The sequence below is a fragment of the Rhyacophila brunnea genome, unplaced genomic scaffold (assembly GCF_057557595.1).
Source record: "Rhyacophila brunnea isolate RB1 unplaced genomic scaffold, BYU_Rbru_1.0 scaffold_7, whole genome shotgun sequence".
In the NCBI taxonomy this organism is placed as follows: domain Eukaryota; kingdom Metazoa; phylum Arthropoda; class Insecta; order Trichoptera; family Rhyacophilidae; genus Rhyacophila; species Rhyacophila brunnea.
The window spans coordinates 17,835,414-18,076,047 of record NW_028233339.1 but is presented as its reverse complement, the minus strand read 5'-3'; the positions used below and the strand labels follow the sequence as shown (position 1 = coordinate 18,076,047).

Here is a 240,634-nt window from a genome sequence, read left to right as displayed (position 1 = left end):
GATTAACACATTTCAAGATAATTCTAAAGATACTGGTTATAAGCTATGTCTTCGACCATTCAAATATGATAAAACATTCTACGAATAATGATTGTTTTATAATAATTATTGACCTAAGAATACGAATTACGATATAAGAATTGCAAATTTTATGAAGCTCATTAACATTGGTATAATCTTCATAATTATATGAACATTTGTTTTTACAAATCTCATCTTCAATTTTTTTTTAAAAAAACGAGTAAATTCCTTTTTTCGTAGTTTAAAGTGATAAATTCAGTTTGAAGGAATTGACTGGCGATGTCATATTGGTGATGGTTTTGGATATTATTATTTTTATCAGTGATTGTAAATTTAAATATGGAAATCATTCTTATTTTCAAAATTCACAATCGTAATTGGGATCGGCCAAATTTTACTTCGTGATCGACCGGTTGGGAGCCCTTGGTCTAACACATAGAAGCGTTTGCGTACCCCGGAATTCCACCCAAATTAATTCTGTAATCCCGGGGCTGGCAACACTAAAATCCACGGTTTATTTTACATTATTTTCTTTCTGCTTAACGGACAAATCTTCTAAACTTCAAATTTTCTGTTATGAAAAAAGAACCAACTGATAAGTATCTGTCATAGTCAGTATCAAAGTGTTAGAAGAGGCAAGAGGTTAAGGTTTCTTTGATGGTATGGAGTACTCTATCTTTACCTTAAGTTATTTTGCTGAGGTTATTAAAGATATTTTAAAATTTAATTGCAATTTGATACTTTATGATAAATAAGTAGTTTACGACTTTCCAAGTAATATGGAAAAATAAAAAAAAGAACCATCTGTTGGTTCCTTTATGTAAAATAGTTTCCAATGATTGTTTGTATGGTAAATGTCATAAAATGAAAAGTAACCAACTGTATTATTGATTAATATTCTAAGCTATATCACTGTATTTTATATTCTTTAACTGGTAATAGAGATATACCTATTAATAATATTCACAGTATTTAATAGTTTTCATGTTCACAACATTTACATAAAGACGTATATAAAAACATGTACAGACTTTGAAGCTCAATATCTCCATTTAGCATTTTTTCAGTTGGTTCCTTTATGTTTATCTCAATCTGATTAATATATCGATTATATCTATAATGGTACCTATCTAGTTAGGTATATAAACAAATATTAATATTATACGTTGCTTGATATGTTTTTGTTTCAGTTGGCCTTGTCTACATGTGGTTTTGCGTATTAAATCTAGTACAAATCATTAAAGAACTTTTGAAGGAAATAGAGATCACAGATATTACAAATTTTCCGCAACAGCCTATACCTCAATCGGATATTTTCACTGTCAGAAATAAATATCCTTACAATTATTAATAGCAAGTATGTACACAATGTGAACTTATTCATCACTTTTAATAAAATTGCACAATGACTTCAAATATGTTATATGATATTAATAATAAAACTCTTTAATGGACATGTAATATTGAATATAAAATAAATCCTAAAACTACAAATTAATATAATGATACTCATTATTATAAAATCTTTATCATCTCTGACACACAAATGTACAGTGGTGGTTTCAGATATGTAAAGACCCCCTTGGGAAAATCTTGCATATGTGATAAATCAGATAAATCGTATTAAATATACAGCAATGGTTAGCCGCCGGATTTTTTATATCTACATTGGTTTATTTGTGATAAATTATTTGTCAAAATTACCTTAATAATAGTGTACATCAGCGGAGGCTCCTCTAATACCATCCAAGTGCTACGCACTGCCTGCATTTTTGAAGACATCACTCAACTTTTCATTGTTATTCATATGTGTATCACTCTCTTCGCGAAGTAGAACATGTTGCAGTATTATGAACAATACTCCGTTCATGTGCGCAACGCGATTGCGATCCAAATGGATTTTCAGTTTGCACAGGATTACAATGAGGCCATTGTATACTTCTTAAACGGTAGTCCAATGTTCCTTGGTAGCGTTTTGTGTAGCATTTTTTACACACTTTATGATCGGCGCACGAAATTAGGACTCTAGAAACAAAAACGCCAGTTTCTGTTTTATAACAATGTTGGCGAGTTAATTTTTAACAATTTCACATTTAAGATTTAAAGAATCGCCAAACTTTTGCGGAAATACAAACTGCCGCATTTATTTTTAAACCACTCAAATACATTCAATATAATAAAAAAAAACACAGCAGCACTACATGAGTAGTAGGTCATAGCTAAATAATAAATAAGAACGATAATATAAGAGAAACATACTTTTAATGACATATAAATACATCAGAAATAAATCTGAGTTCGAAGGAACGCTGATTTACAATATAAATATTACCCACGCAATGTTAGTTTATTTTATAATTTCACTTAAATTAATAATAATGTGAAATTTAAAAAATAAACATACTGCTATTCACTAATTAACAAAGTGAACCAGCATATGTCATCCGTTTTTAGAACGGTTCATATTTGGCTGACGCATTCATTGTTCGGAGCGTAAAGCCATAAACCGTGACATTTATTTTTCTTTAATGATATTAAATCATTATGTTTAAAAACTTTTTTAAGATATAGAATAAATAAACAAAGACATATTTAAATTACCTTCTGAGAAGTTCGACGTTTCAGTCATTATACACTAAGATATTATCTTAGCTTATTGACACGGCAGCCTTCGGTGATTAAGGTAATCATGAAGAGACGCTTTACGACCTTTACGTGGCTAGGACAAGTGTTCCTGATGCCACCAAAGAGTGTGACACTTCGTACCCTTATGGCACAGCCTCAAGGGTTCCGTTGCCATGGCCGGCCCTCCCTCACCCTGCAGCGGTGCTATAAAAGCGACCTACGTGCTGCAGGTCTGACATGGCAGGAGGCGCAAGAGTTGGCGTTGGACCGAGGGAAGTGGCGCGAACTTGCTCCAATGCTGGGTATAGAAGGTAAACCATTGCGTAAACTACACGAACTACCAGAAAATGCTATTCTGAAGACCACCGGCCACCACTGGTGTACATATTATATATATATATATATATTGTGTAAATAAGATAATAATCTATATATAATAAAAAAAATGAAATTTACATACAAAAATAAACACATCACTTTATTTGTTAAAGATTACTTGTTATAAAATCTAAATATTGAGCAGAATCAGTGAAAATAACAAATTCATTTGGATCGCAACTATGTCTATCTTTTTGGCTGATACTTAATGATACTATGCCGCGTATGCTCCAGATGTCTTCTCCGTCAGCTCTCGTCTCCGAGAAAATCATTCCGCCACCACTGTCACCATTGCAAACACTCGAACCTAAATGAATAGATATATTGTTATTCATAATAAATAAAAATAATTAGAAAACCACCTCGTATAACATTATGTAGCCTTGAGTAAAAGATGATGGCCAAGAGACGGCTGGAAGAAACTTTTCATGGCTAAAGAATCATCAGGTAAGAAAATTACAAGGTAGTTTTAAATGAGATAAAATTCAGGGGAAATTAAATTAATGATTGTTGAACGCATTATCCTAAGACCTAAAGTTTAATCTATATAACTATAGTGAATTTTATTTTAAACAGTTCTAGTACAAAGCTAACCTGCCGTTGGTAATGTCAAGTTGGTAGGGCAATAACTATGTTCAATTAAATCGCTTCAGATATTGGTATATATTTTTTTCTAGATGCCTTTATGGATACCTTGCATTTACTATCGAGGTCGCAAACTACTCTACTTGATACTAGTCAAATGAAAATTGATTGCACTTGCGCGATGGTGAGTTTAGGACTTAGGTGGACGTTGTTTATATATATAGGATTTCTAGGAACTAACTCATTTATTTTCTTTGTTTTTATGTCATGGTCTAAAAGCCTTAAATTTGTAATTTGTCACGTTCACTACTTATATATAAAATAAATAAATTTTAATCTTCAAGCGCAGTTTGAACTGACTTTTATCAAACCGTGGAATTCGGATTTGTCATTTGGTATCATAATATATTGACCGCAAGAGAGGCGTTGATTTGCATAGTTACCTAAGCTTTTCAGTATGTCAAATAATGTTGCCCTTAATACTGTACTGATTCTTTATAATTCGTAAGTTTAAGATTGGTAATATTCATGGTAAAAATATAATATGCTTAAAATGTTGTCATACCATTTCTATTGCCCGCGCAATACGTTTGATCAGATATAAACTGGGCATAAAGCTTGGATTGGTTTTAATGCACTTCACGTCTCCAGAAACTGGCATCTCGGTCTTCATCAGTTGAGTGGATAGAGCATCATCTTCATTAAAGCCCCATCCAACTACCTATTAAAAAATGTAGAGCTGTATTATCATCAACGAAACATATCGATCACAAGTCACAACCCTATCCATGTATTATATTATAGTGTGGTGAATGATTTTTAATTACTATTAATTTATAGGGATTTATAAATGTATTAATTTAGGGTTTTCAATTATAATAGAAGCAGGTAAATGACGTATTTGTCCCGGAGGCTATATAACTTAATTCAAATAAATTGTACGTACACACAGGGGCGGCTCTACCTTACAGGTTTGTATGGACCATCCCCGCGTTTATATTATATCAAAAATCCACGTCTAATATTTAATATTATACCTACATACTTAATTGTATGCCTAAATTAAATACATAATTTATTTTATACATCTCAACTCGTCGCTACTTTATATATATATATTTTATATTATTATAAAATAAATACATTTTTGTAAATTATGTAATAATTATAATGTCGGAGTTCCGCGGCAATAGAATAGTTAGTACCTATGTATAAATTAAGAAAAGTATGGCGTCTATATCTCGCTGACCGGGATGATTGTATACCATCCCGTCTCCACCGTACATATCTCGTTCTACAAAGGATTCGAATGCATTAGCGTCAGTATGCGCCGACTGGGGATCAATTCGAATAACCCCAAAGTGAATAAAAAGAGGTTGCTAGGTGTTATTAAGTAGCGACTTAGATAATGATATTTAACATATAAAATTACCTTTAATAGAAATCATATTATTATATTAAATCGCTAGGTACTTATATAATGTATATTATGAGAAAGTAGGTAGGTATATTTAATAATTAAAGTCGTACTTATTTTTAATTTTAAAGTCGTACACCCGCCACTGCCTACACGTTCCTTAAAGTTGGTAGACTCAAATGGCCGGCCCAAGTTATCGAAAAAACAGTGACCAGCCGTCGAGGGGTAACCTGGATAGTAGACCAGTGTGTTGCAAGTCGAGTGACAGACCCAAGTATCTGTAGTTGAGGTCGTCAACAAAAATGCTAGAGCGGCCGGTGCAGAGACCAGGATGACATTGGCCCAGGATTGGAGGAAATGGATGAAATTCTATGTGGACTTTAAGATTCGCTCTGGGTTGTTACGCTACCAACGATGATGATGAGATGATGCGGATCTCAATCACCGTGCTACGGAAGCTTAGAGGTGGATGAAATAGTGTTTTCGTAACTCTTCACCAACACAAACATTGTGTAATCGAGCGTATCACGAGGTCCTGCGTTTGGTGTGAAACATCGGCAGTTGTTTTCACCTGGGAATGTCTCAGGAGCAGATACCCAAGACTGATGTCGCCACGCTCTCAAGGTCTCAAGTAAGCTTTGACTGGTTTTAATGAAAGGCGTAATTTAATCAAAAGTGCCATGGGAGAGAAAGGCACGGAGACTTAACAAAAACTCTTCACCAGCAGGGACGAAGACGGTCATACTTTGATTTTGAATATTAATTCGTCGCCTTGGTTGTGAATAGACCCATTCAATACAGGGCTGGCTTTACCATAGGGCTAAAGGAGCTATAGTTCAGAGCCGCCTAATTGGTGGGGCCGCAGAGTCTCGAGTCCTTCAGGCAGAAGAAGCAACCGCCTCTGAGCTAAGCCTAATAAACGTGGCTAGGTAGATTTATTAAAATATAATATTATTTAAATCAATTGCACCATAAAATACATCACCGGAAAAAATATATTTGCAATAAGAAGTTGTGATCGAGAATTCTCGTCTCGAGAAATTGTGAATATTTTGGATTCTCGAGAACACATTTTTATAAGGAAATTTTTGGATTCTCGTTTCTTGAGAAATCTTTAATAAAGACATGTTCATCACTTGTGTAAGTATATTTTTAGTTATGCTTAGCAGAAGCTTTGTCGTAAGGTGTTTAATAGTTTACAAAATATGTAAGGGATGGAAAAAAAATATAATACAAATTTGTCAGGACTGGACATAGACCAGGTGCCGAGACCTTTTCTGTATACATAATTTGAGAAAAACATTTTATTTTTTGATTCGTTGAGACGATATTTTATATGAAAAGTCATTATGCCAGGTCGGGAAGTGGTCGTGGCGCCCACTCCTCACCTCCGTAACTCGGCACTTAATGGGCACCGCGCGCACGTTTTGGATTCGTCTGCATAATATCGTCTCTGTTCTGGCAGAACACACTAACTGGAGAATACTAGTTTTGAGTAATTTGACTTTGAAGTTGTTAAAATGTTTGAAATGGTCTATCATGTGAGTTTATTAAGTAATCGTAAAAAGGATGACTTTAAAATAAAGACTGTTTATTTATTAAGAAGGTTTCCAGACGGTGAAGTTTGAAATAAGGAACATTTTGGTATAACTAACTCAATATGTAATTTTTTAGAATTAGTGTCTTCTGCCAGAACAGTGACGATATGATATACGCAGTTTGTGTTGTGATTCGTCTACATGAGACAATAGTATACACCAGTGTTTCCCAAAGTGTTGTACGCGTACCCCCTGGGGTACGGGAAGAGTTTGGTGGGGGGTACGCGCTGCACCGGGCTTTGGCAGCGCCTGGTACAACAAACATTAATACGTCATCAATACAACATCCATACTGGACGGTTTATTGCAGGCGGAAGAAGAGCAATTGTTGGAATTAGCTTCAGACGGATTCTTGAAATATAAATTTAAGGAGTGTACTTCATTCTGGTTGCAAATGCAACATAATATTGTGTATCCAGTTATAACATAGAAAGTCCTGAAACACATCTTGCCTTTTCCAACTTCATATCTATGTGAAGTTGTTTTTTCAGCATTTTTCAAAAGTTAAAAAAGGAACACACTTTTGCATATGGAACCGCATCTCAGATTAAAATTAACAACCACGGAACCAAATTATGATGATCTGACTCAACATAAACAATTTCATACTTCTCATAATGAATGTTATTTATAATATAAGTAACTTTTATTTATTTTATTTATATTTTATTATTAATGAATTTTATTTTTCGATTATTATTATTTTGTTTATGTACTACAAATGTGAAAAAATAAATATATTTTGATTGTTATTAAAGTATATGCAATAATAAACGAGGGGTAGGTACTCAGTTTTACGAAAATTATAGAAAGGGTACACAGATTCAAATTCACTATACAAATACAAGCGAAGCGATGAATTGTAATGCAATGGTAAAAAAAATATAAAATGCTATGTTTTTCAAATTCTACAAAAATAATGTATCGGTATTTTGATTGCCTTCAACCCTTGTATGATACATTAACACTCGGTACCTAACGAGAAATAATAATTTAAAAACATCATAGGTAAATGGATACTTACCGTACCACTTTTATTGATAATATTTTGTTTATTTGTATTGAATGTATTCCATATACAGATTGGTTGCACATAATCACTGTATGTGACTGATATGATGAAAGCTTCAGTATTGCAATGTCATTTGACATATTCTGCCTGGAGTATTCTGGATGGATCACTATCTGATACACCTAAATCAAATAACGTACTAATTGTATTCACGAATAAAATGTTATCCGAAACGGATGGAATTATTTGATTCACTAGTACAGTGGTTTCCAACCCTTTTTAATAATATTATTAATCCCCTTTTATATTCCACAACCATCAAAACCAAGCTTTTGCTACTGAATACTTAACTGACAAAACCCCCAGAACCCGTGAGCCTCCGCCTGGTAACAACCACTGTAATAGTAGATTAAAATAATACATAAAACGGTTACTACTTACCAAAAACAATTAATCTACATAACATACATAAATTTGAAAAACACTTCTGAGAAAATATATTGTAACCAATAGGAAAATCTTTTTGAAAAAAGTAAAACACCCGGCAGGATCGAACCTGCATCTCTTGGGTTTCACGCCCTGTTCATAGACCACTATGCTACGAGGTGACATACTAATTGCGACTAACTTTAACTATTGGCATTTAATAGTTTACTCATCAGCGCTCTTCCAAATTGAGCTACTAAGCCAATCGGCTTTTGTATTCTAAATCAAATAAAATATAAATCTTACTTTTTTCAAAAAGATTGTTTATAGTATATAATATATTTTCTCAGAAGTGATTTTCAAATTTATGTATGTTCAATAATTAGAATAGTACATTCTTAAATCTTGTGAATTATTCGTTGAATAAAAGTAATAGTTAATTAATCTACATCAGGAGTAGTCAACAGTTTTATACCTACCGCCCACTTTTGCATCTCTGTTAATAATACAATTTTCTAACCGCCCACTGGTTCCACAGTAATGGTGATTTAAAAAGTAGGGAAGTAAAAGTTTACTTTAAAAAAATTATAAAGCATAGTTACAGCTAGTTAAAGCATAAATAATAATAATTACTTACCAAATACTTTATGTAAGACTTTCGCTAAGTTTGGCAGAATAAATCTTTATAAAACTACTTAATGTAGTGAAATCTATCTTTTTAATTATACTTTGCATACATAGAAGCATGAAGTCTGATGAACTTACATTTAATTAATTAAATTGCAAATGTTTTGAAAAACCCTATCGCCCACCATGAAAGCTGGAACGCCCACTAGTGAGCGGTAGGGACCAGGTTGATTACCTCTGATCTACATAATATTGGAGAGGATTAGATGGGTAACATACTATTAAAGATACATACATAATCTATGAAAGTTGTAATAATTATTCAAATTAAATGGTACGTAACAAGAGACGCGGTCATTATAATATTATCTAACTAAGCAATATTACATATCGAAATGTTTTTTTTAATCTACTGTAACTGCCATAACGTCAAAAATATGTATATTTATATTGTTTTAAAAAGCAGACATACGCCAAGGCTCCTCCTCCTTGACTTTTGATTGCTTGAACAATACTGTCCTCGAAGATATTTTTGAAAACTCGAAATAAGAACAATGGCGCCTGGTCGAAACTATATACCTACCAGTGGCGAGAGGTGAAATTAGGCTGTTATGATTCGACATAAATAGTGCACACTAAACTTTGTCAGTCATACTCATGGCCCCCACAAGGGGGGGGGGGGGGGGAGCTGACATGGCTTTAACCTGGGGGCCCGGGCTCTGGAAGGGCCCGGCGTGGCGCGTTGACCAGATAAATGAGGTAAACACATATCACAAATTTGCTTTAATAGCGCTATAATACTTCATGACCATTAAAAATTTAAATTATATTATAATAATGCTATGTAGTTTTTAATTATTATGTGTTGATACTCGACACGTCCATAATAAATAGATTTATTAAAAATACAAAAATTTGCTAGTATTACATTGAATATGTACCTACCCTTAATTTGACCTAAAACACAATTTGAAAAACGCTAATTTAGTGCGTCACACTGCCTTTAACCTTAGCGATATGAAGGGGGCCCGCCAAAGATCCTAGCCTGAGGGACCGCTTCAGGATGTGGGGGCCATGATCATACTTATTTGTTTTCATTGAACTAAGAATACAATTTGCAAATGGTGCTGGTTAGTTTTTAAAATTCAATTAAGCCCTGTCTAAACCAAACCATAATAATTTAGGTATGCTATGGGCGATCTTACAAAAATAGTGCACACGTTTTCAGTCATACCTACATGTTTACAGTCATAACTCACATTTTGCGATTTTGTCCTTTTTGAGTTAAATATACCAAGTGATTCTAAATGCATTTATCTATAAAGAAAAATAGTTGGCTGTCAAAGGTCACTTTACGTTGACAAAGTTGACGTGTTATAAATCACATTTTAAATGAATAATGGCTTTATGCCATCAAGGCCATTCTAGCCAACCAGGGAGCTCTATTTATCATAGTGTGCTGTATGCCTGCAGCAGGCCTTAATATATATATACTAGCTGACCCAGCAAACGTTGTTCTGCCATATTATAAATTATTTCTAGTGAATATTTTGGTTGTTAAATAAAAAATAAAGAATGTATCGTAAGTGTGTAGGGATGGGATCTATGACAGAAAGAGGAATGGAGCGCTGTAGACGATGACCGCCGATAAAAACAAAAAAACACTAACCATTCATTTTCTCAATTCAAAATGAGTAATGATGTTCATAATGAATGAATTACCTGTGACAGGATCTCGTTGTTTAATGTTTATGCAATATTCATCTTGTCCCTACCAGAAAATTAGCGGATATTGGAGAGCGTCATATGAACGGTGTGTGTCAGCGATGAACTCCAGATTATTGTTTCTTCTTAGAATCACGAATTCTCGCGTCGATGTGCGGTCGCCAACCATGATTCCAGCAATGTCGTAAAAAACAGGTGCATTGAATCAACGCACGTGCTCTCCAGCTGATGTTTTATCAGGATTGATGACAATAGCGTGATTGTCACTTTGCAATTCGTGCATGTGTGCTTTGAAGAATTTCAATAATTCATTGTGCTCATTCAATAGGGCGTCCAGTTCGCCGACGATACGCCTGGCATTAGGCGAATTGAGGTTATTGTAGCCGCAACGTGCATCCACACGATTGATGTCCTCACCGCCCATAGATTTGTAAAAAAATATGTGGTTCGTTTGACATTGGCAGCAATGAGCCTACTTTGTGGTATACCTGGCCTTTGATTTTGAACGTAGAATGGAATTGTTGACCATTTGCCGGAGTATTATGAACTATTTCTGTTGCTCCGAACGAAGTCATTTGGAAACATGAATTGAATGTGCGAATGGACTTCAAGAACAGGTTTGAATCTGGAACCGTGCCGATTAGCAAACCGTTCAATGGTTCTGGTGGTATCTCAATTTCTGGTAGTTGCACTTTTCCTGATGTGCAACACATCCCGGCTGACTTATGTTTGAATTTGAGCGCATGACAATGGAGACATTCTTTGTCCATAGCACCAATCAGCACTTTCGGATGAGCGGAATATTCAATATCTGGCTCGTACTCGAATGCGAGACGAAGAAATGAAGCGGATGTAAATGCTCGATGTACTTGTTGGCGTTGTCAATCATTTGCTCTGCGTGTGTTGACTACGAACCGGCGCGCTTGGCTCCGTTCCAATTGTCGTTGTTGATTTCGTTCAGCTCGTGCCTCTTGTGATTGGGATGCACGCAATTGCAACATGCTCACACGCACGTTTTTGTTATCTTGTTGGATTTGTTCGTCTGTTCTTTCTGCTCTACTATTTTGCATGTTTGTGGCTTTATTCGTTCGACGGCCCAAATGGCCCCCTTGCGTCTTGCTGGAATTGTGCACTGTAATACACGCACACAAAAATAGATAAATTAAAATAAATCGTACAAAATTTTGCACGAACTGCGTTGTGATATGCCGAATGAAATGTCAAAATGACGCGACGCTTTTCTAGAATTCTTCTCGGACGTAGCGCCATCTGTCATTCAACAACATAAATAATTTCGTTCTGTTTGAAATACGAACGACGGTTAAATTTATTCATACAAAAATAATAAAATCGCAATTAAAAAAATGGGAGTGGGGGGGGTAGGAGGGTGAAAATTTGGGGTTATAGGTATTTTTTGATGCCAAATAATTAAAAAAATACAAAAAAAAAATGTCAAAAAAATAAAAGAAAAGTTTTTCTGGATAGGGATACCCTAATCACCTAGCGGTATAAAATATACTTGTTGACCTATTCTCATACCTAACAAATATACATACAAAAAATCATAAAAATCGGTCGAGCCATTTCGGAGGAGTGCGACCACAAACATCGTGACACGAGATTTTTATATATATCTCTATATATATAAAAATCTCGTGTCACGATGTTTGTGGTCGAACTCCTCCGAAACCGCTAGACCAATTTTTATGAATTTTTTTATGTATAATTGTTAGGTATGAGAATAGGTCAACAAGTATATTTCATACCGCTAGGTGATTCGGGTATCTCTATCCAGAAAAAAAATTCTTTAAAGCTCGACCGATTTTTATGATTTTTTTTATGTATATTTGTTAGGTATAAGAATAGGTCAACAAGTATATTTCATACCGCTAGGTGATTCGGGTATCTCTATCCAGAAAAAAATTTCTTTTATTTTTTTGACAATTTTTTTTTTGTATTTTTTTTATTTGGCATCAAAAAATACCTATAACCCAAAATTTTCACCCTCCTACTTCCACCCTCCCATTTTTTAATCGCGATTTTAGTATTTTTGTATGAACAAATGAACCGTCGTTCGTATTTCAAACAGAACGAAATTATTTATGTTGTTGAATTACAGATGGCGCTATGTCCGAGAAGAATTCACGAGAAGCGTCGCGTTATTTTGACATTTCATGTACAAAGCGTTTTCCTAAACATTTCACCAACGACACGATCACAAATGTCGACGGATATCCAATATATCGTCGAAGAAATACTGATAATGGCGGACAATCATTTACGCTAAATATCAACAACGCAGACATTGACATTGACAATCGTTGGGTGGTACCATATTCGCCTCTGCTGAGCAAAACATTCAATGCTCATATTAATGTTGAGTTCTGCAGTTCGGTGAAGAGCATCAAATACATTTGCAAGTATGTGAATAAAGGCAGCGATATGGCTGTATTTCAAATTCAAAATACCGATGTGAATGCTCCTCGATTGAATGACAACGACGAAATAATGCGCTACCAAATTGGCCGGTACATCAGCTCCAATGAAGCTGTCTGGCGTATCTTTGGTTTCCCAATTCATGAACGGGACCCAGCTGTTATACATTTAGCCGTCCATCTTGAAAACGGCCAGCGCGTATTTTTCACCAACGAGACAGCATTTGAGCGTGCCATAAATCCACCAAAAACTACTCACCGAATTTTTCGAATTGTGTAATCGTGCGGATACTTTCGGTGCCTTTGCACGAACATTACTCTATTCCGAAGTACCTCGCTATTTCACATGGAATCAAACAAAAAATGGATGCCCCGCAAGCAAGGCACACCAATTGTTGCGTGCCCCGGCTTATTCAAATCAAACACTTTGGGCCGAGTATATACAGTCAATCCAAGGCAGATTGAGTGTTTCTATCTGCGACTGTTGTTGGTTAATGTCACCGGCTCATTATCATTTCAAGATATACGCAAAGTGAATGGGCAACAGTATCCAACATATAAAGATGCATGCCTTGCACTCGGCTTGCTCGAAGACGACAATCACTGGGACGATATGCTTGCTGAAGCAGCATTGGGCTGTACAGCAACACAAATTCGTCTACTATTCGCTATAGTGTTGACTACATGTTTCCCGGGACGAGCAGACACGTTGTGGGATAAGCACAAAGATTCAATGACTGACGATATATTGCATCGAATTCGTACACGGTGCAACGATCTAACGATTCCATTCAGTGACGCTATGTACAATGAAGCATTGATTACTATCGAGGATCTTTGCGTTGTCATTGCCAATTTACCACTCAGTCATTTCGGTATGAGTTCGCCAAATCGAAGTACTTCTGATTTAATGGACACCGAAATGAATCGTGAACTGCAGTACGATACTGCAGAAATGGCAGCGATTGTTACTCGCAATGTCCCACTACTGACTCATGAACAAAAAATCATTTACGACCGCATTATGCTGGCAGTTTTGGCGGGACAAGGTGGATTCTTTTTTTTTGATGCACCAGGTGGAACTGGCAAAACATTTCTCATTTCGCTAATTCTCGCCAAAATACGATCAAATAATGGCATTGCATTGGCTGTTGCATCATCTGGCATTGCAGCAACTTTATTGGATGGAGGCAGAACAGCTCATTCAGCATTTAAGCTGACACTGAATATTCATAATAACCCAGACGCAATGTGCAACATAAAAAAACAATCGTCCATGGCCACAGTGATGAAACAATGTAAAATTATCATCTGGGATGAATGCACTATGGCACACAAACATTCTCTTGAGGCGTTGAACAGAACACTCAAAGATATAAGAAACAACGACAAACTATTCGGCGGCACTCTGTTACTCCTTTCAGGTGATTTCAGATAAACACTTCCCATCATTCCACGTTCAACGTACGCTGATGAGATCAACGCTTTGAAATCATCGCCACTGTGGCGTAATGTTGAAAAAGTCCAGCTAAAAATAAACATGCGCGTGCAAATGCTACAAGATTCATCTGCTGACACATTCTTGAACCAATTGTTAGATATCGGCGATGGAAAAGTTGCTGTCTATGAAAATACTGGATGCATAAAATTGCTCACTAATTTCTGCAGAATCGTTGATTCGCAAAATGCTCTCATTGACCGCATATTTCCCGATGTACGCACACAATACATAAATCATGCGTGGCTAGCAGAAAGACCTATGTTGGCAGCAAAAAATGTGGACGTTGACGATTTAAACTTCAAGATACAGCAGTCGTTGCCAGGCGATTTGGTATCATACAAATCGATCGATACAGTTTGCGATGTCAACGAAGCTGTAAATTATCCAACAGAGTTTTTGAACTCACTGGATTTACCAGGCATGTCAACACACCTTCTACGACTGAAAGTTGGATCTCCGGTTATTTTACTTCGGAATTTGAACCCACCACGGCTGTGCAATGGCACGCGATTGGTCATTAAAAAATTGATGAAAAACATTATCGAAGCCACCATTTTGAATAGCAAATTCCGAGCCGAAAATGTTTTGCTGCCACGAATTCCAATGATTCTTACAGACGTGCCAATTGAATTCAAACGCGTTCAATTTCCTATTAGATTGGCATTCACAATGACAATCAATAAGTCGCAAGGCCAAACGATGTCTGTTTGCAGCTTAGATCTGGGCACACCATGTTTTTCACACGGACAATTGTACGTGGCATGTTCTCGCGTGGGCAAACCATCGAGCTTATTCGTGTTGGCTAAAGACGGACTGATAAAAAATATTGTACACTCAATTGCTCTTCAAAATTAATATTGATTTTCTTTATTTCATTTTCCTACTTTAGGATAAAAAAATTATAATTTTTTTTTCACTTTACATTTAACTTTTAAGAGATCAAACAATGAATATGTTATCGGCGGTCATCGTCTACAGTGCTCCATTCCTCTTTCTGTCATAGATCTCATTCCAACACACTTACAATACATTCGTTATTTTTATTTAACAACCAAAATATTTACTAGAAATAATTTAGATGGCAGAACAACGTTTGCCAGGTCAGCTAGTAGAGATATATTTTTTAAATAACGTAAATCGACTCACTCACTTACTCATTAATATTCAATACTATTCTTCTAATTACAAAACAACAGTGCTCTGGTGGTTTTTTGCGATTATCTCAAAACTCGATTTTTGGAATATGTGAGCTATGGCTCCAGGCTACTCATTTGTTTTCGTTAAATTAATAATATATAGGTAAGTATTACAAATGGTGTTGGTCAGTTTTTTTTAATCCATTAAGCCCTGCCTTCTTCCACGGCGCTACATCCCGGGGTGGGATTTGGCCTCCTCCACAACCGCTCTCCACTCACTCCGGTCTCTCGCCACACTTCTCCAGTTACCAGATCTTCCTGTATGAAGACAGTCTACTTCTACGGCGTCAGCTCATCTCCTTCTTGGACGGCCTCTGGGTCTCTTCCGTTGGGGTAGCCACTTCGTCATGATCCTTGGCGCTCTAACTTCTGGCATTCTCTCCGCATGTCCCGCCCATCGTAGTCTTTGGGACTTACAGTATCTTATGATTGTTTGCTGTTCAATCAGTTCTTCCAACTCGTGGTTCATTTTTATTTTGTAGTTCCCATTTTCCAACGTGGGTCCAAAGATTTTTCGGAGAATTTTGCGCTCGAAGACAGCTAATTTGTTTTCCTCGTTTTGAGTTAAGCACCAAGTTTCACAGCCGTAAGTGACCACTGGCCTTATAATTGTTTTATATATTAAAAATTTACTTTTTCGGCCTAGAATTTTCGACCCCACCAGTCGCTTGCAGGCATGCCAACATTTATTCCAAAAGATAAGGCGGATTTTTATCTCCTCTACTGTCTTAATTTGGGTATTTAGGCTGGATCCGAGATACGTGAACTTGTCCACCCCTTCATATGCATGCTGTCCTATGTCTATATTCTGCAGCGGTACCTGATCGAGTGTGCTGACCATATACTTAGTTTTTGACTGGTTTATTTTCAGCCCAGGGTTTTCTGCTTTTATTTTCATAGTGCCACCATGGTCGATCATCCTCTGTTTGGATCTGCTTGTAATTACTATGTCGTCAGTATAAGCGCACATCTGCATTGTACTGTTATCTACCCATCCTCTTATGTTGGTTTCACGAACCATGGATTCCACCACAAGGTTAAATATAATAGTGAATAGCGCATCCCCTTGTCTCACACCTGATTCGATTTTGAAGCTTTCAGTTTGCTCATTTTGCACAGTGACAACTGCTTGAATATCCGTCAGTGTGGTCTTTATTAGCCTTACTAGTTTTAAGGGAATTCCCAGTATTTTTAGGCTTTGCAGCATCTTATCCCTATTCACGATGTCGAAAGCTTATTTAAAATCAATAAACAGATACAGAAACAGATACATAGATCATTAAACTGCTATACAGTACAGATGAGAAAACTTTATAAGCTGCGTAGTTATCCCACATTGTTTTGTCTCCCTTTTTCAGAATAGGCACGATTATACCCATTTTCCATTCCTCAGGTAAAATTTCTTTTTCCCAAATATTGAGAATTATCTTGTGGATATTTGCTTCCAGTGTTGGGCTATCACTCTTTATCAGCTCGGCTGTTACTAGACAACTGGTCAACTGGTCAAAATTTCATCGCAATCGGATGAATGGTATAAGAACGCGTAGGAATAGAAGAAAATAGAATAGAATAAAAAGAAGAAGAAGATGGTTGTACTAATTCAGAAACCTTCGCGGGTGTTGGCACAACCACTAACAAAAATTTCATTGTAATCGGATGAATGGTATAGGAACCATACGAATAGAAGAAGAAGAAGATGGTTGTACTAATTCAGAAACCTTCACGGGCGTGCGCACAATTGGTCAAAATTTCATCGCAATCGGATGAATGGTATAAGAATGCATACGAATAGAAGAAGATAGAATAGAAGAAAAAGAAGAAGAAAATGGTTGTATCAATTCAGAAACCTTTGCAGGCGTGAGCACAACACTTGATCAAAATTTCATTGCAATCGGATGAATGGTATAGGAACGCATACGAATAGAAGAAGAAGAAAATGCTTGTACTAATTCAGGAACCTTCGCGGGTGTTGGCACAATTACTGACGAAATGATTGATGATGACTTTATAGAGGGTCATTGACCATTTGACCTAAAGGGCCAGCCGCCATTGGTAGGTACCTATCTAAATTTTCAGAAAAACCATTTTACTTTTGAGTTTGTTTTACGGATAGTAAAAAAACTTACTTAATGGGCAATTTTAAAAAAAAAAATGTTTTCCGCTCTCCTCTGTACTAATTCAGGAACCTTCGCGGGTGTTGGCACAATTACTGACGAAATGATTGATGATGACTTTATAGAGGGTCATTGACCATTTGACCTAAAGGGCCAGCCGCCATTGGTAGGTACCTATCTAAATTTTCAGAAAAACCATTTTACTTTTGAGTTTGTTTTACGGATAGTAAAAAAACTCACTTAATGGGCAATTTTAAAAAAAAAAATGTTTTCCGCTCTCCTCTGTTGTAAGACTATTTTATAGAATAGTATACTTATATTTAATAGGTAAACTACTGATACACCCCTGTTACAGGCGGGCTTCTCCCGGTGTAAAATAAACATTTAGTAGTCATAAGTCGAAACGTAACCCTGACCTCTAGAAACGGCTTCATAAAATATACATATAAATATCATAAAATAATCTGATTCCTTGCTCAACTACGTAATTTTTTTTTGTTTTCATAAATAAAGGCCTTCGTCTGGTGCGTGAAAATCACTTACTGGGCGGAGGTGTAATTAAGATAGATTTTAAAGTATAAATGATGATGGATGAAAGAGATAATTTTAAGATTAAATATAAGTATTCAAATATAATAAATTTTGCCGCGCATGGCGGCAACGTTAAAATCTCCGCGCGCCTGCGCCGAGGTGGTCCTCGTGATTCGTCAAATCAAAAGGATCACGCGATAAAATATGGCCAATCACGAGAGTCCTTTTTGCTGGTCGGCGTGGGTATGGGAAATTTAAAAAGTGAAAAAAAAGTTAGTAAGCGTCCCTTTTCCAACATGCACGGACCTGCGAAACTTATTGTAAAAACAAAATATATAAACCTGTAAAGGAAATTAAAATATAAGATAATACCAAGTTACGCACGAGACAGACGTGGTTTCATTTAATTTCTCCTCAATTTCAAATATCTTTTTTTGTGAATCCGGGGTTCGATGGACACCTGAGCTAGCCGCTGGAACTCCGGACATCTCACTACCTATGTCATGTTTTTTGTTAAAATATGAATATATTGATGACAATAAAATACAATATATTTAAACTTTTTTAATATTTCCATTATTTTTATTATTATTGTTGGGGGGGCGGCAATTTTGGGCTGAAGCCCAGATGGCAGCTACCCTTGGCATGGGCCCGCAATAGGATTAAGGATTCCTGTATTATTCTTTCACCTATGCTTCCCATATTGCTAACTGTCAATTCACATAGAACGATATATTATACCTACATTTATAAATAGATAAAGATACTTCTCCCTTACTACATAGATATAAAATAATTATCTGTCAATACGCGGGTTGTGGTTAATAAACTACCACCACAAATATACCGTTTTTCAGACCCGTGGTAGTGGCGGTGGTGAACTGTGGTCACATTATACAAAGCTGCGTGCCACGGCCAGTCTCCTGGTAGTGTCGAAACACCATTAGTTATACGTCTGATGCGCTTAATCAATCGTCTTCCACAACTTGCCACGGGATTGGCTTTCGGCTCGCTGAATACACGGCCTGTTGTCTGTATATAATATATGGTTTCACGGTAGTGGTTTGCCTTACTCTCGGTACTCGAGATAAAGCATAACGATCTGAAACTTGGACGCCTAAACGATCTCTTCGCTTTCTCTGAAGAGTGTCTATTTTTGTAGATATAGCATTGTGATCAGAATTAGTTAGTCTGCCAATGAAAGATTTGTGGTCTTCTAATGAATTACTAAGAGAAATTTCATTTTGAAATGAATCGTATATTTTTAGGATACATAAACAAAGAAAAAATATAACATAATTCATTGTGTGTAGATTTAAATATGTAAAAAAATTATTTTCAATTTATTATCAAAAATAAAAATAAGCTTAAAATGAGGCTATTAAAAACACTGACAAATATTATAGTATCACTATAAAAATATCAAGTTAATCCTCTATAATAGTTATTACATAATATTATTATTTATAGGAAATAATTTATAATCAACCAAATTGGTTATAACATTAATCAAAAAACCACAATTTAACTCTCCTAGATACGTTATTATGATGTATTCAATAGAACGACTGATGCACAATTGAAATTGTATTTCGAGTGCATAAAATAGCAAATTATCAAGTTTCTATCATGTGTAAACGTAAACTAAAGATACCATAGAATAAAATCAGTGTGGTCAAAGGTCAATTATTATTTTTTATTCATTCATGACTCAGAGCTTCCCAATCGTCTACGTATTGTTACATTTGGGGCACTGATATTGTAATAAATTGTGAAGCAATGAGCGCAGCAGATGACGAGATGTTTACGAACATTGGAACCCCAAAAACCCAAATTATTCCTGCTTAATAATTTTAATTGTAACGTGGGAAACCGCGCGAATTTGTAGGATGTGTGTTGTTACGTTAGGTACCTACCTATGTGCTGTGAGTTTGAAAACTTTCGAATAAATGATTTTTCACGGACATGGGACATAATTATATTTACAAAGATTTATATAATTTATTCTGTTCATGGCCAAACAAGCGCAAGTATCTCATTGATAGAATTTATAACTATAATTTTGCTATAGCTTTTATTTACTTATTTATAGACGGAGGTTTTTATTTCTAAAATATGTATGTATACTAAAAATATGACGTATTGACCACTGTCAATTTTTAAGGAATATGCCTGTCGACATGCCATTTTCAAACGTTTCTATGGTTTAAATATACATAATTTATTATTATAATACTTATATTGATATAAAAATACCTACTAGAAAAAATATCAGGTGGCAGTTCCACCTGCCAACATTCTTGTATATGCGCTCAACAAAGACGCAAACTGTTTTGTATGCAAATTTTCGTGTGTCAGAAAGAGACAGCTTATGCATTACAAGCAGACATCTCTTGCCGTACTATTTTTAATATATTCTTTCTTTATCCCCCTTTCACACAGATTTACATGTTTACTCTCACCTTCCCCCATTTTGTACGTCTTTTACCCTTCACCCTCTCTCAAATTTGAGTGTAAAACATTACCCAAAGTATTACAAAATTCTTGCATTAAAAATTTGGTAAATTAAAATATTGTATATAAAACCAGTGACGGCACGTGGCAGTAGGCAGGTCATACGATGTTTAGACTTTTAGAGTCAAAAAATGAATGCAGAAATTACGAATATTACACTCTCTGATCGTAGATTTAATGGTTGTGAGATTATTTCACCTGCGGTGCGCTACCATCACACTCTATAATATTAATGTATGTTTATATATTATTATGAAGGTATATATTTTAAAAGGTTTTTATTAAATATACCCTTATTTTTGTAATTCACCTACTTACTTTGTTTTATTAGTGTTTAATATAGATTCTTGAAAGCTATTTTCCGAATACTAAATTATTGTTACATAATATAATACCTACTGGTGTACCTATGTACTTTAAGTATTGTGATTTGTAATAAGGGATAATATTTTAATTAAACCATGTTTGTCCGATTAATGCAACATTAAAACAAGGAATTCTTAGAATGCATGGATTTATTTGGAAAATTGAAAATAGATTATTATTTTTTATCATATTATCGTGCCTCAAAATCAGTCAGTGCGTCGGGCATCTATCTCACTAAACGCGTCACTGATTACTCACACATTTACATACTATAATTATTTACTCTCACCTCACTCCGGTTAATATCTCTTCTCTCTCTCGCTCTCTCCCGCACAGTTGAGCATGTGATTATTTTTTCTCCCTCTGCGTTACAGACAGCAAGATAGATATTTAAATCAATATAAATATGATACAATGTTTAAAGTCTAATTACGGAAAACGTTTATTGATAAAGACATGCTAAAGTAAAAATAAAGATAAAGCAAAGTCAGCCAACAAAAAAAATAGAAAGCACTGACTTAGATAACGCAATAATTATTATTTTACTATATTATAAACAATATTATAACATAATATGAATCTTCTTTCGGAATTGGGAGATCCCCTGCTTTGGCCGATTTGGTCAGGAGAGATAAATACAAATAAAATAGGAGAGCTATTGAATGAGTGGTGATCCTCAACAATAGGGTTTATTGTATATGATCACATAACAGATTAACAAGATATAAACGTGAATGCCGGTCATTTGAACCAGTCTCAATTTATTATTTTATGCCATAAAACGCTTTAACATAATACGCGCCGAGTGTCATCAAATATCATAATATTGAATGCGCGTTTCGCTTACCTACGTGACAATATGATCAATATGTTAATGAGCATTATGATACATACGTAACTGCTATTCTTTAACACGTGTTTTAGTTTATCTCATATTTATCCACACTCGTGATTTAAACATTGTTACAGCCTCGCCCAGAAGGCAACCCACTTCCCATTATTTAAGTGTTCCCCATATATGATAAAGTATAATTATTAATATTTGCTGATGGTATTATTAATCTGTTGTGTCGTTTTCTTTTCCCTTTTCTTGCATGTTCGTTGTACACAGTGCTAGGTGGATAAAGTTTCTTGGTTATAAATAATGTAAACGTGCCTATATATTATTTTAATTCAAAATATTATGCCTGATTAATTACACCAGCCTGTCTTGTAAATAATTTTATTTCTTAAATTCGATCGAAATAGACTGGAGCGCACCGGAGCACAGCTCTGATTTACGAAATCCTCCTAATTGTCTTGTGAAAAAAATAATTTGACCATCTGAGCTAGGTAGGCAGAGAACAAAAATTTATTCTAAAACACTAATTATTTTGATAAAATATACACAAAATTAAATAAATATGTTCATATTTTTGGAAAAATATCGAGCCCTCCGGTTCGTAATTTTTTTCATTTCAAACGCTCCTATCCCGGATTGTATGCATAAACAAAGGTATACATAGAAGCATAATGATAGGATTGGACATAACGAATTCAAATCAAAAATCAAATAGATCGGAGCAGTCAGTTGCTCAATAATGATGCAGTTCAAGGAATTGAGATGGTTGATGATATTGTTTATTGTGGCTCTTGCAATCAGGGCCGTAGTTACATTTTAAGAGGCCCTGGGCTAAATCGTATTGGAGGCCTCAAAAACCCAACTTATTGAAACGTAATTTTAAATCTTCTTGTTCACGAAATCACAATTCAAAATCTAATATTTTTCTTATATTTCAGACTCTATTGAGAATAATTCTAATGCAACCCTTTAATTTACAGTTTACACGTTACTTTTCTAATCAATCACATTTAATAAATGTGTAATATTATTATAAATTAACAGTGGCACCTGTGAATAAAAACCATAACTAGTTTGTCAGTACATTTTGTCAACTGCAGAAACCTGAAAATTTTCAAATAAAATTTCATTCACACAAAAAAAAATATTAAGAATAATACACTTTCTTGCTGAAAGGCAACACAATGCAACTATGGATTAAAACGAACTAACATAATCGATGCTGGCCAATAGTGTTGGCTAATTAATTTCTAAGTTGTGACAATGTGGAAAACGACCTTTCGCATCTTTTTGGGCCATGTCCGTTATCGGACGTCGGAGATGAGTTCGGCCATTCTCTCGCTGTCCATTGCTGCTCTAAATAGGGATGAAGTGTTGAGTTTCTCTCATTATCTCTTTGGTCTTTTTCATTTTCGACTTCCCATACTAATAGAGTGATATAAACTGTGACTTTTATTTTAACCTATGTTTTTTTCCGTAATTTTAAATTCATATGAGATACGTTAAACATGTGTATTTTTGTTCACAATTTGACCTCATTAATATAAACATATTTACAACGTGTAGGTAATTGTATATATAGGTTTCAAATATATAATTATTTTAGTAGAAATAAAACTCTCTAATAGTTTAATTAAATTGTATAATATTGAATACACAAAGATATTGTAAATCTAGAAAAGTGGGTAAAAACTTATTATTATAAGTACATAATATAAAACAAAGCATAACTATTTATGTTACCATTGCATGTAGGCTGCCCACATTAAAAACAATTTAAGGTAATAATTGCAAAATATAATAAAAACAGTCATGAAACATTTTTGATACATTGTGTAAAGAAATCACATATGCAGCACAGTATTGAAGGTGAAATATTATATATATGTATTGTTCTTTTGGAAAATTGATATGTAGATGGACACTTTACCAATTATCTATCTATAATTCCTCTTATATATCATAATCAAGGTAGGTACCTAGTGAAAATTTTTAGATTATTAAACTGCCAAAAAAATACATTGATAACATGTAATATTTACATAATTTTATTTTCCCTGTCACAATAATCCAAGAGATTAATATTATTACCTAATTTGAGGATTTCAAAAAGAATAATTACAAGATAAAAGAACTTTTTATATACAACGTTTTTAAATTTTCTGTTGAATCATATAAACTTGACTTGACTAGCTTAAACGATCAAAAAAAATTGTTTTTGATAGAAATAATACTGAAATGTCATTTTGACACTCATATTGATTTCCATAGTAACGCACGTATATATTAATAATTTAGTTGTTAGAACCTAGTAACCAATAATAGTGGATTACGGATTTCTTCCGAAATAACTTTTCATACAAAACAGAATTAACTGAAAATGAATTTAATTCTACTTAAAAATGGCTAAAAGTATTAAAAAAATGCATTGGCATCGTGTCCTGATATATTCTAAAAGTTTCAAATGTCTAGCTAGTCGGGAAGTTAGTTAAAAATCTATTGCAAGATTTGTACCAGACAAACAACCACCGGACAAATAAGAATACGACCTAATAAAAACGTTGTAATAAAAATAGTTCACATCTTGTTGGATAATTGCATATAAAAATAAAAAAACCATGACATACAAAAATGAACACATTGCATCATCGGATTATGTTAAAGATTATTTCCTATAAAATCTAAATACTTGGCTGCATCGGTAAAAACAACAAATTCATTTGGATCGCAAATATTTCTGTCTTTTCGCGAGACACTCAGCGATACAATTCCTCGAATACTCCAGATATCTTCTCCGTCAGACCCCTTCTCTGAGAAAAACATTCCGCCGCCACTGTCGCCATTGCAAGCACCCGTACCTAAATAAATTAAAAATATATTGTATTACTATTCCATTATTCATTTTCCTGTCTACCATTTTTTGCATTAAGATAGCTCATTGTCATCGTGGTGCGAGAGCTATGTTTGCAAACATTAGCCAAAAATTAGATCGCCATATTCAATATGATTGTGCAAAGATGCCCAAGGTATTGATACACCCCTGTTACAGGCGGGCTTCTCCCGGTGTAAAATAATCATTTAGTAGCTCAAGTCGAAACGTAACCCTGACCTCTAGAAACGGCTTCATAAAACATCTAATCTGATTCCTTGCTCAACCACGTAAGTATTATTTAATTTAATTTAAAAAGTATAAATGATGATGGATGAAAGCGATAATTTTAAGACTAAATATAAGTATTTAAATATAATAAATTTTGCCGCGCATTGTGCGTGAAATCCTCGCGCGCCGGCGCCAGGGTCAGGCTCGTGATTCGCCGAATCAAAGATCACGCGATAAAATTTGGCCAATCACGAGAGTCCTTTTTGCTGGATGGCGTCGGTACGAGGAATTTAAAAAGAAAAAGAAAAAAAAAATAGTGAGCGTCCGGTTTTAGAACGATACGGACTGACGACTGTAACTGTAAAAAACTACAAAATAACCTTGTCAAACTCAAGATTAAAATATATACCTAATACCAAGTTACACACAAGAAAGTCTTAGTGTTTTATTTAACCACAAACATAAATATATCGTTCCTTTTTTTTGTGAATCCGGGGTTCGATGGACACCTGAGCTAGCCGCTGGAACCCCGGGGATCTCAATGGCGCCCTGGCAACATGAGGCTCGGAAAACGCATGGTTTTCCCGACATCACACCCTGCTCAGCTCTAAAAATCTAATTAAAGTGTTCTACATCTAGACCATAGAACAACTGGTAACTATCGAGTTCCAGGCGCCTGAAGTACCTAGGACCATGTACCAGGGAAACCAAGGACATGGCCATGAGCGCCCTAGAACTCCTGGAAATGTGAGGCCAGGCGGGTGGCACAACAATGCCACCTGCACGAAATGGTACGGAGTATCCGACCGGAAGTAAAATGGAAGAAGAAGAGAGACATGGAGGAGGCGCCGCGAGCTGGTGGTCATCTTGGAGCAAGAAGAAGACACTGGATCCTGTGGATGCCCCCCTACCATGGATCTTCGAAGGAGCGGGTGCAAAAGACGTGAATTTAGTGGAAATAGTGAATATTTAAGTGTGAACTCTCGTCAAGCACAAACTAAGTTTTATTATTAGTATATAAAAGATGCATCAAACGCAAAGCAAAGTTGATTTAGAATAATTTTAGATACGTAATGAAATGCCGTCCGCAAAAGTAACAAAAAAAAAATACACGCCTTCGATTCGTACAACGGCCAGTGGCGTGGAGTAAATGTAAATCCGCGCGGTAAAAGAGTACGTCGACGCTCGGAAATATTAAATTCAAAACCAATTATAACGCCACGTCGGTAAGACGAAATACAACGAATCAACTTTGCTCGGCGAGCTGATTAGTTATAAGAAATATTGTTTAAAAATATATATAAACATATATAATAATGTGTGAAAGGATGTACGTTTGTGAAATTATTGGTAACTATTTCTTTCGGAGTCGACACTGGCGAGATTACCAAAGAATCCTCAAATCTAAAATAAATGATAACGCCTCGCATATCATTATAAAAAAAATATAAATACAGTATTATAATACCCTTCAGGACTTTTATAATTTTTGTTTAATACTAAAAAAAAAATAGATTATATTATGTATTGTAATAATCGTGTGAACAAAAAGCGAAGCTGCCAACGTTCATTATTAAATAATGTGAAAAATAAATGTTAATAATAAAACGTGAGAGGCCCCGCAAATCGGCGCGGCGCGCCTTTGGCGAGAAGGAATCGGATGACATGTCGACTAAACGCGATAACGCCGGGATCGGGCGCGAAAAACATAAAAAACCGTCTGGACTAGAAACTTTGAGACGCGCGGCAGAAAATCGAGTCGCATACGCGCGTAAAACGAAATAACAAATTTTTTAAATAAAACGGGTTTTGCTAGTAAATAAATATAATGAGAGGGTGGAATATTTCAATTTTTAATATCAATGTGATTTATACAGTCAATACAATGTTGCAAAATAACTATGGGTATTAGGGTAAAATATTAAAAGTGATAGTAAGTACCATAAGTACAATGGGAAGATTTTATATAAAATTAGTAGCTATTTAATGTATGGGGTAGGAGTAATTAATAAAGTAAATTCGAATAAATTTAAAGTACAGGAAGTCTAATGAACGAATAAATTACTAAAGAAAGAAAAAGAATAAATACAGATGAAGACAATTTGGAAGCACAAAGGGAGCCACCTCTCGAAGTAAGCGCATCCAAAGGCAGCGTAGCCGAAAATTCATGATACCAAAGCTTGATGGTGTGGAGAGTGCGCACTCTCCTTTCTCGCGCAGGTTCATGGAGAGACTAGGGACGTGACGCCTGAAAGATATCGTGAAACAACAAGAGGTACTTCCGAAGTGTAACCATCTAAAAAAAAAAAAAAAAAAGGAAAGGGAAAAGGATACTTATTGTGAAAATCCATCCTAGTACCTGTGGGAAAGCCGTGCCGCCGTCAACGAGCCTGGCCGTTGTACCGCTATACGATGCCTTGCCCGCAGTAATAGGAACAGATGGAGACACAGTACCTGTCCATCTATGAGGTGATACTCCAGAGACCAGCAGATCAGTGGAAAACTTTCCACAGGAAGATATCCGCTGCTCGGAACGAGCCTGGCTCAATAGTAACGCCACTACCACGCCCTGGTTGCAAAGGCAGACGACGCCAAACGAGGTACGCTCCTATTGCACCAGAAGAAGAAAAACGTAACACGAAATAATAATTCCGAACGAGGGCCAAACGTCTACAAATGTAGCCTCTCGGAATACAAAAAAACTGGACAGCCCAAGAGTCAAAGACTGCAGCTCCACGACCCCTTCGCTGACTAGTATAAAAGAACGAGAAGAATAACAAAACCATTACGAAAACAAAATAAACGCACGACATTACAGGAGAAAAATAAAATAATAATAAATTATGACAAATGATAATAAGAAAGGAAAATAAATCAAACTCTGACTTATTCAGGAGCATTGCTTTGAGCAGGAAAATCATATAAACTTGACTTGACTAGCTTAAACGATCAAAAAAAATTGTTTTTGATAGAAATAATACTGAAATGTCATTTTGACACTCATATTGATTTCCATAGTAACGCACGTATATATTAATAATTTAGTTGTTAGAACCTAGTAACCAATAATAGTGGATTACGGATTTCTTCCGAAATAACTTTTCATACAAAACAGAATTAACTGAAAATGAATTTAATTCTACTTAAAAATGGCTAAAAGTATTAAAAAAATGCATTGGCATCGTGTCCTGATATATTCTAAAAGTTTCAAATGTCTAGCTAGTCGGGAAGTTAGTTAAAAATCTATTGCAAGATTTGTACCAGACAAACAACCACCGGACAAATAAGAATACGACCTAATAAAAACGTTGTAATAAAAATAGTTCACATCTTGTTGGATAATTGCATATAAAAATAAAAAAACCATGACATACAAAAATGAACACATTGCATCATCGGATTATGTTAAAGATTATTTCCTATAAAATCTAAATACTTGGCTGCATCGGTAAAAACAACAAATTCATTTGGATCGCAAATATTTCTGTCTTTTCGCGAGACACTCAGCGATACAATTCCTCGAATACTCCAGATATCTTCTCCGTCAGACCCCTTCTCTGAGAAAAACATTCCGCCGCCACTGTCGCCATTGCAAGCACCCGTACCTAAATAAATTAAAAATATATTGTATTACTATTCCATTATTCATTTTCCTGTCTACCATTTTTTGCATTAAGATAGCTCATTGTCATCGTGGTGCGAGAGCTATGTTTGCAAACATTAGCCAAAAATTAGATCGCCATATTCAATATGATTGTGCAAAGATGCCCAAGGTATTGATACACCCCTGTTACAGGCGGGCTTCTCCCGGTGTAAAATAATCATTTAGTAGCTCAAGTCGAAACGTAACCCTGACCTCTAGAAACGGCTTCATAAAACATCTAATCTGATTCCTTGCTCAACCACGTAAGTATTATTTAATTTAATTTAAAAAGTATAAATGATGATGGATGAAAGCGATAATTTTAAGACTAAATATAAGTATTTAAATATAATAAATTTTGCCGCGCATTGTGCGTGAAATCCTCGCGCGCCGGCGCCAGGGTCAGGCTCGTGATTCGCCGAATCAAAGATTACGCGATAAAATTTGGCCAATCACGAGAGTCCTTTTTGCTGGATGGCGTCGGTACGAGGAATTTAAAAAGAAAAAGAAAAAAAAATTAGTGAGCGTCCGGTTTTAGAACGATACGGACTGACGACTGTAACTGTAAAAAACTACAAAATAACCTTGTCAAACTCAAGATTAAAATATATACCTAATACCAAGTTACACACAAGAAAGTCTTAGTGTTTTATTTAACCACAAACATAAATATATCGTTCCTTTTTTTTTGTGAATCCGGGGTTCGATGGACACCTGAGCTAGCCGCTGGAACCCCGGGGATCTCAGTATGTGTTCGAAGATAAAAAATTCGGCTAAGTGGGTCTACTATACACAAGGTGGCTATCGGCGGTAGTTTATCATGTTTATGTATTGAGGTGGTTAATTGTTACAATAAATTCTAAACTGTCAAAAAGTGCTATGTTTTAACCATAGAGGTATTAAATAAAAAGAGGGGACAAGGAATCGGCTGTCTCATACAACTGAATGAAGCAGGCCAACAATAGCCGACAACTAACGAGAAATAGCGACGAGATAAAAAAAATTCAGCGCATCATGCAGGATTTACTTTGGTCATTATAACGTACCCACATAATATAATGTTAACATGGAAATTTTGCGGAACTTGATTACCAGCCCGCCTCACCATACTTTTTCACCATACTAGCCTGCTTCACCATACTTTCATATAACCTGCCGCCCCTAGGTTTTAACAGTCCTACTTTTGGCTGTGTTAACTTTTACAGTGAGATAGACAGTTTTGACAGTTTAGACGGCTAACTTATTGTAACAATTACAATACCTCAATACATAAATATGATAAGCTACAGTCGGTGGCCGCCGATAGCCGCCTTGTGAATAGAATAGATCCACAGGATATGTAAACCCTGACAGCCGTCGTAGTACAGAAACTACGAGTAGATTGACAAATTCTATAAAACTTACCTTCATTAGAAATCAGTACCTATCTCAATTTGAACTGAACAAAAACTGGGGTTATTAAAATCTAATGCAAGAGTTTTTTTTTTACAAAAAACCACGACTTTACAAATCGACTTCAATTGAGCCAGAAACATTAGAATGTTTTAATTAATACAAAACACATTTCCATACCATTTCTATTGCCTGCACAATATGTATGATCAGATATGAACTGAGAGTAAAAGCTTGGGTTTGTTTTAATGCACTCGACGTCTCCAGAAACTGGCATCTCGGCTTTCATCAGCTGACTGGATAGAGCATCATTTTCACTAAAGCCCCATCCAACAACCTATAAAAATAATATTGTAATCCTTTAGGTATCATCATAAACGAAATACACCGATCACAACCCTCATGAGATTCAGGTAGTATAATATTATAATGAATGATTATAAATTCTTATCAAGTATATCGATTTTCAACCAGTGTCAAGCTTTAAAGTAGATTGATAAAGAAAATGAACACTGTCTGATTTTTTTTTCAAATTTTACTGTATCAATATCTTGATCGCATCACCCCACTTTAAAGGTGTATTAGTAGGTGATAGGTAGAAATAATAATTAAATAAACAATCTTATAATATGTATATACTTACAGTTCCTCTTTTATTGATAATGTTTTGTTTATCTGTATCAGATTTACTCCAAAGGCAGATTGGTTGCACATATTCACCGTATCTGACTCGTGCTGAGAGCTTCAGTATTGCAATGTCATTTGATACAGTCTGTTTGGAATATTCTGGATGCACCACTATATCAAAGACCTAAATAAAACAACTTGATATTATTCTCAAATATTATTAATTAATTAGGGAGTCTGGAAAAGTCAGGAAATAAAATCGGAACTGAACCTTCAGTACCCTTTCATTATTTTGAAATAATAAATACCTAAGCATAACGGTTTTCGAGAAATAAAATGATAGAGTACAAACACATAATAGCGAGGTATTAAAATCAGTTATAGTTAGAATAATTTTATTATTTAAAGAGATGGCTAAAATATAGAAACTGAAGATAATATTAACAAACCCCTCTTTCTTGTGATTCCATATCACCTCCAGCCAAATTATATTTCCCAAGTACAACAAATAATCTTTCAGGTATTAGTGGCTCAGAATTTTCCATAACGCAGTGGCCCGCTGAAAAAATAACATACCATTGAATTAATTACGGTAGATATGCCTACATAATTAAATTATCTAATGCCGGGTCCACCTTTATTACTGCACCTCGATCGTTTACCAAATCCTGTTACCTGGACGGTATCCTATAACCTCAAATCGTTACTCGTCACCCAGATTGACAGCTCAGGTGAGATGTCGGTAAAGTAGCATGCTCCAAAAAAAAGTACTACGTTACCTCTTGAACAATTTTGAACATATCATTACTTGCTACCGATATTATGACAATAAAAAGAAGTATTTAATTTATCTAGGTACCTACTTTCTTCTGTAATATCACCACTAGAGCTTGAAACTTCTTTAGATTCTGTTTTTGAGTTTTCTGAATCACATGTCGACTGACGATCGTTGATGACTATGTTTTTCTATAAAATATCATATTTTGTACTATCAAGATTGGCTACAATACTAGCTAATTCCTACACACCAACCAACGCCTCACTACCTTCATGGATCGTCACAGCCCCTACATTTTAGATACCAGTTATAAGACGCCATTGATTATAAGATACACCTTGAATTCAGAGACATCAAAATAGAAAATAACATATATCTTATATACTAATGCCATAAATAAATTAATAATACTTCTCCCTATTCCACTATAATAATATTTATAGATTAATCACCTGTCAAAACGCGGGTTGTAGATAATAAAGTACCGCCACAAATATAATGTTGTTCAGACCCAGCAGCCTTCACCCGATATAAAGCTGCATGCCATGGCCAGTCTCCCGGTTTTGTTGGAAGCCCATTTGTTATAAGTTCAGTGTGCTGGATCAGTCGTCTTCCGCAACTCATCATGGGCTTTGATATAGGTTTACCAGATACACGACTTGTTGTTTGTATGGTTGGTCTCACAGTGGTAGTTTGCATTGCTCCTCCAAGTGTTAATACGTCCAGATCTAAAACTTGAACGCCTAAGAGACCTCTCCGCTTTCTCTGAAGATTGTCTACTTTTGTAGATATTATGTCATTATCAGATTTCAACAGTCTGTCAAAAATGTTTTTACGATAATTTGAGGGATTGCTAAGAGGACTTTCATTTTGAAATGAATCATGTACTTCAAGGATACATAAACAAAGAATAAGTATTACATTCTTCATTGTGAATGGATCTGTAAAAAAATAGAATGATATTTATTAGAATTACATTGTCTGTAAGCGTATATTAGTGTGTATTAGTGTATATTAAATATGCAATTGTAAATTTAATATAACTGTTTTCAATATTCTGTAAATGGAGTCTTGTTCTCAAATGATCCAATATTTTTATTCTAATATAAACTATTGATATTTCTTAATGGCTAAATATGTTTTTAGTGTTTGAAAGAGGACAAGGTCATGCCAAAACATTCAAATTAAATACGTTCCTATAATTAAAGTAATATGTAACAATTTTTTCATACATTATGTCTATGGGATATAAGTAGGTACCTAATCAAATGTTAGGAATAATGCTTACAACGTTTCATAGAAAGCAGTTACATATTTGAATCCTCTTACACGCATGTTGTGTATGGTGATGTGAAAACTGCGCCCAAATTTTTTTAATTACATGTTACTTACACGTATTAATCCTCACCTCCGTATAACATACTATGCATGGTAAAAATTTTAAATCACTAGCAAATATTAGGTCATCATAAATATTATATATAGGAAAAACTTTATAAAACAATCCAGGGATTCATTATAATATAAACTTACATAATTAAACTTAACAATAAGATTCTCAAAAACTTTCCTAATATATACACATTATACACGATAATTATTATGCTCCAAGTCCAAATTGTCTTGCTCTTTCTGCTGCGATCATGTACTAGCTAATGATATCGCAGAATGCAAGTGTAATAAGTCAGAAGGTCATTTTTGTTTTTATTCATTTCACTTTGATAACTCAATAATATTATGTATTATCTTATTTTATGAATATAAACAATATTGTTTGAGGATTAAAGAGGTTCAAGTGAATGTTTAAACAAGAAAAATGAGTTAGGTGCAGTTTCTTATCACCGCCTACCTATTTATACATAACTAAGAACATCAAAAAAATATTGATACTTTTTGACCACTACAGTAAAACCCCGACTTACGTGAAACCGGAGTTACGCAGTTCTTTATCCGACATTTCAGGCCCGGTTCCACCAGAAAAGCACATGCCAATTGCAAGCTTGACAGAAGGTCTCAGCTCAACTGAAAAGGGCTTAAAAATTTTAGAAAAGATAGACTCCAACAAAGAACGCGTTATAGCTCCAAAGCAAGGAATAAAAAAATTATTTTTTTTTTTTTTTTTCGACCATGTCCGATCCTGATAGGATCATATGGGCCTCCACAGAGTGGAGGTTTGTATTGACAGATTTTGTTTTTTACGAGAAATGGATGTCAGCCACTTGCTCAACCTATTAGGTCCATACCCTGACACACACAAATTGAAAAACAATTTTTGTACTTGCCAGACCCAGGATTCGAACCTGGGACCCACGGCTTTGTAGTCCAACGCTTATGCCGCGCGGCCACCGCAAAAAATTATTAGCTTGCTACAAATAAATTCTACATAAAAAAAAAGGCATTATGTCGTCAGACAAGTTTGTTAGATTTTATGAAGCAATCGACATGAAAATAACTTTTTTAAGTAACTCATTTATTTTTTTAATATTTCATACATATTAATAATATGTACAAAGAACTGCAATTTTATTAAATATTTTTCTTCTAAACTAGTCTTTGTTAATCCTTCATCCCAATTAAACAAAATTTATATACAAAGTTGTACCCCGACTTACACGAATTCGACTTAAGCGATTTTCGACGGACCCACCTATCGTGTAACTTCGGGGTATCACTGTACTTCGATACTTTTCTTTCGCTAGCGATACTGATTTTACAATTCTTTTTTCAGAAATAAATCCCTTGCGGACAAGCATCATTTGATGCAGATACCAGCGCATCTATTTTATACACAAGGCTGCTATCGGCAGCTATTGAGGGTAGTATATCATATTTATATATTGAGGTATTATAATTGTTACAATAAATTAGCTGTCTAAGCTATCACAATTGTCTATTTCGCTCTAAAAATTAACACAGCCAAGAGAGGTACTGTTAACACATAGCACTTTTTGACAGTTCAAACGATTAACTTATTGTAACAATAAAATTAACCGCTCGATACATAAATATCATAAACTACCCTCGATAGACGACGATAGCCGCGTTGTGTATAGAATAGATGCGCAGGTATCAATACATTTTCTTTCGATATGACGTCCCTATGTAAATATAACAGAGAATCATAATTGCTTTAAATGAACAGTTATAAATATTTTATTCTTAAGAGCGGACATGCTCAGCGTAGTCAAAATGGAGCTTTTTTTGCATTTTCAAAGCATGATCCTGCACATTCCTTAAACGTTGTAGATAATCTATTTATATAATTTTGACCCCTTATTATCCTTTATATTTATTTTAAACATTTGATGACTGCATAAAGTATTTTTATTACATAAAATAGTATTCTTTTAAACCTCTCGCTCTAATGTTTTAGAATATAGTCATATTTCAGTACATGCATGTGCAGTGATGTTAAGATTTTTTACATTTATTAATTTTTAAACGCATTTATAAAACCATCAGTATAATTTATGTCGACATTATTATAGTGAAATATTTACAATAAAAAGTTATATTGATAATCTCTGATCCCAAATTTGACGAGAATTATGCATTTTATTATTCAAAAAATGGGCAAGATTAATACATTTGAAGATAATTCTAAAGATACTAATTATAAGCTATGTCTTTGACCATTCAAGTGTGATAAACATCCTACGAATAATGATTGCTTGATAATAATTATTGACCTAAGAATAAGGAAGTGTTTTTTTGAAATACGTCATTTCTTTTGGCATTCCCCAGTAGTAAAGCTACAACATACGGCCGTAGCCATAAATTGACAAACTATAATTGAAGTAGGGAGTAAAATGATGTTAACGTGCAAGTTAACATCATTTGACTACCTACTTTAATTAGTAGTAGGATGTTTATCACACTTGAATGGTCAAAGACATAGCTTATAATTAGTATCTTTAGAATTATCTTTAAATGTGTTAATCTTGCCCATTTTTTGAATAATGAAATGCCTAACTCTTGTCAAATTTGGGATCACAGAGATTATCAATATAATTTTTTATCGTAAATATTTCACTATAATAATGTCGACATAAATTATACTATTGGTTTTATAAATGCTTTTAAAAATTAATAAATGTAAAAAATCTTAACACCACTGCACATGCATGTACTAAAATATGACTATATTCTAAAACGTTAGAGCGAGAGGTTTAAAAGAATACTATTTTATGTAATAAAAATACTTTATGCAGTCATCAAATGTTTAAAATAAATATAAAGGATAATAAGGGTTCAAAATTATATAAATAGATTATCTACAACGTTTAAGGAATGTGCAGGATCATGCTTTGAAAATGCAAAAAAAGCTACATTTTGACCTACGCGATGCAATAATTGAATATTATAATAATTAATATTGTATCGTCATATAAAATTTCTCTTAAAAAAGATTGTGACGTTGATATTTTTATTTAGTTTATTTTATTCTAACTAGGTTCTAACTACTTTGAGAGTCTTAATACATTCATTTTATTGAATAGACTTAAGTACTATATTATTGGGAAATATAATTACAGACAAAATCATTCTTCAATCCGAATACACAATATTGTATAATCATAACATTATGTTTATTTGTTGTGTTTATTGTGTAAAAAACAAACAAGGAACTTAAAATTGGTTCTTGCATTGTGTGATAGAGTTAAACGTTAAAGGATTCCCTCCCCACCGATTGACCAATCCGCTAAGCATTAAATATAGGTACCAATCAACTGTGAAATACTTCATATTATAAAAAACCATGGTTAACAATGTAAATGTTTTTTCTATTAATTTATAGATTTCATAAATATTAACAAATAAAAGACGTAGTACACTATACTTGAGTAGGTACCTACATATTACTTTTCTCATTGTATTGCTACCCACTTCTATCTGATTATATAGAAGACAATGAATGCAATAATATTAACATTAGGATAATATTTTATTAGGTGGAAATAAAATACATGTTTTGAATTTTTATGCTAGGTAGGTACCTGACTACCGATCTAACAATCACAACGTCAAAAACAAATTGTTTTTACCATTACATACAATAATAATGTTATGACGCTCCTACATACATAATATCTAAAGATAGAACTTACTGTTTATTTGTCACAGTATCTTATTGTGATAAATATTTGATTTTATTTTGTAAAATTACACTAGAAATTGAAATTTATAATTACTTAAGTGTTCTTATTTTAATTAAATATACTAACTTGTTGTTTTTTTATGCTGATTAATACCTATTTGAGATTTTTCGTCCGCACAAACGTAAATTCACAACACAGTAAATTTGCTACGAATAAACACTAAACTAAACTATGTAATACATTTATTTTAAAGTTATTCATCTCGGGTAATTTCTCAGAATACATTGAATTAATTTCCATAATTTCTTAGTGTGACCAGTAAAATAAAATTTGTCCAAAATGACAACACCGAAACTTCTGTCAAAATTTTGACATTTCCTTTTGTCATTCTCATGATTCGTTCTTTGTGTTATTAGTTTTTCTACTGTGTCTGTTTTAATCGGTTTTATTTATGTAAAGCTTCAAATATGTATACTTTGCTCCACGGTCTCTACAAACATGTAGTACAAAAAGATGAATACTGCATTCTAATCTTAGGTCTAGATAATGCTGGGAAGACAGTATGTCCTGAAATATTTACAAATTTTACACATTGTAATAGCCATTTGTAATTATGTATTTTGTTATCGGTTTAACTCACAATCACCTATGTTTGTAGACATACTTAGAAGCAGCCAAGACGAAATTATCAAAGAATTATAAAGGAATCAATCCGTCTAAAATAACAACCACTGTCGGTTTAAATATTGGAAAAATTATTGTCAGCGGAGTCCAGTTGAGTTTCTGGGACTTAGGAGGCCAAGAAGAATTACAGTCACTTTGGGATAAGGTAATGGAACCCTTCACCCTTTATCTTTGTGACCTATATAGGTACCTACACTCTCTTTGTATCTATAATGTGCCTTTATTTTAATTAGTTTTTTTCTGTAAAGATTCAGTACTTACTACATATCATAAAACAAACCTTGAAAAACAGCCCGTAATTCACATTTATATATTATATAGACACTACGATGAACATAATATCACCATTTTATGCAATATAAAACATTAAAAAAACATATTTCATTACCAATAATAAACATGATTCAAATCAAGCCATCGGAAACACAACCAAATAAGACAATGGCGGTCGCCGGAATATATGCATTGTATCTTCTGATTGAGATCTAAAACATAACACAATCTACCATAACCCGCCATTGGTTTTCATTTATTTCTGGGTTTCTTTAGTAGGTTGTGTTAGGAAAATGAAGCAAGATTGTTTATGGAAATATCCATCCACTACGACCAGCCATTGTTGCGTTTGTATCACCGTGTTTAGTTTTCATAAAAAACTTTTGTAAGGTGAATCGGGGTAAGTGTAGCTACTAAGATTTCCCAGTATCTACTACAAGTTGGATGATGCCATCTATGGAAAGGTGATAGCATAGTCACTGATTTATAAAAATAATCAGAAATGGTGTCGATACCATGTTTTCTGAGGTGACTACATGGATTATTCTCCAGACGATATTTTGAAGTCGACGAGTGAGATGCTAGCTGTTACTAAACTATTTTTTAAAACACGGAAATCTGCACATTGAGGTTGTAAAATTTTGTGAGTATATGTGTTTTGATACCCCGCTTCACGTTTGTTTTCGTTTTACTTATTGATAAGGATGTTAAACCTTAATCGAGTAGACACACTTTCCCCACGAACGTAAACGCGTGGGGTAGTGCACCTTTGTGTTGTGTCACACTTCCCCCATATATTTTCTATGAATTCGCATAGTCATTATTTTAACTAGTGATGGAACACGACGCATTATTTATATCGATCGAAAAAAATGCTCGTAATTGAAATAAAATTTTTATAATTAAGTATAGTTTTATGTTAGCTAAGAGGAGATAGGAATGCATGTGTTTCAATTTAATATAAAAGTTTTTAAAGTAAGTGTTTATCTTACATCTAATAATTAATGTGCATTTTTTCACATGTAAATATGCCGCCGAAATATAAACGAAATACAGATAAAGGAGCTTACGACAAGGGAAACTTACAAGAAACAGTTGAATGTGTAAAAAACAATCTATTGACAGGATATGAAGCTGTGAGAAAATACGTGATCCACGATCTATAAATATTGCTCATGTTTACGAAAGAAGAGAAGACAGTTTTAGCAGAAGTACAATATTACGTAGGTACCCAAAGAGATTGAAACTTCTTTGGCAGAAAATTTGCATACGTTGGAAAAGCATGTTTTCTGTTTCACAAAAAAACTAGTCCTTGAATTAATTGGACAGTATATTAAAGAAAATAATATTAACATACCGTTTAAAAACGAGGTACCCGGACACGATTGGTTTATAGGTTTTATTAAAAGAATTAAATTATCATTTAAAAAAAACCGCAAGCTGTGGATAATTATGCTCGCAATCCTTTTGTAATCAATAATTGATACTATGACTTATTAAACAGTACAATCATAAACCTGAATTTAAAACATTGTCCACAAAGGATATAATATTGACAAAACAAGTTTTTCCCATGACCCTTCAAAAAGACGGATTTCCGTCAACTAGTTACTAGGATATGTTAACTAATAAAAAATACGTGGTTTTTTTTTCGGGACATCACTAGCTCTTCATACATTAGTATGACACACTTACCCCAAAAGAAAATGTTCCGAGTCCATTTTTGTTGAACCATTAAATGAAATAATACCTTTCTATGCATGTAATACGTTATGGTTTTGAAGTACTTTTGGAATAAAAATGAATTTAGTTACACTTACCCCAATGTTGGGGTAATTGTAACAAACTGACTAGTAATCAAAAAATATTAAAATGTCATATTATAGTATGCTATACAGTGGGTTCCTTCTGTATATATTAATTGTAATGCTTTTGTAGATCCTATGGTAAGAATCAGACATCATGAACCAGGTTGAAATTCATCTCATTAAATTCTATGTCACACTTACCCCAATTCACCTTATAATAATAAAAAAATTTAATTGTCCTACATAGTGTAAATTGGTGTAGCATACATTTAGAATAGTTTAGATTGATTTTTACATTAAATAATGCGAGTTACATGCCTTTTTCCATATATTTTTTACTGTAACTTTACCATTTTTATCAAGCTTAAAAAAGATTTAGGTACATATGTAGCGAAGCAGAGGTAACCACTACAAACGATAACTGTATTTATAAAATATGCAATGTTGTTTATGTTGTTTTGGTCTTTTAACACTCCCGTTGCCATGAAGAACTCGCACTTTATTTAGGCCCTTAAATCATGGATACCCCATTTATTATTATATACAAAAAAATCTACTTTTAGCTATTTGTAGATAAAATGCTTATGCGTAAAAATAAAAATGCACAAGTAGTTTAATTGAATGTTTTCTATATAAAATTAATCATTTTCCAAAGTCTGATCGATATTTTGATAAGACAGTGATAGGGCTATGTAAAAAGATATACGTTAGAGAAACCCACATAATAATTTTGTAAAGTGAGACACTATTATAAAATGTTATTTGTTAGAACAGCGAGACCAATTTATGTGTTTGTTCAATTTAATTATATGACTGATGGCTCGTATAAATCCTCCCATAATATAACGAACCTTGAAATTTAAAATGTTCCGTGCATCTGACGATAAATGCCAAACTAACCCTTAATGTAATGTTATTAGTGTTTATTTTATCATGTTAACTTTGCTTCATATGACGTTTATTCCTAAACACTTACCTTAAATTCCCGGTATCTCGGGCATGTCATAAAAACCTTTTTACCCAGATTTAGAAGAATACCAACCCTTATTACAAGGTCTGTAAAGTTTACATCAGTTTGTGGAACATGTGCATTTGAAAATATACCTACCTCGAGTGACCTGCACAAAAACGCACAGCAAGCGGTCGGTTTTCCTTTGTGCATATGAGTACTTGCATATTCTACCTCTATAATAAATTATATTGTAGTTATAAATTACTAATAATAACTTATGCCCGAAAAGAATATTATTTAGTCAGGACATGCATTTCAAATACAACTAGATATTCTTTTGTTTATGAAGTATGTAGGTATACAATAGTCGCAGAAAGTATTTTTAGTATTTTCAATAGTATAGTATACACGACATTCTCGTGGTACGAACCACTATGCTTTCTTTCAGTTGGTTACGTCTAATGAATAAGTGCTTACTGATATTTATTTTTATCTTTTTTATTTAAAAAAAATAATATTAGTGAGTAGGTACATGTCTAAATAATTAATTATATTGAAACTGTTGCATTTACATGTAGTTATTATACTATAACATTAACTCCATGTTATTATGTCCCTGAAATCAGTGAATTTATTTAGGTAGGACTAATACATTTAAGATTACCTACTAATTATTAATTTTGCTTTTAATGTCATAAGTACCAAATAATATTATTTTATTATAAAAATGTTATCATACTCAATCTGATGTAGGTATAAACATAATATAATATTATTTCTCTGCACCCCATGTCTGTAAAATCAATTCATTTTATGTTGGTATACCATTTTGGACATAGTCCGTACATAATGGTATTGACTAAATTTAATGTAAATTGCAAAAAATACCTCTATCACATGTATAAAATGTTTTTATGTATTTTGTATATATTATGTAGGTAATGTTATTCTTAATATTTTGCATTTCAGAAAGTGAGTATTTTTCTTAGAAATATAATAGTAGGTAGTTTTATTATTTCGATTGTTTTATATTATAATATAAAGTTATGAGTCACCATTTAAATTTTAATTAGATAATATTATGTAGATATATTCATTTGTAGTTTGTATAATATGTTATGCTTAGAAAATTAAGTTAAAACGTAGTACAATGAAATAGTCGTAATGGGAAAACCACAGATTTAAAAAAACCCGCAATTTAACTGTACCTCCACGGTGGTGTGGAATTCAGTACAATTTTTGAAGTAAGGGGTCTTTCACACCGTTATCTTCCACCTAAGTAAATCTAATGATTGTTTTATTATATGTAGGTAAGTATAATGTTTAGTATCTACAAAAATACACAAGTATTAAATTACGGTTCCTATCAAATACATCAGTGATTTCCAAACTTAATGTTATTACGCCTCCTTTTTAAAAAAAAATGAAACTTGGCGCCTCCCCCATTTATTTCATTAAATAATTCAGACACCTTTTTAAATAGTCAAAAATGTAGGCACTAATACAAAAATAAAGAAAACTTAAATATATAAATAATAAACAAGGTTTTACTACTTATATTACTACTTATACTTATTTAAATTAATTTATTTTTCATGCGATGGATGTTTAAAAAAGATTTTGCGAAAAGCGAGCCCCTAGGCCAGGATATTTGTCGGGCCCACCTACCTATCTCTGAGGTTAAGGGCAGTGTGGTACTATAATGTAGTGTTTCCTAAATTATACACATACACGGGAGTTATCATTACATATATCACTCATGATATAGGTATCACATCAAACGTACAACTACCTACATATTTAATATATCATAGTTTTGAAATCAAATGATTTTTTTACTATTAGAGTAAATTTGTGAAATAAATAATGGGGAAAGTGCATTAGCAAACTATCATAACGCTCAGTAAATAGATTTTTGTTTGCTTCAATATATCTGGCGCAAAATCATTTAAAAGTGGAAACATGACGATTTTTTTTTTAAATTTTGATTTCCAAAGCTCCAATTTTTTATGTATGCCTTCACTTTGTCTTTTTAAATCAGTCAATGCATTAGTGGTCCTTGCATTGATTTATTCACTTTTTTTTAATTTTAACTAAATAGACAAATTTAACAACAGTTATCATTCGTTAACAAATTTGCCTCAAATTTCAATATTATGATTTGATCCTTGTATATCATTTTTTCACGAGATAGCCAGCACACTCAACAATAGTATAGAAGTGAGGTATTAAAAAATTAGTCTACATATTATCTTCAGACAGTTTAACAAACAACGTTTTTTAGGACTGTTTTTATGTAGTTTATAACTAGCGGCTGTTTTATAAACTTTATTTGCAAACTGCAATCATGACGTGGCTTTATTTGTGTAAAACTTTTCGTGCCTACCTTCGCAACACTGCGCACCTACCAGTTTGGCAATATATAATATGTATGAAAGTACATTTTTATGGAGATACAATATATTTATTTTAACATAGACTAGAAAACCTCTTGTTATGAAATTCTCGAAAGGTGGGTATATTATAGACTTACTACATGCGTATAGGTACACATAGCGTAGTGATTTAATTTTTATTATGTGTAATTATTTCAGCATAATAAACATAACATTAAATAATTTTAGTGGAAACTATAAGATTGAATTATTTTTGTTTTTAATTATTCTTATATAAATATTTAACGTGTTTTGAAATTATATTATAGGTGAGATACCCGGCTTCGCACAGGGTCGCTTAGTGGATACATTTACCTTAGATATTTAAAAAATAATAATGAAATTATCTTTTTAATATTAAAATATCTGTGTAATACAATATGAAAGTAATTCTAATAGGAGTAAAGGTCAAACAAAAGAACTGTAAATTAAAATCGAATCCAAAATATGCAAACGTTATTAATAGTATTAATATGTAGTAAAAAATTCAAAATTGGATGGAACAAACAAACAACAAACTTTGTATTTTATATAATACTAACCATCCCAGGTGTGCGAACAACAACTGAGAAAAATTTCATCGCAATCTGATGAATGTTATAAGAACGCATACGAATAGAAGAAGAAGAAGAAGAAGATAATTGTACTAATTTAGAAACCTTCGCGGGTGTTGGCACAATTACTGACGAAAGTTTTATTAAAATCGGATGAATGGAATAGGTACGCATACGAATAGAAGAAGAGGAAAAATATTGTTGTACTAATTCAGAAACCTTTGTAGGTGTGGGCACAACAATTGACGAAAGTTTCATTCCAATCGGACGAATGGTATAGGAATCATACGAATAAAAGGATATAGAATAAAGACGATGAAGAAGAAGAAGATGGTTGTACTAATTCAGAAACCTTTGCGTGTGTTAGCACAACAACTGACGAAGGTTTCATCGCAATCCGATGAATGGTATAGGAACCATATGAATAAAAGAAGATATAATGAAGAAGAAGAGATAGTTTTTCTAATTCAGAAACCTTTGCGGGTGTGCACACAACAACTCACCAAAATTTAATCGCAATCGGATGAATGGTATAGGAACTATATAAAATAAATGAAGATAGAATGAAGAAGAAAAAGAAAATGGTTGTTCTAATTAAGAAACCTTTTCAGGTGTTAACACAACAACTAACGAAGGTTTTATCGCAATCGGATGAATGGTATAGGAACCATATGAATAAAAGAAGATATGATGAAGAAGAAGAAGATGATTTTTCTAGTTCAGAGATCTTCGCGGGCATGCGCACAACAACTGATCAAAATTTCATCGCATTCGGATGAATGGTATAAGAACGCATATGAATAGAAGAGGAAGAAAATAGTTGTACTAAATCATAAACCTTTGCAGGTGTTACCACAACAACTGACGAAGGTTTCATCGCAATCCGATGAATGGTATGGGAACCATGCGAATAAAAGAAGATATAACGAAGAAGATGGTTTTTCTAATTCAGTAATCTTCGCGGGCATGCGCACAACAACTGATCAAAATTTCATCGCAATCGGATGAATGGTATAAGAACGCATACGAATAGAAGAAGATAGAATAGAAAAAAAGGTTGAAGAAAATTGTTGTACTAATTCAGAAACATTCGCAGGTGTCGGCACAACAACTGACGCAAGTTTCATTGCAATCGGACGAATGGTATAGGAATCATAAGAATAAAAGAATATAGAATGAAGACGACGAAGAAGAAGAAGATGGTTGTACTGATTCAGAAACCTTTGCGGGTGTTGCCACAACAACTGGCGAAGGTTTCATCGCAATCCGATGAATGGTTTAGGAACCATATGAATAAAAGAAGATATAATGAAGAAGAAGAAGATAGTTTTTCTAATTCAGAAACCTTTGTGGGTGTGCACACATCTTCTTCTTCTTCGATGACGCTACAGCTCAAGTCGAGCCCTGGCCTCCTCCACCGCTATCCTCCAGCCGGAACGGTCCTCCGCACGTCTTTTCCAGTTCCTGATTTTTAGTATCTGGTTGGCATCTTTTGTAACATTATCACGCCATCGTGTGCGTGGCTTTCCCACTGGCCTTTTTCCTCCTGGGTTTCCTTCGAGGATCTTCTTCGGTATCCGTGACTCAGGCATGCGCTGGACATGGCCTGCCCAGTTTAGCCTCTGGAGTTTTATGAAGTTGGAGAGTTTTGAATCTTGGTATAAGCGGTATAGTTCCGTGTTGTACCTAATTCTCCACTCCCCATCATCATTCATGGGTCCGTATATCCGCCTAAGGATCTTTCTCTCAAAGCAATCCACCATTTCAGCTGCTTTTACATTTAGCGTCTATGACTCGCACCCGTAGTGCACACATCAATTCACCAAAATTTCGTCGCAATCGGATGAATGGTATAGGAACGCATATGTCAGACAGACTTTCATTTGTATGTATAAGATATAGTCTATAATCTGCGCGCAAGTGCAAGCAATAAGTTGACAAAGTTTTATCGCAATCGGATGAACGGTATGGCAGCGCATAAAAAAACGAACAAACAAACTAACAAATATTCATTTTTATATTATAGATTATAATCAGGGAATCGATATTGCAAAATTATAAGTATTTTTTTTATATACTAGGGAAATTATCTAAAAGTAGGTAAGATATATCTAAAGTCTTAGAGGTATAGACTTAATACGTGCGTATAAGTTCAAGTAGCGTAGTTATTTATATTTATTAATGTGTATTATTTCAGCATAAGAAACATGATATTAAAATATATTTAGTGGAAACTATACGATCAATCGGAGTATTTTTCTTGATTAATTGTTCTTATGTAAGTATATTATTTTAATGTGTTTTAAAATACGATTTTTAAAAATACTTAATAACATGATACAATAAGATCACAGTGTTTTAAAATTATATAGGGAATCGATATTGCAAAATTATAACTATTATTTTATGTGGTGAACGTGATAACGCAAGTCCACACAGATGTTATCCTACCTAATAACATCCCTCGTTCGCTTCGGATGAATTAGCCACCCCCACTCTCCGTGAAATGGCAGCGTATGTTGGTTGTTCCATTTAAAACAGACCGAGACACGCCGTGGCTTAGATATGACGTACTTTTATCGATGTCCGATATTATACACGATTATAAGATAATTGCATGTAATATACACAGAATAAAATGTTAAACGATGACTAAACAGTATTTAAAAACATACTTTACCTTTTGAAGCAATCAATTAGCTTTTAAAATGCCTTAAAATGCCAAATTTCTATCGGGACACTGAGTGGACGGCATGGGAACGGGCGTAATTTTTTTATCATGGTAAGGGAAAGGTTAAGATGTAAAAACAAACAAAAACCCAACAACCTACTGTAACCAAAAAATAAGTAGCTTATGTTTGTGGGTTTTGTTTTGGTATTTTGGTCTCAAAAGATCACGACCACAAAAACGATATTGAGTAATGTATCTGTACCATATTATGTAAAATATCTTAGCGTATTTTCTTTTGCCATCATCATCGCCAATGGTTTAACATTTCAGGGCGAGATATGCCTTGTCCACGAACTTGTCCATCTCTCCTTATCCTGGACCAGTGTCCTCAATTTTTTTTTGAGGAGATTGTAGAACTCCAGGTTATTTCATATACACCGTTCGCCTCCATCTAGTATGGTGCCATATTTCCTTTGCACCACCTTTCCTTCGAATACATCAAGCCGCACGCTCATTGGCCATAGTCAGAATTCAGCACTCTGCCCTGTAGGTCAATATTAGTCATATAAATTTCTTCTACATCAAGATTTTTGTATAATTAGAGAATACTAAACTTTAGTTGATTTTGAAGACCAAAGTAACACCTGTTTGCTATTATGGCTCTCCATTTTGGTCCTTGTTGCCTAACCCAAAGCTATCGACAAACTCATAGATCAGATTCGATACCTTTTTTTTACATTCCGTGTCAAAAACATTATTCACCGGCGAATTTAGATACCTAACTAATTCTGTTGCAGTTCAAAGTTGTAAGTTTTCTTTCCAAAATTTCTTTCCGTGGCGAATTTGCTTTTCTTACCTAATATTTTTTTTACTGATGAATAGATATTCCATTCTGGATCAAAGTCAACGGCTTTTTTTTACCGTTTTAAATTCCCTTTGTTACATATATTCATTACTTATATTTCTCTATTATCAATTTCTCAAATACGTTTGATTTTCATTGATGACTTCTCGAGAAATGAGAATTCTCGAAATTTCAGAAATTTATTTCTCAAGATTCGAGATTCATCTTTTCTGATTGTTTCTCGAAAATTTTCAAGACGAGATTTCTCGAATCACAATCATTATTTTTACCCATCTTAGCAGGTACAATGTACATCATCAGTACCTACAGACACTATCCAATTTATTATAATCTTATTTTTTGCTTTCTAAACAAAAATTTTTGAAATGCGTAGAAGGGTTGCTGAAGAGCTCAGAGGGTTACAAATGGCCCTCGGAACACTCCATGCGCATCGCTGCCTTATGCAAATCAGATAGGTATTTATTCTGTAATGAAGTCGCCTTTCTTTTTATTTCAGTATTATGCAGAATCTCATGCAGTAATCTACATAGTGGACTCTTCGGACAGAGATAGGATTTCAGATTCTAAAGAAACATTTGGTAAATATTATGTAAACTTTTGTTTTCCAATTTTAATTAACTACCACTTCAATATTAACATACATTTTAACCGCAAAAAAAACTGAGATGCATTTATTACTCTATGGAGGAACTAAACTAAAGTGTAACCCAAGTTTTGATATTAATTTGTTTTTTTAAATAAAACACATCGTTAACTTTTTGCGAATATATTCATTTCAATAGATAATTTGGTCTTTGCAATTACACATAGAACACAATATCATTCAATTAACCTTCCCGGGCCATCTTGCATCTTACGATTCTCTTATGCCGATTTTTGATGACTTTTTCACACATTTCTTGTTTTTACATAAGCACTTCAAGCATTGGCATAGACGCTTCCTTCCATGTAACCCTACAAAAAGAAATACAACAGTGTCAAATCACACGATCTTGATGGCCAATTAATGTCGCTAATTCTTGAAATTAAACACCATCAAACTTTTCACACAATAAAGCCAGTGTGTCACGAGCTGTATGACCACATGTTTCCCAAATTGAAATCGCCTAATTCTGGCCACCAAATGTCAGTTATCATTTGTATCACTTGTGGGTTTTCCTCCCCCCAAATACGACTGTTTTACTTATTAACTTACCCATTGAGGTGAAAATGTGCCTCATCACTGAAAATGGTTTTCCTTGACTTACCTTTAAATAATCTTTACGTAGCAATTTATATAAATAACTTCACAGGTATCAGGAACAATTTAACTGAGAGCCTGCTGAGATGTTCACGTGGAGTATTTTAGAATTTCGTATGACTGTCCTGTGGCTAAAAATCTTAATGTACAGAATGGTCTCTCATGGGGGGAGTTATGAATTATCTCATCAACTTTTCTTTATAAATGGTGTAGGTAACTTAGATAATTTTGCTAATCTGTCAGTGTGAATCTTAACCCCTTTATTAAATTTATGTGTGAATACTATTTTCTCTTCAGAAGTCAATCTTTACACCACATATTATGGTGTTTCTTATTTACAATATTAGACCCAGACCAATGTCGTTCATTGATGACATAGGTCGTGGTGGAGTAGCTGTTGAGAACTGATGATTGACACAGATATATCTGCCATGTGTAGGGCATAGGGCACTTCGATTTTACTATGCAGTTATAAATTGCTACAATTTACTAGCGCCTGTAAACTTCATGCCAGCAATAGCCTGTAAATTAAACTATCGCGATAATAAGTGTTTAGACACAAAAATGCTAATTATGATGCCAATCTCACTTTTCAAGTGTCAATGAGACGCGTTGATTGTTGTTCAGTACATTTTTGGTGTGCTGCACGGTGTAATTAGTATTTTTCTCGCAGGTTCGCATGAAAATTCAGAAGACTCTAAACCTTTTTAATCCATGCGTGCTGTCTTGCAACTTGCATAATAATACGTGTTTATATTTGCATTTCATTGTTATGGTCGCGATAATATGTACTGCTAGCAATCAATCCAGAGTGATTAATATGTTCAATAAATTATCATAAATTAACTCCCAAGTAAACGCTAAATCTTTTGAAAAGGGATAAAACAACGTTGATTTAATAACATTTTTAAAATTATCTATAAACTTGTTTTTCTAATCCACTATTGTTTTCATTTTTCAGACCGAATGATCTCTTCAGAGCATCTGAAAGGTGTGCCCTTACTTGTTTTAGCAAATAAGCAAGATATACCAGATTGCATGGGAGTGCACACTGTGAAACCTATCTTTAACCAAAACGCTCACTTAATAGGTGCCAGGGAAATAATGTTAATGGCTGTTTCAGCGCTTACTGGGTAAACACTAATTAATTTCTGTTTGCTGTTCACTATCAATTCTTGATGAAAAGTGATTACACCTATCTCTTGTTTAATGGAAATTTTCATTCCTGAAAAGTTATCCGCAAATCGAAATTCCGTATATCGAAATACAATATTTCCGTAATATTAATTTGTCTGTAATATTTGCGGATTATAAACTCAACTGAGCAGTAAATTTTCTATAAAAAAGTTGTGCACAATATTCACCATTTGTTTGCGGGAGTAAATGAAGTTGTCAAATTATTATTCCCCAAAAGAAAGTATGTACCTACTTACCTAACATGGAAGTGATTCATTTTATGTAAGTTTGACAATATTATTACCTGATTTGGTGTTACTTGGTATCGTATACTACTTTTTTACCAAAAATTCTGTGTGAATTCTGTGTGGTTGGAATCATTTGAATGGACAAACTTTGACAAGTCTCTTTGATAAGTGCCCACATCTTGGATGGAACAATGTAGAAATGTATGGCAACTGCACTAATTTTCGTTTAACTTTAATTTAAAAAACAAAGACATACAATAGGTATATCAAATTTCATATGTATTATATACTGAAATTAATATATTTAGATACACGGTAGATACATGACATACATGATACGTATCTTAGTGAATATTATATTATCCTGTCTGCTTTCAGGGACGGTGTTGATGAAGGAATCAGATGGCTGGTAGACTGCATCAAACGCAACAACCTTGATCGACCTCCTCGAAATCAAGACGACGCATTATGACTATGAAATTATACATTCCTATTACTTAATTGTTATCATTTTGTAACCTTAATTATTTTTCTAGACATAAAATCATATTATTAAAGTGAAAATGCTATATTATGTTGTGTATTTTTTAAATACTTTTGATTCTCTTTGTGTGTGGTGGATGCATTGCAGAGACTACAGTGTAAAAAAAACACGTAAAGAAATATGATATTAGAGATACCCATACAATATAATATTTAGAAAAAAAGGTACTTAATTATTTTTGGTGTTTTTAATTTTTTTAACCTTGTTAAAGCAAAACATCAGTGAAAAAAAATAATTGATCTGTTTTCTTAGACCTTGGTATTTCGAATCTGTATAAAAAAAACTGGGCAAAAAGAGAATCAGGTGTATGCCCATTATCAAAGTCGTTATTATTTCCTTAATGTGCTCAAGCCAGATAAGAACATTAATCAATTGTGACGCTCTATGAAAATAGGAAGGGAGCGACTGATAACACTTTGATAAGAGCATGACTACACCTGTATAACTGTATATCATTAGTGCACGGCATCTATGTATTCACCTGAGCAAGTTTCTTATCAATAAGTGGCCATATTTACTTTGCATATTAAAATGTAGTGTAACTTCAGTGCTAAATGAACTAATTCAACAGTTTTTGAAAATTAGTCCTGTGATTTACTGTCTCCATTCACCAAAATATACTGATTACAATGGATTTGTATGCAACCTACGAACAAGACTGGAGTATTTTACCACCTGAACATAATCGAAGGTAAATATTGTCAAATTCTAAGATAAGCTGATTATCATACAGGTGACTTAATAGCCCAACTAAAAACAGCCACGGTAGGTAATAACAATTTTCCTAAAATGTTAATAAACTCTTATTCATCTATTTTGGAGATGAGAAGTAATAATTATAGTGTATACATTTAGGATTCAGAGTAAAAGCTTCAAATATAATCCTTTGTACAATTAAAATGCTACAGAAAAGAGCCCAACTTTTTCTGAGTTTCTACAAGACGTATAAATTATAATTAGGTAGGTAGCGTAACAATCGACCGTCAACATACCTAGATATATTTTTTCATCAAATTGCTAGCGCCAAATATGCATGATTCTAAGAATAATGTTCCAAACTATTCTATGTCCATATTATCGAAATTTGTACCTATTCTTACATTTAAATTGTTCATAATGTGGATAATAATAATACTATCAATATTTATTAACACAGCACCATCAATAAAATAATAATGTACAATTTGTGGCATTACATATTTAAATATCATTCTGCCTCTTCATCTTATATTACACTGAATTTTCGTTTTGATTAAATATTTGTTGAAAAATATTAATTATATCGAAGAGAACTTTGAATAATTATATCGTCAATAATCCGACCATATTATTAGTTTAATTAAAGAGGTTTAAAATAATTTGTTGCAATAATATTTATTGTGAATGGTATTTTTTGTTACTGGCAGGTCATTTAGCGGCCATTGACGGCCATATTGAAAATTAGTTTGCATGGGATGGTCAGCTGTCTACCGTCGTGTTAAAAGTCTTTATTTAGTCGAAAGTATATTTACTTACCCTTTTATTCGTCCGATTTATATTTGTCCAAACCGATTAAATTATTTCTTATTTAAGAAAACAGTGATATATTCGGAAATTGTGCCTTTATTGACCTACCCTAGGTAGTGGGTAAATCCTCTGTTGCATTCCACTGTGCAAATAAAATGAATACATATTTTGTAGGAATATTTGCATATTATGTTTGTTGACACTCGAACTATTAATGAAACGAACGCATCGTTTTAAAATACCGATTTTTATAATGATAGCAAAGCTGAGAAGAGATTTGCAATTTTATTTCATTTGACAAAATATACTTCACTTATCTAACATCTGCTATTCATCGTTTACAATAATATAAAGTTTTAACAATATCGGAGGACTGGGACTATACTGTGGACCGCAGAAATACGATTTGTTAAAAATGAATGCTTCAGAATCCGGGTGAGTGACGTGCATCGTAAAATATAATGTGGACGTTATAGCAATGGAATATTTAATAATGCTGACATGTCATTAATGACAGCAGTGACCGCAAAAATCTGACGGTTTTTTATTAATCTTCTGATATTCTTATAAGTGCGTACTTAATACCTTTGAATTACTATTTAGAAACTTGACCATTTCTACGTTTTAGTAAATATCCTTGTAGGTACCACAATATAATGTAATTAATTTATGTATGTAGTTTATTGAATTATTTATAATATAATATGTGTATTACTTTTCAATAGGTTCAACCCGGCTTTTAATATTGCCACCATAAAACAAGTGGTCAATGAAGCGATTGAAAGAGGTATGTTAAAAGTTTTAATAATCTATTATTAATGGTATGCAATACAGTGTCAATATTTTGAAGAGAAATTTAGATAATACAATATATATTAAAGACGTACTTACTGAAACAAATTTTAATTAACATAAAACTTATTAGGTACCTTTCACAGGAGCGAAAGAATAACATATTTTATTTTCGTCCTAATTTTTTCAGGCATTTGACCGAGTCAGTAAAGACATTCTCAATTTAGAAATAAAATGTGTAAAAAGTACAAAATAGTGTGATATTATTGAATTATTATATTCCATAAAATATTAACAGTAACAAGAAAAAAATGTACATTGTGGTATAAAGCCAGGATTTAATATCATTAATATCAATTTCCGTCTCTAGTTGTTGAAAAGAGTTTTTTTTTATTGTAGTTCGTATGCCAACACCTACCCGTTTGAGAGATCTAATAAGACAAATCCGTGCCGCACGCACGGCAGCTGAGGAAAGAACTGTAGTAAACAAAGAGTGTGCTTACATTCGCTCTACCTTCAGAGAAGAAGACAGCGTCTGGAGGTGATTTTATTCTTCAATCATTTATTAACATCTCTTTTATAGTGTTAACTGTCAATTCATGGTGAAACTGCATTGTATTATTTAATTAATTATTTGTAAATAATTAATCAACTAATATTAACATCTCCTGGAAAATGCATGTTGTTGCAGTCATAATATGTAACATGAGTCATGTTTATTACAGGCAGTATCTACGCAGATAACTTGTTTATTCGGAGACAGGTTGTACGGTCGGCGTATTACAGGTTTGCAGTGGATCAGAGATCGATAAAGAAGTCTCTGTGGGGTGAATGTTTCTGAGTGATAATGAGCAGCAAAATCTTTATAAACAGAAAAATATAAATAATAATATTACATACTATTACTTAAAATTATTGCAAATGGCCGTCTAAAGCCTGTTCTGCCATTTTTACCGGGCAGTTCATTTTGGGGTGATCTCTATCAATTTTTCGAAATTGTTGAAAAATTTACTTTAAACGTAATACATATTATTTTAATTCCTGTAACTGGAAACGAACTCGAATGCTATTCATTCCATTCAAAGGTATAAAATATTACATCTAAACAGTAGCGAAGAGAATGCCTTTATTTGTTTTTGCTTATCAATTTTAATCTGTGCTAAATACATAACGACATACTTGCTTACAATCGAAATATAGTTTACATTACACTGTATTAATTACTTGTTACGATCTATAGAATTTTAATCTAATGAATTTCCATTTTATTACTTTATTAAAAAAATATTTCAGATGCCGGAATATAGCGAAATTACTCTATATACATATGCTGGGATATCAGGCTCATTTTGGGCAATTGGAATGTCTAAAGTTGATAGCAAGTCCGAGATTTACAGACAAGCGCATCGGCTATCTGGGGGCCATGCTACTCCTGGACGAACGACAAGACGTGCACCTTCTCATTACCAACTGTCTCAAGAAGTAAGAAAATATTTAAACCTACTTAACCGCCTGTCATAAAATTGTAATATAATATTGTACGCATCACTAAAAGTGCAGTAAAAATAATGAGTGATGGTCTACAGCTGTGTAGTATTAGTTTATTTTTCAATACGTAAGCACTTATAAAACAATAATCCATGTATAAGTACTCGTAAGAGTGTTAGTTATATTGTATTATATTCAAATAGTTATAAGGAAATATTGCTAAGATTTGTTCATAGTGATATCCATCAATGAATTAATCTAGTTTGATTAAATTTATTAAAGCTATATCTGTATGCAAAAGAAAAAGGGCGACCAGTCTAAAATCACTATTTTTCATGAGAGCCGAAAAACATTATTGAGGTAATTTTGGCCATCTTTGTATGGGAACTTCTATGTTTCTATGTGAAATTTATTAATTTACCGGGGTCGAGTTGAATCCTTTTCTCTGTTATGCTTATACATTATTATGAATTATTTTTAATTTATAACTCATTTTTCAATATTGTAGACTTGACCTTTTCCTTTCGCACACAGATAAATATAACTCCAATAAATTTATCTGAATAATTCAAATTCTGTCGATGTTGTTTGTATAGCAAAAAAAAAATTTCAAATATCAATATGATAATTGAAAGTGATAAGTATTTGGATTCAACTGTTGAATGAATTCATGAAGATACATTTTCCAACACTGAAACAAAAAAGTAAATCATAATTACAGCCGAACTTGGTTATTACGATCACGGAAATAGCGAGATCTCAGATGTAATGAGGAAACATTTGTTGACATTTTAGTTTATGATTTTCTTTATACATTTATTCACTTTTATAATGAGCTACTTCTCGGGTATGCCGAGCAAAACTGTTAATGTGTCGATCGTTTAAAAACAACATTTTCGACCCTAAGTAATAAAATCCGACCGGGCAGTTAACTAGACCGATGCCACCGGGATCGGATTACGTTTATGACACTAGTTAAGTGTCTAATTGTTAATTAAAAGTACCTAATTGGTGTTTTCGCCGAAAACATTGAAAAAGTATCCACACATATGGTTGAAATTGCATGTAAAAAATCCAAGCTTTGTGAAGTCAGTAGGTACCTAACAGCGCCGGCGGCTCAGCAACAATAAACAACTTATTTTGTAGTTTATGAATGCCATGCTTGTTTCGGGGATTTTTACGATGGTTTTCAGATTTTTTATGTTCTATGCTTAAATAGAACGTGGCGCAAAAAATGTTATATAACGATATAACAAGTAATGCTTATAACTAGCAAATTCAGTCAGTCCCATCTTGCTCGTAATAATCAAGTTTGACTGTATGTGTATTTATTTTTTATTATCTTCTCCTTCCAGTGACTTGAACAGTTCGACCCAGTTTGTCGTCGGCCTGGCACTCTGCACGTTAGGTGCGATAGCGTCTCCTGAGATGGCGAGAGATCTCGCATCGGAAGTGGAGAGATTGATCAAATCTCCGAATGCCTACATAAAGAAAAAAGCAGCATTGTGTGCCTTCCGTATCATTCGGAGGGTACCTGACCTTATGGAGATATTTTTGCCGGCCACTCGGAGCTTACTCACAGAAAAAAATCATGGTAATCAATTAGATCAATAAAATAAATATTTATATGTTAATACCTACATATATTTTTGTGTTGTCACCACGTGTTCTTCCTATTTCCTTCTTCAACGTTTCAGGATCGTCGCAAAAGGCCATTCTCAAGAGGACCGTCTCTTCAGAATGGCCTCTGCAACGAGCCTGAAACGACAAAGAAGGAAGGAGGAAGAATACACTGTGACGACACAAAAATCTATTACAATAACAATAAACTGTGAAAGTCTCAATCATTAGATGAATATTTATACATCATATGTTTTGGGATATTATTTCTCAAAAACTATGTATTGCTATCTGAAAAATTGAATTAAGATTGAACTGCCAATTTTTATTTGTAGGTTAGTATCCATTCAACCTCAAGTAAAGAAGTCTCAAAATTTCTTTTGAACTCGCTCCACTATAAGGTCTATTTCAACTGATGCGGGGCCCAAACATTGACCCACTCTCAAGCTGGCTTCTAACCAAGGAGTTATAGAGAATTTTTAATACCGTAACATCTGAAAAGATACGGGAAGTATGCAAGACGAAGTCCAACATTTTATAGTGCCTTTTTACAAATGACAGCCATACAACCACTAAAGTCAGCTTACTATCAAATGCAATGCCAAGATCCCTTACAGATGGTATTCGCGAAAGAACTCTGCCATGCATTGAATATTGAAAAAATTATACTCGCAAGGCTCTAGTAAACGATAAAATATTGGTCGGTTACTCCTGCCCCAATCTAATATATTATCTATATCAAGTTGGAGTTGACAACAATCGTCCAATTGTGTAATTATGATGTGGATTACATCCTATACAAATTATTTATTTTATTTTAATATTTGTTTATAGGTGTACTTATTACTGGAGTCACCCTTATCACAGAGATGTGTGAAAACAGCCCTGACACCCTTAACCATTTCAAAAAGGTATGTCACCACTTCATGAATTTATTTTAGATAATGTAATCGGTCTCTCTTCTAATAAACTAACTTATCTAGCGTTTATTAATATTTTAACATTTTAAATAACAGTTTGATACATACCCATGGGAATTATGCTAGAGTGGATGTCTCTGAAACCGTACATATGGGTTCGATTCTCGCACCTGGCAAAATTCACATGCTATTTTTTCAATATGTAAAAAAAAAATATAAGAAATATAAAAAAAAAGAACTTAATATAGACTTCACACTGTGGATGCCCATATGGCAGTGGCGAAGGGTGGTGGTAGGACGTTAGAATCCGACATAAATAGTGCACATTAAACTTTGTCAGTCAGTCGTATTTATTTTAATTGAACTGAGACTACAATTTACAGATGGTATTGGTTCGTTTTCAAAAATCAATTAAATCTTGCCTAAATCAAACCATAATAGATTTGGTATGTTATGGGCGATTCGACAAAATAGTGCACACTTTTTCATTCATATTTATTTATTTTCATTGAATTAAGAATACATATTATACGTTTTGTTGGTTAGTTTTTGTAAATCCATTAAACCCTGCTTAAACCAAACCATAATAGATAAAAAATATTATTCTGTCTATAAAATATCAAAAAATATGTATGGCATGTATTAAATGGCATAATTTTAGATATTTTATAGACAGACCATTATTTTTTTTCCTATTATGACTTGGTTTTCGCAGTGTTTAATTGAATTTATAAAAACTAACCAACACCTTCTGTAAATTGTACTTAGTTCAATGAAAACAAATATGTATGGTATGACTGACAAAGTTTATTGAGGACCATTTATGTTGGATCTTAGCAGCCTACCTCCACCCTTTGCCACTGCCATCACTATGAAAAAAATGGTAAACATAGTAATTTACTTTGAGCATACTTATTCATTTATATTTTCTATGGTGGTTAGGTTCTAATTTATATACCTATTTAATAATGCCTTAGGGCTTATTTTGTTTTACTATCTACTTTTTTTTTATTATTCTGTTTATTATGTACTGTGATTATTCAGACAGTTATCGAGCATTTCTATTTATAAGACTACTAATAACACTAATGCTTTTGGTGAATACTTTTAATGAAAAATAATAAACAATATAACGCTATCTAATTAAAATTTATGTTAATACTTTACGTTACTTTCTAAAATAACAAATCCATCTTTTCGAGAGATTCAATATTGACTTAGTGGTAATTCATGATAATTTATAATATCAGTTTATTACTCTGTTATCACATATAAAAATTACTTTATGACACATGTTTTGCTCACATAATGAGCAATGTGGGAAATGGATATGTAATTGGTAAAAGTTATAATTGATTTCCTAGATATATAGAATATTGCCCTTTTACTACCTACACCACACATTATGGATACATAATAATAATTATAACATTACATAAATGTAAATACTGTAAATTTCAGTACTATCGGTCATAAAGCAATCTTTATATGTGATGAATAGCATTGGTGAAGGGTGGAGGTAGGACGTTAAGATCCGAAATAAATAGTGCACACTAAACTTAACCAGTTATATATTATATTTGTTTTCATTGAACTAAAACTAACAATTCCAGATAATGTTGGATAGTTTTAAAAATTCCATTAAACCCAACGTAAATGAAGTGAAAAAATATTCGTCTATCTATAAAATATCTTAAATTATGCAATTAAATCATTCACATTTTAATAAATTTTATAGATAGAAAATATTTTTTATCTATTGTGGTTTGGTTGAGGCACAGTTTAATTGATCTTTTAAAACAACCAGCACCTTCTGCAATTTGTATTCGTAGTTCAAAGAAAACAAATAAGTATGACTGACTATAAGTTTAGTTTGCACTATATATGTCGGATTCTAATAGCCTACCTCCATCGCTCGCCACTGGTAAATACCGAGTGATTGACTCATTTTATTAAATCATTTTTTACTTACATGTAGTCTTTTCACTCTACACACTTCACTTAATATAATTTTAAAACTTTCCTAATAAATGTTTTTTGTTACGTGTGGTGTAGGAAAGCGGACAGCGTGAGGTAAACATTTACAGATTATACAAACTATGTACTGTCTATGTATGCATGAAGTCAAATCTGTGTGGTGTTTGCTTTTGGGTTTAGCTTGTACGTTATTTGTTACAACATTTTATCAATCATCAGTCTGCGAATGCTTATCATACGAGTACCATAATCGCTCCCATTGAATGTGATTTACATACATGAAAACTGACAGGCCAACCGATAATCCATCCTACTTGAGTCAGTTTTCTTTCATTAATAAAATACTTGAAAAATAATAATTGCCGGCAATTCTGTTATGTGCTCTGAATACCTTACAATTCATAGTTTAAGAAATGAACAAGACATCTGTACTAAAATATGCCTCGCAATAAATTCTATTTATATCATATTATGGCCATCATCTTTTATAATCTTATTTTATTTTCCATCGTATGCTGTTTGTTCAATTTATTTTGTAATTTATTCAATATTTTTTTTCCACACTGGATGCCCCATCTGAATACATAATGAATATTTTACAGTAATAGACTCTTAAGCTGTCTGATTAAAAAATAGATTTATAGCCATAATATTATAATTTGTTATAATATATTATTATTGTTAATGTTTCCGTAATTTACTGTGCCCATAATAAAATTAGTGTGTTTGCACTAATGTAGATGGCAAAATAAAGTAAAAAAACCATCACTTGTACATATACATATCACGTAGGAGTTTTCTTTTTTGAGAGGACCCATACTCAAATTATTACATACATCAAAATTATTGTGAAATAATTTTATTTTTGTAAGTGTAATTTTATTTTATTCCAAATTTATTAGTGTCTGTCGTAGAAGAATAGAAGAACACAATTTATTTATTCATCATCATCGTCGATTGTACATTAATATCACTCGTTTACTGTATCATTTTTGAAATCGAGTTTTCAAGTTCCTTGTCATTATTAAAAATAAGTAGATGCCGTATTAAAGTATCCCTTGTTATTAAATGATTTTTCCTTCTTTCAGATCGTTTCTAATTTGGTAAGAATATTGAAAAACTTAATTTTGGCTGGCTATTCTCCCGAACATGATGTCAGCGGAGTCTCTGACCCGTTCCTACAGGTATATTGTATTCAATAATAAATCTATTAGCTTACAGTATACGATAGTTACTTCATAATTATTATATATATACTTCATAATCACCGGCACTACAGTCTTGCGTGTGCTGTTGTTCTCCAGTTTGAAAAGTCAGCGTGAGGGCCTCTGTTCACACAGTCGAGCTGTCTTAATTTGGATCACTCACCTTGGATGTCTCAAGAAAACTTTCACTCACTTTTGTAGAATTTTTGAAAAAAAAAAAACTTAGATTTCATTGCATTCTGTGCACAACCAATAGTAAATTACATATAAAATGTATGTAATTGTTTGCCATAGACTAATTCAGTATGTTTGTGAAAATGTCAAATAATATTCTGACTGCCATGATGTTTGTTGCAGGTGAAAATTCTCCGACTCCTACGTATTTTAGGTAAAAATGATGCTGAAGCGTCAGAAGCGATGAATGATATTCTCGCGCAAGTAGCAACTAACACAGAGACAAGTAAAAATGTGGGAAACACGATCCTCTACGAAACTGTCTTGTCCATAATGGACATCAAGTCCGAGAGCAGCTTGCGAGTTCTAGCTATAAACATTTTGGGAAGGTTCCTTCTCAACAATGACAAAAATATTCGCTATGTGGCCTTGAATACATTATTACGAACCGTTCATGTGGACACGTCAGCCGTTCAGAGACATAGAACTACCATATTGGAATGTTTAAAGGTATTCATACTATTAATTCATACCCTTACCATTATATTAACCATCAATTTTTTTATATGAATGATTCTATAATAGTCCTCTGTATTTTTAAAGGATCCCGATGTATCTATTAGAAGAAGGGCGATGGAATTGTCTTTTGCGTTAGTCAACGCTCAAAACGTAAAACCCATGATGAAAGAACTCTTGACGTTTTTGGAACGATCAGATCCAGATTTCAAAGCCCACTGCTCGAGCGCTATCGTACTGTCGGCAGAAAAATATGCACCGAACAAGAGATGGCATCTCGATACGTTACTCAAAGTTTTGATTGCCGTAAGTAACATATATTTATATTAGATTATATATATATATACAGAATAGAAAAATAGAAATGCAAAACCAAGTTACCATAAACCAGTGGTCTTCAAACTGTGTTCTGCGAAATCCTGGGGTTCTGTGGCACCTCTCTGGGGGTTCCGCAATGACATTATTAATGGACGACGCACTCAGTACAGTAGCTAGCAAGTAAATTCAAACGTAACATTCGCACATGCATAGGTAGACGTCACGCAATATCCATTATGCGATATCACGCATCGGGAATTTATAGCAATATCACCTTTATTGTAATGGTGTTAGAACAGTGTTTCTAGTATCAATGTTCGTTTGAGCGAACCCGTTCGAACCGAACCATTCGGCAGACCCGACAAGAAGCATCGAGAATTTATAGCAATATCACCATTATTGTAATGGCGTTGGAACGGATTTTGCCATTCGGCAGACCCGACAAAAAAGTGAGTGTCATTTTTTTTTCCAGATGCTTCGTCCATATTAATGTCATTGGGGTTCCGCGATTTAAAAAAAAAATTGTCAAACAGACCTAGACTTCGACAAATTGTGTAAAAAAAATGTAATTATTTTAAGAAATATTTTTCTAAGGATAAGATGGGTTCCCCGAAAAAAACTTATAATTCTAAGGCTTCCTTTAGTCGACAAAGTTTGAAGACCACTGCCATAGACCAAGACTTTGAAAGCAACTCATGTAACATAACTTATTGACAGTCATAACTAGGGCCCGGATTTATATGCTAGTGCATGTTTTGTTAGGGTGTATGCACAGCTATGAGAGTTGCACAGAAATCTGGGCTCTATGTTACGACCGTACACCCTGGATAAACGTCAGATTTCAATAGTCAATACTTGAAAGCATCTAAGCGAGATTTTTTGAGCATAGACAATCATCGGAAAAATTGCTATTATATGGCTTAAACGCTATTATAAGCGTAGACAATAAGAACAAATATAAAAATCTTTTACAACGAATAAAATTCAAACATTTTCAATTACCTAATAAAATTCGCCGTTTTCAAAAATCAGTAAAGCATATTAGAGATCGCCAATGCATTTCATAAAATTTAAATAATTATAAAGTAACCTTTGACACAAAGACACTCGTGCTTAAACCTTCGTCTAAAAACGCTTTGAAAAGGTAGGTAAGTATGCGAAAATAAGGAACATTTTTCAAAATAACGTTATAGATAACAATATTTTTTGTATAAAATTTTGCCGTGTTACATAACTAAATGATATTGTTATTATTTCAGATAATTTCGACTCAAATTTAATCAATAAAATAAGAAATACGAGTGAAAATGGCTTGAATTGTTCTTATTTACTCTTTGATTAGTGATTATTTTTATAAGATAATAATATTTATTCATATTCAGTATTCCGTATTTAATTTTTATTCATTTAATTATTGTATATATTTAATTGTGTCATCTTTCATATTAAATATTATACCAAACTAACCTCGTATTTTTTTTTAATCTTAATTTTCTCGGTTATGCGTTAATACGTAATACTGACAATGGATATAAATATTACAATCTTATAAGAACAATCACTAATCAAAGAGTAAATAAAAGCCATTAAAGAAATTATAACAATGTCGTTTAGTTAACACGGCTCAATTTTATATATAAAATATTGTTATCTATAACGTTATTTTGAAAAATGTTCCTTATTTTCGCATACCTACTTATCTATTTAGAGCGTTTTTATGTGAAGGTTAAGGCTCGCACAAACCAACGTGAATATTCACCAAGTACCCCATCAAAATATCCCGAAAAAAGCACCCGCTATCGGTACGGAAGGTCCGGTCAAAAGAGTCTCAAAAAAAGCCAATGCCGCTGTAATGCTCCCTACTTACCTGTTGTTAATGAACAAACGTAGCATTTATTCACGCAGGGGATCAAAAGATACAATAAAAGCCATCAATTTGTCATATATTTGGCTATTTTTTGAGACTCTTTTGACCGGACCTTCCATATTGATGTGGGTGCTTTTTTCGGGTTATTTTGACGTGGTAAATGCGAATGGACGGAGCAAATAATTGTATCAATGATAATATAAAATTATTGATATATTATTTGAATGCTCGATACCGAAACGTCAAACAATCGCAGCGCTCCATATTGAACTTTGTAAGATAATAACTTAATTCCCTTCCGAAATCTGAACGTCGCGTGCCATTTCCCGTAAGCCAATACGAGCTTGATTGGCGAATATTCGCTGCGAATAATTCGCTTTGGTGTGTGCACGAATGTTTTAGGTTACTTTATAATTATTTAAATTTTATGAAATGCATTGGCGAACTCTATTATGCTATACTGATTTTTGAAAACGGCGAATTTTGTTAATTTAAAATGTTTGAATTTTATACTTACATTGTAAATGATTTTTATATTTTTACTTATTGTCTACGCTTATAATAGCGTTTTCGCCATATAATAGCGGTTTTTTCGATGATTGTCTATGCTCAAAAAATCTCGCTTAGATGCTTTCAAGTATTGACTATAAAAATCTGACGTTTATCCAGGGTGTACGGTCGTAACATAGAGCCGAAATCTGTTTTGAAAGACACAGAATTCAAAAATAAAATTTTATTGTGCATATAAATGCATATTTGAGACGTTAGAGCATATTTGAGACATTAGTGCATATTTCATAAATAAATGCATATTTTAGAGCTTTTGAATTTATAATTTTAGTTTTTTTAAATTATTTTATCGAAATATAACTAAGTTAGGAAGGAAGATAGTTTAGATGCACTTGCATTTTTAATGCCATCTCCGAGCTGTGGATTTATCAGTGAAAAAAGTCAACTCGGGCACTATTATTTAAAGTTTGCCCAAGTGGACGTTGAGAGGTAGTTTTCCGCATATAAACAAAATACTGACAGATAACTATGCGGAAAATTTTAATGCCAGAGCATAATATTGAAAAAAATAATGTATTTTTTTTCGGGCAAAAAACAGAAAATAGTATTTAGGAATAGTTAAGTGTGTCGTTTTTGTTTTTTAAGTTATGTTTGGTTTACATCGTTTATTATTTAATTATTTGTAGGTATTTGTGAAAAAACTATTTTGAAAATTGTAATTGATTAACTTCTTATTCTTTGTTTGTGTTTTTTGTTCTGATATCGTATTATGCTGAAAAAATATTAACTAGTTATTCGATTTTTTGTCAGTAATATTGGGTAATGTGGGTATTTACAATTTTTTCCCACAAAAAATGTAAATTTTTAACTGCATATTTCTTCGGTTTTAGTGCATATTTTATTGATTTTAAGTGCATACGTGCATGCATATAATCATGTTTTTTGTTGCATACAAATCCGGGCCCTAGTCATAACATTAAACACAAGATGTACAAAGCCCCTGAATGTCCTCAAATATTACCAGTACCTAGTCAACACGCATTTTGTTTATGTAACGGGTGTATTATTATGTATACAGACATAAAATTATCTTGAAAATAACATAATTCTTCAACGAATGTTTAAGTTTACCCACACTTCTCCACACTTGTGAATTGTATTGTATAAACAAAAATTTACAGAACTGTGATAGTTTCTAATATTAATTTGACTTCAGGATGATTTGTTTAATTAATTTATTTATTAAAATATTTAATTCCCTTTTAAGCTTTGGAAAGAGGTGATCTATTTTGTCTACTGCATGTGTATTTTGCATTCATAACATATTTTATTAATAATTTATACAAAATTATTTGGGTGTTGGTGAAACAAATTTCAATCTTCATGGGACACACCATACTATGGCTTTCAAGACTACGGAGATGTAGCTGACTATGATCAGTCGTTTTCCTTTTTAGATACTTGCAGGTTGACAATTAATTCTTTTTTTTATAGGCTGGTAACTATGTCCGCGACGACATGGTGTCATGTACCATCCAACTGGTATCGTCATGCGGAGAGAGCCAGCTACAGGCCAGAGCAGCCCGTCGCCTCTGGGGAAGTCTGGCTGGAGGACTGGCTGCGGAACGGCAGCCGCTCGCACAGTGTGCTGCTTGGGTTGTCGGAGAGTATGGAGATCTGCTCGTCGATCCGGCCACCGCTGATGAAGAAGGTTATTAAACATCAGCGTGACTTTTCCACATCCTTCTGACCTCTTATTGGTTAACCATAAATATATCTCACCGAATGATAGGAGACTGAGCTAAATAATAGACCATATTTTAAGAACTTTTGAAACTACGTCCACCTAAACTCATCCTCACATGTGCAATATATTTACCAATATCCAAAGCAATTTGGTTGAACTCAGTTACTGCTCTCCCAATTGACATTACTGATATATATTTCTAATCGCTGTTCACGGATTAACAATGTCGGTTATTCATAATGCTATCTGATCAACCCACGTGACAGAATCTTTACTGATTGCTCTTCTAAAAAGGGGTCAGGGAATGAAGGAATGAATAATAGAATCACGTTTTACATCTGATATATGGTTAAAATCATACTCAAAACCGTAAGCAGTGAAACAATATTTTCTATTATTGATTATTATTTACACTTAAAGGCCCACATGCCCAACGTAGGTCAAAATGGAGATTTTATGGTATTTTCATAGCATTAGCCTGAACATCCCTTAAACGTTGTAGATAATCTATTTATATAATTTTGAAGCCTTATTATCCTTTATATTTATTTTAAACATTTAATGACTCCATAAAGTATTTTTATTACATAAAATAGTACATATTCTTTTAAACCTCTCGATCTAATGTTTTAAAATACAGTCATATTTCAGTACATCCATGTGCAGTGGTGTTCAGATTTTTTAGGTTTATTAATTTTTAAACGCATTTATAAAATTAATGTTAACATTATATAGTGAAATATTTATGATGAAAAATTATGTTTATAATCTCTGTGATCCCAAATATGACAAGAATTAGGCATTTTATTGTTCAAAAAATGGGCACGATTAACACATTTGAAGATAATTCTAAAGATACTGATTATAAGCTATGTCTTTGATCATTTGATACGAATAATGATCGTTTTATAATAATTATTGACCTAAGAATAAGGTAGTATTTTTTTGAAATATGCCATTTCTATTGGCATTTCCCAGTGATTAAGCTACAACATACGGCCATAGCCATAAATTGACAAACGATAAATGAAGTAGGGAGTAAGATCATGTTAACGCGCATGTTTGAACATGTACAGTTTTTAAAGAAACAATTTTTTTTCAGCTAGGTAATGTTCAAACACACGCGTTAACATGATCTTACTCACTACTCTCATTTTTACCTATTTTGGGCATGTGGGCCATTAAGATGTTCAAATTATTACATGCACATTGTGGTAAAGGAAAATATTTCAAATTTTAGATGAACTGGAGACCCCTACAGAAGAGCAAATAGTGGATGTATACCAAAAACTTCTGTGGTCAACGCAGTTGTCCATCACGACAAAGCAATATCTGCTTCTTTCGTTGACTAAATTATCCACCAGGTTCACTCAAGGAGACGAGTAAGTTATGTTCCTATTTCTTCTTTCATACAGCACTTAATATGAAATTGAATTATACCGTCAGACTAGTAATTTATTAATGAAAGTACTTCCATTTTTGTCATTTTTCATTAATGTTGCATGCGTGCTACTTTGGTGTAAAATATAAATATTATTTATCTATAAAATAACACCTATTTTGTTATTCAATTTTTAAGCAGAGCAGAAAGAACATCAGGAAATACATACTTGTAAATTTTTACTGTAATCCTTCAATCTTGCATGAAAATATTTTATTTATAAGTCATATGTTTTTCTCAGTTACTATAATTTATTTCTCTAGTAAACACATATTTGGTTACTATTTCTTTATTATTTCTTGCAAAATATTCTACTGCACCGTAGATTATGTATACAATATATGTTTTTTAAGAAAATCGGATTTTAATAATTATTATTAAAAGCTTTGTATTTTACAGAAAAACCCGGCAGATAATTGACACATTCGGTTCTCATCTGAACGTAGAACTGCAGCAGCGGGGAGTGGAGTTCTCTCAATTGTTCCGGAAACACGCTCCTCTGAGGGCCGCTCTCCTGGAGAGGATGCCCCCTCTCGAAATGACAAATACAAACAACATCGATGGAAATGACGATATCATTGCTCACTGCAACGGAGACGATCTTTCGGCAACCAATAGCCCCAACTCTCACCGCTTGGAAGATGAGGTAAATTTTATATAATTTGAATGCTTCATATAAAAAAGATACCAATATTTTTGACATGATTTACGTCAAAGATGTTAATTTTATTATTTCAATTCATGCTTTTCTTATCGTAATGCTTACGTTAAAAAAAAACAACTCTTCATGACGATAATCTTGGCTTTATGTGTGAACAACTTGCATTACTTGTTTTTGGTCCATTAATTAAGAAATTATTACATTTCTTTATATTGTTTTATTGTAAATAGATAGTAACATTAAATGGTTATTTATTTTACAGAATGCATTGCTCGATTTATTGGGTGGAACAGATATTATGAGCAACGGAGATTCCCTGAAAATTTCGAATAAAATTATTGTCGATTCCGGTATATCCAATCAGGTAATAATATTTTTTATGGCTTATTTTTAATACATATTGTATTGCCATTTGTAAGAAAGATTTTTTTTTAATATCATTTATTTATTTTTAGCAAAACTTATTAGACCTTCTGGGTGGATTGGACCTGAACCCGCCTCCACTTTCTGCAGACACGGACATTTCTCTAGATCAGAGTAATCACGGAGACATCATGAGTAATTCTAATATTGCAGCCAGTTTTGTAAACAACAATATGAGCACGACTCCTCAAATGTTTGGCTTAGGACCACCGACCATTCCTCACAATAACTCCAATTTCCTAGTCGATGGACTATTTTCAAGCAACACAATTCAAACTCCAGGTAAAATAATATTTATTCGACCAAAAATAATTTACATGCTATATAAAAATGTAAAATGCATTCGGTTATTGTGGATTGTATTTTTATGTTTTCTAGAACTTCCGACAATGACGGCTTTCAACAAAAACGGGCTCAAAATAATGTTCGGCTTGGAAAAGAGCACAGAACAAAGTGACACGGTTGTCATCACTATGACAGCGCATAATTCTCTTCAGTCGGTTATGTCAGAGTTCCTGTTTCAAGCTGCAGTACCAAAAGTGAGAATTTTAGCCATCAATGAGTAGAGTAATCTTTATTAATCTTTTAAAAAAAAATATAACTTGTTTCCAAATCTTCTTTACAGACATTCCAACTGCAAATGTTGTCCCCATCAGGAACTGTTATTTCTTCGCAGGGTGAAGTGACCCAGGTGCTCAAGATCACCAACACGACGAAGGTAACAATACAATATTATAATATATATAATATGTATACATATTTAAATCATCATTATCATCTCTGCCACTCTTGATCCACTGCAGGATGAAGCCCCTCCTCGCTGTCTCCACTCTTCTCAGTCTTTAGTCTTGCATTTATGACTTAATTATCTCATGAATCCAGCAGGCTCTTAGTCACCCTTAAATCTTTTAATATCCCTTGCGTACTGTGTCCGCCTGTTCTGTTTGTTCCCCACAAACATACATCTATATATTTTTTATTCCTGTGCAATACCCAACATGCATTTCTCCTGTGTGACCTTTGTTAATTTAAGTATAACGCTCATTGTTATGTTAATACCTGAAGAATACATTGGTTAAATACTTCGTTTGTGAAACAATGGGAGAACACTCTTGAATATTTTATTGAGACATAAATGCACTCCATCCCAGCTTTTTAACAGGAATTTCTTTATTTACATACATTTGTTGTCTTACCTGATTTCTGACTTGTTGATGCTGAGGTCTATTTACAAGTAGTGTTTTTGAGCAAATAGTGGTAAAGCCCCAGAGAAAATGGAATAACCATGAACATGCCCAACTAGTGAGTTATGCACCCGACAGGTAACCTGAGTAGCTGACAACTATCGTTTTTAACCAGAAATTAAAAAAATGGTGACTATCATTTACTTATAAAGGTTTACAAAGGAAAACTGGCAGTATTAAATACGTCTTATTGTATTATTAACAGTGTTAACATTTACTACCGTAAACAGAGGCCATTTAAAAAATTTACAAACTTTTTGCATATTATATATTTTGAATAAAAAAATATGCAAATCCAATATACCTAATGTCTTACTAAGTATACTGTATCCGCAATGAGTCAATTTGATTCAATTAACCACTGATCAAGCAATGATTAAATATGTAAAGTAAAAATACAGAGATGACATCACCAATTTTTATAAGCTTACTATTCTATTGAGATAACAGCGTTACCTACACAACTTAGGTAGACCATTGATTGGGCCCAATTGGATGCGACAACCATTCCTTTTGAAATGTCATTTTTCATGCATATTTTGACTAAATACCATAAATTGACATTCAATGCATCCAGGGCCAAAAATGCTAGGAAAACTGTATATTTAAATAAATCGTGACATTTTGCAATCAATCTGCATATTATAAAAAAATCTTATCATTTTTAGGCAACTCTGCGTCTGCGGATAAGACTCTCATATAATATTGATGGTACGGCTGTGTTAGAGCAGGCGGAAGTTAACAACTTTTCCACGGACACTTGGAACTGACCCGGCGTCCATCCTCCGTGGACATGGACCCCCGAAGGGTTGTCTGTTTATACTCCTCATCTGATTGAGGCGTCTCAGAAAAGTGCGCAGGCGTCTTGTATTCCTGCCAAAATGTTTCGTGTGAGCTAGACATCAAAATATGTTTGTAAATATTTAAAGTGACGTCTTTTAAATTAATCGTACATGGACTTTCAAATTCTGAGCGAAACGCTTGCATAGCGAGTGCGTACGGTTTATATTTCTTACCGTCTAATTTATTGTATTTTGAAAGATTTACCCTATTTCACTTTCTACTCCGTATGTTACATCCTTTCATTTTTATAATACGATACATTTAAAATTGTTTAAATGACTCTGAAATAAAGCAATACTTTAGTGTTATCTATAATATGTATGCAATTTGCACTGCAATCTGTTCATTTGTGTACTTATGTATGGACTGAAGACAAAATGAGTTTCCATGAAAAATTTCATTCAATATAATATAATTTGATGGTATAAATTTTTATAAATACTACATATTATTGATGTTATCGTCTGATTATATTATTATATAATGTATATTAGTTACTGTACATGAGTTAAATCATGAAATGAATAACTGTGAAAAACTAAGAGAAAGTAGTACCAAATCATGAATTTGTCATTTCCGAGCCAATTATACTTTCAAAATACTACTTGAAATCATTTTTCTTTATTTTAACAATGATTTACAGATACACGGACATAATTTCAGTGAATCCATTATTATTTAATTATAAGACTTATTGATATGAAAATGTGTACTTACCGTGATTATACCTCTTCTGAAGTATTTTTACTTTAAATTTATGATATACCTACATAATTATTTAGACTACACATTCCACTAAATTATAAATTCTCCATTATTAAATGTTAATTATTTTCATATATTTTTAATTTACTTGGTAACAATATTATGTATACTAATAATTTATACATATTATTCCTATTATTTTTTATTAACATCTTCTAAATATGTGGAAATTTTATTACAGAAATCTTTAAAAGATATATTATGTTCTCAGTATTAAAATCATTACGTCATAACAAAAAAGTAATTCTGAATTTAGTAATTTGTAACTATGTACATAATTACGTAGTGACCTTTTAATACAGCTGATATCACTTTCATTGCAAAATGTTTAGAAGATTTATTATTATTGTGTATTTTTAATGCTACTTATTTCCAATATTATTTAAATGGGATTAAAATTAATATTATGGAGTTATTTTGTTTGTACATAATAGACTGATGTGTGAAATGATTTATTATTAAAATCCTCTATTCTCAAATGGATATTTATTATTGAAATTAATCTAAAGTATTAACAAGCACAGGTGCGGGTGCATGGAAATCGGCTTCGCCTAGTTTACTCATAATAATTTTTGACCGGTTTCTGTTGCTGTCGAGTTCTCTAAATTCATTTTATTGTACACGTACCTAAATTACGAGTGTTCATAGCTAGCACTGATAATAATCGAGTAGTCAGCAAGTTCGGTATAAAGTCATCATAAATTAGGATTATGTAATAAATTTCCGTAGTTTATCATGCATTCACCTGTAACAGCTAGCTTTCTCACAGTAATACAAATATTTTTGCTTTTTTGTAGATATTTCTTATTGTTGATAATGAATTAATTTAAGGCATTAATAATTGTCACATGTTTAGTTTGGGGTGCTCACAGGAACATAAAATTTGTTATATATTGCAAGATATTTAAAACTGTTAATTAAAACTTGACATTAGTAACTTGTATCTAGCTTTTATATAGATTGTTTTCCATATCTTAAGTTTTCAGTGAGCCGCTAATGACATGCGAGTATGTAAACTGATCTTTCTCTTTACAGACTTGAATAAATGGCGAAATACTTTATATATTTCCAATGTGTTGAGAAATTTTATATTTATTCTTTTTAAAATTTACAAAAGTATTTTGAAAATAAATATGTGTCATTCTAATTATTGATCAATTTAAGCCTTCGCTTTTTAGCTGTCATTGAGGCCACACCACAGTGTATTATAAAAGATAAGCTAATTATTGTCAAGTGTATAAAAATACTTACATATAAATAAGGCTAAGTTGCTTTAAGTCAATATTTTATTTAAAAAATAAATATGCAATGAAAAATCTCATTATATATATTTTGAAGCTTTTTTTATTTAAAATTGTTTGGAAAATTTAAACTGAAGGGAGTCAGACGTAAGAGTATTCAATAGGCACCTAAAAAAAACAATAATTCCGATATTCTAGTCCTAATTACTTGGAAAATTTAATTCAGTTTTGTTCAACACCCAAAGCCAAATGTTACAATATTAAATGAAAATAAATTACCCACAATTAACCTGCATTCGCGCATACTACTATGGTGACATAATAGGTAAAATAAAAAACTTACATAAGAAGTATTGAAAAGTAATTATTTATTTTGAATGAATTATAATAATATTGAGAGAGAAGCAGTTAACGTTATTCAGCCATTGTATTATCAGGCTTTCCTGTGACACTGTTGAAAAGCCTGTCTTTTATCATTTGCGCCATTAGACCGTGAATAACTTCGATTGTAGTCTTGCAAGAATCCTTCGTAGCTTTCATAAGTTTGTCTTCGGTTCTTTTCTCATGGGGATCAGCACCGCCGACAATGTAACCACCGCGACCTAAAATTAATTGCATTAAAGGTTACATAAGATTGGAAATATAACAAATTCTATAGTTGTATATCTGCGTAAAACTGAAAGATTAATTATTGTTCTGGGCAATGTCCCTGACAAAAGACGCAAATGTGAACACCGATGAGGTGGAGTGAAGGAGTATGTTAAAAAACCGATATGATCCACCAGAAGTCTTTTAGAGGATAGGGAAAACTGGAGAAAGCTAATCCAGAATGTCACGGTACCAATTCCGGGGTGAGGGTTACAATGAAGAAGTCGGAATAATTTTAAGAAATATGAGAACCGGCTTTGTCTGCTTTACACTACATTTATATTCTTAACTAAACAAATACATGAATTATGTGTCAGTTAAAAATATTGTGTGGATAATAAAACAGAATATAACCCGGGTATCTATTAAAATTATCGTATACGATTACTATAGAATGTGTTTTATTTTATACTAGCTGAAGTACCCGGCTTCACACGAGGTAGCTCTGTTGATCGATATACATTTATTTATATCATTTAACAAAACAATAATTATATTATCTAATATGAAAATAACTGTTTAATAGTCATACAATATGACAAAATAAAAATAATTCTGACAGCAGTAATAACCAAAATAAAATCAAATCCACAATAACCAAACATATAACCTTCCCTTTACGATGCCAATAAATCACCTTGTCACCTTGGGTCACTGTATGAGATTGACAATATTACAGTAGGTAAAAGGAAATGCCTATTTTGGCAACATAAATAAGTCTAATTAGAATCACATGCTATTTGTTTGTTTAATCTATAAAATTATAAAAAAGACATCAAAACGTAATTATAATCATACGAGTATTTCTATACATTCTTACAGCTTATTTTTGTATCTCACAATTGAGTTTGTCTCTCTTTGTCGTATATACTTTTAAATATATCTTTTGTTTGTTTAATTAAATGCGACTCTGTATGCAATGTGCATTTATAAGTTATGACAGGTAAATGAAATATGACAGATATCCATCAATTATATGTATTTACTGGATTATACCATCGATTTTGAAAATAATAACATTTTAATTATATGTAATATTGATTCTAGGAATAGCCAAAATATGAAAATGACAAAGTGCATAACTCAAATATTTTCAGTTTAATACATTCACTGCTGACCAGTTAATTACTTTTTTAATTACCACATTTAAATATGTTAATTATATCTAATGGCCAACTAATGCAAACGCGCCAGTCGCATTGTCAGCACTAAACGAGTTAATGGCTGGGTAACCTAAGGTGACATTGTAGTAACAGAAGCGTTAATCTATCATAAAAATTCAAAATTGGAAGGAACAAACATACTTTATAATTATCTTATATAATAAATTTATTATATATAGATAATAACTTTCCAACCAATTTTTGAGTAAACATAATGAAATCCCAAAAAACATAGTCAAATTTGAAGGTGTAATGACAGTAAATTGATAATCTCTAAATGGACACTGACTGACTGATATTATAGTTAATTTAATCTACCAATTTAAATAACGCATGACAAATCAAATACATACCTAGAGCAATTTCGGACTGCTCCAATTTATCAGAGAGATCAAATATCTGTCCAGTAGTATAGTCGGCATTCGTGAGGAGACTTGAACTACTCAATGTGTTGACCCAATATTTATTCCACAAAGAATCCAGCAGCCTTCGATCCAACGAGGATTTAAAGTAGGAGATTTCAAGAGAATAATATTGTTTACAATGAACTCCAAAGTCTTCAATTTTATTTAATGGGATCGTTTGATACTCTGACGGCTCCTCATTTGCCGGCTTGTATCCCTAGAAAATCAAAATAAACATGAAATGATATAAGTATTATTAAAATCGAAAGAATACACTATATATTGAAGAAAACCTATGAAAATGAAACCTAAATGTATATTGAAGTGGAGCTAAAAACAATCATACTAAAATCACTCAAATATAATACAAAAATTTCATAAAACCCTCTGTAGGTACAGCCGAAAATCTTTAATATAGGTACTTAAATAATCAGGCAAACGAAGACCTGGTCGACCTCGTACAAGATGGAGGGGGATAGTGCCGAGTTGGATTTATAGACCTTGGTCGTCATAAACTGAATGAAAACAGCTATGGACAGACCGGGATGGAGGCAGATGCTAGGGGAGGCCAACACCCACACAGGGTTGTAGCGCTAGTAAGAAGAATAATCATAAATACCTTTGGATAAGTTCTGAATGCCCCCAAGCAAACTTTTCCGGCTGATATGGTTCTTACTGGGTCAATAACAATAGCAACGAAAGGTTCTTGGAAATTCTGATTCAGCATTTGAGTGGAGACATCTATACCAGATAACCAGCAACCGTAACCAGGATGGCTATGGTACCACCCAATGGCATTTTCATGTCTACCGACCTTTAAAATAAAGCAAAGTAATTATAATGCATGTTACAACTATAATAAGATTGTAGTCGATAACTTGACATGTTACAACTATAATAAGATTGTAGTCGATAACTTGACAGATGTTCTTACAGACCTGCTTTGCAGCTTCAATGTATGCCGTCATGTATTCGTATGCTTGAGCTTGTGCATTGACTCTTGTTTCAGTTCCTTCAACAGGTAAAGCAAAGGAGTCCATCACCAACATGGTGTTAGCATCAACTTTGCCTGTTACAGAAATAATATAAATTAATCACAATTTTTTTATTTATATTATATTTCTTAACACAGGTTATCTTCAGTTAATTTTTTTATTTGTTTCTAAACATGTAGACAAACTTGAGTAAAAAATAACTTACCAAGCAATAATCCCATAACTTCTAAAGTGCCACCCGACCTCGCGTGCATAACCATCTTCAACAATGCCAATGCTGAGATTCGTATATCTTTGAAAAAATGGGGGCTGGAATAAACAAATATACATTCTCTCATTAAAACTTTTGAAATATGACTGAATAATTAATTATAAAATCTAACATTAAATGTGAATTCATATACACCAGTGATGCACAACCAGCGGGTATCTGATGTGTAAATATTAAATTAAAATGTAGTCTAGTGTAGTATAATAATTATATCATTATAATATATTGTTATTGTTCAACACTTGCACCCACTGCGGCCCTTCTGTACAGGATCTCAGCACTAAAGTGTCCACATTTTGCAGAATAGGTCAAAGACATCTAACAAAAATCTGTAATAACTGTCATTGCAATGTTCGTATCGTTCATTTTTAACAACATACAATATGTATTTTTATAATAAACATCTGGCAGTTATAGCTGTCGACGTGTTAGTAAGTGTAATAAATGTAGAAAGTGTAAGAGGTGTACAAGGAAAGACGAAAGCAGAAGAAATGACGAAAAGTGACAGCTATCGCGCGTGTACTCAGAGCCGCTGCACCCGCACGGACGCAACACGAAATACAGACCAAGCTGCGAGCCCCGCTCCCCGCGCCCCTCCTTCGCCCACTCGAGCATATTTCATCGAAAACGGTACCGCACAAAATCATAAAGATGCGTCACTTTCTAATAATAGTACCGCGGTGTATGATAATCATTGGATGTTTTGTGCACGGGCGAGCATAATATTGATATTTTCATACAATATACATAATAATAGTATATACTATATTACATTTTTCTCAATTTGCTTGGGGATGCTGCAGTTCCGCAGTGCGTATGGACGAGACTGATGGGGGGGCTGACAGGGCTTTAGCCTGGGGGCCCTGGCTTAGAGGGAACCCGGCGTTGCGAGTCGACCAGTTATGTGAGAAAAACACCACAAATTTGCTCGAATAGTAAAAACTCACCTGCGGTGCTATTTTCTTTATTGATTATGAACATTTTAAAATATGTGGCTGTGGGGTGTAGTGATATAATTAAACGATAATTCACGTGTAGAATTTCACTTTATAATCATTTTAAGTGTACATACATAATTCTGAAAACTTTATTTTAAGTGTGTTTCTTGACTTATAAAATGGCTATATATTATACACAATGGCCAATATGGCGAAGGGTTGCATGCTACTTGGCTGTAACAAAAGGAGGTCGCAATCGGTACTTCATAATATGCTGAGTGCCGACAACTCAATAAACCAACTGGATTTATTTAAAAATCGATAAAAATACACGGAATACCCTTAACCCTGGGGTTCCGTGGAAACCATTTGGGGAACACTACTGGAGAAAATGACACTGCCCTTAACCTTAGTAATAGTTAGGGGGGCCGCCATAGATTCTGGCCTGCGGTCCAGCTATGGGATGTGGGGGACATGGGTTATAAGAAAGAGCAGGAGGGAAACCGAGCAAGACAAACCAATACCGGTCAAGCAGTTGATCCGATATAGCAAAATTCTCTGGAGTAACTGATATTTGTGAACAAGCAGTGATACAAATATAAAGGCTGCTGCATCGGACCATCATCTCAGAAAATCATAGAAAAAACTGTTCAGGCTTATTTTTTATTTTTGTTCCCTGATGGGTTTAGTTCCAAATTTGATCAGCAGATCTATGGTTGGTATGTTAATACTGTTGTTTCTCAACTGTATTTTTTTTAACTCACTCTTTATCCCACGGTTTGGCGGCAAGAATGTCTTGTTGCTGTTTTTTATCAAAGCGGTAGATTTCATCAATTCCTGACACGGTTTCAATATTATTTGCCAAAGTCCAGGTTTTCTGAGCAATACTTCCTTGGGTATCGCTTGTCGACGTAGACGCCATCGCTGTAATTATTAAATCAAAGGTTGTGAGACAAAATTGTTAGCAATCATAGCTTAGTTTGTACTAAAGCGGTAAAAAAACAAAGTGCACAATCTAGTTAATCGATATCGTATTTAACTCTCGCGATATTAGATTAAAATTTAACTGCATGCTTTTTACTGGTTCTCCGTCGTCTTTATCTGTCAGTCGCCATTTTGGAATTCAGCTATCTTTTTGTCATCGAATTATAGTACGCGGTCCAAGTCATTATAGTATTTCGGCAAAAATTATAGGACGTGTTGAAAATGAAAGTTTTTTGTTTGTCACATAAACATAACGGAGAATTTGAGAAATTCCGATGCCCTGCTTTATTAAAACACCTCCTACGACCGAAAAATGCTAACACCGGCCGCCATCATTAACTGTCACGTTAGTTTATTAGAGTACACAACGCAAGACTACGTCCCATAGACTAATATCGCACACTGAGATCTTATATTATATAGATTATACTTACTACGTCCCTCGCTTCACGTTATTACGATTTGCTGTGATTGAAGTACGAACATTTTACGGAACTTAAAACATCGACAATATAGACAACTTTTAAACGCAATGAAATAAGCAATGGGGAATATTCGCACAACCGGCGAATTCAATTAATTCCATTTTTCAAAATTGTGGTATTTTTGACGTACTACACTTTTTTAATAGTACGCGAACCAGAATGTACTATAATTATAGTTCGGTTGGCAACACTGCGCTCACTGACAGATGACAGCGAGCGGTGGCGGAGAACCGGTAAAAAGACACTTTGACCTTTTAGCTATTTACATGAAATGATATGTAGCTATAAATTTTGGTAATTTTTCGTTTTTGTGATTGAGATCTTTTGAGAACAAAAATCAAACCACAACCTAAGTACTGTAACTCAAAAATAAGTAGGGGTACAAGTCGGTTATGGGGAAGCCAGGCGGGAACCGCGCTAATTGGCATAGCCGATTTTGGCAAAATTCATGAATTTCAAGAATGAAAACCTAACCTAACAAATAGTCCAGTATATCGTCTTTTTCAAAATGTGTTTGCCGCTGGCTTCTCCATAACCGACTTGTACCTAAGTAGGTTGTGTTTGGTTTTAGGGTGTTCATCAGTAGGTTGCATTAGGTTGGATTGGTTATTGGTCTCAAAAAATTTTAACCACAATGACGATATTATGGAGTACTATAAAATTATGATTTTTTATTTAAAATATTGCATCTATAATAGAATATCTACTAGGTACTATCAACAGCTCTGAGGCGACAGAATGGAGTTATAGGTAGGTACATTGAAACCATACCCAAACCGAATCTCCCAGTTTTGGCAATATAATAATTCTTAAAAAATATATCAATGTAGTAGCTGTAGGTAGAATCTATGTAATAATATATCAAACTCTGGTAACTAATAGCAATTGAAAGGGAACGGAGGAAATCCTAAGACCAATGTTATTTCATAGATCAATAAATAATTCATACTTTGAAATTGTCATAGACGGTGTCAGTTTCCTCAGATACTTTTCATACGCCATTGACTACCAATATAGCTAAAAAGTAAACAAATGCCATACCTACGACTTTTTTTCACTTGGGTAGAGAATGATACGATATTAATTGGATGCACAAAACATGTAATTCGGTTAATATTCAAGAATGTACAGACTGGTACAGACCGACGAGACAGATCACAGACACAAACTATATGTATAATATTATCTATGGACACACTTCGATGACATTTGAGAGTTTTTGCGACTACCTCCATGAAAATATTGCCTTTTCCCTAGTCAATATTTATTTTATTTATGGCATTACTAGTAACCATAGACAATCAACATAAATGTAGATAGGTAGCGCTTGGCCGTAGTCATGGGGCGTCTTCGACGCGGTATAGGCGCGGGGACGGGCACGGGTAGACCGTAGTAGCCCGCGCGCGTCCAGTCGTGTTCAGCGTCAAATCAGGGATAGGAAACCAAAAACACAGAAAAGTTTTTACTGGAAAACTCCTATTTGAAATGGCAAAACTTTTCACCAAAATATGGGGCCAATGAAATCAATATGGAAAGCACTAATTTAGCAGAATAATTTTATAACTTATACAAGAAACTGCGGGAACAACCAGACAAGTTTTTCGAAAAAGAGTAACATGAGAAAATATTTGATTAGGTATATTCTAATTGATCTAAGTTTTTTTCTATTCTTTTTGAGTAATTTTTTGCGATCCGACTATCGCCTTTTGGCATCTTCAAACACCACCAATGGTGAATATACACTGTCATCTGATACAGTTAATTCCTGTTTATTTGGTAAATTTATATTTATGAATTTAAATTCAAATTCCATCAAGTACCCTTGGTCGATTTTATAATTTGATTATATATTGGATAATATGTAAGTTAAAGTTTAAAAAAGACTTTTCGGTTCATATGGTGTGAATGTAGGTGTAGAATGTACGCTTCATAACTTTGCACCCCGGCTCTAGGATGGAAATGATGTACCTACTTAATATATTTTATTTTTATTATGTTTATATTTTTTTATTAAGGAAAACAAACAGTTACATAGACTACAAATATGTATAAAATAGACTAGAAAAAGATATTGCAACAAGCAATGTTTCCATATAAATTATAATAATTATAGTTAATCATATTAAAATTTAAATACAGAGAAATTAGATAAAGAGATAAATGAGAAAGAGTATTGAATAATTATAGACAAAAAAAAACATTTTTTATGTACCTACCTTTATAACTATAAGTAAGATAAGTATACAATATTATATGTGCGTTAAGAATTATTGAAATTTAAAGATATTATTTTTACATAATATATATTTATTTAGTACTAAATATTATATTAATACAAGTGAATATCATTTGATATAACTTTATGCGACGTAATAAGGCAAAGAGGCGTATCAGTGTAGTAAAAAGTGCAAAGTTATAAAACGTATACCTACTTTACATCACTTCGCACTATCTATGCTTTGTGAAAATAATACCACAAATACACCAGACGCACGCGGTAAGCTCATGATGGTTTGAGACACCCGCAACTCGCTCGTTTCCCGCGTCGGCGCCCGTCCATTCAGTGCGGACACCTCTATGCGCGCAGTATGGGGAGAGCCCGCCGCATGTACGATCTTGCCTGCGTTGGGCTAGACGTGCCAAAACAACACCCGTCCCCGCGCATTGTCTACGGACACGTCGAAACATGTTCATACGTTTGAGTTGCCCGCGCCGCCGCCGCGCCGCGCCCGTCAAACCACCACGGACGAGCACGTACAGTAAAAACGAAAGATTGATTCGGTTTGTCGATGGTTTGCGTGCTAATGTGGTATAGTTTAGACCCAAAACGTTACTAGACATTAAATGTAATTTAATGTTTTTTGCGTATTAATTAATTATTCTATTTTCTTTTATATCTTACTCTATATTTGTATCCACGTTTTATTTTTGCTGGTTGTTATTGTACCTAAGTAGACCTACATAGTGATCGCAAAACAGTACCTTTGTATATATGACCCAAAATTCCGAACAAAACAAGAGTCGCCAAATTTTTCCAAGAAAATTATCAAATCTGATTGGTTTACGCTCTGCTAGATAAGTAGGTAGGTACCTACTTACTATGTCGACAAACAGATGACCAACGAATGATTAAAATACCTAGTCAAGATTGTGTTGATTAAACATAGGTACTGACATGCCCATGGACTTTCCATCTTAAATGGAAAGTCAGAAATAAGGCTTTGTAGGCCTAAAAAGCGGCTCTTGACCTCCTTAGCGGAGTGGAATACATATGACCGTACCACTTGGTTATTTTGCGGGATTCTGCTGGTGGAAGGGATGAGCGGAAGCAAATAATTAGATATTAAGTATTAGGAATAGTGAAATTGTAATTTACCAATATGCGATTTAATAATATGTAAGATTAGACTAGGAATGTACCGTACAAAAAACAGCTAGAAACGATTTTTAAATCGATCGTAATTCTGCGAGCTCGTAATTTTCTTGAAATCTGTAAACGCAATTCCTTCTGGATTAAGATCACCTATCTTTTGACACCTCAACGAGCTGATTCCGAGGAGGTTCATTTTTTTCGGAATGTCCATCTGACAGGTGGGGTGGGTAATCGACCAATCACAACTTTGCAATGGCCGCTGCATGTTAAGAGACCGCCCCTTTATTTAAATAAATCGGTTATAAATTGCCGTTCGAAGAGACACCACGTATGTTGTCTCCGGGAAAAATAAAGATAAATAAAACGTACCCATTTTGCACACTTGCTGCGAGTTAATTTTATTGTGGTGGTAGCGGCGTGTCGCCTCCCGTCCGAAGTGAAGTATAGTAATTAGCAGTAACAATACACTAATTACTAATTACAATAATTTCTTCTGATGTACCTAATCGATTTAATATTGGTGTTATGTGGGTGTTTACATAAATTAATAAAAAGTGAAGACAACACACACATTGCGATATCACTTTTTTAGAAAAAGAAAAACGTTGATATTTTTCTACTTTTTTTCAGAATAGAACTGATAATATAATATGGCAGGTCAACCTCACGGTAATTGATTAACAGATGAATTTTGGCGATTCATCATTCGTAGCGCAACAGTTTAGGGTGGATCCTTGCTTGCCGAAGTTGTCTTCCCAGTCCGGTCTACCCTCTACAAAAAATTTTAATCGCTCGTGCGTCCTGGGCCACGCCATCCAATCACTGTTACTTGAGTCTTCCAACACCCGTCCACCCAGATTGCTTCGCATCCTAAACCTTACGTACTGGTCGGCCTAGAACCATCATCCATTTCAGTCGAGAAACTTTGATGGTTTGGATTATGTTAGGTTCCCCAAATTCCTCGTAGACTTCGCGATTGTGGCGTATGCGTCACACTCTAATTCCATTCTTTACTCCAAATATTACTTTCAGCATCTTTCGCTCATAAATCATAAGTCCGTTTTCAGGCATGTTGCTGGCGACATAACATTCTGATCCATATTATGTGAGGAGTGTTTTATATCTGGATTTTTATGTTACGATATAGCACTTATCGTAGTACTTAGGTAGAGTAATCCTCTCTAACAACTCTAGTATGCGCATTGGGACATATAATGTTCGCAGCCTGCGTACCCCCGAAAAGGACCTGCACGCCACACGCATCATGCACACCTATGGTGTAAACATCCTAGGGCTGAGCGAAGTGCGCTGAAAATGAGCCGGGAGAAGTTGATTGAGGGTTACTCTATTGTCTACTCAGGTCAGGAGCAATACCATCGTCAGGGAGTGGCAGTATTGATGTCAAAGAGAGCGGCCCGTTGCCTCGTGAAATGGGAACCAATCTCGGAGAGACTGATACGTGCCTCCTTCAAGACGCCTGGTAGCTCCTTGACCGTCTTTCAGTGCTACGCCCCCACTGAGGATGCCGACGCGCAGATAAAGGATGCTTTTTACGATTCTCTCCACGCGGCAGTCTCCGCCATCTCCCGAAGAGACCGCGTGATTGTAATGGTGGATTATAATGCGAGAGTAGAAGCAGACCCGGTGCTTGGCCCCACGGTGATGGGACGACACGGCCTCGGTGACCCCAACGATAATGGTGAGCGGCTCGTAGAATTCGCCACTCTGAACGAGCTCGCAATCGGAGGCACTGTTTTTCCTCACAAAGACATTCACAAATATACGTGGACGTAGCCTGATGGACGCACGAGGACGCAGATTAACCACTTCTTGTACAGCTTGAAGCACCGAAAGGAACTTCTTGACGTGCGTACTTACAGAGGCGCCGATATCCATAGCGATCATGAGTTACTTATTCGAAACATCCGAGTAAAACTCAGTCGCCAGGCGAGGCCTCCAAAGCGCGAACGAATTGACGTTGAGGAGCTCCGACGCCGAAGAATTCGGATTGACTTCGAAACTGCTGTACGAGATCGTGTAGATCGTATCTACGAGCGGCACGAATCTGAATCTGACCTCATTGAGGCGGACTGGAGCCTCATAAAAAGTGCGATTGTGTCAGGATAGTCAAACGATCCGTGCGGTTGGACAAGCACAATTTTATGAACCAGCAAATTGAAGCGGCAGAGGAGGCAGCAAGCAGAAATGACACCAGGAAACTCTTCCGAATCACCCGTGAAGTCTGCGGCAGGCGACCACCGACTCCCGGAGCCATTCGTGGTCCTAGTGGAGCAATAGAGTCTGCCACAGAATGCGTCAAGAAGATTTGGAAGAATCATTTCTGCGGAGTGCTGAACCGCCCACCCCCTTTAGATCCCTTTGACATATCTGCGGAAGCTTTACTTTTGGACATTCCCCGAGCGACCGACATTTCCGATTGCCCGCCCACGCACACCGAGATAAAATCGGCTGTGAAAAGGCTCAAGAACGGAAAGGCACCGGGGAGAGACGGGATTCATCCTGAATTCCTCAAGTACAGCTTGACCGCATTCCTGCACCCTATGTTTCATCTGATGACAAAGGTGTGGGAAGAAGAGCGCTGCCCAAGGGACTGGGTGAACGGTGAAATCATCACACATCTTAAAAAGGGTGACACTCTAAGCTGCGACAATTACCGAGGCATTACGCTACTCAGTGTTCCGGGAAAGATTTTGGCAAACATCATTTTGATTAGAATAAGGGATCCAATAATGCACGTCCTCAGGAAAAACCAAGCCGGGTTTCTACCTGGTCAAGCGTGTGCAGACCAAATCCACAACCTTTGATGTCTTCTCCAGCAGAGCCATGAGCTGAACAGTCCGATGGCTTGCTGCTTTGTGGACTACGAGAAGGCTTTCGACAGTCCGCACCGCCCCTCCCTCTGGATGATACTGAGAGCATACGGGATCTCCCCAAGATCATTGCCATAATCAAAAGCCTGCACGAGAATAGCGAATGCTGTGTCAGAATTGGAGACACTGCCACGGAATGGTTCGGGGTCACGACCGGAGTCAGATAGGGCTGTGTCCTTGCACCGTTTCTCTGTATCATTCTCTTTGACTTCATACTACGGAAGGCAATATCACCCAACCGAGGCATACCTGTTACCCCCACGGTGAAGCTATGCAACCTGGAATACGCCGATGATGCTGTCCTATTCGACAACTCAATCGAGGGCATTCAAGAGACAATCGACAGGTTGCATAACAACTCCTCTCGCGTTGGTTTGAAAATCAACGCGAAGAAAACCAACGTATTGTGCAATAACACCTGTCCTGATCCAGATTTCCCTCTGATTAGCGATGGACAAAACATTGAGAGCGGCGACAGCTTCAAGTACCTACCTGGGGGTACACATCACGGGAGATGGCATTTTGCAGAAAGAGCTCGCTATACGAATGAGAATGGCTGGAGCAACATTCAACTCGATGCGAAATGTCTGGGACTCACGATTGTACTCGGTCAAAACCAAATGCCGCCTATTCTACGTTTGCATTCTGACGGTGCTGCTTTACGGTAGCGAATCATGGCAACTCACGAAGGCTCAGAGCAACCGTATATTGAGCTTCGAAAATAGATGTTTGCGACGAATACTGGGTGTGCAGTGGTATGACTTTAGGAGCAACGAGGAGATAAGAGAACGCACCAAGCAGCCTCTCATCACGCTGAAAGTGAAGAGGCGACGTTGGACCTGGCTCGGCCACCAGAAGAGAACTTTAACCTGGCTTGCCTGTTCTTCAAGCCGACCGGATTCCGGTGACCTGGAAGGCCGCTAAATACAATCTACAGAGTGTATACGGCGGAGCTACGGGATGCTGGTTTGACCTGGAATGAAGCAAGAAGACTGGCGAGCGACAGGGATTCTTGGAGGCGCCGCGTGGTGTCCATATGCTCCAGTTAAGGGGCGGATATGGCCAAAGAAGAAGAAAGAAGATATAGTACTTTGGATTTCAGATGTTTACGAATTCCAAAGTAGGTACCTACCTACCTAACACTGTCTTGTTGGCTAGATTTTTGTATTCATCTTCTGATTTCTGTTTCCTATAACTCAGATATGAGAAATGGTCGGTTTTCTGTGCTCTCATATTTCTCCATCCTCAAAAATTATACCCTCTTATAACCTCATTCAGAATATTCCTCATCCCTTAGGCCTACCGCGCATGAACGATTTACTATCGTACGGTCAACAATCGAGGAGTTGTAACCATCGTATTGCAATGCAACCCCGCGCATGGACGATCGAGCGAACGGCCGAATTGAAAATCTGTGTTCAGACACAAAATTTTACACCGATTCGAACCGGCCGGTGGCCCATTGGCAATGCTTTCAAATGAGAGCGCGCGCATGGACTATTGTTTCGCCGGCCGAGTGCACTCACACAAGCGCACCAAGTGACGCGTATGGTATGAAGCGCACACATACTATTACATCGAACCGCTATGAAACCACATGGCACATGACGGCTTCATCGATGTGCATCGGCATCAGTGTTGCCAACCGTACTATAATTATAGTATTTGTACTATAATTTTGGTCCGCGTACTATGTACGATATAAAATAGGTATAGTACGGCCAAAATACTATAATTTTGAAAATCGTACTATAATTTTATATAAAAGTACTATAATTCTGCATTTGCCATTTCGCAATCGAGTGGTCTTCGAAAATTTGGAAATCTGCGGCCCGCGGCGAAATATTTTTCCTAAAAAAAACAAGCCGACCATGAAAATTTGGGAACCTGCGGCCCGCGGCGAAATATTTTTTCTAAAAAAAACGAGCCGACTATGAAAAATTGTGAAAATTTTCATTTTCAAGAGATGACAACGCGTACTATATTTTATCCCCAAATACTATAATTTTGGAGGCTCTGTACTATAATTCCACTTTCAAAATATGGCAACACTGATCGGCATCATTTCATTATTCATTATTCGTCGTTCCGTGCACGTGTTTACTGGCTGCGTGCCGGCCAGTAAAAAATTGGATCATGCGCGGGCAAACCAACGATTGGCCGAATGCGTTCGGCCGGTTATGTAAACGTTCATGCGCGGTAGGCCTTATTTTTGTGTCCCTCAGTTCTAAACTGTAGAGGCGGAGGGTATCTCATTCCGTTTTACAATATTTTATGAAGTTATCCCATACCTACAAATAATTAAACCGCCAGAGAGCATTTTTATAAAACAATAAACCTTTTAAACATAATAGGTACCTAGGTATATTTTTATTCAAATTGATTACTGATTATGATTGAAACTACGTTTTTTATTGCATTCTTATTATCCCTGTCGATTGCGGCTATTTTGAGAGAACATTACAATTTATTGTATAATGGATGTCAGAGTATTACTAAAATAAGCTCAGCAGCCATTAAACACGATGAAATTTAATAGCCATATTTTAAAACATCTAGAAACGTCACCAAATTCAACCAATCGCAGATAACCACATACCCCAGAAATAAAGTCACAATAGAAATCGAGATTGCGTCAGCTGAATTAATTATGTCAGTCAAAAGTAGTGGTGAAACATTTAATAACATATTATTAATGTCAAGCACTCAATGATGCTATCGCTCGTATTACTTCAATCTTGACAAGTTTACCATCGTTATGGTATCTACTGATCAATGATCACAAACATCTAAATAATGAAAATGAGTTCGTCTATCCTGATCGCCCTGCCTAAAAATTACCTGCCTACGACTGCAATCCATTCGGACATGATGAGTCCTTCGGATAATTCTTCCAATCCAACCAGGAAACGGAGATTGGACCATCTGTCATGGGAGGAGAAACTTCAAAGAAAGTGCGTTGTTTATGTGGTCGTGACGATCTTGTGTTGTGTTTAGTTTTTAGTGCTAATTTTTAATACGATATTTTTATTTTGTTTAGGAAGTTGAAGAACCGTGTGGCCGCACAAACATCTCGCGACCGGAAGAAAGCGAAGTTGGATACCATGGAAGACCGCCTTACCAAGCTTGAAAAGACCAACCGTAAGCTGCTGAACGAGATGAGCAACTTGAGAGACATTAACGAGAGGTTGTTGAGCGAAAACAGTGAGCTCAGGAAGCAGTTGACTTCCGCGCCCGTAGTCAGTCGTGCAGATTCCAACGGATCTGCTGTGTCCCGTCCTCTGCCGAAGGAGGGATCTGCCCGACTGGCTGCGCCCACGGATCAAATTGCTTGCCTCTGCCGACTGGCGATGCTCTACCTCCTCTCCAACATCTCCTCTCCCAAATCGACTCCGATGAATATCTCGATTGCCTTGAACAACTCGCCGACAGTCTTCTCAGAGAAATTGATTCGGAAGCTCAAGACAGTGATCGAATTGTAAGAATCGCTTTTTATCCAATTGGTTCATTATTGCATCGCTTGAATTTTAGTTTTTTTTTTCACCCTAGAACCACTTAGTAATTACTTTACCATGTTCATTCATAAGAAGATCACGTGGACCTCAACAGAGTGGAAGTTGTATTAATTTTGATATAATATATTACTTACGGTCAATTCTTGATGAGAAAAGAGCTCGCTCTGCGTAAAATGCTGGAAAGTTTTGAAAGCCAAGACATTTTCCTTCATAGATATCAAGTTGCAATAACCAATGACATTAATATGGACGAAGCATCTGGAAAAACTATGACACTCACTTTTTTGTCGGGTCTGCCGAATGGCATAATCTGTTCTAACGCCATTACAATAAAGGTGATATTGCTATAAATTCCCGATCCTTTTTGTCGGGTCTGGCGAATGGTTCGGTTCGACGGGTTCGCTCAAACGAACATTGACACTAGAAACACTGTTCTAACGCCATTACAATAAAGGTGATATTGCTATAAATTTCCGATGCGTGACGTCTACCTATACATGTGCGAGTGTCGCTATGAGCGAATTTACTTGCTAGGTACTCTATTGAGTGCGTTGTCCAATAATAATGTCATTGTCAATAACCGACTGGTCCATCTGAGGGTCTTCCCTTCCAAGTGACTGATAACTAACTGATGGGGTAACTCCTCGATAATATGATCGGCATCCTACAATTCGCCACATAAGCAAGTCAAAGATTCTATTAGGCCAAGCTGACAAACCTTAGAGGCAAAACCACTGTCCAGTTAAGAACTTAGAAGTCCAATGGTCTGGGGTCAATCTAGTTATTTCCAAGCGCCAAACACACATTGAAAAACAACATGTGAATTTGCCAGACCCAGAACCTACGACTTTATAAGCTGACACATTACTGCTACGCCATCGTGGGTGTGTGTATGCTGTACAGTTAGTACGCCATATTGTTTTTGTGGTTAAGGTCTTCATCATAAATCAAATATCACACCAAAGCCCAACACAGTCTACTTATTTTTTGGTTACATTAGGCTGTGTTTGGTTTCACCTTAACCACAAAAACGATATGGAGTTCTGTATCTTCACTCTTCATAATTAGTATGTCATGTGTGATAGCTATTGTCGACAGTACCGTTTATTTCGCACATATATACTTGGTTCGTCTCTTGGCCCCTTTTCAGTCCTTATTGAGATTTCACCCGTCCATAATATTGAGGCCATGTCTATGATGTTGGTCCTGTACAGCATAGAAATTCAAACAATTTCATATCACTTATACAGTCTTAGTACCAAGACACATGGCAACACAGACGGCGTTGCGTCGACGCACGTCTTCTTGATTCCTAATGTATAGTGCTAATTTTTTCTCTCTTTTGTTTATAGAAATCGGAGTTTGAACAGGAAGACCGACTCAGTGAGTCAGAAATGGTGGGGACCACATCAGAGCACATGGAATCCGATGGAACTGAAAACTTAGAAATTAACATTTTAAGAAGTAATGCAGACACTATATTAGAACAACATTCCTACGCACACCCCTTCAAGAAGATTGATGAAGACACCAGTGCAGATGCACTACACTGCACTACACCAGAAGAGCAATCGTTGAAGACAGAAGAGCCTTCCGTGGACATGGACGCCGACACATTCTTTGGAACATACGACGAAGCTAGTGATTGTATAACCGTTGTTATAACCAGTGAAGATGATACATTTGAGGAGGAATCCTCTGAAAACAATTGTGGCGATAATGAAAGTTTACTCAATATAGATTGTGATGACAATTCCAACATGTTGACATGTCCTGTCTATTTAGACAAATCTGATGTTAAACTTCTTTCCCCGATGCAAGGTAGCCCTATTTCAAGTATGTCACCTTGCTCGTTCAGTTTACAGGACCCTATGTCTCCATCGTCAACGTTTATGTCCGATTTTGGATATGAATCTATCGAATCACCGCTTAGTGACGTGGTTTCCAATGAGTTTGACGATCTGTGGAGTCAAAGTCTCTCTGAATTATTTCCATCTTTAGTTTAGAAATGCATAAAACTTACCATAATATTAATGTAAGATTGCCTCATCTAAGTGTGTGTGATAAGTTTAAGTGAAGATTATTAAACTTCATATTATATTTTTATTGTACAATTTTTTATGAATTCATTAATTGTACAAATCATTAAGTGAGTTTAATATTAAAAAGCATTTTCGTGCACTGTTGTATTTATTAATTCTTGTTTAGGTGTATATTATATAAATCAAAAAATAACAATTCTGAAGTTAATTATCAAGATTATATTTATTGATATAATTATTCCTCTTATTTACATTGTTCTATATTATATGTAATATTTATATTAATATATTGGCTGCAAAATCTTAAGACTGTTTTATTTCTTCTTAAGCGTCAATGACATTCAGCTACTTTACCAGCTGTTTGTTGGCGAGTTTAAAACCGGGCGATTCAGCTACAGTGATTGTGATGACACACAAAACTTTCCATTCGCTGAGAAGCCACACGCCAGTGACTATTTTGACAGAACGTAGTTGCAGATCATAGACAATATATGTAAAAAAGCATAGATAATAATATGAATACGTATATTAGTTAAGGTGCTAAGTACCAAAATTTTCAAAACTGACATTTTTATAGAAAACTGTTCTACGTACCAACGCCAATACTGTTAACTATGGTCTAAGTGCCTTAACGGCCCACATGCTCGTCATAGGTCAAAATTGAGTTTTTATTGTATTTTCAAACCATGATCCTGGACACTCCTTAAACGTTGTAGATAATCTATTTATATAATTTTGAAGCCTTATTATCCTTTATATTTATTTTAAACATTTGATGATTGCATAAAGTATTTTTGTTACATAAAATAGTATTCTTTTAAACCTCTCGCTCTAATGTTTTAGAATATAGTCATATTTCGGTACATGAATGTGCAGTGGTGTTCAAACACGCGCGTCAATATCATTTTACTCCCTACTTCAATTATAGTTTGTCAATTTATGGCTACGGCCGTATGCTGTAGCATACGGAGACAAATTTTATAATACGTCACTTCTACACTATTGTGTAAATAATATCTCGTGAAAAAATGAAGTCTGAATAAAAGGGTCAAATCATAATGTTGAAAATTGACGCAAGTTTGTTTAGGAACGATGATTTTGTTGTATTTGGTTGAAATCAAAAAAAAAATGGGTGAATAAATCAATGCAAGGACCACCAATGCATTCACTGATTGTAAAAGACAAAGTGAAGGCATTCATAAAAATTTGGAGCTTTGGAAATCAAAATTACAAAAAAAGTTCGCCATGTATGCACATTTAAATTATTTGTACGCCAGATATATATTGATGCAAACAAAAATCTATTTACTGAGTTCTTGGTTAGTTTGATAATTCACTTTTAACATTATTTTATTAATTGTAAAAAAGTCGCCTGCGGTGCTGTTCTATTTCAGGTCTATTAAATATTTTAAATAGGTATGTGCTTGAAAGATCCTGATCTCGGGGCCCGCTTCAGGATGTGGGGCCCATAATAGAATCCATTTGTCAATGAACGATGATAAATTTGGATTGACTACTATTGAAATTGATTGTGCTAATAAACAAGCACATTCATCACATGAAAAACAAATTAATTTGAAAATGAATATATAAGTACTTAGTAAAACCTTGTTTATTTATTTTTCATTTTTGTATTAGTACATTGTTGACTATTTAAAAAGGTGTCGGGAGGGGAAATAAATGGGGGGGGGGGAAGGTGCTAAGATTAGTTTTTTTTTTTAAAAAGGGAGGCGTAGTAATATAAAGTTTGGAAACCACTGCTCTATAGTCTCTAGGGTCATATGCACATCGCCAAAATAAAACGCAGAATGATTGTATTAGGACTAGGTAAATACAAATTTGAATTTATTAAAACAAAAGTATCAAAAAACCTTATTTTTTTAATTTATAATATTTTGCCCATCTCTATGGAAAATGTCATCAGTGTTTACTTAGATCCCACCAGCGTCCCTTAGTTAGTACTTAGACCCTAAAATAAGATTCTTTGCGTGGTACTTACACCGTGACCGGAAATGTCAATTTCAAAGCTATGTACTGTGGAAATTCAAAATAAATTTAAGTTTTAAAATTATAGAAGCTGCCGAGAATGCTTTATACTGTGAAACCACATTTTTCAAAATGTCTGCTTCATACAATTGTTTTTGACAAATCAGTATTATGTAGCCACAAGCAAAACTAATTTTTGGTACTTAGCGCCTTAATTAATACACGTATTCATATACACAAGCTAGCGAATTGAAATGATAATATTGTGTTGTTTACTTTTATCTTATATGAAAAATGTCAAAATGAGTAGTTCGTTTTTTTTACCGGGAGGTCGCTTCCATCGCTCAAGTGCGCAGACGCAGTATACCCACACCCAGCGTGTGTCAGTCAGCGGCGGCTCCTCTTATGGTATATTTATAACTTTTTATCCTAAACTGAGAGACTATGATCTTAGTTTATTAATTACTTTAGGATATTGTAACCAAAAGTGAAACTGACACATCAACAGCTGTACCACTGGAAGATTGTTGTAATAACATCACATAATAATGACATGATACAGGGCGGCTCTCGTGGTGCAGTGGGTAAGGCGCTGGCCTTCCACCCGAGAGTTCTGGGTTCGATTCCCGGTCATGACAAAAACATTTATGTGTTTTTCTCAAAGCCTGGGTGTTTGTGATTGTTCAAAATTACTAACAAACCACCTTGTACGAAAAAGCAAGGACATGGTTATTAATAATTCAAAAAAAAAAAAAAATGACCTGATACATAGTTAATTAAAAAATAACTAATTATTAATTACAATGCAATAAGAGTCAATTACACAGACTATCATCAGAAGTTTATGACCATTTCTGTAAAACATATTCACCTCAGTGTTCAGATTTTGTATAGGAGGGTAGTATCTTGTGAATTGGTGGTTTTCAAATTCCATCGTTTTACAGCGCCATTAGTGTACAGAGGCTACCTTGCAAAAATCCTGGAAAATTCTTTGTAGCCGCAAGGCCGTCATGATTCTGATAAATATTTTGTCGCATTCGTTGAACTGAGAACGGCGATTTATAGCCGCATCTTTGGCAGCTTTCCGTGGAAAAAGAAATGTCGCATAGAATCAGACAGAGTCCTGAGCACTTAACTTAACTTATATGACTGCTGCTTCTTCTTCTGCATTCTGCTTGTCAATCAACGAAAGTAGCAATGTGGGTTTTTGAATGAAAAATATATCTTACGGCAGAGATTGTTGTGGCCTGCATCAGCATCAGCGCAATGAATTAAGATTAAATAAAACAGCTACAAAAATTGGGGAAAAAAAACAAAATATTATCTTCATTTAGTAACATATTTATTTAACATTTAAAATATATATAAATGTAATGGCAATTACTAAACATAGAAACATATATTATGAAATTAAAATATTAGAACATAATTAGTTTAAAATAAAAAAAATACCAATGCAAAATGTGCTGAAAGAGATTTGGCACATCATACTGTGATACACAATAATATGACTGTTACAGCAAAGTAAAGCCGAATTCATAAAAAAACATAGAATCTATAATATTATATCAATGTACAATAAATTATTTAGTGGAATTGGCGGGCTATATTGTGACAGTAGTTCTCTATTTTTAAACAATAATTTATTGAATAAATCAATGAGATATTAATTGTTAATTGTATCGATCAATTTTGTTCAAATCACTTTATATTCTGAACATTCGACTAGCCGTACCCCTTCATGTTAAAAAAATCCAATATAACAAGCAAAAAAAAACACATTCATATTAGGTGTTCCACAAAAGAACGGAAGACAAGTGTAGCTAAAGTATTAAACTTTTTCATTTCGTTATTTGGTGTTTATATTATTTCATTTAGAAGAGTGCATGATGTAATTATAAAAATCAAACATATTACATAATATATTCTCAATTCATTACAAATTTATTATATCATATATAACAAAGATCTGTTAAATTTTCTTTTCTTAAAATTTTTCAAACCACAATACACAATATTTGAACATTTATGTAGTCAATAGACGGAAGAGTATTAAAAAAAGTATACAGGCAGTAAAAACACTATAAAACTTTATCTTTTTATTGTGACTCGGTTACTTTACTTTCAATGAGTAATTTATTTACTTACAATATTATCGTAAGTATAAATCTGAAGTATTCAGAGGTTTTCACTTTGAAAACAAATAAAAATTGTAAACTTTAGAAATCTGCAATGTAATTTGAATTATTTTGAATAAAAATAAGAACTAATGCAAATTTGATATACTGCCTGTATTATTTGTATTCCTCGACGGTATACAGAGGACAAGTTAACTGAAGAGTCTTTCGAAACAGCCGTGACAGTACGGTTTGTCGTTTTGCTCTTTGAACGTTCCCTTATTCAATTGCTTGAGGCAGAATGCGCAAACGAAATGTTCCGGGTGGAATTTGCGGAACATGGCGGTGATGCAGCGTCCCGCGATGGGTTTGTGACAGCCGGCGCACAGCGATCCTCTCTTGGCGTGGTAATGAGTCTCGCAGTACGGCAGACCTTCATGGTCGAAGAATGAACCGCCGTGGAAAGGCTCTCTGCAGTCCTATCAAATAAAAGATATAACAAAATTATTAAATATCTAAAAATCATGTTATGTTATTACTTTACCAAATATTTTTGACAATAATTAGCCACAACACAATAATCCGTAAAGAAATGCATATGATTAAAAAATAAATATTGAACAAAAGAACCTTCAACGATTTCTCGATTATCCAGATTTCAATAATATCATCCGTTTGGTATGGAAAAGGTTTATTCTTGAAGTAAAAAAGAATTATTTTTTTGATTGCCCTGATTTGACATACATCCTCATACACAATTACCACATCGCATTGTTTCACATATTGTTATTCAATGTGTTAATAGGTTGAGCGTGTGACTAACATCTATTTATCGTAAAAACAAATCGTAAACCACTTCGTAAGGCGGCCCAGTTCCACATATGATTAGAGCGAATAAAAAAAAATGTTTAGATGCATATTTTTTTTCTTATTTTGGTGTCTGAATTTTAGGTGTGTCAAAAACAATATTTTATGAGTAAAAACACCAATCAACAACAACAACTTGACAACAGTTGAAATAACAATTTTATTATTGGTATTTACAAAATATAAGGGTGCGTCTTATAATCAGTGCAATATGGTAATCAAAATAGTAAAGGTTCTAATTTATATTTAAAAAGGTTCCATACTATATTACAAGCGAAAGTTTAGTAACATTTCTAATTTAAAATTAAATAACCAAACCATACAATCAATGTTCCCTCTAAGGTGTGTGCGTATACACGCACACAAAAATATTGCAAAAGAAAGCAACACTTTAAGAGAACAATACAATTGCTTGCACAGTTACATAATATGTATATTATAGTACTATTATACTTATTAATTAGGTATAGAAAACTTATCCCCTGAAAATGTCAAAAAGGAGTGGATGTGATAATTCAAATGCGATCATTAAGAAGAAATCCTGCGATAAATTTAAATTGGCTATCTGGAATCGTTAAAACAGAAATGCCATCTTCAATGCATTCGCAAAAAGTAAGAATTGGTGATATATTTGTTTATTCGGAAACAGATGATTGTCAAATGCATCATATGCTTCGCAGCAATTATGCAAGAAGAATAATTCACGTCTGGAAAGAAGTGGATTGAATGGAGGTTGTATCTTTTAAAAAGGCAAGTCAAAAAGTACACCGGAATGCTGTTACGAAATTCAAAAATTTGAAGAGGTGGACTTTTCAAAATAATGACAGATCACCCGAAGAACGAAAGAATAGGATTGAGATCTAGTCAAAGTGCTAATTGATAATGGTACTATTGGCTATAAAAATAAATGATTCTATGCTTTCTGTACAAGATATTCATAATCATATTGTATCTAAATACACAGATATTCCCGAAAGCTGGCGAAGTAAAAATTATGCGTTTAGTATTTAATATATTTTATCAAGGAATACTATCGAATTTTTTCTTTATTTCCTATTTTTTTTAGTTACTTTATTAATTATCGTTTGTGTTATTATTATATAAAATCACTGAAATTAATACGAGGGTGGGTCAATAAGTCCTTAGAAAAGCCGACAGGTGGCGCGACTAGTACTGTAAGCGGTTTGTTTTCATGCAGCGGCACTACCGATTCAGTATGCTGCGAAGTTTCAATCAGATTGGTCAGGTTGTTGTGTGTTTCTCGTACATTTAAAAAAAAAATTTGCTTGTGGAAAATGGAAAAATGGAAAATGGAGAAAATTGAGTTTGGAGCTGTTATTAAACACTTTAATATAAAAGGGTTAACAGCAAAGGAAATAAAAAATGAGTTGGATTTAGTTCACGGCATATCTGCTCCTTCACTTGCAACTATTTATAACTGGTTAAATGAATTTAAACGTGGTCGTACATCAACAAAGGATGAACCACGCTCAGGACGTCCCGTAGAGGTGACTACACCAGAAATGATCAATAAAATCCACGATATGGTGTTAAGTGACCGAAGATTAAAGTTGAGTGAGATAATTGAGGTTACAGGGATCTCAAAAGGTAGCGTCATTTCTATTTTACATGACAAATTGGGCATGAAAAAAATTTCTGCAAGATGGGTGCCGCGTTTGCTCACAGTCGACAATAAACGCAATAGGGTGGTGGCCTCTAAAGCCCTGTTGTCGCTCATGCAACGCAATCCGGATGAATTTTTTCGTCGCTTTGTGACTGTAGATGAAACATGGATACACCACTATACTCCCGAGACGAAAGAACAGTCAAAGCAGTGGATTGCGAAAGGCGAACCATGTCCAAAGAAGGCGAAAACCGTAAAATCAGCTGGTAAGGTTATGGCTACTGTATTTTGGGATGCACGTGAAATTATTTTCGTTGACTATTTGGAAAAAGGAAAAACAATAACAGGGGATTATTATGCATCTTTATTGGACCAGCTAAAAAACAAAATTGAAGAAAAACGGCCTCATTTAAACAGGAAAAAAATCCTCTTTCATCAGGACAATGCCCGTGTTCACACATGTTTACGATCAATGGCTAAAATTGAAGAATTGAAGTTCGAATTGGTCGACCACCCACCGTATTCGCCAGATTTAGCCCCCAGTGACTTTTTCCTTTTCCCAAACTTAAAAAAATGGCTAAGTGGACAACGTTTTTTTTCAAATGAAGAAGTCATCAATCGGACAAATGCTTATTTTGAGGACCTTCCGAAAACTTATTTTTCTGACGGTTTAAAAAAAATTGAGAAACGTCTAACCAAGTGTATTGAGCTCCAAGGAGATTATGTTGAGAAATAAAAAAAAAATACAAAAATAAAAACTGTTTTAATGCTTTTTTCTAAGGAATTATTGACCCACCCTCGTAAATACATTAAAATATAAGTTTTAATGAAAAATTGTATGTGTGTTTATGGGGGTGATGTAAATTTACCGCACCGGGTACGCACACCACTGCTAAGGTGCGTTGATAATACGCACACACAATAGAAAAGTTAGAGGGAACGTTGCATACTATGTAATATCATATCCACCATATTGTAATTTTTGTACAAAAAAGTATGTCATCAAATTACAATAGTATGTCATCGCATATATTATGTCTAATTTATTAAATGTAGGCTGCTGGCTGCCACTCAACTTTGGTTGGTAGTATTTACATTACTATTTAAAAATGATCTGTTTACATGGATTTGAGAAATACTGAAATTTCTACAGAAAACTAAATTTCCGCATTGAACAGGGTAATTGCTATCAGATCAGAATCGATTAACTTATCATTGTCAATAATTCCACATAACCATTTTCAACATTCTGTAAATGAAGTATCGTTCTTAAATGATCCTTCATTGCTATTTCAATACTAATAATGTTTATAGGTATTTATTTATGTTAAAGTGAAGCCAAAAATTCAAATTATATATGGTTGCTATAAAAATAAAAGCAACATAATATACATGTAATTCAATGCCATAAGATGCGTATACTTTTTCATACAAAACATCACATTTAAATAAGTACCTATGTGGGTCCCAGGTTCGAATCCTGGGTCTGGCAAATACACATACTTATTGTTTTTCAATTTGTGTTTGAGTCAGAGTGGCCCATATATGATCTTAATAGATCGGACATGGTCAAGAAAAATAAAATAAACGATGATGTATTGTGAAAACTGCTTCAAAATCATTTTTAAATTATATGTATGTCACTTATTTTCGTTTAATCCCTATCCCAATAATAATAGTTACATTACATATTTACGTTTGATCACAGAATACGCATAGTGTTGTTTCTCTATTTATTAGGCATATCATGATGTCATTCATTGAGAGCGTGAATTTGAATAAGGTAAACAAACAAGTTTTATTAAAAAAAAATACACCTTATGAGGCGTCTAATTACAAAAAGCGACAAGTCCACAATTCAATATTTTCGGGAAACAACGTTTTTATGTTTCAAGCTTCAATTATTTGTTTTAACTTGAGATTATTTTTTCCGTTGTATTCTATGTCGAAATTAGCACCAAATGGCAATTTGTTTCAGCCGATAAACTCTTAAATGTAATAAATATAGGCAAAATAAAATTGGACGTATCGCTATCTGTACCTCACTTTTTAATTTATTCCGCATAAGGCACATATTTCCGTGGCACTGTCATGAGTTTACCAGATGTTACAGCATGGGAGACGCCCTTTTCAATATTGAACGTTCCCTTATCGGTTGACTTAAACACGCGCGAAATCAACCAAGCTTTAAATAATATGAAACACGGACTTGGCGCTTTTTGGAATTTATAGATCAATACACATTGTGTAAAATTATACAAAGAATACGTGCGTATTTTTTTCTCGATTTTGACCAAATGTGGACTTATCGCTTTTTGGAATTAGACGCCTCATATGTAGTGTAGGAGAAAATGTTTTATGTTATTTTATGTGTTATCTTTAATCCTTTCCACGCGGACGGCACACCCGTTTGTGCCCTCATTAATTGGCCATTCGATATAATTAGCATGTTATTTAAATGTGGTAATTAAATAGTAATTAAATGCTCTGCGGTCAAAAAGTTAAAAGATCTTTTGCGAAGATTGTTTTTGTTAGTCGTTCGCTATACCTCTGTACAAGGTTAGAGGCACCATCACAGATACTTTCAATCTTAATACACATTTTAATTTATAAATCAAAATAACATTTATGAAAGCAGGGATTTGAACCCAGAATCATCCACACACTAGGCAGATACTCTACTGGTCATGATAACATACAAATAATATCTTCTTATAATGTAGGCCGACTATTTTTTACTTGAGATGACGTTTGTCATAAACAATGTAGATAGATGAATTAGTTAATTCATTTGGTTAGTGAATACCAATCACTCTAGTGTATAACTGAAATATGTACAATGTACCAGTATTGAACTAAATGTTGATACAATAACTACACTTATAAAAAACATTATCATGCATAGTATCGCATTTTCTGGCAAAACAATATCTAAAAATAAGTAATTCAAAAAGCATGACATGACAGCTGCATTGGCTAATAAATAAGAGTTTATGAGTTTATATTCATTTTATTTGCGTTGTATCCGTGGTGGACAACTGACAGAATGTCTACTTCTGAAACTGATCACGAGATCAAATTCGGCATCTAGCAAAATTGACACATTCTTTTTTTAATGTGTGTTTTACCCAGAGCAAGAACCCAATGTGTTGGGTGAATGGCTAATAACCATTTCTCATAAAAAGACTACTAATACAATTCCACTTTGTGAAAGTCAATATTATATTCTGCTTACGAAAATGGTAATTTACCTGTTTAAATTTATCCGCAATTTAATAGTACATAGGTTATTAGAAAGATTTTCAGATGGTTTTAAATTCCATGTAAATTTTTATTACCAACATTTTAAATAATTAATTTTATATTACGTAGATATCATATTGCATCAATTATAAGACGTCCCCAAATTTTGAAATACTACTACTAAAATTAGAATAAAATTCATCCTAAAAATTTCATTACAAAGATGGAGTCAGACAATGACAATAAAATGTATATTATTATTAATTTACTTTCGTTATATCATTATCAAAATCTGAAACTTATTCAGTTTTCTGCAACACATTTCCACTCAGGGTCGTATTGATTGAAAGACACTATCGATTATAATAAGATGCATCTCAAATTAAGAGACAACAAAATCATTATCATTCAGAATTTTTGTTCTAATTAATTGATCTTGTATGGGTGTCTTTAATTATTGAAAAAACTCTTTATTGTCTCTATTTATATACCTACCAGTGTTATTAATATTTCTTCAGTGTATTCTCCAATTTTGTGTGGTTGTATCTATCTATATCTATACAGTTTATTGGAAGTTGACATAATTCTACATGTAAATATAACTATTTGGCCTTCTGCCATCATGGTGGAAGCTGCATGCACGTTTAGGAATATTTGTGGAACACAAAAACACATTTAGACATCACTTTCATCCAAAAATAACTAATAATAATTTTATTTCTGTGTAAAATCTACTTGTAATAACTTCGGGGGGGGGGGGGGGGGTATCTACATCATTTGGTAGTTTGTATTATTCTATTCTACTGACCGATAACTATTGGTCTCTGTATGTGGCTAAAAGTAACAGTAGGTAGCACTGTCTAGAATGTCTGCTTTGGAAAGTCCCACTGAAGAGCGGAATGAATGGTCCCCCTTTTAACATAATATTTAATATATTACGTTGAAATTTAAATATTCATATTTTAATTTTTGTTTTGTTATTTTTTTTTATTGTGTTATATGCATTAAAACATATAACTAAAAATGCAAGGGAACAAAAATAAATCTTTATAATGCTTTATAAACAATTTTTTATTTGGTATAATATAGTTCTAAAATATAGTAATTTTATTCTGACTGTATCAATGACTAGATGTACTGTGCTGCTTTCGAAGGCTTCGTTTCAATTTAGCATTGATCTATTCGAAATATAAAGTGACAGCCTTATCGTCAAAACATTCCTGGAATGTTGCAATCAGCTAAATGCTTCAAAGCACGCATTTGGTCCCATGCATTTTTTTTGTTTTTGTTTTTGTTTGTGTTTTGTTTTTTTTTTTAATTTTTTTTTTATTGTTTATTTATTTTCAAATAATATACATTATAACAAATACAATGATTAGTGTACTTCAGCAGTAACTAAGAATCTCATATCCCAGTATAAACTTTCTTTATAAAAATATTGCTATTTCCTTATCATCCATCACCTTTCATAATTCATATCATATGCGAGAATGACAACCTTTTGTGTATTCTTCTATGATACCGCGGTCCGCAGGCGACCTTGTGTGTAAGCGTTACTTAAGAATGAAAAATTGACAGAACTTTCAATTCAAGTATCATTTGAAATCTCGTCGACCTGAAAAAAAGGGTTCGGAGCATCTATCATATCTTTCATGGGGCGTTTGTCATGTTCATATTTATTCTTCTTCTTCATCCACCCCCACGCACTTAGGGCAGACGGGCTTCCCCTCCATGGCGTAGAAGGACTTTCCTTGCACCGGCAGCTTGCAATCCTAAATGTGACATAATTACATACAGAGGTCAGGGTTAGATCGTATACAGTGGAGAGACATATTCCATTGATTCGACAATGCAGACAAAATATCAGACGCACGATACCGCGTGCCGAGCTAAATATTTTTGCGAATCGACTATACTCACTCTGCAGACGAAGCAGTCGGGGTGCCATTGACCGTTCAGAGCGGAAATATAGTTTTCCATGATGGGGCGGTTGCACCCTCCGCATTTGGGGGCGAACATGTCAAAGTAGTCATTCTTGCAGTAAGGCTTTCCGTCCCTCTCGTGGAAGCCGTCCTCCCCAAACTGCTGCCCGCACTGGGCGCAGAAGAAATGCTCCATGTGCCAAGTCTTCTCCAGAGCGGTGACACATTTCTGCAAAATTACACACATTTTACAGGCCCGCTGATATTGAATACTTTGTGATATTATTTGATATTTCAATTTCGCCACCGCCCATCGAATTGAACCCAGAAGAAAAGCTTACATCCAGAATTGGTCCATTGCAGTAAGCGCAACGGGGCGAGAAGAGATTGTGGTAGTCGGGTTCACAGTAAGGACGCCCGTCCCTCTCAAAGAAGTTTCTGGTGCCCAACTCTTGGGTGCAGTGAGCGCAGTTGAAGTGCTCCGGGTGCCAAGTCTTGCCGAGGGCGGTGATGACCTGGCCCACGATGGGCTTATCGCACGCGCCGCAGCAGCCCTTCTGGGCAGTGGTGACTCCCTGTCGCGACATGTCCGCGTGGAGCGAGCCGAGCATACGTTCTAGATCACCTCCGGTAGCGTGCTCGCTGGTGTCGGTAGCGTGGCGTGTGCTCGACTGCAACACTTCACGAGTCTGCTGATGCTGGAGGGTGCCCTGGGAGACCTGCAATGTAATTCGGATACTTGAAGGGAGGAGACCGAGATCCAAATTTTTTTTTTTTTTAATTCATGTCGATTCGGATTTAAAAAAATTATAATAATAAAAATTAAAAAAAATATCTATGTGGTCGCGACCGTAATCCAGATATTGTTTCGATTGTCGGAGTCTAATGTGTGTTTACTGTAAAGGTGGCTGATGTAATATTTATGGACCGGAATGATAAAAACGTTTACTGAGAGCAATATTTCAACCGTTCGACAGGAAAAGTCTAATTCAAATTGATGAAATTTATTTAAAAAAATTATGTTCGGACCGGCAAAGTCGCTCTGAGAGAGGTCGGCGGAGTAATGAAATGTCTCAAACTGACGCCTAGCGATATTATAACCCAAAATTTTCTCCCTCCACACTCCCGACCGTTATATATATATGTGTCTGGAAGGAGAGAAGGGGACGGACGGATCTGCAGGAGCGAGAGGGGAGAGAGGAAAACGGCGGGAGAAAATCGAGTTATTTTCAGATGGTAGATCCAATAAAGGAGTCTTAGGAGAGTTGAGCCAAAAACCTAAGCAGTGGTGTGGTGCTGTGTGCTCGCACAAGGTGCCCTAACGATAATTTTTATTACGAATATTCCATAAAAAATATTTATCCTTCTATCCCACACGTTAATGCACAACTAATGGGATATCTGTCATAGAAAACATTTGCAACTTCAGCAATATAAACATTGCGAAACAAACACATTGCGCGTAAACATTTCTAGTATACAATAGAAAATTTATAATTTGCTTACTTTAAACTCGGACAAAGATGCCATAAGGTCGTCCAATTCCCTGGTAGCGTTGGATGCGTGGGCATGGATGGGATGCGTTGTCCTTCCACTCGTATTGACTGAGTGCGCCACGGGTTCCACAACAGTTTCCTTAACTGTCACTGTCACATGCTTAGTTCCCGGCCTGGGTTGAGTCCCACTTCGTCCACTGTTCATCCAATAAAAAAAAAAAATATATATAAATATATTATTCTCTACTACAATATATATATATTATGAAAAATTTTAATTCTTTGTATGCATGCTAATATCTAATATCTATTGAGAATAGCCTCGGTAATGTGCCCGAAATGTTGAGAAAAAGGGAAAGGATAATATATAATAGTGATAACTTACATGCGACCAAAGAAAACAAGAAACAATTAATTATTGTCAAAACATATCCTATTTTATGGAAATTTGTTTTATTTTTTAAGTTCATTGGGGTGTTCAAACATAAATTATCAATTTCTTTAATATATGATGATAGTACATAATTTTTGGATTAAAGTAGGTATATTCGTATTCATATTTGATAAAACTAATCTAATTATAAAAAATAATTGTAATAGTACATTTACATTATAAAGGCATACCAAACTTCTTCCATTTTAATTTTTAAATATCATATCATCACTAAAATAATACCAAATTGCGATTAATGAATGAACTAATGATTAAAAGTGAAGAAGATAAAAATATTGAATATACATTACATTATTAATTAAAAATATTGTATTTATAAATAATAAATGAATCTGAAAATAAATCATCTCTCCTGCAGGGCAGGGTTATTGTAATCTTTATGACAGATTAATATTAACTTTAAAAAATAATCAAACACTTTGTGTGTGAATTTAGCGATGAGGCAAAATATTAAATCAAATATACATTACGACAGTATAGACATTAACAAGGGAAGAGATAGCAAATAATTAATGCTTTGACGATATGTTGGCTGTCCAACACAGAATTTCATTATCTCCTACTGTCGACTTACAATGCACGTACCAGTGTATCTGCTACTTCAAAGGCCTATTAAAACCTTTATTTTTTTAATTAATTGTACATTGTATTTTTTTGCAGCTGTTAATCATAAAAAGTACATAAGTTGGAACAAGCCCAAAAACACACCTACATATTATTATAAGATTTGGACTGAATTTACATAATTTGAAATAATACCTCAGAAGCATAGTTATTGGGAAATTTTTGCATGGATAATGTTTGAGCCTGAAACTAAATCGAAAAAGCTGATCGCCAGGATTGCGATAGATGTGGGTTCATGCCCTATTTAGGTTAAAAAAAAATTCTAGGATTTTCTAATACTTAATTATGACAATTATATTATTACAATGAAGAATATTACATTTATAAATCTTATAAATCTTGTGTATATATACAATATTGAATAATCTAATTTAAAAAATATGTCATAAAATTGGAGAAATCTCAAGTATTTGAGAAACTTTTGATTTTTTGTTGATTAGGCAATTAATTTAATCTCAAAATCACTTTAATCTCAAGAAAAATGTTTATAAGAGCTCAAAGTAACTTCACATAAAAAATATTAAGTAATCCACTTCAAATCATCGAGTTTCAGGAAAAAAATTAACTGCTGATATTATATCTGAAAGATACATCAACAGGTAAAAAAAATGTTTTGGCAAACAGTTTAAAATAATATTGCCATCAGTCGCTGTCCATCCAACATGAGAAAACATTTTCTCAGTCACATTAAAAAACATTCATTACCACTCACTTCTCTAAACATGATATTTTGCATACTTAGGTTACATGTAAATTGTAGGTATTAGATTTTAGCTGTACCATAGTTCACCTGAGCTGTCTTACTGGAAAGAGATGACCGTATAGCATTGAGATAAAAAAAAAGCGCTGTTCGTGGAGCACTACAGACAGTAATGTTCAAATTTTATTAGATTCAGTAAAAATATTAATTTGATATTGATTGGTATAAAATATCTGATATTAACGCTGTCACTATTGTCAGATATTTGATAGGTACGACTTGATACGAAAAGAATTTTATATAAATAGGTATATAACGATATTATTGGATTTCTAATTTACTTGCATACCTAATTTCTTCTGTTTTACTATTGTATTTTGAGGTGTTTTGTTTAGACATGAATTTGATTTCAATACTATACGGCCATCTCTTTCCGATACAACAGGTCACAATGAACTGGCCAATTGCAAACGTGCAAATTTTAGGATACGATTTAGCATAGGCCAATAATTATTCCTCTATTCTTATTCTTGCATTCCTTCGATTTTGACAGGGATGGGAAATAAAATAATTTTAACAGTCTAAAAATAGATAATTAACTCGATTTAATTTTATATCCTGTCATTATCAAAGCAATATTCAGTTAACACGTAAATGTAAAAAAAAAACATCAAATACCAAATATCAAACACCTATATTATGAACAGTTACCACTGAGTCGCAAGTCACCTAGTGATTGCACTATGTCGACAAGGATATAAGCGATTACTCACTAGGAAATACTATAAAAAAATAGCATAAAATATCAGGTTACCTATTTGTAGTAACGGTGATGATAATTGGTGTATAAGTGTATTTTAATAATTATTGGTAATAAATAGTAGTTAACCAATATAGAAACAATGTAATAATTGCTCACCCATTTGGAACATCCGAATTGAGCTGCTCAAGAAGGCTGTCAACCGAGGGCCTGGAACGAGGACCTCCAGGTGATGGGCTAGCCCCTCCATTTGTTTTCCCATAACCATCAACTGAAAAAAAAATGAACCTAAATTAACACCATATATCTAACAAAAACCCATTTCTTGATACTAGCAGGCAAATTATAGATATTATTGTCTGTGTACTAACAACACTGTGGTATTTCTTTCCACTGATTATTTATGTACCAACACATTCTTCTGTACACGGACAATGTAACAATTTGGCAACATTGATTGATGTATAGTGTAAGGAACAGTAGTTTTCAAAAAAAAGTTTCGACTGAAGATTTCAAAAGCGCAATTTGTAAGTCCCTTAAGGGGGTACATCCTCAGCGCACGTCAAAATGGAGCTTTTATGCTATTTTCAAAGCATGATCCTGGACATTCCTTAAACGTTGTAGATAATCTATTTACATAATTTTGAAGCCTTATTATCCTTTATAATTATTTTAAACATTTGATGACTGCATAAAGTATTTTTATTACATAAAATAGTATTCTTTTAAACCTCTCGCTCTAATGTTTTATTAATTTTTAAAAGCATTTATAAAACCATTAGTAAAATTTATGTCGACATTATTATAGTGAAATATTTACAATAAAAAATTATATTGATAATCTCTGTGATCCCAAATTTGACAAGAATTAGGCATTTTATTATTCAAAAAAATGGGCAAGATTTACACATTTAAAGATACTGATTATAAGCTATATCTTTGACCATTCAAATGTGATAAACATTCTACGAATAATGTTTGCTTTATAATAATTATTGACCTAAGAATAGGGTAGTATTTTTTTTATATATTATATATATTTTTTTGGCATTCCCCAGTGGTTAAGCTACAATATACGGCCGTAGCCATAAATTGACAAACGATAAATTAAGTAGGGAGTAAGATCATGGTAACGCGCGTGTTTGAACATGTTTGAACGTGTTTGAAAAGGAGAAATGATGACGGAAAATGAATATTACAAGAGGCAATAAGAAAGTGTTCAGCTAACCGAATTGATAAAACTTTAATAAAATTTTCCGACATTATATTTTGTGTAGGTGAGGTGGAACCAAACACAATATTTTACGAACATTATTGGAAAATCACGACGTCGCCTGTCTGATTCTCGCGAGTAACGACGGTCATATTTTGAAGACATTTCAAATGGCAAAATGTATTAATGGTCTAAAACTAAAATCTTATTAACAGAACTCGATTTGTATCACATAGTACCAGGAGGTCAACGTTTACTTAAGGTTGCCAAACACGTTCGAATTTATGTAAACAAACCAACGAGTTATAACATCAATGAAGAAATAATATTTATTAATATCTTAATAGTTTTTAAGTCAATGTCAAATTATTTTTAAACTTATCTAACGATTATATCAGAAATTTGTTTTATTTTCACAATAATTGGAAAAGCACAAGTCCATTCATCTCGACCATTTTTTTAAAAGTTTATAAAACAATATTTTTTATTCGGAATGGCAACACTGTCAAGTTTATAAATGTATTTTATCATGTGATATTTTAAATAACAATAGGTAGGGAAATTTAGCAAGTATGTATCTTAAAAATCTTCAAAGCAAGCGATGATTGATACATTAAATATGTAATTTTAATTGTAAAAGTGAGAATTCTGATATGAAAGGTTGTTGTCGCCAATATATTATTTTTATATTAGAAATACTAAATAATTACAACAATCACAATTTAAACGGTAAACGACGCCAAAAAAATATTATCTATGAGAAAGTGCAAAAACAGGTTGCGAAGAAGCTTTTGATAGAAATGTATTCGTCGAATCTATTTATATTTTCTCTGATACGTATTTATAAATTGGAGTTTTTTTTATGAGATTTCAAAGTAAACAATTGAATAATCAATCTGAAAACACATTTTTAGACCCGAGAGGTAAAGTAGGTCCATTGAAACACGTAGCATTTCTAGTCAATGCACAAAAACCAATTTATTTAATTTAAACGGGTGCTGTTTTAATTGAAATGGATATCATCATCGTAACAAATTACGTATCAATCGCCAATAAACGAAATACGAACGAAAACAATAAAAGAATTTCGTTTTTTGAGTAGACTAAAAAAGCTGCGTTTTTCATTTATTTTGTTTTTGTCCAGAATAAGGTTATAATTATTAACTATTGACGACGTCCTAGAATAAACTATATTTTGGGACGTGTTGTTCAAGCATTGATTTTAAAATATAACAAAACGTATGATAGAAATAGTTTTCATCATAGACATATAAAATAATGTGATGGAAATGTGGTGAGTTTATAATACATACAATGATATAAAGCTGAGACTTAAAATGGGCACAGATTGTTTACAACATCATTATCAGTATTGACTCGACCACCCAGGGTGAATCCTAGCACCCCTCAAGAATCTTTCTTCCCATATTCAGAAGGTAATTTTCAAAAGCGGCTAACTACATTTTTAGTGACATTACGTGATTTTCAGCATCTTACCATTAGCTATGCCTACATTATTTGTTTATTTCATCTTCCAGTTTACTTCAACTTTTTAATTCTGCTTTTTACATCGAGTAGTTTTACGTACGCCTTATGCCGGGTCCACACTGGCAACATGTCGCGCGACAACCTCGTTAAATTTTACGATAATTATCATACTTATCGTAAAATTTAACGAGATTGTCGCGCGACATGTTGCCAGTGTGGACCCGGCATTAGTTTGAATGTGTTGAACCATTGCCCACTCAAGTAGAAAGCCGATACATTCCAAACGACTGGTCCTACCGCCCCTCCCGTTGTTGTCTCTGTATGACCTCTCATTGTTCTATAATCTATAGAGTGCTCATACTGACGCGTCTGTCGTGTTCACCCAGGGAATGGTTTGATTTGAATAGATGAGTGACATGATAAATAATACACTGGCATTAACACACCTTCTACAAATGTAATGCATAGATCAATGCTACATATTTTTTGGAAATCAATATTACCACCGGTTTTTGTGTGAAGGACTAGTCTGACTTTAACAGTTGATGAATAACAGGAATGTATATTATTTATAAATAACACTGATAGTTAATAGGTATATTTGATTTGAGAATTTTTATAATTCAATTTGAAACGAGTAAAGGCGAATCAATATGTCAAGCAATCTAGGATCTGATTTTGACAGCTGAACAGCAAAAAGTTATGCGCAGGCTTTATTAATCTAAAGATGGCACTGGTTGAACGTACTGTCTACAGTTTTGCACATCAAATAGATTTTTCACGAATGAGTTTACTAAAATACCTACTGAACCTCCTAGTAAATCAGAGAGGCAGTGTTAACAACTTCATTTTAAAGAGTTTTTCTGAAAACTTGTGTCTGCTGATAGCAATGCGTGCCTGAATGATAACTTAAAAAACCAATGGATTTAGAGGTGCAATATAATTACAAATTAACTAGATGTGAATTTATATGAATGATATTTGTTATAATTGGACCGAAATGAAAATGGATCAGATTTATTGAAAAAATCATGTCTCACATGAACTGTTTGTTGACATAATAATATTACGTGTAAAATTAAAACTAAACGGCGTGTAAAACTTTAGAAGCCGCAGCTAATAAAAACATATTATAAATCACATCGCCATTAAATAATTTATGCGGATTGGATACAGCAAGTTGCAAACAGTGTGCTCGGAAATAAATCGTAATAGGAAAATGGCGCGGCTTCGGAGGCGGATTGCCAGAAACTCCATTCACCGCGGCTGTTGTCTGTTGTTTGTTTTTCCGCTGCCCCAGCGTACCACATGTGATCCGGATATATCGAAATTACATTGTTTCATAGTAAAAAGAAAAGAGGCGCGACGATGCTGAAGGTCGAAACTACAACTCGACTAACCGAATCGTTTACAAACAGACACGCATAAACAGGTACTAAATACACCCGATGCGTTTTTTAATTGTTTTACTTTATGTACACATCATGTATTTTTTTCAGGGTAAAATTTATTTTTCTATATTAAGGGCGGACGTGCTCAGCGTAGGTCAAAATGGAACTTTTTTTCTATTTTCAAAGCATGATCCTGGACATACCTTAAACGTTGTAGATAATCTATTTATATAATTTTGAAGCCTCATTATCCTTTATATTTATTTTAAACATTTGATGACTGCATAAAGTAGTTTTATTACATAAAATAGTATTCTTTTAAACCTCTCGCTCAATGTTTTAGAATATAGTCATATTTCAGTACATAAATGTGCAGTGGTGTTAAGATGTTTTATATTTATTAATTTTTAAACGCATTTATAAAACCATCAGTATAATTTATATTGACATTATTATAGTGAAATATTTACGATAAAAAAATATATTGATAATCTGTATATACGGTGATAAGTACCGTTTAAAAAAAATCGGTTAGGTACATGTTCAAACACGCGCGTTAACATCATTTTAGAGCGAGAGGTTTAAAAGAATACTATTTTATGTAATAAAAATACTTTATGCAGTCATCAAATGTTTAAAATAAATATAAAGGATAATAAGGCTTCAAAATTATATAAATAGATTATCTACAACGTTTATGGTATGTCCAGGATCATGCTTTAAAAATAGAACAAAAGCTCCAATTTGACCTACGCTGAGCATATCCCCCCTTAAGAGAGCATTTTTAGGTAGCAGAAAACTTCAGAACATTTAATTTTTCCGAAGAATGAACCTCTTTCGAGATATTAATTGATTGGTACTTTCATACAACTGAGATCCTGTAATGAAAACGTGTAAAATACACGTTCTTGTAATGCATATTAATTAGTAATACTGACTTTATGGTGTTTAGTTGAAGGCGATTTTTCTAATTGTCCACATGGGATTCGTAAGCGAAAATACTATTTCCTTTGAAAAGGTTAGACAAGAGTTAACGGGAATGGGACTACTGGACGACAGGACAATTGGACGCCGCACTGTCGTAGACACGTATACAGAACGTAGACGAGGAATTTTAATCAGTTTCTATCTACTAATTAGTAGTTTTAATTCAAATTATTCTTAACATAATGTTTTTTTTATTGCGGATTGAGAATTACCATGCCTTAGGCTTTATATAAACTTTATATATTCATTGGAACTTAAACATATGCACGATTAAATCATTATTTACGTGTGCATATTTAAATTCTCACCAACTATTTTAAATCATAATATAATAATTTAAATATAAATAATAATATTTTTTTAAAGTACCTATAAGTACCTAACGTCTATTTAATTTCGAATTGCGTGGCGTCCAGTTGTCCCGGTGCCAAATCGTCCTAGACCCGAGTTAACTGCGTATTCTATTTCACTTTCACTACAGTGAATGTGTGTTGGATGAAATGATTACACATTTCACGTCAGCTGTCTGCAGTCTGCTGTCCTGCTGTTATTCCACTCAGCAATTATTTTATTTTCATTCGCATATATTTTGAAACGAGATTTTCATCCAAAGAAGTTTTCATCGGAGCACTTAAATTTGAGAATAAATAATGTGTACCATTAAAAATATATTAAGTATAACTTTTTTCGATACAGGTGGATTAGTATGCGAATCCGGAACGTCTGGAATCCCTAATTATGGCAACTGTCAAAGCGATTTTAAACTAATAAACATATTTAATGAAGGATTAAATAACGTACATTTTAATTCGATAAAGAGAATTCTTCTTCTTGTGCCATTCACTATCGGAAGGTCGGGCACTATCAGGACGATATTCGCTTTTTCGCCTGCGATGGATCAATTCAGGTGAGGTTGAGTTTTCAATTCATTCTTTACGTCACGGAACGCGACATCTTCTCCTTGTTACGTATAGTTACTGTTGATCTATCCTTGGGTAATTAGCTGTCAGCTGGAGAATGCTGCGGTTGGCGTACTGCCTGTTTCTAATTTTGATGCTGCGCAGAACTTCTCGGTTTTTTCCCATTAGTTTGAGGACGTCAACATTTTTGACACCCTGGCAGTGCAAGGAATTTCTAGAATACGTCCATACGAAGCCGCAACTATTCGTGATATCTCCCGGTCTAGGATCAATATCTTCATGCCATAGAATTTCTTTCTGCCCCCATAAGCAAAAAGGCAGCTATTTGCCGAATTCACATTTTGAGATAATGAGGCATTAACGTTTATTCAACTTTTATTAATTTTTTAAGTGGATGTATCATTTGATTTATGGTATAAGCAAAAACCAGTATATTTTCAATCGATGCTGTGTTTTTGCTTATGAATCTCGTTATATTGTCTTCTTGTTTAGAATAACTACCGTTTTCATGGAAAAAAAACGAAAAACAATATGTCGATTTTTATACTGAAATAAATTTTATACTGCTTTTAACTTTATGTCAAATGGTTCAGAATTTCACCTAGGTCCTAGAGCATTATCTGTACACTAATTCAATTTGTGATTTTTATCGAAAAGCTGCCTTTTTCCTTATTGAGGTCTCTATTGCTAAGAGGAATCTCATTTTGAATTCAAACATAAATAATTACAAGATAAAAAGAACTTTTTATATAAGTACAACGTTTTTAAATTTTCTGTTGAATCATATAAACTTGACTTGACTAGCTTAAACGATCAAAAAAATTTGTACTTGATAGAAATACTGAATAATTAAATGTCATTTCATATTGATTTCCATAGTAACGCACGTATATATTATTTAATAATTTAGTTGCTAGGATCCACTAGCAACCAATAATGGTATCGAAATAACTTTTCATACAAAACAGAATTAACTAAAAATGAATTCAATTCTACTTAAATATGGCTAAAAGTATTAAAAAAATGCATTGGCATCGTGTTCTGATATATTCTAAAAGTTTCAAATGTCTAGCTAGCCGCGAAGTTAGTTAAAAATCGATTGCAAGATTTGTACCGGACAAACAACCACCGGACAAATAAGAATACGACATAAGAAAAACGTTGTAATAAACCACTGAAGTTGGAATGTTTTAATTCGAAGATTAAATATATTTACAAGACGGGGTTAACTGACAATTAAATTCGACATGCTGTCCGTCATATTATCACGATGCAAAAATCCTGATGTAACTGCAATATAGCGAGGATAATCATAGTTGCGTCGAATCTGTCGGTTATTTATAAACGTTTGATCTGGAAGGGCTATTTTTGGCGTGTCGGAGGAAAAATATTAATTAATTACTGCGATGAAATTTGACGCGAGAACCTTGCGCGTATATTATTTTTATTCGCTTTTCATGTCAGTAATAAACTCTTGACATCAACAAGATTAGCCAAGGTTTTATAACATGTTGTCTAAGAATGGAACTCTCGCATATAAAAGACGTTCATTTTTATTGTATCGCGAGGGGGTGTATGTGGACAGCTATGGGCGGAGACTAAAGATGCACCCACTGAAAGTAACTTTAAAGCGTCACCCTGAGTTAACTATCTTTTAATTACACTTTTTAAAGAATCTATACATATCCTAAAACATTTGCCTCCCTATGTTGGCGTATGTATCATGAATGTATCGTGTAAAAGATCATGTGGATATAATGAAATGAGAAGGTGTGAAATTTACAGTTTAGTGCAGGGGCGGGCAAACTTTTTGGATGGAGGGCCAAATTCAAGAATTCAAAATGAGCGGCGGGCCGCAAGTAAAATACCATTTTTAGATATACTCTATTTATTATCACGAAAAATTAACATTACAAAAAAATTAATGAGAAGAATGAAAGTGTTGTACATTTTTTCAAATTCAGGTGTTAATTTTGTGGTTGATATTTTCAAAACTGCTTGTAAATGGGCATCGGAGATATTTGATCGTAAAGAATTTTTATTGAGGTTCATGATCGAAAATGTTTGTTCACATATATAGGTTGATCCAAAAACAACGAACATTTTTCTTGCATGATCTTTAAGTTGTTCGAATTTGTCTGAATTAAGGCAAGTACACATATTGTTTTTCAATTTGTGTATGAGTCAGAATATGGACCTAATAGGTTGAGCAAGTGGCTGACATCCATTTCTCGTAAAAAATAAAATCTGTTAATACAAACCTCCACCCTGTGGAGGCCCATATGATCCTATTAGGATCGGACATGGTCGAAAGAAAGAAAAGAAGAAAATTTGATTATATCTTCACGACGATGCAATTCTCTTAAATCAGTGTCACACTGCAGACCAATAATCTCAAGTTGTAGCTCTGTCAGTACACTATCAATATCTATTGAAAATGGATCGCGTACTGTTGCTAAACTTGTCTCAATTTTTCGGAAGTCACCAAATCTTTGTAAAAAATCGTCATTCAGAGCTTTGATAATTTTACCATATTCTTCAAATTTATATTCTGGTATATTCAGCAACTTCAAAGTTGGAAAGTGGCACACGTTCTTATTCGATATTTGTCGAAGGAACAACTTGAGTTTTAATTGAAATCCATTCAAACTCTTCACCATATCGTTGGCATATATTTTTTTTCCTTGCAACGCAGAGTTAAAAGTATTTAAATGTGTCACGATGTTCAACATAGAAAATAGTGGTTACATAGTGTGAGACGAGACGTAAGGAAGACATACTGAGATAATACTCGTATATTAACGAAACAACAAATTCTTCAAATTTTAATCTATTGTGAATATTTTTTTAAAAATATATAAAAAAGTTATTCGTAATCAAAAGTACAATTAATGATGGCGGGCCGCAAAAAAATACCCGGCGGGCCACATGCGGCCCGCGGGCCGCAGTTTGCCCTCCCCTGGTTTAGTGTATGATTTTGAAGATAATAATTAAAAAGACGACATTAACTTCAATGAGTATATTCTAGAGCTTAATTATCTAGCGATTCTAGTTTTATCGAGTATCTTTGGTACCATTGCAAGACTAAATTTGACCATACATTATATTCTATAATATATTCTTTTAAATAATTTCGGAAAAATTGTATGCCTTTTTTCTTATGCAATTAATTATTGCTGTTTTTTTTTTTTACTTAAAATACTAAAACCTCAGCTTCCAATTAATATTATGAAGACAGATTATTAAATACATAAATAAATCATGTACTTGATGGAATTCCAATTTAAATTTTGGATTTAAGTTTTGTACTATTCCATTTGAGTTGGGAAAAATAATGGCCAACGTATTGGGAATTTAATGGAGTTAACTAATGAGATAGGTATATCAATAATATCAGTCTTTGAAAAGTTATATTAGTTAAGGGGGGGCCATGCTCAGCGTAGGTCAAAATGGAGCTTTTATTGCATTTTCAAAGCATAATCTTGGACATTCCTTAAACGTTGTAGATAATCTATTTATATAATTTTGAAACCTTATTATCCTTTATATTTATTTTAAACATTTGATGACTGCATAAAGTATTTTTATTACATAAAATAGTATTCTTTTAAACCTCTCGCTCTAATGTTTTAGAATATAGTCATATTTCAGTACATGCATGTGCAGTGGTGTTAAGATTTTTTACATTTATTATTTTTTAAACGCATTTATAAAACCATTAGTATAGTTTACGGTACATGTTCAAACACGCACGTTATCATGATACTACTTCAGTTTTAGTTTGTCAATTTATGGCTACGGCCGTTTGTTATAGCTTAACCACTGGGGAATGTAAAAAGAAATAGCGTATTTCAAAAAAACACTACCTTATTCTTAGGTCAATAATTATTATAAAGCAATCATTATTCGTAGGATGTTTATCACACTTGAATGGTCAAAGACATAGCTTATAATTAGTATATTTACAATTATCTTCAAATGTGTTAATCTTGCCCATTTTTTGAATAATAAAATGCCTAATTCTTGTCAAATTTCGGCTCACAGAGATTATCAATATATTTTTTATCGCAAATATTTCACTATACTAATGTCGACATAAATTATACTAATGGTTTTATAAATGCGCTTAAAAATTAATAGATGCAAAAAATCTTAATACCACTGCACATTTATGTACTGAAATATAACTATATTCTAAAACAGAGCGAGAGGTTTAAAAGAATACTATTTTATGTAATAAAAATGCTTTATTCAGTCATCAAATGTTTAAAATAAATATAATGGATAATAAGGCTTCAAAATTATATAAATAGATTATTTACAACGTTTACGGAATGACCAGGATAATGCTTTGAAAATACAATAAAAGCTCCATTTTGACCCACGCTGAGCACGTCCGCCCTTAAACAAATATTCTTACATGCTACTTTTTCCCCAATACATTTCCATTGTTTTTCCCAGTATTGACGATTTTACAACTCTTGAATATAGTAATAGAGTTTAGTGTAATTGATTATTATCTAATGATTTATTAGGGTTTTGGCGATGTATACGCCTATTGATTGTATTATTAGAGATACTGATAGGGTTTTTTTACAAACACTTAAACTATTCATAATTTATTTGTTATATTTTTTATTATGATCCTTGACTTCATGGGTAGGTGATAAAACTGATAAAGTTTCTACCTACTTTATTGTAGTAATTTATTATATAAGTTAGAATTAACTGTATTCGTTGTCAGTGTGTATTTATCTTTTGGTGAGTGCACATAGTGCATTAAGATGCCGAAAGCCGGAACCCGGGTCGCAAAAAACGACTCAAAAGGAATAGTACAAAACTTAAATCTATTAGAATTTAATCATAGATAGTTAGGCTACCGGTAGATGACGGTATGAAAATATATTTTGACGTAAGTAGATATATAATTGGTATGAATAATAAGAGAGTGTGTTATTGGTGAGTTAGGGTAACAAAAAGTACATGGGGTAATCAGCGAACTGAAATTTTGAAAAATCGTTTGACATTGGTGGAACACGACTATTTTTCAAATGTGAGCCAACAATGATAAAATAACGGGCTAGTAAATTTCGAAGTAATAACTTAGATACGCCAGCTACTTATGTCAAGAAAAATGGCGTGCGTAGGCTCTTCAGATAAGATTAGACGCCGGAGATAAAAACGATTGGTGGGGCGACACAAGACAGAAGAACTGACGCAAGAGAGTTTTCCTGCCGACCGCGGCTTACTCTATTACGCGGAGCCGTGGCCGAAAGCATCGCCCATCTCGGGTCCACAGTACACAATACAATATCATTTAGTGCCGGAAAATGACGTGACTTACACAAACACAAAACGACCAACCTGCGACAGGTGTTTGCCGTAAGAATTAAGTGATAACTGATTAGCGACATCAAACGAGCGACAGTAATTTAATAAAAAATAACAACACAAACAAGTGGAAACGTAGAAACGAACCTATTACGTGTGTGAACAGGACAAACGAAAAAAAATGATGTAATCAAACACAGTTTCAGTTACTGTCTACAACAAACCAAAATTCTTACCATCGGAAAAGTCAAAACGATCATAATTAATTACTAAAACAGTTGTCATACTATACCGCTCTTCTCTCCGTTCATCTTCCCATCGTTTGGAAAAACCTTACGATAATCTCTATAGTCTATCTATAGGTACTCTTATACTATAATATAATTTACTGTTTTATCTCGTTTTGCTTTCAAATGAACTCTTGAACAATTCGATATATGCGTAACCCCTTCACATTATCATCATCATTATTATATTACTATGATAGATAATAAAAACAAAAAACATTTCCTCAGTACTTTCACTTTTCTCGCTGACAGTGTACACATATAATATACAAACAAAATATAATAACACATCCGATACATTAGTAGGTAGATAGATACACATTCATTAATACTTTGTGGAAGTAGAAATCTTTTTATTTCTTTGATTCAATTAGCTAACTGTAAATAATTTGCAAATTCAATATTTTCAAATAATTGATTTTTTCATTACCATTATATTGCAAATAACATGTGCATCATATTTAGGAGAAACTGTACATTGTAAAATTTTCTAAAAAAATATAGACGTCATTGGCAGTTCAACTAAAATTCTGCCTTTTCGTCGGACAACATGAGTGACATTGTGGCATATAATACCAGCTTAGAGAAAAGGTTACAGAGTAACAACTGGACGGTTTTTTTTAAAACTTTATGCATATACATACTACCAGCTTAGAGAAAAGCTTACAGAGTAACAACCGGACGATTTTTTTTTAACTTTATGCATATACTTAAATACATAAATGACACATTATTTAGTTTATTAGATGTACTTGTTTAATGGCACTATCAATGTCCCGTCATTTTGATTGTAAACAGTAATTAGAATTTAAAAATCCCTACGTAAGTAGAAATTAATATATTATGTAGTAGTAAATGATTGGTGGAGATATACTATCAAGGCTTGAAGATATAAGTAATCACATAGGTACCAAGAAAATCCTCACTTTACAGTAGCTGTAAATTACGGTAGGTGTATATGTTGTATATACTATGTTTATTTAGGCTACACAGCTTTGGTTTCATATCACACCTGAAGCTATATATACTATTAGTAAAACCGAACTAAATTAGTAAAAAAAAGAGTTTTGACGTTACGTCGGTCTGGTCCTTAGATCGCGAAGTACGTCATTTCACTGTCTGTATTGCGTGGTACCACATAATTATTTACTATTATTAATATATTCTTTTCATGGATTAATTAAAATGCACAAAACAACTACATGTATAACAATTCTGTGAGGTTAATGAATAGTATTTTATCTGACAAATAAATGTCAGTTTCAAATTTTGAACTTTTTTAAATCACTGTCAAAAGTGACATTTGTGAGATAAGAGATACAATACTATTCAATGGATACATCGAATTTATAATTAAACGAGCATTTAAAAAAAAATCTTACATTATGTAAAGTGCAATTATTTGCGTTGAACGTTAGAAACATGGAAATTTTAAGTTTGCCAGATAATAAATCAATCGATATATTCGGGATCAAAGAGAAAACCGTTTATAATTAAATATATAAAACGTAGATAATATTCGGGATAATAAATGATAATAGTTTGACGTTAATCAGATGATAAAATATACATAGGCGTCGCGTGAATATTTTTAGAAATCCACTTTAAAAATTCGGGACACATTTAAGTGGCGAATTTCCCGACATAGAACAACAAGGATCGGCAAAAAAAATTAACTCGCGTGAGAATATTTTGGCAGAGTTTAGATGTATCTTAGAAAAGAATATAGGCCAAGTGCTCTCAGAATACACGATAATGTGTGAGAACCCATTTTTTTTTATTAATTATTTGCTCCGAATTTTACTAAAGGAAGATACGGTCACGGTCATACTCAAGTATTCATTCATTCATTGTTACAACCTAAATATTATCAGATATTTTTATCTTCTATAATATCTAAATAATGGACATTGACATACTCTAAATACTTAGTGGTGGCACATATGACGAAATAATCAATCGAGTAGGTAGCAGTGATGAAGATTCGATACGAAGAGATTATTCAACGTTTATCTTGACAATGGCTACAATAAAAGCCACCATATTTGGATAGAGCAATCGATTTATTATTACATTCGTAAGTAATGAAATCACAACGTGGGAAACTATCAACACATTTAAATAGTGTGAGTTGTGTCTATCATAATAACTAATAATTCTATGAACTTAATTAAAATTAACTGAATTATTAAATTTATTCAGTAATTTTCGAGATATAAGCAATTTATATTTTTTATCTTTGTTGCATGATAAGAGCAATATTGCTTGTCATTTCAAGAATTCGATTGGGATGGCCTTATAATTAGTATTAAGATCTTTGATCGACTGGTTACGGTAGTCTGATCATGGAGCTATACATTTTTTTCATCAGCTACATATATGACGTGTCGTCGACGATTTTCACGTTTACGTCTCTGTGAAGAATGGTATTACGAACGAACCGTGTAGATACCATCCGTAACATTTCTAAAATATTTGTGCTAAATGTTTCTTCGGGTTAGCACAACCCCAGACGGGGGAGAATACGGAAGAACAACATTTGTTTTTGCTTTTGGGGCGACGAACTTTGCTTCTAAGTGCAAGCAAAGTTAGGCCAATGTATTTAACGAAGATTAAAGTTTGTGAATGTTAATATATTTGATCAACTAATTAAAAGATCATAAAAATTAAATTATTATTAAGTATAGAAATTGCCCAGGCGAAATGCGAAACTCGGGTCGCTAAAATCGAATCTTATGGAACAGTCAAACTCTCATCATCAATTATTAGAATGTAAGTCGATATTATATTAGTAAGCTACGTATATACAATTTATGAATACGAATATACGTTCGTTAAAATGAGCACACCTGTTGGCGATAGGTAGCCAAGACATGTGACAAACTAATAAGCGAATCTATCCGATTAATAAGCCTGTCAGACAAATAGCGTCATATCCGAAATAAATACACGACTGATCGAGTTAATCTTCCAATATCGCCGTCGAAAATCCGGCACACCAGTGCAAGACAATCATCGATATGTCAAAAATAAATAGCGTCCAATGCTAGAACGTGTGGATTAACAACGTATACTCGATGCCAAAGTTTTTCTTTCGATAATAAATATTTTCAGCGAATTACGATGGGTACCTATGTCATTAGGGTAAGCCGATTAATAATGCATTGTAAGTATAATATGAAAATAGATTATATAAGTATTCGTGTTTGAATATATCATAGAAAATTAATCGCTATGTGGGTAGAAATAAAAGCTTTTTTTAAAGTATGGGCAACATAATTTATTTAAAAAAAAAAAACAGAATTCTGGACGTTCACAATATGCGATTTAAATAGAAAAAAGAAGCTGGATTTAATCAAACAAGTTAAATAAAAATATAAAGGTACATTTCTAATATTTATAGCAAATATTATCCTTACAAGAGAGATAAAAAAAATATACAGCACATCACTGAAAATGTCTGTCTTTGAGGAGCGCATTGACTAGTCTTGCACCCCTCGCTAATGGTGCCTAATAAGCTTGACACTTGAGTGAAAAGCGACCATGCCTTGTAGCGTGGCAGTCGTTAAAATATACCCCTACTAAAATAAGCAACGTAGAAATCCTTTAAAATATAAAACTATTATTATAAACGATACAAATATCGTAAGTAACAAAAATAAAAATGATTGAATATCAATAACAGGATAACAAAGAGTTTTAATCAGTAATAGGAAGATCCTTAATATTATAAGAGAGGGAGTAGTAGATATATGACCTTTTATGTTATAGCACTGTGTTGCGATTCCGAAACGTTTTTTTAAGTATGGCTGTATAATATAAGGATTTATATTATGGGTATTGGTAGTCTTTCATGCATTGCTTGTGTCAAAGTGTAAAAGTCAGAGCATACGTGTAAACCTTGTTCAAATGAAACTGCAATGCGAAATAACTCTCAACTGATTTAATCACTAGTATTAGTAACCTTGTTTCAGATTCACATAAATTAATAATATAGAAAATGGGGTTTCTTCAACATGTATGGTGAATAACCATTTCCACTCCAAGGCAAGGAACATAATATAATGGTAATTAACCATTCGATTTATGCTCAGGATCTAAAACCCCTTGCGAGTATTACAACATCAATTAGTATACTTATATAATATATTAGCAGTGGAAAAATTACTATTTCCATACTTTTCATGCAGCCCAACTATTTTCGACACCGTACCGATACGGAGCACATGCACCCCAAAATATGGTATATCTTTACCGCGTCTGTGCTCGGATGTTAGACATTCATTAAATTGGTACATATATGAATAAATTTAATATTAAAATTTATTTGCGTATACTAGTAAAAGAAGATGATTACCTTTGGAGTCTCCATATCCTCCAGCGTAGCGAGCGCTGCTGAGGTCATTCAGCAGGGTGTCCAGCTCTGACAGGTTGTTGGCGACGGGCTTCAGTCCAGCACGTCCAAGACTACCAGGATTAGATGCCTGGTTGCTGGAGTAAGACTTCGTGACGATCCTCTCGTTCACCAAAGAGTTTTGGTTTTGATACGTTGGCTGTTGAGAAACGAATTACATTAGAAACACCAAGATAATTATCACTGAACTGTATTATATTACTTATCATTACACGAAAAAACAATAGAAAGATTTTCTGTGAAATTTATAAAAAAAATAGTGTTTATCACGTATGAGCACTTTTTGACATATGTGATATAAGAGCCATTCGCTCAATCTGTATTTAAGAAATGTCAAAAAGGGAAGGTAGAAGGAATGGGAAACCATCAGGAACACCCATACCCTGAACTGAAATAAGTTTTGATAGGTATTCATTTTTCAAATTTAAAAAGGATGAAAATGGCAAGCAAACTTTAAACTTTGTAGTTTTTCTACGTAACTCTTAAAGTTTTAAGCACAACCCGCTGCAGATTATAATACCAACACAATGTCGATACAATTATCTTAAGCAGTTAATGGCATCGTCCAATATTAACAAAAAATCTAATTGATGAAAGATGAAGATCTCATTGGAATATACATATCGACGGCCCCAGGAAAAACCGGTGTAAGTCTAAAATCACAAATGTTCAGGAGAGCGAAAAAACTAAAATATTTACGCTATTAAATTCATCATATAAAATGAGTGAGTTTTTTCCTATCTTATTTAAGTAAATCAGATAGACCAATTTATGGTCTATATTCCTATTAAAATTTAATGTTGATTAATTAATAAACAGCTGAGATAATGTCAAAAAATCGTTTTTATTTGGAATAATATTACGCGCTTGGTGCTTTGACTTGATTCAACATGCTTTTGCGCGGACGAAATAGATTACAGACTCCGCGTAACAGACTCATACTCTTAGATGTAACCTTGTTTTACGTCACGTTTTTCTTACTCTATACGATTTTATTTAGTACAACTATATTTTTATAATGCTCTTTTACGGAAGAACCATCATTGCGCAATGTTTAACTCAAAATAATACAGCGTGTCTATAAAGTTTTAACAAAGAGTATGAGGATATATTGACATATATATTTTTTTATACGGAGTTTTTATAATTTAAAAGTATTGAAGTATGATTTTTTTAATTTTTTTGTAAATTATTATTGATATTTTTATAAATAATGAGAATATGTACATTACGAAACAATAAACATTCAGGAAAAATGTTAACAATGGAATAATAAAGAAGTTGTATAAGAAATTAGTACATAACATTGGTAACTATTAGATTTAAAAAATAGCTAAAAGAAATGTTTTTTTATTCTTTACAACAAAATGTTCATTAAAACTGTTGAAAAAACATAATGTCAACCGCCATGTAAATCACTTAGACAATTTTAATTTAATAATAGTAATTGACTTAATTATGAAAACTAGGGAAATAATTACTTATATACTTATTCTATTAACTGCATCATTGTATTTCTGAGGGAATAAATTTTATTTAAATAAGTAATTACCATTTTAGAAAAAACATATGTACGGTTTAATACAATAATATAAATTACTAACCGCTTTGCTTATTTGAACATAATAATGTAGATAGTAAACAACTACTGAAATATATTCTTGAATATTTGGCACAGATATACCTATCTAAACATCATATTTTTGCAAAAATATAGATTTTCTAGTTTGAAAATTATAACTACGTATCAACAAAATAACTAATATTATGTATACCTTACAATTATTAATGAAAGAGAGATTTATTACGTTCGTTCTCAGATGAGACTGCAGTCAAATGTTCATCATCAGAAATCTTTATAAAAAATTATAATCAATATAATTATTAGGCTTGTATTACAAGCCCATTCGATAATTATGATTAGGTACCTATCTAAAATGATATTGATACATTATCTGTATAAACAAGAGAAATTTCTTTGTCAGTACCTACCTTCTATTTTTTTAAGAGTATCCTTATTTGTGCATATAATTTTATAATACCTTTCTATAATTAAACAAGTAGGGACACTTACTTATTAGATTATAAAATTTCATATAAATTATGACCATATTAATTATCGCTTGTATTTTTTAATCTCTATCGTTAATATGAATGTTATTGCCAATTATAATTAAATATAGATTGATTATATTCTATTGTCAACATAAACTTCAGTAAGTATATTTCTTAACTGAGCTCAGTTACGTTAATTAATATGATAATTTATGATTTTTATTATTTATTTAAAAGGTTGAAATAAATGTGTACTAATGCTCTCAAATTTAAATAATCAAATTTATTTTGTTGGTGTGGATTTGCATTTTTTTTATAAACTGAAAAAAATTAAATAATTTGCATTCAAGTAGGTAGTATGTTCTTGAAATGTTATATTGTTATTTAATCGATTGCGTAGAGTTTTAATACAAATTTTCTCAAAGAAATACAGTTTACTATATCATTTGTCCATTCATAACTATTTATTTTGATAGTTTTACAAAATGTATAATTCAGACCGATTTAAATTGGATGAAATAATAATTAGGTAGTTACTATTTAAAGTAGTTTTCATAATTTATAAAAATCATAGTCAATAGGTGAATAGGAGATAAGTATATGAATTTACGTACATACTTACCATTACAGACTTTTCAAATCCAATTGATATTTTAATTAAAATCTACGAAATACCGTGTACGATATCACCATTTGACATGGTTTATTCTATTTGAGTTTTTCACAAACTATAGATACATACTATTTATATACTTATCTATAGTATTAAAACTCAAATAAGCCATGTCAAATTGTGATAAAAATATTATAGAAATGTTATTGTTTGTTAAAAGCAACACTGTATATTTATTTTGAACAAATTTAACTAACATCGAAAATTATGTCACCACTCACCAATGCTAAGATTATAATATATGTCTTTAATTAGTAGGTAATATTAAAAATTCCCAATCACCAGCGATGGGTTTGTTTTCAGAATACCTACACATCATTTTGTTTACTTTACTTCATCCTTTTTCCAAAATATATCTACTTAGATAAGCATAAAATGCTTTAGCAATTTATTATTGACCAATAAAATTTTATTGTTACTTACAAATTGTATTGTAAACAATGGGTAACTACACGTCTTTAAAAATCCCAGCCGCTTAATCCCTTTCGGCGAATGGCATGTAATAAAATAATATAATCCTTTGGGTAATTTCTATCTTTGAGGAACATTCAAAATACAAAATTATGCATAATATACTTAATGTGTACCCTTTTATATTTTCAAAAATACTAAGAACTGACGCACGTGTTAATGATATTTAGACGAAGTTCATTACTATTATACTATTTCCAAAGTAAGCCATTCATAAATAATTCCATTTCAAAATGCAATGAAAAGGATTATTTAACTTGGTTGGATCATAAAAAATTAGTCAGCAATTAGTAATGTTTTCAAACTGAACCATGATAATAGTAATTTTTTATTATCTTTGTGCAAGATTAATTTAACCAAAATAATATGTAATGTCATTTTCTACTAATGATAAAATAACTATTTTCTACTAATGAAGTTAAAACATAATATTTTAGGTAGTTATCTTTTTAGGTCCAAAATATTTGATTTTATAGTGATAGTAATATTTAATTAAAATATGTATTTTTCTACTGGGTATTTATGTAAATTAAATTTATATATTAGAATATTACAAACTAATTTTAAGTTAAGTAGGTAACTGCAAAGTAATTTAATATAATTATATATAAATAACGTTTTATAAATGATATTATTTTTCTATTAAATAATATAATATTTTCAAATTGAAACTTCACTTCATTGTTTTGTTGAGTATCTATATGGGAGAGTAATCAACCGAAAAGAGTAAGAGAGAGCTTGAAGACGTCTTAATCATGCAGTGAATTAATTTAAATAAGCGAATCAAAATTAATATAAGTTCTTCAAATTTTAGGATAATATTAATAACTGAGAAGTTTTTTAAAGTAGCTATGCAAGTGAAAATTAATTCCGTTTCTTTTCGGTATTTGTTTTATATTAAATAATATAATAACTTAACTTTCTGACACAATAATATTGACTAACTTTTAAACTAATAATGCAAATACTTACTGCAAATACCAATATTTTTCGGAGATAAACCAATATGTTTTTTTTAATTATTGTGATACGTCAATATAAATCATGCCGTATATTTAGATCTCCGTAAAAGAATGTTATAGCAAGTATAACAACCTTCTTATTTGTAAAATAAAGCGCAGTGCACTTTTGTTATCGAGGTATGACTATACTCCTCGGATATTTCTGTGAACACAAATTTGGTCGATGCGATATGTAGATATAGAGCACCATTGTCAAAAACCTAACTTCGTCAATTTTTATGCTAGAGACCTGATTTCTTTACAGGACATGCATACAAAATTAAATATTAAAAAAGGGAATAAAACCGGAAACGCTATTTTCAGACTTACAATGGTTTTTCCTGGGGCCGTCGATATTATTATGGTAAACATAAATATAACTGATAAAAATTCGAGGTTGCTACTGTTTATCATTGCCGACTATGTATATTCGTAGGAATGAATTAAGAATTACGATGGTAGTGCTAGTTGTTGATTACCTTCGAATGCAATGCGGTAACCTGTTCCCAATAAATGAAGATTTTCGATTCAATATTTCGTGTAAATTATTAATATTTATTTCAATATGCGATAATCATCATTTTCTACAAACAGTTTAGCATATTGCATTCGAAGTATGAGCAATAACTAGCACTACCATTAAAATGTACAGTTTCGTGTCACAGCCTGACAAAAGTGGGCCTTGGGTGTTTTTGTACAAAATTAGCGTAAAATAATTAAAATATTTGCATTGGTAACTGACAAAGTTAAGATTTAAATTCAATTTTCATAAAGTAGTATCAATTTTTAATAATATGAGCTTAATATACTGCTAACTTATACTATGTATTCCAAGATAATTCTTTTACCGAGAATATCGTAATGTGATAATTTGCATACCAGTGAAAATCATACCGGAAAAGTTTAGTTGAAAACATTTTCAAGGTTTGATCTTGTAGTGAGATATAAGGGTAATTTTTCTCATTTTGTCAAAAGATAATTTTGTAACTGCTTTTTTAATGTCGCTCGAAAGCCAAAAGATCATATTGTTCACATATCTTCCTCTCACGCAAACATCGAAAAGCGAAGAAGTCTTTCGGTACAATCGTCGATCTTTAAAAGCATAATAATAGATCAAAAATGTTTCTCAAAGTGTAGATTTGAAAGAAAATCTTTGCCCTCTATTTTGGAGAACATTTTGCACCCGGCACCAGTCCGCTGTATTTCAGTCATCATCAACAATTTACATTTTTTTTTTACTTATTTTTGTACGACAAATATAACCGCCTCTGTTAAAAATATGAGTTGAATATTCTGGCTAAGTAGAAATGTAATATATCTGTCCAGCTATTTTGCACCGATACCTACTATTAGGAATATTAATCTATCAAATGTTTACTAATATTCTTGGAAACAAACGATCTGTTTGACATTTTGAAACTCATCTTTAAAATATTATATATAATATGATTTATGATTAATGTCATTTCCCAATCTAAAAAAAGGGACTAAATTACAGGACCAAAATCGAATAATGATAATTAGAAGTTTAAGTAAAACTACGTTTATTTTATAAAAGCATAATAGTTAGTATCATTTATTTATTAAAAAAAAAAGTGGACATAACAAATCAGAATTCAGGACGTTCACAAGAGATTTAAATTAAAAAATAACTTGTTTTAATCAAGCGACTACGAACACATCAATACTTTCAGAAGAGAGAAAAAAAATAAACAATGTTAAACAATGCAATAAAATTACAAAAATATAGTAGATACACATCACGTCGCTGAATATGTCTATGTCTCTGAGGAGTAAATTAATTAGTTTCGCACCCCTCGCTAATGGTGTCTGAAATTGATCATATTAACGGGTAACGGTAATAATTATCAATACCAACCCTTTCATTACCAATTTATATACTGGCTAGACAAATCGCATGGTACTCAAGACGTAGAAAACGTTCTAAAGGTAGACCAGGAGGCCGCTGCAGTGACAAAATAGTTCAACGCAATGTATAATATGACCAAAATTAAATGAATCAGCTTGGAGAACCCTCATCCAATAGTCGATTTATCCAGGCTGATGGTAATGACAATAATTCTAGTAATATATGTTACATATAAATAGCTAGTGCAAATCAACAATATGACGTATATTTTCTTTACAGGCTGAATAAAGCCAGCTAATGAGATGTGAAATATAGGGATGGTTTTTAAAGAGACCCTTGATAAAGTACAACCTAGTCCTGACCAAGAACATCACTGTAGATGAACAGTGTTTTCTATCTACAGCAGAAAACGAAAACACGCGGATACTTAGTATCAGAACATAAAATAGTTGTAAACATCTTTGTTACAAATTTCAAATAGTTTGTATAAAATATTCATATTTGTTCTGTCTTTAATGACGCAAATGTTATATATTTAAAAACTTATGACATAATATTTTTTTTATAAATATAATGATGATTTTAATACTATGGTAAGTATATATTACACAAATCGTTAAACTCTTATATAATTTTGTTATTCTATTGGGGAACGGTATAGCCTTCAAATAAGCTGAAGTGAGCTAATTCTTGTAAATAGATAATATGCAAGTATAATTAATACAGTCATGTATGTAATATAAATGAGTGTTTATAATATGTAATCAAAACATATCTTGTTGACTATGCCTGCATTATATAATATTCTCCAAGTAAACGTGATTTATGCCAGATACAAGACGCGCTATTGGTGTATGATTACTTTAGTGTTGCTCACAAAGTTCACGTGCGGAAATTCAAGGTCTCAATCTATTGCACTCTTACTCTAACTTTTAGCAAAGACTAGTGAACATATTTTGAATGACACTAAGAGACTTTAGTTATTCTGAAATCAGCCAAAGTGTCGCATTACGGAGCCGTGTGTTCGAGTCCTGCTCCTTAAAAACGCATAAGTTTTTTTTTTTAATGTGTGCCTGTTTGAATGGTTGAGCATGTGGCTCACTACATCAATTTCTCGTAAAAAAATAAATAAACCTCTTCGGGACATGGCCAAGATTCACATAGTATGTTGTAATGTAATGAGTTGATAAGAAAGCGTTCAAAGCATTTTCCATATTCACACACGATCAGCATACTATATTGAAACCAGGTGTAATTTGCCTTTTAAACTAATTTTACAAGCCCATACAACAAAATCGGATAAAACCAATTTGTTAACATCAGCTAATATTAGATCTGTAAATTGCACTATGGATAACATAACTAGCATAAATAATGGGACGCCTTGTGCAGTTCTCTGCAGTTGTGCTTATTTCTCTTGCATACAATGCGTGAAAGATCGCTCGTTCATATAAATTTAGAACTGACCTTTAGCGAAAATTATGTTGGTGTGTTTATATTATTTTAATGCCACTGAAAAATATTAGTTTCTGGACATTGAACACTGTGTTTCCCAATCTACGATACACACATATATCCGATTAAATAAAATGTTCAACCATATAAAAATCATTGCTCTCAACACAAGGAAATAATAAATACATGGGGATACTAACATATAATTATATTCCACGATGACTTAATTAATCTCTAATCTCAACAATGTATGTATAAAATTAATGGATATTATTAAAGAAGGAATATTAAGCCATTCAAATATACGTGAAACATTAAATATTATGGACGGAGGGTACTTGACGTAAATTTAAGTTACGATAGTTTTGTGCTATGACACATATAGAGGACTCTTCGGGGCAATCCTTGCAAGACATACTTCATTGAATTACTGTACAGAACCAATCGAGGAGCTGATGATTAAAAGAATAAAAGTGCATATGTCATCGAGATAAGTAAATTCTACATTACTCTTTTTAACTGTATAGAAAGGCTAGATTTTTAAATGATACATTATTCCTATGCCAAAACATATGTTCTTCGGGCTTATTATTATTACAAATCAAACCAAACTGGTCAAAATAGATACGTTTATATGGCAAAAATAATTTACAACCTACATACAGAAGTTCGTGGAATATAATCAAATGTTAGGAATACAATTCATAAAGAGCAGCTACACGGTTGAATCCTTTTTCACCATTTTTCACCATTTTTCACGCATATATCTATGTGGTGATGTGAAAACTGTCCCGAACTTCATCACTTCTTAACACAAATAATGCATTTTCTAGTGTTGCTACCTACTGTAACTTACAAAATGGGTAACTACTTAATTAATAATAATGCATATGATTTTAGTTTAATCAGAAGGTTTCTCAGAAATTTGTACCGAATATATTTTTTTCAGTAAAGAATGACAAATTAATTATTTTTCTTTTTGAAATTCTAAAACATTCCTTCACTGGGTAAAGTAACACTATTTGTCCGTAGAATTTAAAGCAAATAATTAATTCTTTTGACCGTCTTCTATTTATTAGTACATACATTGGCAGTATGAAAAACTTGGTGTACACTGACTTGTTAGGCCTCATTCAATATACATAAACACGTAATATAAATAATTAGTATCGCATATTAGTTATATATTATGAAAGGGCTCATTGTAGAAGTATTACGAGTTTCAGTTGACCTTCCCAACGTGGCGAAAAAATATTACGATTAATATTATGAATTTCCCCCGCCGTATTACGCGATGTACATTTTCATAAAACAGGCCTGACAATTTTTCACAGGTGCAGCCCGAATATGTTCCCACTCTTGCCATCGCTAATCTTGATACATTTCAAGTTCACAGTCATCACTGGCACATCAAAACTCTCATACATTTAAATTATTCTATCCAGACGGTGGCGCCGAATAAAAATAAAATTAATTTATAATTTTCAGAATTTAAACATTAGGTAAATGTCCAGTGTGAAGAGGTGTAGATACATACACGTTATTCTGAAATCGGAAGCTTGTTACAACGCATGCCAATTTAAGATTCAATGTCGGCTAACAAGCACAGTCAACATAGCAAGCTATCTGAATTAATGTGCATTATTAAAAAAATCATAACAGTTGATAACGAATCCACAATGTATTTAATGTGGTTTAATAGTCAATAGGTCGTCATTAAAAGATGATAGCCTGTACTGACGCTGTGTTTTATCTCTTAAAATGTACGTGTGACCTATTGTTTTAAGCGATTTTAAATTAACAGAGTAAATAGTAAACCGATATAATCCATTGATAAAAAAGTTTCAGGATTTATCATGTTAAAATCTACACAATTAATAATTGATGGTAATTACCGAGTATTAAATTGTGTTGACCGAGCGATGGCCGACCGGTTACCGAGTTGGCTTATGGATGTCGTGGGTCCCAGGTTCGAATCCCGGGTCTGACAGTTTCACATGTTGATTTTCAATGTGTTAGAAACAGAGACCTAATAAGTTGAGCAATTAGTGGCTAACATTCATTGGGAGACCCAGTAGACCCTCTTGCCACCCTTCCGGACAACACCAGATATAAGACATCTTGGGAAGATTTCGGAGCTTACCTGGAGGAACACCTCACACCAGACACCCTACTCACCAGCGAGCTAGCCATAGATACCGCGATAATGGATCTAACTCAGAAAATCCATGAAGCAATTAAGACAGCTTCTACACCCTCAAATCCAATCACCAAACACAGACTTGACCTACCCAAACACATCAAACTTCTCATCACAGAAAAAAACCGACACAGAAAACTCGGGCAACGCACAGGCGACCCTCAGGAATTCGCTCGAGCCAAACAACTCAAAGCGAAAATAGACCACGAAATCACAGATTACGTCCAATTTTACACGGTGCGTTGCAACCTTCCACCCTTTTTTATTAACTCTAACAAAACTACCTACTTAAACTGATGGTTTGAATCACTTTTATTTGATAAATTTGTAATATTTAATACAATATGCCATATATAAGTATATATATTTAGATTCAAATAATTAAAATCTGTAGTGCAAAAATTGGAACAAAGTATACCCACTGTACTGTGTATACATTTGATACTTTTGCTTCTAGATACACACATGACATGACCCAGACCTCTGATTGAAATATCGTCCCTACGGAGCCAATTATTGAAAGCGAAAATAACACCTACGCCAAGCATAATTGCCGAAGTCATTAGAAACACCAACGTATATAATTCACCAATGTTTCTGTGATATAGACGATTACACAATAGTTGTAAAATTCTTAGGTTCGCCCTACTTCACTATTAACTCTTCTACATATATTTCGACGCATATGGAACTATAATGTAGTTAGTTGATCTGTTACAGATATAAGAAAGACAATATACAGAAATACTAATAAAAAATATACAGAAATACCAAATGAATACATAATGATGGATATGAGCAGAGTTTGGATTATAACTAGGGGGTCTTGAAAACTAGTTATATTACAACAGTTGACGGCGATTTCGCAACGTTTCGAATGTAGTTGAAAATAATTACAAGATAAAAAGAACTTTTTATATACCACGTTTTTAAATTTTCTGTTGAATCATATAAACTTAACAATTCTATGTATTAATAAATACTTTTTTTGTACTTGATAGAAATACTGAATAAATATAGAATACTGAAATGTCATTGACATTTCATATTGATTTCCATAGTAACGCATGTATACATATATTAATAATTTAGTTGCTAGGACCCTCTTAGCAACCAATAATAGTGTTTTACTTTTTACGATTTTTTTCCGAAACATACAAAACAGAATTAACTGAAAATTAATACAATTGTTGCGAGACGTGGACCCTCAACACGAGAGATGTCCAAAGGCACACACAGCGAGGCATGGAGAGGTGCATGTTGGGCATCACGCGAAAGGACCGTAAGAGAAACGAATGGGTTAGGAAGCAGACAAGAGTACGCAATGTAATAGACGTTGCCAAACAGCTGAAATGGAGATGGGCGGGGCACATTGCTCGCCGAAAGGACGGCCGCTGGACAAATGCCGTCATCCAATGGTACCCAAGGGGTACGAAACGGCCACAGGGTCGCCCTAAAAGCCACTGGATTGACGAACTGGTAAAGTTCGGCGGAAATACGTGGCAGCGAACGACACAGGACCGAGAGAGTTGGAGAAAGCTTGGGGAGGCCTTCATCCAGCAGTGGATTGACCCGGCTGATAATGATGATGAATACAATTCTGCTTCAAGATGGCTGAAAAGTGAAAGTATTAAAAGAATGTATTGTCGTCGTGTTCTGATATATTCTAAAAGTTTCAAATGTCTAGCTAGTAGGGAAGTTAGTTAAAAATGTTCAGTCGTCCAATACAAATCTTGGACAAACAAGAAAAAAATTGTACTGGACAAACAAGAATACGAGCTAATAAAAACGTGGTAATTAGTAGTTGAAAGTCTCGCATCCTCTCCCGTCATAAAAAAATCAGATATACAAGACGGCGCCAAACCAATACCTACTGACCTACGGAGTCGGAGTGTTAGACTATCGCCAAGGTCGATGAGCGAGCACTCGATATATTCGATAAGAAGGTTCTACGTAGGATATATGGACCCATACTAGAAGGAGAAGAATGGAGTATTTGGTATTGCCACTTAAATTTGGAAGGCACCGATGGGCCGGCCTTGTAGCAAGAATGGGCAGTGCTCGACCGCCAAGGGGAATCGTGGATACTAGACCGGACGGTCGGAGGTTGATTTGCAGACCCAGACACCTGGAGGATACTGCCCTATGATAGGGGGAGAAAGAGAAAGTTTTTGTAGTAGGATAGGACCCGACCGGAGTTGTTAGGCCACTTATAATGACGATGGTGATGATATTAATAAACATTGTTTTTATAGCCGCAATTTTTGGCAGCTGTTCTGATGGCATATAAAATAGGTAAGCAATTTTTGTGATTGTTCATCTAAACATTTTAAATAATAATGGTCCATTGTATTTGGATGCATATGATTGTATCTATGTATAATGGTGAACGCGATACAATCTTTCACAGGCAGTCATAGCTGCATTTGAAATATTTTTGATTCGCTACAAGTCGACCAAATTGTGTTCAAAGCAATTATTAAAACGATACCACCAATTAATTCATAATAAATTCAAATTTCAGGATAAATCTATAAGTAAGTAATTTAATAATTAATTGCATTGATTGTTTGAGTGAATCTACTTTGAAATTTTTGAAATACATCCAGTAGCAGGGGATAACTGTAATTAGCAGTGGCGAAGACTAGGCGATTATTTAAAGCCTACCTTCTTAAGAAAAATGTTTTTTTAATTTTATATTGACATATTAAATAATATAATCACATAATAATACATTCAATATGCCCAACGACATCTATCGTATAGTTGTCATAATAGTTTTAGATCTTTTCCACTATTTCAATAAGCACCATGTATGGCATGTCTAAACATATGTCTAAAAATAAGCGACATCTCGTTTCGCTTCACATATTGTATGGATTACGTTCGCGTGAATCGAAAACTTTTTATATGAAGTTTGTTTCTCATAATTTCAAGACGTCTGCGGCGGCCCATATAAATTGGTAAGCTATTTGAGGAGCGCTTACATTTTACGTAAGTGCACATTTATTCAAAATAATTTATAAGATAATTTAAAAAAATAATTTCTATGGAATTAAATCATATATAAATATTGATTGTTGTTAAAAATAATAAATAATTTATCTCGTGATTTTTATTTGTCAGCTAGTTTATTCATAGACTAAGACAATTTATTCAGCCAATTATGTAAGTTGAAATGTGACATTGTATCTAAGTCTGTGTTTTAAATATAGAAGTATTTTAAAATGTCTAGTTTACGGGTTAAATTATAAATTGTTATGGAACAGATTCACAACAACGGATATTTTCAATATATTTTGAGCGTATCTTGCGTTTATATTTTAGGAAAATACACAATTCAAATTAATTGCTTAATTTTATACCATCAGTGAGCTTTTGAAATTTCATCGGTTTTTGTGTACCTACCTATTCATCAGTAGTTATGTCGGATTATCTTCTTATTTCCCGTAAATACATCTAACAAGTGTGCTTTCTCCACAGCCTACCTGTTTCCAAAAGTCACCCTTCGCCACTGGTAATTTGTCTTGGTAAGATGTCAGTTTCACGTTCATATATTTATGCTCCGTCTATACAGATATCGTTTTATTCAACGATTTTGGATAATACAGACAGTTATATATCTAATATATAAAAATTAATATTTGTGTGTTTGTGTGTTTGTTTGTTCGTATTTAATGCGCAGCCATACCGTTCATCCGATTGCAATAAAACTTTGTAAACTTATTGCTTGCACTTGCGGGAAGAGTATAGGCTATACTCTATACTTATATATAAAAATGAATGTCTGTCTGTCTGTGTGTCTGTCCCGTATGCGTTCCTATACCATTCATCCGATTGCAATGAAATTTTGGTAAGTAGTTGCATGCACACCCATGAAGGTTTCTGAATTAGAAAAATCATCATCTTCTTCTTCTTCTTCATTATATTTTCTTTTATTCGTATGGTTCCTATACCATTCATCCGATTGCAATGAAATTTTGGTAAGTGGTTGTATGTACACCCATGAAGGTTTCTGAATTAGAAAAATTATCATCTTCTTCTTCTTCTTCATTCTATCTTCTTTTATTCGTATGGTCCCTATACCATTCATCCGATTGCAATGAAACCTTCGTCAGTTGTTGTGGTAACACCCGCAATGGTTTTTGAATTAGTACAACCATCTTCTTCTTCTTCTTCTTCTATTCGTATGCGTTCCTATTCCATTCATCCGATTGCAATAAAATTTTCGTCAGTAATTGTGCCAACACTCGCGAAGGTTTCTGAATTAATACAACCATCTTCTTCTTCTTCTTCTTCATTCTATCTTCTTTTATTCGTATGGTCCCTATACCATTCATCCGATTGCGATGAAATCTTCGTCAGTTGTTGTGGTAACACCCGCAATGGTTTTTGAATTAGTACAACTATCTTCTTCTTCTTCTATTCGTATGCGTTTCTATTCCATTCATCCGATTGCAATGAAATTTTGATCAAGTGTTGTGCTCACGCCGCAAAGGTTTCTGAATTGTTACAACTATTTTCTTTTTCTTTTATTCTATCTTCTTCTATTTGTATGCGTTCTTATATCATTCATCCGATTGCGATGAAATTTTGACCAGTTGTTATGAGTACGCCCGCGAAGAGTTCTGAATTAGTACAACCATCTTCTTCTTCTTCTATTCGTATGCGTTCCTATACCATTCATCCGATTGCAATGAAAATTTGATTATGTGTTGTGTTCACGCCCGCAAAGGTTTCTGAATTGATACAACCATTTTCTTCTTCTTTTTCTTCTATTCTATCTTCTTCTTCTATTCGTATGCGTTCCTATACCATTCATCCGATTGCGATGAAACTTTGGTGAGTTGTCGTGCACACGCCTGCGAAGGTTTCTGAATTAGTACAACCATCATCTTCTTCTTCTATTCGAATGCCTACCTACACCATTCATCCGATTGCAATGAAACTTGGGTGAGTTGTTTGTGAGTGATTTCTCAATTATAAAATCATCTTCTACTTCTATTCGTATGCGTTCATATACCATTCATCCGATTGCAATGACATTTTGATCAAGTGTTATGCCCTTGCCCGCAAAGGTTTCTGAATTAATACAATCATCTTTTCCTTCTTCTATTTGTATGCGTTCTTATGCCATTCATCCGATTGTGATGAAATTTTGACCAGTTGTTGTGCGCACGCCCGCGTAGGTTTTTGAATTAGTACAACCATCTTCTTCTTCTTCTATTCGTATGCGTTCCTATACCATTAATCCGATTGCAATGAAACTTTGGTGAGTTGTCATGCGCATTCCCACGAAGATTTCTGATTTAGAAAATCATCTTCTTCTACTATTCGTATGCGTTCCTATACCATTCATCCGATTGCGATGAAACTTTTGTAAGTTGTTGTGCGCACACCTGCGAAAGTTTCTAAATTATTATTATATAAAATACAAAGTTTGTTGTTTGTTTGTTTTTACTACATATTAATAACATTAATAAGGTTTTCATATTTTGGATTCGATTTTAATTTAGTGTTCTTATGTTTGACCTTTACTCCTATTAGAATTATTTTCATATTGCCATATTGTATTACACAGATATTTTAATATTAAAAAAATAATAACCTATTATTATTTTTCAAATATCTAAGATAAATATAACCACGAAGCGACCCTGTGCGAAGCCGGGTACTTCAGCTAGTATAATATATAATTAACATGTAACTGTAACGTAAATAAATGAGTAAAACTACCACATTATCGTGAACTAGTGAACACCGGTAGCTTTAGACAAGACAGTGATAAATTTAAGTGGGGCGTGACAGAAACGTATTTATCTATGGGTATTAATAGTAACAGTGACGGCAAAGTATGTTTTCGTGAGAAACTTCGAGCTCTCAAGAAAATAGCAGTGTATATTTTTACGAGATTTTCCCTCCATAAGCACTCAGCGATGTCTGTAAAAGAGATTCATCGATGTTTTAAGTTGGATTTTATTCGCCAGATGACAAATGTTTATTTATTTTGAAAACGTCGAATAGTCTCGCTGTTTTCAAGCCAGGGTGTAATTATTTTTCTAAAAAAAAATGTTGATGGCTGTAATAAAATACGTTTTTTAAGAAATGTATACGTCCGTGTTGGTGTCAACGATTTTCCGTTCATTAATCAATCAGAAATGCCGTCAACAACGACACTTTTGTATCAGTGGAAAATGATAAATACGTAAATTCGAAAAAATAGCGGGTTTATAAAAAAGATGATACGAATACGAAACGTCGACGACTGTCTTTTTGTATCTCAGTGATTTAATACATACAATAATTTAAATACAGGTGAATTGTTAAGTTAAATATTCAATAAGCTAAATATAATTTTAACAATTAAAGCGAGTAGGTAGAAAGAAACGCAATATACAAATGAAAGGGTTGCAATTAAATGCACATACAATTCGACTAAAATCACATGAGTAAAGAGAGCTTTCACATCTAATATATTTCACATAAATTATAGAACTCATATTATATATATTTCTGGCACCCAACTCGAGCAAGTCAGCAGCTACGTCTATCTCGGACAGCAAGGTGTCCATAGACGGAAGCATGCACGATGAAATTGCTCGAAGAACAAAGCTGGATGGAGTGCTTTCGGACGTCTGAATAGTATCTTCAAGTGTGACCTACCATTATGTCTTAAGCGTAGAGTGTTCAACCAATGTGTGCTACCCGTGCTCACGTATGGCTGCGAGACGTGGATCCTCAACACGAGAGATGTCCAAAGGCTAAGAGTCACACAGCGAGGCGTGGAGAGCTGCATGTTGGGCATCACGCGAAAGGACCGTACGAGAAACGAATGGGTTAGGAAGCAGACAAGAGTACGCGATGTAATAGACGTTGCCAAACAGCTGAAATGGAGATGGGCGGGGCACATTGCTCGCCGAAAGGACGGCCGCTGGACAAATACTGTCATCCAATGGTACCCAAGGGGTACGAAACGGCCACAGGGTCGCCCTAAAAGCCGCTGGATTGACGAACTGGTAAAGTTCGGCGGAAATACGTGGCAGCGAACGACACAGGACTGAGAGAGTTGGAGAAAGCTTGGGGAGGCCTTCATCCAGCAGTGGATTGACCCCGGCTGAAGATGATATAACTCATATTGAAAGCGATCAGTCAGACATATAAGAAAGTCTATGAATAGTTATAACACCTATAACGATACTTTTTCACATAAAAAGTGATAGAATGCACATAATATTGTGTTTAAATGACGTTTGGCCTAGTTTCAAAGTCCCATTCGAATTTTTCTAGAATGGCGAAAAGTAAGTTTTCGTTCAACTGACAATTTGTGTAAACTATAAATGCATCAGATTCGGCAGACGTCTGGATACGATTATGATATATTATTATGATTGCTGTGTTTACAAATTGAAATCTGGAACATGATTTGTACACAAATTGATCAGAGCTTCGTCAGCTGAATGCAGAACAATTTTAACTTAAATTTGATTTTTTTTACGAGAAAGTTCTTTGAAACAACTTACAGAAGTTATTTATTATTTTTATGGATAACTGTATGCACCATATTTTAGTAGGATTATTGGTGAAAAAAATGGTGCATACACATGTCTATATAAATAATAAATAACAATACTAAAATAGGCCATTTATGATAATTTTACATTCATATGTTTAAAAATCTTTAGAGAAATTCGACCTATACGAATGAATCTGGCAGTTTAATTAAGTTTTGTACACGGATTTGGAGATGGATTTCATAAAAAGGACCCAAATAATATAAGTTGTTTTTCTATTGGAATCTTCAGGATATTATTAACAATGTTGTGTGTCTATGTGCAAAATATATTTTTCAATATTTAACATACAATGTTCAGTACACGTTTTTTAAACGTGTATATTTACAACAACACGTTTATTAGCATATTATGTACAACACAAATATATGCCAAACTGCCCCATATTGAGGATAAGAATCTGCGACACACAATCTATTGGTATTATACTCATAAGGCGACTACCATTCCTTTGAGGGCCTCATCCGAAGAGGATTGGCTGTCCGTATGGAAGAAGAATATAATATTATAAACGTGCGTAAGACCAGTAGTGTCTTCCCCGCGGAACCAGTAGCGAGTACGGAACATGGTTATCCCTTAGCAGACTGCGAAGATCGGTATGGCGTAGTCGAGTAAATATGGTGAAATGAGGGATCTCTGATGACCAAGCCTGCATGTGTGGCGAAATGAAAATCACGGATGATGAAACACTCGTGCAAGATGTTATGTCCACTAAAATGCGAAAATAAACGAGGTCCTACAAACTAAGGAAATGGTGTTGCCTCTGGTAACTTCTGTTGTAGTTCTTGAAAATACGACACAAAGAAGAACAATATGAATGATATATATTTTTTAAATAATTATCGGATATGTGTGATAGGTATTACAACGTAATATTGTTTTAATTACCCACAACAAATTGGCGAATTTACGTCACATATTTTAAAATTTCGGGTGAATTTTAATTTCATACATAGTTTGTAGCAAAAACCTTCAAAAGAGTAACTAGCATCATATGCATAAATCATAAGTAATGAAACTTTATCTGTCTTTAATCCAACCCCTGGGTTAAACACATTGTATAACTGCAGATTTCATTTTCATTTTCCACGATTGATATGAACTCAGTTTGTTAACTGTCAGTTGTTGGTGTAGAGATTATTTTAATTGGCGCAATAAATATTGCAACGTTGCAAGTATTTTGGCAGTCAATTTAAGTCATTTAATTTACAATATAAATAAGATTATAAAATATCCATTGATTTTATCGCCAAAACGTGACAGACACGAGATACATCAAGCAACAGGTCGGCAACTCCCAGATTGATGCAAACATCCACGACGACTGACAAATGAAGGTATCTTGGATCGATTCCAATGAGTAGAGCAGCAATTTGTAAGGTTCAATAGTTGTAACGATTTCGCAGTTCAAGAATGACATCCGAACGTCGCCGCGGGGCGCCACCAATTAACGAAAAATAAGTAACAAGTGAGATATTTCAAATCTTTAATTATTGAATTGCACACAGTGGCAGGTCAGTAAAACATTATCATTCATATAACTTTATATAATCATATTATGTAATATTACAGCTAAAGTTCAACGAATCAGGTACTTCATGTATATTCTATGGAATTCTATCGTAAAAAATCGATGGAATCTATTAGTAGATAGGTATACCTTATATTTATTGACATTTAGTTACATGACACTTTTAAACTGTGGCTGATAGTATCGCTATACTAAATAATCCTAGAAACAAAGTTGGACCGAATAGAACTCGAACTCACATCATTCACTTTTCGGGTGAGTGCTATCGCTTTTAATTAAGCCATCGATCATTATATGTTACATTCAAATTATTTTTTATAACTACGTTCTAACTGTGGTATTTCAACTAAATTATTACGCGAATTACAATCTGTCTTCCACTCTGTCTAACTTGTTTTCTAGGATTTTCCTAATAACTATATGTAATTCTGAGGTTTGTCAAAATTATCTTTTTTTTCTATAATAAAAAATCTAGCATTTTTAAAACTTGTGTATAAATGAATCTGTATAAATGAATGAAACTAAAAAAATAATAATTACAATTAATAATCATTAAATCATGATTTTACGTTTGCTCCAAGTTTCCAAGTGTTAAAAGCACAATACATTTTTAATGAACTAAGAAATTTAGATCACACAAAGTTTGTTCCTTTGTATTAATATTGATATAGAGATGTAACAGAATAAATGGACCCATTCCAAATTCCCACAACAAATACATTTAATAAGTAAGTCTAGTCAACGAATAAATCACAAAATTTGAGAACGTAGCCTCAGATATGGACCTATTTTTGTGAGGTGTTTTCAAACGATATTGTATGTCATGAAGCCTACTATTGAGGCTAAGTTAAATTCGTCTGATGATTCTTCAATTTAGCATATGAACCCATCGAGTATACAGAATACCAACCTACGTAAATTCTAAGACACCTCCGAATTGCAGAAATCTACATTTCTTGGAGCTTAGATAGTGATGGATGCTGTCCTTTTAACGTTAGAAATATTCGATTTTTCAAATTCAAACTCATACACATTGGTACGTAAACAGTAACATAATTTCAAATATTCTTTGATTGAATTGGCAAATTTCACCCTTCTCCTTAAGAAATTGTGGACAATAATTTAATAAAGTCAATATAGATACTTTTAGTTGTAAATGGATAAGTCAGGGTATATAATTAAAGTGCATTTCAATTTAAACCACCAACTTTGTCTACCAGCATATTATTATATCGCACAACAAATGACGTAAATACTATTGAAATAGTTTTCCGATTGACATCATATGTTTAAAGCAGTGTGTGATCGAACAATGAATTACAATTGGATGAAATCCAAGACGAAATTGCCGGTGCGTGTTATGCTAAATAGTTACCACTGCACACCAGTTGCCAAAATATTAAAATATGGTATAATCTTCTTTGGCATTTTACATCATTTGTATACGCGAAAATGTTTAATAGATTTTGCGGCATCTCGACATGCAATTTTCTTCACAGCACACTATTTCGGGAATTCTAAACATAGATATACTTTACACATTTCGTGTAAGAGATTTTGACGCTTACAAATTGATGTCCTTACAATCCAGCCATGAAATTATTTAAACATAATATGTTATATGCTACATCGCCCATGCCCCATAATAAATGAAAATAAAATGAATACTTATTGACTTAGTGACACATTTCCAATAGTCACTAATCAATTGATAACGTTCAATCACAGGTATATGGATATTTAGAAAAATAAATACATCAAGTAGTGTGATAGATGTTCTTTGCATGGCCGAAATGACCTTCAGGTGGCTGGAAGAGGTATGTACTGCGGATGCCACCTGAGAATGAGAAACTGACGTTGATTCCATGGCTTGCCCATGCTTTGATTCTAGAGCATAACAGGGCGAAGTAAATATTATATTATCCATCCACCTTGAAACCCACTAAGCTGACAATCCATTTGAAAATATTAAAGTTTATTCTTTTACATGAAGCGAGCATTATAAATTATAATGTAAAAACGTTCACTATTAAAACGAAGAAATAAGTAATATTATTTAAAGTAAGTACACCGAGTGAGCTAAGTATGCACCTAAACTCACCTCACGCAAGTCGAATACTTAAACTTATCATTCTTATCAATATTCGAAACAATTTGGTTGAAAACAGTTATTGCGTTTCCAGTTTGCGTTATCAATTACAGGTTAGTTCTGCATCCTGGGAGGACAAACAACTGATTCTCCCTTTATCAAAGATACTTATCAAGGCCACGCAAAATCGTGAAGCGTTCCACATTTTTAGGTTGAGCAAGTGGCTGACATCCATTTCTCGTAAAAAACAAAATCTGTCAATACAAACCTCCACTCTGTGGAGGCCCATATGATCCTATCAGGATCGGACATGGTCGGGAAGCATTATTTGAGCGTAGTTATACGCAAAGCAGCCAAGCCACACAAACCTAAAATAGAGATAGAAGCACTTTTATGTAAAATGTGTTTCTTTAAATCCACAAAGCCTCTGTATACTATTTATAACTTTTGAATGATATATATTATATAGTTATATGATTTTGTGTAACTTATAAAGAGATAAATGTACATTCTTCAATGCAGCCAACGCTTGTTTTTGTAAGAAAAATCGTTATTTTTGCATCTATTTTCTTAAAAAAACCTTCTAAGTTATTCAAGTATTATGGGAATTTCAAAATTCTGAAAATAATTCGAAAAGCTTGTAAATTATACATTAATATTTAGCTGGCTGGCACTATTTTGTGTTTAAAATGAAAAACATATAATGTAATTGAGAAAATAATGTTTATTAATTGAATATAGAAGTCAGGATTTTAATAATTAGGTAAGTACATAATATTATCATTTGGCTGCTTTTTGCAGAACGAATATAGCATATTTTTAGAACGCATTTATATGACATTTTTGTATGACAGCAGCTTGGTTGCTTTATGCAAATCGAAAATGTCATATTCTGCGATTTGCAAAATCTTTAAAACGCATTTATATGAGATTTTTACATGACAGCAGCTTGGCTGATTTGTGCAGAACGTAAAACAAACGTCAGATTATGGAAATCACAATAACTCATGTTTTTCAAAATTGTGGCTTGGCTGCTTTGTGTATAACTACGCTCTATATTCGAGGGCTTAGTGTCAAACAACACTATCTACAAAAGTGTAACTTTACAGGAGAGCCAATAATCGTTATTTTAGATTCTTGTAACTCAACAAGGGAAATGTTTATTTAAGCCCTAATGTTAATATTTTATAATTTATTGTGTATTGTACATTTATCTTGCTTATGATGATGTTAAAATTTATAGGGATAGTTTTAAAAAAATATGAAAACAAGGGTAACTTATGTAGTTAGCGTTAAACTTTACTGACGATTTAATAAGAAATTAGAAAAGATTGACATAACGTTGTTTGACTATCATGTAGCCGTAAATTTAAAATAACGTTATCTCAAAAAAAAAAAAAAAACACTTTTTTGTAGATAACGTTGTCTGACTTTAAGCACTCGTATTATAGTAGTTCTTATTTACACTTTGTGGCACGTACATATAAGTCGGATAAAAACTACAAACCATATAAAGATCTTTTATAACTTTTGGACTGTGTGTAAACATACCTAAGTGGAGGTCAGTCGGATAAAGCCACGGATAGTATACGTCTTATATTACAGCCTTAAGTAAAGAAAAATAAAAATATATTTTAACTATCTCCATTAAAACCAAGGAATGATAAAGAAGTTCTAAGATCGTAACATCCGAAAATACTCTGGAAGTACGCTAGACAGTACGTACCCAGCACTTTGTAACACCTATACCCGCCTCAAATCTGGTATAAGACAAAATAAAATGATGACAGCTGATCCATAGTTATAGTGTGTTCCAGAGTGGCCACGATCCTAGTGACGAGGAAAACGACTAAGGAGATACAAGCTTAGCAGATGTAATCTAAAATGGTGTTAACTATAAATTCTTCGTTGAAAGACATTGTATTCGTCAAAATAAAACACAACATGCTGTACCCGGTACTTATTTCACATGATTTATTTATCATCAGATCTGAAACTGATCTGAATATTTACTTATGTGGCACAAGTGGGTACCTACTAAATATTATATGTATTTTTTAAATTATTTAATTAATACGATATTTAATTTTTTTAGAATAAACGTGTTTCGGACGTACCGCAATGGGCCAAGATAAAAATTGTAATGATTCTCATAATTTATTACAAAAACACTTTTCGCTTTTCCTTTAATCTTGCAGTAGATATGCCGAAATAATTCATGATATTTATGTTAGCAAATTTTACAAGCTGTTTTAATATCGATAGGTTGGGGAAAAAATAAAATACTCATTGTAAGTATATGTAAAACAAATAGTAATAAAATTTTTGGGGGTGGAAATATTTGGACCGGAGTCATCAACATCTGCATTATAAAATTCGACAAATAATGACACTCATCAAAAACTATTCGGTTGGCCGTCGATTAGCGGAATTGTCAAAAACGTTTTCATATTTCGAACTAGGAATGAATACCTTACTTCGAAGAACGCATTTATTTTTGTAATGCTTATTAATGTAATTTTAAAATAAAATATATAAACGGAATCTGTGCTACGGAAACACTATGGCCAACTTTCTAAGAACGTATCTAGGCGGTAATGTATGTATAATTGTATCAAAATAAAATCCATTACAATCGTTACACTTGTATCACACATATTTAAAACAATTTGGTAAACAAAATATAAAAGAAAGGACGATTATTATTTTACAATTATTGATAAGCATTCAATAGTTTGTATTGTAATATTATATTATCCAAATCTGATTATATTTTTGTTTGCAATAAAGATCTTTCAAGTTAACTCCAAGTCATTCAAATTCAAAACAATGATATTATCGTTTTCCTGCGGGAATTTCCACAAGTCACCTAACACCCCCCCCACGGAATGTTTGAAAGCTTCGAAACGTGGCGAGCTTGCGGCTGACTTCTCTTGTTTCAAAAAATGTATTAAACGAAGCAGTTAATTACTTTCTTTAATAACTTTGTGACAGAGAAATGTCTTTCAATTATTTTTCAACGCTTTGTTATAAAAAACAATGAAACGCAACACACTTTTGAGACGGGAGAAAAATTAGTTTGGCTTACTTACAGTGTACACGGAGCTTAAAATGCGGATTCATTTACATATTATTACAAACTGCAACAATACATATTATTTATTACAAATATAAATGGGCATGGTGAATTGACTAAAACCTTCTCAGACTGAGCCTAAATACACGAAAATCAAGCTTAAAAAGATTCATGGTTTATTGCTTAAATAAGCTACTATAATTAAGGGGGGACATGCTCGTCGAAGGTCAAAATTGAGTTTTTATTGTATTTTCAAACCATGATCCTGGACACTCCTTAAACGTTGTAGATGATCTATTTATATAATTTTGAAGCCTTATTATCCTTTATAGTTATTTTAAACATTTGATGACTGCATGAAGTATTTTTGTTACATAAAATAGTATTCTTTTAAACCTCTCGCTCTAATGTTTTAGAATATAGTCATATTTCGGTACATAACTGTGCAGTGGTGTTAAGATTTTTTACATTTATTAATTTTTAAACGCATTTATAAAACCATTAGCATAATTTATTACGAGATAATTTTTGTAAAATATTCACGATAAAAAATTATATTGATAATCTCTGTGATCCCAAATTTGACAAGAATTAGGCATTTTATTATTCAAAAAATCGGCAAGATTAACACATTTGAAGATGATTCTAAAGATACTTATTATAAGCTATGTCTTTGACCATTCAAGTGTGATAAAATTTTTATGAATAATGATTGCTTTATAATAATTATTGACCTAAGAATAAGGTAGTGTTTTTTTGAAATACGCCATTTCTTTTGTCATTCCCCAGTGGTTAAGCTACAACATACGGCCGTAGCCATAAATTGACAAACTAAAATTGAAGTAGGGAGTAAAATGATATTAACGCGCGTGTTTGAACATGTACCGTTTAAAAAAAAAATTAAAAAAATTCGGTTAGGTACATGTTCAAACACGCGCGTTAACATAATTTTACTCCCTACTTTAATTATAGTTTGTCATTTTATGGCTACGGCCGTATGTTGTAGCTTAACTACTAGGGAATGACAAAAGAAATGGCGTATTTCAAAAAAACACTACCTTATTCTTAGGTCAATAATTATTATAAAGCAATCATTATTCATAAGATTTTTATCACACTTGAATGGTCAAAGACATAGCTTATAATAAGTATCTTTAGAATCATCTTCAAATGTGTTAATCTTGCCGATTTTTTGAATAATAAAATGCCTAATTCTTGTCAAATTTGGGATCACAGAGATTGTCAAAATAATTTTTTATCGTGAATATTTTACAAAAATTATCTCGTAATTAATTATACTAATGGTTTTATAAATGCATTTAAAAATTAATAAATGTAAAAAATCTTAACACCACTGCACAGTTATGTACCGAAATATGACTATATTCTAAAACATTAGAGCGAGAGGTTTAAAAGAATACTATTTTATGTAACAAAAATACTTCATGCAGTCATCAAATGTTTAAAATAACTATAAAGGATAATAAGGCTTCAAAATTATATAAATAGATCATCTACAACGTTTAAGGAGTGTCCAGGATCATGGTTTGAAAATACAATAAAAACTCAATTTTGACCTTCGACGAGCATGTCCCCCCTTAAAAGAAATGAAAATATAATTAATATTAAATTCTACCTGTTTTTTAGAAGGTTTGTCGATAGTTATTTCGGTTGTAACACCATTATCAAGACAATGGTGTTACAACCGAAATAGCTATCGACAAACTTTCTAAAAAACCTGTAGAATTTAATATTAATTATATTTTCATTTCTTTTAAAATGGAATTCTACCAAGTAAATGCTAACTCAATTAACTACTACAATTATTTTATTAATTTATATTTCGGATTCAATTAATCAATTGTATAAGTAAGTATTAATGCAGTATGTTTGCCGGCGCCTGTCAAAAATAGCAAGAATTTGAAGACAATATTATATTCACACAAAAAGTCAATTCCATATTATCATTTCCGTGTAATTTTAACAGAAAATGTCATAATATGACAGTACGCAGCACAGATGTCACCAAAGGTGAGGGATGATAACATTAACAATGATTGACGAGTGTCATTAATATATTTCGGAAACACGGGACATACTTGTATTTTAAGGAGAGTATACCATTCGTATATTTTCCCAATAAGATATACTGTTTTAAGCACTGGCTACATTAAACAACACTGAAGTTACCTTTGAAATTTATGGTTTTTACTAATAACCAACAACAACCAAAATTCGGCTATTTGTCATTTAGTGACACACATTTCACTGAGATCCATTATTCTTCGGTTAAAATAAAGTTACATTGAGTTTTTTTTTTTTTAAATTAATTTGACATTATAAAACATCAGATATTTTCATCTCTCTGACGGAAATGATATTATCGTACAGCATAAAAATACATAATTTGGAACACCTCAGAAAGACATTAATATTATGTTATTAATTTATGGACAGTCATATTATAAACCCGTACCTACGTATAATACATCTTGCGGCCAGTCAGAAAATAATTTTCACCGAAGTAAAAAAAATACTTTCTACATAGACGAGTTAAAAAAAAAATGAATGACAGTTTTCCTGAATACCTGGTGAGTGTGCGAGAAATTATTCTCGAAAATGAAATACGGGTGATGGATATGCGACATAACAAACGTGACCTTAATGCAATATATTTTTTTCGATTCTGTATTTTAAAAATATATTAACCTATATTACATGCCAAAACAAAGTGGCGCCGATCCGTCTTATAAAATGTATGAAGGTTGTTTTTTGAAGCTCATATTTATTTTCATTAACAAAAAGCATAGGTACAGCATAAATATGTGATCTTACTAAACTTATGCAGTTAACGTTAATCAACCGTTAATAACCAGTATAATAGAAGCTTAATTACCAGGCAAATAATCACAATATTAACTTTATATTACTATAATATATAATATATTAATCAGCGTATACTGTATAGTATAAATATAAATGAGCCATATTGTGCACTATTAGTATTGTAGGAATTGGTAGCCACAGAAAAAAATAATGTTATAATAATATGGTATATTAAAAGAGGGTGGCATTCATAAGTATATCATATTTGGCAATTTACGCTTTGATAGTACCTATACGTATGGCATGAGGTTTTAATTTTGTGCATCTAAATATTAAATAATTAGAAGATAAAAAGAACTTTTTATATACCTACAACGTTTTTAAATTTTCTGTTGAATCATATAAACTTGACTTGACTAGCTTAAACGATCATAGAATACTGAAATGTCATATTGACATTTCATTTTGATTTCCATAGTAACGCACGTATATATTAATAATTTAGTTGCTAGGACCATCCGCTTAGCAACAAATAATGGTGTCGAAATAACTTTTCATACAAAACAGAATTAACTGAAAATGAATTCAATGCTACTTAAAGATAGCTAACAGTATTAAAAAATGCATTGGCATCATGTTCTGATATATTCTAAAAGTTTCAAATGTCTAGCTAGTCGGGAAGTTAGTTAAAAATCGATTGCAAGATTTGTACCAGACAAAGAACCACCGGACATATTAGAATACGAGCTAAGAAAAACGTTGTAAAAATAATAATGAAAGCTCTGGGGATTTTACTGTCTTTATATGTACAATACTTATTGCAGTAAAATTAAATCCTGGACCAAGTCGAATTAAAACTTTTTTTTCGATTCTTCTTACAACATGTTTCTGAAGTTTTTCCAAGAGTTATGCATTTTCCATGAAAATTCTACATTCTTAAATTATGTGTAGGTACCTATATTCAGTCATGAATGAAAAATAATTGATTTCAATTTAAATAAAAATAGTGAAGCAAAAGCATACAAACTTTAAGGAAAACATAATGTTAATTATAATAAAACAAAATGTATAATAGGAACTTAGGCTACATAATTTAACAACTAACGGTATCGGTTTCGTCCGTTAGTGGTAAAATTGACCTACAAAAATACTACAAAAATTAAATAAAAATATTATTTTATTTAATTAACATAATACCTCTCCAACAAGAATAATAATTTGAGTATGTTATAACTCCATTATAACTTTATTTTATTATATTAATATAATATATTGAAGTACATTAACAATTGTTTAAATTAAAAAAATAACAATATTATTAGACTTGGTTTGAACATAACATCACATATATTATATATAATGGCTGATGTGTATTTCAAAAATTGAAAAAAGATATTTTGCTTTTCACCTACTAAATTCCACTACTAAACCCATTCAAAAACAAGAGTTATTATGATTTACCACCGTAATAACTAATAACTAATAATATATTGGTAAGACGTGTGAACCGATGTATTATTGCAATCATGGTTAATTAACGATAGCAGGGCCAGTTTAATTTTTGTTTCCAAATCCATAAACTTGATCAATAATTATTGTCCTTTGCCCTTGCTAACATGAACAAGATTCCTTTAAAAATGTAACTTTCCCAGCTTGATTTTTTTTTTCAAACCGATAGAGCGGGTTGTAATCTTGAGCCCCGCCAATAAGTTAAAAATCAATTCCATTTCCGTGTATAATTAACATATAAAATTAGTGTAAAATGACGTATCTATTATCAATTACCTATCCCTCGAATCAAAATCAAAGCTAGTTTCCTGGCATTCCTCGTAAAGTACCATGGGCTTAGTGCTACACTATTTACCAGTGGCGAAGGGTGGAGCTAGGCTGTTAAGATCCGCCATAAATAGTGCACACTAACCTTTGACAGTTATACGTATTTGTTTTTATTGAAATAAGACTACAATTATTTACAGGTGTTTTTTTTAGGTGAGTTTTTAAAATTCAATTAAACCCTGCGAAAACTAAGATATAATAGATAATAGTCAAAAAATACTCATCTATCTATAAAATATTTAAAACTATGCAATTAAATCATACATAACTTTAAAAATTTTATAGATAGAATAATATTTTTTGTATTATAGTTTGGTTTAGGTAGGGCTTAATAAATTTTAAAAAAAATAAACGAACAATATGTGTAATATTATGTATTATCCCACGAAAACAAATAAGCATGAATAAAAAAGTGTGCACAAATTTGTCGTATCGCCCAAAATATACCAAAAACTATTATGGTTTAGTTTAGGCAGGGTTTAATTGATTTTTAAAAACTAACCAATACCATCAGTAAATTGTAGCCTTTGTTCAATATAAACAGATATGTATGACACAAAGTTTGATATTCACTATTTATGGCTGATCTTAACAGCCTACCTCTACTCTTCGCTACTGCTATTTACAGTATGAAAAAATATACCATTACATAATATTATCTACGCGAAACAATATTAAACTCATTATAGTAATATAGGCATTTGAATGTCAGAAATTATTTAATATACTTACATCTTTTTTCGAATAACGTCAAGCAAGAACATTTTTCTGTGATTTGTGGGGTGCCGCATGATACTTAGAGGAACCCCTACGCTTTTTCAAAATTATTACATAAGATTTCCGTTAGCAATTTACCCAACGGAAGGATTTCTGTCTTGTTATTTCTTCATTCAGTTATGCTTAGACATTTTTATTTTGTTGGCCGCGTCAAAAATAGATTTGGTATATAACGGGAAGTTAGTTTATCAAGTGGAAAACAACAAGATGGTCGGGAGGAGTTTTTTCAGTTAATTATAGAAATCGACGATGGAAATACGGGATTATATTATAGAAAATATAAGTAGACATTTATTATCGCGTCCCTGAAAAAATAATCGACATATTTTCCGGATTATTTGGGTGCAAATTCCAACAACTTAATTTAGGAATTGTGTCGATGGAAATATATTTAAAACAAAAATTTTAATTGTCTACCACCTCAACCTTAAGGGCAGGTGATTTATAATATTATTTCAGCACAGAAATCGGTAAAATTACTTCATATTTAAAAAGAGAAGTGTCAAATAAAAATAATATGCATTGTCAACATATTAATAGATATCAATTGAACATACCAACATAACGATGGTTTGTTTAGTGCACAGTTATTATATGTCCTGTTTTTGTCGAAATTGAGTTAACATACACGAAATGTTCATATGCACCATATCTTTATGCTATAAAAATATTGTACATCCAAATAGGATATTTTAGAAGATATTTATCATTCAAATACACAATATGTCCATTTCTCATGTATCTCAAATTTTAAACTTCGATTTTTTCAAAACATACTAAACTGGACATAGGTACAATATCTGTGCACTAAACCATCCATAATTTAAAAAACACATCAGTGTTTTCTTGTAAGTATATAGGTAGATATATATATATTCTAATGGATTTAAGTTTTGTACTATATATCCCATTTGAGTCGTTTTTTGCGACCCGGGATTCGCCTTTCGGCATCTTCAGGCACATGCGAACTCACCAATGGTAAATACACACTGACAACGAATACAGTTAATTCTAACTTATACACTAAATTAACACAATAAAGTAGGTAGAAACTTTATCACGTACCCAACAAGTCAATGATCACAATAAAAAACATAAACAAATTATGAATAGTTGAAGTGAAAAAATATCTTTTAAATGCATTAAATCGTCAAAACCCTAAATAATCGATCATTAGATACCTATTCACTAATAACACAATCAATAGGCGTAAAATCGTAAATACTGGGTAACGTATTGGGAATTTAATGGATGGAATATAATATATTACAATATAAGTATATTATGTATCTCTGAGATGCTTTCAAATTATCTATATTCAATAAAGGTATGTTATATTTTCAAATCTTTTGAATTATTCATTGAATATAAGAATAGTTTACTATAATATCAATTGACAATGTCTGTATGTCAGATAATACGGACCCGGATAAAAATATCCATAGATAATTTTAATTGGTGAAATTATTACACTATTCCGTAGGAATCGGTTCTAGCGACTGGGTTTCACCTTTAAGCATCTTCAGGCGATATGTATCATAGACAAAGGTATAGGTACATAAAGAGGAGAAATCCGGGTCGCTAAAGCCGACTTCCATAGAAAATCCCAAAAAAATCATTTAAAATTTAAAGTCAAATTCCATCGAATACCCTCGGTCGATATTAAAAAGATAACTGGTTTTAATATTTTTTTATTATGACCTGATAGTGGCTTCCGCAAGTTTTTCTTACATAGGGTAAGTAACAATGAAAATCCGCTGAATATGTAGATACCACAATTGATTGGCCATTCAGTGTAAAACTAATTTATTTGCAATCCGCCCATAACGATTACTACGTGTAGTTTATTTTGTTTTAATATGTCGACTATTTATATTGCCTCTAGAATCTCATTTGGATCTGTGGGTCTATTCTATACACAAGGCGGCTATCGACGGCTAAAGTGATAAATATTATCACTTTATCATATTTATGTATTGAGGTATTATAATTAATTGTTACAATAAGTTAACCGTCTAGCTAAACCGTCAAAACTGTCTTTCTCGCTCTAAAAGTTAACACAGCTAAGAGATGGGTTTTTTAAACATACAGCTTTTTGACAGCTTAGTTTGACGGTTAACTTATTATAACAATTAGCGCCCTCAGTGCATACATATAATAAACTACCGTCGATAGCCGTCATGTATATACAACAGCTTCGCTGAGCCGTCTCACGGAGAGGTTTCTTAACAGATTTTTGTTTTACAAGAAATGGTGAAGCACTATGAAAAATAATTTTCCGGACCCGGGATTCGAACCCGAGACCGACGACTTATAAACCGACAAGTTACAGCTAGAGCAATGCTGGCGTATACCTACACCATTAGACATATTTAACGGAATAATTGGATGGGGGTACAAACGAGGGTGTACAATGTAAAAGTTTGCTAAAAGCCTTAAATGGAAATGGGGGGACACATAGCGACAATCGCTACACAGATTTAGTGATTCAGTGGTACTCAAAAGATACGCTGTATCGACGAAATTGGGGAATTACGTAGGAAGTACGTAGAAATGCAGCGAACATGGCCGAGATGAATGGAAACAGCTTGAAGATGCTTTTACTCAGCAGATGATTAATCTGGAGTCAGTATTAAGATGGATGATTTTAGGTCTTTTTACACATGACGTTAGAATGTTTTGTTAAACGTTAAATGACCCACATTAAAGTAGAATTAATAAAAATAACTTTGTTTCAAAATTAATCTAATCAAACATGTAATTTAGAAAAACTTTGTAAGACATCATTACTACCTACAAGGAGAAAATTTCAACATAAGGATATGTGGTAATTCTTTATTTACAAGTAGCTACAATTTTAGTTGTTAACACGAAGCAATATTTTGTGTGCAATGTAATATTAACTTAATCTATTTCGTTTCAGTGATTGCAAATCATATAATAATAAATAAAAGTATAAAAAATAAAATAGGTTATAATAACAGATTATTTTATCAGCTATTAACTTGAGGCTCTAAAAGTCTCTTGCCACGACTATGATGAATCGGAATGGATTAAGATATATCTACATATTTCAACAATTCAATCTAACCGAATCTAGCACGCCTTATAAAAAAGAATTCCGCGCATTTGAACTATGCCATTCCCAACCTCTTCGTGTTATTTTACGTCAAGTTGTATGGTATTAATAGCTCAAACAAAATAGGTCATTGGGATTATCGATGAATCCTATAAAAACGGGCTGCATACATTTCGCCAATCCCCGCCGATTGATATACCAACGGTTAGATGCATATTCATTTATTTTGAACAAAAAGCTTATCGCGCTCAATGCTAGGGAACTTCTTGGCTTCTTGCTCTCCCGACTGGAATAATATTGACGTTAATTTTCACGAAAATTCACTACGCAGTGCTCCATCTTGCGGCGAAAATTTAAGCCGCGGTGGACGTACGGCAACACTAATTTTCAATTGCCACACCAGATGGAGTGCAATGAAAATTTAAATAATATCGTGAAGGCAAGTCAACCAATTTTATTTATCGCTCGATTATATTACAATATAAATTATATTATAATTTATATAATAGGTATGTCGGTTATCTACGATTATGATGCACCTAGAAATTATTACGGAAGTAGCTTATACAATATTTTTTGGTGGTAAGTAAGTAATACAAATAATGATCAATTAATAATATTTTAAATTTGTATTCACCACATACAAAAGTTTAATTTGTTTTATGCATGTACTTCATTTGCACCATACTAATGTATTAATACCAACCATATTTTATAAATGCTTTTGTTTTTATAATATAACTGATATCTTACAATATTCAGTTTTATTAATAAAATATATTAAACTGACAATCAAAAGCACTCTAAAATTGCAATATATTTGATATGATTATTAATTAAAATAAAACACTGTACCTATCACTTATTTTAATATTCGACAGTACCGGTTTCGCCCGCTTCAAGGAGATATTGTCAACTGGTCTTGTATAATATTAAAATACGTGGAACTTACACTACATAATACGGTGTTTTATATTAATTAATACAATGCAAAGAATTGACAGCACCGTAAAAGAAAATATTTTATAGGGTCTAATCGAATGTCGAGTGTAAGAATTGAGATTAAAGAAAGAGATCAAGAACATAATTCTCACTAGGTATGTATATAGAACTTGAAAATTTCAATATTATAACCTATCTGTCAGTCAATCTGTCAGTGTAATATAAATGTACAAATTATTATAGTTTTTCTTGCAAAACCAAAGTGAAATCAATAACAGAGTTTTGATGATACGACATTCTGGTTATCAAACCTTGAATAATATTATAGTGCATAATATTATGCATAATAGAAATTCATAAGAGCTGGGTTTCTGGGAACATAAAAAATAACTTCAGACAAAATCTCGACATACGATTTTTTTAAATTACCTATTTATTAAGCATCAAGTAACATATTCCAGAACGTACTTATATGTTAGTCACTATAGGTCAACTAGTTTATTAAAGCTCTTACCGAGTACGAAGATAAGGGGGCCACTTGACGTGGCGACGTAGTGACGGCGGTAGGGCTTCGAGCGCCATTGAGGGCTCCATACCCTCCGGCGGATCCTGGCCTGCCATGGATTGAGCTCTGCAAATCAGCAAGGAGAGCATCTAGAAAAAGAAGAAAACACTTTATTTATACGAAAAAAGGCAAAGCTACATAAGAATAATATTTTAACATTTGGTTTATTTGTACAATACACCCCCCAAAGGGATGATTTATATAATATACTGTATATTGAATCACATATAGCAGGGATGTCCAACTTCCAGGAGACTGTGTTCTACTATCTGTATTAAAACTGATAATGGTCCATCACAGTTTCTCCTTATTATTATTGTTCAGCATGAGAAAACGTTCAAACTGAGATGTTACAAATTAAACAACAATTTATTTGTCTCTCAGCAATGATTAATTTCCCTTTCGTCGTATAAATAAGTTTTGGTATTCTTTTGAGCGTTGTACACATCGCCAAACTATTATCCTAATGTACAAAGAGCTCCCTGCGTGACGGTAAGGGGAGCTGCGCCTCAGTTAAAATCGCGGGGATTCACATATTCGCTTTCTTTTACTCAGCGCACTGCGGTGGGCATCGCCTGACAGGGCTCTAGACTGGGGGCCCGGGCTCAGTAGGGGCCCAGCGCGACCAGTCGACCAGATAAGTGAGATAAACACACATCACAAATTTGCTTAAATAGTAAAAAAAAGTCGCCTGCTGCGCTATTTTCCTCTGATAGTTTTATTTAAAATTATTTGTACGTATAATTTTTAATTGTGTATCGATACTCGACAGAATCAAAATTTTAGCCTGGGGGCCGTTTCAGGATGTGGGGGCCATGGCGGTGGGCCATGGGTGATGAATTGCGAATCAAGTGCTAGGTCCCGAGGGGTTACTCACAGTTAATTTGAATCTCTTGGTTGAAATCATATCGGGTATATTACAGCGGAATTCATACGCTTTTAACATCTTAACAACTCGATTCATATGGTGTAATCGACAATAATCCATGCCTTGATAGACGCGTTGGACATGCCTGATATAAGATGTAGGTCCGAGTAGATAGTACCTATTCGAGAATCGTGTGTTTTTTTAATGCTGTGCGTTTTATAAAATATCGCATACAGTGGAGCACACCTCTCACGTGGCAGATACTAACCTATATTAAACATAATTACATGAACATCATTTTCAAAATACTTATAATTGTTGATAAAATCGAAGGCATGACAAATTATTTATTCTAGCAAATATAATATAATAACAAAATATTTATAATGAGCTGAAAGAACAACAATATGCCATGTTAACTGAAATTTCTAAATCGACTACTTAATAACATACATATTATATAGTGGATTTTAATTATATTTGTGATTATTATCAAGTAGAATCGTTAATTTTAATATATTTTTAGCAATCTAGTGGATTTGACAAAAAAAATATCCGTCAACATTGCAAAATCTTTTATACAAGATATTTCACGAGTCATATTTTATAAAATATAGATTATCACGCTGAAAAGATTATATAAAATATTCCTCATAAGAAATGATGTTTGAAATATATAACTTAGTAAGTAAAGTATTATTATATTTCAGGAGTGAATAATAAATAAAGAAGAATAGTTTATTTTTATACTTTTGATATTAATTATGTGACAACCGAAATATGTATTGACTAAAAACCGAACCTGCAAAATTTACCAAATATGGTTTAAATTATGTTTGTTTAACTGACTGTTTATTAAAAAAATGTATTTAATTAACTGGTAGAGCTCGTATTAAAATAAGTAATATTAAAAAGATTTTCTGTACACACACGAAAACATTGCTTAGATTGAAAATCATTGAATAAATTAATATTGATTGTTGAACTGGGTTAATAGAAGATACGTATAATTAATGTCTGCTTAAAATCGGTGACCCAAAATAGACTGGACAATAATTTATATTTTATTATTTTGACTACATAGTAATTCCATTGGCATTATTAGGGTTTTCAATACACTGTAAATTAAAAACAAAAGTTTTTGTTAAATTATTTATTCTGGAATAGGACGAGGTAAACACACCGCATAATATACATATTATGCATTTTAATTCGTATATAATACAATAATAATATATTCATTGACCTGTGCATAGCTTGTTTGCAGACTCATAATAGCACTGTGATGACAAGTGAAACTGGTCGACCCTAACTTATTCACTACAATCGGCATTGAGATTTCTGGCTGAGTGATTCTTCAGGTGGGCGGATGTGCACAGACAGGTTTTTACCTGGACCCGCTGAAGGTTTCGTAACAAATATAATATTATAAGAATGCCAACTGAATACTCAATATTATGTGCCCAGTGTGTTATGTTATGCTAATAAACTGATAAAAATACAATTGAAGTACATATAAGCAGAACATAATCGTATATATTCGATCGCATATGGACGAAGAGACGCAAATTAATCCAAATATTCAAGGAATATAAAATAATTTTTTTTGCGAAATAAAATAATATCTATACTTTTTACTAATTCTGAAACAGTCTCAACACAACATTGAAGAGCGCCTAATGCCGGGTCCACACAGGCAACATGTCGCGCGACAACCTCGTTAAATTTTACGATAATTATCATACTTATCGTAAAATTTAACGAGGTTATCGCGCGACATGTTGCCAGTGTGGACCCGGCATAATGTTCATTACGCCATAGTATGAGTCCACATAACGGTTGTGGAAACGTGGCAAGTGGTGAAGGGATTAACAAATTTACTTACTTCTGATAGATAGTAGTAATATTTCTAATCTAAGATAATGAATTATATGTATGTTTGAGTTAAATTGGCAATGGCATTCAAAGTGTGCGTCGCGAGTAAACTTCGGGGGCGCCGGAGGCTGTTAAACAATCTTAATTAAATGCGATGGTACAATTTAAATTACTATACCATTATCACAAATATTACGCATTCCGTTAAATCAGATAAAACTTCCCAATGGATAATTATTACCGATCAACATCTTTCAGAAAACCTTAATAATTAAGGTTTCAAATGCGATTTTAACGAGAAAATTGTCGATCTACTGCAGACAGAAGTCGGCAATACATTACTCGCAAGCATACAAATAAATGTTTGCGAAGCATTTTCAAAGTGCCCGCTACTAATTTTGTAAAATACTTTTATATATGTCAAAGACAGTCCCTAATTAAGAGGGATGCCATTCTACCTTGAATCTACTAGATTCTGAAAAAAAAATATTTTCTTAAATCTTTGTGATACAATAAGCGGTCAATATTGTGTCGAAGGCGATTTTTAAATTTTGTATTGCGCCTCCATGGCAAAAAAAAGTTTCAGACCTCTGCTTTAGAATATGCATTTTTAGGGCACCGTGAAAGAATTAAATGGTTACTGAAATGAGCAAGTTTGAAAACCACATGCCAATAATTTTTAAGCATTGTCACATTATGTGCCTATAATTATGATTAACAAATATAGGTTTATAATGGATTTCTTTTAAATACATTCAAGAGTTATGTTAAAAGTATTATAAATTATAACTAATCATGAGTGTCATAATTGTCCATATGAATATTTTACTTGTCATAGAATCTTATTTTACTATTTATATATAAATAAAGAATTTAACAGTTGTACCATAGGTATGGAAAAAGCGATTCGCAGTTGTATTGGCAATGTTTGTTAGTATTAAAACAGACATAGTAAACAATACTAATAAATATGCGAATCGCCCATGGTGCCACTGTACACAGATTTACTTATATTTTCCCAGAAGCCCCGACAATGGCAAAACTCAATGAGTTAGTTCCACCTTCGTAGCGAAAGCAACAAGTTGTCAACGTGTCCACTCTATAATTATTATATAATATTTTCTTTTATTTATCTGATAGAAAAAAAAATATTATTTTATATTTTAAAAACAACTCAAGTCGATATAAAAATACAGTAAATATGACAACGATGGTAACTGATAACTTCTCAACGTTGTGGTCGATAAGATTATTTATGACGATATTTTATAGCTTATCAATTAGTTACCTACCTATAATAATAAACATAATATATTATTCTATCACGGTTCTATCCAAGTTTTCATTATATGAGACTATCTCGATTCGATGTTTTCATATGACCTCACTATAAATCACGTATTAAAATAAGTTCAGAATCTCAGACTAAGTTAAATAAACAGATGTAGTGTTTCTATACAAAAATACAGCGAAATAATTACCAGAGAATTTCACCTAATTCCGAGAACCAACAAAATGGTATGCTAAAAGATACCAAACTATCCTAAACTATAACGATACTAAACCAAACTAGTACGTCTTGTACAGAACATTATTGAAAAATAGTATGGAAGCATTCATGTGACAGTGCATTGTCTCCTTTGTTAGAAATGTGAAAAATAATATTTTTGATGAAAATAAGTATTGCGCAGACATTAAAAATATATAAGTATGTGAAGCTTCCCTTTGTTGGTAATTTGTAGCTTTGTGTCATCCGGAAAATAATAAAATTATGTGAGAGAAAGAAAAATGCCCCTGAGTCACGTTGCTTCTCTATAAATAATAAGGGTGACAATTCAATAAACACCAACATGATAATACAATAGTTATAAAAATACTAACTATGCAACATAGGTTTTAAAAGTAGATTTTTTTAATTAGATATAAAAGGTAATGTTTATGATATGTTAACATGAATATATCGTCGGTGTTTTGTAAAAAGGGCGAATTAACCAAAATGTTACTTTACAGGAGGAGGGTTTTTAACTTTTGACATTTATTTGTTTTTTACCTGTAGATGATTATAAATATTTAACAAGTTTATAATAAAGATTAGAAAGAATACTGTCAATATAATAGGTATTATTATATAATATTTTAAAAGGCCTAATATGTCACTTTTGCTTTTTATTTCGTAATTTTACACAACAAAGCTAGTGGGGTACATATTGTATTTTCATTAAAATCTCGATTTCGCCAAAATAGTTGATTCGCCCTTTTTATAAAACACCGACGATATTAGGTATGTGGATATTTTGTGCATAAAGCGAAATTGTATTCCGAAAATTTTCAGGTTATAGGTATTATTATCTATTCATACTTTAATCAATGTATTCACAGAAACAACCATAGGGTAAATTACCGTCCTATGATAGATATATGATTTACAAACTCGATCAAAATATTAAATGTAGGATATATCTACATAGGTACTGTCCTCAAAGGATCTAGAACAGACAAAATCCAACGGGTGTAGTGGTACATACATAATATAATTAGGTAGGTACTGATAAAAATAACACAATATGTATGCACCTACTGTCATTGTACATACAATAATAATGCACTTTTTGCAATGTTTTGTCCGCTCGAAGAATGTCAAATGAAATGTTTGAATGCATTTTTTATGACTCAACTGGCGATTAGCAGTAGGTACAATTACTAATAAGTTAGTAGAAAATAAAAGGCGTGTCCTCTACCAATATTTTCCAATTCATTTATCATTAATTCAATATTGCATGGTAATAATATTATTAATAAGTTTGATCATTGCTATTTATATATAAGTAAGTATATATAAAATATGACATTAGAAACCCTTGTGGAGAAATGTAATTAATCTGGCATTCACTTAAAAGATTAAATTTTAACTGAAAATAATATACGTAGGTATGCCTATTATTTTTTGAGTAATATTTTGGTAGTAATTATAATGAATGTTTATGAAAACTATACCATTAATATAATATTCAAAACGTCACCGATTAAAAATATGGTAAGTACCTATGGTATAATAATTATAATATTATTGAATATAATAATACAATAATCCCATTGGCGACTTCAATTGATATCTTATGGAAATTGTGATTTTCTCTATGTGTAGGTAAAAGTATATAAAATGTATCAGTTCCCACCTATGCCTTCCGCATCTTCATATATATTGAAAGACTGTGTTGGTTCTGGTTTCAAAGTTGGATCATTATCCAAAACAACACTATACAAATCACTGTCAACAGATGGAACACCAGCCATTTTGGCCAACAAAGTTTTTTTCGAATATACTTGATATTGCTAATATTACAATGTAAGAAACAACACTCTTTGATAACGTATTTTGGAATGTGTCAAATACACTGTTTTTTATACGCGAATACACATCACGCGGTCAAAACGCAGACTGCAAACTGACACAATGACATCATTCCGTATAAATATAAAATGGCAAAGACGGCATTCTGGAGCCAAATAATATAAAACAATCAATGAGCGGCAGTCAGTTTACGCCGGGCAATGTTGTTTCGGACTGAATCGGCATGTGTGAAACTTATGTGAATATTATAGAACTGACGATAGTAGGTAGTAGTATTTTCATACACAAACTTTGTTTGATTTTGATAACAAAACGGGCCCGGAGATACTATTAGAAGAGCATTGAAAGATAAGTCGATAATAAACTATATAGGTAAGTCATACATACACCGAAAAACATCGATAGGAAAACATGCATGTATTGGAGATATCGAAACAAAATGCAACAAAGCCAAAAACTATCGAACATAATATTGTATTTTGGGTTGTTTTAAGTAGTTTTATAAGAGTGTTTAATTTACAATGATGAAACAGTATTGCCAACCATACTAAAGATATAGTACAATCGTATTAAGTAGATATATTAATTATTTTTTTCGCGAAAAATGTAAAATAATAAATTGTACCTAGTACTATAATTTTATGCCTAATATACCAAAAACACTATAATTTGAAGGATTCAAATTTTGAGTGTACCTACTTACGATAGTTTTTTTCTACCTAAGTAGGTACCTACTATAATTTTTAGTCTTCCATACTATAATCAGCATAGAAAAAATAGTAACACTATCACTGTTGCCATATTTTTCTATGCTGATTAGTACAAAGGCGTAAAAACTATAGTATTTTTGAAAAATATATAGTACAGGAACATTTTCGTCTTGAATCCTTTAAAATCATAGTATTTTGGTATATTTGGCGTAAAATTGTAATATTTTATATTTTTCGCTGAATTAAAATTATAGTATTGTACTATAATTATAGTACGGTTGGCTCCACTGAACACTGTAGGTATATGTTTTCCATAATACAGTGAAATGAGACGAGAGACATTACTATTGATTAAGTAGGTAATTAATTCATTAGTTTTATTAGTAAGGGGTATTTTCATAAATATCTAATCATTAAAATGCATTATTCTGATAAACACTCATTCTATACCGACAAGAAAAAAAAACAAACGAACGAACGTCCCATCTACTGCCATATGCAAATATGAAAAATTGTCATTTTTAAAACGTATTTTTATTGATTGATTGCTACGAATTTCCTATTGAACTATCAGACTTACCTGCAGGTATGTGATGGTATTATTGGTTCAGGGGAACAACTTGGGTGCCGTCAAATGTTATTTTCTCCTTCGACTTAAGGTACATTCTCATTCAGTTATTTTTCCTAGCGTATGTTACACCGAATGTGCGAAATTGACTGTTACATGAAATGGGCAAAATTTTGGCTAATTCATGTAATAGTCAAGCCTGTTGCCTTATTCATGAATTAGGTAATTTTTCTGCTGAGTACATGAATTCGCCACGGTATGGAATTCTTGAATTGTCAACATGACAGAAGAAAAAGTAAATTTAATACGGATGGTTTTATTAGTTATAATTGGACATAATATAATATGATTATTATTAGGTTAGGTTAGGTTAGGTTTTGTAATTCTGAATTAAATTATTCAACTGAATGTCCATTTTGAGGTTAGATATCAAGTGTCAACAAACTATCACAAACATTCAATCGACTATTGCACAATTGATACCCAAGCACGAATCAAATCGCGAAAATATTTTTCAATAAAATTCTTCCGTTATCATATTATAGTTCTAGAATTTTTTTTTCGCATAGTAAATGGATATGAACGTCATTTTAGTTATTGATTGGTATATTTTTATATTATAATCAATGACATTTGACACATTTGTTTAGTTGCAAAACACACCACGGAGCGCGATCATCTATTTTGACCATAGATAATATAAATGTACATTTTGACCAATCCATGAGCATTTGATACATTTAGTTTAGTTGCAAAAAATACCACCGTAGCGCTACTATCTAATTTGTCCAAGACATGAAGTAGGCAGAAAAATTACTGCCGATTTCACGCATTCTCCAGATATTTTGTCTAATTCATGAATAAGGCAACGGGCTTGCATTTTTCATGATTTAGGCAAAATTTTGCCCATTTCATGTAATATGCAATTTCGCACATTCGGCGTAACACATAGACAGCCAATAATACTTCGGTATTCTTATTTACTTAGTTGAAAAATCATGACAAAAATGTGTAAACTGCACTCGAGTAAGTAAACACAATATATAAACATAAAAATGGTCGCCATTGCGTATATACCTAATAAAATGGCAACTCAGCGATCTTAATGTTTGTAGAGTTTACCGACTTAACCATGCTGCGTACGCTTGCAAAATAATGTCTTAATAGAAATTTAACAGGATAAAATAATTTTAATAAAATATATTATTCTACTTTCATGTTAGGTAAGTACCTACCATTTTTTTACTCCGATAAGTACGTATATCAATTTTATTTATAACTATCAAATAGTAAATTTCACGAAACACCACATTTAGTCACATATGAAGTAGTTCCGGGCAGGTATGTAGGTACCTAGTATATATTATTATATTATAATAATATGTATCAAATATTATTTTCAAAGAATTTGCAAGCAGTGAATAATGAAAGTCTATCCTAGGATCACCACACGTAGAAATAACTATTCGTCATTGCGGTTTTTATTAAATTTTAAAGCGATAAAACACTGCAGCGTGTAAAACAAAGTTGAATAGCATCCTGCTTTGACCACACTGATAATTAATTCCGAAAATAAGCAGAAAAAGAAACTGCAATTTTTGGCATTAAAGTGAAGTAATTCCATATTCTCTCATACATAGAGCATAGTATGGGCCTCCACAGCGTGGAAGTTATATTAACAGGCGTATTTTACGAGGAATGGTTGGTATCCATTTGCCCAACCATGAACGTTTTTGTCAACGGCGGGTATGGCCGGTATGTCATAATACTCGATAAAAATAAATAAAAACAAGTAAATCAAAAATACATCTAAAAGTTTTTTTAGAATCCTATATAATATAAAAGGAATTAATAGTATAATCGTAATTATTAGAATAAGAAAAATAATTTTATTCAAAATTATAATAATTAATACCTGTTTATTCCAATGAAATGGTTTAGTTAGAGTTAGATGTGATGATAATATAACCGGATAAAAATAATCATTATTATGTTGAAGATAAATTATTGATTTGTTTCAAATGATAAAAAATAGTAATATTTATAACTTTAAATTCAATAAAATATAATATTTTAAAAGTAATAAATTAATTATAATATTATGTTTATTAAAATTGTAATAAACATAACATCCGCAAAACGAAAGCGACATCTGCGCGAACATGACAAAAACTATTCATTTTTTACGACGAAACGTTGGTTAGTTTCTTTGCTAACGATTTTCCTGCAGATTTGAAAGACTTTTCTTTTCAGAAGTATGAATATTCACCAAAAGGTGTTGGTATTCGATTAATTTATTACTAAAAAACGGTTACTAGTTAGTTATATTATTACTAATGCATAAATGAAAATACGTGTGTTTTTATTAATTTTGTAAGGTTTAAAAATAATAAAATTTGTATTAAATTTTCTTCGCATCGTCCGACTCCGTGGACAAATGTGAATGATCTATTTTCCCTTAAAATAATAATTATCGACGACAAGACGTTGGAAGTGTTTATACTGAAAACTAAAAAGAAAACAAATCAGATCATTAGCGAGTTTCCTGTGGGAACGGTCACTTAAGAAAAGTCGTTACGGCACATAAATAAACGTTTTAAAAATTTCACGTCTGTAAACAAAAATCTGAAAACGCGGGGCTTACAGAAAAATTAGCCATGAAAGAGTCGATATAATTTGTAATGCTACCTTGTGTCACCGTTTTGCCGACATGGCAGGAAATCATTTAAGAAATCCTTTTAACGCTTCTTAATGCATTTAAACTACATTTTCACAAGCTGTTAACAGCCTAATAACCTTCATAAACAAATATATTAAAAATATTCGATGGTAATTTACACTAAAAAAAAAATTGAGCATTCATATTACTTAGGTACCTATATACTAAATATATAATCTTATATATAGGGATATCTATTATTTTTTTTCAGAGAATATCAATGCATTTTTGTTTCATTCAATAATTTCCTACTGAAACCAATTATTATCAATTTAGTTAGTAGTATAATACTTACAATTATTAGTTATTTTATTTTTACTATGTTTTTTTGTGATGTAAGCTTATTGTAGTTAATTCATTTAATATTTTCTTTTTACAACAACACTCATATCTATTTATGGTTTTGGCTGATAACGTTTTCTTTAACGTCAAACAGTAAAAACAATCAACATATTCTACTGAGATATGGTTGATTAATTTTGTCTTTTCAAGGGATTCGGCGTTTACATGCTGGTGATTCATGATAATTAATAAAATTAAATTATCAGTTACATCTGATAAATAAATACCAAGTGGTAATAAACTAATTTTGTAAACGGTTGATTTGCTTAAAAGATAATTTGTTTGTTTCAATAGTTAATATTTGACAGTACATTTATTGATTAACATATATTTTTTCTGATATGATTTTATCCTGAATATTACAGCAATGTAGAATATATTATATACATAATATAGGTCTGCAATAATATATTATAATTTTAAGTTTCGAATTCAATTCGAAGACAGTTTATTACAACCGTGTAAAATTGAACGTGGTCTACGCAAAGCGTAGATATCGAATATGTAAATATAATCATACATTTTCTTTTGATAGAATGCCACAATTTTAATAATATACTCTTACATAATCTTATTTCGACCATAATCCTGGTGAATCGTTCAAGGAAACCACATTAATAATAGAAATTAACCACCTTCAAAAACGAGCCATACTAAATACAAGGAATAAGAGTAATAGTTGTATAATTATTAAATCAGGGTTGAATAATAAAATTGTATTGTCTGCATTGAAGGGTGTCTAGCGTCAAGGGGACAGAGCAAATTGGATGAAGTAGAGATGGAGGTACAGTATACTTTCAAAGATGTTGGATTGCTTATATTTTTTTTAAAGAACGTATCGATTAATTTAAGACCTTCATAAACATACGTCATTTAAAAACACCTATATACCCACCGATATATAACTATTAGGCATAAAGTCTACTAAAGCGGACTTGCGGGGCGCTCGCGCATATTCTATATGAATCATCGAAAATACAACGTAATCAAATACGCCAGCGCACACTGGATTTGACGACGCATTGTGCCCACCTGCCCCATGATTCATCGTTTTTTGGCTTCTCAGCGATACGAATTAACGAAAATACAACGTAGTCCATTCATTGAACACGGCAAGCAAAATCACGCTCCTGGAAGCGTCGTCGATAGACGGGCGAGAAGCCATTATTTAATAACAGTGAACTCTTTGTTTAGTTATTGCGTGTCCGATATTTGTGAATATTAATTACAAGCCCCGAGAAATTTAATAATATTTTTATTGCTTTGTTATGAGAGACGCTGATAATAATAATTATTTTGTGCTCCTTGAGCCCCTTATTACATAGGTGAAGGGTAATGCGCGGGTGGGAGGGGGCCTATTTCGTAGAGAGCGCACCGAGCGCCGCGTTAATGGGCTTTATGCCTTAGATAAAATATTTTTGAAAATATGACGTTCAGCGGTACTAGAACCCACGTTCACTGAATTAGCGCCAATGTACTCTACCAACTAAGCTATGTGCGTCCTATCTAATTACGAAGAAATTAATTAGTACTTGATTTCTAAATTTCTGAAACGCTTCACAAATTGCATAATTTTAGCAGTCGGTTAGCCAGTTTCGCTTCGGCTTAATCAGTTGACATTCAAAATTTTACTAGATGTATCTCGTGATTCGTTTATATAATTCAGTCCAATTATCACTCATACATAACAAGGAACATATTTTTTTCAACCAGGATATGCTCCGAACTGTTAATAGCCGGCTCTGTCTATATTTAACTGAGAATCAATGATATTATCTTAGGAGTATTTTAATAGGTGATATTATAGAAGCTGTTGAGATGCGATTTAGGAAATTAGAATATGGCAATAATCTCTCAGTGGGCGCCAAATTATTGAGGCCTCCAAAACATGTTGAAGGCGGTATAAAAAATTGAACCAACACGAGGCAGAAGCGTAATGGTTCGCCAATCAACCCAAACGACCTAACCCACTCACTTTACCTGGTAAAACAATCATATTATTAATATAGATATAAAGATGATCTAAGAATCTGAGACTTATCATTTATTAAAAAGAATTGATTATATTACAGCAAACGTTTAAGTCAACACTGGTGTAATATTATAATACGTATTCAGGGTTCATGGTTCATGGTTTCTGAATTGGAATTGCAGTGAGGCAGTCCAAAATTATATAACCGATAATATATCAACGAACTATCTATATTATAGTGAGTTTATAATATATATGATAGCGTTTCTCAACCAGTAGTACGCGTATCTACAATAATACTAGCAAATATTACCAGGTGGCAGTACAACATGTCAACATTTTCATATGTCTTCACTTTGTCTTACTGACTTTGTTTGACTAGTCACTAGTGTTTCAAACTCAATTATTTGTTGATTCTTCGTCATCAATAACGTTTCTATTTTTTTCTGTTTTTGTTGTGTATGTTGCTTAAGGATATAATAGATTGTAGCACCCTATCCCTATCATAAATTACCATTAAATCTCTTGATAAACCAATAATTTCTCGATATTCTCAACAGTCGATATGCCATTACCAGCATATGTGAGAGTAACATTTGGTTTCTTTCACGACCCGATTAAAATACTTAAATGATTCCTCCGCTTTTTCAAATTTAGAATTTGCGTTTATACGAATATGTTTAGTATGTCTTCTTCCTGTCTTGCTCTATTTTACATATTTCATATTATGTTTTCTCTCGTGCGTTACAGATAAATCAAGACAAATATATTAAATAAGGTAGTTATTAGCGTATTGAATTACATGCCCGGTTGCCTCAACTATGGATAACTAACGTGGGGAGGAGAAAACGTATGCAAAATGCGAGTTTATTACTATAACTATCTAAAATATAACCCGAAATAATGAATATAATATTTTCTTTAAAATAACCACAAGCATCAAAAATCATTATGCTAATTAAATATTAATTATAATTATTTTTTAATCATAAACGTAATAAAAACATGTGATAATAACTAAATTATGTGTCTTGGTCTAGACTTTTTATTTTTATACCTACAAGACAGATTTTTGTTAGCGGTACTGAAATTTTTGATTATTAGTTTAGTGGTACGCACTTATGAAAAGGATATGAACCGCTGTTCTGCATAATTAGCACACAATCAGATCACAAGAACTGTTCGGAGGTGCGGTTTCCTGCAGTAACGATTAAATTTGTTAATGGGAAATATAATTATTTTACCAGCCTTCGAAGCTAAGTGACACGACGAATGGCAAAAAATACGGATATGCTAAAAAATCGTCAATCATCCAAAATGTTTTCCTACGCTTACGTTTGGTATAAAATCAACAAGTTTTTAGTTTGAATTTTTAATTTCCGAGTACCTAGTTAAACGTCTTTCCCACGATTTTATGTACCTTTAAATGTAGCTCATAATAGGGCTGTGATTATAACATCATGCGTAGATCACTTGTCAAGACAAAGAGGGAATTGGCTTAATTGGATAATCGAATAATTAGCCATGTCAAGTAATATAATAGCAATTGACAATAGGGGAACTGTCATCGGTACGTATAAACGTCATATAATTTAATTCAGGTCTGTATGTAGTATGTATTATATAGGCTTAAAATTGTATAAAACTAATTGTTATCTTAAAATCATATTTTTTAGACAGCTTTATACCTATTTCATAAAAATCCAACGTTCAATCAAACATATTTAATATCAAATAAACCTCTCGTGTACACGGTTTCGTAGTGTATACAAATTACAACATCATAATATTATTAACATAACTTTTGTGACATCTATAATAGTGAATAACTTATATTGTGATTATATAAACTCAAATGTTATAAGCTTATAAGTTATAAATTATAATAATCTACGGTGCTTGGTGGGTTTATTTTAGTATGTATAAAAAGTTTAATGTTATTGAATGTTTATGTACATATAATTTTATTTTATGTTGTAAATAATGTTAATATTGAATGAGAAATAACCAGACTACGGTGTCAATGATAGATTTTTTTTCAAATATAATGCAGCTAAATTTTATCAAATTTTATTTGTGACATTTTTATATGTTTTATAATAAATTACATTTTTACTGATTCAGTTAACAAAACGGGGTTTCTGTGATAGTTATAACCAGCGTTCGAAATGGAAAATTTTACGAACCAGAGCGCTCGATAATATTACGAAAATATTAACATAGTTAAGTATCTAATTTTATGTGTATTTTCCAAAAAAGTGTATTGGATTTTTTGTTTTAATATGGCATAGCTAACTCAAACGGTCAAATTATTTTTTTCACGAGACGGAACGATAATTTGGGATAATATGGGATAATTTGGGGTTATGAACCGGAACGGCGCTCCGATGCGCTCTGGTCTATTTCGAGCCCTGGTTATAACTCCATAATAAACGAAAGAAAGAGGTTTAGAGATATAAAAGGATGTGCCGAATAGGTTTTATAACACTGAACCGGCTGACAACATCCTAAATTCATCTTTGTAAAATTGATACAAAAAACTACATTTTATTATCCACTACACTAATTGAATCATTCTTACTTTTCACTCTGTCTGTAACGCATAAGCTCGCATATATAATATCGCATAAAAACAGCACATACGTTGCATCCTCTTATGGGTGCTGCACTTGATCGCGTGGTCACGTATAATATGCATTTCGCGCACACGCTTACTCGCGTAAAATACACCGGGTTTATCGAAATACATACCTACCAATCCATACTGGTATTCAAATCGACGCGTCCTTTATCTATACATATTGTTCACCTATATTGCTTTGCTTATGATATTATTGTTAGCTAAATAGTATTATTGAACGCATCAATAAAAATATTGACTTGTGGCACAGCCATCTGGTATGTTTTATAGTTTGTAAATAATATGCCTCGAGACTTGAATAGTTAAGGCACGAGAAAGACAGAGGCTACTATTTGGAATACGTTACTGGGGGCGGGTGATGAGAGCAGTCTCATTGACGATAAAACGGGCGGACGATTCAATTATTAACAAACTCCAGATACGAGTCAACCTTCCCATAGTTTACCTACGCCAGTCATTCAAATTATTCGGACATGTAGCCCACAGGGAGAATGACAACCTGGAACAACTCGTGGTATTTGACCAGGTCGAAAAGGAAGTAGAACAGCTTCTTCCAATCCAGATGACCAGATCAAATCAAGACTGCTTCGCGTTTTCTAACACAGGCCGCTGAATTGCTGAGCTGGCGTGGAGCAAACGCATGGTAAATACTACTAACTTATTTGGGTCCTCATTCACGAGGTCCCAACAAAATTTGTTAACTAATAAGAAGAATACGCATTTAAAAATGTATTTACACCTCTTTTTTATCTGTGACAGGTATTCAGAAGGAAATATTGTTTACTTTTTCTATTATAATGCTAGTGTTTTATAACAAAATCAAATAAAACTGAGGTACCTATCTACTGAACGTGGTGTTCGGCTGTTTTTTTTTTAATTATTAGCATTTTTATTTGAAGTCATTTTGCGTCAAACATGGACCTCATACTGTGAGAATTTTAATGAATATTAAATGAGTGGGTTAGGCTAACAATTCAAATAGGTAGTTCGAAATCGTTATTAACTAAATTCATTCGGTATGTTTAAAAACTGATTATAATATGACATTCAATAAAATACAAAGGCTCTATACAATCATGATTTTACATTGGAAACTACAACTGAATGAATATTGTCTTATATTTTGCTTAAGAAGCATACAGTGGTCACCAATGACTGAATCTACCTGTCATGGTCATAAATTAATAAGTAGGTACTGATTTGAAGAGGTTTATGTCGGAAGGTTTCTTTCGACTTGAATTAAAACCACAAATTTGGGGCAGTTGAATATTATTAGGTAATATATTTTACTTTTCACACGTGATATAGATAGAACATAGATGTTGATGGAAGCAACGAAAGCATTGGTGAGAGATTATTACTTAATAATTGTCAATATGCCACGACCACTTTGTCATTATTAGGGATGAAACACTGTTTTTTAATGCACTGTTTAATATCAATCAAGGACGTTACGTTTGGATTTAAAAAAAATCTTTGGCGCGAAAAGGTTGCCAATTAGGTTGGATGCGCTGGAGCGGCGGTTTCAAGGGCTACTTGTCTGTTGGCCATTATATTTTTCTTCAAAAAACGCGGGGGTGGATGTAAATAAAATTCTTCCGATATGGTAAAATTCCTAGAATTCTTTATTTTGTTGACAGACGAAGACATATCTGCGAGTGTTACAAAGTTACAAATATTACTACAAGTTTTAAAATTATTTATCTCCCTAACTCTGTTGATTATAGGATTTTTGTGGAGGATTTAGGCATTTATAAAGTTAATTTGTATCTACCCAACACATTTTTTTATTTTTACATAATAATATGCAGCTCGACTGAATATCGATATTGATTTGTAAGGCAATTAGTCAATATTAAAGTGGACACGTTAGTAGGATAGGTCGAACACGCGAATACGCGAATTTGTAATATACCAATTTATTCTATTAGAAAATGTAACTGTGAATAATTTTCAATCAAATGAATAATACAATGTGTTTTGAATGTTTCAATAGTTTAATAGAATGACTCGTGCAACCACATTAGCAGAACAGGAAAATATTGCTGTAAAGATATTAATCCATATTGGAAGAGTGCATTTTCAACCACATTCACCTATTATTGCAATCTGTCCACCAGGCCATGAAATTATAATCGGACAAGTAGTCACATTTTAATAATAATTTTTATACAGCGAATATTTAGGCCGATGTGTTGGATATCTCGCCCTAATTACTTTCAACGACGTTTAAAATTCAGCATTCTTAAGGGGGGACATGCTCAGCGTAGGTCAAAATGGAGCTTTTGTTCTATTTTCAAAGCATGATCCTGGACATACCTTAAACGTTGTAGATAATCTATTTATATAATTTTGAAGCCTTATTATCCTTTATATTTATTTTAAACATTTGATGACTGCATAAAGTATTTTTATTACATAAAATAGTATTCTTTTAAACCTCTCGCTCTAATGTTTTAGAATATAGTCATATTTCAGTACATAAATGTGCAGTGGTGTTAAGATTTTTTTACATTTATTAATTTTTAATTCCATTTTGACCCACGCTGAGCACGTCCGCCCTTAAAAACATATAATTAAGACGCCTAACTAATATATCTATATTAATACTTTGGACGCGGAAGACGCACACGGCGCGTAATGACCAGGCGGCCGATCGATGTAATTAACGTGCATTTTAAAGGGGGCAATTAAAAACTCATTATCGACTCAGCAGCGAATGCGTTAATATTAATTTTACATTTCATGACAGCCATTTTGTTGGGGGGATAGGTTTTATATGGCTCCCTTTCTTAAACATAACAATGATCGTGTATATTATTGTATAGTAATTGGCAAGTTAGGTGTTCTCTTCAAAATATGCACTTTTTTACTGGTCATTGCACCCCCGAAAAACGGTTAAATTTAGATGACGATAAAATATAGATTTGCTATAAGAGAATAAAATTAAAGATTCTAGAAAACTATTTACAGAACGGAAATCACGTACCTATCAAATGAATTTGTTAAAAGGATAGACATAATGATCGTCAATATTCGAAAGGGTTATTACAAAAATATCAACGTGACGTTGATTGAAAATTCAATTTACAAAATCATTTTGAAATTTTGTGCCCAACGAACAAAGGTTTGACGTGGTCAATCAAATAATAGCAGGACGTAAAAACCCGCCTTCACATCCGACATAAAAGAAATCTAACGAACCAAAATGGTCATCACTCCCACCTGCGAAAACAGCTTTTATTATGCGAAAAAATAACAACATACTAACATGGCATAACAACAAAACATCTCTGAAATAATAAAAGCACGCTACCTTTGGTTCATTAAACGAGATTCAATCGAGAATGAAGTATTCACAAGACAATTTTCACAAGACGTTTAATTTAGTCTTTTAATTTTTTCAACGTCGGTAGGTATCTAACTCATGAGCGATCGATATAACCAAACGCCATGGAAGATAATAAGTAATTTAAAAATTCTTCATCCGCGCGAATAAAATAGAAAAGACAAGAGAGAAATAAAAATATATTGTATATACATAATATAACAAAAACTCATTTATTAAAATTTAATTAAACACATTACATGCATAAAAAAAATTCAAAATTCCCAACCCCTACTGTAATTTGAAAATTTATCACTACTTGTTCCTTTTTCACAATAATATATAGCTATTTTTATTTTATTACCACGTATTTATTAGCTCGTATTCTTGTTTATCCGGTATAGATTTTTTCTTGTTTGTCCAAGATTTTTAACTAACTTCCCGACTAGCTAGACATTTGAAACTTTTAGAATATATCAGAACACGACGACATTACATTCTTTTAATACTTTTGGCCATCTTTAAGCAGAATTGAATTCATTTTCAGTTAATTCTGTTTTGTATGTTTCGGAAAAAAATCGTTAAAAGTAATATTTACTACTCACTATTATTGGTTGCTAAGTGGGTCATAGCAACTAAATTATTAATATATACGTGCGTTACTATGGAAATCAATACGAAATGTCAAAATGACACTTCTGTATTCTATAATATTTATTCAGTATTTCCATCAAGTACAATAATTTTTTTTTATTAATACATAGAATTGTCAAGTTTATATGATTCAACAGAAAATTTAAAAACGTGTTATATAAAAAGTTCTTTTTATCTTGTAATTATTTATCTCTAAACACACATACCCTCTTCACAGCATTGCCAACAATTATATTATGTTACCCAAACAAAATGTTAGTACTTAGTACCTACCTACTTATATGTGAGACTATTGTATAAACGAAACACGTGTCGTATTAAATAGTTTTATGTGTAATGAATAATATTATAGATTGTTTTAATTAATTTTAACAGTATTAAGCCACGATGCGGACAATGTGAGATTTGAGAACATAGAATGACAAAATTATTGGAGGTAAGATCCTCAGACATGAGGTTCCAACGATGAAGTAGCAGAATGATGCTAACACCAATGAAACTTGTTTGTAAGGGTTATGTGACCTAATTTTCACTAAAATACTAGCATACTGTGTGATCTTACTTTATGGCAGGCTCCATATAGTATGAAAGTATAAAAGATAAGGCGAATAAACTTCCGGATACCATGGACATTTCCAAAGTCAAACTGCGTCTCTCATAGACGAATCTAAGGCCACTGTAATACTGTTAAGAGGGTGAAGAGTGGGATCCACGACCACTTCCGATGCTGCCATCATCACTTTCACTGTATAGTGTATATTATAGTCTCAGGTAGACGAATCAAAAGTAATCTGCGTCTCTCGTATTATATGAATTTGATCCCAGCACCTGGACTACAACTATGATATGAATCAGTAGACAACTAGTTAGTAATAATTGGGAGTTCAGTTAAAACTCGCAGACATAAATAACAGAATCCCATCTTCAAAGATATATACAAAAATCCATGTTCACTGCCGTCCATATAATTAATTTGTAGAGACATCTGTCAAAATGCATACAAAGAAAACGTATATCTGCAGAGAAATTTTTTACAAACATTCTCAACCTTCTCACAATGATGTTCTAAATTTAAAATTTCGTTCGCATTGTTTTTCGACACAGAAAATATCTCTTTTCTCACTCACGCGTTAGATAAACATAAAATTGCAGGTGTAAAAAGGGGAGCTTTTCAAGTAACGTGTGAACAGAAGTTGCGAATTTTCTGCCCTAATATCAAAAAGGAATATGAAGATACAACGAATATATCCGCCAAAATGAACAAAAATTACATGAAAGTCATTTTATCGTGTGATCCGTATATATAAATAATGGACACGGTAGAATGGTAGATGGTATTAAAGTAACACTGCACATTTACGGCACACATACATTAAGAATACAGTTAGGTACTTCACTGCTGATTTACTGCCAATTAAATAAGCATTATTCATAGCTGACAAAGATGATTCAATAGCTTTCTGACTGGGTATTTCATAATACAAAATAATGTCTATATAATTATTACACAATTTATTTTTACGTATAGCTAATAGGGTTATAAACGGCGTGCATTTTTGAAGCAAGTATTAATAGACAATTTTGAAAAGTTTTTAAATAACAACTGTCAGAATTTTAAATGAATGGTAAGTATTTATTTCAAAGTATCGGTATAAGACCGCCAGTTTTAATGTTGAATGTAAAATATTGGTACAGCAAGAAATAATATTCAAAAATCAGTAGTAAAAATAAATAATCATTATTTAAATGACATGGGCCAATAGATAAAATCAATATCCATTATTATTTTGATAGTATGAAAAGTAAAAAACATTCAATGGGGCGCACGGCATTTTAGGGTTACCATTATCGCATATAAAGTATATTAGTCTATGCATTCATGAATATCGGTAAGAACAAACTATTTATGATTACATTATTATTAAAAGAAGATCAAATAAGAAGTCGCAGAGGTGCAGAAAAAAAGAGCTAGATGGACATTTCACAAAATAAATGCGAATAACCTCAAAGATTAAATTAATAATTGATCAAAAATATAGGTTCTCTAGGTAGGTACTACAAATATTACAGAAATCATTTTTTTAAACTAAGTACATTTTTATTACCTATTATTGTCTAATTTCATAAAAAAAATGAATCTCAGTTTGGGTACAACAATAATTAATAGTATGATATTAAATTTATCCAATTAAAATTGCATGCTAAATTAATTAGTTAGGGTTCGTGGATTTTTTATATTTTACATGTTTTTTACTCATCACCACAAAAAAGGTTTTTTTCAACGTCTTTTAAAATTACTAATTTAAGTAAGTAGATTAATTATTTATATAAAATGTATATTATCATTTTTACTATTAGTGTAAATGCCGAATCAGATAATAATTTAATATTGTTGATTTACTATAGTATCTAATGTAAACAAGACCGTGAAACGTATTGCCATTGGCGAGCCAAAAGTCCGAGGACAATTAATAATGCCGGCGCTCCATTGGCACGCAAGTCAGACGATTTACAGTCTTCGGACTTTTTTTTCGCGTGGAGCACCTTAGGTCTGCGGACTTTATAATCCGCAGACCAGGCTCGTTGGATTTCAAACATGTTTGATATTTTACTCTCCGAGTTGCCAGACTTCGTCCGTCGATCACTATGGAAATTAGATTTCACATTAATACGCGATTATTCAGACCGAAAAAAAATCTGTAATTGTTTTAAACATTTTTATTGATCAATTTGTTAATTTACACATTAGAAAATGAGAGATTTATCAATTATTTTTTGATTTGAATTTACGGAATTAATAAAATAAAACGTAAAACTTGTATTGATTTCACTGCTATATTATTTATACAAGTCTACATATAAATAACACAAAATTATAGGATTATCGGAAGACATTACGATAATCGCAACTTTTGACTTTTGACAGCTTGACTTTTTTATTCGTTCGTTGATTAGTAGCAAAGCATAGACAAATCGGACGATTTTGTCCTCGGACTTTTGGCTTGCCAATGGAGCGCTGGCATAAGTCAAAAGTTGCGATTATCGGAATGTTTTCCGATAATCCTAAAATGTTGTGTTATTTATATGTAGACTTGCATAAAATAATATAACAGTAAAAACAACACAAATTTAATGTTTTCTTTTATGAATTTCATAAACGTTTTTAGTAATAGGTTGTACGTAATTGAAGGAAGAGATTTTTATGTTATCGTTTGACTGGGTGTGTATTCTAGATTATCATTTTCAATCATTCACATTGATCGACATCGGTCGTCTTTAGTAATAGGTTGTATGTCATTGATATGTCATTGAAGGAAACGTCTTATTCTGTCATATGTTTGTTACCATAAATACATTTATTGTAAACAACTGAAGTCTGTCTTATTATTTAATTCTGATACTGAAAATAATATGTAATAAGCACTATACAAGTCTGAAGTATGTCTTGTTATTATTGCATAGTTGAACATGTATATAATAGTAAATAGACACTACAATTTATTTAACTCTGCAATGAAGTAGAGATTAGGGGTTTGAATCTCATAAGGTAAGGTTACATATATCTTTGAAGTGCGCTTAGATCAAGAGTGTATGCCTAACAGCTACCTACAACTAATGGTTCTGAAGGTGCAGTTAAGTTAAGTTACAGCTGATAGTTAAAATGAAATAGTATCTTAAAGGCTTGTATACTAAAAGCTTGCTCAGGAGACTCGCATTGCATCATTGAGCCATTTTATATATACACAAATGCTGCTACACTAAATGGGCGTAAGGGATGAAATTATAGAGAAATACCATTCTAATAGTACAATCTGTTCTGGAGAGCCAGATAGAAATAACAATACTATCCTACTAAATTTAACATAATAAGGAAGCTACTAAATAAGTTATTTCTGTAAAAGAAAAAATCTGTCCAAAATAGATTTTATACTGACAAATTGATATTTATACTTACCATTAATTATTTAAATAATTCCCGAAAATTATTTAAACAATTCCCTATCATAATTTAAATACTTCCATTGTTATATTATAATACTTACCAATAATCATTTTTTACTTGCTGTTCATATTAAATAGTTCCCACCTTTTTAATAAAATACTTGCTCGATTTTTTATTAAAATACTTGCTGTTAATGCATATATATACTTACCCAATAATTTGAAGCCGTTACAAACTTATATAAAATAAGCATACATATAATTATGTTTGTAATCTAAAAAGTGTTAAGTGGTTTTTTTACTCATGCGATGATCGCAAAGGTGTTTTCGCTTATGCGATCATCACACTGCATTTGATGACTCTGGAAACAATAACGGAAAAAGAATATTTCCATAAAATATTGTGCAAATCAACAAAAATGTAGGTACCTATAATCTCTTTTTAGTAAAAGTCTGTTCACTGGAAGTCAGGGGGAACAACGGCAATTGTCATAGCCGATTTCGGCAAGAATTCATCAATTAAAGAATGATAACATAACCAAACCTAACATAAATAATCCAGGATATCGACAATTTTCATTTTTTTTGCCGCTGGCTTCCACTAAATAGACAATAACCCTCTTTTTTAAATGTATATCAACTAAACAAAGTAACATGTTACGTGAATGGAAACTGCCGTTTTTGTTTCAACGTTTTCTGTTTTGTTATTATTTATTCAATGCGATTTTGCTGAATTCAAATATATGTACCTACCTATAATAATAATAATAATCAAAATATAATATACTAATAATAAATAAAATAAATCATATAGACAAAATGACAAGCAGTTGTATTACAATTCATGTGCGAACTGTGCGATGATCCCCTTCAATCATCGTATAAGTATCATTGCAGATACCATCACATATGCAATATTTTAGCCAAAATTCATAGTAAAATGCACAAAATATACAATCGAGGCCGATGATCGCACAAGTAGTAAACATTCGAGTTAATACGGGGTCGACAAAATGTGCATTATTACAAGCATAGTTGGTAATCATTCGCCTAACCATTAGGTCCATACTCAGGGACAAATTGAAGAACATTCCTTTTTTAAATACAAATATGATCGCTCTACCTTAGGCCAACGAGGATGCTGCTTAACTTAGGGCTACCGCTCACGGCGACGGCTGGCCGCAGCGACGCGACGCAATAAGCCATAAACGGCCTTATTCAGTAATTCAGTGTTCCGATGTTCCGAACACAGAGAATATTAACTTTTCCATAGTATTACCAAGTCAATCATACTAAAAAAGTTTTTTGGAATCACCATCAAGTATTGCAATATAATCCAAACTCTTTAAAATATTATGTAACCCATATGTCATGTCTTACTTAAGACACTTTCTGTCACTAAATAAAAAATATTTTTGCAATTGTAAGCAGAAAACAAAACAACTAAAAAAATAATAGTTAATTCAGAAGCCTGTCTCCTTAATTTTCATTTATTGTCTCATGGTTATTGTTAGTTGATACAATCATAAAAGTTATCTATTTTAACAATGGATTTCATCTAGGTCACGAACTGTCGTAGGTAGAACAAAACGACTGACCCGCTCCATTAAACTTGACAACCATTTAACTTTAAGCCGTAAATACAATTGATACCAACTAAAAAGATCAATAAATTCTAGACAACCTAATATGTTTATAATAAAACAATACATTAATTTAATAAGACGAAGTTTCCGCATATTTCATTAGAATGTATGTACTTATATCTAAAAATCTCCTTAATAACACGTGACTTTTCATATAAACGCCCCCATATAGCATAACATTTAACGTAGTCAGAGTAAACCACCCATGACATTGTTATTTACATAATATTATATACTCCGAAGGTGGGTTATGTTATGAATATATTTCAATGTCACATAACATACACGTATAAGGTTGTGAAACGTTCGATTGTCGAATTTTCTGTATGAAATAATATATTATGAAATAATACAATTTCAGGAAAAGCTGATCACATAATAACAGAAAAAAATATTATATTGGTGTCGGGTGAAACTCGCAACTCTCATTTACCGGTGAATTAACAAATAAGCCACCTGAAGCAGACCTAATCACAGCGAAATTAACTAATAACTACGCGTCCGAAGTATCATCAATTTCGTTAATACGGATAAAGCACATTCGCCGGAATATGATCTTCGTCTTCTTCTGAGGCTTGGGTGGACAGAAAATGATACGCGATGTAAGAGGTATATTCAAATTGATGAAATTGAAAAAAAAAATCCAAATATCAAATGGCGAATGGAGTTAACCGCTTTGATTACACCAGTCAATTATTGACGACATGGTGGCTTCGCTGGCAGGCTCTTTGGGCTTGGTCTTGTTACCCATTAAACATGAACATGTGACGGAGAAATACAGGCTGCTCAAATCGGTTCAACCAACTGTTGGGCCCATCGGACCGTCCGACCTGGTCGCCAGCCTAGGTCAATTTTGTTGCATTTAGAAAATTTGCGGCGTCATACTGCCAACGTGAAGATCTCTTCACAGAATATTCGGCAGTTTAGTATTAACTTTTGATACTTACTACAATTTGTAATATTGTCTCTACGTGCACATTTTTCCCATGGGTTCTCTTAACTTAAAGTCATGTAAATTTAGTCAAAGCACGTTTGACTCCACAGCACATTCCCAGTCATAAAAAATGACAATTCACACCCAAACGTAGGGTTCCATGATACGTCCGATTAAGACCGAATGTGGTGCGGGGCGGGTGTGGTTTGGTAGACCCATTAACTTCAATGATGAAATTAAAATATACTGAATATGTTAATGTGTCCGACCCTCTAACGGCTGGCACATGGTTACCAAGGGATACTAAACAACCTAAAATCCTCTGAATCGACGAACAGAAGAAGAACGTGACAGCGTAAATTAAGAACAAAGTAAGTAAAGAGTGTTAGGGGAGGCCTACATCCAGCAATGCTACGATAATAATTTTTCTTTTCGAATTTATTAAGGTGAATAAAGGATTCTAATTATTTTACGTAGTATGGCAAGTAAAACTAAATAGATAGGTACTACTGAAGATCGTGTTATTAAACCGTGTTGAATTCAATAGACTGAAAACGCGTTTTTAATGTAGACACTCTCGCATATTTTATGATTTAGGTAGGCATCGACCATTCATAGTGTAAACATACAATGTTGCCAAGTGATATCAAGGATTTTTACATACTATATTTAAAATGCAAGTAAGTAAACTACATTCAACTTGAATCTATAAATACGTTAATACAATTTTATTTTTTAAAACTGAATTCCATATCATAGATCTGAGCATTTTCTCGTAAAATTTGACAGATAAATAACAATATAATCTTTAAATTATACGAATATAGTTTACGACACACCGACCTGAACGTCAAGCATTGCCGAAATATCTCAGCATCATGTTTATTTATGAAACTACAGTACCTTACACTACTTGTTATTATTAACGTATTATTTAAATTAGTTAGATAGCATGCAATGTTAGAAATTGCATCGAAAATTACACAACATTCACAATGCTACGATACATAAAAAACACATAAAAATTTAATTTGACTCATTTAAATGCGCGGGTGTATCCGACAATATGTTCACGTTTATTTTTTCGTATGCCAAATACACACGTTGGGACACCGTCCTTACATAACGTGCGTCAACTATTTTTACCTGGCAAAAACAAACAAAGAGAAAAATGTTAACTTAGTGTTAATAATTTTACTATTATTCAAGTCATGAATGACTCCTAGATAACAAGCAAATCGTTTTGCACGGTTATAGTAATTGATTCATAACGTATGCCCGTACCGAGATGTAAACCATAATAAATGATGTTTATTTATATTATCAAAGGATACGCAAGAACCAAAATACTAGGTAATAAAAACTGTCTAAAATACTAATTTTATTAATGACTGTTTTATCACGTCTTATCCATAAAATAAAAAACTAATATTTACAAAAAAAAAAATCTGTCGTAAATGAGATTCGCATTAATGATACTTTTTTTTAGTATATACCTACTTTAGTACCTAAAGCTAACAATTACACATCATACAACGTAGAAAACACGCGATACGTGGTGAAACATACACGCATCTACAATACATACCTTACAGGAGGGAACTCAAGAGTAAATACGTCCAGGTAAAAGGCGAATACAAAATAATATTAAAATTTAAAAAAAATTAAGGACATGAAAAACATCATTGTTCTCAAATATGGAGATTGCTTTTATAGTTACCGACATTCGTGTATGAGGCGGCATTATAATATATTTCGTAATAAAATGCATTACAACTTGTATACGTCGTTAAATATGTTGGTGGGTTGATTGAAGATTATGACACGCATATTTTCTTAGTGTGTAATAAAAATCCTATTAATGCGATTGCAGCACCCTTGTTCCTTACCTATGTATGTGCTAAAATCGTTGTAGTGATCCCGCCATTCAAAGTTGCAGGGCGGCGGCGAAGGGGTGGAGAGTCCAGCGGAGGCGCTGGAGTTGCCGTTGAATTTCCTCGTGAGGACGGGAGAAAACGACACTGTCTTCGGGGAAGCAGTGCGCATGCGCATAGTAGAGGACGCCATAGCGAATTCAAACCAATCGAAAGCGGGAAACAAAAACAACACTCAACGCAACACAACGCGACTGACACCGACGCACCTACGGAAGGGTGAATTTTTCGGCGTCGCGGCGCTTATATACGGCGAAAAGCGTCACTCTGCGGTCAGTGGTAAACGAGAACTGATGGCGCCAACAGAAGTGATCTCTCGGTGGCGTTTGTTTCGTTATCGACAGTCTAGGCTCCAAACCTGCCTCATTCAATACTGTACCCGGCTCGCTCAGGTCGACTCTCGTTTATTTATAGACGAAATCTGCGAGCTTCGGTCCGTTCTCACGTTCACCGAAAAAAGACACTTAAGTGAATTCCCGATCACTAGATGGCGAACACTTACAACTTTACTATTCACTTGTTTATTATCCGAACAGCAGCCTGTTGAAGCAATGAAAAGCTCGATGTTATTGTAACAAAGCGAATTCTTACAGAGGTAGCAAGAAACGAAACGATGTAAATAACGATCTCGTTGAATAAAAAAGTGCGTTAGCTTTCCTATGTTTAGTAGCTTTATTGAAGATGCATTTAAACATTAATTTCACCAATATTATACTCTGACCTCTTTCTAGGATACAATATCCTAGGATATAATAATATGTTTCTCAAACCGTGGTACTTGTACCTTGTACCCCTGGTACACGATTGAACTTATTTTCGTAAAAATACTTGCTTTGCCTGTGGTGTTATAAAAATTGAGCGAAGCTCCCATATCAATAATTGTGTTTGGCAAAAGTGGGGTGGGTAAGCCGTTAAAATATATGTCTATAACGGGGTACGAGCATGTTGTTATTTTGGGAAACACTGCGATTCTCAGCAATCTGATCTATCTAGGAGATCCGTACGACGAATACTACTAAAATTTTAACATTTATTGAATGAGAAAGACTGTACACATGATAATCCGTCATGAAATAGTATATAGGTATTACATCGTACATACAGATTTTAAAATGTTGCAATTAATAAATCAATTAAAACTCGACTCAAAAGTTTTACCGAATATATTTTAATATTATTATTAATAGTATAATGTTGAGGGAACTTTAAAGTAAACGTATAATTCGCGTGTTGACAAAATAATAATTTGCAAAAGTGCTACTAAACATTATTTATTAAGACGATTAAAATAATACAAAAATAATATGGTTCCTCCAAAAATATATGATGTGATTATACAATAATTTCCATCGGTGATAAAGGATAGGGCATCATAATGACAATATTTCAGACTAAAAAAATCAGGCGCATATTATCCTGATTGCACAACTTCTTCATTTTCGATTGTTCTACTGAGCAGTGTGTACAGTGTACGTACACTCGTGTATCACAAATATGCATTTTTCTAGGCGTGGGTAATATAATATCCACGTATTATTTGAAATCGCTTCAAATATAAAGAAATAGCCGGAAGGGGGTTTCATCATTGATAAATTTTGTAAGAATAAATTACTTTGGTATTTTTTTAAATTTAATTCCTTACCAGACAATCAATCTGATGAGAATGTGAAATTTATTATTTATAAATAAAATGGAGTAAGTATAATATTATATTTTTATTCACTGTAAGTAACGTGTAACGTTTTGTAGAACGAAAAGGGTTGTTTTAACAGAGGGAGTCTTATGAAAGTTTAGTATTAAAACAATTGATCTTATTTCTACAACTTCAGTGTAGTTATGGGCCTAATAGATTGAGCAAATGACCAACATCCATTTCTCGTAAAAAAAAAACAAATCTTTTTTGAGACGATTAAGTTCCACATCAGATTGTAGTCAATGTGAAAAAATATATGTTGTACAGCAAACAAACACAATTAACAACATCTAAACACTTTATTGACTAACTTATTCCACATAATCGAATGATGATCGGGACCGATTTTATTAACATTTTTACAGTTATTTACATTACGACAAAAGTTATTTATTTAATACACGAAAATGGTTAAAATACAATATTCCAAGAACTAGCTTCACGGAATACCATTAATACAATGTCTGCATAACTAGTGTGCCGCAGGTGTACTACAAACATGTACAAGCTGTTGATAATATCTCCGTATTGTATCTCTATTAAGTATCGCATTCGGATCCTTTAATCAATTTAAGATTTTGTCAGAAGTGGAATTTAAGACAATCCTGTGCATAAAGCCTCATTTTCAGAGTTATTATAGTTGTCCAGTTTGGAGTCCAATATCCTCGATCAGGACGGTTACAGATATCTTATTTAGAGCCGCATTTTAACATATTATTATTTTATTGTTATCTAAACCAAGATTTCTTTAATTCATATATATTTAAATTATATTAATTTTTATGGAATTGGATGCTTTGAAATGATGAAAATTTTAGCAGACACTGCATTAATTTGGTGCAGGCTTAAGTTTATACATATTAATAATTTATCTCTATTGAAGCGGACGAAACCGGTCCTGATCGTTTTTATATTATGTGGAATAACCACTAAATACCTATTGTGTTTTATTTGATTTAATAGGTACAATGTTTTAGCAACAATAAGTATTGACAGTTAACCGCATGAGTGAGAAATAGTTTATTAAACATACACATAACATGGCGTCGATTAGTATGATAAATATAGGGTAATTTAAACAAAAATAATTTATAAAGTATTTTGAAATTGACGAATAATAATGCATTAAGCTGTATTTAATAGGATGATTGATTTATGTATAAATAGTGCGATGCTTCTATAATAAGATATTACCTACATTAAGCAAGATAAATTATTATGGAATATAGGTGGATAAATGAATCGACCTCGAAATATATGGCGATCATAGAATCAGATGTAGGAGTGGTCTTACGTCACTCGTTTTTATTATAAACTCAATGTCGAATAGATAATCTGGCTGAATGGAATCAAATCGATTCCACCGCAGTGGAAGACCGCGATATTTTTATGCAAAAAACGCTATAACAAGAATTTCAAGAAATGTTCTAATTTTGATAGCCGTTCCGCTAACGAGTTTAATAATAAAAACAACCGAATATACCACGAGGCATGAAACCAATTTATTACCAATAGCATTTTGGTTTAAAAAAAAATATCATTAATCGAAGCCAATTTTACTTTAATATTGTATCTTTCGCGACCTACTGCAATATGAAGTATAAATTCTAGTCAACAATCATTACAGAAAGAATATCTGTTTTAGGTGAAGGAGATGAAAATAAGTTTACTTCATGAAAAAAATATATTATTTAGTGTGAGAATAATTTTATTGAAATATGCTTATAATATGTCAATTTCACATGAATTTTATGCTGAAACATAAAAAATTAATAGTTTAACGTTGTTCATAGATTCTATCGTTGGCTTTGAAAAAAAAGAAGATCGAAATATATTCTATAAACACTTCTTCGAGTATCCAGGTTCTGATGGATTCAGGCTGATTAACGGGTTACACAAATGACTCCTTGCCATGATTATAAAATAAAATCTCTTTAGAGACAGATTATTTTAGAAATGGGAAGCTAAACTCAAAATAACTATAGATCAAATCCATCAATATATATGAAATATACACATATTTAGATGTTTTTTAACCCCTTGACATATCTATATTTTCAATATATACCTATATAATATATTAAATTAAAGTAAATAAATTAAATTAGGATCTGATTCATTCATATTAAAGATACGGATTAATTTTTAAAAATCTGAAATTATTCTAGGTATTAACCGTGTAGTACTTAACAATACTGTATATATATTACATCCAAAGACATAAGTAGTATTTTTCAACATTTGGACTTCGTCCATAACTATTCTGAACCACCGATACGTTACATAAAATAATCGTATTTTAAAACAGAAACAAACGAAAATGAGTAAGCTTTTCGCATTATAGACGGAGAAGCGCAAACCATCGACGCTAATTGGTCTATTTCAATCGGGACAAATCGGTGAACAAACAGCAGACGTCCACTCTCGCGTCCACGTGCGCGCGCGAAGGAAAAAAAACATTGGCAGAGCTTCAACGTAACCAACCACGTAAAATTCTTACACCGTCGTGATATAACCGGCGATTTTCGCCTCAGATCGATCGGAAAAGCGCGCCTATTGACGGCGAATCGTGTTATCGATGTAAAGCCACGCGCGCGACTAGCGGCCCCCGGCGTGCGAAGAGGCGCGGGACCGTCGGACGGTGGACAGCGGGCACAGCACCACATATTTGCGAAGGTCGACTTATCCTTATATAGAACATTCCGTTATGGGAGGTATCGCTGATCATTAGTAGAGAAGAAGTAGCGACGGTGTGTGCGCTAGATCGTGGAAGCTGGGGGACAAATAATATATGGCCGAGTGAGGTTTCGCGAGTCATGTGACCCATCAGCGGATTATCCGGCAGAAGACGACTTTTATGACACGAATAATATATTGATGTAATACAAAAATTTAGATGACGTTTTAAATAGAATGATTATAACAAGTAACTTTGAAAAATATTTTGGAAACAAGTGGTGAAATCTACATTACTTACAATATCGTTAAAGATGGTTTTCTAGATGAAAAATATTTTTTTATTGACATATTTTTATTGCACTTAAACAACATAAATTAATAAACGTGTTTACGGCATTTTATTATTATAAAATAATTAATTGAAAGAGCTACGAAACTAAAGCTTCTGAATAATTGACGTTGCCAAAAAATGTAAGTATAAGTAGTATCAACCTGTAATATTTCAAGCGTAATAATTTTTGAAAAAAATACACTTTTTTCGAAAGATGGAACGAAAATAATATCTAATTTTAATTATTAGTCGTTTTTCTCCGATAACATCAAATCCTTATTGTATGTACCTATTGCAAAACTCATTCGTTAGTATTACTATATTTTTCCTAATTAAACACAAATAATATGTAGGTACTAGGGACAATGGTGTCATTTATTTTATCAGCATTATCATAATACCGAAAACCTATTGAGGTACATATCCTGCTTAGTCACCTGTAAACGTCTCCCTCTACTGCCTTAGAATAAGGGTTGCTGTGTCTCTCACAGTTCAATCACCGAATCGTAAGTTCTTTAATCCTTATTTTTCCGGTATATTCAAAGGCTCTTGAGTGGTAGGGTGTCGTTCAACCGTTATAATAAATACAATAAAGAATCAGTGGTTGGACTCGAGACAGTTGGAACAAAAATAAAGTAGTTACCTAATGTTGGTATGTAAAAACCGGGGAAATTTATAATTAACATACAAAGCGTTAATGGGTAGTTTTGCGAACAACTCCGTAGAAATAAGTAGTTCCAGAAAACTGAAGTAATATTATATAATTAGAAGTGAAGCTAAGACCAAAGTAGCTATAAGTATCGAATAGTTCATATATTGTTACGATATAGTATGTTCTCCGTTTTATTTATTCGATATTTCTACGAAAATTTTTGACATTCTGTTCGCAATTGCTTATAAAAAACGTTTGAAGATTAAATATAATATATAAATATTTTAAAAAAATACTTAATATTCACAGAAATATATAATATAGGCAACATATTATATAGAAACAAAAATAGTGGTTTTTGTTTTCGTTATGTCGTTGAGTCAGTAAAAATGTCATATCTTTCTTATGAATAGGTATATCTTTTGAAAAAAGTATTTTTATTTTAAATGATGTTTGTATTCTATTAAGTATAAGTATAACATTTAATAATACTTTTTTTTTGAAATTATACCTATAAAAGAGAAATAATACATTTAATAGATGACCCCTTGGAGTGGACGAACCGGTCCAAAAATATTTAAAGAGTTGAATTAGTATTCTATTACGTTTTATTTTAATTAATACAATGCATTTCCAACATGAATTGACAGAAAAATATTGGTTCAAAAGATTCAAGTTTCTTAACTTTTGGTGACGAACTCGTTGCGTTAAAGTATACGGTGAACCATTCCTTAATCAATTAGAAGAATATTACAGTGTCAGATACATCAAAAGCTCTTTCGAAATGATTCGCACTGCGTTTGCGTCGAAGATTATTAAGTTGGACGAGATCCACAAATATTGGCCCGCTTAATTGATCGGCTGCGGTGGAAGTAAATTGACACAAACCGCATCTGAGATACTTACTGGCCGTGCATAATTTATAATTATTATAAGTGTGGCGAAAGTGACAATTCAAAGATAGGAATGTCCCATTACGGTCAATGCACTCCAGCAATTAAATGGAACAAATTAGTTTAAATTATCGATATTAGTTTCATAACAACCTAAATATAATGATAATGTTTAGTTATAATATCTTGTTATCAAAGACAGTGTGCCGTATGTACGATTTTACACGAGTTTGATTTACCTATTTAAGAGAAGTTCGAATGTAATTGCATTTGATACAATTTGAGACTAAAAATAATATGGAGTGGCACTTTAGCTAGTTTAATTCAAAGATTTGAGAAACTGCACGTAGGAAAGCAGGCTCACCGATCCGATTAACTGGTATTTTAGGGCAGTGTTCCCCAACCTTTTTACACCTGCGGACCGGTAAAAAAAGGAAAATTTTTCGTAATATTTTTTTAATCTTATATTGTGACAGATGGACATAATTATAACTAACTAATATACATATTATAACAGTCTGATATAATTAAAATTTAACAAAAACAATGTTTTTTTCAACAAGCTAATGCGAAACCTGCTGTTGCATCTTTGCTAATATGTTGGATATTATTGGCTGAAGTTCTATCTCTGATAGACGAAGTGCTGCATTCACGTCCAGTTTATTCCTTTGTTTCAATTTTATTGACGACGGCCCATTTGATCCACGGACCGGTACCGGTCCACGGACCGGGGTTGAGGACCACTATTTTAGGGCATAATAACAAAAAAAAATGACACGAAGGGCGCCGCGGGATGAAAGTATTTATTAAAAACCACCGGTTTAGCTTATGTAAAATCATGGATGACATAAGAAAAGTACTACATTGTCTAATAAAAGTACCTGAATATAACCTTTTTTTAATATAAAACAGTAATGAAGCTTTTTCAAATATTTGTATCGTCTCTGAGAAAATCGAAGTTTACAAAAATATCCATTAGAAAGTGATAAATATATCAGAGCTTTATTCATTAATAAATTAATCACACATTCAATTCAATCGGACTTCTCTTTGATTTCGTTTCTGAAAATAACATTAGCAATATGCTTCGTGTATAAATACGTTATTACTTTCAAAATAGACAAGATTATATTGAAATGTTAAAATTTTCACGATCCTAACATCGTAAGATGGTCAATATTGGGTGATTAAAATCTTTTAAGTTGGCTCTTAATTAATTAACTACCATACATTAATCATAAAATGAAGTAATAGCATCAGGTAGCGATCAATTTTGTTATATCGAAAAAAAAATCTTTACTACTTACTTCAAGATACTTCAAATGTTTTATTTTGTTTTTAAGACGCCTTCGAGTAGAAAATGGTCTTTAATATTATAATAGAGATAATATAAATATCATCGTGAAGGCATAGTATCAATAATGCCATGAATAATTAATAATTTTGTTCAGTTTGCTTGAACATATTAATATTACATACTATCCAAGTAACACTAATATACAGAGGTCTGCCAAACTTTTTTACCTGACGGCATAATGGGGATGGAAAATTTGTTTCATGGCACACCAAACAGAAATCATCAGCAATATTAAATATACTTTGTTGATATAGTTGATGTACTTAAGTGTAATTCGTAAACTTTTTTTGTATTAAATTCGATGGATACCATTTAGCGCACAATTATTAAATCCGAGCGCCATTATAGGTGGTTGGGAAATAAGCGAGCATGGGCAATAGAAAAACAATAATAAAATTGTGCAATTGTGTTGTGTCGCTTTTTATTGCGTGAACAAATCAGTAAAAAATCATCAAAAATAATATCATAATATTACTATTGCAATCCCGTATGTATCATTGTCCAAGTATGCACTATTCTTTCTGGTAGATATCTCAAAGATTTTTTGTTCGAAAACTACAATATACGAATAACTCTATTAATAACAGTAAAATATGACATCGATTGCGATGTATTTAAGGAAAATGTGGGAGCTTATTAGATGCTAAAAACACCAAGTGTGAAACTGCATTAATATTAGTTTATGGGGAATGGCAGGTGATTCTAGGATTAGGTAATTCATAATAGGTAGTTATTAAACAGCCAGGCCCGAGCAAACACATTTAGTTTGATACTAATTTACATCAACGCATATTTTTATCTTTTATACACTGTAATGGAATCGATTTTTAACTTATAGGCGAGGCTCGAGATTGAACCCGTTTTCTCGGCCCGAAAAAAACTAGCCTGGGGATTACATTTTTGAATCGGCTACCTATTAATTGGTGGAGGGGCAACTATTATTTTTCATGTATAAAAATTCTGATATACTTTTTATACCTACTAGTCATGGGAACCAAATCACTTAAATTTGAAAATAAATATTCGCGTCAATTACGTGTCATGTCTCGTTCTTACTGATAAAGTCATTCGAGTCGCGAATTCTTATTGAACGTATTCACGGAGAACGCTCGAACTTGTTTATATCTTCAGCATCCCTATGTTGTAACTTGTGACATGACGTCATATGACATCATTGTGACGTAATACCGGAGTGAGTCAATAGTCTTCGAGAAATTAACGCTACTCTAATACTGGCGTTATTCATTGTCCCCATACACAAATAGGTGTTTCAGCATAATAATATCTATGGTGAGCCGTGTGCATTGGGCGGCTCGCCTCGATGCGCGTATTGAGCATACGTCACAATTACGTCATGTCGTCGGGTGACTTCATATCACAAGTTACAACATAAATGGCTGCTGAGCGTTCACTGTATATCGTTTGACTCGCTCCTGCCTCCACAGCATTCATAAAGTACCCCATGCTTCGCCCGTATCTTTAGAGCGTTCCCGAAAGACGCTGGCTAAATGGAAACGTGGTTTTTAACCATCCTATCCGATTGTTTGGCGGACAGCCTCTGATTCACATGTTTCAAGTCAGTCAGTCTATACAGCCACATCTCCATAATGACAACAAGTACCAACAAAGATAACTTGATACATATTGGAAGATGCCCTTAGCATTGAAACATCGTTAAAAAGTATTCAAAATAGAAGACAAACTACTTAAAGATAACATTTACATAGTAGACACATTTGGCTAATTATATGTCAAGCGAAGAAATTTGAATAGTAAAATACGATAAATTTATCGCTATTAGCTCTACTAACCTTTAAAGTTGACCTTTTGTGCTGAAGAGAAAATCATAGTCTACCGGGGCGTGAAGTCAAATTCAAAATGTCAGACACAACAAAACGTGTGAGCACATTACCATATTGCATTCGTTAATATTCCACCGTCAGATGACAAGTATTATTAAATAATTAGAATGGATACACACTTTGTTGCATATTATCAAGCAATGACATTTTTAATCACTTAAATTTCACGTCATCTCACGATGACAAAAAAAACATTTATGAAATAGGTATAGCGAATTGATTTGTAATGCAATTTTCGCATGACAAACCGATGTCCCAATTAATGTCAAAATGACGCTTTTTCAGCCACCGACTAAGTAATAAATTACTATATCCAATTCGATTGAATATTTCATTTAATGAACTCAACGTTGATACGTAGGTACTGTTACGATCGTAATAAAGATTAATTTCATCAGGCAACATTGGGTGGCATTTACGTGTAATTTTTTTGTAAATAGAAGTACATTCGTAAAATATCGTATATGATCTGGTAATAGGTATTGCGAATCGATTGTTTTCATATAAGATCACTTTGGTAAATAATATAATACATCACTAAGCTAAGACGTGTGAACCAATTTATTATTATAATCATGATTAATAAAAATATTGACAAAAAGAGAGAACTTTGATTTTTGTTTGAAATTCGGGTTGTTTTAACAAGACGCGCTGCCACGGCGAACGTGGATAACAATGCTTTTCAAATTCATATAGGTACCTACCTGATAAGGGATGAGAGATAAGTAAAGTTGTCATTCGCCCTTGCTAAGACGGACAAGATCCCATTCTATCCCCGGGATTATATTTTTTCGGGCCGAAAGGGCGTGTTGTAATCTCAAGCTCCGCATATAAGCTAAAAATGAATTCCGTAAACGTATATAATTAATTTATTATGTGCGTTGATCTATCTATATAGTATCATAATAAATGAAGTAGCTATTATCAATCATTATTCAAATCGAAAACAAATCGAGTGTCCCGCGATTCCCTACCAGAGCCAAGTGTCACAGTCAGTGTTGCCATCTTTTTCTATGCTTATTATAGTGCAAAGGCGTAAAAAATATAGTATTTCTAAAAAATATATAGTACAGGAACACTTTTCGTCTTGAATCCTTTAAAATTATAGTATTTTGGTATATTTGGCGTAAAATTATAGTATTTTACATTGTTTGCAGAATTAAAATCATAGTATTGTACTATAATAAATTATAGTACGGTTGGCATCACTGACTCACAGTATCTACTAACATTACGTCACTGTTCTGGCAGAAGACACTAATTCGAAAAAATTACATATTGAGTTAGTTATACCAAAATGTTCCTTATTTCAAACTTTACCGGCTGGAAACCTTCTTAATAAATAAACAGTCTTTATTTTAAAGTCATCCTTCTTACGATTACTTAATAAACTCACATGATAGACCATTTCAAACATTTTAAGAACTTCAAAGTCAAATTACTCAAAACTAGTATTCTCCAGTTAGTGTGTTCTGCCAGAACAGAAACGAATTTAATTCTTTTATAATAACTTCTGTTGAGCAATTCGCGTCAGTACCCAGCTGTAATTTTTTGTAATAATTAAATCATTAATAAAAATATTAACCAATGATAATATAAGTATGTCTCTGATATCCCACGTGGCACTCAAATGGTGAATATTGATACTCAATAAACACTTACATTTGAAGTGATTTTTATTTGTGTGGGCATTTTTCGAATCAGACTGGCTGTACCAGAAATGCCGCAACCAAAACGGGCGGCAGTTGTCCAGATTTGTTCACTCGTAAGATTCATGACGTGACGTCACGCAACGCCAAAAACTAATGTCGTCTAGGTTTTATTAATGTATATTCTACATTCTACACATGTACAAATTGTACGCCTACGAAAAGACAGGCTTACATACAAGTTCAAGACAGATCCGAAGTTATCAATAATCGACCACTGTTAACATTTTTTTTTCGAATTTTGAATTTTTATCGGATGGAAGACCTTACCGCGCTTTGTCGCTGCCATGGCTGCCCCTCACACCTTTCCGCGTGCATTCTCTATGATTCCTGCGAGGCGTTGAGACCTATCTCACCCATGAGTGGTTATCATGTGCGAATGGCTTTAAAGCACGCAGTTTACCACTGATTATTGGATGTAATTGGTCTCTGTTCTGGCAGAACACACTAACTGGAGAGTACTAGTTTTGAGTAATTTGACTTTGAAGTTGTTAAAATGTTTGAAATAATGGTCTATCATGTGAGTTTATTAAGTGATCGTAAAAAGGATGACTTTAAAATAAAGACTGTTTATTTATTAAGAATGTTTCCAGACGGTAAAGTTTGAAATAAAGAACATTTTGGTACTAACTCAATATGTCATTTTTTAGAATTAGTGTCTTCTGCCAGAACAGTGACGAACTATTATTTTTGCATATTTTCTTCTATGATAAACGTTTAAGGTTAAAATTTCCTTTTTAACGATTTCTCTTTTAATCCAACACCACATGCTCTTAATGTTCCCCTAAAAGAAATGGTCAAAAACTTTGTATTTACTTTAATTCTTTTCTCAAAGTAAAAACAAAAAAAAGCCTTCATTGTTGAAATCAAATCGATGGCTAGGTACATAACAAAAGCCCTAAATTGTATCTTTAACTGTTAATTTTCCAGTGAATTTTATGATAAGTACTTATACGAAAATGCGAAAAAATATGATTGGTTCGTCATCATTTTTTATGTCAATTAACAAAAAAACGCCTTTTAGTCTAATTTAACCTTAAACATGCACTAACAGGGTGAATGTGATTATTGTCACAGTTGCTATTCTGAACTTGACATACATCAAGATTATTTGCATCGCTTTCTCACTCGGCGCCTCTCCGACTATGTCTTGTTCTCTGACGAAATTATCGAAATCACGCCAATATGGTATGCATTATTTGAAAACACCTCAGATATTATAAACATAAAAAAATACAATGCCCGGCGGGATCAAAGATTTTTTCTAGTGGGCATCTGATGTGTTTTCAAATTATGTATATTTAATAAAGAATTTTAGTATCGAGTACAAGTTGAATAAAAAAATAGTAAGCGGTGACACGTTATGCATATAACGTCGTGGGTCCTGGGTACGAATCCCGGATCTGGCTAATTCACATGTTTTCCAATGTGTGTTTGGACCCAGAGTATGGACATAGTTTGAACAGGTAGGTGGCTAATATCCATTTGCATACACCGTGGTTTATTTAATTAATTCATCTACCTTTGTTATAATAAATGATCTAATAATATAGAGAAATATTATGTTTTTGAGAAGAAGTCCTGAGAAGATTTTTTGGGACTGTCAAATAAAATTACTTTGGAAGTCAAGACACAATGAGGAACTATATTGTATCTTAGAGCTAAAAGTCCGGAAGTCACATATTCAATATTTTGCAGGAGAGCAGTTTTAAAATAGTTAATCCAATGATGTTAAGTTAATATTCTAATCTAGTTAAAATACTCGCGTTCAGACTACAACTCCGTATGTTGAACTTCCGCACTTTTGAAATTAATCTTTTTGCTATAGATTAAAATTGACTTCGTGTGAGTATAATATTTAAATACATTTTATTAGCAACGTAAGTTTTATACATATCCCAAGAGCATAAAAGAAAACCTCGACCACCGAGACTGATATGGCTGGGTTGTACCATATGAAAGCCTCGGCCATGATAAATGGTAGTGCTGAGACATCCAGTTTAATTTTCTGTAGTAAAAGAGTCAAAAATTAATCCCATCTAATAAAACCGACAACGCCGCAGCATATAGGGATACGGAGATAATTTAGATACGACACCAATTGTTATTGTTTCACATAATAATCAACACACGAGGATTTGAAAATAAAGTTTTGTTAAAAATGTCGCCGCTCCGAAAAATCTCGATTAAATTTATACGTAATAAAATACAACAGGTTTTTATGACAAGTCGGTGTTGGAACGATTACAAGCGAAATAATTAATTCGATAGGCAAAACCGGTATCCGAACCGAATGCTGTATGGCTGATGCGAAAGTGAGACCATTTTAAAACACAAAATGAAATAGGAAATGTCTCGCTATTTCAATGCCTAAAATCGTCAGATTTCAAGATTCGTATTGTTTCGCATACAATATTCAAACAGAACACGTTTACGATTCATAAAAATATTAATTGAACTTGATATTTTGAAATAGGTTCTTCGGATAATACGTATAATTGAATGAGGTACCTATAATTATTAAGGTTTATCATTAGGCTGCGTTCCAGAGAGCACACTTGCGCCTACAAGCGACATGACGCGGTATAAAAAAATGCATCTACGTCATGTGAAATGGGATTGTGCGTAGGTACATCAGCAATATTAACTCGCAATATTATGGGAAATAATTTTCAAGCAAATCAAAAAATATGTTCTCAAATTATACAAGATAATATCGTTGTTGCAAAAAATGCGAGTTATGCTTTATTTTTTAGACCCAGAGCACCTTGGTAAAATAGAAGATCTGGTGTAGTAGAGTATACGCTTCATAACTTTGCACTCCGGCTCTAGGATGAAAATTATATAAGTAATATATTCTAAGAATATATTATTTACATATATTATCTATTTATTAATACAAGTGAATATCATTTGATCCAATTGTATGCGAGGTAATCAGGCAAAGAGGCGTATCAGTGTAGTAAAAAGTGCAAAAAAGTGCAAAGCTATAAAACACATCAATACTTTCAATCGTAAATTGTTATACTAAAAAAACAACTTTATAATGAAAAGAGCAGGTAGGTATCTCTTATAAATATGTTGGCTTATTAATATTTATCACCATATGTTTTACGGAATGTGGGCCGAAAGTGATGGAATTTTCACTGATTTTTATCGATTGTAAATAATTTTATCGACATAGTATAGGTCCAAATACTGGTACCAAAAAATAATTAGGTAAGTACTTATTTGTGGAATTTAAAAGTGGTATTCATTGTTTGTAAACATGTAAAAGTGATACATATACTTGATTGTAGATAGATCCTATAAATCTTTCAAATGCATCAGATAAAAATGAACCTACGTAGGCAACATCGGTGACATCACAATATATCCACAAAGTATAGCTATGAAAAGAAAACACACTTACATTTTAAGACATTGGTGATGAAAGGTTACCTAGTAACAGTCGTAAATAACACCTACAAAAGCTTGGACTATTTCGAATACTTCATTAATTTAAAAATTCACTGCCAACTTCATGTATCTATTTGTGAATACTGGTCTAAATTTATAATTACTAATACTAAAACAATACATAAAAATATTTAATATTACGTGTCTTTTCCAAGATTTTAGAGAATTTTTATATGATAAATAGAATGGGTACATACCCATATTTGTTATGCGAGCAATACAAGACATAAAAAGGAAGTCTAATCAAAAAAGACGAGGTGCCAACACAAACAATATTCATTTTTAAATCATTACCAATTTCCATCTCGAAATGCAATCAAACTTTTCAATTCTATCAATTCAATCATTCAAATACATACATATTATATTATAAGATGTATGTATTTGAATGATTCTATCTATAAAACAAAAAAAACATAATATTATGTACAATCAGTTTACTATTAAATTACATGAACTATGCGTGGTGTTGCCCTTTTTTGTCGACAATTAACTAAAAGTTTAAATATCCTAATTATATTTCCCAGGCTAACAAAAGCCTTTACAAAACAGAATTATAATACAACGGACGGAAAAAGGATGACACCAAAGGTCGTAAATAAACTCATCAAATATAGTTTACTCCATTCGAGTAACCTTTGATGACATTTTAATTCACGGCAGAAATAATATTAATATAGGTACAGTATTGCCTATATTATGACATATGTAGCAGTGTTTTTTTTCTGTCAGACTAATGCCAGCAGAAGCGATAAGTGTAATTAACTAGAAAAAGATATCAGGTGGAACTGCCACCCGTCAACATTCTTGAATGTGGCTTAGTTCTGCAACAGTTTTTTCCGAAATTTCAAAGATATTACCTAAGAACTTATATCATGTTCAAAATTGTGTTCTCTATCCGACACCATACTTCTTTATACCTTTCCATCAATCAGTCACACATTAAATATGTAATTGTAATATCGTTTAATACTTTTCTTATAAATACTCGATATGCTAGTACATACTGCACTATAATCATCAGTCAAACTATTATGACTTATGAGTATGAGGATATCGTACCATTTGTTTTCTTTTACGATCCGATTAAAATAAACGATTCCTTTATGTGAGTGTTGGTTTACCTTTCAAATTTAGAACCTTACTCCTTTTAATACGTCTTATCCACGTCTCGCTCTATTCTACTAATTTACATATTATGTTTTCTCTGATGCGTTACAGACAACCATGAAGATATACAGATAGATAAATCAAGACACATATACATATTATTTCAGAGGAATTGAATTATAAATTTGAACAAATTATCTATTAGTAAACTATGCCAAAAATATTGTCGTAAAGATGTAGAAAATACTCGATTTAGTTAAAAAATTTAAATAAACTAGAGACATTACAAAAAGTAATACAAATGATGTATCTATGTCGTTTTCACTAACGCGGATAGTACAGATCCCTGAAATAGTTTATTGCAAATTAACTGCAGTAGGAATGACGACAATTCACTGAAATAATTTTGCCTGCGGCACTTGCATTTTGGTGATAAAATTGTGTGTAAAATTTTACTACGAACCGTTTGTAAATCAATTAGAACAATGATACTCAACCTTTTTTTTCTTCGGGCCAAATACATATATTTGTAAAGTAACGCGGGCCGCATCACTACTGGTGTGACGAAAAAATCATGAAACCCCCCCTTTTTTACAAAACATTTTTGAGATTTTAAAAATTAAGCGTGTTTTTAAATTAATCGTGCAATAGCAACACTCTTATACGAGATCTGATGTGGACCATAATGACAATCCTCTTCGGATGTCACTATCTGTGCGTCAGAGTCGAAACGAATCTCAAGATATACGAACTTCCTGATAATAAATGTGTTTCGGGCCGCACACAAAAGCTTAAAGGGCCGCAGGTTGAGTATCGCTGAATTAGAAGAACATTACAGTGTCGACACATTAACGTTTTTAATACGCAGTCGCTATTGCAAAATATAATATGAACGTGCTGCGTTTCTTTGTTGAGGACCCATTTCTCCTTGGGTGGGTAAAAATAATGGATCAATATACTGTGCATTTGGGTCCAGGACGTAGTGCCAAGGAATAAGAATGGATTGGTAACAACCTAAGTACTGATACCAAATATCACAATGCCTAAATGTCTCATCAAAAATCTTGTAATCGACAGAGGTGGGATGATAATAATATTATATTTTGTAACTGTAAATGAGTCAAGGCCAGGCCAGGTGCACAGAACAAACAAACAAACAAAAAGTACCCGAATGAAGGACTCCTATATGCACGTGAGTTCAAAAAGGTTAGTACATAGAAAAGTACAATACATCCTGTGAAAGCCTATATAGTTACTCTTTTTTGTATCGAAAATGGTAATTTTACATTTTTGACTTAATGAATTTTAACTGGTTAATGATATTTTCTCCAACTGTAACATAAAACTGTTTCTCATTCTTTATAAGTTTGTGCATTAGTAACATGTCTTGTATGTTACCTACGGTAATGTTAAAGTAATAGGTCTATAATAGCAATCGATTATTTATCGTCCACATTTAAACATATGGTCGGTGAAAGTTACATGTATGACCATATAGGTAAAAAGTCACCATCGGACGCAAAGTGCCTGCGAAATAATGCCGGCAAAGCTATTATTACTACCACTTCACCATACTTTACAATAATAATTATATTGTCTCGTTTAAAAGATTCACGATGCGATTACAAATACCGCATTTCCCACATCATTATTATGCTTTACTGATGTCAGAATTTCAATTTTATTCAATTCTTCCTACGTAAAGCCCCACATATACAAGTATGTAGCTAATCACTAGCACAGTGATTCTCAACCGGGTCGCGGAACCCTAGGATTCGCAAAAGCTTCCGGAAAAAAGAGACAACATTTAGACCACACCTAGAGTGCGAAGCCCGATTGGAGCCAATCGGTCCGATCGCCCTATGGCCGGGAATAGTTGCACGCCAATAACGGTATATTTAGAGCGCACACTAAGCATTCGTTACGCGAAGGTATACGCATGCGTAATGGGTGTGGAGACGTGAAGGGTGATGGAGGCAAATGTGTTAGTTTAGTAACCGACAAGCCGATTGCTGATTCTCGTTAGTTGCATGATTTTTCACTAGCATTTATGTATCAACTACACAGCACTGTTTAAGGCCTACATACATACATCCTAAGCGTGGAGATACACAAAAGACCGATTGAATAAAAATGCAAATTTAAAGGAAAGTTAATATAGAACAGAACCAACGCTTCGATCAGACATATGAATTGGAGTGGTAAAAATGTAAAAAGCGTGTACATACCGTTCAGTTGTAGTATATAATTTTATTGGGATATTGAAGAGGAAGCATTAAACATTCCTATCAACGCTCCTATTCTATACACAAGGCTGCTATCGGTGGCTATCGAGTGTAGTTTATCATATTTATGTACTGAGGTAATATAATTGTTACAATAAGTGCTATGTTTTAACAGCATCTCTCATGGCTGTGTTAACGTTTTACAGCGAGATAGACAGTTTTGACAGTTTAGACGGCTGACTTATTATTCAATTATAATACCTCAAATACATAAACATGATAAACTACCCTCGATAGCCGCCTTGTGTATAGAATAGATGTGTATAACTATATGAAACAAAACTGTAAACTTATATGGTAGTGCTAGTTCATATGCTGTCAACTAGTCATATGCAAAACCTTTTATAAAAAATGGTGATTGTTGCATATTGAAATAAATGATAATAATTTGAAAGAAATATGCATTCGAAAATCATCATTTATTGCGAACAGATTACAATAAATAGCACTACTATCATAATTCGCAATTCAGTGCCACAGCCTCAATATAGTCAGTCTTGATTCATATTTTTATTTCCTTAAGCATTTCACTTGAAATTCATTTGAAATTGACCGCAAGGAAGCCCACGTGACCTCGTCGTATCACATGATTCGTATTGTACGAGGGTGGGTCAATAAGTCCTTAGAAAAGCCGACAGGTGGCGCGACTAGTACTGTAAGCGGTTTGTTTTCATGCAGCGGCACTACCGATTCAGTATGCTGCGAAGTTTCAATCAGATTGGTCGGGTTGTTGTGTGTTTCTGGTACATTTAAAAAAAAATTTGCTTGTTTACAAAAATGGAGAAAATTGAGTTTAGAGCTGTTATTAAACATTTTAATATAAAAGGGTTAACAGCAAAGGAAATAAAAAATGAGTTGGATTTAGTTCACGGCACATCTGCTCCTTCACTTGCAACTATTTATAACTGGTTAAATGAATTTAAACGTGGTCGTACATCAACAAAGGATGAACCACGCTCAGGACGTCCTGTAGAGGTGACTACACCAGAAATGATCAATAAAATCCACGATATGGTGTTAAGTGACCGAAGATTAAAGTTGAGTGAGATAATTGAGGTTACAGGGATCTCAAAAGGTAGCGTCATTTCTATTTTACATGACAAATTGGGCATGAAAAATATTTCTGCAAGATGGGTGCCGCGTTTGCTCACAGTCGACAATAAACGCAATAGGGTGGTGGCCTCTAAAGCCCTGATGTCGCTCATGCAACGCAATCCGGATGAATTTTTTCGTCGCTTTCTGACTGTAGATGAAACATGGATACACCACTATACTCCCGAGACGAAAGAACAGTCAAAGCAGTGGATTGCGAAGGCAAACCATGTCCAAAGAAGGCGAAAACCGTAAAATCAGCTGGTAAGGTTATGGCTACTGTATTTTGGGATGCACGTGAAATTATTTTCGTTGACTATTTGGAAAAAGGAAAAACAATAACAGGGGATTATTATGCATCTTTATTGGAGCAGCTAAAAAACAAAATTGAAGAAAAACGGCCTCATTTAAACAGGAAAAAAATCCTCTTTCATCAGGACAATGCCCGTGTTCACACATGTTTACGATCAATGGCTAAAATTGAAGAATTTAAGTTCGAATTGGTCGACCACCCACCGTATTAGCCAGATTTAGCCCCCAGTGACTTTTTCCTTTTCCCAAACTTAAAAAAATGGCTAAGTGGACAACGTTTTTTTTCAAATGAAGAAGTCATCGATCGGACAAATGCTTATTTTGAGGACCTTCCGAAAACTTATTTTTCTGACGGTTTAAAAAAAATTGAGAAACGTCTAACCAAGTGTATTGAGCTCCAAGGAGATTATGTTGAGAAATAAAAAAAAAATACAAAAATAAAAACTGTTTTAATGCTTTTTTCTAAGGAATTATTGACCCACCCTCGTATCATTAACAGCCTAACGCAGGAATGAGAGAAATATAACATATGAATACCCGCGCTTTAAACTGAGTCATAGTTTCTTCGTCGCCACGCAGCAGGCTCTTTGAACGGTAGGAGAACAGTTTGACGATAAGTGCAATGTGTACTTAAAAGAAGACTATGGTGGTGAAAGACAAGTTAGTGTTGTTGTTTAATAATGTCTCAGAATCCTTAGCCAAATATATAATATAATAGAACAGTTCACAGCATTACCGTCACCGGAAAAATAGGAGATTAAAAATATACGTCTGTCATCTTCCAAGCTTATGGAGAAGCTCACGCCGATTTTCATAATCCAGATCGGATATAATAAATCAATGTGTCAACCTGTCAACCCCACATAAATCGTGTGTCGCAGGAAAATTTGCAAAACAAAATTTCTTAGCCATCTTTATTATTGAGGAAAATACAAACATATTTTTGCAATGGATATATGCAATGGGGGGGTTTTGGTATAATAGTTTTATATCACAATTCACAACACAGGTTATATGTAATTGCTTTAAATTTACTAAACGTATTTCGTTAACAACCTTTTCAACAGGCACACTGTTTATTTGATGGCAATTCATAATAATTTATAAATTTCCGTATTCAGTATTCACCGCATATGGCAGTGGTTTCCAAGCTTTATGTTACTACGCCTCCCTTTATTTTTTCACGCCTGTCCCCCCCCCCTTTATTTCATTAATAATAATAGACATCTTTTTACATAGTTAAAAATGTATAAATAGAAAAATGAAAAAATAAATAAAAATAAACAAGGTTGTTATAATTTAAATTAATTTGTTTTTGTGCGATGTTAGTACAAAGTGCTCTTTTTCTACAACCGGGATCGATATTTGGATTTTATTGCAGTTAATGCAGAAAATCCCGTTTCGCATAAATATGATGTTACAAATGTTAGCAGTACTTTACTTACAACTTGCATTGCTTTTCTTGACAAAGTATTATATTATTCTTTACTTAGATTCAACCAAAATTGAACTAGGGTTTTTGTTTCAATGTATTGTCGCATGATAATTCTACCAATTTTTCCTTTTCAATCCAAATTCATCATCGTTCATTGACAAATGGATTCTATCATGTGCCCCACATCCTGAAGAGGGCCCCCAGGCCAGGATATTTGGCGGACCCACCTACCTATCGTTGAGGTTAAGGGCAGTGTGGTGGTCTAAAATAGTGTTTCCTAAATTATACACGGGAGTTATCATTTAAGTATATCAATCCTCATATAGATAATACATCAAATTGCAACGCACAACCACATATTTAAACTATTTAATAGCCCTGAAATAAAGTAGCGCCACAGGCGACTTTTTTTACTATTATAAAATTAGTCTCCATATCTTCAGACAGGTTTGCAAACAACCTTTTATAGGATTGTTTTTTTTATGTAGTTTATAACTAGCGGCCGTTTTATAAACTATGCATTTGCAAACTGCAAACATGTGGCTACATTAATTGTGTACTTTTCGCGCCTCCCTTTACAACACTCCGCGCCTCCAGTTTGGAAATTGCTGGCATATGGCAAATATGGACACGAGTTTCGCTCACATGATGAGCTTTATCGAGTATGGTTACAAAAATTGAACGGTTGAATTTATGCAATTTCCAAGTTACAGAATACATAATTGAATGGTAAATTCTTGAGTGAGAGTAATTATTATGATTTAAAATTGGGAGGAGCATTATCAATTTTACTATAAGTATAATAATTTGTTGGCAAGTACCTCAACGATTTAAAAAAAAAAACACACATATTATTGACTGAAAAATATAGAAATCAGGGTGGAATTTTAATTTGAATACCTGGTAGGTACCTACTATTCGTTTTAACCATGACAAAAAATATAAATGCAAAAAAAACATTTAATATCCCGTGTGTTATCTAATTGTAGGAACAGTAGAACCTCGATATAACGGACTTCGGATATAACGGACAAAATATCCGGTTAAACGTGAAAATTGTTTAAAATATCCGGTTAATGCTATACAAGTATCCAAGTGTCACCGCTTGTAAACAATAGTCTAGGCACGACAACACGTCATACCTTTCGCACTCGAATTCGAGTCATAATGCCGTCCGTAGACTGACCTATCACTAACGTTTGCAGCGCTGGCCGCTAATTCACACAGCTGCACAGCAGTTTAATTTATCCATTCAATAAGTTTAGAATGGTAAGAAGTAGATGATGGTGACCCCACCCCGGTTATCACATCATAACTGAAAGTGAAACAGCAGATAAAGATATTATGATCTTGGAAAATGAGGATGGAAGTGAAGATAGCGAGGAAGAAGAAACAACACGCCCAAAAAACAAAATTATCAGTGATAAGATCGCATCTCGACAATCTAATATCTACCTACATAACATCATATATTTACTATTCGTCAGACAACAATATTCAACTATATTACACGCACTTTTGTAATTTTATTCTAAGATTATAAAAATCAACAGACTTCAAAATGAGTGCAAACAAAACTTGATTATTTTTTCGAAGCAGTATTACCGAAAGCAAGCGCGTCAATATCGAACATTAACGACTCCACAACGGTGTCTGAATCATCCGAAAACGAATAAACAGGATTTTGTTTGTGTTTTTATATAACGGACTTTCGGCTTTAACGGACCCGTATTATTCTATTATATCGAGGTTATACTGTACCAGTTTTCCATCAATAAAATAATATTATAATCATACCACAAATCTAAATATAAATAAAGTATATTATGTTTATTGAGTAAAAAGCAATGCATGTTCTGTATCACATGTTATTATTATGCGTTATACAAGTTTTCTTCTCGCAGACAAGTGAATTATTATCGCTTGTTGCGTCCGATGAAAATATTGGCCGTGAAAGCTTGAAAGCTCGCGTATTTTCTACGTTTATTTACAGATGCCAAGACAAACTTTTACAAAAATCACGGGAAAACTCCGCGCGTTCTATTTTTGTCACGCCTGTGACTCAATGTTTCGTTTTCGAATGTGTAACGCCGACATAACAGAGTCACGGTGACATATTCTGCTAAATCTCATTCAATTATTTTGCAATAATCCTACAGCATGCCTGCTAAATATTTTGTACCTGTCCGAACAATTTTCCGTTAATTGATTTCAATGCCATGAATCTGTTTATTTGTTTTGATTCAAAAATTTTAAACGGCCATATGGTTTGTTTAAATATTGGCAAAGAGAAGCGCAAACTTTGTCCATTTAGATCAGGGATGGCCAGTGCGTCGATCGCGAAGGTATTTTTGGTCGATCGCGGACATAATAATATATTGTACTATTTCTTGTACAAACGATAATCAAGAAATACAGTCATGCGAAGAACAGTTATGAGCTTACACTTAGAATAAATTCTACAGGAAAATATTAATAAATGTAAATTCTTATCCTTGCAATTTGATGAGTCTATAGATTACGCGGATATCGCACAACTATGCGTTTTTATTCGATTGGTTTTTGAAGATATGTCTGCTTCAGAAGAATTATTAACAGTTTTACCACTGAAGGAACGAACCAGAGGAGAAGATATATTTGTCGGATACCTGCTATGGTTCTGAACAATGTTGGGTTTATTACTTTATCAGTTATCATTGCATTATACACCAGCAGGCGTTATGTTCAAAAGTGTTAAGCCTGAATCACGTGATGGATGTTGCTTTTAAAATTGTGAATTCAATTCGTGGTAAAGCTTTACAAAGCAGGCAATAATTTCCTACATTATTAGAAGAATGCGCATCGGAAAATGGCGAACTTTTGTTGGATACAGATGTAAGGTGGCTTAGTCGGGCTAAGTTTTTAAAATTTTTTAGATATTATGTTAGGTACTTGAAATTAAACATGTGACATTACACAAAAATTAAATCAATTGAATCTACAACTTCAAGGAGGGGAAAAGTCATTAATTGATTTAATTAGTGCAGTGAATACGTTTAAAACCAAACTTTCACCATATGAACAACAATTAAAGGAATGCGATATTAAATTTTTTGATAATATTAGGTCTGAGTGTAAAAATATGCAAAATAATTAGGTATAATGGTTAGTCAGTATTTCAATCACATATAAACGTTGCTAACGGAGTTTAACGTGAGATTTAAGGATTTATCTAAATTAGAAGATGTTGCTACATTTATGTCGTTCCCATTTAATGATAGTATACATGCGGAAGTAATAGCCAACAAATTAGTGTTTTATTAGATATCGATTCTACACACCTTGCCGCACTTGAAGGAGAAATATTGACACTAATGTAGTCCTGAAAGCCAGAGCTTTAAGTCTTAAGCCAGAGCTTTAAGTAATTTTTGGAGCCTAATTTGTGAAAACAAATATCTACATTTTTGGATAGTTGCAGCACATTTAACTTGCTTTTTAGGTTCCACATATCTGTGCGAATCGGGTTTCTCTTCAATGAATGCATGCAATCAAAACGAAGCATCGCTTACGATTGACCAATGATAATTTGACTGCGTGCTTACGCCTAGCGGTAACTTCATATCACGTACAATACGACAAAATTGCTGAAAATATGAGTTTCGGATGAAAATAAAAAATAAATTGTAAGATTTCTCATATTCGATATACAGGTAAATTGTGTAACTATATCAGTCGACCGCCATAATTTTATCATCTAGTCGATTCAGTCACCCCTGATTTAGATAAATTGAATCACGTTTAAAAAATATTTCATAAAGAACCGGATAACTAACTACGGACATTAAAAATCTGAAACTCATAATAAAGGTTGGGATTTCATAGCATTACTAATGGGATTAGTGCAAAGACGTTGAACACACCCTTCACTAATAATAATAAGATGACAATAATGCTACAAATGATTAATTTAACAGGAAGTAATTTAGCATTATATTTTGAAGACAACTTCACACTGTTATCGCCCGCATTTGTCAAAAACCATACGTCTTTTAAAACTATTAATCAATCAATTCCGTCAACTACTTTGTGAGCATATTGTCAATATAAACCCTGATGATACTTGCCTTTTTTTAATAAAAATGAAATATTAGTAATCGGCCCACAATAATTTTTTCAGTTCGATTGTGTGACTAGTATTTTTTTAGATACTAAATCACATTAAGATTAACTTGATATACGTAAGTAGGTACTATCTTAAAAATAAAAAAAGGATAAAAAATAACTTTCTTATTAATACTGTTTATATATTATATTATGTATATGTATACATATATTATATCATCATAAATTATAATGATTTAACAAGGTGGGTGGGTGCGCACTCTGATGGACGATCAATTTCAACTATTTTTTTAAAACAACACAATTTTACGTATGTATAATATTTATTCATACAAGTCAATATAATGTTTTATTACATTTATTAGAAAAGCATAAGTACATCATATAAAATATAGTAAAGAACAGATCAATTCTAGTTGGTTGATTGATGCTGGTTGGGTCATGCTAATACATATATTATAATATGTAATTAAATTGACTAATGCCAGCTATAATAGTGAAATTGTAATTCCAACATGATACTATTAAATTAATTTAAAATGATTTCAAATCTGTGATGATAAAATTATACCTCTGCCATCTGTCCAGCTGAGTTGTAATTATTTGTTAGCGGAAAATTTATTAAGTACTGAAGTTGTCCGGCGAAGTACCGCCGCGGCGCTAGTGAGTAAGATTTAACAAAGCGTCGAATCCCAAAGAAAAACAGAATAGAAATGAAAATGTCATTCCTAAAGACTTTCATTTACTATTTCATTAACAATTATTGACAAACATTATTATCTTATGATACGTCGACTAGCGAAGAACACACTAGAATGGCTCACAATATTCAATATTTAATCAATATTAACTAAAATATTAACACATATAAAAGAACATCCAATGAATTTTAAAACTTACTGAGATTCGTGCTTAGTTTACTAACAATAACATGCAATACCTGAGTAACAGTCATTATCAAGAAATGATATTACTTTTAAATTATTTCTACTTATATCTGTCACAATTGTTAATATTTAAAATACTTATTCAAAAACAGAAGCTTAAATTTGGTGTAACTCAGTGAACACATACATAAATAATAAATTCTGTGAGCTTGAAGTATTTTAAAACGATTTTTAAGTGTGACCCGTTGTATGTACCTACATTAATTTATCAGTCTATGGCTATACATATGCAGAATTATATTAAACAATCATGTAATAAACGAGAAACCCATTAATAATAATTAATATATATCTAGGCATGTATACATTATATACATACAATATTCTGTTATATATGACATCAAGTGTCTTTGTATCACATTAAACTATCATTGCATTATCTATTGGAGAGGTTCTCAGAATGAACGAATGCCTGAATGGAAGAGATGAACAATATAATTTTTCTCTTCTCAAGATTTAACTAAACAAAGCGACACGTGCAACAAAATGCTACACTTTATATAAATACTCTCAAGTTATGTGGAAAACTGAGGAGTCATTTATAAAATATTACAGAAAAGAGAGCCAACGATGAATAGGTAAGATAGTGGGAGAGAATTAGAAAAGGGATAGACGGCGGCACTATTAATAACTTCAAGAGAATAGACAGAACACCGCACATAATAAAAAAATCTATAATCAAAAGATTCTGATATACCAGTAGTATGGCTACGAAGGTAACGATGATGCGGAAATCATGAAATCTTTTTTTTTAAGTTTTATTGTATTAGTTTGTTACATAGACGAGAACTAGCTGTATTCTGTCAGTGGTCATTTGTCATCGGCGAGTGAGTCAAGAGCCTGAAGATGCCGAAAGAGCGAAACCCGAGTTGCAAAAAAATACTCAAATGGAATATTACAAAATAAACCAATTACAATTTAAATTCTAATTTCATCAAGCACCCACAGTCGATGGCATTCATTTCATTGTTTTTTTAAGTTATTAGGGCATCTGTCGAAAGTTATATTTTATTTAGATTTCAACTTATTTGAACTTATTCAAGGTTTTAAGAGGAGCAATTTACCTTGTTATGCCGCGTTGCCACGATCCGACGATCCGAGTACACTCGGGACCGAGTGCCATTCGAGCGCATTCGTACGAGACAGCTTCATACTAATTACTCCTATACGAGCTAATTCGGAAGAGTAGGACGCGGTCCGAGTAGCTAGGATACGAGTAATTAGTATGAAGCTGTGCGTCTTACTGCGGGCGTAAAGATCTCTTCACATAAATTTTGCTGTCCGTATGATTAGCTTCGTTCTTTTGATTTAATAAACAAGTAACTTCATTTTCTTTTTAGTAATTTCCATGTGCTTTTTCTCTCCCCGGCACTTTGCATTAGAGTAAACTCAGTAAACTTAGTCAGAGCTCACTCTGATCGTAGCAACCTAAGTCTTGGGCATTTTCACCCAGGACACTCCCAGGCCAATTTTTAGATGCTTCACATCACCAATTGAAGGGTCCCGTGATAATCTCGACTAAGACCGAGGGTGGTACGGGGCGGGTTTGGTGGAGGGCTTATAACTACATTGTCTCGTACGAGTGCCCTCGGATGGCGCTCGGTCCGAGTGTAATCGGATCGTATTTGTATCGTGGCAACGCGGCTTTAGCAAGGTAATTTGCTCCTGATAAACTTGAATGCGTCAGTTTGTACTTTCTACAATATTCGATTGATATTACAACTTAAATACCATCAATTAACTAATAAATGGTTGTACAGACAAAAATGCTCCAACGATTAGTAAAGTTCATGTTGTAAAGCTATTTTGATAAATCGATTGCATTTTTGTTTTATAAGGACGCCGCATTTCCACTGTTATTTTAACTTTTGGAATATATCGAGGATTTTCGTGGTGACGAAAGTGGGTATATCAAGATGTAGCTAATTTATAAAATTCTTATTCCAGATAGTCTCCATTACAATATTAGGTACCTACATTTCCGCTGATTCTAAATTATTGTTTTTCTGTTCCTTATTCGTTTCCCAATCGCGACCGTGTCATTTTTGTTTATTTTATAATAACAAATTTTATTTGAGACTAGTTGGCATACGTCGTAATAGAATTCCAAGTGACTTCACGTAAAATTACACAAATCTGTTTTAAAACAACAAAAAAACACACCTACGCAATAGTGTGTGTCTGCATCGCGGATGCTAATTTTTTTTATGTCGCTGAAATTATGTCAGTTGGACAATCATCACAACGATGAGATCATCTTTTAAAACACAAAAAATATTAAATTACAAATTGGTTAAATAATTAGAGTAAGGTGCATCTTTTCAATGTCACGTTTATTTCGATATTTTCAGTACCTAAGTAAATGAGAAGCAACGATTAGTTATATTTAACATTTTTTGGAGAATGATTTCTACGATATATGAGTTATTTGTCTTGCCATCCTTTTCGGACTATAAAATCTCATCTTCAGAATGATCTAAGACAGCGATGGCAAACACGTGGAACGCGTGCCCAACTTGGCACGCTAAAAGATTTCGCCGCACGCCAAAAAAAATAATTCCTTTTATTTTTACTACGACAAATAAATGGATTTAAATGAAATTAGATATATTCAGTAGAGACATCAAATCCGCCAAATTTGAATATTTTCCAAAACTTAACTCATTTAGTGCTAACACCGCGACTGGCGCGTTTGGAGTCGTTCGCCATTAGATATAAATAACGTGTTATTTAAATGTGGTAATTAAAAGGTTAGCAGTGATTGTGTTAAATGAATCACAAATATTCGAAAAAAATTCTCCAAAATCCTTAATTCCATTAACAGTTTTCACAAAGGTTTCAGTATTTAAAAAAAATAAAGTTAATAAACATCATCAACTATCCAGATATGTTCAATATGGATTTTTTTTCTTACCCTCTTGATTGGATGTAATTAGAAAATTTTGAAATGGAAATTATTGATTTGCAATCTAATCCTATTTGGACTGAAAAATTTGTAAACATGCGAAAATGTATTGAATAATTGGAATGTCATCGGCTTTCTCGAATTGATGAATTGGAATGCCGAATTGTAAACGCGCGTCACGAATTTAAAAAAATCTCGGCTTATTTTGGCATGCCGATCAAATCCTATTTGCTATCCCTGATCGATATGGGTTTATAACCCGAAACACTTTTAACATAAATAACTCCAATAACACAACACTTTACTTCAAAACCGTTACAATGGAGTTCTACCACGTAAACGTTATCAGTTCAATAGAAAGAATAAGGCAGATTTCACCGAGATTTAATTCCGTTGCTTAAAATCTTGAGTTATAAAACCAGTTAGTAGGTGTTATAAACGCATAATGACATCAATAAGAAATATGAATGAATAAGCTTGGTACAGGTGCCCCCTACACGTTAACTAGATGCATTAATTTATCTTTGATAGTCCATTTACCTGGCCCGATAGGAAATAAATGTCACAAAATAGCAACTGCTGTCAGGAATTTGCGATGTAAACATCACCCTACTAGCCACGCCAAAGGTGAAATTTTACGTAGGCGATGTGTATGCAAAGGTGTTATTTTAGTTGAATTGCGAATCATTTATTGACAATAGGTTTTGAATAATTCATCAAAGAAAAAAATAAACATTGCACTACTACACATTTCAATATACCATACCTACGCATTATTTTCCAAAGCCACTTCGCGATAAAGTCTTACCATGTTCCACCACAAAGTATGAAATAAAAGATTAGATAGATTCTACAAGTGTTCATTCTTTAAATCTAATGTAGGTAAAAAAATAAATACAAGTGGCACTAATTACAAATGGAATTAACAGTCGTCCGACAGACATTGCACATTGCTATAAATGGTGGGTACATAGTATCCGTAAAAACTGTGAGTCCGGAAGTCACGTTTTCAGAATAACTCTTGTTGAGAGAGTTTTCAAGAAAAACTATTTACGAGATGGTTCGAATGAGTTTCTTTTATACTACGGCACTTTTCGTTGCTTGCTGAATATTTATACATATGTATATATATATATATATTCTGCGACCAACATGATTGCGATTTTAGAGCGATGTGTCGTGTGAAGAGCGGAAGAGAGAAGAAATTATATCTACGGATTTCAAATCGTAATTCTGAAATCAGGATGATTTTTTTATAATAATAGTGAAGACTGAACGCTATCATTGGTGAGTCGAGTGCTATTCTTGACTTATTGTTAACTTGTCGTTTTTTTTTCAATTCCTGTCATTTTTACTGACCGAATTTTTGAGATAATGAAATATACATAATATGACGTCGAAGCAAGAAAATCATAAGGTCTACCGACGCCGGTATCCAAGATTAAAATTTAAAAAAACTTTTCTGATCGCGGTAAAAGGATGTTCATAATATGTTCCGGTTGAATTGGTATAGTGACCAAAAACAAAGTTAAACTAAAGCGGACGCCTACGGTGTAAACCCAACGCGTGGGCGGTGCATACTAACACTGCAATAACTGGTATTACTTACTCCTACAAAATACTATGGACATTAATGTTGATTAGTTTAAAGTGTCAGTGCCCTTTTGTAAACCATGCACAATTGCAGCTCTGGCTTTCGTCATTTTCTGTAAATTAATATGTCCATAATTTTACATCAAATAATCACAATGTGTATTCAATTCTGACACCGATAGAGAATACCTCTTTCGTTTACATTTTATGCCCATACAGTTATTATGGGCATGAAATGTGCAAAACAAGACTAAATCCAGGATAAAGTTTACGTCAACAACCATAGCTTTGACCGTAAAGTAAAATAAACAGAATGTCTCCGGACCCACTATCAAGTAGTGACCACGGAAAGAATTTAAATTTATGCGAACTATGGTAGAGACAGGGCGCAATCGAAAGTAATAAATTTAATATTGTTGAACTGTGGATCACTAATTACAAAACCTAAAATCCAAAGAATGCTATTGTTTATAATATATGTTTCTGAGGTAGGTACCTATACCAAATTATTTATGCTCAATAACGAAAGCTACATTCGATAAAAAAAAGAGTTCAAATAACTTGAGGGAAGTGGCATTTCTTGACAAAGTCAACTTTCGGAGCCACACGCCCCCCCCCCCCTCCATAATATATTATGAACAGATTATAAAATACATATGGGAAAAATTCAATTTAACCGGTTAAGTGCCCAAAGCGTCTTTGGACGCCCTAATTACACCAATTCTTATGTTAATTACTATCAATTAACTAATTGCGGCATATATTATTATTATACGGTGGGAGATTATTATATTTGCAAGATTCACAACTTCTTTTAGAATGTCATTTAAATTAATTATTATAGACGAGTGAGTATAATATATAGAAATACGACGATTTTAACACATTTATTTTGTGTCGAGATTTCATTGAAACGTTAGGTCCCATTTAAACATCTCAGGACCGTAACAGTGATGTATCCGTATTATCGACAGTCCTTACTGGCCACAGTGATGTCAATGAGCGAACTGTAAAAATATTAGCTACGGACAGTTTAGATTGCTGTGCCGTACATTATTTCCATTCATAATTTTGTACAAACCTTAATATTAGAAAAATATAGAATGACATAACAACACGGGTATTAATCCGATACTGCGTCACGAAAACGTAACGTAAACTAAAAGTTTTCTAGGATTAAGCCGCCAGTAATTGTTTTTACGGACTCGGATTAAATTAGAAAACCAGTTTTACAATAAAAATATATATTAGCCTATACATAACATTAGCCCCGCCTATCAACATTCTTAAAAAAACTGCGATGTCCTTCAAGAGACTGTTTGTAAAAACCCAAATGTCATTAGGTCAAAATGTTCGCCTAAATATAATCTGCAGTATATCACTTTATAAGATTACACCACGCTAATTATGATCAGATTGATATTATTCTGTTTATACTACCCAAAAGATTAATTATATACATTCAAATTTAAATATTAATTAATTTAAATTTCTTAATATTACTATAAAGAATTGGAGGTCATGTGTCAGAAATACGTATCAACAAAAACATGGTTTTGATATTATATAAAAAAAATATAACGGTGCACAACAAAATTGTGTGTATAAATATAATAAATTATTAAAGGTATTTTTACTGCACAAGTGCAGTCGGGATTCACGATTCGTGGGTCACGGGTTAGAATACCGCGTTTGGGTAAAATCCGATTTCTTTATTAACACTAGGTATCTGTTTTCGATTGCATTACATAGATAGATATATTGAGAAAATGGCTAAAATGATTAAACCTTACATATTGTGGAGTTCTATACTGACTACTTCAAAGGGATATTGTTATTACCTACGTCCTATATTTTTAGGTTGAAGAATTATCACAATGACATTGTGCATGGATCTACTTGCACCAATAGTGTGTATTTTAAACTATCGCGATAACTGTGTACACGTAAAATTCCTGACCGTCTAGTCAATCTCATTCTCCAAGAGTGAGACGCGATGTTGTTATTGTATGGTACTATTTGACTGGTCGTGTAAATCGGTTAACCATACGATGAGTCTGCACGGTGTAGTACGTTTTTTTACCAGCAGGTTCCCCACTATCGTTCTACCGCGCAGGCGCAGACATCGCACAGTCCATTTTTCACGTGAAACTGGAGAAACTTTTTTAATCCATGCTTGCAATCTTGCAATTTGCACGATAATACGTGTTTACGCGTGCATTTTTTTTTTGTTATGGCAGCGATAATACGTACAGTAAATTCATGCACGTTTAAACGGGGTATTAGTTTGATTTTCGCAGATATAATATATGTATTATGAAAGCTTTTTTCATCAAAAGTATACAAAGTGTTCGATTTTTTTATATAATATGTAAACATTTTGCATATACTCGTAAAATCGCAATGATTCTTAAATAGTAATATCAAACATCAGTTATAATCATACAATAAAGAAAATACGGGTCAGAGATGAATACATCTTACATAAATTTAAAGATTATTATCTAAGGAAGTGTGCTATATGTAGTCATGCTGACAATGTATAGATAATCAGACACTATACGTGGATAGACTACCGTGAAAATTGTGTCAATCAACGTAAGCGAAATAATTGTATTACTGAAATTTGTTGAATAAATCCTTCTTCTATGCTGATAAAACTTTTTGGATGAAGGTAAAGCTGAATAGGTTCACTAAGGCTAATGATTTAATTAGTTGAAAGTTGATTCGTTTATAGAAATTGTACGCACGTGTTCAGTGATTTCTTCCCCTTGTCCAAGCTAAGATAAAAGTAATAAACGCCTTTTAGTATTACACTCGCAAATAACAGTAGGTACGCAAGTAACCAAAGCAAAACGTCAAAACTTGCCGTAATTTTCTTTTTAATTTACAAACAAACGCAGAAATTATTAATTGATGCATAATTGTGTTGCTAGATTTAAAAATTTAAAAATCAGCCAAGTCCATAATGGATGAATAGGAGAAAAACAGCTTTTTGTTTTCCCAAGTACATAGTCACAAGGGTGAAAGTTTATATTATTTCGATTATAGAATATTTAAAATTAATAAGTTCCACATTTCGATAATGCAGAAATGTTAGGAAGCAGTAGTTCTACAACAATTCACAAAAAAGTCAAAGATATCTAAAGGTGGACTTGGCTGATTTTGAAATCTAGCGACACAATTGTAGTTGTCAATTCAAACATGCTAAACAGTTTGTAAAGTCCAGTAGTACATGATTCGTGTGGGTGTTTTGAACACTACAACGTGCCACGAGGGTGCCAATTACAATAGTAAAACAATCACAGGAACACACATGCACGTATATACTGTGTATATGTGACCTCATCGTGAATTGAAACCGGAACCCCGATGTAATAAGTCAGTACCTTACTCATTGGACAACGACGGCATTTTAAAAAATCGTCAATCTGATTTTCAAGGGTTTTAAAAATTTGTTATCATGAAGATTTTTTTGTCTTGGTTTTTTATTTGAATCAAGCTACAAACAATGTAGCTGGATCGATTCACACTGTAGATACAGAAAGTATTGCCAGTGAAAAGAAATGAAATGAAAATAAACACACGAGCTAGCCACATGGAACAATCTCAATGTATTTTAAGAAAGAGAGAATTAATGTGGAAGTTTGGTGACAGGAATGATCGATAGATAAACGCGATGAGAGATGAGGAAGAGATGTAACAAAATATAAATGTTTTAAGTCAGAGACACTCGGGTATTTTTAAACAGACCCTAATAGACGGAAGCGAGATTAAGAAAGATCGTCGGAAGCGTCATAATACCTACTCATAATGAGACAGAAACGAGTATTTTTGTATACATTCATTCGGACGGGACGTAGAAATTTTATTAGAATGTAAAAAAGAAACCTGACGTCCAGTTATTTATAATAAAATCAGGCGAAACCATTTGTCAAAAACTAACAGGAACAAAACTTGCATTGACAAAAAATATATATATTTTTTTTTAAATATCCTACATAAAGAAAATGCAAAGTTTGATGTGCATAAATAACGTGTCGCTAGATTTCAAAATCAGCCAAGTCCATAATGGATGAATAGGAGAAAAACAGTAAGTTTGTAAGAACATAGTCACAAGGGTGAAAGTTTATATTATTTCGATTACTTATAGAATATTTCAAATTAATAAGATCCACATTTCGATACTGCAGAAACGTTAGAAAGCAGTAGTTCTTTAACAATCAACAAAAAAGTCAAAAATACCTAAAAGAGGACTTGGTGGATTTTAAAATCTAGCGACACAAATGTTATTATTATTTCTATAGCGACGTATTGAATTTGAATGTTTTTGTCTGACGTGCACCCCACATAAGTACAAACAGTAAAAGTACTATATAATTAATTGAAACGACGTTTACTGTTTACATAATGGTACTAAATTTCTATTATAAATAAATGCCGATATTGGAATAGTATAATATTGGATTTTTTGATAATAGGACATAATTTACAGAATTATCAAAGCAATACAGTTTACAATCACTTCGAATTGGTTACCTATTATACTCTCGGATCCTTTTAATATCCAGCTCCTCAAATTATTAATCTATTGTATATATGACATAGATGAGCTTTGCGTATTTCGACTAGTAAGGTTGTTGAATTTTTATACATTTATGAATTTAAAATGCTAGCGGTTGCTATATAGTATATTGTAACTATTGGTCAATAAAACAACCTGTAGAATTTTATATAATATATATTACCATTTTGTATACTGTATTAATAACCATAATTAAAAATAAAGTAATTCCTAATTTTGGTTAATTAATCAACAGCCATGTAATGATTAACTGTAACAACTGGGACCAATAACACGAAGTAAAAACGAACCCTACAAAATACGTAAAAAAGGGTGCAGTAGAGTAGTAGACAACATACAGTTGGTATTACTCCCAATTGTCTAACTATACTGGATTAACAACTAGTGATCTTTGAGCGAAATTTAGTTATTTTTTTAAATAATAAATTAATAAAGCGTCCAGTCGTCAATTAATGACTATCAATTTTTGCTAAATATGTAGGTGTTTTTTTTATATGGCGTAAATTAAATAATCTCAATACAGACTCCATGAAAATATCTTAAATAACCATGGAATGAAGATCGTGTACAAGAAAATCATGGTAGTCCATTAATAAAAAAATATAAAACAATAAAAACGATCATGATCAAGAATACCTATCTAATTTTATAGACTCTACTCCACGTGAGATCGTGTTTATGAGGAAAAACAAATGCCTATTTTCATTAGTACTGCAGATATTCGCATAATTTTCATATACATAAATATAAGATAATACAATATCTAATTTAAATAATATCAACACAATAATATTATATCTATCACATCATCGTTGAAAATAATAATATTATCATGTTAGTTTAGCACTGTATTATTTTGCATTATTTTAGTCATGTATGCCGATAGCATTCGATTTTCCATATATGGAAACCAAATGTACTTGATAATATTTTTTGGGCGATCGGCATTTCTAGTGATCGACCGAGATAATCGGCATATGATCAAATTGATCATATTATGTTAATGAGTAATTCGACCTAGTAAAAAATAACCTCATTGAGCTGAGGTATTGAAAACAAAACTCATTAATTATAGCTCTTCGTGGCAAAAGACAATATCTACGTACAATTATGTGAACGTGAGTTTTCAAAATAAGTAAGTACCTATCTATGCACAAATGTTATATTGCGTACACATTTTTTCACTGCATAACCATTTTTAAAGTAAATCATATAATGCGAGTAGACTTGTTACCCTGCTAACCATATGTTTAAATATGATATGTTGAACCCCCGCCCCCAATTTTTTAATGTGCAAACATGTTAGCTCGAACCCTCCCCCCAAATTTCGTACTGTAGAAATCTCAGAAAAAAAATTAAGAAAACAAAACGGAAATACGTTATGCGCAAAAGAACCGGCGCGTTCGTCAGTTGAGGTCGGAAAGGGGATAAGTGTATTTCTCCGTGGATTGATCACGTGGAAACAGTGACACAATCTAGAACGGCATACGACATACGTAACGCTCAAAATGCGCCTTTTGACACTGTCTCTCTATTTTATTATTGTGCTATGCTATTGCATTATTGATAATATTTTAATATTAAGTGAGCCGTAAAATAACCTAACACTACATACATAATCACAACATACACGTGCGATGTTTACACATCGACGCTGTAGGATTGGTTTATCGAATAGACCAAAATATGTCAAATGTTCAGGAGACGAAAAACAAATTTCATTATCCCATATTTAAATACATATAGGTATTTAAATTGGTGTTTTACAGCATATGAATGCTGTATTCATTATAAGGCAATTTAAAGAAAAGGATGATTTTGGTACATTTAGATACAAAAATCATTCTGCATTAAAAGAACGATTTCGACAAAAACGGATATTCGACAAACCAATCATATAGCGACAAAATAACAGAATCGACGGAAAGATACTTGTATTGTGCCAGTATCTTCATCTCGTTTCTAACTTGTCGTAGGGGGAAAAACCTCATCACAAATATGTGTACTTTTTGATTTTTTCTGTAACCATTATTAAATTTTAATCCATCGGCCTAAATAGTTAATACCCGGATTACCTACTACTACTAGAATATATTATTTTGTATTATATAAATCGCATCTTAAGTAATGTTACAAATTGGATTGACAATCATAATATGCAGTATCCGTTAGTTGCTATAGAAAAAAACCATGTGTACGAATCAGCTGTGACCATAACATTATCACATTATAGAGTCATGGACCATGTAGTAATATTTTGTTTAAGTACTAGAAAAGCGACCATATGGTGCTGTCAACATTGCCGCAGGTTCACGAGCGCGCTTGGGCGATTTCGCTACAGTGTTATTTACAATTTAAATTAATTAAGTCATATTTGAGTGATGGCACTTAACGATCAGCATACATAGTTAGTTTGTTTAGTATAATCAATTATTTTAATTAATATTGCGTTGCGTGACCTCATAGTTTCGTGGCACGTAATGTTATATCATCGACGGTGAAATGTAGTCGGTTGCGAGGATGAGTTTAATAGCACAGATGAAAATATTTATCACGAGGATAAACCAATTATCAAAGATCTCATAATTATAACATTTTTCGTAACTAATATAAACAAAAAATGACTCGTCAAAATATTACTCAATACTGCCATCTCAAAATACATAATTTTAACTCCATATTAAGTGATGAAAAGATAAATAGTTAATAAATTTTAAACGTAAACATACACTTATCTCTGCAAATACGTTAATAATTAATAAAGTTATGGAATAATATATTATGTAACTAATATCTTTATTAATTAAAAAAAAAACACATTACATAGTACCTACCTACGTAATCCATATAATTTATTACTAGAGGCGCGGTTTCATCTGGATGGAAGGATATTTGCCAACGGATAGATATTTGTATAAAAAGTTTTTTTTAAATCGCGAAAACTAGTTTTTGTAAGCAGTATTGTAAAATAATATATAAAAACCAAATCCAAACCTAATTCCATATTTATAAACGTGTGAGATGAAGGTATTAATTTTAGTCAGAATAGTTGACGTAAATCTAAAATTTTAGAGCCTTTTATAAAAGCACCTACTATGCGATTAAAGTTATTAGAGAAAGTGCAGTATGTACTAATTTTTACTATGCATAAAACCATTTCCGTTGTAATAGAATATATTTTAAAAATTATGTTCATTGCTTTCCATGTTTATAATTAAACTTTGTCTAACTAATAATAATAATAATCAACGGCTAAACTACATCCACATAAAGTTTAAATATTTTTTTACACTAACATATTGGACAACAACAAAAAAATAGTTATCGTTGAAAGGTAAATATTTGCAAATAGGCTTAATCATTGTGTCGTTTTTTTTTAATATTTCATTATCCAAAGAGTGCAACAGCCACATATATTTCCAATAGATAAGATATATTAAAATACAAATATAACACGCCTGAAATGATAACGTGAATAGAATTCCTTTACATCATAAATTCGTAAATATAGAAACACGGAAATATGTAGGTGATAAGCGGATACAAACTAATTGAAATGTCATAATAATTATGATAACGAAAAATTGTATAATCGACAATATCTGTTGATAATAAAATGGCAATGAAAATATTTAATAATTAAGAATTAGAGTCTAGAATACAACAAGAAAATTACAAGATAAAAAGAACGTTTTATATAGGTACCACGTTTTTAAATTTTCTATTGAATCATATAAACTTGACAATTATTATGTGTTACTATTTATTAATAATTTATGACAAATAAGGCAATTGTCAACAAATCATTTTTTTTTTTTGCTATTTTGCAACAAACAAATATAGAATACTGAAATGTCATTTTGATTTCCATAGTAGCGCACGTATATATTAATAATTTAGTTGCTAGGACCCAGACCCCTAGCAACCAATAATGGTGTCGAAATAACTTTTCATACAAAACAGAATTAACTGAAATATAAGTCAATTCTACTTAAAGATGGCTAAAAGTATTAAAGAATGCATTGGCATCGTGTTCTGATATATTCTAAAAGTTTCAAATGTCTAGCTAGTCGGTAAATTAGTTAAAAATCGATTGCAAGATTTGTACTGGATAAACAACCACCGGGCAAACAAGAATACGAGCTAAGAAAAACGTGGTAAAAACAAGATCGGATGATAATAAAAATAACTAGAATTCGACCTCTATAAACTGATTTTAGAGTTGATTTAATGACTAGTATTGAATAAACACCAGTATTCATCCGCGTGTGTGTCTTCGCGCCACCTGTTTTGTCAAAATAATTTATTGTGTTCGCTTGTAAACAAAAACTATTCCCAGTGATAAACTGAAATCACTGACCTATATAATTATGGAAACATAAAATATAATACAACTCACATCCTGGCGATATCCCATTCTCTTTCATAGTACACCGATAAGGGTAGTAAGTCCCCGGCAGGACCTTCCCATACATCGTGCGGTCCATATCGGCGGCTTAGTCTGTTTTCCCACAGAAATCTATGTCATCATCACGTCACTTAGGATACTTTACACAGCACGTCATATTTCTGTTATAAAAGACACCGTCAACAAAAACAATAACATTTATCTCATTCAAAAGGTCGCCCGCTGTCAAGTTAAAAACACATGCAAACTAAACACTGGCACTAAAGCTAAGACAAGAACGTTTCAACGGTGCAGTGTGTCAACTGACGTATGTAAAAATTATTTTCAAAAAAACACAACAAGTTTGTTCGCTTATCGCGGTGTGGGAGGGATCCCGTCGTACGGTCGACGATGCCGGCTGCCAACTGTTCGCGTCCGAGCAGAGTCGGCCGGAGTCTCGCACCCTCGCGCTTTTGCCGCGACAAATAAAAAAGCAAGGGAGAATCAGGCGGAAAGGCACGCGCGAGCCGACATTGGATGTTACATTTTGTGCAGTCGTCGTTATTCGGATGCTATTTTGTGTGCGACGGTAACTCAGTGAGTTGTAGCGCGCCGCGACGCCGATGACAGACGACGTCGAGCGGGTGGACGGAAAAGAAAAATCCTCCTACGCGAGCCGGACGCGTCGCGAGTTACAGAAAAAGCGTCGGGTTTGAGGACGCTGTCAAAAGAAAATGATGTCTCAATACTGTGCGTACTATATATTACACATGCAATACGAAATGCATTAAATTAACGTCACGTATAAGAATTTATGCTTCGTTTAACAGTAATTAGTGTTTTTATTTCATATCACAAATAGAGAAATACGAAATGTGACCCTACAGGTGGGTATACTATAAACCATACGAATGAAATTGTTATTCTATATTCAATACTGAATATACATAAGGTTTTAGAATGGTAGATTCAAAATTATGTTTTTCTATACGAATAACTTATAATTAGCAGGTACTGTGAAGAAAAATTGTATCCATCATTTATCACGTTAATAATGTTGACTGTCAATTTTAGGTGGAAAGACATTGTAATGGATAATAACCATTCCTTGTAAAAAAAAGTCTCAAATAATAATACACATACTCCGTTATCCTCTATCTATAACGTAAAAAGAAAATTACGAATTAACTTCACGACTAAAGTATCTAATATTTGTAATGTATCAATTAAAATAAAACACAGTTTAATGCCGATCAGTGTCAGTTTCGTCCAGCTTCAATTTCTATTCGACGTATTCCACCGATGTCAAAGTAGTAGAATTATGTATATATATTATTGTTGTTCAATACTGCATCCTACACGATATTTTCAAATCCATAAATCATTTATTATTTAACAGGAAACAAATCTAGAAACATATTAGATCCAGTGGGATTCGAAATCACATCTTTCACTATCCTGGTGAGTGGTCTTATCCATATTGAGGAACGACATCACAAAGTATAAGACCCCTTACCCGGTCAGTGACGAGTGTAAGTTCTCATCGAATCTCACTCGGTACAACTTTTTTTCTCATATCTATATTTCTGAGATGTGATACATAAAATATTTGTTTTATTTGAACTAATAGAAATCATTTATCCTATAAACTAAAAATAATAACACTTGTAGCAATAAATTTGTATGAAGATGAACATTATTGGAAATGTTGGCTCAGATAATGCTGTCATGGCAAAAATAAGAGAGTGAAAGTTTATTAAGTGTGCTCTGAGTTTTGTTTAAAAAAATCTAAAGATTATATTATACTGAGTACAATATTGTGTCGGCATTATTTTTAATTATATGCTGTATTAACGCCTCTACCCAACATTTACCAACATTGCATAAGTTGCGTGGCTTTTTTCACAACTCTTTACAAATCATAATAGGTATATTAATTTGACCTAAACATTTATTACACATTTCATTTGTAAATATTAAATTACAATGGACATAGTAAACGGTAAACACTCGGCGTAGATTATAAAAGCAAACCCATTTATCTAAATTTATTACGCAGATGACGTCTGCTCCCTCAAAAATGCTTTCTAAACACTTCAATCGATTTCAGATTAGTGACGAGGTCAAGCTTTCCGCACTAAACCGCCTTACTAATTTCCGATATCTTCTCTTATCACGAACAGCATGGCCGTGATATTGCTAACATAATTTGTATTTCTAGCTATTTTTGGCAATGAGAATAGTGTTCTGATATAACTGTACCCGCAGTGCAGTAGTGGTACTGGATCAAATTCATATATTGCTTATTAAAAATGTGTATGAATAATTAGATTGCTAACTATTTCAAAAATAAATCCGGTACGTGAATACGAAAAATACAATGTTACTTTTAGTTTTCCTTGGCAATTAAAGAAACCGCCTGAATCAGATTCAAGACATCTTTTAACTTCTCTCCCAAACAAAAAATCTGTCTGAATTCGTAGCTTGTCTTTCAGTTTTTTCGACCCAGTTGGCTTTTCTTTACAAATGAAATATTCTTCCAAATTCAGACAGGAGTTTTCTTAGCTTTTCCAACTCTTCTAGGTGCAACATAATATCGTTTGAAGCTGCCTATACTAACTGATACCATAATATAATAACATAAAGATAATAACTGACTAACTTTTTTCTCTTGTGATTCAATCTAGATTTACTAGAACTAAACGGTTGGCAACCCTAATTAGTAGTAAGGCGTATGTATTTAAAATAACATTAATTTAACTGATACCCTCTGTTTTCAAAGTCTGTATAAGTAGTAGGCATCATGCCCCCCCCCCCACATCCTGAAGCGGGGCACCAAGCCAAGATCTTAGGCGGGCCCACCTACCTATCGCTAAGGTTAATGGCAATGTTATGCTCTACAGTAGTGGTTCCACACATATTTAAAATATTTAACAGTCCTGAAGTAAAATGCAGGCACTTTTTTTTTTAATATTAGAGAAAATTTGTGATCTGTGTTAATCTCACTTAGCTGGTCCACCCACCACGCCGGGCCCCCAGGCCAGCACTTTCAGCCCCCCTTATGGGGGCCATGGTAGGCAGTATAATACGTAGTTTGTATATTACAGTAATATCGTAAAACGTGTTCAACAACAATTGAACAAATATACAGATTATAAAAATATTTACCGACTTAACATTCCATTCTTGAATATCTAACCTCAGCAAACGAATGGCATTGAAGCACCATTAGATATGCCTTGCTAATAGCAGTTAATGACAATAAAACATTAACAAATAATAAAAAAAAAAATGTAGGACGTAGGTACTAAGCACATAGTCAAATTTGAAATCGAACATTTTCTTCAAATAACTTACGTATATTTTGAAGAGCTGTGCTACTGTTTTTTGTCAGCTATTTCTAGCTGTCCACTAATGATTATCTACGTGCGCGGAGCCGGTTGTTAAACGTTATTATTTGGGATACCCATATAATTATTATTATGGTTATTCAACACGTTTATAAGTGATTGCTGACTGTAAATCATGAACAAAATAATATTTAAAATACATATAATTTTATTAAAAAAAACTCTTATTAAGCCAGGCATTCGCCAATCACGATGTGAAAGAAATTTGGACATGCTAGATAAAGCTAGAACATAATTTTTCTAATAGCAACATATATTATTATAAGTGATTTATTATCGAAGGTTATAAAAAAATACTGAAAAAAAATGTTTACGACTATCCTAAGAGCACGTAATATTATAGTTTGTGTACCGAACGAAAATATTTTAATAAACTCAAAGATTGACATAATATACTTGTCAATATAAAGAGCAAAGCATTTTTTCGATTTCCGATAATTCTTTCAAATCATTGGTCTAAGATTCTCTCAAATTATTGAGCTTAGCACCGTGACGTGGAGGCCAGGCGCACTGACTGATTTAAAAAACCCCGCGATAAAAAAACAATATCCGACCATGTCCGATCCTAATAAGATCGTATCGGCCTCCTCATAGTGGAGGTTTGTATCAACAGATTTTGGTTTTTTGCAAGAAATGGATGTCAGTGGCGAAGGGTGGAGGTAGGCTGTTAAGATCCGCCATAAATAGTGCACATTAAACTTTTTCAGACATACATATTTGTTTTCATTGAAATAAGACTACAATTTACAGATAATGTTGGTTAGATTTAAAAAAATCAATTAAACCCTGAAAAACCAAGCCATAATAGATAATAGTCAAAAAATACACGTCTATCTATAAAATATCTAAAATTATGCAATTAAATCATACATAACTTTGAGCATTTTATAGATAGAATAATATTTTTTATTTATTATAGTTTGATTTACGCAGGACTTAATGAATTAAAAAAATGAACCAACAATATGTGTAATATGTAGTTTTAATCCAACGAAAACAAATAACTATGAGTGAAAAATTGTGCACAATTTTGTCGTATTGCCCAAATTAGACCAAATCTATTATGGTTTCGTTTAGGCAGAGTTTAATTGATTTTTAAAAACTAACTAACACCATCTGTAAATTGTAGTCTTAATTCAATAAAAACAAATACATATGACTAACATAGCTTAGTGTGCACTATTTATAGCGAATCTTAACAGCCTACCTCCACCCTTCGCCACTGATGGATGTAAGCCAGTTGCTCAACCTATTAGGTTCATCCTATGACTCATACACAAATTGAAAAACAATATGTACACTTGCCAGACCCAAGATTCGAACCTGGGACCCACGACGCTATAGGCCGACGCTTGCCGCGCGGCCATCGTGGAAGTCAAAATATAAATTCACCCATTGGAAAGATGTATTATTTTTCTTTTGTATAAATTATACAAACATGGTTTAATCGCACTTTTTCACAAATGACAATACATACGTATTTAGTATTTAGCTTAATATCTTTTATGACTTATAAAACACAAATATAACGCAAGTCAGTGAATTACAACAATAAAGGAACTTTAAATCAAAATTTTAATGTAAACTTCCACTGAAGAGGCAGGATGAGACGAATTTCACGTCCGCGTACTTACGCACCTTTGTAGATTGTGGTATAATTTAATAATTGTATGACTGGTTTGAATTGTTTGCGGGCCTCTTTTAAATCTTCTGACGCATCGGTTGCGTCATTTGCGTCAAAGAAAATCGCTGCAGAGTTTATGACGTGTCTATCGAACGAAATAATAAAAGATGTGTAAGTTTTGTGCTTTAGCTGGAAATAAGAAATGAAAGCGGTTATTTTATACCAGGGCTTCAAACCGGAACTGAACCGAAAACCGGAAAAACCGTTAATTTGGTCGAAACGACAACCGGATCCCAACCGAAAATTCATGAAAACGCATCTCGACATAATTCTCATAATATATATATTTTTTTTAAATATGGCTACTGCCGTGCGGTGCACAAAATCAGAGGTTTAGGAGCGTGGCGCCAGGCCATCATACAAGTACCATAAAATGTTCTTAAGTATGGTAGAAAATATGTTATTAATACAAATAAAAACATTTAAAAATTAATCACTCGGAGCTGAACCGAAAACCGGAAAAACCGTTATTTTTTTCGTAACGAAAACCGAAACCGAGCCTATATATATATATATATATATTTTTACTTGAACTGGAACGAAACTGAAATGAAAAAAATAACCGTTCGAAGCCCGCCCCTTTATAGATAAAATAATCCTCATATTGTATTGAGTATATTATGATTATAAATAAATACTACGCAGAATCCTATATATTTTACGACAATAGTATTGCCATAGTAATCTATGTAGTTTCCTAATGAGTGCCGCATTGATATTTTTTGGAAATGACAAGACTTTGACTTTGTTATCCCAATTAAAATCAATCCAATCTACCCGAGACTGGTACTAAAGTAACTGGTATCAGTTATCTATCAATAGAATTAATAAAGAAACCATTTATCATTATTCAATATACCTACCCCATCATTTTTAGACAGCTGATAAAAACCATTGACTTGTCGGGAATGAGCCAACACAGATAACTAAAGCGCTCGCTCGCGTCATCCGATGGTCGTTTCATTAATTTTATTTATTATGTATTCTTCATTCCTAGCTTGACTTACGCGTCAATATCATGAATTGAAAGCTCGACCGGAATTTGCTAAAGCTCCAGATGGTGATACGCGCCACTTTAATATGGGTTATGGAATTGCGAAAGAAGAAATATATATAATACATATGTGAACATGGTCAATTCTGTAATGTATATATTATATTTATTTAATCTACAGGAAACTGACAACCAGTAAAATTAATAAAAAAATAACCCATGATAAATTGCTCAAATTTTAGGCACTGTATTTTAATTATTTATTGCGCTATGTTTATGAATATGTAACAATCAAAATTGATCTAAACACGTAATAATTATTTTTTCGGTTTTGGGTGAGGTTTTACTGCGTACATTTTTGACTAGGACTTCCGGACGTCAAATATAGGAAGGTGTAGAGTTGTTTTACTTTACATACTATTTTGGTGGAGTTGCATAATATTCTTCGCAGTGATATATTTTATAAAACAATATGGGCATCACCTGGCAAGATGAGAATATGAATTAGGGTCGGTTCAATAAATAAATCCAACATGGCCACGATATTAGTGGTGTAGAAATTGTAACGCACCATAACACTATCCAACATCTATATTCTAAATCATGAGTTCTCAATTGTTTTTGTGCCACAATACCATAAATATTTTTAATAAAGCGATTGACTTTCTTCTACTTTTAAATTTGCCAACATATGTTTAGTTTCTGTTTATTTACTGTCAAACATTATATTTTTTCTAGTTTCTTGAGGAATAATTCTTGGATAATAATACAAATTTAAATATACATGAATTTTAACAGGGCTCGAAATGGACCGGAACGCACCGGAGCGCCGTTCCGGTTCATAAAATCCCCAAAATTATCGCTCCGTCTCGTGTACATTTTAAATTAACAGTGAGCTAGATTTGCCATTTAATGTAAAAATGTAAAAGTTTGTCCACACTGATAATTTTATTAAATTTCACGATAATTATCAAAAAATTTTTGACCAAAAATTATTTTAATCGAAATTAAATGAGGTTGCCAGCAACTTGTTTCCAATGTGGACCCGGTATGACGCGTTTATTTTTATAAAATACACAAGCAATTAGATAACTATATTAACATTTTCATAAAATAATGAGCGCTCCGGTTCGTAAAATATGCCATTTCGAGCGCTGAATTTTAAACAAAACCAATATAATTATTAATTCAATATGCGTTAGAGTTTGCCGTTTAATCGGCGACTCGTGGGTTGAGAACCCGTGCTCTAAATAGTCTAAATAATTATGGAAAATAAGTACAAATGAGGGGTCCAGAAACAAGAACATCAGTTTCCATTTTAAAAAAATGTTGGCAAAGACAATAAAAATCTCTCATTTCTTTCTTATCCAGGTCGCACATACAAAATTGTCTGGACCGGAAATTGGTCTCTCTCTCTTTCTATATTCCGCACACACAAGCAGGACCATACCGGAACAGTGACGTTAGTGACGACTGGGAAAAGCAGCAACCGTTTTCAACATTTTGCTATTCTACTTGCAGTCCATATCAAGTGAAATTTGTTACATAGGACAAGCCGATGTTTTTTTCTATCAAAAATGTCGCACCGACGTTATATGCGACAAAAACACATCGAAAAATTCGACCTGTCGCAGTCGAGATGAGTTTGTATGTGCGACCCCGGCTTACACGTTTTTCTGAAAAAAAAGTATTTTTAAAAAAGTAAAATTTTGTTTGAATAACTAATATATAAATTGAATGTACAAAGGTTTGGAGTGATATAAGCTGCACCATAATATTATTTAAGGAAACTTACTTAGCTAATAAATTGAAGTCATTCGTTATTGACACCGGCATCAAAATTCTGGTGCCCTATAAATCTCCACATTAATTTATAATACGAACCGCATTATTTACATTTCTGTTTAGTCTGTAAGTAAATGCTAATTGAAAGAATTCCGTTTTACAAGTAGGAACTGCTAGTTTGTAAAATATAATTGTAATAATAATAAAAAATATAATGAACTGTTGTATTTTATTGATATATTTTTTAGTTATCCGAGATCTGACATTTAAAATGTCGACATCTCATCCATTCTCCGCAAGCGACGCGTCACTGATAGTTATATCTCCTAAGATGCCAATCATATCGATCGATTCTGATTTTCTGAATCGATGCCAGAGGTGTGCAAGGTCTTCGGCTCATGGCCACCGCAGTGACACCGTTAATGGTCGACCGCCATGTGCAAGATGTCCGTTGCCCTAATCCGTCTTACAAAGTTATTATATTATTAAGGATTATTATGACTTACCATTTGTCTTGTAGTGACGCATCAAAGGTAATTATATTATTGTTAATGCATTCTGTTTTTAAGAGTTAATAATATGATAAAAAATACTTAAAAACACACTAATCGAAAAACGCAAGTAGAAACATAATATTAGACGAAACAATGTAAGTATACGTAAACCATTCCACATTCGCATGTGCATTAGTACACTTTGCTTCTATGCCTTTTTCAATGCTAACAAACATTTCGAATGGCTTTTGACGTACCTACCCATGGTACCACTGTAGAATTTTTACATAGTACCTATGCCTAAATTATTTGTATTTAAGCCAGATAGAATATTAATTGTATTCAATACATAATTAAATACTAATTTAAATATAAATATTATTATTCAATATGCCGCCTACGTTAATATGCATTATTTAAAACTATGTAGGTACCAATGTATCTTTCCGTATAATCGACATAGATATTTTTTTTTAATATTGACTGTAATAATTAAAATAAAACACTATATGTAGCAGAGTATACGCTTCATAACTTTTCACTCCGGCTCTGTGATGAAAATGATGTAATAATATTCTAAAAATAATTTTGTTTACAATATTATCTATGTATTTAATAATTATTACTACATATATTAATATAAATGAATATCATTTTGATCTAATTTTATACGAGGTGATCAGGCAAAGAGGCGTATCAGTAAAAGTTCAAAGTTATAAAATGTATTATACTAACATAAAGCAGAACGTATTACTAATAGCTATAGTATTGTATATTTTGTATCAGTAGTTGACAATTTCCCATTGAAGTGGATGAAACCGGTCCTAGAAAGTTATTCTATACACAAGGCGGCTATCGATGGTAGTTTATCATATGTATGTATTGAGGCGGTTAATTGTTGCAATAAGTCAACCATCTAAACCTCTAAACTGTCAAAACTGTCTATATAATAGGTATATCGATATAAAAATTATAAAAATGTACCTAAATATCGAAGTATCGGTCAAAAGCATAGATACTTTAATGACATCCCTAAATGCTCTTTTTGGATAACTGTCGTATATTATTTTTGAAACAGTTACTACAGTTTTAAATGGTCAGTGGTAGTGTCATTTTTGCTAGGTTTTAAAAATGGGATGTAACAGTTCATTTCAATCATGCGTATTAGATACGTCATAATATCTTCGCCGAGAAAGCGAATAAATGAGATGGGCGGCAGTTTTATCATATCGCGAAAAACCCGGGATAAAACAAATAGTTCATTATGTTCTCCCAGAAACGAAAATTCTGCACAGCCAACTGGACGGCAGGACAACTGGACACGGGACACATCCCGAAAATTCTCTCCGTGTTACGATCCCTAGCTAATACTAGGGTTGCCAACTATTCCTGAGATAATTCCGGGACAAGTGCCCCAAATGTAAATTGAAATAAGTATACATTATACAATGTTATATCATATTCGTGATATTCTTCCACCCAAAAACCACTCCACAACAAAGGTCTATTATATTCGATGAAACTTTTTTTATGTCCAAAGATATATGAAAAAAATATACAGATTGCGTAATAAATTTGAAATGTACGCAAACACTAGACAATTATGGTAGAAACTAGTTTCATCTATTCTCGAAAATAATTTTGAAAAAGGTTAGAATTACGAGGGTGGGTCAATAAGTCCTTAGAAAAGCCGACAGGTGGCGCGACTAGTACTGTAAGCGGTTTGTTTTCATGCAGCGGCACTACCGATTCAGTATGCTGCGAAGTTTCAATCAGATTGGTCGGGTTGTTGTTTTTTATTTTCGTACATTTAAAAAAAAAATTTGCTTGTTTACAAAAATGGAGAAAATTGAGTTTAGAGCTGTTATTAAACATTTTAATATAAAAGGGTTAACAGCAAAGGAAATAAAAAATGAGTTGGATTTAGTTCACGGCATATCTGCTCCTTCACTTGCAACTATTTATAACTGGTTAAATGAATTTAAACGTGGTCGTACATCAACAAAGGATGAACCACGCTCAGGACGTCCTGTAGAGGTGACTACACCAGAAATGATCAATAAAATCCACGATATGGTGTTAAGTGACCAAAGATTAAAGTTGAGTGAGATAATTGAGGTTACAAGGATCTCAAAAGGTAGCGTCATTTCTATTTTACATGACAAATTGGGCATGAAAAAAGTTTCTGCAAGATGGGTGCCGCGTTTGCTCACAGTCGACAATAAACGCAATAGGGTGGTGGCCTCTAAAGCCCTGTTGTCGCTCATGCAACGCAATCCGGATGAATTTTTTCGTCGCTTTGTGACTGTAGATGAAACATGGATACACCACTATACTCCCGAGACGAAAGAACAGTCAAAGCAGTGGATTGCGAAAGGCGAACCATGTCCAAAGAAGGCGAAAACCGTAAAATCAGCTGGTAAGGTTATGGCTACTGTATTTTGGGATGTACGTGGAATTATTTTCGTTGACTATTTGGAAAAAGGAAAAACAATAACAGGGGATTATTATGCATCTTTATTGGACCAGCTAAAAAACGAAATTGAAGAAAAACGGCCTCATTTAAACAGGAAAAAAATCCTCTTTCATCAGGACAATGCCCGTGTTCACACATGTTTACCATCAATGGCTAAAATTGAAGAATTGAAGTTCGAATTGGTCGACCACCCACCGTATTCGCCAGATTTAGCCCCCAGTGACTTTTTCCTTTTCCCAAACTTAAAAAAATGGCTAAGTGGACAACGTTTTTTTTCAAATGAAGAAGTCATCGATCGGACAAATGCTTATTTTGAGGACCTTCCGAAAACTTATTTTTCTGACGGTTTAAAAAAAATTGAGAAACGTCTAACCAAGTGTATTGAGCTCCAAGGAGATTATGTTGAGAAATAAAAAAAAATACAAAAATAAAAACTGTTTTAATGCTTTTTTCTAAGGAATTATTGACCCACCCTCGTATTTTCATTATATTTTTTCTCACACTTCACTGTAAAGTCTACACATAGATCATTTGTAAATTTGTGACAATATAATTGAGATATATTTTATCATAGAGGTATTAAATATAAAGAGGGGCAAGGAATCGGCTTTCTCATACAACTGAACGAAGCAGGCCAACAACAGCCGACATCTTACGAGAAATAGCGACCCGATAAAAAAATGCAGACCATCACGGAGGATTTACTTTGGTCATTATAACGTAATCGTATGATATAATTGTGGAAATCTTGCCGTAAATTGATTACCAGCCTGCCTCACCATACTTTTTCCCCATACTTGCCTGCTTCACCATACTTTTATATAACCTGCCGCCCCTAGTATTTTATGTAGCTTGTAAATCCACCTTCATCAAGACAGAAAGAACTATTTCGGTGGTTTTCCTTAAACTTCCAGGACCTATTGCGTCCTGAATATGTTCTAACTGGGATTTTGAACGGGTGACTTCTATTCCAGGACGGTTGGCAACCCTAATCACCACACGAATCATGCGATATCCGGAGGAACACTACAAAACAATAATAATTTTCTCTTCAGTGTCAATTTAGTTTCACCAGTTCAGCAATCAGCACGTCGCGTCGCGTGGCTATTTTAAATCCTAATCACGAAGGTTAAAACTATTGTTCCACTTCCAACATCCGCTAAGCTACGAGAGTCGTTAACAAATCGCTACACTAATAAAATACAGAATGGCCAGAAACACCAATTACTTACTTAGTGCAGGAAACAATATGACAAATCATTTCGTCAACAGTCATAACTACCAGGGTTTCAGGAATAAGCTTACTTGAATACAAACACACGCATTTTTTTCTTCGTCCTTGCCACTCTGATTATGATATATTTAGGGGTCATCCATATATCGAGGGTATACTGACAGAACGCATTATTTCAGTTTTTGCTGTTTTTCTGTTTTAAATGCCAAAATGTATACAATTTTACGCTCTACGTCCTGGTAAAACGCACAAAGGTATAGGATATAATGGTGAGAAAATAGACACATTATTAAATCATATTGTTATTTTTTTATTCTGATAGAAAGCATGATAATGACCTAATGCGTTCTGTGTATACAAAATACAGGACTTGTAACATGTCGTACGTTGTGTTTACTATAAAGGTTAGTCTTTATAATGTAGAAAAAATGTTTTTAAATCATAAAAAAATCTATGTGGGAGACGCTTTGAAAAAAAAATTAAAGTCCTTTTTGCGATTATCTCAGAACTTGTTTTAATGAGATAATGCTTTCTGTCAATATACCCTCGATATTGTGACGTCACGCCCTGAAGGGATCTAATATAATGTGATGATTTGTGACGAAGGGGTTATAGAAAATGTGACATCACAATACCAACAAAATATAAAATCATTTTTTCTACATTATACCGAAATCGATCATTTTCAAGGAATTTCTTTTTTAACGAATGGAGGACGAAATAATATGACTGTGGGGGAGTGGGGGGAAAAATACCTAAAATCGTGACACGTCATGTATAGACGACATCTTAGAATAGCATAATATTATTATCTATTAATTTACAAACGGCGCATGCACCTTTGCGGCAGGGCTTGAAATGGACTGGAACGCACCGGAGCGCCGTTCCGGTTCATAAGATCCCCAATAGTATTGCTCCGTCTCGTGGAAATAATAATTTGGCTGTCAGAGCTAAATAGGCCATAAAACAAAAAAAAAATCTAACACACTTATTTTTATAAAATACACATAAAATTAGATAACTAGATTAATATTTTCGTAAAATTATCGAACGCTCCGGTTCGTAAGAGCTGATTTGCTGTTAATGAGATTATTTTAATATTAGGTAAATATGTATATAAGAGACCAATTTAGGACCTGGGTAGGTCTAGGTAAAATTGGGTCTTTGTACTGTGCTATATTTCTGTAATTATTACACATGGCCCATTTTTATCGCCTTGAATATCTCGCCCTATGGGCTTCCAACAATCTTTTAATCTTTTAGAGGCTTTTTTTAAGTCATTTTCCCAAAGAACATATTTTAATCTGGCATCTAACTTATTAAACCTAATTTTATGACTGTCAGTTTGTTAGGGGGATAAATTTCATGGAGATGATGTATGTGTTCTCTTCAAAAGGTGCAGTTTTTTGTAGCTGTGTCTGACAAAAAACAAAATGTGTTGCTTTTTCAATGGGTGTTAGATTCACAACAAGAACCCAATTGATTGTACGAATTCCTAATAATGAGTCCTAATAATAAAAAAAAAATATTAATATAACCACAACTACTTGGTGACAATCATGTTCTGTAAAGAGCAGAGGTGGTAATTCACTTTACAATAGGTAGCTATTTAAACTATGAGGACACTAAAGATTGTACAGAAGAAAAACCGTCATTTATGTGTTGTTGTGTAGTGATATTATTGAAATATGTACTTGATGTCTGTTGTAAGAATTGATGTTTTTGTCATTCAAGTTTTATATTCTACGTTATAATTTATAAAATATATATGTCAGCTATGCACACTCGACCCTTTCAACAGATACATTAATATATTATTTCTATACACACTAGAAAAAATCATTAGAAAAAATACGACATCCGACGGGACCTGAACCTGTATCTGCTGGCTTCGCGCCACTATGCTTTTCCAATTAAGCTACGGGCATCTTAGTTAATTACGACGATTTTAGCTAGTAGTTGTTACATGACATGCTTATCGAATTGCGTTATTTTTTTCTAGTGTGTAGGTGAGATCTAAGATCTAATCAAATTATGTATATTCAATATATATAGAATGTTATATTCTCAAATTTTGTGTCTTATATGTATGAAAAGGCGTTTGATTCCATCAAAAAATTCTCAATTATAGACGCCCTTAGCAACCAGGGAATTTCCAGACGCTACATAAACATATTGAACAGTATATACAGTGATGCCACAGCATGCGTGAAACTCCACAAACGGTCGTGTAAATTCCCCATTAACAAAGGTGTCCGGCAAGGTGATACCATTTCACCTAAACTATTCACCGCTACTCTTGAGGACTTATTTAGGAAACTTGATTGGGAGGAAAAAGGTGTTCCAATAAATGGGGAACACCTCAGTCACCTGCGCTTTGCAGATGATATTGTTATACTCTCACAAGACCCGAAAGACCTCCAAGGTAGAATGCAAGAACTCGCGGATGTCAGTCAAACGGTCGGTCTAAAGATAAATGTCTCAAAGACAAAAGTGATGAGGAACTGTTTTTCGGACCCTGCGAGTATCTGTATTTCTGGCACCCAACTCGAGCAAGTCAGCGACTACGTATATCTCGGACAGCAGGTGTCCATAGACATAAGCATGCACGATGAAATTGCTCGAAGAACAAAGCTGGGATGGAGTGCTTTCGGACGTCTGAATAGTATCTTCAAGAGTGACCTACCATTATGTCTTAAGCGTAGGGTATTCAACCAATGTGTGCTACCCGTGCTCACGTATGGCTGCGAGACGTGGACCCTCAACACGTGAGATGTCCAAAGGCTAAGAGCCACACAGCGAGGCATGGAGAGGTGTATGTTGGGCATCACGCGAAAGGACCGTAAGAGAAACGAATGGGTTAGGAAGCAGACAAGAGTACGCGATGTAATAGACGTTGCCAAACAGCTGAAATGGAGATGGGCGGGGCACATTGCTCGCCGAAAGGACGGCCGCTGGACAAATGCCGTCATCCAGTGGTACCCAAGGGGCACGAAACGGCCACAGGGTCACCCTAAAAGCCGCTGGATTGACGAACTGGTAAAGTTCGGCGGAAATACGTGGCAGCGAACGACACAGCACCGAGAGAGTTGGAGAAAGCTTGGGGAGGCCTTCATCCAGCAGTGGATTGACCCCGGCTGATGATGATGATGATGATGATATGTTAAATAAAAAAATAGGTTATTATAATATATTATTTCATTGGGTAATTAATTAGCATCTATTTCTAAATAAAGTATTATTAAGGAAAACTGGCTAGCAGGTGGATCAGTTTATGATTTGTATTTTGAATTTTGAAAATGTATTTTAATTTATAGGTGAGAAAAAATCAAGAATAAGTCTACCCACTGACTGATGATGAGTCAACTAACAATGTGGGTGGACAGATTTTAATTATAATATAATATTCATCAAGTAACTATGGAAATGAAGAATATCTTTTCTACAATCATGATATTGATATTGATTACTATGTATGGAATATGGAGATCTAGTTTAAATATAATAGATACTTAATTACCTAATTCACATTTCTAATAATTATAAGGAATAAAAGTTTTAGAAAGTTTCCCTAAAATATTTTATTTTCTAGTGAAGTAACTTTTCTTATTAGACATTTTGATAAATTAAATAAACTTATTAAAATTACAAAATACCAGCGGTGAAGGCTTCATACTAAGCTATCATTTAAACTTTAAAGCCTACCTTATTAAGAAAAATAATTTTTAATTGCCGATTAACATATTGTAAAATAACTTCATTATTTTATATTCTACAAAGATGATATAATTTGCCAACGACATCTGTCTGTGTGTAGGTATATACTTATTATAAATTGACTGCCGGCTTGCTTAACTACACAGACATGTAGGTATTGGCACTAATACGTATGCAGCTACAACACCAACGTCACTGACACAATCCAACGAAGCTCCAAGTAATTTGTTACATTTCACGCAAACAACACATACGTATGACTATACACATATTGTAAAAAACACACACATAAAGTCAAAACTAGTGTCATACTATCACGTGACCTGAGGTTGTAGGTATTTAAACCTAATGGGCCCTCCCATACAATGATGTAACTTTTGTAAAAATATACATTCATTTTATTTCATCGCGCCGGACCGACGCCGAAACAGTCTAACAGTCTTAACACCTGACTGCCGTGATAGCACAATTTTCTAGCCCGAGTTTGAATTGCAGTTGGGTATTACTTTTCTTTAATAAATATTATAAAACGGTAAAATAATACAATATTTTTTGTTCAGTTAAATACTGAAGATGAAAAAAAAATTAACTCCAGTACTTACTGTAAAAATATGGCTGTCCTAGGACTTTTTTTCAGTTATCTATCACACCTACCTACCTTCGATAGGCACCCTTCGCCACTGCACAACACCATAGTATACCCCTTGCAGCTTTATGTACAGTAAACTATCTATGAAATCACTACCAATTCAGTTCTACAAATTTGTTTCCACCACAAGACTATAAAAATAAACCTTTTGTCATTGTTAATGTTAGTATTTTTGAGATTTGATAATAGGAATTGAATCAAAAACAAATTATTGTGATTCGATGTGCTATAATTTATTATCTAACTAATATTTGTATTCCATTTCACATTGGGTACTAATTAGATAATACCTATATACTTACAATAATTATTTACATTTAGATGTTCAACTATCATTACATTGTCAACCTTTGCTGTATGTACAATGGTATTATTAAAAATTGGCAATCAGAAGAGGCAATTAAAATACCAAAAAATATTACTGTTCAATAGATTAGCTAATAACTAGAAAATAACAGCTGATGAGCTTATTTCCAACACATAATATGTATCAATAATTCCACTGCTTATAGATTATAAATAGAAATACTAAATACTATTGAAATCTTTTAATTTAGTTCATTCAAACAAAATAAAGGGGCCACCCAAAAATGTTGGCATGGTTTCAATAGTGTGACAAATAAAATTTGTTTCTACTAAAGTGTTTTTCGCTATATTTCTGTTTACATTATAATGTGCTGAAAGTGCTTGATTAAACTATGCAATATTGATAACATTATTAATGTAATGTATCACTCCAGCTGTTATCTATGTAGATTACAATCTTTTCAGAGATTTCCCTGGTTTTTTTTATCCATTATAGCATATAGAATTATAGATAGTCAGAAAAACTTCACCGTGGAGAGTGGGTGACCAAAAAAATGATATTATAAGTACTCAGTTTAAGTGTGTAAATTGTATTACTTAAATCTTGCCTAAAATACACTACAACAGTTGGGTTAAAATAACAACATGATGAGATTTTAGTGATTATGCAATTAGCATTTACAGTAAATGCGTCATATTTATTTCTCATTTATAAATAGATCGACCGAAATAGATATCAGGCCGCTATTTTGTCACGAAAGCGTAATCATCCCACGATTATTGGATCAGATGAACACTAAAAAAACATGTAAATTGTGACATTTCTCAAAATCAAATGTCAAACATGCACATTAAAACATTAAATCATTGCATACGTACCCAGATCATCCATTGTGCGTTAAAATCAAATTATCACTTTCATACGAAATGTCACAGGAATTTAGTACGGGAATACGTCATAATTATTTGCAATAAACAAATGTGACAGGAGGCGCTGCCAAACAAACCACGTTCGCACTTTTCACACACACAGCCACAGCCATCAACAACAATAATATAGGAAATAGGCATAGACTAATTTTACGTATATAGGTATTACATACTTTTATAATTAAATGTTATAATAAAATATTAGTAAAAACTAAACAAAAATTTTAGTCGTATTTAAAAATATAATATACTTACAGTATTATCACATTCCTGCAAAAAATAAATGTTTAGAGTAAATTCTAACCAGACCAACCATACAGACACACATCATTCTATCTGAAGACAAATAAGCATTGTTTAAAAACATCTTATAAAAATAATTAAAATGATTTGTAGGTACGAAAACTTGTGTTTTTTTATTCTGTCGTGGTAAAAACACATGTTTAAGTGCATTGACAAACAAGCAAATTTCCAGAATATCTAAATTATTTAGTTTCATCAGAAGCAGCTGTGCATGGTCCCGTGTAGTTTGTTATTAAAACACATAATTTTTGTGTGAACGGTGGCCTAGCTACCCAATGATGTCCCTAGACAAAATGCCGCCTCATTTTTTTTATACAGTATTTTTTATGATCCTTTCATGACTCCAATATCTAAGAAATATTATGTTGTATGGATACATTACTAACAAAATATATACCATTAAAACATATAAAATTAGATTTAGACAGTGATGTCCCTAGACAAAATGCCGCCCCATATTTTTTATCATCCTTTCAAGACTCCAATATCTAAGAAATGAGTTGTATCAATACATTACTAACAAAATATATAGGTACCACTAAAACATACAAAATTAAATTGAGATGTAAAATGCGAATAAATATAATATCGGTAATTATGTTAGACTCCCAAATCACCAGAATCTGAGGCCTTATTTGGCTGACATTTCTATCACATTTGGTTTGTACCATTTATCTACACAGAGTTATTATTTTCATACCATTTTTACTATGCTATTATTGTACAACGAAACAAAATAATTTTAGCTATTTCTGTATAAGTATCATATTTCTCTATAAACCAAATGATTCTCCTCGATTTTCCGCCCTTCGAATAACTGCCGCCCCCAAGCGACGCTCAATCTGCCTACCCTCACGGGACGTCACTGTAGCTACCTCAACGCGGGAGTATACAAAGCGTTGCAATCCAGCCAGCCTAAGGACTCTATATCTTAGTCCGATAGTTGTTAATGAATTTTTTCTGTCTTATCA

General features: G+C 33.0%; 6 protein-coding genes across 19 annotated transcripts; 3 read left to right on the top strand and 3 right to left on the bottom strand.

Moving 5' to 3' along the window:
- Nucleotides 1-27,979: 27,979 nt before the first annotated feature.
- Nucleotides 27,980-32,863, bottom strand: LOC147064565 (chymotrypsinogen B-like). Its single transcript, XM_085958465.1, has 6 exons — nucleotides 32,845-32,863; nucleotides 31,905-32,393; nucleotides 31,124-31,233; nucleotides 30,691-30,858; nucleotides 30,228-30,384; nucleotides 27,980-28,617 (listed from the first exon to the last, which is right to left on the bottom strand). The coding sequence occupies exons 2-6, from the start codon at nucleotides 32,380-32,382 to the stop codon at nucleotides 28,418-28,420; spliced, it is 1,113 nt and encodes a 370-aa protein (XP_085814591.1). The 5' UTR covers nucleotides 32,383-32,393; nucleotides 32,845-32,863; the 3' UTR covers nucleotides 27,980-28,417.
- A 4,058-nt stretch (nucleotides 32,864-36,921) lies between these two features.
- Arfrp1 (ADP-ribosylation factor related protein 1) lies at nucleotides 36,922-50,028 on the top strand. The gene is made up of 5 exons (XM_085958471.1): nucleotides 36,922-37,111; nucleotides 37,210-37,380; nucleotides 47,290-47,371; nucleotides 48,995-49,166; nucleotides 49,836-50,028. Exons 1-5 carry the CDS (start codon nucleotides 37,019-37,021, stop codon nucleotides 49,927-49,929), a joined length of 612 nt encoding a protein of 203 aa, XP_085814597.1. The 5' UTR covers nucleotides 36,922-37,018; the 3' UTR covers nucleotides 49,930-50,028.
- A 474-nt stretch (nucleotides 50,029-50,502) lies between these two features.
- Nucleotides 50,503-69,776, top strand: AP-1gamma (adaptor protein complex 1, gamma subunit). 4 transcript variants are annotated; one of them, XM_085958446.1, is made up of 17 exons: nucleotides 50,503-50,692; nucleotides 52,233-52,294; nucleotides 52,699-52,840; nucleotides 53,593-53,781; nucleotides 55,143-55,381; nucleotides 56,242-56,318; nucleotides 59,393-59,488; nucleotides 59,867-60,193; nucleotides 60,287-60,505; nucleotides 64,389-64,605; nucleotides 65,882-66,023; nucleotides 66,467-66,728; nucleotides 67,006-67,107; nucleotides 67,199-67,448; nucleotides 67,545-67,705; nucleotides 67,792-67,884; nucleotides 69,079-69,762. In XM_085958446.1, the coding sequence occupies exons 1-17, from the start codon at nucleotides 50,631-50,633 to the stop codon at nucleotides 69,178-69,180; spliced, it is 2,742 nt and encodes a 913-aa protein (XP_085814572.1). In that variant the 5' UTR covers nucleotides 50,503-50,630; the 3' UTR covers nucleotides 69,181-69,762. The 4 variants fall into 4 exon arrangements, with proteins under 4 accessions (XP_085814572.1, XP_085814573.1, XP_085814575.1 ...); XM_085958447.1 differs by having other exon boundaries at nucleotides 50,504-50,692; nucleotides 66,482-66,728; nucleotides 69,079-69,771; XM_085958449.1 differs by lacking the exon at nucleotides 50,503-50,692 and adding an exon at nucleotides 51,432-51,942 and having other exon boundaries at nucleotides 66,482-66,728; nucleotides 69,079-69,776.
- Nucleotides 69,777-71,603: 1,827 nt separating this feature from the next.
- CSN5 (COP9 signalosome subunit 5) lies at nucleotides 71,604-78,337 on the bottom strand. Of its 3 annotated transcripts, none has more exons than XM_085958464.1 (7): nucleotides 78,097-78,337; nucleotides 76,443-76,602; nucleotides 74,675-74,778; nucleotides 74,413-74,543; nucleotides 74,094-74,288; nucleotides 73,424-73,691; nucleotides 71,604-71,861 (listed from the first exon to the last, which is right to left on the bottom strand). In XM_085958464.1, the coding sequence occupies exons 2-7, from the start codon at nucleotides 76,598-76,600 to the stop codon at nucleotides 71,674-71,676; spliced, it is 1,044 nt and encodes a 347-aa protein (XP_085814590.1). In that variant the 5' UTR covers nucleotides 76,601-76,602; nucleotides 78,097-78,337; the 3' UTR covers nucleotides 71,604-71,673. The 3 variants fall into 3 exon arrangements, with proteins under 3 accessions (XP_085814590.1, XP_085814589.1, XP_085814588.1); XM_085958463.1 differs by having other exon boundaries at nucleotides 78,189-78,337; XM_085958462.1 differs by having other exon boundaries at nucleotides 78,193-78,337.
- A 7,688-nt stretch (nucleotides 78,338-86,025) lies between these two features.
- Nucleotides 86,026-89,275, top strand: Xbp1 (X box binding protein 1). Its single transcript, XM_085958470.1, has 3 exons — nucleotides 86,026-86,365; nucleotides 86,452-86,889; nucleotides 88,279-89,275. Exons 1-3 carry the CDS (start codon nucleotides 86,208-86,210, stop codon nucleotides 88,370-88,372), a joined length of 690 nt encoding a protein of 229 aa, XP_085814596.1. The 5' UTR covers nucleotides 86,026-86,207; the 3' UTR covers nucleotides 88,373-89,275.
- A 3,521-nt stretch (nucleotides 89,276-92,796) lies between these two features.
- Nucleotides 92,797-239,474, bottom strand: LOC147064560 (leupaxin-like). Of its 9 annotated transcripts, none has more exons than XM_085958454.1 (9): nucleotides 186,472-186,587; nucleotides 182,250-182,853; nucleotides 154,759-154,898; nucleotides 120,736-120,931; nucleotides 104,921-105,032; nucleotides 102,234-102,420; nucleotides 101,069-101,446; nucleotides 100,726-100,956; nucleotides 92,797-93,550 (listed from the first exon to the last, which is right to left on the bottom strand). In XM_085958454.1, the coding sequence occupies exons 2-9, from the start codon at nucleotides 182,425-182,427 to the stop codon at nucleotides 93,284-93,286; spliced, it is 1,689 nt and encodes a 562-aa protein (XP_085814580.1). In that variant the 5' UTR covers nucleotides 182,428-182,853; nucleotides 186,472-186,587; the 3' UTR covers nucleotides 92,797-93,283. The 9 variants fall into 9 exon arrangements, with proteins under 9 accessions (XP_085814580.1, XP_085814578.1, XP_085814581.1 ...); XM_085958452.1 differs by having other exon boundaries at nucleotides 182,250-182,834; XM_085958455.1 differs by having other exon boundaries at nucleotides 182,250-182,734.
- Nucleotides 239,475-240,634: the final 1,160 nt, after the last annotated feature.

Bases quoted from the DNA above. Each gene is read 5' to 3' on its own strand.
- AP-1gamma (XM_085958446.1), top strand. From the start codon at position 50,631: ATGGATTTGTATGCAACCTACGAACAAGACTGGAGTATTTTACCACCT. The intron at 52,841-53,592 runs GTGATTTTATTC...AAAATATTTCAG, and splicing joins GAAGAAGACAGCGTCTGGAG to ATGCCGGAATATAGCGAAAT. The intron at 60,194-60,286 runs GTATTCATACTA...GTATTTTTAAAG, and splicing joins CCATATTGGAATGTTTAAAG to GATCCCGATGTATCTATTAG.
- LOC147064565 (XM_085958465.1), bottom strand. From the start codon at position 32,382: ATGAAGAATGTAATACTTATTCTTTGTTTATGTATCCTTGAAGTACAT. The intron at 30,385-30,690 runs GTAAGTATATAC...TTATTTTTATAG, and splicing joins TTATCAATAAAAGAGGAACT to GTTGTTGGATGGGGCTTTAG. The intron at 28,618-30,227 runs GTATGGAAATGT...TAATTTATTTAG, and splicing joins TTGTGCAGGCAATAGAAATG to GTACGGGTGCTTGCAATGGC.
- LOC147064560 (XM_085958454.1), bottom strand. From the start codon at position 182,427: ATGGCGTCCTCTACTATGCGCATGCGCACTGCTTCCCCGAAGACAGTG. The intron at 154,899-182,249 runs GTAAGGAACAAG...TTCTTTTTCTAG, and splicing joins CGATTTTAGCACATACATAG to ATGCTCTCCTTGCTGATTTG. The intron at 120,932-154,758 runs GTAAGAGCTTTA...GTTTCTCAACAG, and splicing joins CCCCCTTATCTTCGTACTCG to CCAACGTATCAAAACCAAAA.
- Xbp1 (XM_085958470.1), top strand. From the start codon at position 86,208: ATGAAAATGAGTTCGTCTATCCTGATCGCCCTGCCTAAAAATTACCTG. The intron at 86,366-86,451 runs GTGCGTTGTTTA...TATTTTGTTTAG, and splicing joins GAGGAGAAACTTCAAAGAAA to GAAGTTGAAGAACCGTGTGG. The intron at 86,890-88,278 runs GTAAGAATCGCT...TTTTGTTTATAG, and splicing joins CTCAAGACAGTGATCGAATT to AAATCGGAGTTTGAACAGGA.
- CSN5 (XM_085958464.1), bottom strand. From the start codon at position 76,600: ATGGCGTCTACGTCGACAAGCGATACCCAAGGAAGTATTGCTCAGAAA. The intron at 74,779-76,442 runs GTGAGTTAAAAA...TGTTTATTCCAG, and splicing joins GCCAAACCGTGGGATAAAGA to CCCCCATTTTTTCAAAGATA. The intron at 74,289-74,412 runs GTCTGTAAGAAC...TTTATTTTAAAG, and splicing joins ACATTGAAGCTGCAAAGCAG to GTCGGTAGACATGAAAATGC.
- Arfrp1 (XM_085958471.1), top strand. From the start codon at position 37,019: ATGTATACTTTGCTCCACGGTCTCTACAAACATGTAGTACAAAAAGAT. The intron at 37,112-37,209 runs GTATGTCCTGAA...CTATGTTTGTAG, and splicing joins TAGATAATGCTGGGAAGACA to ACATACTTAGAAGCAGCCAA. The intron at 49,167-49,835 runs GTAAACACTAAT...GTCTGCTTTCAG, and splicing joins GCTGTTTCAGCGCTTACTGG to GGACGGTGTTGATGAAGGAA.